General features: G+C 48.5%; 2 protein-coding genes across 4 annotated transcripts; both read left to right on the forward strand.

Moving 5' to 3' along the window:
* The first annotated feature begins 9,538 nt into the window (after window positions 1-9,538).
* GRIK4 (glutamate ionotropic receptor kainate type subunit 4) lies at window positions 9,539-210,437 on the forward strand. Of its 2 annotated transcripts, none has more exons than XM_030964960.1 (20): window positions 9,539-10,242; window positions 80,151-80,282; window positions 134,731-134,895; window positions 142,596-142,693; window positions 146,515-146,680; window positions 152,765-152,943; window positions 156,942-156,995; window positions 168,150-168,311; window positions 173,221-173,373; window positions 174,981-175,085; window positions 181,559-181,666; window positions 183,429-183,632; window positions 191,856-191,969; window positions 198,636-198,745; window positions 200,814-200,987; window positions 201,665-201,830; window positions 204,564-204,789; window positions 206,203-206,331; window positions 208,819-208,937; window positions 209,668-210,437. In XM_030964960.1, exons 2-20 carry the CDS (start codon window positions 80,201-80,203, stop codon window positions 210,031-210,033), a joined length of 2,880 nt encoding a protein of 959 aa, XP_030820820.1. In that variant the 5' UTR covers window positions 9,539-10,242; window positions 80,151-80,200; the 3' UTR covers window positions 210,034-210,437. The 2 variants fall into 2 exon arrangements, with proteins under 2 accessions (XP_030820820.1, XP_030820821.1); XM_030964961.1 differs by lacking the exon at window positions 9,539-10,242 and adding an exon at window positions 10,416-10,435.
* Window positions 210,438-224,308: 13,871 nt separating this feature from the next.
* On the forward strand, window positions 224,309-241,211 carry TBCEL (tubulin folding cofactor E like). 2 transcript variants are annotated; one of them, XM_030964909.1, is made up of 8 exons: window positions 224,309-224,343; window positions 228,724-228,870; window positions 231,129-231,268; window positions 233,185-233,366; window positions 234,346-234,602; window positions 236,148-236,274; window positions 236,770-236,886; window positions 240,893-241,211. In XM_030964909.1, the coding sequence occupies exons 2-8, from the start codon at window positions 228,738-228,740 to the stop codon at window positions 241,209-241,211; spliced, it is 1,275 nt and encodes a 424-aa protein (XP_030820769.1). In that variant the 5' UTR covers window positions 224,309-224,343; window positions 228,724-228,737. The 2 variants fall into 2 exon arrangements, with proteins under 2 accessions (XP_030820769.1, XP_030820768.1); XM_030964908.1 differs by having other exon boundaries at window positions 224,318-224,343; window positions 228,721-228,870.
* Window positions 241,212-246,995: the final 5,784 nt, after the last annotated feature.

Consider the following 246,995-nt stretch of genomic DNA (forward strand, 5'->3'; position numbering starts at 1 on the left):
TTCTTTGCCAGTTGGGCTGAGCATTTTAGGGGGAGAAATATTTCCCATCAGAGCTGGGCCCAGCACTCCCAGAATGGCAAAAAAAAATAAAAAATTTGGATGTGTTTCCTTCAAAGTGTGATCCAGAATTAAATGGGAAAGAGCCTGGGGTTAACACTGAGCATATGCCTGGGTTAAAATGTTGGTTTGAGAAATGTTGAGAAAACAGACACGTGTTGTTATTATTAATATTTTAAAATTATATATAAAATTTAGATATAAAATATATATTATAATATATAAATATATGTTTATAAATATATATATTTTAAAATATATTTTTATAAAATAATATATATTTTATAGATATAAATATATATAATAATATATATAATTATATAATATATAAAAATATATATTATAAATATATAAAAATATATATAATATATATAATATATATAATATATATTTTAATATATGATATATTAAATATATAATGAATTAATATATAATATAAATTATATGTTTTCATATATAATACATTAAATGTAAATATATAAATACAAAGTTATAGGTATAAAATTATATATATGATGTAGAAATTTATATAAATTTTATTAAATTTTAATAAATTATATATATGTGTATATATGTATATATATGTATATATATGTATATATATGAATATAATATAATTTATATAAAAAATACTGTTAAAAAAAGGAGGTTCAGAGGAGTTTTTGAAGGAGGCAGAAGTTTTTATGCCACTTGCAGCTCCGCCCTGCTGAGGTCAGGCAGTGAAAACAAAGCTGTGATTTGTGAGGGGTTTCAGAGCCTTGCTGCAAGTTGGTGTCCAGCCCCATTCACTGATTTCATCACTTCTGGAAAATAATCCTGGGAGGAGGAAATTGGGGATGAGAGGAAACGGCTTTGAGTTGTTCCAGGTGAGGTTTAGGTTGGGAATTCCTGATATTTCTCCATGGAAAGGGAGGTCAGGCATTGGAGCAGGGCAGTGTGGGGTCAGCATCCCTGGGAATGTCCAAAATTGTGGCTGATGGGTTGATATTTATCATTTACTGATCTTAAAGGGATTTTCCAGCCTTAAGAATCCCATTATTCCATTTATAATTTTATTATTCCATTATTAAATGCATCCCAGTGCATTTCTTGCTTGAGCCCTCCTGCATTTCTCCCCATCCCAAACCAAAAATCCACCAGCCTTTCCTTTAATCAGGACAATGAATTTATTTTTTTTTCCCCTTTTTTCCTCAGCTTGCTGGGAGTTTACAGCTGCAAATCATTGAGTTGGGCTTTTTTGGCAGAATAAAAACCCCCAAAATATCCCAGCCTCTTCCTTTCTTGCAGCAGTTTGTTTGTTTCCAGATGCCTGCAGCTTATTCAGCGTGGAGCTTCTCCCCTGATCAATATTTTAACCTTCTTGTTGATATTTACTCAGAGCTGCTGAATAAACTCCGTGGAGTGGAGCTCCAGAGTGAAATCTCCATTTCTCTCAGCTCTCGGGAGCTTTGGCAATAATTTGCATTATCCGGGGTTATTGTTATGCTGGGATATTAATGAGCACATCTCCCTCCCTTCTGTCTCTCCAAAATTCAATTCAGAGCCCACTTCTGGTGCTGAAGCAACTTCTCAGCTCTGAATTAGCACAGAGAGGAGGGAGCTTTGTGCTTTCCTTTTGTCAGCTCGCTTTGAAAAAACCCTTTTCTCTCCAGTTTTATAAAGATGCAGCTCCAGCTGCTTGGGCCTTGTGATGAGGGGGAGATTAAACCCTTCTTGGTGGCATTTTTAAATCCGACCATCTTTATTAAGTTTAATCCCATTTCTCTGAAAAACTCCACTCCAGAACTGTCCATGTTCTCCTGTGCCTGCCCTTAACCTGTTCTGTCACCTCCAAATACTGACTTTTTTTTTGCTCATTTGGTTTTTTGGGAATTTCTCTCCTGGATTAAATGGGTTCACAACGTTTCAGAAGCCCCCCTGAGTGATTCATTGCCATCATTTTGGGGTGTGCATGCAGCAGAAGTCAAATCGCCTCGATTGCAGCTTCTATTGAACTCATCCTTTCTGCTCTGCAATTTCTTTATTGTGCCATAATAAAGCTGCCCCTGTCACTGCTGAGCTCTGCCTCATCTGTCTCCCTCTGCGAGATGGGAGCTGAGAGAAAACTCTGCTGAGGCTGGGCTGGCTCAGTCGTCCTCAGAACCTGGGAACAATTCTCACCCCCAAAAAAACCAAGTTATTTTTTGCTGTTGGGAATGCTGTGACAGCCCCCAGGCCCAGCAGTGGCTGTGGATGTCCACCAGGAACAGCAAATGACTCCAGCCTTGGCTTCTCCTCCTCAGCAAAGCCAATTCTCTGATTTAGGCAGGAATTCCTGCCCCAAAATCCACGGCGGCGGCAGCAGCAGCAGCAGCAGCAGCAGCAGCAGCAGCAGCATGGTCTCTGCTCTAGCTGCTCCTCCAGGGCTTGGAATTCCCTGACAAAGCTCAGGGCCTGGGCTCTCAGCAGATGCAAATCTCCCTGTTCAGGTGCTCATTCCTCTAGCACTGAGCCTAGCCTTTTTCCTTTTTCCCTTTTTCCTTTTTTTCCTTTCCCCCCTTTTTTCTTTTTCCCTTTTTTTTCTTTTTTCCTTTTTTTTTCCTTTCCCTTTTTTCCTTTTCCTTTCCTTTCTTTCCTTTCCTTTCCTTTCCTTTCCTTTCCCTTTCCTTTCCTTTCCTTTCCTTTCCTTTCCTTTCCTTTCCTTTCCTTTCCTTTCCTTTCCTTTCCTTTCCTTTCCTTTCCTTTCCTTTCCTTTCCTTTCCTTTCCTTTCCTTTCCTTTCCTTTCCTTTCCTTTCCTTTCCTTTCCTTTCCTTCCTTCCTTCCCTTCCCTTCCCTTCCCTTCCTTCCCTTCCCTTCCCTTCCCTTCCCTTCCCTTCCTTCCCTTCCCTTCCCTTCCCTTCCCTTCCCTTCCCTTCCCTTCCCTTCCCTTCCCTTCCCTTCCTTTCCCTTCCCTTCCCTTCCCTTCCCTTCCTTTCCTTTCCTTTTTTCCTTTCCCTCCATGGAATTACAAGAGCTCCTCCAGGGGCTCCATGCTTGGAATTTCCTTACAAAATTTGGGGTTTGGGCTCTGAGCAGATCCAAATCTCCCTGTTCAGCTGCTCCTTCCCCTAGGACTGAGTCTTCCCTTTGCTGCCTTCCTTTCCTCACTCTCCATGGAATTATGAGAGCTGGAATTATTAGAGGTAGAATTCTCCATGGAATTCTGAGAGCTGCAAAATGCCGTGCCCTGTGCTGATGGGAAAAGTTCTGCAGGGATTAAAGATGCCCCCACCCCTCTGACCTCTGCCTGGAAAAGGAAGCTTTTATAAACTGGTGGAGATTTAAAGGCAGGTGAATTTGCCCCAAAATCCCAGCCAGGGCTGGAATTCCCCAAACCTGTTGCAGAAATGAGAGGTCTCCTCCCGAGTCCCTGTCCCAACCTGCCCATGACTCATTTCATTCTTCGTTCCTCCCTTTTCTTAATCATTCCTCACTTGAAAGTCTCTTCATCTTTTGTCTCTTCATCTTTTGTTTTGCCCACATTTCAAAGAGAGGTTGGGTTTTGGTTGGATTTTTTTTTCCCTGCCTCACTTAAATGACTGCTTTCCTTTCTCTTCGGGGTGTGAATGGAAGGCACAGGGGAGAAAACATCCTTTGATGCAGTAATTATGAGGAGGAGAATTAAAAAAAAAAAGAGAAAGGGAAAGTGTGCTGGCTGGAAATTATCAGTGCAATATTTATGATTGTCTGAGGGGATGTTCTGTGTCACCTCCCTGAGATCCTGTCACTGCTGCCACCCTCTGTTCCTCATCCCTAAAGTGGGAAAAACCCCAAATTCCTTCAATATTTCACCTTCTTTAATCCCTCTGCTCTCCCAGGGTCCTCTCACTGCGTTTGCAGCACCTGAGAGGGGCTGGGATCCATTTTTGGGAAGCTTTGGGCACTGAAATCCCCAATCCCATTCCTGGGATGAGGTGGCAGTTCCCAAATGGGGAACGAGGGTGTGGAGCAGCCTCCTCAGCTGGGACCAGGAATATCCTCCCAAACCCTGCATCAGGATCTGGCAGATGCCACTCCTGCCTCTCCAGCTCCTTGAAATTCACCCACATTTTCCTTTTTGCATGGAAGACAAGGCAAACAAACTGTTCCACAGAATGTTCCTTATTTATCTAACTCATCCTACCAACTTCTTGGAGCTATCTAAATATATATTTATAATTAGCTGGGCTTTTTTATATAACTACCACAGGCTACTTGCTCCTCTCACTGCTTCCTTCAGAGCAGCTCTTATCTATAAAATTATCTCATTTGGATGCCTTCTATTACCAATAAAAAACTTGTTATGAACCTGGGTGAAAAAAAAATCCCACTCATAATAGATTTATTCTTTGTGTCTCAGTCAGATCTTGACTTTCAGTGCCTTTTATCCCCTGAAATCTCTCAGCTCTGCCTGAATTTGGCTTTTTTTTTTTCCCTGGCAGTGGGGTTGTTATTTACTGTTCTGCTGAATTACAGCCACCTATGAAGATAAATGTAGCAGTTTTTTTAAATGATTCACTGCTCACCTCCACGTCAGTCTGAGATCAGAGCCCCTCTCCGTGCAGCTGACAGGAAAAAGGGAATTTAATTGCTTGGATAAATAACCTGCTATGAGGGAAGCAGTGGGCACTGCTGGGGGCTCTTTGTTCCACATGTCTGGAGCTGGAGGTGTGGGATTATTCCCCAAAAAAACAGCCTGAAATTTGGGGAATATTGGGGCAGATTCATCCATGTGCAGCACCACAGGATTTCCTACACCCTCCTGGCAAAGCTGCTGCTGGGGAAGGGTTTGGGGCTGGATGGGGGCACCAAAAAGTGTTTGGGGCTGGATTGAGGACCTGGGGCTGGGTTGAGACCCCAGAGTGTATTTAGGTCTGGATTAAACCTCCAAATCATGTTTGGATCTGGACTGAGGCCTCAAAAGGTGTTTGTGACTGGATGGAGACCCCATAAAGTGTTTGGGTCTGGATTGTGGCCCTAGGACTGGATTGAGACCCCAAAATGTGTTTGGGTCTGGATTGAGACCCTGGACTGCATTTGGGTCTGGATGGAGACCCCAAAAAGTGTTTGGATCTGGATGGAGATCCCATAAAGTGTTTGGGTCTGGATTGAGGCTCTGGGTCTGGACTGAGACCCCATAAAGTTTTTGGGTCTGCGTCGTGACCCCAAAAAGTGTTTGGAGTCTGGATTGAGACACCAAAAAGTGTTTGGAGTCTGGGTTGTGGCCCTGGGTTGGATTGAGGCCCTGAAGTGCATTTGGGGCTGGATTGTGACCCCAAATCATGTTTGTGTCTGGACTGAGACCCCAGAACAGGTCTGTGTCTGCCCTGCCCTGGCTCCAGGCCCTTGTGCTGCTCTCTGGGACAATAAACTCCATTTCCCAGCCCTGCTGCCCGCCCTGTGCCTGGGTGACCTCAGGGCACATCCCAGCAGGGATTCCCCGGGCAGGAGCACCCCGAGCCCTGCCCTGAGCACCCCGAGGGGTTTTGGAAGCCTCAGCAGCTCCTCCCTGCCTGTGAGTGGCCTGGGTGTGAGTGGGATCCCTCCCCCTCCGTAACACTTGGGATTTGCAGCCTCACACCAACAACAGCTCCTTCCCCAAACAGCATTTTCTAGGTCACCAAACCCTCCAGCTTTGGCAGGGAACTGTGTCACATCACCTCATTCATAAAATGACCAAACTCTATTTTAAACCTCGCTGGGTGCCTTCCCTCCCTCTCCTCTCCCCACGTAACACTTCCCAGCTGAAGGAACTGTGGAAACCTCTCTCCTCTGGTTGGAATCCTGGGTTTTCTCCCCCCCAAACCAAGCCAGGTTTCTTTGCAGGCAGTTTCTGGAGCTGCCTCCTCTGGATTCCTGCTTTCAGCTCACCCTGTTGGCTGCCAGGTGCTTTAACTTGGGATTCTGCTCTGATTTAGGCCATGCCATGGAGATTCTGGAGAAATTCTGGGTTTCCAGGTCCAGTAATTGCAGGAAGGACTCAGGGCATGGCAGAGATGGATCTGAACCACTCAAAAAATCTCTACAAGAGAGTGAAGTGCTGGCACAAGGCAGAGCCATGGGGAAGGTGCAGAACCCACCTGGATCCAGGTGGATGGGGGAGCCCTGCCTGGGCCAGGAGTGACCGTGTTCACAGGGGTCTGAGGATGAGGGAAGAGACAAGAATGTTTATCCATGTTTCAGAACACTTGATTTATTATTTTATGATATATATTACATTAAAACTATACCAAAAGAATAGAAGAAAGGATTTCATCAGAAGGCTAGCTAAGAATAGAAAAAGAAAGAATGATAACAAAAGTGGCTCGGACAGAGAGTCCGAGCCAGCTGGACCGTGATTGGCCATTAATTAGAAACAACCACATGAGACCAATCACAGATGCACCTGTTGCATTCCACAGCAGCAGATAACCATTGTTTACATTTTGTTCCTGAGGCCTCTCAGCTTCTCAGGAGGAAAAATCCTAAGGAAAGGATTTTCCACAAAAGATGTCTGTGACTCCCAGGTGTGCTCAGAGCTGAGGTGAGAGGTGGGATCTGCCCAGCTCCCGCTCCTGGAGCTGGCACAGAGGCTGCTCTGGGTATCCCAGCTCTGTCAGCCAAACCTCTGCTCACCCAGGCAGGGCTGAGCCTGGACCTGCAGGGCCACAGTTGTTAATTAGCAGCCCAGATGAGGAGAATGCTCATCAATTCCAGGAATAATAAATGCTGGGAATGGCCTGCCGGGCAGGGACACGGGGACAAAGGGATCTGCCACAAAGCCACTGACTTGCAGCTGCTGTCCTGAGGGAAATGATGTGTAAAGGGATGAGCTCAAACCCCCCATGCCTGTTACCTGTGTATCTCATGAGTAATTTGTCTCTGAGGCAGAGGCGTTTTATTTTTCTCCTCTGAAGCTGATTTTTTTTTCCTCCAGCTTATTTCTCCTCAGCAGGAGGGGAAGATGAATTTCTGTCAAATAATAGTTCATTGCTCTTAATGCAAGAGTCCAATCAAGTGGTGGTTTAGAAGCTTTGCTTTCCTCACCATCACAAACAAACAGAACCAGGAGGACAGGGCTGCAGCACTGCAGGCAAGGCTGGAGCACCTCAGGGATCAGGACCCTGCCTGCAATTCCCGGCCTCACACCAGGGATTCTCTGTCCCCCTCCTGCTGCCCAGGGCTGCCTGATGCCTTCTGCCAGCCTGGGCTGCTGCTCAGGGCACCAGGAGGAGGTTGAGCTTTAATATGAAGTTTTCAGCAGCTGGGAGCAAAATTATCTCACTTGTGTCCTTCTCAGGGAGGGGAGATGGAGGGAAACTGGGGGTGCTGGCAGGGGGTCCCAAAGCAGTTGAGGATTTGGGATGTGTGGGGAGCAAGCAGAGCTTTCCCAAACCCAGCTGTCCCAGTCAGAGGTGTTCAGTCTGGGCTTAAAGCTGGTCACTGTTGGCAGCAATGGTTCAGTGCCACACTGGTCCTTGCCCTCCCTCCTCTGTGCCCTCCATCCCAGATTCTTGTGCTCCCTCCATCCTTAGGATCACCAAACCACAGAACAGGCTGAGCTGGGAGGGACCCCCAGGATCATCCAGTGCAGCTCCTGGCCCTGCTCAGACACCCCCAAATCCCACCCTGGGCATCCCTGGAGCTCTGTCCAACCCCTCCTGGAGCCTGGGCAGCCTCGGGGCTGTGCCCATTCCCTGAGGAGCCTGGGCAGTGCCAGCGCCCTCTGGGTGCTGAGATCCACCCCTTTCCCTGAGATCCATCCCAAACCTGCCCTGGCACAGCTCAGTGCCCCATCCTCTCTGCATCCTGCCTGCTCCTCCTTCCGTTCTCAGTGTCCTGTTCTTCCTGCCTCTCTCCATCCCGCCCACTCCTCCGTTCATCCCTGGTCCCTTGCTCTCCCTGCATCCTCCCATCCTGCCCTGTTCTCCCTGCATCCCTCCATCCTGCCTGGCCCTCTTTCCATCCTTAGCCCCCTGCTCTCCCTGCATCCCCTTAGCCATCCCACTCTGCACTCGCCTGCTCTTCCCACATCCCTCCATCTCGCCCTGTCATCCCTCCTTCCATCCTGGTACCCTGCTCTCCTCTCATCCCTCCATCCATCCCGGATCTTGTCCTCTCCCTGCATTCCTCCACCCCTATCCCTCGTTCTCCTCTCATCCCTTCCTCCATCCCGTTGCTCCTCCATCCCACTTCCTCTCAACCCTCCATCCACCCTGGATCTCCCGCTCTCCTCTCATCCCTCAATCCTTCCTTGTCCTCCGCTCTCCTCTCACCCCTCCATTCAGCCCGGATCCCCTGTTCTTCTCTCATCCATCCATCCCATTGCCCCGCTCTCCTCTCATCCCTCCATCTCGCCCTGCTCTCCCCTCATCCCCTGATCCATCCCTGTCCCCTGTCCCACTCTCATCCCCTCCATCCATTCCTGTCCCCTGTTCTCTCATCCCTCCATCCATCCCGGATCCCCTGCTCTCCCCGCATCCCTCCATCTCGCCCCGCTGTCTTCTCATCCCTCCATCCCTGTCCCCCTCTCATCCCTTCATCCATCCCTGTTCCCCGTTCTCCTCTCATCCCCTGATCCATCCCAGATCCTCTGCTCTCCCTGCATCCCCTGATCCATCCCTGTCCCCGCTCTTCTCATCCCCCGCTCCATCCCTGTCCCCGTTCTCTCCCTGCCGTTCCGTGCGGTGCCGTGCGGTGCCGTTCCGTGCCGGGGGCCCGGCGGTGCCGGTGCCCGGGCAGCGCCCCCCGCCCGCCCCCTGCAGTTCCCGGTGCCGCCGCCGGGGACCCGCGGCCGCCGCTGCCGAGCGGGGCCGGAGCGGCCGCGGGCAGAGCCCAGCCCAGGTACGAGCCGCGGGCAGCCCTGGGGGATGCGGGGCGCGGGGGGGATGGCGGCGGGGCCGGGGGGCGGGCACGGCTCCCCCGGGACCCCCGAGGGATGCTCGGCACGGCCGCTGCGGAGGAGCCGCGGGGCCGGGAGGGCTCGGAGCCGCAGCCACCGCCGCTCGCTGGCTGCCGGCGGTGCCCCTGGCTGGTACTCGGTCCCCCCCTCCCCGGGCACATCCAGCCCTCCCCGGGCATATCCAGCCCTTCCCAGGCACATCCATCCCTCCCCGGTCACATCCATCCCCCCCGGCCACAGCCGGTGCCCCCCGACCGCCTCCCGCACTCGCTGAAGGACTTTGGGACCAGCCCTTTGCGGTGTTTTAGCGCACCAAGAGTTGAAAAAATGCCACGCTCAGGCTCTTAGCAGAGCAGAAGTTCAAAGAGCGCGGGGAGGGGACGCTCGGTGTGGCTCCAACTCGCGCGGATCGCCGGGGAGCGGCTCCCGGGTGCGGGAGCGTGCGGCGGGCACGGAGGGAGGGAGCGATGCTGCCCGGGGCTCGCCTGGTGCCACGCTCGGAGGAGGCGAGGAAAACGCTCTTTAACTCGTATTCGCTCAGGCTTTGCATGGGGGAGGGAAGGGTCGCTGTTCTGGAAAGCGTTTGTGCGGAGTTGTGCTGGGGAATGATTCGCGCTGGGATCGCGGAGGTGCTCGCTCTGTGCGCAGCCGTGCGGGGCTGATGCTCGCAGACTCCTCCGGTGAACCGGCAGCGCCGAGCCCGGGCAGTGTGCGGGGAAAACTCCGCGCAGAAACCTCTCCCTAGGCCCAACTTTATTCCGGCTGATTGATGCCCAAACTCCGGCTTAGCAGCGGCTCGGGCCGGGGCTCTGCGTAGCTGCGGGATGCTGCACTCGCCATCCACCGGGCTGGGTTCGTTCTCTGGCTAGGATCGAGACCGCGGGGCTGTGCCCCTGGGGGAGTTAAGCGGACCCCGTGGGGGTGGCTTTGTCGCCACACGCGTGTCCTTCGTGGGGAGGTGTCAGCCTCCCGGAGCATCCAGCGCCGTGCCCGCCTCCCCGGGGAGCAGCGTGAGCGAGGGATGCTGAGGGACAGCTCCGCTCGCTCTGCCGCCGCATCCCGGCCGCTCTGACGGGGCTCCAGCAGCGCCCACCCCTAGGCAGATCCCCCCAGGAGGAGCCAGCCCCCCTTTTGTCTCAGCTTTTCCTCCGGCAGCCACATCCCGGCTGGATGTGAGCGCTGCAGGCGGCCGGGGGCAGAGCCCTGCCCGCCTCCCTGGGCAGCGAGTCGGGAATCTACGGCATCGGAGCATCCCCCAGGAGTGTGACAGAGCCTCTGCCGCCGGCTCAGCCCTGTGTGCTCGCAGGTAGGAGCGGGATGCGGCCGTGCTGGGGCTTCCCTGCCGTGCTTTGCTCGAGTCTCGTACCCCAGAGGGGGAGAAGCGATCCGCAGTGAGGCTCCCACCGCGCCAAGGCGTGTTTGAAGTGTCTCGATGCGAGCCTGCTCCGCTATTGATGTGTCTGAGGCTGAAGGGAACCGTCTGCGTGCAGGAATCGATGGTGAGAGGCAGAACCTGCCCCTCTCGGGTTCCATTTCAGGGCTGGGCCTGACGAGCAGAGACAGAAGTTGGGAAAGTTGCTCTGTGGCTCTCTGTGGTTCGCAGGTGGTGCCTTCCCCTGCACCTGGCAGGGATTAATACCCTGGGATGAGACAGCTGGAATTTTGGGGGAAGAGGGAGCTGCTGACAGGCTGAGCAGAGAGTGGCAGCACAGAGAAGGAAAATGTTCTTTTTTAAAATTTTCCTTTAGACCCTTTTAATTTCTTTTAGACCCTTTCGATCTGGCTCCTGTGTGGTGGGAACAGGCTGCCTGGGGAAGGTGAACCCCAAAATGAAGGGTTTTATCCCCAAATCTTGGGATAAAGGCACGAACATCTCCTTGAAAAGATTGGTTCTCTGTGGCTGAATCGGAGCAGCTGCCTGCAGCTTCCAGAGGCACAGAGATGCTGCTGCAAGTTTTTTTTTTGCTGGAGATTTCTTTTGCAAGCTGTGCAAGGAAGATCAGCCAAGGGCTGGCAGAGGTCTGGGTGCCTCGGTGCCAAGGAGCCCTCAGCAATCTGGGGGTGAGAGGGGCGGGATTTGGGGGACCTGGGCTTCTGAGAGCTCCTCAGGGGCAGGGCTGCCTGCAGAGTACCCTGGAAGCTTCAGTGTGCCAGGAAATCTCATCTGTGTGTGCTCACAGCGATGCCTCTGCTTGCAGGAAAAGCAGAGAGCGAATTTCAAACTCACCCAGGAGCTGGGAGGGTGCTCAGCTAAATCCTGGCTGACTGCAGGGGAAATTCCGGTGGGAAAGCGCCTGGCTGTGGTGTGGGAGCTCTGTGTTCCACGTGGGGTCAGATTCCTGCTCCTCCTGGAGGAACCTGCTGGCTTTCCATGTGGAACAGGGCCAGGGGAAAGGCTTGGCTGGAGGAGAAGCTGGGTGGGTGCAAGGGAAAGGCTTTGGGGGCAGCAGGAGAAGGAGGACGAGCAGGGGAGAGGAGGAGGAAGAGCTGACACGGGAGATGAAGGAGCTGATACGTCCCTAGGGTCAGACAGGCAGAGGAGAACGCTCTCCTCCAAGAAACTTCATTTTTTTGAAGGCAATTTAAGCTTTATCCTGGTTTTGCTCAGGGCTCAGCCCGTGCAGACAGTCGATGTCTTGCCCTTTTTAAAGGCTTGCTGATGTTCCTGAGGTGTGGATATTGATTTTCACCGACTGTGGGGAGAGATCTTTGTGGGCAGCACTTGTTGGGGTCAGATTTTATTTATTTTTCATGCTTCTGGGCAGGCAGAAGGCGAGACAGGAGTTCTGCAAGCCTCCTCAGAAATGCTTTTTTGTTCTGGGGCAAGAGGTTTCTAAGGCAGCACGTGAAAGGTGAGGAATCTGTTAAAACAAGGCACCTCTTGCTGTGTGTGAACAGGAGGAACAGTGAAAATTGTGCTGAGCAGGATGAGAACAGCTTGGAGGGAGGAATCACTGGAGTATCAGCAGCTCCACCAGGAAAAAATTGTCCAGAAAGGAGATTGTGGGATTGCTGGAGTTGTGCCTGTGCTGTGCAAACTCCACTTTGTCACCTCAGGGCGGCCACCAATGCTGACAGGAAAAATGGGGGCTTGGGGAGATGAAAGAAGGTGTAAAACCTTCTGTGAGGTCATGGGGCAGTTTTAAGGATTCCCATCATAACTTCATTTGTGGCATGGAGCCCGCAGGGGCAGATTGTGGGATTTTTGTGTTTGTCCTGGTGCCTCTGGAAGATTTGGTTTGCTAATGGATGTGGGACTTGGTTGTGGTGAAGGAGGAGGAAAATGCAGTGAGGAGCAGACTGGGGGAGCCCAGAATGGCTTGGGTTGGAAGGGAACTTCAATCTCATCTCATTGCATGGACAGGGACACCTTCCAGAGAGTAAACCAGGATCATGTCCATGCTGGGCAGGACAGAGCTGGCAGTGCCCAGCTGAGGGCAATCAGCAGTGACTGGATTGTTCAGAGAGGGAGAAATGGACCCAAAGTGTTCCATATCAGTAGCTCTGGGATAAATCAGGTGTAAAATAGCAGCAGGTGTAAACATAAAGGGGAGGACACCTCTTTTTTCTCCTTCTCCTCCTCCCTGGCCATTTCCAAGGCAGGAGCCCCAGTGGGCAGAGGGAGCTGATGGATGCAGCAGGAAATTTTGCCTGTACAGAAACCAAACCTGAGGAAGAGCTGGGATATCAGGTAACTGACTTTTTTTCTTCTGTGCCTGCTGGGAGGGCCTAATTATCCCTCAAAAACTTGGCTGGTCTATCCCTGGGGGTCAAATCACCACCGTTTACATGCAGAGGATGGCTGCCCAGCAGGGAAGCCTTCCTTCCTAAGGCTGAGGAAATAAGAGTTCAACATCTTCCAAAGGGCCTAATTTATTTGGATATTTCATTAAATCCACCCAAAAGAGACTATTTTAGGAAATAAATAGCAGAATGTGGGCAATAAATAGCTGTGGGATAAGGGGCAGAGTTCAGTGCTGGCTTTCTTAGTTAAGCTGCAGAAAATAGAAGTGTAATGGCCGAGCGCTGATGGGAGCGTGGATATGTGATTATGTGAGGGTTCCTCACACTGAGGCTGGGCTTATTTATTATCTTTAATGATTTGGAGGTGGAAATGGATCAGAGCTGGGTTAGGGAGAGTGAACATGCTAACAGGAAGGGGTTGCTTTTGCAAGAATTCAGAGGGAAAGCTGCTGGGTTGGAGCGTGCGGTGGTTCGGCCGCTGCAGCAGCGCTTGGTGTAACTCAGATCTGAGCAAAAAAGGGAAAAACCTGAGTGACTCCTTGCCTGATAACAAATCCTGGGTGATTCTGTGGGATTCCAGCAGGGACACGAAGAGTTGGCGTGGTTTTCGTGCAGCTGAGCAGGTCCTGGGGCCGTGTGGATGAGCTGCAGGTGCTGGGGAGCCCCAGGAGATGCTCTGCTGGGCAAACAGGGCTCTGCCCATCTCTGTGCGGCTCAGAGAGGGCTCTGCAGTGACATCTGCTCTCCCCAAAGCCCCCCAGCTCGGGGATTTGCTGCTGCTGGAGCAGGGGCTGTGAGTGTCTGGGCTGTGCCAGCATCCTGCTGGATTTGCTGCTGTGGAATCAACTGGGGGAGCTCTGTGAGCCCTGAGCTCCTGGTGGGGCCATCCCTGCATTTCCCAAGGGGGCAGGTGATGCCTCAGGGATGTCCCCTGCATTTCCCAAGGGGGCAGGTGATGGCTCAGGGATGTCCCCGCATTTCCCAGGGGTGTAGGTGATGGCTCAGGGATGTCCCCTGCATTTCCCAGAGGTGTAGGTGATGCCTCAGGGATGTCCCCCATTTCCCAAGGGGCGGTGATGCTCAGGGATGTCCCCTGCATTTCCCAAAGGGGCAGGTGATGGCTCAGGGATGTCCCCTGCATTTCCCAGAGGTGTAGGTGATGGCTCAGGGATGTCCCCTGCATTTCCCAAGGGGGCAGGTGATGGCTCAGGGATGAAGGAGTTGAAATCAGCTGTCCCTCTCCAGGGGTGATTTCCCCCAGCTCCGTGGTGCCTCCATGCCCAGCCCTGGGAATGTTCTGTGTTTGAAATCCAGTTTTTGAGAGGTCCTTGGTGTCTCAGTGCTGGGAGGGAGATTGGAGAGCCCAGAGGGTTCTGGTGCTGCTGGATTGCTCCTCCCTGAGGTAGTTCTCACCCCCATACCAACATTTATTCCTCGTCCCCATTGCACGTGAGCATCTCTGTAACCAAAAACCCACCCAGTGCCTCACCTGCCTCATCCAGCACTGGGGGATTTTCATCTCTGGCTTCAAAGTCTGCAGAATTCATTTGCATCCTTCATGAGGGAGACAGCCAGGCACAGCATTCTGTATTATTTTAATTTTTTTTTCCCCTCGTCCTCCCCCTGCTTCCCCACTGGCTTTTTCAGTTTGTTTATTTGGTGAGCTCAGCATCAGCACAATGATGTGGAAATAAAGCAAAGGAGCTTCCTCTTGGCCTCCCTGCATATGCATAAATGGGAGACATAGATCATGCTGGCAATCCCCAGCCAGGCTCCAGTTAATGGAAATTCTCCTGTGACCTTACAAACCCCTCTTTGCCAGGGTTTATAATGAGTCTGCAAAAATCCGTGCAGGGCACAAACAAGTCATCTGAGGTCTCAGCCCCTGTGAGCAGAGAGCCACAATAAAACACTAATTTCCCACCCACTCAGGCATGTGCTTGACTCCTTAAAGACTTTGCTATTTTTAAAAAAAGCAGGTTTTTCACCTTTTTGGGGGCTGTTAGGATGTGTTTGTCGGGGAGGAGGAGAACAAGCTGTGGGGAGCAGCTCTCCCTGAGCTGTGGGACACCTGGAGCACCCCTGGCTCCTTGTTTCAGGTCAGGAACTGAGCCGTGTGCTCACACCTCAGCTGCTCCAGCAGAAAATCAGCTTCCCTTGCCTCTGCCCCCTCTTCCCACAGCTGAGCCCCCTCGGGAGGGGATGGATTCCTGAAAACCCCTTGTTCAGCCTCGACCTTTGTGCAAACCTGCTGCTCAAACCACAGCGTTTCAGGTGACAGGAGCTGATGGTTTTTGATGTTTTGTTTTTTTTTTGTGGTGCTTTGATGCTGAGGGTTTCTTTGATGCTCTCTGTCCCTGCTCAGAGGCACAGGGACTGCAGGGCTCCTTGTCTCAGCTGCTGGAGGCTGTGGTGGGACCCACACCGGGCAGCTTGTCCTTTCTAGGCTGCGATGAAGCAGCAAATTGCTGCTGTGGCTGAGAGAATTGCTCTGAACCCGGCTTGGTTTGGGTGAAGTGGCTGAGCCAGGGGCTGCAAACTCAGCTCATGGCAACCACTGCTGATCTGCAAACTCTTAGGTGTGCCAAAACTGCTTTTTTCCACCCCACAAAAGAGGTTAAGCAAAGAATCTGACCTTCTACCTGTGGTATTTGCAGGGTGAGGTGAGAGATGAGTGGATCTGATTCCATGAAGGTTCTTAGAAGGTTAATTCATTATTATATTATATTATATAAAAGAATGCTATATTAAACTATACTACAGAATAGAGAAAGGATACAGACAGAAGGTTTAACAAGAATGATAATGAAAAGCTTGTGACTGACTCCTCAGTCTGACACAGCTGATGGTGATTGGTCATTAAGTAAAAACAATTCGCATGAAAACAATCAAACAATGATCAGTTGGTAAACAATGTCCAAACACATCCCAAAGCAGCAAAACACAGGAGAAGCAAATCAGATAATTATTGTTTTCACTCTTTTCTGAGGCTTCTCAGCTTCCCAGGAGAAGAAATCCTGGGCAAAGAGGATTTTTCAGAAAATATGACAGTGACATCTACCCACACTGGTGGTTTGCCTTTGCTGCTTTCTTGTTTGCTCTCTGCTTATTTCCCATTCCCTGCTCCAGCTCCTGAGTGCTGTTCAGGGCTGTGTGTGCAGCTCTGGCCATCACATTTCATTTTTAGCCCCAGAAACGTTTGGGGCAGAGCCTGTGCTGGTGCTCCCCGAGCATCTGCTCCTCTCCAGGCCCCATTCATCACTGTCTCACACGTTGCATTATTGTTCACACCGAGGGAAAGTGGGTGTGAAGCTGGAATAATAATGTTTCACACTTGCTTTGCAGTGGGTTTGATACCCAGCAGCATTTGGACCCATCACAAAAGGAGGCACAGCTGACAAATAACAAGTTCATTACCTTCAGTGAGGAAATGACCACTGAGCTCTGTATTGCACCCATGATAAACTGAAAATCAAGATAGGAATTTTAAATTCTGGCTTAACACGTTGGAAGGAATCTGCAGGTGAGGGCAGAGCTCAGTGCAAAGGTTCCCCCAACTTCAACCTTGTTCTTTCAAATGGAATTCCAGCAGGGATTTTCTTCCAAATGGGATTCCAGCAGGGATATTTTCCTGAATCTTCACAACGCTGAAAATATCTCTTTAGTCCAACATTCCTTGCTCATTTCCAGAAGATTTGGGGGTTAAATGATGGACACTGATGTTGTTGTTTTAATGACATAAACATGGAAAGAATTGAATGCTCTGTGGAATATCAGGAGTTTGGTGTTTGGGAACTGGGGTCTCTTGGCAGCTGGACCTCCCAAGGGCCTCTCAGATGTGGCTCTCAGTGATTTGGACTGACGTGCCTTTTGTTGTGTTCCTGCTGGGTGTTAAATAAGATTTAAGTCTCAGTCACCATTTAGTTCTTGAAGAACATCGCAGCCACCACAAGTGCAAACAAAACTGTCAGGATGCTTGTTTATGCAACAGATCATTAGAAAGTCTGGAGGAAAAAAAACTATTCTTGTCTGTTAGATAATTAATCTGCATTTTAAGAATTGTCTAAAGACATATTTGCAAGCCAGTCCATTGAGCTGCTGCTCATCTAGTCAATAATCCCATATTTAATAGTCCCTGAGAATGTATTTCCATAATGTGCTGTGAACAGTTGAGAAATCTGCATCTTTTTTTGTCTTAAGATGTCAGTGCTCGCACATTTTCTATGACAATTTTTTTTTTCCTTCCCCTGACTGTGGGTGAGAAAATCCAGCCATATGAACTCCCAACTGCTGGGGCTGGGGGTAGGGAAGAGGGAGCAAACCCCTGGGTGAGGGTGCTGGATGAATTTGCAGTTTCCAGCTGGCAACGTGCTGGCAGCGCTGCCCAAAAGGCACCTTGGGGTTGGGGGAGTGGGGCCAGGGCCTTTCCCAGCTCCCAAAATCCTGCTGGAGTCACGGAAGGGGGAGCATGGCTTGGGAAGGGGATCTGGCATGAGTTCTGCTGTGTGTGGGTGATGCCCTGGTGGGAACACCATGGTCCTGGTGTGGTAGGGTTGGTCCTGGTGTGGTAGGGTTGGTCCTGGCAGGAGCAGGGATGTCCTGGCAGTGCTGGGATGTCCTGGCAGTGCTGGGATTGGGGTGCTGGAGCTCGTTTGGCTCTCAGGATGCAGCAGCACACAACACAGGATGCTGTTTTGGGTTGCAGCATGGCTTGGGAAGAGGGTCTGGCATGAGCCGTGCTGTGTGTGAGAGATGCTGTGGTAGGAATGCCATGGTCCTGGTGGAGTAGGGTTGGTCCTGGCAGTGCTGGGATGTCCTGGCAGTGCTGGGATTGGGGTGCTGGAGCTCGTTTGGCTCCCAGGATGCAGCAGCACACAGGCACAGGGGCTGTGACTGTGCCTGGGCAGTGACTCCCCTCCTCCAGCCTGGAGTTTTGGTACCCACCATTGGATTTTGGGGTGTCTGCAGCACCTCTGAGTTGAGTTTTCCATGTTCCCACATGGATGGGTGTGGGGTTTGGCCAGTTCCCTGGGTTACAGAGGGAAAGGCCGAGTGCACAGGTAGCACCTGTGATAATTTACTAATCCACGCTAACAAGAGCGGGGAGTAAAACCCACACTTGGAGAGAGGAACCCCCGGGAGCTGCCACATCAAGGTGAGAAGCAGGAGCTTAATTTCATTATCTTATCAATAACTGGCTGGTCTTGTGCTGTGCTGTGAATCCTCGGGAGTGCTAATGCTATCTCAGGCTGTCTAAGCAGAGAAATAATGAATACAAGCAGGAAGAGCATTGTGTGCAGCCCTGGTATCTATACCTTAAAAATGATGTTGGCAAACTGGAGGGAGATAAGGGGAGAGCCACAGGGATGATGTGAGGGCTGTAAAACAGGCCGGAGAGAGAGAGACTGAAGCTCAATCTTCTCCTCACAAAAGGGAGTGGGTTGATTATTGTCCAGGAGTACTTAAGCAGGGGAAGAGAGTTCTGCTAGGCAAAGGTTGGGAGGCAGGCCATGGTTCTGTGGCTGGGTGCTCAAGCTGGATAAATCCAGACAAGAAAAAGCCATGTTTTATTTTTGTACAGCTTTATATTTAAGCACAGGAGCAAATTACCCAGGACTTGGTACATTTGCTGTTCTTTAAATTGAAATGATACATCTTGCCAGCGTTCTTTTAGGTCAACTGCAGGTTTGGAGTGGGAAAAGCTCAGCATGAGTCAATCACAACTCAAACAAGATTTTCAAAATGGTCATTATTGCCCTTCAAATCTTTCAGTTATGTTGTGAATTTTTAGGCTTTTTCTTCTGGTGTGGGGGAGAGCAGGGATGTAAAATCCAGCAGGGCTGTGGTGTAGAAGGGATTGGGCTGCTGACAGCTGAGCCATGTGTAGGTCTTACCGAGTTAAAAAAAAACCTTTTCTCAGTGCTTTTAGGGCTGGAACAGGCCTGTTTGGATGTGTTCAGGGTGCATGAAGGGTTCTGCTTTCCTCCTGCTGTCCCATGAGCTTGACCAACCTCCCGAGCCTCCTGCACACACCCGGAGGATGCTGCAGCCACAAATCCCCTGTGCCACCTCCCCAGGAGCTCAGCAGACCCAGGCGGAGAGATTAAGAGGCATCATTACGTTCAGTGGGTGGCTGGCATGTTAATTAGGGCACGGGGCTCTGGAAGGTTACTGTCACCTCTTACCTCACCAACCTTAAAGCTGCAGAGAGAAAATGAAGCTGGAATCAAACCCAGCTTCAGCGGGGATTGGGATGGGGAGGTTTGGCCAGAGCTGCCTCTCTTTTTCCACATGGAAAGCGATTCCAGGTGGGAATCCCAGCATTGCCCTGTCTCCATCCCCACTCTGACTCCTCTCTTCGCAGAACTGAAGGATATTCCCATTCAGAGGGTGGCTTCTCATTCTTTTTCTCCTCCATGCTTGATGCTGGCGTGCTGAAGAAAATTAAATTAGGGCTGTATCAGTACGAGGGAGAGATTACCATTTGCAAAAACATGTTTTGCTTAAGTTAGTAATATTGTAAGTGTTAATTGAGTGTTCATTGATTGCCTGTCACCACCCTGATGTAATTCTGCTCCTCCCGGGCGGGTGCCCTACCCCTGCTGAAACCGAGCTGCTCTTGCACCAGGAGCTGGCTTGGCTGTTCATTTCTTCCCCCCAGTGATTCCATTTTACCAGCTGGATAATTAGCATCATCTCCTCCTCTTTGGAGCCTGCTCAGCCCGCACACCATCCTTGTTCTCGCCCAAGTACCTTTAATGCTTTAATACTTCAGGGTTTTCAAGTGGCCCTAGACAAGAATTTAAGCAGGGGATGTGTTTGAACTCGGTCCAGGAGCTGTTGTCTGCCTGGATTTAGGGTCTGAGCTCCCCCAGCAATTGCTCTGTTCATTAGAGGTCCTTTGTTGCTGCAGGTTCAATTATGGGAGTGAATGGTGTTTTATGGCAATAGAGGTGGGGAAGGAGAAGCCAAAAGCTCTCTGTGCTAATGGCGTCTGTTATGTAAATGGCTCTGTAATCAGGTAATCGCGCCCGAGTCGTGCTGGTGACAGGACTTGTGTAATCCTTCTACTGGAGTCCTTTCAGAGCCTTTTTGTGCTCTGGGGAAGCTGCTCCTGCTCCCTGCGGGGGCTGGGAGCACTCAGATGCAGGAGATTCCTGTGCAGGGCATACCAAGGTGAGCTGGAGTACAGGGATGGACACAGCATGGCATCCACAGCTCCTTGGGTGCTCCCAGTCCTGCTCCAACCCAGCCAGGAGCTGGCAGGACATACCAAGGTGAGCTGGAGTACAGGGATGGACACAGCATGGCATCCACAGCTCCTTGGGTGCTCCCAGTCCTCCTTAACCCAGCCAGGAGCTGGCAGGACACACCAAGGTGAGCTGGAGTACAGGGATGGACACAGCATGGCATCCGCACCTCCTTGGGCGCTCCCAGTCCTGCTCCAACCCAGCCAGGAGCTGGCAGGACATACCAAGGTGAGCTGGAGCACAGGGATGGACACACCATGGCATCCACGCGTCCTTGTGACCTCCCAGTCCTCCTTAACCCAGCCAGGAGCTGGCAGGACACACCAAGGTGAGCTGGACACACCATGGCACCCACGCGTCCCTGTGACCTCCCAGTCCTCCTTAACCCAGCCAGGAGCTGGCAGGACACACCAAGATGAGCTGGAGCAGGAGAGCTGGGCACACCATGGCATCCACACCTCCTGGGGTGCTCCCAGTCCTCCTCAAACCCAGCCAGGAGCTGGCAGCTCCTCCCACACCCACCCCGTTATCTGGGATAATTTTTCTGTTTTCCCTCCAAAGGATGAGGCTCGCTGTGCAGTTCTGCACATTCAATTATTCCTTCTCTTCCTGCCAGGTCGTGCAGCAGAGCTCTGAGATTTGCGCTGGGGCTTTCCTAGTGGGAAGGATCTTCCTGGTGTGTGTTTGGTGGGCTGGAGCACCTTTGGAAAGATTAATTAACCCTAGGTGAGAAGCTGTGATTTAACATTCATAACAGGGGGGAGGGAAATTAATATTCCTTCTGCCATGCAGAATCTGTTTAAACTCCTGCCTTCAGCTTGTCTGACTGGGAATCTCCTCTAACTTGTACAAATGAAAGAACAATTTGTTTTAGATGATGGGTTATGAGAATATTGCTCATAGACCCAGAACACGACATTTTCAATCACATCTTTATTGCATTGGTAAGGAAAAAAATTATTTTTAGGATCTTGACATGCTTATCCTTCAGAGACCAAGTCAATTATTGTATTATATAAGAATTTACTCCATGGCTCTCTGGTTTCTGGGAATATCATCATGTCAAGAGGAAAATCCTGCAGAGTTGAAAGGATTGCCCAAGTTCCTATACACAGGTGGCCTCCAGGAATAGGAAAGTGGCTTAAGAAATGTGTGGTGATAAAAAATATAAGTTAGAATAATTTTGTCCATCCAGTTTTTGTCAATGTGCAGCTTTAACCTCATCTTGAGGGCCACAAGCACCAGAAACTCACTTTCCATGAGAAGGTGGAGATTCTCTTGCTGGGGACTTCGAGCAACCGGTCAGAAATCCTGAGCTGGATAAGCAAACACTGAATTGAATGATCAAATCCTTCTTTACAGCCCTTAGCTGAGGTCATGGGTGGAGTTTGTGTGGTTTTTGTTGTCTGCAGGGTCCATCCTGCTGGGGATTACAGTGGTTGGAGTTGTTCTCCTTTCTGGGTTGGGTTTTTTGGTGAGGGATGATGTATTTGCAGAGATCCCTGAGGCAGGGAGGAAGGAATGGTGAACCTGACTCCGTGTTCTCAGAAGGCTAATTTATTATTTTATGATACTATATTATATTATAGAATACTATACTAAAGAATACAGAAAGGATACTTAGAGAAGGGTAAAAAGATAATAATGAAAACTTGTGACTCTTTCTAGAGTCTGACACAGCTTGGCACTGATTGGTCAAAGAGTGAAAACAACTCACAGCAGAATCCAATGGAACAATCACCTGTTGGTAAACAATGTCCAAACACATTCCAAAGCAGCAAAACACAGGAGAAGCAATCAGATAATTATTGTTTTCCTTTTTCTCTGAGGCTTCTCAGCTTCCCAGCAGAAAAATCCAGGGTAAAGGGATTTTTCAGAAAATGTGAATGCCACAGAGGGACACTTTCACTCCTCATCCTGTAAAGCATGGAGAAGCCTGTGCTGCTGGAATGTGGCAGATGAGCATGGGATGATGCTCCAGGAGCTAGAAATGCTGCTCTGAAGGCAGAACTTGGAGCACTTTTCTCCTTGAGCAGATTTCCAGTCACAAAAATACCCGAGTCCCATTTGCAGGCAGTGGTGTTAATGCAGTGCAGCTGCTCTGCTCCATTTGCTTGCATAAATGCAGCTTTTAGAGCTGTCACATATGCTTGATGGAGCCACTAGCCCTCACCTGCTCCTTCCTGGAGAGGCAATTCCTGGCAGGGATTGCCACGATGAGGGAGATGATGGTTTAGTGCATATGCCAGGGCTGGGATCCCACCATTTCCAAGCTGCTCTGGATGGCTGCAATGCCCCAAATGCACTTGTGCAGATGGAATTTCTGGGCTGGATCACCTTGGCTCGAGCCCTCCCTGGTTCTGTAGCTTTGTTTACGTGGAGGTTTCGAGCTGGGGTTTGATTCTCCTCTTATTGAGGTTGTTATCTTTTTGTGGTGTTGCATTACTCATTAGTTCCTTTTACTCCTTTCAAGTTTGCCGTGACTAATGAAGAGTTTTGCCGCAGCCTCTTGTGCAGTGGACACCTAAAAAGGGATTTTTAGTGTTTGATTTTTCCTTTCCTGCACTTTGATACTGCAGGGTTGGTGCTTTCAGTGGGAAGCTGTGCCTCCTTTTTTCCCCCCAGCCCAGGAGGGAGGGATTTGGGAGCTTCAGGAGTTAAAGGAATGATTCAGAGTTTAAAGCTGGGGTGCTGTCTCCAGTTTGGATGTGCTTGGGGCAGCCTGGGCTCATGGAACACGTCCCAGCCCATGGGATGATCCTCAAATCCCTTCCAACCCAAATTTTGTGTTATTCAATCATCTTTCTAATTAGTGCATCCCCCTGTTGTCTCCTGGGAATCCTTGGCTGAGCCAAGGCTGTGTTCTGTGGGATCACCAGGAATGTGCTGCCTCCCAGGAAGGTTTCATCTCCTTTTATTCCATTGCTGGGCTCTTTGTGCCTCAATAAACAGCTCCAGTGTGGGGAAGAAATGAATCCTTCCTCGGGGAGGGATGGACTTTAGCTCAAGGAAAGCTCTGAAGCCTTGGACTTGTCAGGGTCTGGGCTGGTGTCACTGTCATTGTCCCTTTGGTGTCCCTGCTCCAGCATGGAGAAATCTGGGATGATTTCTGTGCTCAGTTTTGCCCCGAGTGTTTTGCCAAGGTCACGGGCAGGGCCCACACCTGCGCTGGGCTCCCTGGAGTTGTTTCTGCCTTGGCTTTTCTCTCTCTCTCTGCTGCACAGAGATTTGTGTTCCACACCAAGGAGCTCAGCAGCTGACCCAGGGTCTGTCGTGCCATCTGCCTGAGCTCATCCCTGTGCCCCCAACTCTGCCTGGGCTGATCCTTCCCTGGCACTGAGGATTTCAGAAATCAGGGAAGCCTGGGAATGCTCTTGGGGTGGGCAACCAAGAAGAAACCCCAAACCAAAACAAAAAAAAACAAAACAAAAAAATAAAACACAAAAAACCCCCACAAAAAAACAACAACAACAATGAAAAAAAAAACCCACAAAAACAAACAGCAACAACAAAAAAACAACCCCCCCCCAAAAAAAAAAAAACAAAAAAACCCAGGAGGGAAGCTAAGCTAAGAATATTTTAAATAAATAATTCTCCCTGGCCCCTGAAGCACAGCTGGGCAGCTTGCTGAGCTAAATTCAGCTTAAAAAACATCTGTGAAATTCAAGTTTAGGATGGTGGCCAGGCTGGGCTCACTGGGATACCCTTTGGGGTATGACAGGGTTGGAGCAGGTGGATGTTTGACTTCCCTTTCCTTCCACTCCCTCCTCCAGGAGCACTGGATCGGTAGATTCAGAAAGGATGGGTGGGAATTTGGGTTCCTGTGACCCTGTTTTGCCCCTCTGTACTTGGAGCTGTGGAAACAGGTAGCTTTGGATGAGCAGCTGTGAATTTTTTCCTATCAAAAATTTCAAATGCCCTTCCTAAAAAGAAGAAGAAAAAGAAAAACCCACTGTGGAAAACAGATTGAGATGAGTCTTTTTTTAATTAAAGGAAGCTGTTGTCTTGTGTACTTGGGTGTTCCCACGGAGATGACGAGCTGCTGAATTTTAATTCACTGCACGGTTTTTTTTTTTGTTCACTTTCCTCCAGCTTCTCCTCCTGAACTTTGCCCCGTGGGTGGAACCGGTGCTCCCCTTGTTAGAGCATCTAAAACCTCTAATTATCAGGGAAATGGCTGAGCATTATCAAACCAGCTGCTGTGCGTGTGCTGGCTTCTTGGTTTCTTTTTTTTTTCCTTCCTAGGTGTGGATGAAGCTCCTTAATTTAAACAGCAGGGAGATGTGATTGGTGTGGTTCTGGTCTAGCAGAATGAGCTGTGCTGGGGTTTCTGTGTTTTCCTGTCATGTTTCTACTCCTGTCCAGGAGAATTGTTCTGTGTCCGGGGTATTGTTATTTTGCAACTGGAATCAAGTTACACCGATTTTTATTTTTTTTAATGTGGAGCCGCTGGGAGCAGTTAGTCAGTGAATACAAAAAGGCACCAGCCCTTAATGATGACAGGGAAAAGTTCTTTATGGGATCTGGGAGCAAAAGGCAGGCGACAAATGGGTGCAGCCTGCAGAGGCTCAGCACGGAATCCATCAGGGGAGCAGCACTTCCAAATAATTGCATCTGCTTTTGTTAATGTCTCAGGTGATGAGCTGGGAGCTGCTGGCCCATCCTTCCTGGGAACAGTGCCTGCAAGGAGGGGAAAAATGTAAAGACAGATAAAGGAGCCCACCAGGGGTGTCACAGCATTATGGAGTGGTCTGGAGGGATGGAAAAGGACAGAGAGGTTCTGCTGGAGGCAATTGTGGATCCCAGCTCCCTGCAGGCTGCTCTGGGCGTGTGGCAGCACCTCTGGCACAGAGGGCAAGGAGGAAAATTTACTGCCTTGCTTCCTTTCCTACCCTCTAGGAGGGTGATGAGCTCCTGAAGCCCTTGTGGGGCTCAGTGTGGGACATGCAGGCAGGGCTGGCTGGTTTAGGAACACTGGGGGTGTCCCTGTCCCCAGGGCTGGCCTGGAGACTGCTCAGTGAATGCTAAGCAATGGTCAAAATGTCACAAAGCAGGAGAATTCTGTAGGAGAGGTGCTGAGGGCAGCACCCAGAGCAGATCCAGGCTTGGCTGGGTGTGCTGGGGGCTTGGTGGATGTGCTGAAGGCTTTTTCCTGCTCTGAGCTGGTCCTGGTGAGTTTTTTGGGCTCTGCAAGAGCTGTGCTGGTTCCAGCCCATGGCACAAGCTGTGTGGTGCCAGCTGGGCTGTCCCTGTGCCCCTGGGGATGTGGGGGTGCTGGGATGGGCTCCAGGGACTCCCCAAACATGGCAGGACACACAGCTGGCCCTGCAATTGGTGTTTGGGGCCAGCCAAGGCTGGGGCACAGCTGTGGCCAGTGTTGGAGCTCACAGTGACCTGGACAGGCTGGGGGATCAGGGCAAGGACCCCCTTGGCATCAGCAAAGCTCCATTTCCCCCTGGATGGGGGGCAGGCAGCTCCTTTCAGCACCTGCTTCGTGTTCTGGGGGGGCTGGAGAGGGAAATCTGTGTGTGAGGAGGGGCTGGAGCAGAGATGTCCCTCCCCACTTTGTGCCCCTCACTGGTCGTGGTTACTGGGAGAGTTTTGCTCTTTTACCTTTTGCTTCCCAGCAAGTTCCCTTTTTTATTTTTTTTTTCCCCACCCATTCCTCTGTTGAACAACTCTTTTTGTGTGGCCCTGGGGGTTTCTAGGTCCCAGCAGGGCTGTGGCAGGGCACTGCTTCCCTCTCCTCTTCTTTCCCAAGGCAAAGTTTCCAAGGTGAGAGCTCTCTGCACTTTGGGCACAAAAATCACCTTTGAGCTGAAGGCAATGAACGTGTCTGCAACAGAAACTGCTGCTTTGGGTGCCTGGATCTGGGTGCTCTGTGTCTAGGAAAAGCAGGGCTGTAGAGATTTGTTTCATTTGTTTTATTTGTTCCTGTTTAATTTTGGTTGCTGGTTTGGGATTCTGACCCGCAGAGCTCCTGTTTGTGCTGGGCCATATGCAAAGGTCTGGCTGGCAATTCAGCAACAGCAAATTCCTGAGCTGGGCTTGCAGAGGGCAGCTCAGATAAGCTGGGCCATCAGTTCTGTGCTGTAATGTTTGATTTATTAATGCCTGCAAAACTGAGCATGAGCCCCCAGGAATCAAAGAGAAACAATCTCCAAAGAAAGAGAGAGAATGAACTCTTCTCAACAGCAGAAATTGCAGCAAGAAAAATTGAGGCTGGACATGGGGAAACATTGTTGAACAGTAAAAATAGTGAAGAGCTAAAATAGATTGCTAAGGGAGTTTGCAGAGGATCTGTCACTGGAGATTTTAAAGAACAGATTAGACAAATGGCTTGGAAGGATTGAGCTTGTTGGATGGACGGGAGGACTAACAGAGCTCTTCATTTACTGCCTGCTTCCTAGGGCTCCTCCATCAGTGTCACTGCCCTGTGCCAGCCTCTGTCCCTGCACAGAGGCCCAAACTCAGCCCCTATCCCCACACAGAGAGGCCCAAACTCAGCCTCTGTCCCCATACACACAGAGCCCCAAACTCAGCCTTTGTCCCCAAAGACAGAGAGGCCCAAACTCAGCCTCTGTCCCCTCAGACAGAGAGCCCCAAACTCAGCCTCTGTCCCTGCACAGCGACAGGCCCAAACTCAGCCTCTGTCCCCACAGAAAGGTCCAAACTCAGCCTTTGTCCCCAAAGACAGAGAGGCCCAAACTCAGCCCCTATCCCTACACACAGAGCTCCAAATCAGCTTGTGCTGCTCCTGGGGCTGGCCCAGCCCTGGGCACAGGGAATTTGGGGTTTTCTGCCTCTTGGTGCTTTGTTTTAGCCTTGTGGGTGCTGAGCAGCCTGTGCCTGCATTGGTAATAATGCACAGATTTAGGTTTAATTAATAACTCTGGCATCTGACCTCAGGGAAATCCTCTGAACCTTTTGAGCACAGGCCAGACTTCCAGCAACAAGTAGAGGCCTCCTTGTTAGGGATTGAGATGAATTTTTTGACCTTTTTCAGTCCATGGTTGATTAGAGATAGTGCTAATTATAGAATAACAATGGGTTGGAAGGACCTCAAAGCTCATCCAGTGCCATGGGCAGGGACACCTTCCACTGTCCCAGGGTGCTCCAAACCCCATCCAGCTTGGCCTTCGGCACTGCCAGGGATGGGGCAGCCACAGCTTCTCTGGGAAATCCATTCCAGGGCCTCCCCACCCTCACAGGGAAGGATTTTTGAGTGTGGTTGTGCTCCCTGTGATGTGCAGTCCATCCTTCCCGAGCAGATTTATGTAAATTGAGAAGGGTGTTATGTGCAAACGTCATTATCTCAAGGCTTCCAGGGCTCTGGAAGGCAAAAAAAAATACAAAAAACCCCCAAAAACATAGAAGAATTTTGGAAAATTAAATATTTCTGAGTAGGGTATGCTAAATCTTTTTTCTGTTTAGGAAGGTGAGAAATTAAAATTGCAAAGCAGGCGGCGAGGGAGCGAGTCGCTGTGCGTGGCAGGGTTGGCTGGGTCTCCTGACTTCACAGAGGCTGGGAGAGGGAATCAGCAGACAGACAGAGCTCCTTCATATGCAGAGAAGCCTCCAAACCCCGTGTGTGGCAGGGCTGTGGCTTCCTTTGCATGTGCAGGGTAAGAGCAGCTCTCCCCATGCTGGGTGTCTGCAGCTCTGTGTTTTTCCCTGGCCTCTGTGGTGCTATGATAGGGGAGTGCTGAGAAGTCAGGAGGGAGCCCTGTGTTTGTGTGTCCTTTTCCTGTCTGTTTTCATCTGCAAAAACAGCTCCAGAATGGACTGGGCAGCGAGCTGAGTGGTAGGTTACAGATAAAAACCCAGTTTATAAATCCATCAGCGTGGGGAGAGGGGAAGGAGGGAGAGGCAGGGGTCGCCTGGTGGTCTGCAGAGCTCAGAGCTCAGCTGTGCTGGGCAAAGCTCAGCCCTGAAACAGGAAAATCAGGGGGTGTTTGATTTGATGTGCAGAGACTGCATTCTCTGTCTGACAGGGCTGCGTTAGCACTCTGGGTGCACAAAGCACAAATTATTCTCTCTCTCTCTGGAAGAAAACCACTTCTGTTCAGCCTCTGCTGGCTGCCCCAGGCCAGGTTTGGCAGGAGATGCGGCTGGGACTGTGTCACTCCATCCAGAGGGTGACACAGGTTTGGCTGCTGTGGGCAGGACACATGGCTGGGGCTGTGTCACTGCAGAAGGTGACACAGGTTTGGATGCTGCAGGCAGGAGATGTGGCTGAGGCTCTGTCACTCCGGCCAGAGGGTGACACAGGCACCTGAGCTGCTCTTGTGCTGCACATCCAGGCCCTCAAAGGTGGGAAAACCTCTGGAAAAACCTGGGGGGCAGGCTGGGTAGTGACTGCAGTGAGGCACAGGTTCAGAGATGGGTCCAAAGGCTTGGAGCAAGGTGGCCAAGTGGGAATTATGACCCCAATTTCACAGCGGTCGACTCACAGTTGTTTGTGAAGATGCCAGGAGTGATTTTAGATCTTCCTTTGCTAATGTGGGAGCTGTGCAGGCTGGGCTGGCCCCTAGAAGGGCATGGGCACCCTGTCCCTGTGTCCCCAGGGTGATGGCAGCGGGTGCCAGGAGCAGCCCCTGCCCTCCCCTGAAGCACGGCCCTGGCAGCTCCAGTGCCTCGGTTACTCTGGCAACAAACTGCAGGCAGACAGCACCAAGCAGCTGAATTCAGCCCCTTGTTCTAGCAAAGAAATGCTCTCATTGAGGGCCAGCCTGAGCCAAACCCCCCTGCTGAAGGACCCAGCAGCCAGAGGGACATTTGGGAGTTGGGGTGTATCAGCAAAGGGGTATCAGGGACAGGCAAAGGTGATACAGACTCCATCATCAGAAGGCATGAAAAGGCACTTTTTTATTAGAAATGCACATTTCTTATACAGACAATGGTGGATCTAAGACTTGATTGGCCTTTAGGAATCTTCTCTCACCTGTTGGTCAAGAAGGGACAGCTTCTTGTAAACATCTCTGACAAACAGAGATTGAGACAATAATTGGTTTAATTCTTTCTCTGAGCTTTCTCACAGCTTCTCAGGATTTTCCTGGGAGAGCTCTGTCTCTGTTCACAGGATATGTGATTACCACAGGCTGTGTGGGATGAGCTGTCCCCCAGAGCTGTGTCCCCATCAGGGCCACCTTGTCCCTGGTGTTGGGAAGTGTCTGATGGGCAGGGGTGTGGGGAAGAGAGGGAGATTTGGGGAGGGGACAGGGATGGGCACGGATGTGGGGAAGAGAAGGAAATTTGGGATGGGCAGGAATGTGGGGAAGAGAGGGAGATTTGGGATGGGCAGGAATGTGGGGAAGAGAGGGAGATTTGAGGAGGGGACAGGGATGTAAGGAAGAGAGGGAGATTTGGGGAGGGGACAGGGAGGTAAGGAAGAGAGGGAGATTTGGGGAGGGGACAGGGATGTAAGGAAGAGAGGGAAATTTGGGAGGGGACAGGGATGTGGGGAAGAGAGGGAGATTTGGGATGGGCAGGAGTGTGGGGAAAAGAGGGAGATTTGGGAGGGGACAGGGATGGGTAGGGGGGAGCTGGGAAGGGGTGGCACAGGGAGAGCCAGCAGCAGTGTCACAGTGACAGAGCCCCACGTCACCAGGAGCTGGGAATTCTGCCCTCATCCCAGCAGCAGCAGCAATCCTTGCAGGGCTCCCCTCCCTCTCTGCTTGTTTGTCAGCTCACAAGGGGAACAAAAGCATCCGTGGCACCGGGGATGTGCTGCTGCTGCCTCTCTGGGATCCAGCGAGCTGTCCAGAATGATAATTGGGTGCTTTTTCATTTTTTTTAAGGAGCTAACAGGCTACTGCACAAAGTAATTAACTGGACAGATGGATCCAGCAGAATTTGTAAACGTCGACAGCAACAATAAGGCTTTTTTTTTATTATTATTTTTTTAAAGGCCTTATGTCAGCAGAAGGGCTCCAGGTTGGGGCTGGCTTTCAGGGAAGCAGCTAAAATAAATGAGACTTTAAAAAATTAATAATCTTCATGGCTGCAGATGATGCAGGTGTCTGATGGTGGCAGTGAGGACAGCCAAGAGATGGGGGAGCAGAAAGGCCAGGATTTCTGTGTAGCTGCTTGTGTATATATATTCATTTTGTCCATGCAGAACATCCCCTCTCTGTGCATATAAAGGGGAATTTACTCACCAAGAGTGCGAGAGGACTGAAATAAAAATTAGGTTGTTGCAGCAGCAAATCCAGTCCAAGTGGGTTTTAGATTGTTACCTGTACTCTGGGACTGTCAGATTTATTTCACCTTGTCTGCAAGGGGTGATTCAAACGCTCCTTTTGCTGCAGCCTGGCAGCGTTTGGTTCAAGATGTGTGGTTTGTTCCTCACATTTTCTCATCTTTCAAATGTCAGGTCGTTGCTGTGTAACCCAGGAGCCTTTTGAGTGCTTCCTTTGCTGGTTTATTTGGGCAGGTTGTTGTTCCCTCTGTGTGCAGAAGTGCTGGTCACTCCAGCCTGCTGGGCTTGGCCTCTCCACCAGGTGCCAAAGGCAGATAAAACACAGGGCAGAGGGCAAGGCAAGCTGCTCACACACAGAATTATGGAATGGTTTGGTTTGGAAGGACCTTCCAACGATTCCAATGATCCTGGCAGCGTTTGGTTCAAGATGTGTGGATTTTTTCCCCACACATTTTCTCACCTTTCAAATGTCAGGTCGTTGCTGTGTAACCCATGAACCTTTTGAGTGGTTCCTTTGCTGGTTTATTTGGGCAGGTTGTTGTTCCCTTTGTGTGCAGGAAGCGCTTGTGACCGTGTTCACAGGGGTCTGAGGATGAGGGAAGAGACGAGGATCTGACTCCATGTTTCAGAAGGCTTGATTTATTATTTTATTATATATATTATATTAAAACCATACTAAAAGAATAGAAGAAAGGATTTCATCAGAAGTCTGGCTAAGAATAGAATAGGAAAGAATGATAACAAAAGCTTGTGGCTCAGACTCTCTGTCCGAGCCAGCTGGACTGTGATTGGCCATTAATTAGAAACAACCAACATGGGACCAATCACAGATCCACCTGTTGCACACCACAGCAGCAGATAACCATTGTTTCCATTTTGTTTCTGAGGCCTCTCAGCTTCTCAGGAAGAAAACTCCTAAGGAAAGGATTTTTCCATAAAATATGTCTGCGACAAAGTGCTGGTCACTCCTGGCTGCAGCGACCTGCTGGGCTTGGCCTCTCCGCCAGGTGCCAAGGGCAGATAAAACGCAGGGCAGAGGGCAAGGCAAGCTGCTCGCACACAGGATTATGGAATACTTTGGCTTGGAGAGACCTTGAAATGATCCAGTGCCACCCTTGGCGCATCTTCACTATCCCTGGCTGCTCCAGCCTGTCTTGGGGCACTCCCAGGGATGGTACAGCCACATCTTCTCTGGGAAATCCATTCCAGGGCCTCCTCACCCACACAGGGAGCAGCTTTCTTCCTGGTATTTCATCTGAACCTCCTGTCTGTCAGCTCAAAGCTGACATTTGTTCCCCTGTCCTGTCAGCAGGTGCCCTTGTGAACAGTTTCTCTCCAGGCAGACTTGCCTGTGCCCCTCTGGGCCGTGCTGTGTGCTGTAATTAGTCTGACTTCAGCAAGAGTGAAGTGCTGCTGTTGATTTATCTGCGTTTATTGGCTCGGGGCTGATATTGGTCTGCTCAGCAAGGCTTGGAGGATGTTGTCTTCCAGCATCAGCCTCCCAGGAGACATCTCTGAGCAGCCTGTTCTGCCTGTCAGCTCCGTGTAAATCACCCAAACACCCATCCCTCCCATCCCTCACTACTCACACGGCCAAGGACACTTGTTGCAGGAGTGTCCCTGGGAGTGCAACAGGTTTTTGGGGCTGCTGGCAGCTCCAGCCCTGTTCCTCTTGTGTCTGCTGGGTTCCCCAGACGAGGAAGGAACGATGCATCTGATTCCATATTCTCAGGAGGCTAATTATTTATTAATTTAATTTATTAGTTTATTATTTATTTCTTCAACTATAATAAAATAAATAATAATGTATTATTTTATTATTTATTTATTTATTTAATGATAATAAAATAAATAATAATTTATTATTTTATGATACTATATTATATTAAAGAATACTATACTCAACTATATTAAAGAACACAGAAAGGATACTTACAGAAAGCTAGAAAGAATAATAACTTGTGACTCTTTCCAGAGCCTCGACAAGCTTGGCACTGATTGGCCATTAAGTCAAAACAATTCACATGAAACCAATGAAACAATCTCCAAACACATTCAAAGCAGCAAAACATAGGAGAAGCAAATGAGATAAAATTGTTTTCCTTTTTTTCCTGAAGCTTCTCAGCTTCTCGGGAGAAGAATCCTGGGCAAGGGGATTTTTCCAGAAAATGTGACAGTGCCATGTTCCCACTCAGCTGGGGATGGAGCATACCAGGGATGGATCATCCCAGTGCCAGGGGAGTTCTGCCTCACACCCAGAGGCAATGGTTTGGTTTTCTGAGTGTTGTTTTCCTGCTTGTTTGTTTCCAGCAGCACAAACGTGGCCTCATTAGGGCTGGGATTTGTGTGGTTTGTGCCCTGGGGACTCGGGAACATCACAGGGGCTGGGAAGGTTTTGAAGCTGCACCCAAGGAGAGCATCCCTCTCATCATCTCCAGGCTCTTCCTTTAATTAGCAGGAAGGAATTGGGACGAGTTGTGCCAAGTGCAGGAGTGGGGGCACATGGGGAAGGGAATTGCAGGAGAATTGGTGCTGTGTGAGTGTGGCTGAGTTCATTAGGGAGAGGGGAAGGTGAGAGGTGTCTCCAGAATCCCAAACGACCCTGCCTGGCTGGAGCAGCCTCCCCCTTGTCACAGACATCTTTTATGAAAAATCCTTTCCTTAGGATTTTTCCTCCTGAGAAGCTGAGAGGCCTCAGGAACAAAATGTGAACAATGGTTATCTGCTGCTGTGGAATGCAACAGGTGCATCTGTGATTGGTCTCATGTGGTTGTTTCTAATTAATGGCCAATCACAGCCCAGCTGGCTCGGACAGAGAGTCTGAGCCACAAGTCTTTGTTATCATTCTTTCTTATTCTATTCTTAGCTAGCCTTCTGATGAGATTCTTTCTTCTATTCTTTTAGTATAGTTTTAATGTAATATATCTCATAAAATATAAAATCAAGCCTTCTGAAACATGGAGTCAGATCCTCGTCTCTCCCCTCAACCTGAGACCCCTGTGAACACGGTCACACCCCCTGGCACAGCCTCTGGCGCATCCAGCCCTGTCAGGCAAACAGGGAGCAGCACTGGGGGAACCATGCCTGAATCATGCTTGGCTCAATCAAGGTAACTGTTTTATGGGATTGTGATTAGGGCTTTCAATACATCGATGGCAGAGGCGCCTCCGTTGTGCTTTGTGCTTCTGGGTTTCCTTCCCCTCCTCCTCGTGGCATTGCATTTCCCTTCCCTGAGAGTGAATTTTTATTTGTTCTTTTGGAGGTGTTGCAATGGAAAAGGTTTGGGGTTCGATATTTTTAATAGGAAGAAAAAAAATCTTTAAGGGAACAAGAGCAGCCTCTTGATTTCCTTTGGATGCAGCAGTTTGAATTATTGGTGAAGTTTCGTTTTTTTCCCTGCCTTGCTGTGGAACTGGAGAACTTTATTCTGCTCTGAAATTGCGCTGTCTGCACTGGTTTTGGGGATGAATTGAGAGCTTTGCTTACTTTCCACTTTGCTCACTTTTCCACTTTAGCTCGAGGTGCTGCTTGCAATGAGGGGTCCCTGGTTGATGTGGCAGGAATCACATCCCTGCAGGAGTGCTGGGACTGCCCCTGGCCCTGCCACAGGGCTTTGGCTGGGGTCTCCTGGATTAGGGGGATCTCTTCTGGGGTCTCTGGATGAGAGGAATCTGTGGTGGGATCTCCTGGATGGAGGGATCTCTGTTGGGATCTCCTGGATGAAGGAATCTCGTGGATGGAGGGGGATCACTGCTGGGATCTCGTGGATTAGGGGGATCTCTGCTGGGATATTCTGGATGAAGGGATCTCTTGGATGGAGGGAAATCTCTGCTGGGATCTCCTGGATGAAGGGGATCTCTGCTGGGATCTCCTGTCCCTCTTCTCTGCAGCTGAGCCTCCATGTGAGCTGTGAATTCATCTTTTCCCACGTCATGCAGCCTCTGCCTGCTCCAAGATATCCTTGAGTTCAAAGTCATTCAGATTGGGCACTCTCAGGGACAATGGGAGAATCAGAAGCGAGAAGTGAAATTATTATGCAGTCAGGATATTTTACATTATTTTATCCTAGAGGACAGAAATGTTTCTGGTGCTGGAGATGGCAAAGGCATCATTCTCCCTCAAGACAAGTTAATCTGTTTTTTCTTGCAACTCAGTCCAAATTTTTCAGTTTAGGACACCAGATCTAGGGCAGGCAGGCCAGAATTTAATCTTGTGGAGCAATTATGGCCCACAAGATTTCACAGAAGCAGGAAAGGGAAAGATCTTGAAATCTTTTGGTGGCTCTAAAACCAGCTTTAGGGCAGGCTGTGTGCTGTGGCTGAATTGCCTCTAATCAGACCAGCTGCTTGTTCTTCTTTATGGGAAAAATCTCCTTTTTCCCAGCAAAACCACCCCAAAAAAGGCAATTTTGGGGGTGAATTTGCTGGGAAAAAAGCAAGATGTTGTGAAGGGGTGAGGTGCTGTTTATCCCTAGGCAGAGGGACTGCTTGGGAGCACAAACCCCAGCACTGCATCCCTGGGATTTGTGAGCTCCGTAGTGGAGTGTTCAGGTCACTGATTCGCGAGATAAAAGACTCCTGACTCGAGCAGAACAAGCTCTGCTACAAATTGCTTTAGTTCATTATGCTTGGGTAATTAACAGGCGCTCTCCCAGCCCTCCTGGAGCTGCCAGGGAGGGAGCAGGGACAGGTTGGGAGCCTCGTTTGCTGCCCACGGGGACAAAGCCAGCACGGGAGCTGCGGGCACTGCCTCGCCCCGGCACTGCCAGCCCGAGCTGGAGCTGCTCCTGCAGCTGCAGGAAAGGAACAGCAGCCTGGGCTCTGCTCCAGCGATGCCTTGAGTTTCAGCTTTCATATTTTTCAGATTCTCTGCTGCTTTAGTGCGACAGCGGTCGCTGGGGTTTTCAGGTGAGGTGAGAGACGAGAACATTGACTCCATGTTCAGAAGGTTTGATTTATTGTTTTATGATATATACATATATTATAACTATACTAAAAGGAAATAGAAGGAAGGATTTCCAGAAGCTATCTACACTAAGAATAGGAAGAATGATAACAAGGCAGCTCTCTCGGACTCTGTCTGAGAGAGCTCAGTTCTGGATTGGCCATTATTTACAAACATCCAAGATGGGCCAATCCAGACAGACCTGTTGCATTCCACAGCAGCAGATAACCTATTATTTATGTCTGTCTCTGAGGCCACAGCTCCTCAGAAGGAAAAATCCCAAAGAAAAGATTTTTCACAAAGAGATGTCTGCGACACTTTAGTGTGTAACTCTGAGCTTCACGTTGCGCGTTAGCGAGCTCTCCTCACAGGGCTGACCGAACAACCCTTCTCCAGCTTGAGACCAAGGACAATTGATACAAGCTCCAGGCCCAGCAAGTGTAAAAACAGTGAAGTGAGGAGAGAAAAACAAGGAGGATGGGGGAGAGGAGGCAAAGGCAGGGTGTACTCCTGCTGTTCCTCCCTCCTCTGGGATCCTCACCCAACCTGGCTCATCCCCTCTGCCTCGGGCTCTCTGCACGCTTAAATAAACCCGGGGGAGTTGGAGGAAGTGCCAAAATAGCAGAAATACACGCGTGGAAAAATAGTTGCAGTTTCAGAGGTGAAAAAGCAAAACTCTGATTATTCCTTCTCACGGTCTCCTTTCCCTTCTACTCTTTTTTCACTTTTTTTTTTTTTTTTTTGCTTTTGGTAGGATCTGTTTCTCCAGTAACCCTTAATAAAGGAGACAAGAAATTGAATATGTTACTTGAGAGGTTTGTGGGAAAAATTGGAAACTTCTTGGTGAGGGGGCTGAATTGCAAAAATTACTGATTTTTGGAAGAGGGCCATTCGTTTGACAAAAACTATTTGAGAATTTCTCCCCAGCTCTCGCTCTAATGTGTTTTGGCCACCATCCTGTGTAATCACAGTTCATTATTTCTGAAGCACGGATGCTGCCTCATCTGAAATATCCCTCAAGTGAGGGAATGATGACGCCTCAGGCAGCAGCACAGACCCTTCTGACCCTGCTGGCAAGGTGGTGGCTCTCCCCTGCTCTGGACATGCAGGGAATTTGGGGACAATCCCATGGCTTTTCCTCCTGGAGGGTGGTTGGCTTTGCAGGGTTCCAGGGTCTCAGGAATGCTTTCAAACCCCCTTGGCCATGTGTGGATTGTGGTGTAGCAGAGCATGGCGTGGCCAGAGCAGCTGCTGTGCCCTCCCTCTGTACCCAGCTGGAAGGGTGGATTCCCTGACTTCCACCTCTGAGCAGGGCCAGAGCATGAGGAAAATGTAATTTCCTTTAACTCTGGGTGCTGGGTTGATTCTGCAGCTTAGATCTCCTGTGACCGTGTTCACAGGGGTCTTAGGATGAGGGAAGAGACAAGGATCTGACTCCATGTTTCAGAAGGCTTGATTTATTATTTTATTATATATATTGTATTAAAACTATACTAAAAGAATAGAAGAAAGGATTTCATCAGAAGGCTGGCTAAGAATAGAATAGGAAAGAATGATAACAAAGGTTTGTGGCTTGGACTCTCTGTCCAAGCCAGCTGGGCTGTGATTGGCCATTAATTAGAAACAACCACATGAGACCAATCACAGATGCACCTGTTGCATTCCACAGCAGCAGATAACCATTGTTTGCATTTTGTTCCTGAGGCCTCTCAGCTTCTCAGGAGGAAAAATCCTAAGGAAAGGATTTTTCATAAAAGATGTCTGCGACAATCTTCTGCTGTTCCTTCTCCCTGGAGGGGACAGGAACATTCTGCAGTGTTCTGAGGTCCCAGTGACAGCAGCAGTTTGGTTCTTTACCTCTCCTTCCTCCCCCCCTCCCCTCAGCCTCCGCTCCTCCCTGCGCACCTGCCTTTTATCCAATTTAATTTTCACACCTCCTCCTGCCTCTGCTGTCCTTGCCAGTTATCTCCGTGCTGCTGCAGTGGGTGTCTTTTTTCCTTTATTGCACTGATTGCCTTGAAGGTTCCCATCCCATCCCAAAGTGGCTTCCATAATCCCGCTGGGTCTGGTCATAGCTGGGGGAAAACAGCTCAGATTCCCAGCAGGACAGGGCTGAAGCTGTGAATTTGTGTTGGTTTGGATTTAAACCAGTGCCTTGGTTGTCTGTGTGATATCTGCACCCCAGCAGGGTGGAGGCAGTGGAGTGTTCTTCCTCTGGGGTTTTCCTCAGGGCTTCACTCCAGGTCCTGTCCTCCCAGATTTGTGGGATGAAGTACGTTTGGAGGTCCTTTCCTCCCAGATTTATGGAACGAGGTGCATTTTGAGGTTTTTTCCCTCCCAGATTTATGGAATGAGGTGCATTTTGAGGTTTCCTCCTGGATTTGTGGGAATTTTCAGGGCCCTCATGGATGGAGGGGAGCTGATTGCAGGAGCTTAGGTAGAAATACACCTGCTGCTTTCCCAACTCTCCATCTCCCTCATCCCTCACCTGAGCCTGTCCTCTTGGACTCAGCGCCCACCTCCCAGTGCCTGCAGTGTGCTTCCACCCCTCCTTATCCTGCCTTCAGCCAGGCTGCTCCTCCTGGCTCCTGCCAGCCGTGCAGAGCCAGAGCAGCAGCTGGAGGACAAACCAGCAGCTCTGCTCTGCCAGCACCACGAGTGCTGATGAAGTGTCAGCTGAAGGGTCAGGCAAGTGCAGCTCTGTGTGCTTGCCTGAACGGAGCCAGAACCTCCTGGGCTCGGCGGCTGTCGCTGTAGGACACGAAAGAACACAAGCTCACACTGCTGCTCACAAGGTGGAGAAAAAGGGAAGTTTATTTTTTGACTCCAACATTTATAGTTTTCTAAGAGTGACAGCGGATTGGAGTGTGACAGTGAAAGTGCCACCTCTCCAATGACACTGGACAAACCAACAGTCTATCAACTTTCTCCTCCTCCATAAAGGAATGCAAAACAACAAGTTATTTACAGAAAGTGTGTGAGAAAGTTCACTACAAGAATGTCAACATCAGAAGGCTTAGAAAATCGTAAAAAAGCAGGGTGACAGGTGGCCTCACAGGCTGAGTTTGGCCTCTGATGTTCGTGGCTCATCGGGGCCCAGCTGCCATCCGAGTCTGCAGGGTGGGCAGGAGAGGAGAGCGAGACAGAGGTGGAGCTCCTGATGAGAAATTGGGGCTCACAGGATGCTTGTGCCACCCTGCTGGGAGTGCCCAGCAAAGTTTGGGGAGCTTTTGTTTGAAACTGCCCCAAACTTCTGAGGCCAAGCCTCCAGCAGTGGTGGGAGCACCTCTGGGTAACAGAGAAAAAAGAACTGGGGGGAAAAGGAAGGGGTTGGAAAAGCTGCTGTAAGATTTGGGGTTATTTCTCAGGATCTGAGTTGGTTGGTAATAATTTCCTGAAGCTGAGTGATGCCCCTGTTTTTATCCCTGTCTGTGGTAATCACATATCCTGTGAACACAGAGAGACAGAACTCTCCCAGGATTTTCCTGGGAAGCTGTGAGAAAGCTCAGAGAAAGTAATTGTTTTAATTCTATCTCAATCTCTGCACCTGGCAGGCAATCTCTGTTTGTCCAAGATGTTTTCAAGAAGGAGTTGTCCCTTCTTGACCAATAGGTGAGAGAAGATTCCTAAAGGCTAATCAGGTCTTTGGCCCACCATTGTTTCTGTAAGAGCTGTGGATTTCTAATAAAAAAGTGCTTTTTCATGCCTTCTGATGATGGAGTCTGTATGTCAGAGACCTTTGTCTGTCCCTGATACCCCTTTGGTGATAAGTGGTGACCCCGACACGATCCCTGCCCATCCCAGGAAGGCTGACAGTGACCAGGGCTCTCCCCACTGGCTGAGGAATCTGCTCCCTTTCATTTTAGTGCCACCCTAGACGGGATCCAATAATCTGGACAGGGCTCTGCCTTGACCCCACAGAGGATTTTTCCAGCTCAGATGGAGCTGAAGGTGTTGGCACTGAAATGCAAAGTGCAGGATCTCACAACCACTGACCTCGAGCTGCAGGTGTAGGACAGAGGAAGGCAAGACCCCAAATATGGGAATTATGGCCAGATATCATCATTTAAAGCCAATAACTGCGTCCCCCAGGTATTTTTTCTGATATTATTCCTGCTCTGTAGATAACATTTAGCATTTGCATGGGATAATGAGATCTGGCCATGGCCCGTGACACCAGGACAGGTCCCTGCTCAGCCGCAGTCTGTGTGTGAGCGAGTCTGCAGCCCTGTGCTGATTTATTCAAATCTGAGATGATTATGAGGGACCTTCAGCAAAAAGACAGAGATTATCCTAACTGGGAGGAAGGAAAGGTACAGCTGGGCCTGCACTGGGAGCTGGCAATGCCCTTTCCAGCTGAGGAAGCTGGGAAAGGAGAAAATTGCCATCTTCTCTCTTTTTTTTTTTTTTTTTTTTTTTTTTTTTTTTTTTTTGCTGGGATGAAAAGACAACAAAGTATGAATGGTCATAATTTAGTGGGCTCCTGGGTAAATTTGTATTTCATTCCGATTATTGAGTGCATTCCCTAATTGCAGCAATAAAAAGGAATAGTCCATCTTCTAAATGCAAGTGGTAGCACTGATTGTTATTTAATTACTTGATTCCAGTGGTCGAGGGGTGAGCCTGGAATTACAATTGCAGCTTGTATTATTTCACTGAGATTGCCGAATTAATTAGGAGAACAATGGGATTCTTCATTGTTGACATCTTAAGGACTTGTGACAATAACTTTATAACCCAGTGAATAATAAAAAGCCACCGTGGGGTTTTCTCCTGAGAAAAAGAGAAATGGGGGAGCTGGAGTCCCCCCCATCCCCACTGTCCTCCTTCCCTGTTCTAGAATGTTTTAATTCAGAAAAAAAAAAAAGTAATTTCCAGTCCAACTCCAGCTGCTGATGTGTGGGTTAATTCCTGAGTATCATGGAAAACCAGCCCGTGGTGTTCATCCTCACCCGGTGTAATTGAAACCCAGAGCTGATATTTATGGGGCTTATCAGACTTTTAAGGGACTTGGGAGTGTAAGAGTGTAAATGAATAGAAAGTTACAAGTTCTTGTGCTTTAGGATATGGCCTAAGCTCTACTTAATGAGACTGAGCAGAGCCTTAACCCCAGGATAAGATCTCTCTCCTCTGCTTTTGTATTTCCCTCTCAAAATTCGGTGCTGGCTGAGCCCAAGGAGACCAATAGAAATCCAAGGGAGGCTTGGGAAGGGTTGTGCTCACCCCAATAATCTGCTGGCCCTGGAAAGGAGGTGCTGCCTTTCCAGGCATCTCACTGGGATGGTTTTGTGCAGAAATCAGGATAACTTTGTACAAAAATCAGGAAATTTCTGCGTTCTTTTCTCATTGCTGTGCTGGCTCAAGGTGGTTTGGATCCATTTGGGAATACTGATGAAGGAAATGAGGTCTTGCCCTCTCCTGCCGAGATACAGACACTGGGAATGTAGGATGATGGAAAAGACATGATAATGCCCCCCAAAATTGTTCCTGAGGGGAGCAGTTGTTCCTGAGGTGCTGCCTTTCCAGGCATCTCACTGGGATGGTTTTGTGCAAAAATCAGGGTGGTTTTGTACAAAAATCAGGAAATTTCTGTGTTCTTTTCTCATTGCTGTGCTGGCTCAAGGTGATTTCATCCATTTGGGAATGTTGGTGAAGGGAATGAGGTCTCGCCCTCTCCTGCCCGGATCCAGACACTGGAAATGCAGGATTTTCTGTAGGGTTGATAATGCCCCCCAAAAATTGTTCCTGAGGGGAACAACAGAAATATTTAAAAACTGGGGGAGTTGTGGGTGAGTAATGCTGAACAGAAGTGGAAAATGGTGTGAGAGGGGAAATATTCAGATATTCAGGGTGGACATTTGTCTTGATCTACTTAAAAACAAGCAGAAATCCGTCTCAGCACCCCTGAAAGTGGCAGGCAAGAGGCACTGATTGAGGTTTTGCCCTGAAAATGTTGGCTTTATTGTTTTTTTCTCTCTCTCTTTTTTATTTTTTTAAGTTTTATTGAAAATGTGTTTCATGTAATGGCCTTTGTTGTGATGTGGCTTTTACTGTGGCTGAGTGTTTGTGGGGTTATTACAGCCTTGCAGTGGAGGAGAACACAAAACAGCTCCTCTCAAAAGCCTTGGGGGGAGGCATGATTATGTTAAAATAATCATCTTCCCTGACCAAACTTGGCTTTCTCTTTCCTGGGTGCTCTGCAGAGAGTTGTTCCTTTTTTTTTTTTTTTTTTGTCTACGTCTTTGTATTGTCAGGATTAATTTTTCAGAGGGAGAAATCTCCATAAGCTGAGTGGTGCCCACTCCTTCCTTTTTAGGAGCAGGAGGTTGGATTTCTTTTTTTCCCCCCCTCTTCTCTGCAGAAATTCTGTGGCTTGAATCTACTCCACTGCTCACTTTCTTCCCTTTCAACCTCTGATTTCCTCTCCATTTCTGTGTGAGTTTTCTGAGCTGATTGGAAGCACTTTGAGGTACCTTTTGAAGTCCTTTCCTCCTGGATTTGTGGGATGAGGAGCATTTTGAGGTTTTTTCCTCAGAGATTTGTGGGATGAGGAGCATTTTGAGGTTTTTTCCTTCCAAATTTGTGGAAATGAGGAACATTTTGAGGCCCTTTCCCCCCTGGATTTTGGGATGAGGTACATTTTGAGGTTTTTTTCCTCCCAGATTTATGGCATGAGGTACATTTTGAGTTTTTTTCCTCAGAGATTTGTGGGATGAGGTACATTCTGAGGTTTTTTCCTCCCAAATTTATGGAATGAGGTACATTTTGAGGTCCTTTTCCCCCTGGATTGTGGGAATGAGGTACATTTTGAGGTTTATTCCTCCCAGATTTAGGGGAATGAGGACCATATTGGGGTTTTTGCCCTCCCAGCTTTGTGGAACAAGGTACATTTTGAGGTTTTTTTCCTTCTGGGTTTGTGGGAATGATGTACATTTTGAGGGTTTTTCCTCCCAGATTTATGGAATGAGGAACGTTTTGACATCCTTTCCCCCTGAATTTTGGGAATGAGGACCATATTGAGGTTTTTTTCCTCGCAGATTTATGGAATGATGTACATTTTGAGGTCCTTTCTCCCCTGGAATTTGGGAATGAGGTACATTTTGAGGTTTTTCCTCCCAGATTTGTGGGATAAGGTGCATTTTGATGTTTTTTCCTCCCAGATTTGTGAGAATGAGGTACATTTTGAGGTCCTGTCCTCCCGGATTTGTGGGAATTTGCAGGGACCTCATGGATGGAGGGAGCTGATGACAGGGCCTCAGGCAGAAATGCACCCGCTGCTTTCCCAACTCTCTATCTCCTGCATCTCCCTCTCCCCTCCTTAGGCCTGGCTCAGCTCTCCTGCTCCCACATCATCCCTGGGGCTGTATTTCACCTGCCTGCAGCACCTTTGGAGTCTGGCTGGGCTTCAGCTGAGCTTTTAGCCAGGCATGAACAGCTGCCAGGAGCTGAATGAGGGAGAGCTGTGCCAGGGAATGGGGCAGCACCTGCAGGATTTGGGATCTGGGGGGTGAATCTGTGGGCTGGGGAGGAGGGGATGGTGTGACAGAGTTCACAGGGGTCCAAGGATGAGGGAAGAGACGAGGATCTGATTCCATGTTTCAGAAGGCTTGATTTATTATTTTATGATATATATTACATTAAAACTATACTAAAAGAATAGAAGAAAGGATTTCATCAGAAGGCTAGCTAAGAATAGAAAAAGAAGGAATGATAACAAAGGCTTGTGGCTCGGACTCTCTGTCCGAGGCAGCTGGGCTGTGATTGGCCATTAATTAGAAACAACCACATGAGACCAATCACAGATGCACCTGTTGCATTCCACAGCAGCAGATAACCATTGTTTACATTTTGTTCCTGAGGCCTCTCAGCTTCTTGGGAGAAAAATTCTTAAGGGAAGGATTTTTCAGACAATATCATGGCCACAGGGATGGTGTTGGGGGGTAGAAATCCACGTGTGGGTTTTTTGGGAGAGGACAGGGAAGGGCAGAGGTGAGGCTTTGGCAGGGTGGGATGGAGAGGAAATCACTCCAGAGGCAGGGTGGGTTTGGGCAAACCTGGCCCTGTCAGGTTTGGATGTTCAGGTGCTCCCAGCTCTGTTTGCTGCAGCAGAAGGAAGATGATTTTGGCATTGATTTCTTCTCTTCAGCCCAGATCAGCTGAGGTGCAGGCAGAGGGGTTTGCAGGCTCTGCTCCTTGCTTTCTGCCTCCTCCTCCTCTCCTTGTCCTTCACTTCTCAACCCACTCCATTCCCTTTGCTTCTACCTGTGCCTGACAAGCAAATATCTGCTCTCCCTCCCTGCAAGAACCTTTTCTTCCTCCACTGCCTGATTTTTCTCTTCTCCAGAACATCTCTAATCTCTTTTCCTGCGCTGATAACTGAAATGAGTTCCACTCCCAGCCAGCAGAATCCTCGGGCAGGGCTGAAGGGCAGGCTCTGATTGACAGGGGATCTCTGGGATTTTGTGGGCTCTGGTGATTTATTTCCCCCTTTCCCCCTTTCCCTTCCCATTGGGAATCTGCCACCTGCAGGAGAAACGGCAGCCAGGCTTCACTGGCAGAGTGCAGAGGGTGAGGAAGAGGAGGAGGAGATGGAGCTGATGAGGGTGAGGGTGAGATCAGCCTGGCTGGGCTCTGCAGTCCTTCAGCCAGGAGCTGTGCAGGGCTGGAAACCCCAGGGGACAGCCAGGAGGAGCAGAGAGGTGAAGGAAAGAGAGCAGCAAGGAGGAGGAATAAAAAAGAAAAAAGAAAAAAAAAAAAGAATGGCACCCTGGAGATCTGGAAAAGAGCCAGAAAGAACAGGGTACAAAATACCAGGGATCTGACAGTTAATTTACAGTCTCCAGGGAGAGAGAGGGAAGAGAAGAGGGGGAAAAATGTCTTTGTTGAGAAGAAGCAAATGGTGGAGAAGAGAGTGGATGGTGGTGTGGAAATCCTGCTGGCTCCTGGGGTTCCTCCTCTTCCTGAGTGTCCTGGTCAATTAAAATCCCATCTTCCCCAGGATCTGATGGAAAGCTTTGTCCTGGAGCTCTCCTGGCACCATGGGGAGGTTCTGAGTGAGACAAGGGAGAAATTCCAGAGCTCAGCAAGGGCTGTCCTCAGGGTCAGATTTGGGGAATCTGCTTTTGGCACAGGTTGGATCTGGAGGGGATCATATCCTCCAAACTGGAGGATTTGGATCAAATTTGGATTGTTGGGATCCAGACATGTCCAGGTGGGGAGTGGTTTCCTGATTCTGCTCTTCCCCCAGGAAGGGCAGCACTTGGTCCTCTGCTGTGCTTTAAATTTTGTTCATCAGAATTCCTGGGTTTGTTCCCTTAAATTTTGTCCCTCAGAGTTCCTGGATTTGTTCCCAAATGCCCCCCAGGCCCAGCTCCTCAAGGAGACACAGCTTGGATGTGGTTGATGTCCTCAGAGCTAAGCCTGGCTTTGTACCTGGGCATGGGCGGAGCTCAGGTTTGGAGGGATGGAGTGGATTTTGTGTCCAGAAATGGAAAACCTCGTGTTCTTCCTGAAGGTGACACACATCCCGAGGAGCAAGAAGCTTAAAGAAGGAGAAGAGGAGAGGAAACTCTAAAAATTCCTGTTTTTTGTCCTGTGAGCTGAGGGTTCCCTCCATCTCTGAGCTGGAGCTGTTGGAGTGAGCAAGGTGTGATGCAGACGGGGCTGAATGTTCCTCATTCCCACAAATCCAGGAGGGAAAAACCTCCAAATGTTCCTCATTCCCACAAATTTAGGAGGGAAAAACCCCAAATGTTCCTCATTCCCAGAAATCTGGGTGGAAAGGACCCCAAAATTCCCACAAATCTGGGAGGAAAAACCTCAATATGTTCCTCATTCCGACAAATCTGGGAGGAAAGAACCTCAAAATTCTCACAAAACCTGGGAGGAAAAAAAACCTCAAAACGTTCCTCATTCCCACAAATCCAGGAGGAAAAAACCTCAAAATTCCCACAAATCTGGGTGGAAAGGACCTCAATATGTTCCTCATTCCCACCAATCCACGAGGAAAGGACCCCAAAATTCCCACAAATCCGAGAGGACAGGACCCCAAAATGTTTCTCATTCCCACAAATCCAGGAGGAAAGGACCTTCAAATGTTCCTCATTCCCACAAATCCAGGAGGAAAGGACCTGAAATTTTCCACAAATCCCTGAAGAAAGGACCCCAAAATGTTCCTCATTCCCACACCCCAGCCCCCAGCTCTCTGGGACCACCCCCTGCACCCACAGCCCCCCCAGGCCAGCCTGTCCCCTTCCCTGCCATTGCCACCTGCTGAATAATTCCGTGTACTCTCGGCTGAGGTGCAGAGTCCTTTCCTGGAAAAATCCTCATTTCCTTCATGGGAGCCTTTAAAGTGGCTGAGATCACGGTGCTGGGGTGCTCAGAGCTGGAATTTGGGGATTGGGGGGCACACGGGATGTGCCCAGAGTCTCCTCTGACAGCAATACAGATGCAAAGCTGCTTTTTCACTCTGTCTGGAACAGCTTTGTAATAGCAGCAGGAGTCAGAGAGGCATTTTTATTGATTAAACAATTGAGGCTATTTGTCTTTACCAAAGCAAAAATATTGAGGTGTCTCTCTCTTCCTACATATACATTATAAACATTTATTATGTGCAGCAGGCTCTGTAATCAAGCTGATGTTTATGATGGGCTGGATTGAGATGGTGTAATGGGAGCTGAAGTGCACAGGAAACCTGGTGTCAATATTCTGAATAACCAAGGCAGAGGGGAGGGAGGCCAGGGGCTGGATTTTTGCAGGAGGAGTGATGTGAACAAAGGATTTCTTTGCAGTGTCTGCTGCTGTGCTCCCTCCCAGAGATTCCTGAGGCGTTCCTTTGATCAGGCTCCGTTCCAGCTATTGGAAAGTTTGTAATTTGAAAATCTGCAGCTGCACCTCTGTGTGGCCCGTGCTCCCCTGAGGCTGAGCAGAGCTCTCTGTGGTGCTGACATCTCAGAGTCCCCCTGCTCTGGGGCTCTCTCTGCCCTCCCCTGTTTGGGTTTTCTCACTTTCCAGAGCATTGAAAGAGATCTCACCTCTTGATTTGTGTGTTTGTACCAGCAGTAACTGAGCGCTCAGGGATAATCTCTGGTTTTACTCTTGCAGATTTCTTTTATTTTGGCTTTTTACACCCTTTCTTCTCTTCTCCACATGGAATAACTTACCAGCAGACAGGAACACGTGTGTGATGGAGCCTGGGTGCCTTGGGGCAATGTGGGCTTTTCCAGCTGATAAATGCGGGACTTCTCTCTGGTTTGGGCTGCCAAAAGGGGGTCATTTTGGGTGGTGTCATTCAGGGGCTGAGTTTTCCACGAGTTTCCCAGTTGCAAACTCCTAAATCTGCCTTCCCAAGACTGGGAAGGAACCTGAGCCTTCCCAAGGGGGTTTCTCCAGGTAGAAGTTGTGGAAAATGGATTTATAGAAAAATCTGAATCCAACAAGAAGTGAAACACTTGAACCTGGCAGAATTATTTAGGGATTATTTAGGAATTATTATGAAGTTATTTGAATTTCAGCACTCAGCTCTGCATTGTTTGTTCTGGTTTATTTTGGTTTTTTTCCCCCCTTTCTCCTCTTCTCCACATGGAATAACTTACCAGCAGACAGGAACACGTGTGTGATGAAGCCTGGGTGCCTTGGGGCAGTGTGGGCTTTTCCAGATGATAAATGTGGGAGCTCTCTCTGATTTGGGCTGCCAAAAGGGGCTCATTTTGGGTGGTGTCATTCAGGGGCTGAGCTTTCCATGGGTTTCCCAATTGCAAACTCCCAAGCAAAGGGGAATGCAGGCTGGGAAGGAACCTGAGCCTTCCCAAGAGGGTTTCTCCAGGTAGAAGTTGTGGAAAATGGATTTATAGAAAAATCTGAATCCAACAAGTGAAAGACTTGGGATCTGGCAGGATTATTTAGGGAATATAATGAATTTTTATATATATATACACAATATATAATATAATATAATATAATATAATATAATATAATATAATATAATATAATATAATATAATATAATATAATATAATATAATATAATATAATATAATATAATATAATATAATATAATATAATATAATATAATATAATATAATATAATATAATATAATATAATATAATACAATATAATACAATATAATATGATATAATATAAATGTATATAATATATATACAATATATATATATTTTTAATATATAATATATATAGAATTTCAGTGCTCAGCTCTGCGGTCAGCTCTGGTTTATTTTGGTTTTTCCCCCCCTTTCCCCCCTTCTCCATATGGAATAATTCACCAGCAGAGAGGAACACATGTGTGCTGGAGCCTGGGTGCCTTGGGGCAGTGTGGTGGCCTTTGAGGGGTCAGACACTGACTGTCAGGATTATTTAGGGATTATTTAGGGATTATTATGAAATATTTTGAATTTCAGCGCGCGGCTCTGTGCTGTTTGTTCCGGTTCCTGAGGAAGCTGTGCCAGGCTGGAGAGGACCCAGCTGAGCCTCTGTAGGTGTGTTTGTTGATGCAATTTCTTAGGTGCACAATATGTCTGTGCATGGCACAGCCACCTTCTCCTGGAAGGAGGGGAGGGCTTGGCTGGAAGCGCTGCCTGTGGCACAGATGGACACGTTGCTCTGTTCTCCCCATGTGATGTGTTGAAGGGATTTTGGATGTGAGCCTAGACAGCGACCTTGGGAGCCACCCAGCCCCTGCAATCGCAGGTACCTGCCTTGGGAAGGCTCCACCAGCACCCACCTCCAGCCTGCTCTGGGGGTTTTTCCCTTTTATTAATTTTTTGGGAAGGCATTTCCAGCTCTAATGGCAGCCAAAATTAATTCCAGAGCTTGCTTAGCCCCATTAACTTTTGTTAAATCATCATCATTGTTATTAATATAATATAAAACATTATGTTTTGTGACGGTGTTCACAGGGGTTTTCGGATTGGGGAAGAGACGAGGATCTGACTCCATGTTTCAGAAGGCTTGATTTATTATTTTATGATATATATTACATTAAAACTATACTAAAAGAATAGAAGACAGGATTTCATCAGAAGGCTGGCTAAGAATAGAAAAAGAAAGAATTATAACAAAGGTTTGTGGCTTGGACTCTCTGTCTCAGCCAGCTGGACTGTGATTGGCCATTAATCAGAAACAACCACATGAGACCAATCACAGATGCACCTGTTGCATTCCACAGCAGCAGATAATCAATGTTTACATTTTGTTCCTGAGGCCTCTCAGCTTCTCAGGAGGAAAAATCCTAAGGAAAGGATTTCCCATAAAAGATGTCTGTGACAATATTTATATTTTTTTTTCTTGGGTATCAATAATCACAGAGAGGAATTAACCACTGGATTTAGCTCAGACCGGAATTGTGCATCCCAGCTGGATGGATGGTCCTCCATGGGTTGGGGGTTTGCTTAAAAGTCCCCATCAGCACGAAATTAAAACGTGCCCTTGTCACTGCAGCACTGTAGGGGGTGATTTACATTTCCTCCTTCAGATGAACTTGTCAAACTTGGTGATAATGAAGGAAAAAAAAAAAAAAATTACAATGGGTAAGAAAGAGGTGCCTTGTGAAAAACCTTCCTTAATGGAAAATGTCTTTTTTGATGTGAAAATCTCGTGTGTGTGTGTGAGAGAAGCAGCACAGCTTTGATTTTTCTGTGATTTAAAACCAATCAGCTTTGTCATGTCCTAGAAGGGAGGAAAGGAAATGAAGCCAGCAGAAATAAAGTGGAATGTTTGGATGGAAGTTGTCTGACCTCTCAGAGGGGCTAAAGACAGCCAGGAATTCACTCTTTTCTCCCTGTTTCTTGTGAGCTCAGCTGGTCCTGGCACTGTTTTCCCACCTTTTGTGTGGATTGAGTGGAGCACAGGAAAATGAGGGTGGTTTAAGAGGCATCTGTGTTCATCTCAGGGTTCATCGAGCTGTCTCCACTCCTTGACTCCCTGCCTGCTTTAATTGGGTGCTGCAGCAGCTCTATATGTTAAAATAAATGAACTTTTCACTGCAAAAGAGGAAAAGAAGAGAGACAGATGATCCCTCAGCAGCAGCTGTTTGCAGAAAGAATCCCACAGAAGCCTCTTTCTTGGCTAATTAGAAATCTGCTTTCCTTTAGGAAGGATAACGTTTACATTCCTGACTCCTGTTCCTGCTTCTAATTACTTTTTGGAGAAATGAATAAAGGCACTTTCACATGTTTTACTCAGAGTTGCTGAGGCAGAGAGCGCTGGGTGGGAAATGGCTCCTGGAGAGGGGAGAGGAGGCGAGAGGAGGAAATCGAGGTGTCACTTTGAGGAGAGGGGGCTCATTCCAGCAGAGCACCAGCTTGGAGCCAGCAGAGAAATTTAGGTGGGATGTTCTGGGGGAGGCTGTTCATCCCTGAAAATTCCAGCTTTTCCTGCTGTTCCTCTGCTTAATTCAATGAAAAAAAGCAGGGGGTGTGTCCTGCAGGGGTTGTGTCCAACAGGAGTCATGTCCAACCAGGAAAGGAGGAAAAGTGAAGTTTATCTCTCCCAAATCCTTCCAGCCCCCAAAAAACAGCCCAGCCAACAACCATCCCCTCAGGATGCAAAGCAAACTCACTCCTTATTGCAGAATTTACATTTTCTCTGGCTGGGGCACTCAGAGCCTGAAGGAAAGCCCAGCACAGGAAGGGATGGGGGAACAGCAACCAAAGCTCCACCCTGTCGTGCTGGGAGGTAGCTTTGGGCTCCCAGGGGCGGCTCTGAGTTCTCAGAGGTGACCTTGGGTTCCCTGGGATGGTTTTTGGTTTCCAGAGGTGGTTTTTGGCTCCCAGAGGTGACTTTGGGCTCCCAGAGATGGTTTTGAGTTTCCAGAGGTCGTTTTGGGCTCCCAGAGGTGGCTTTGGGCTCCCTGGGATGGTTTTTGGTTCCCAGAGATGGCTTTGGGCTCCCAGAGGTCATTTTGGACTCCCAGAGGTGACTTTGGGCTCCCAGAGATGGTTTTGGGCTCCCTGGGATGGTTTTTGGTTCCCAGAGATGGCTTTGGGCTCCCAGAGGTGACTTTGGGCTCCCTGGGATGGTTTTGGGCTCCCAGAGGTGGTTTTGGGCTCCCAGAGGTCATTTTGGGCTCCCAGACGTGACTTTGGGCTCCCTGGCATGGTTTTTGGTTCCCAGAGGTCGTTTTCGGCTCCCAGAGGTGGTTTTGGGCTCCCAAACGTGACTTTGGGCTCCCTGGGGTGGTTTTTGGCTCCCAGAGGTGGTTTTGGGCTCCCAGAGGTGGCTTTTGGCTTTGTTGGGCCCCCAGGAGCTGCACCCTAGAAACAGGGGGGCTGCAGGAGGAAGGTGAGTCCCAAAGGCACCCCAGGCTCTGCTGGGACGGGTTCCCTGCTCCATCTCAGCCTCATCATCCTCCCATGGAGCACACGGGGTTTGCAAGGAAGGGAAACGTGGAGATCAGCCCAGCCACTCCATATCCCACTGGCAGTGGGAATTAAAACCACTTTGGGGTTCTGGCTTAGGACTGGGGGGACCCACTGGAGCTGTTTGATACATGGAGAACGGAGCAGCTTTAGGTAAATTCATCACAAAGCAAATGCACAGGAAAATGAAATGTTCAAGCTAAAATTCTGGAAAACAGCACACGTGCTCATTTGGAATCTGCTGAGAAACAAGCTTTGATTGTTTGCCATGAAGGGAGAATTTAGTTTTGAAATGCGCTTCATCTTTTTATTAAGGTTATAAATATTGAAATTGGAACAAAGCATTTTGCTCAGCCTGAAACAAAGGATTCTCTTTTTTTTTTTCCTTTTTTCCCCCCTCCCAGCAGCCCCCTGGGATTTCAGGGTGTCTCCTCCAGACTGGAAACTGCTGCTGGGTTTTTATTTTTAAGGTGTGCAAGGGGGGGTGATTTAAGCAAAACCTTTCTCTGCCTCTGCTGAACTTTTTTAAAGCCTTGAGCAGGTGTTAGTTTGCAATCCAGCAATTCAATTACTCTGGGCAATAAATTTCAAGGTAAATGTTGGAAGCTCCATCACTTGAAGTACCAATGTTTTTCTTTTTTTTCCTCCCAGTCTTCAGGGTAGTATCATCAGCAGTGGAAGTAATGAAGCCTGGTTTCCTATGGATTGCTTTCTCATGCTTGGGTTCTTTGATAACTAAATAATTTCAGGCTCTGACTGAGTGCCCCAGCCACAGGAAAAGCTGGATTGGGTGTAAATTCTCTAATAAGGAGTGAGCTCTCCTTGCATCCTGCCTGTCCCTGAGGATGCTGAGAGCCTGGTTGTTGTCTGGCCTCTGTTTTTGTGGAGCTGGGAGGGTTTGGAGGAGCTGGCTCTGGACAATGTGCTGCAGGTGGGATTGTTTGTGGGTGGCTTTGCTGTTTCCATAGGAAAGCAGGTTGGAAGGATAGGTGGGTAAAGGATATTTTTGGCAGGCGGACCTGGTGGAGTCAGTGCCACCATTTCTGGACTCTGAGAGGAGGGAGGAGGATGTTTTTTTCCGGGGAATGTGTGAATAAACACGTCCATTAACATGGTGACAAACAGGACTTGACACAGAGGGTGGTGCTTAAATTAAAACTGCTCGTTTACCATGACCAGGGGATGGGATTGCAGTGCTTGGTACCAAAGCTGCATTTTTACCTCAGGGTTACTTCCATTGCATGAAAAAAAAAATCCATTTCTCCACTGGAGATGCAATTTTCCTAAATTCCCTTTACTTTTTTTTTTTTTTTTTCTGTTATTTGTTTTTAGGGGTGCGATTAAACAAAATCAGCGGTGAAAAGTGTGAGTGGCTGGGCAATAAGGAGGGAAAGGAGTGAAATGTGTATTTCATTTCTTGCCTGGGAGCTCCACAGACTGAATTCCCCCAGCTCCTGGTGGGATGGTGCTGCTGCTCTCCAGCATCCAACAAAAGAGTAAAAATCCAGGGGCAGAATCAGCAGAGACAGTGACAAATCTTTCTGTACAGATCATAAGTGAGAAGCTGATAAGTGGCAGCCCAGGCAGGCAATTAATACAATGGGTTAATGAGCTGAGGGCAGAGGTCTCCTCCGGGCTGAGTTTTCTGGAGGGATGGACATCTCCAGGAATTAAGACAAATAAAAATAAATAAGCAGCGACTCTGGAGCAGAGCAGGTGATTGAATCCTGAGATTGATAATGAAGTGATTAATGAGGGTTTGCTGCTGCTGATGGACAAACCAAGCAGCTCCCCTCGCCCTGGGAGTGATGCTCAAACTTTTCCAGGAGCACTGAGAGGGAAGGAGAGGGGAGAGAAGGGAAGACCTGGCCCCCTCTCAGCTTGATTTATGATCCAGCCCTTTTGTAACAAGATTTCCAGTGTTGTAAAATATTAAATACATCCTTATATTCAATATCACATTTTGATACATTTCATGCCTCATTTGCTTCTGGAGTCAAGGACAACTTCACATTTTTCATGGCACCGGGCCCAGATTTGTCTATTTATTTATTTTTAATCGCTGCATTTTTCTCCTTTTTATACCTGTATCGTCCTGGATTAGATCTTGGGAACCATAGCAACCTATTCCACTGGGTGGATTCAGGTCTCCAGCACGTGGCAACTTTTTTGGCTTGGCTGATTCCCCCCCAGGGGCTGCTGTGCAGGTGCCATCCACGGGGGAATTGTGGATTTTAGGAGAAGGGAGATGGAGAGGTGGTTTTGTGCTGGATTGGAGGCTGAGGCAGCAGCTCTGTCCCCGGTGGTGCCACTTTTAAACAAAAGCTGTTTTGTTGAGCAGCTCACGTGCTGGAATGAGGGGGATTAAGTGGGATTTGCTGCCGCTCTTCAAGGGGGATGCGCACGGCTCCCGTGAGCTGGGGAGGGGCTGGAATTGGTCGCTGTGGGAGGTTTTTGTTTATTTCTTTTTCTCTCACTTTGGGGGAGAGCAGCTCCCTGCTGGTGCCTCGTGAGTGGAGTCAGCGCAGAGGGGCTCTGCTCCTGCAGGGACGGGTGCTTTGTGCTGGATATTTGTGACCAGAGCAGGTCACAAATGAGCTCTGTCCTAGCTCAGCTCTGGGCGCATCCTTTAAAATCCAGTATTCAACCAAGGGCTGCTGTGGGGATGTGTTTTGGGTTTTTCTCCCTTCCCTCAGCCCAGATCCATCCCCCTTACCTTCACATCTCTTTAAGTCAACAGAGAGCAATTGGCCTGTGTTCCCTCTGAGGTGACATCTCAGATGTGACTCATCCTCTGGGCTCAGCTTCTCTTTCCCTTTTTATAAAATCCTCTTTTTTCTTCCTACTGCCAAGGTGACTGCATTTTTTATTTTATTCTTTTGGTTTTTTTTTTTTTTTTGGTCTAAGAAAGTACAGCAAGAGCCACTTGTAAGGAACAGGAGCTCCAGAAGCTCTGCCTTAGGACCAAGACAGACGGTCCTGAGAAGTGAGAGTAATTAAAAACTGTAATATCTCCCCTAAGGCTTGTGGTCAATTATCCATGAATGGAAACTTCAGCTTGTGATTGGATGCTTTTCCTTGAAGGATAAAGCTGGAGCTGGAATGAGCTCAAGAAGGCCCATGGCTGGTTGTTTTGGAAGGGGGCCTGGACAAGCACAGGAGTCCTGACTGATCTGTCAGAGGGAGCTGCTTTAGCAGAAGAACCCAGCTTTTTTTCCAGATTTCTTTTCTGACTCTTTTGAGCTGCTCCAGCTTTGCCACCGAAGCCAAATCCCTGAAATTGGCTTCAAAGCTGAAGTGGCCACAAGGCTTGGGAGAGAAAAGTTTCCAGCTTTTGCCCTTCCGGTTCTTAGGAGCTTCCAGAAGTGCTCAGCGCCCAGAAATGAAATAATTCCAGTGATAACATCTTGGAATGGGCAGCACTGAGCTGCTCTTGGGGGAAGGTCAGGCGTCCTACAGGAGTGACTTGGAACCTTCTGTCCTTTGGCAAAGGAGCCCGTGAGGGATGGGAGCCTCACAAATGAGAAACAAACAGCTTCTCTCTGTAGGACAGCTTGTATCTGAGCAGGAAATCTTCTAAGACTTGGGATCAAAAACAATCTTCAAAGCCCTTTTTTAGAAATGAAAGTATCAACAGGAGTCAGGGGGTTTGGTTGAGGGGCTCTTACAAATCCCACGAGGTGCTTATCTGCCTCTTTTGGCGGCTGAGACCCTTTGAAAATCTGTCCCAGAACAATTCTGGAAATTTACACTTCTAAATTACCTGCCTGCCCGCAAAGCCTGCCTTTTCCTAATTGCCACATCAATTGAAATCCTCCCTGTGCTGCTGCCTGGTGGATGGTGGGCAGTGCAGGAGTTTCACCCCGGCTGCTTTTTATGGTCCCCACTCTTTGGGAAGGCAACAGAATTTACTGAGGGAACCTGTCTTTGTTCCCTCCTTCCCATCCAGCGAACTAATTGAAAACAACATGAATGTTAATGATGCATTTCGCATTTGGAAGTTAGAGGGGTGATTAATACGTTGTACATTGTATATTAACACCTTCTCAGGGGCATAATGAAGACAAAATATATGCTCTGAGACGGGGCTGTTTATTTCTCCTTGTGTTCCCTGTGTTCCACCACCCCTTCCCACGGTGAAATACAAGCTTTCCAATCCAGAGGGTTTTGTTTCAAAGCATAATTTTAAATCAATCAATAAACATTTATGTCTTAATCTTTTTTTTTTTAATTTTCCTCCTTGTTTTGATCGGGTGGCTGGGACAAAAGGCACAAAGGGAATGGGATTTGAGGAGGGAAAGGCCAGGGATGTGCCAGGTTCCTGGAGCTGTCACCTCGTGGTGCTGGTGGAGGAAGGCTGGAAAAAGAATCCAGGGAAAGCTTTATTCCCTCTCTTCTGCTCCTTGACAGATGGCTCCAGAATCCTTGTAATGCTGCTTTTTTTTCCCTTTAATTATTGTGATAAATGGCTCCTGTGGCTGGAGCTTGGCTGGAGGCCGGGGCTCTGATGGATCTGTGAGGCTGCTGGAGGCTCCGAGTGCATCCCTGTGACGAGCCCACATCAGGCTCCTCTGTCCCTGCCTGGGGCTGTCCAAACTGGGCTGCTGTGAGCCCAAACTGGGCCACCTCTGCCTCTTCCTCCCTGTGGATGCTCCTCAGCCTTCCAGGGATTGTCACCTCCTGGATTTGGGCGCTGCTGTGGCCCTAGCCTCGCTGTTGGTTTTGTGGGATCATTATTATTATTATTATTATTATTATTATTATTATTATTATTATTATTATTATTATTATTATCATCATCATATCATCATCATAATCATCATCATCATCATCATCATCATCATCATCATTATCACTATTACTATTAGTAATTATTACTAATGATTTCCTATTACTATTATTACATTATTATTATTATTATTATTATTAGGATTAGGATTAGGATTAGGATTATTATTAGGATTATTATAATATTATTATTAGGATTATGCCCTTTTCTGGCCCAGACATTGGGCAGCTGAGATGTGTTTTAAAATCTTTTATTCCATTTTCACAGAATTCACAGAATCACCAGGTTGGAAGAGACCTCAAAGATCATCGAGTCCAACCCAACAGCTCAACTCAACCCTGGCACCCAGTGCCACATCCAGGCTTTGTTAAACACACCCAGGGATGGGGACTCCACCACCTCCCCGGGCAGAACATTCCAGAATTTTTCCCCCTTTCTGTAAAAAACTTTTTCATGATACCCAACCTAAATTTCCCTATTTTCAGTCTCATGTGAAGGGTGATACAATGCAGATGTTATAATTCATGCCATTACAATCAGAAGGCAGCAATTTCCTGATTACAATACATTATAAGTGTTTCTTATAATATGTTATTTGCCTCACACAGGGGCACCAATTTGTCAGGTTCTGCCCTTTTTTTCTTTTCCCAGCTTCTTGTCTGTGCCATATTCCCAAAGTTCTGCTTTCAGGAGGGGTTTGAGCAGGGCAGGGGTCACATCCAGGCACAGATTTTGGGAACAGTGAAATCTTAATCAATTCAAAAGGGTTAATTCTGCATCTCTGCACTCTAAAGAGCTCAGAAGTCACCCAAAAGTTGGTTTTGCTGCAGATGTTTGAACAGGCTCATTGTTTTCCAAGAAACTCCCAGCTCCTGCTGCCCTGCATCTCCCCTGCACCTTCTGCTGCCCCTTTCTCAACCAGATTCAGTCTCTGGTTTGCTAAACAAACCTTGGGCACGGCAAACGTGGTCAGAACCAGGAGGAAATGAACAATTCATATGGATTCATAATTGAATTAATTCATTGGATTAAAAATTCCAGTTAATTCCAGCATGCAGTGACAGGAGAAGGTGGAATGATTTCAAACTGAGGGTAGGGTTAGGTGGGATATTATTTAAATTTTTTTTTCCTGTGAGGCCCTGGCACAGTTTTCCCAGAGGAATTGTAGCTGCCACATCCCTGGAAGTGTCCCAGGCCAGGTTAGAGCAGCCTGGGGCAGTGGGAGATGTCCCTGCCCATGGCTGGGAGTGGAATTAATAATTTTTAAGGTCCATTCCAAGCCAGGCCATTCAGTGGTTCCACACCATTGGTGTTCACCTGTTGCTCTCTGTGTGTGCTGGAGATTTCTTATTTTTAGTGTGACTTTGTGTGGTGACATTGGAACTGTTCCCTGGGCTTGGCATTTTGGCTGGGCTTGTTTATGAGGGACAGCGTGTGATTTGTTTTGTGTGTGTGTGTGTGTAATGGAGAATGTCCGGTTCAATGCCTAGATGTGCTCATGTTGCACTTGTGGGATCTGCTGGAATTCTCACAAATCATCAGGGACAGAGGAGATGTAACCTGGAGAAGCCCTTCACGTGGGAAGGCAGGACATTGATGCTCCAAACCTTCAGCATCAACAGGAGGGAGCAGATCCACAACCACGTGGATAAAACCTCAGCACGGGGCTGGAAATTTTTATTTTTTTCTGTAACAGAAACCTCTGAGCCCTTCCGGCCACCCCAGCCCCTCTCCACGGGCAGCAAGGCTGATGAGCATCCTCATTTTTGCCTCTCTGAGTAGAAAACTCAGGGAAAATGGAGTTTTCTGAGTAGAAAACTGGTTGGGAATGTTGTTGTGGTGGGTGGGAGCTGATTATGTAACTGCAGGAAGGGGAAGGCGGGCACGGGAGCTGTAACACCTCTATAATTAAGCACAACAAACAGCCAGAAAACAACAAACACTTCTGAAACCCCGTTCTTGAATTATTATTTTCCTGCTCTGGCAAAGTTGTTAAGAGGGGAAAGCAACAGGGGGAGAAGCATCTATGTGTTAATTCATTAAGTGCGTTTGAAACCTTTTTTTTGGGGGGGGGTGGTTTATTTGTTGGTTTTTTTTTTTGGTATTTTTAATGAATGAAAATTAAATCTGAGAATGGGGAGAGAGGCCTGGTGAGAGCAGCAGAGCTCCCTCGGGCTGTAGGCAGCTCCTATTAATAGCACCTGGCGCTGCTGCTCCCACCAGCTGGGTGGAAAAGGGCCCCAGCTCTGGAGTGTTTTTCCAAACAGGGAGGGGAGGAACCAACCTGGAGTAACTCCTGCTCTGCAAGCCGAGTGTTTATCCACTTTCTGAATGAATGGAAATGTGCTTTATTTATTAAAATGAGTAAAATGTCTTTTCCCTTCAGGACTTGGCATATTTTTGCTGTCCTTGCTGCCTCCTCTCCCTTTTATCTGCCTTTAAGCCATGTCTTTGCATTAAACCAGCACAAAACTCTGCTTTATCTGGATGATGGTGGGCTCAAATTAAAACTCTTGGGTTTCTTGGCTGCATCCCTGCCCTCAGAGCAGAATCCTGTGGCTGTGGACATGATCCGACCCTGCTGCATCTCAACCTCCTTCCTTGCTTGCCTCTAATTAATCTCCTGTTAATAACCCAGCCCAAATGAGAGGAGACAGAGCTGGAATTTTGAGTGGTGCTAACAGGGAATCTTCCAGGTTGGTGTGGCAGGGTTTTTTATCCTCCAGCTGTGCTGGGGGAGGCAGGATTTACTGCTGCTCTTCCCCTGACCTCCTGCTCCACCAGGCATTCCAGCCTGGCCATAAATCCGGGGCTGCTGCCTCTGCTGGCCTCGTGCTCGCTGTTCCATGTCTGTCTGTCTGCCCGCTGCCTCTCCTGGGCTCACATTCCCATTTTTTGGGGCTGTGTCCTTGCTTATCTCCAGCTGGCAAGGGTTGTGCTCTCCCGGTTGGAGCAGCTTCTCTGCTGTGACGCCTGAGCAAAACTCGCTGGGAATGTGGGAATGTGGGTGAGCAAGAACAGGCTGGAAAACCCGGAAAACCATCTCCCAACCTGGAGATGGTTCAGGGAATTCCAGGAGCTTGGGTGCCACCCATATTTTGGATTATTTTCCATAAAGAAAACCCCAGCACACGCTCCCACCCACTACAACATTCCCAACCAGTTTTCTACACAGAAAACTCAATTTTCCCAGAGTTTTCTACCCAGAAAACTCAATTTTCCCAGCTTTTTCTACTCAGAGAGGCAAAAATGAGGATGCTCAACAGCCTTGCTGCTCATGGAGAGGGGCTGGGGTGGCCAGAAGAGCTGTAAGGAGGTGTTGTAAGGTCCCTTTTTTTTTTTTTTTTTTTTGTGGATAGGATTTCCCAATCCTGGATTTGTGCTCTGGAATTGTGCAGGGTTGTGCTGCCACCCTCAAAAGTCTGGAGGGCTGCTGGCACCCGGAGGTCTGAAGGGATGATCCCAGGGGTGCATCAGCAATTCCACTGTCCTGGAATGCTCAGGCAGGAGCCAGTGACTGCCCTTAGAGCCCTTCCCACGTGGAATTTCCTCTTTCCCACCCTGAGGCAGAGTAAATCCAAGCTGTCACCATCCATAAGCGTGAGCCCTGCTGTACAAGCCCTCAGCCGATTGCAGGAGCTGCTTCCAGGAGAATAATTCAGCGGATAAGGAGTCCCCAGGCCCAGCTTAGGAACGGCTGGTAATCACTCCCAGGGAGCAATTCCAGCATCCATAATCCTGGGATTCCTGGGAGGAGCCACACCCATGGTGGTGGAGGGGAGAAAAGAAAATTTGGGGCAGTTTGTGGGGTTTTGCTGTGGAGTTGGAGCGTGGGAAGCAGCGCTGGGGCAAGGAGGAGTAAAGGGGCTGGTTGAAAAGATAAAGGCGCAGACCTGAATGTCATTTTAGAAACCCTGATAAAAAAAAAGAAAAAAGAAATCCAAGTCTGAGGCTGTTAAGAGCAGAGTGAAGGCTCAGATCAATAGGCTTTGAATGAATTCCTATAAAAAGGAAGAATTTGGGTTTGACTTTGTAGGCACACTGCAGGAGAATAGAATCCATTGTCCCCAAAGGAGCTGTTCCAGCCCTCCTCTCATTGAGATACTCGGGGATTTTAAAACCTGCCAGCTTTTAGTGGTGTTGGGGAAGGGAAAAAGAAGTAGAGGAGAGGTGGAAATTAAACCACAAATGCTCACAATAAAATAGTGATAGAAATGGGGGTGGACAGGGAAGAAGAGAGAATCTGGACTCAGCGTCAGGGGAGCAGTAACTCACCTGGTGTTTGGGCTGCTCTCAGGTATTGCTGCAAAGGCTGAAATCAACCCAGAGTTTTGGTTTATTTTGGTGTCAAAAATCTGATTCCCATCCAGGAAATTGCTTGAGTGGCCCCACTTTTTGAAATAAGCCCAAAATCTGGGCACAGAAGTGTTTTCCAGGCACACACCTGAATGTGGGGCTCAGCCCTCCTGCAGTGCCAGCTGTGCTGCTGCTGGAGCAGGGATCCTGCACAAGGGGGGAGTTTTCCTCTGCAGCTCCAGGGCTGCTGCAGATGGGCCTGGGCTCCATCTGGCAATGCAGGGCAGCAGAAAGCTGCTCCTCTGGCAATGCAGTGGGCAAAGGCTGCTGTGGTGTCCCAAAGCTCAGATTGTATCCAGGTAGGAATGCTTGGCTCCTCCCCTGGGCGGAGCATCTCCCCATGGGATGATGGAATTGGATCAGCCATGCAGGGACACGCCGGAAGATAATTAATAATTAATGGCCCATGAACAGATGATAATTTATAATTAATGGCCCGTTAACAGCAGAGATCTCCTGGAGGGAGGATTGGTTGTGGGAGAGGTAAAGAAAACTGCCCAATGAACAGAGATAACTTCCCCAGCTCTGACAGATGGGAACAGAATCCACACTTATCTGACAACCCAGGACATTCGGTGTCCTGCCAACCATGGGCAAGGTGGGATTCTGGAAAACCCCTTTGGGATTCTGGAAAACCCCATTTGGGATTCTGGGAAACCCCATTTGGGATTCTGGAAAAGGGAAAGGGCCTTTGGATCTTGGTTTTTAACGTGACAATGGAAAAATGCCGCCAAGGGCTCCTTGCGTGTGTCACCTCCTGGTGCCAGTGTGGGGTTGATCTGGATTTTTGGAGAAGGCCATTCCAGCTCCTCTCCAAAGCCCATCAGGAGCGTGTGAGGCCAGCAGGCAGCTCCAGAGCCCTGCTGGCAGCTTTGATTCTCCCCTTGCACAGGACGGCGATGAACTGGCGGCACAGCAGATGACTAAACAGCTTCGTTACCGCGTTGTTAATTACCTTCATCCCCGCGCTGTTCTGGCCCGTGCTCTGAGGCAGAGCACTGACCTGATGCTACCAGAGCTGTGCTGCTTGTCCTGAGCTGTCAGGGGGAGAATTATGAGAGTCTCTTCATCTGGTGAATCACTGCTCTGGTTTGGGGGGGAGAGAAGTGATTTTTGCAGGGGGAATTTACCTCGCGTAACCCACCCGGTTTGTGGCTGCAGTCGAATCCTGGAGTGACTTTTCCCATGCCCTGTCCCACTGTGGGGATGGGAATGGCTGAGCTGCTGCACCACGGGGCAGAAATCCCTGTGGAAATGTTGTTAAAAGCTGTTATTTCCTCATTTTGCTCAACATTTAGGTTTTTCTGCCAGCGCTGTCTGTGGACTCCAGGTGTGAAATGTTGATGGCAGCATCTTCTAGCTGTGTTTTGGGATTTTGAGGCACAGGGTGGAATTGTTGGGGTTGTGCTGTGCAGGGACTCAGATGATCCTTGTGGGTCCTTTCCAGCTGAGGAGATTCTGTGATTCTCTGTCATTTTGTTTTGTTTTGTTTTGTTTTGTTTTGTTTTGTTTTGTTTTGTTTTGTTTTTTATGTGCAGAGCAGGGCTTGATTTGACTGACAAGACACAATTTTGGGGACAAGGAGCCGTGATGATTTCATTTAGGGCGCTTCTGTGGTGCAAATAAATGGCAAGTGAAGCCCAGCTAGGCAGAAGGAGCAGGCTGAGGGCTGGGAGGAGGGAAACACATTCCAAGTGCAGCTGGAAAAATGCTGCTCCAGGTTCCCAGAGCCTGGGTTATTCCTGGCCAGAGCTAATGATGATGTATGAGCCTTGCAGAACACTCTTCATCCTGACACCCCTGCTGGAGAGGTCCGTGACATTATTCTCACTAGGTACAGGTGGGAAAATTAATGCATGAGGAGAGAAAGTTTGGTCAAGCAGCAGAGCTGGGGAGGAAATCTTGGTGTCCTGAAGCTGTGTCAGGCTTTGCCTCACAGGAGCCTTGAAATTCCCAGCAAATTCCCAGCTCCTGGAGTTTGCTGGTGCTGTGACTACTAAATCCTGCTGTTCTGGAAGGTCAGCAAGCTTTGTTCCCCTTGTTCCTGCATATTTCTTTGTTTGTTGGGGTGCTGCAGAGGGCTCTGAACCCCATGTCCCAGCTTCTGCCAGGGAGAAAATGAAACACCAATTTATCATCATCATCATCATCATCATCATCATCATCATCATCCCCCTTCTGCAGTGCCATGTGCCAGTGCTTTAACTCTCCCAGACTGCTCTCAGAGCTTGTTGCGAAATTTTTGAGGGTTTTTTGGGGGATATCAAAGCTTCTACAGGTCCCTAAAAAGCCTTGGGAAAGAGCGAGGCCCATGGCTGGTTGGGGATGTGGCCTGTGGACGGGGTGACACCTGTGTGTGCAGGGCTGCCCAGTCCAGAGACGCTGGCACCCCTTTTCTTATCCTGGTTTTGGGGCAGAATCCTCATTTTTAGCGTGGACAAACTGAGTTTAAGCTCTGAATTAGACCAGGACACATTGCCTGCTCCTGAAACGCATCTGTATCTTTGTTCCTGTCTGGTTCCTCTCCCAGGGTGCAGAACTCTGCATCCCTGTGGCTTGTCCCTATTTCCTGCCCTGTGGCTCTCAGTTATTAGCAGCTAAAACCTGTTTCTTGCAGTTTGAGGGGCTTTTTTTTCTTTATTTTTCCTTGCCTGGATCCATTGGAGCCATTCTGCACCAACCCAGGGATCTGCCAACACCTGACTCATTTTTTTGCCTCCTTTATCCAACCCCACTTCCAGGGAAAATGTGTTGGCCAGGAGACACCCAACGAGGAAGAGTGGGTCAGCACCAGTGGGAGCAAGGACAAAGCCATGAAAAGCCACCAAAATCAGGGAAATCCTCTGTTGGACAGGAGCATGTGCCTTTCTTCCTGCTCTGCTCTTTTCCTTGGCTTCCCCTTGATTCCAAGGTGTTGGTTCTGCTTCTCCATCACATTGGGAGAGCTGGATCAGGATAAAAGGGGGAAAAGGGCTCTGCTTCTCCATCACATTGGGAGAGCTGGATCAGGATAGAAAAGGGAAAAGGGCTCTGCTTCTCCATCACCCTGGGAGAGTGGGATCAGGACAAAGAGGAGGAAAAGGGCTCTGCTTCTCCATCATCCTGGGAGAGCTGGATCAGGATAAAAGGGGGGAAAAGGGCTCTGCTTCTCCATCATCCTGGGAGAGCTGGATCAGGATAAAAGGGGGAAAAAGGGCTCTGCTTCTCCATCATCCTGGGAGAGCTGGATCAGGATAAAAGGGGGGAAAAGGGCTCTGCTTCTCCATCATCCTGGGAGAGCTGGATCAGGATAAAAGGGGGGAAAAGGGCTCTGCTTCTCCATCATCCTGGGAGAGCTGGATCAGGATAAAAGGGGGAAAAGGGCTCTGCTTCTCCATCATCCTGGGAGAGCTGGATCAGGATAAAAGGGGGAAAAGGGCTCTGTGTGCCTGCCCTGCTCTCAGTGTTCGCAGTGCTGCTGAGCCCCCCCTCCCTGCACAGATGGCCCCAACAGTTTGGGGAGCAGATTCTCTTCATTTGTGTCAAGGCAAACGGGCCTTGAAGTGCCCGAGCTGCTGCAGCAAGAGTGATGGGGAAAATTGGGGGGTTTTTTGGGGTTGTTGTTAGGTTTGGTTGCTGCAGGCACAGCCAGAGGTGGTGGCACACACAGGGGGACTCTCTGCACGGTCACACAGCCCTGGTGACATCCTGAGCTGTCCCTGGGAGCTGATGCGGGCTCTCTTTTGGGAGACTTCTGGCTCATTAAGGGGTTTATCACCTGGAGAAATCACTGGGGTGGAAAGAGCCATTCCTGGCCGGTGGAAAATCCCTGCTATTTATTCCCTGAGCTAAAGGTCAGGCTGGCAATCTCCCCTACTTAGATAAAATAAGAAACCCTCCCCTCTCTGCTGCCTGGAGTGGTTTTTGTTATCCCAGCACTCCTGTGGGAGGGAGCAATGGACTTGGGGAGGTTCTGGTGCTGGTTCTTTGCTCACTCAGAGGATTTCTCACGTCCCCACCCCACGCTCAGACGTTGCTGCTGCCCACCAGGAGCTGATGAAATGTTAAGGAGAGCTCGAGATTCCAACTGCAGCTGTGCAGGATGTGGCACAGCCCAAAATTCCAGCCAGGCTAAAATCAAATTAAAGTTTCCCAGCGTGGTGTTTTATGAGGAGGAGTAGGAAAAAAATAAGAATAATAATACTAAAAAAAGAGATGGGATAAAAGAAAAACTCCAAACAAAAAAGAGCCCCCTGCAGAGTTCATCTGGTGGATGGAGTTACATTAAGTGAATGGAAATTAAAGGCTTTTCATAGAGATCTTCAGTATAATTTGATGGAAGACTTTAATTATTTCAAAGTGCCTAAGAAAAGGAGCTTAGAATGATTTTGGGAAGATGGTGGTGGTGGGGGGGAGCTTTCATAAAAATATCTCTGTTCAGCAGCGTTTTGAGCTGTTGTTGGGCTGAAAGGCTGCTGTCAGCTCCAAGGGAGGGATTTGAAAATCCTGTGCCCCCCATCTCTCCCCAGAGAGCAGTTCCTGCCTGAGTGGCAGGAAGAGAGGGACAGGGATGGGAGGAGGAGGAGCAGAGAGGCCCCAGGGCTGCCAGGCTGCTCCTTTATCAGCCCTTCCCAAGGCACGGGGGTGGAGAGGGCTCCTGGCTGGGAGCGTGAGGAGGGCGGGTTTGGGATTTGGGAGCTCTCCTGGAGCTCCAGGCAGAGCCAGGATCCTCTCCTGGGCACCCCGGGGATGTGCTGCAGTTGTCACTCATCCAATTCTTGCTTGGACAGCTCAGGAATTAATGGGTCCTTGTTTGCTCTCCAGGCTGACATAAATCCAGGGATCTGGAGGCTGTCCATTCCTTCCCTGGGGTTTGGATGCTCTGCTCCTGCCTCCAGCCTGCCTTGGGTTGAGGCAGAAATGTGGCCTTGTCCTGCTCTGCATGCTCAGTGTTCTCAACTCCTCCTCTTCCCCAGACACTGAAATTCCTGTTCTCAACTCCTCCTCTTCCCCAGACACTGAAATTCCACCTCCTGTGCCCCTCTCTGGGACGGGGAGGGCAGGAACCTGAAGCACTGGGGGCAGGACAGGACAGAATCATGTTTAGAATCCAATATTTAGGTTGGAAAAGACCTCCAAGACCATCAAGTCCAAGGTGTACAAACCCCACCTTGCCCAGAGCACTGAGTGGTTCCTTGGGCACCTCCAGGGATCTCCAAAACCTCCCTGGGCAGCCCAGCCAATGTTTAACAACCCTTTCAGTGCAGGAAATCTTCCTGAGCAGGATTCTGCCACCCATCCCTCTCTCCTCTCCTCTCCTCTCCTCTCCTCTCCTCTCCTCTCCTCTCCTCTCCTCTCCTCTCCTCTCCTCTCCTCTCCTCTCCTCTCTCCTCTCCTCTCCTCTCCTCTCCTCCCTCTCCTCTCCTCTCCTCTCCTCTCCTCTCCCTCTCCTCTCCTCTCCTCTCCTCTCCTCTCCTCTCCTCTCCTCTCCTCTCCTCTCCTCTCCTCTCCTCTCCTCTCCTCTCCTCTCCTCTCCTCTCCTCTCCTCTCCTCTCCTCTCCCTCTCCTCTCCTCTCCTCTCCTCTCCTCTCCTCTCCTCTCCTCTCCTCTCCCTCCTCTCCTCTCCTCTCCTCTCCTCTCCTCTCCTCTCCTCTCCTCTCCTCTCCTCTCCTCTCCAGGCCCAGGGATGGGTGGCAGAATCCTGCTCAGGAAGAATTCCTGCACTGAAAGGAGCAGCTGGGTCTGGAGGGGCCCTGGGTGTTTGCAGCCCTAATGAGCAGCTCCTTGGAAGTGCTGCTCAGAGAGATCCTGCAGGATGGAGAATCTGAGCCCGCTCAGGGGCCAGGGTTAATCCAGCGCCTCAGCAACAGCAAATTAAGCGCTGTTTATTGCTGAGAGTGTTGTTTTCTGGGCTGTTTTTTTTCCCTTGGTGTGTCAAAGGCTTTCTGCACTGATTGTTCTTTGCTGCGTTCCCTGGCTGGAGCTGCTGCTGGAGGAAGAGGAGGCTGTGCCTTGTGCTTGGCCAGGCCTGGTGCCGCTGCAGGACTTTGGGCTGTGCTCCTCTCCGTTTTCACTTTGTGCTGTCAATTTTTTTTATCTTGACTTTTTTTTTGTCAAATAATAAAACCATATATCCCTACGTTATCCAAATCATTTGTCATCAATACACTTTCAATTAGCCTTCCTCTATATTTCCTAGTATCAAAAACAATAACCAACTGTCATCATCACTCCATAACCACCCCCAAACAAACATAGAATTCACCCCAGAACTACCCCCCCCAAAAAACCCAAACAAAAATACAAACCATGATCATAAATCATCAACCAATCCCCCACCAAATTTTACGTTCTTGTGGCTTATAAAAAGCATGACACTGAAGATGTCAAGCTGAGAGATATTAAAATATCTCAGTGTTCTAATAAAAAGAGCAAACAGGGTTGATTTAAAATAATTTTTGTTGAGAAATAATAATTATGTACAACTTTTTCCCTGCTGAACCTGATTTTTAACTTAGACCAAATATTTCCCCCAGCTGAGCCTAAACCCATTTTATTTTAAAACCCCCAAACAAACATAGAATTAACCCCAGAACTACCTCCCCCCCCAAAAAAACCAAACAAAAATACAAACCATGATCATAAATCATCAACCAATCCCCCACCAAATTTTACATTCTTGTGGCTTATAAAAAGTGCGACACTGAAGATGTGAAGACACCAGCATCCAGCCCCATCTCTGCTCCATGGGGTGGAATTGGAGCTCCCAGGGATGGTGCCCAGACCAGCGCTGAAATCCAGGTGTGAAATGACCTTCCTGAGGTGTTCTCCCCCCAGCTGCCATGGTGGGGGCACAGAGCATCCTCTGAGCTCGGGGCAGGGCTGCTCCCCCGCCAGGAATCATGCTGATTTATTGCTGATTTAAGGCTCTGTTTGCCCACAACAGGCTGCCCTTGCTCTGTTAATGGCAGGTCACCATCTCCCCGAGCTCTCTGAGGGTTTGTTGTTGGAGCAGCAGCGTTTGTTGGGGGGGAGGCAGAGAGAGAATGGCCCCCTGATGTTTGTGATTTAATTCAGGCTGAGCATGGAGGGCAGGAAAAGCTGCTCTGACCAAGATCCTTGCTCCTCCTTCAGCGCTGTTCTCTCCCACCAGCAGTACAGGGAACTACTTTTGGGAAGGAATAATGTGAATTTTAGCATTAACAGCTTTTCTTCTCAGGGGCGGGGGGAGGCTCGGAGGCTGACATTTGACAGCAGTCAGCAGCAATCAGCTGGGCCAGTGGCTCCTGGAATGGTTTGGGAGCCTGCTGGGCTCCAGACTGCTTCCAAATGAGCTGTGCTGAATCACAGCCACTCCAAACACTCCCTCTGCCTGGAGAGGGGCTGAGGTGAAGAGAATTCCGGCGGGTGGGGGAGCAAAACCCAAGTGGTTCCCACGAGCTGGGGAGTTTAGGGCAGCCTGGAGAGTTGTTTGTGCCTCGTGGCTGAGCTCAGCGAGCTCTAATTGATGATTTCCCCACGTTTAGGGCATGCATAACGTCCTTCCCTGGTGGATTCATTGGTGCCTGGTGGGAGCTGAGCTAGACATGCAGCCCTTCCCTCTGAGAGGAAATCTTTCTCTCCTCCAGCAGAACGTGATTTCAATGAAACTCAGAGAATCCAGGAGTTTTTTATGAGCCTGCATCCCCACGAAATTTGGCTGGGAGCTGGGCATCCCATTCCAGACTGATTAAGGCTGGGCACAGAAGTGGGTGTTGAAAGCTCAGCTGTTTAATCCTCTTTTTCTCTGCTGTTGACACACGAGCAGGAATGGGAAACAGCAGATTCAGGATGTCACATCCCTGAGTCCTCATCTGGCTGTCACTGTGGCCTTGAGGTGACAGCTGCACTAGGATGTTGTGCTGGGGTCTGGGGGGACGACAGGTCAAGATATAAACATTAAAGTTGGGCTCAGCCTGGTTAATCAGGACAATTTATGCCAGAGCTGGAGGAGAGTGATGGGATGAGGATTTCAGAGCTCTCAGTTTGGGCATAACTTTGTCCTTCCCTCATTGAACTGGAATTGATGTCAAGCCAGTGATGAGAACAACTGCAAAGCCAGCTCTGGGAAGGGCTGCTCCTTGCTCAGTGTGGAAATTGGACATCACTGATGAGGATGGGAGCTCTGGGAGCAGTTTTGGGAATGCTGCTGAGCCAGGAGCACGGCCAGCCTGCTTACAGCTAACCTGGCCACGCTGCCTTTGCTCAGGGAACAAATTTGTTTGTGATGCTGAGGCCACGTCTGGGCCTTTGTGGGGCTCTGTGTCACACTCTGCTAACGAGGCCAAGTCATCTCTGCTCACTGGAGAAAGGCCACAACTGTGAGAGAGGAGAGGAGCAAAACCTCCTGAAGTGTCTGTGAGATTTATTATTTTTATTTTTATTTTTATTTTTATTCTATTTATTATTTATCCCGTGCTTGGCTCAGGAAATTCTGGCTCTGTTTGAATCCCAGGGTCACAAAATGGTTTGGGTTGGAGCTCATCTCATTCCAGCCCCCTGCTGTCACTTTGATTTTTTAAGATTTTCTAAGCTTTCTGATGTTTACATTCTTGTAATGAACTTTCTCACACACTTTCTGTAAATAACCCATTTTAATGTTTTGCATTCTTTTATGGAAGAAGAGAAATTTGATGGGCTGTTGGTTTGTCCAGTGTCACTGGAGAGGTGGCACTGTCACCATCCAATCCACTGTCACTTTTAGAAATCTATAAATGTTGGGGTCAGAAAATAAACTTCCCTTTTTTCTTCACCTTGAGAGCAGCGGTGTGAGCTTGTGTTCTTTCTATATAACAACATTTATAATAATAATAACATTTCTATATGTAATGTTCTTCCCTATAATAACACCCTGCCATGGGCAGGGACAGCTCCTGCTGGGCCAGGTTGGCAGAATCAATGCTGGAGATTGTTGTGGCTGTGGGGTTTTCCTCAGGGCTGTGCTTAGGGTGGCTTTTATGGCAGTTTTTTATGGCATCATCCCCATTAGCACTTTTGGGGATCCTCACTCACCTGGGGTGTGGAAAAGCTGGGATTTCCTGCAGGAGTGGCTCTGTCTGGGCAGGCTCCCCTTAGCAAAAAAGGAGAAATGGTGAATAACTCAGGCAGAACCACGGGGGAAAGGTGGAGCTGCCCTGGAATTGTGTCTGTGAAGTGGCCAGATATTGGAGAAACAAAGGATAAAGCAGGCAGAAAGGAGTTTATCTGCAGGCTTATGAAACTTGAGTGCTGCTTGCTTCCAAAAGCATCACCAGGCAAGCTGCTCTGAGCCCAAACTCCCCGTTATGCAAAAGGTTCCCCAAGCCTTAAATAAACCCACGAAAGGCCATGAGACAGGCAGTGAGAAACTGAGAGGTGCCAGAGCCCAGGCTGTGGAGACAAGTCCTGTCTGTGAGGGAGTTTTCTGTGCTCAGGGGAGAAGCTGAGCAGGTTCCTGCCAAGGATGAGTGTGAGGATTTGTCTGGTCTCCTGCCCGGCAGTGACAGGCAGGAGAGGAAATTTCCTTTTGTCAGCCAACACTGCCTCTGTGCTGTCCTTTCCCCATCCCTGCTCTGGGGATGCTCCTCCTGCCGAGCCAGGGGATCTCTGCTGGATTAAAAGCAAATCCCATTTCCTCACATCCCCACCGGGGAGGGAGGTCAGCAAATAATACCCCAAAAAACCTCTGAGTACTCCACTTGTCTGGCTGCTATTCCCCCCTAGAGCCAGAATTCCCCTTTTTTATATGGGATTTGATGTGTGGTTACAACAAGCAGAGGAAAAGTGCCAGGGCTGCCCCTTCTCCTCCATCCCTCTGGGTTTTGGGTGTTTCATCTCAGCAACACAGGAGCACTGCATCCCTAATTGCTGCTTTTTGCTGTTAATTAATCAAACCCATGGTTTTCTGGCCTGAAATCTTGTTGGTTTTTTTTCCCCCTTCTTGTCACTTTTGCTACAAGCAGGCTTAAAAGCTTCTCTCATGCAAAATAATGCCTTTAATTGCAACTTCACATACAAGTTTGGACTTTGATTCTGCCTTCCTGTGCAAGACTATTTATTGCTGTTTTATTCTTTTGCATCTGCTGGTTGTGTGCAGCTGTGCCATTGCACCAGCATCTCCCAGCTCCTGTATTTTCCATGTGTCCCATTAATTTTGCAAGGTTTCCTTGCTCCCTTGCCCCCAAGCCTATCACCCCTGTGCTTTCCTGTGCCTATTCTCAGCTTGGCATCTGTCCTGGTTGCCACCTCCTTCCCTGTGCATATGCTCCCTGTCATCCAAATGCACCCTCAGCAATCCTCACTCCATTAAAACACACAAATTCCATCTTCAGCCATTCACAAGCTGCCTCTTTCTCTCCTCAAAACCCCAGCCTTTTAGAGCTTGGATGCATCAAAATGTTCTGGGGGTGAGAGATGGGAGATTAATCTATTTGTTTCACTTACAGTTTTGGCAGCAATAAAAAGAAGCAAACCTGGATTTTTGGCCATAAACCACTTCTTGAAGGTTGATTTGGTAGAGGCTGCTTTGTTTTCCTTTCTTCTCCCTCTTGAATCTGCCAGGGCCTCTAAGTTAAATAAATAGATTAATCTTCTTTCTGTAGCCCAGAGATCAGGTTGATGCATTTAAGAGCTTTCTCTCTCTCCTGACTCCTGAGATGTTCACAGATCCGATTCATATTTTAGAACTTCCTTCATGTGTAAAGAGCCTCGTTGGTGCAGCAGCAATTCTTCACTAACAGCAAATAGGGCTCCGTGCTCCTTGGGTTTCTTTTCTTCTGAGAGAGCTGAAAATTTTCCATCAAAGCCTTTTTTTTTTTCTTTTTGTGGAAAAAGCAGCCTTTGGAGAGGTGGGGTGAATTCCTTCAAAACCTGAAGGTTTCCTTCAAAAGGGAAATTTGGTGTTTTGTGTGGTGAAGGTTGGATCACTGTGAGCCAAATGGCTGAGAGCAGGTTCCCAAAAGTGTCTCCACTTAGCAAAACCAAAGTGTGGCACAACTGGAGAAGTCCTGGCTTTTGAGGAGGGGAAAATGGGTTTTTGATCAGCTCTGTTTCTGTGCTCAAAGGTGAGTGCAAGGAAACCTCAAAAAGGGGGTTTTGAAGCAGTTCCTTCTGAATGCTGCCCTTGAAATGTAATAGAAGTGGGGTCCTGAGTGGGTTCTTCATCCACTCCCAATATGGTTTTGTAAGAGACAGGCAAGAAGGTTGGAAGAATTAAAGCTGTGATGCCAGTGGGTGCTTGGATCTTGCACTGCCCAGGGAAAGATGTTTTCCTAAAATTTCTAAAGCTGTGGACACTTTATACTAACCCAGGTTGCTCCAAGCCCCTTGGACACTTCCAGGGATCCAGGTGCACCCTGGAACATCCACTGGAAAAAGCCACAGTGGTTTATTCCCTATTGGAACAAAACCCAGACTCCCAAACTCAATTTTTATCCATTTCTCAGTGTAAGACCTTTGCTGTTTTAAAGCCTTTTTCCTGGTTAAGCTTTTGATGAATCCAAGGCTCTGGCTGTGCTCATTTATTCAGGTTTCTTTGCAAGCAGACTTGTTGAACAGCTCAGATTCTGCTCACCTCAGTGTGTCCCCAGGCCACCTCAGCTGGAGAGATCAGTTTGCATTTCCCTGTCCAAAAATCCCCTCCTGTACTGCTGTCTGCAGTGCAAACTCTGCTCTGTGCCTCACCAGAGGTGCTTTAATGGAGGTGAAGGCCTGCAGAGTGGGCAGGAGTCTTCTGCTGATTTAATGTGGCATAAAATGTGTCAGGAGAGCCACTTTAAATCAGAAAAACCAGCTGTACACAGAGGGGTTTGTGCCTGCCGAGGTGGGGAGGCAAACGAAATGTTTTCTTCATTTTTTAGAGATGATTTTTGACCTGCCCAGAATCTTTATCCAAGGTAAACAGCGCTCAGCTTTGTGTTTTGTGCTAAGGATGGTAAAGGATGGAGGTGCTGGTCAAGGATTGGGGAGCTGGTGAAGGATGGAGGTGCTGGTGAAGGATTGGGAAGCTGGTCAAGGGTTCAGGTGCTGGTCAAGGATTCGGTCTGGTCGAGGATTGGGGTGCTGGTCAAGGATTGGGGTGCTGGTCAAGGATTGAGGTGCTGGTCAAGGACTAGGGTGCTGGTCAAGGATTTGGTCTGGTCAAGGATTTGGTCTGGTCAAAGACTGAGGTTCTGGCTGAGGATTGGGATGCTGGCCAAGGGTTGAGGTGCTGGCCAATGATTGAGGTGTTGGTCAAGGATGGAGGTTCTGGTCAAGGATGGAGGTGTTGGTCAAGGATTTGGTCTGGTCAAAGACTGAGGTTCTGGCCAAGGACAGAGGTGCTGGCCAAGGATTGAGGTGCTGGCCAAGGATTGGGGTGCTGGTCAAGGGTTCAGGTGCTGGTCAATGATTTGGTCTGGTCAACGATGGAGGTGCTGGTCAAGGTTTGGTGTTTTGGTCAAGGATCAAGGTGGTTGTCAAAGATTGAGGTGCTGGTCAAGGATTGGGGTGCTGGTCAAGAGTTGAGGTTCTGGTCAAGGATTTGGTCTGGTCAAGGATTGGGGGGCTGGTCAAGGACTGGGGCGCTGGTCAAGGACTGAGCTGCTGACCAAGGATCAAGATGCTGGCCAGGAGCCGAGATGCTGGTCAAGAATTGAGGTGCTGGCCAAGGATTGAGGTGCTGGCCAAGGATGGAGGTTCTGGCCAAGGATGGAGGTTCTGGCTGTGGGACCAGAGCTGCTGTGGCCACCTCTGGCCCTGTTAAATGAAGCTCCCTGTCCTTCCCAGCTGGGAGAAACCCTTCCCTCCCTCCTCCCACCTGCAGCCTCTCCTCTTCCCCCAGCCTGGTGGTGATTTTGGTGATTTTTCCTCTCAGATAACAGCTCCAAGCCAATTAAGAGTGTCTCACACAGTCCTCGCTGTGGGAGACCACGGTGCTTTTAACTGCTATTGTTTGTTAATAAAAATAAATCGTGGGCACCAGAGGAAGGAGGGAGGGAGGGAATCCCACACGGGCTCAGTTTTTCTCTTTTCCTGGTGGATTTTTTCAGTCGGTGGATGGTCACAGCCAGGGAGGTTTTGACAGATGGTGTGGGCAGGGATGTGCTGGGGTGTTTGATGCTCTGTGCAAGGTACAGATCATTGCTCAGCACCTTCCCTGCGAGGGGGCTGAGGCTCAGGCACAACTGGGGCTGTGCTGCTGCCAGGAGCAGGAGCTGCTGGCACAGGGATGGGGCAGCAGCATCCTCTGAGGCTGGGGGAGCTCATCCAGCACAGCAGAGAGACTTGGAGAAAAACAGGGAGGAGTTGGGATGGGAGAAGTTGGATCTGAGGAGGAGAGGATCATTTCAGGCATGAAAGCACAGCCCAGGCTGGAGGATGGAGAGCCTCACCCCTCCTGTGCTGTTGGTGGCACAGATTTTGTACAAATGGGGGCTCAGGCAGCTCTCCCAGGGTGGGTCACCCCAAACAACCCCGCAATTTGGTGAAAAACGGAATTCACAACACTTATAATCACCAACAACATGCATAAGCTAAAACATAAATGCAAAAGCCAAAACATAAATGCAAAAGCCAATATTATCGTAATATCATCGTATTATTTTTCACAATGTCAGACATTGGGGTGTTTTACTCCCAGCGCTCTGTGCATCCATCATGCTGGGTGTTTTCTCAGCAGGCACAGCACAGGATTTTCTTTGTGGAAGGCTTTGGAGGAGGGCAGGAAGGGCCCAGCTGCTGGATCTCTGCTCTGCCTAAACCCCCCAGCTCAAGCCCACTTCCAGAATCAAGTGAGATGCCCCAGCAAATGAGTTTTAAATGCTGTAATGGGACTTTTGTGAGCTTGGCTGAGGGGGTTTCACACTCATAATTCACTCCTCTGTGCCAGCAGAGCTCTTCAAGTATTGACCCAGCCTGGGAGGGCTGATGGGCTGTGTGATAAAGCTGCGGAGGAGAGGAAAATTGAATAAAGATGTCCTGTGAGTGAAGTCTCCTTGTGTTCACAGGTCTGGGGTTGATAATGCTGGGGGAAATCTCGCTCTGAGATAGCCCAGCCTGTGTGAGGAATTAGGATGGGCACACGCTGCTTTTATCTCTAAGCTGTGATGGGAAATTTGATCAGGCTTTGCTAATTCTGGGGAGGATTGAGAAGGGTGAGATGAGAGGACTCAAGGCTGGGGAGAGAGAAAGTTAAAGAAAATAATCCACAGCAACCAGAAATGTCAGCGATGCATTCGTCCTTCTGCTTCACTGCCTCCAGAATTCTTTTCCCCTTGAAGTTTTCTTGCTTCTTTTTCTGGAAGTCACGAAGGGTGGAGGGGGAAAAAAAAAAAGGAGAAGAGAGAGATGAAAGAACACAGCTAGGGGAATGAAAATTTAAAAAAAAATCAATTTAGTGTATCGGCTGAGCAGGTGTTTATCACCAATATCACCTTCCCTGGGCTGTCACCTGCCCTGGTGTCACCTGGAGGGGTGAGATGTGATGGGGAGCCCCAGGTTCCTTTCATCCCCTGACACCTGGGGAAGGGAGATACCACAGCTCTGCCTCTCAGCCTGGTGAATCCATCCCTGGCACTGGTGTGAGGACAAAGAGAGGGGTGGCTGTGAGCAAAGCAGGCTCTTTAATGCTGATGGAATCTAAAAAACGAGACGTGGTTTTTATAGGAACATAGAAATTGCCAGACTGGAACCGAGCTCTGCTTCTTGTTGTTAAGTATCCTTTTTAAGCACTGGCTGCTTCCAGAGGCTGTGAGAGGAGCCTTGCCCCGAGGGCTGATTCTTCCAGCCCCCAAAAATAGGGAATTCACCATCTCCCTGCAGTGTGAAGGGTTTACACCCCATCCAAACATTGATTTGAATTTTTTTTTCCTTTCAAATGTAGCATTGTAATTCCAGCCATTCATTCTCTTGATAGATGTCATCCTTCCCTCAGCCTCACAGAGGTTTTTCTGACTGTGACAATACCTCGTGGTAATGATTTACCTGTGCTAATTATGCAGTTTTTGCCGAGCGAAACATATTGGTGGTGGCTTTAAATGGAGCAGTTTTTCAGTTTAATTGAACTTACATCTTTGTGGCCCCGGGGCAGGCTGTCAGTGCAGCTCTCCCCTCCCTCTGAGACTCTTTTTGGAGCTCAGAACAGCCACTTGTTGAGATGTTTTTCAGGTTTTTCAGGTTTTTCCCTTCTTGCCTGTTCCATTTAAACCCCAGCCTGTCTGCACAAGGAGCTTGACACAAGGCAAGAGTTCTCTTTGCCTGTCCAAGGAATGAAAAAGCCCCGTTAAGTTGTTTGTTGGTATTCCCTGACAGCTTTTCTCCCCAATTCCTTGCTGCTCTGCAGCTGTTAAATTTGTTGTCTCAGCTGTGAGGATTACTCCAGCTTTGCTCGAGCTGCGTTTTCTCACCATTCATCAAACTTCTGGTGAGGCAGGGAGAGATCCATCAACACCAAAGCCCCCTCCAAACTCCTGCTTGGCTGGAAAAAAAAAAAAACCAACCAGAAAAAAAAAATCTGCCTGGAGAAGGTGGAATTTGCTGCCAGGTTTTTCCAGGGTGTTTGTGGTTTCTCAGCTTGCAGGAGAAGGCGTGCAGGGGGGTTTGCAGTGTGGGGTTGCACGGGGATAAAAGAAACACGTTGGGGTTTTTGGGAAGCCTGGGCCTGGCACTGCTCTCCAGGGCAGCTGGAGATGCTCCTGCTGGGGACAGATGTGGCCCGAACAGGTTTATTGTAAAAGATGTTTTTTAGTTGGGGGATAACGTGATTTTAGAAGGTTGAACAATTGCTTTATTGAGCTATACTATATTACACTAATATTATACTTAAAAAATACTAAAAATAAACTTGTGACCCTTCCTAGACAGTCATGACACAGCTTTGACCTAATTGGTCAATCAATCAATTAAAACAACTATTACCGATCTCCAATTACCAAATCCCTTTTTGGTGAACAATCTCCATAACACATTCCGCGTGTGCCAAACACCAGCAGCAGCAAGCAGAGATCAGGATTGTTTTCTCTTCTTTCTCTGAGCTTTCTCGCTGCCTTCCCCAGGAGAAATCCTGGCAGGGAGAATGATGTCTCCCTCTGTTCAGAGGATGTGAATGCCACACAGGTTCTGCAGGGTGGTGGAATTTTTGGAGGTGGGAGCAGAAATCTCTGCCCAGGGGAGTTGATGCCCCATCCCTGGAAGTGCCCAAAGCCAGGTTGGACAGGCCTTGGAGAACCCTGGGATGGTGGGGGATGTCCCAGCCCATGGCAGATGGTCTGTGAGATCCCTTCCAACCCAAACCACTCCATAATTCCATGGAATAACAGCAGATTCCTCGAGTGTCCTTGTCAGGCTGTGCAGAGGGAACGTGCAGAGAGGTGGCTGCTTTTCAGGGATGTCTTCTTTATCTCTGTGGCAGCTCCAGCAGAGGGGTTTTTATGGGGGGAGTTTTCTTTTAGTGGTTTAACATTTTGTTCTGCCTTTTGGCTTTCTGCTCTACTGTCTAAGAATTTTTTCTGCAGAAATCTCCAAATAGCAGGAGGCTGTGGTGATAGCAGTGAAGAAGAGCACCAGCTCACACAGTCATTAAAAATGTATCAGTAGTTTCAGAAGCAACTTGCTCCCTCTCGGAGGCAAATCGTCCATAATTCTGCTTGGTATTTAGAGACTTTTATCTCCAGAGAGAACACAAAACTCCCCAGTATAGCCCTGATTTATTTTATTCTCTTGACTTTTCCAGAGCTGAAAGATGAAAAAATAAAATAAAAAAAAAAGGCTTAGCAGGAAAAGAATTCTGTATTTGTGCTGCACGCAGGGGTCAGCTCGTGATCCAGCAGCAGCTTCTCAGCACCTCCCACCCTGCAGGACCCAGGGAACTCTTTCCCATCCATCCCACTCTTATTTTTTTTTGGGGGGGGGGAGAAGATTGGGAATGCTCCACAGAGAGCTGTCCATCAACCCAGCCTGCTGTCAGAGCAGCAGAGAGGAGCCACTCAAGCTGTGAATGCACAGCTCCTGACATGTTCTCGCTGGAAACTTCAGCAGGGGAAGTTGGTTGGATTTATTTTCAGCCAGCTGAGGATGAGTCTGGGATAAGTCATCTTAGCATGCAGGAGAATTAGTGAGGCAAGCTGCTAAAGAGATTTGTCTCTTCGGGGTTTTCTTGGCTTTGTGAGGTTTTAATGAAGGGAAGTTGTGCTCCTCTCCTCTCCGAGTGGGATTTGGTGCTGCACAGGCGTGGATGCCCCAGCTGTGGCCACAATTCACTGGTGCACCTGGGTGGAACTCCTGTTCCACAGCATCTCCTGGGGAAATGAGGGACAGACAGATGCTCTCTGCAGCTGGAAGGCAGCTTGGCAGGATGACAAGCTCAGCAAGGCAAAATCAATGTACAGTGAGGGCGCTTGGACCGTGCTCACCACCCTTTAACACCTGAATTTAGGGAGGGGGCAGCAGATGGGGGCTGTGAGGACTGAAACACCTCTTTGTTCATTAGAGAGTAACTTTGGTGCTGGGCTAGGGGGAAAATCCTCTCTCTCCTTCCCTCCTGATGCTAAATCTGGGATCCCAGCATTTCTGCAGGTGGGGATGCATCCCTGTGTTCCCCTCCCAGGTATTTTGCCATCACCTCCAGCAGCCAGCTGGGCACAGCTTGTAGGATCCTGTGTTTTCTGCTGTTTGGCAGCCCCTGAGGTGCATTCCTATTGCTGCCAGCTGTTCCCTGGGCCCCTGCTCCAAACCCAAGCCCTCCTGAGGGGTGAGGCGGAGCAGCCTCCCCCTGTGCTCCATGTCCCAGGTAATCACAGCCCGCGCTCCCAGAGCAGAGCTCAGCAGGCAGCCTGGATTTACTGCCCAGCCTGGCTGACAACTGCGAGCTGCTGATGCTCAGGCAGCTGCTGCCTGCCTGGGAATCTCCTCCTCAGCCTCTCCAGCAGGCTGCAAACAGGAGGAGCAGCCTTGGGGTCTGTCCCTTGGAGCAGGGAGTCACAGGATCTTTTCCCTTTCCCCACAAGAGTGGCTGCTCCTTTTTATTTTGTCTTTGCCAAGTCTGAAATGAGAACCCCTTTTTTTTCAAGTGGTTCACAGGGTTACTGAGGTTGGAAAAGCCCTCCCAGACCATGGAGTCCAAGTTGTGCCCCAGCCCAGAGCTCTGAGTGCCGCCTCCAGTGGTTCCTTGGACACCTCCAGGGATGGGATGGGCACTCCAAACCTCCCTGGGCAGCTCCTTCCAGTATTTAACAACCCTTTCCATGGGGAAATTCCTGCTGATGTCCACCCTGGTCCAGCCCGAGGCTGCTCCCTCTCCTCCTGTCCTTGGGATAAGATCCCAAATGCCCCCCTCCTGTCAGGAGCTGTGCAGAGCCACAAGGTCCCCCCTGAGCCCCTTCCCAGCTCCCTCAGCCCCTCCTGAGGTTCCAAACCCTTCCCCAGCTCCTTTTCTTTCCCTGGTCACTCTCCCACGTCTCCATGTCCTTCCTTGAAGTGATGATGAGGATGATGACGATGCGAACTCCAGCAACCTCCTCGGATTTCAGGCAGGCATTTCCCTCCTGTATGGCTGGAAATTGAGGGGTTTTACCCCCTTTTCCCTGCCCTGCTCCTGGTCTGACATTCCCTGCTAGATGTTTTAGTCGAGCTGGGGCTGTTCGTCACCAGGCGTTGGTGTTTTGCTTTTCTCAAAATCTCAAATTTGGTTTTCTCAAAAATCTCAGATTTGGTTTTCTCAAAAATCTCAAACTGGCAAACCAAAACCACTGCACAAGGAAAGCACACTGAGGGTGGCAATATAAGAAGTAGGACCTAAAATGACCTAAAAAATGAGGAAAAGAGGATTGTGAGTGTTGGGGAGCAGCTTTAGAGGCAGAGCTGAGCACGAGGGAGCTCTTTGGGTGGCAAACCTCAGGCTGTCCTGCTGTCTCCATGGGGAAGGGATGTCTGGCTGTGTTCAGCTCCACGTTCCAGGCTGGGAGTGCATCTGACACGATGCTGCTGTTTTGTCAATATCTTGGGAAGTTTGGAAATAGCTGCTTCAAAGTGCTCCAATGATACATTGCTCTGCAATCTGTCTCTGCCGCTGCCAGCACTTCTAGGTAACCAATTTCCCATGTGTTTAACCTTTTAGGGCTTCTCTTCCCCAGGAATTACTCTGCAACTCCCACTGAAAAGAGGGGGGGAAAAAATGGAGAAAATTGCTATTTGCCCTTCACAGAGGTGGTTCATTTTCCAGGTGGTTTTTTTTGGGGGGATGTTCCTAGCTTTTAAAAATGGGTTGAGAGCGCTGAAATTGGGATGTTCTTCCCATGCCTGACTGACAGCTGAGCATGAGATCCCTCAATTTTCTGGAACTGGGATGGTGTGGAAGCATGATCCAGGAAAGGATCAAACCCCTGGAGATGTCCCTGGATTTTTATTTCTGTGGCTCTGTCTCTGCATTTCCCCTCTGTGAAAGGGGATGGTCCCTGTGGAGAGTGCTGAGATAAGCTGGAGGAAGTCTTAAATGTAATCTAAAAATAGATTAATTGGAAAATTGCGAGCAAAAGGCAGCGTCTTGCTCAGACAAAACTCCTGGTAGCTTCAAAGGCAGATTAAAGACTTTGCCTGTGTCAGGACTTGGTATTTGGCCCAAGAAGGAGACAAATGGAAGAGGGTGAGAATGTTTGCCAGCAGAAGAGAGAAGGGAGAGATAAGGTAACAGATGAAACACTCAAAGTCAGCATTTAAGGACATTGCTGCCTGTGGAGATAATTTTATCAACTCCAGAGACAACAGTTTTTTGGGTTTTTATTTTTTTTTTCTATGAAGTAAAATCTGCCCTTTATGAAGCTGTTTAAAATGGCATTTGTTACAAATTTGATTAGCAGGAACCTGCTGTAGGACAGCCAGTGCCAGTATCTGTGCTGATGATGAGTTTGTGGATTTTCCACCTCCTGCCCTTCATTTTGGTGCTGTTCTGACTTAGAAACTTGAATCTCTGTGTGGCTGGGTGGTGAGACAAAAATAAGAGGACAAAAAATAAAGATGCTCTTGGTCTTGTGCTGAACCCTCTTGTTCCTGAAAGGGAGGGAAGGAGGTGACTGGAACTGAGGCAAGGAATTGGTTTCTAGTTTGGTGAGGCCCAAGTGATTTCTGCCTCCCCAAGCCTTCCCTCAAATCACGTTTTGCTGTGAAAATGCTTTGTCCCATCCTAAAATCAGAAGTCACTATTATATAATGAGTTTAATGAGTTGCTGGCTTCTCTGAGTGGAAAGAGAAAGGGGGGGGTGGGTGAGAATAGAAGTCAGAGATGTGACTCAATATTGATTTCCACTTGTTTTTGTTGAAATGCTAAAAATGCCAAGATGAAATATTTGGACTTTTCCACGTGTTCCTTTTTCTTTTTTTTTTTTTTTTTAATTTTTTTTTTTTTTTTTTTTTTTTGCAAGGAGCTCTCTGCCCAGTTGGATTCCAAACCCTGAATAATTCATGGTCTGTAAATAGCTCCCTCCTCCTCGGGTAAATAGAGCTGTTGTCTCCCGTGCTGGGCGAGCTGAGCGGTGCTGCTGGGGGGGAGCAGAGGGGCTCACGGGTTTGTTTTTGTGTCTCCCCGCAGAGTTATGTCATGCCCAGACCACCGCAGGGCTCCATGAGGATTTATGGAAGATGCTCCGTGTCTTGGCGCCTCTGGTGCTCCTTCTGCTGTGGCTGATGAGGATCTGGGCCAGCCCCCATTCCCTGAGGATTGGTGAGTGCTCCCCTGCCTTTGGGTTTGTCGTTCTTATTTGTTATTGGGAGTTTTGTCGTTCTTATTTGTTATTGGGAGTTTTGCAAGAGTCAGATCTGAAATGACTTCCTTAAAATGAGAATATTTGACTGCAGTAAGGTTGGCAATACATCAATATTTCTATACTTACACCTATGTTCCCGCAGACAGGAGCAAAACTAGACACAGAATTTACTGTATTTGTTATTAGGAGTTCTGCAAGAGTCAAATCTTAAAAGAAGAATATTTGACTGTTGTAAGGTTGGCAATACATAAGTATTTTTATACCTACACCTATGTTTACAGAAACAAACTGTATTTGTTATTAGGAGTTTGCAAGAGTCAGATCTGAAATGACCTCCTTAAAATGAGAATATTTGACTGTAGTAAGGTTGACAACACATCAATATTTTTATACTTACACCTATGTTCACAAAAAGAGCAAAACTAGATGTACAATTTACTGTATTTGTTATCAGGAGTTTGCAAGAGTCAAATCTTAAATTACTTTCTTAAAATAAGAATATTTGACTGTAGTAAGGTTGACAACACATCAATATTTTTATACTTATACCTATGCCTATGTTCACACAAAAAAAGAGCAAAACTAGATGTACAATTTACTGTGAAATATTAATTAATATTAACAAATCTGCAAAGGCTTTGGCAGAGTTTAGCAGTCAGATGCTGGAAGTTGTGGCAGTTATCACCAAGTTCACAGAAACATTTGGTTTGTACCTCTAAAATTGTTGTGTTGGCAGAACTTAACCATTCGAAGAAGACAAAACTTGGTTTATTAGCAGAACTTGACCATTAGAAGAAGACTTTGGTATTTTTTAATTCATATTCACTGTCTCACCACCAGCCCTTACAATTGTACTTCCTCTGATGAGGATATCACAGAGAAAAAGACGTGGAGAACTCTGAGATTTTACAGCTTAAAAAATAGCGGGGAAATGACTCAATATAAAATTAAAATATTTTTTCAGTGATGATCTGGAGGGATTCTTGGAATCCTCCCTGCCTGGTGGGGTGTCCACGTGCAGGTGGGGCTGACACTGAGTGAAAGGTTCTCCTGCATGGTCACTGGGGACACCGAGCTCCTCCCTGAATTTTGGGAATGTCCTGTCCCCAGTTTGTACATGAAATGCAGTTTGTGGTGAGCTGACACCCTTGCTCAGCTCCTCATTGTGTTTTGGGAATGTTCTCTCCTTCCTTTTGTAAATTAAATTGAGTTTATGGTGAGTGGAGACGCTGAGCTCCTCCTTGCACTTTGGGGATGTTCTGTCCCCAGTTTGTACATGAAGTGCAGTTTGTGGTGAGCGGAGACACTTGCTGAAGCTCCTCCTTGCATTTTGGGAATGTCGTCTCCCTCCTTTTGTAAATGAAATGCAATTTATGGTGAGTTTACACATCCAGCTCCTCCTTGTGTTTTGGGAATGTTCTCCTTCCTTTTGTCAATGAAATTGAGTTTATGGTGAGTGGAGACGCTGAGTTCCTCCCTGAATTTTGGGAATGTTCTTCAGTTTGCACATGAAATGCAGTTTGTGGTGAGCTGAGACACTTGCTGAAGTTCCTCCATGAATTTTGGGCATGTTGTCTCTTTCTCTTGTCAATGAAATTGGTTTATGGTGAGCTGAGACACTTGCTGAAGTTCCTCCTTGCGTTTTGGGAATGTTGTCTCCCTCCTTTTGTAAATGAAATGCAATTTATGTTGAGTTTACACATTCAGCTCCTCCTTGCATTTTGGGAATATTCTCTCCTTCCTCTTGTCAATGAAATTAGTTTATGGTGAGCTGACACACTTGCTGAAGCTCTTCTTTGCATTTTGGGAATATTCTCACTTTCCTTTTGCGAATGAAATTAGTTTATGGTGAGCTGACAATGTTGTTGAAATTCCACCATGCATTTTGAGCATGTTGTCTCTTCTTCTTGTAAATGAAATTAGTTTATGGTGAATTGACACTGTTGCTGAGCTCTTCCCTGTATTTTAGGAATGTTTTCTCCTTCTTTTTATCAATGAAATGGAGTTTATGGTGAGTGGGCATAGCTCCTCCCTGCATTTTGGGAATGTTCTGTCTCTAGTTTGTAAATGAAATTAGTTTATGGTGAGCTGACACACTTGCTGAAGCTCTTCTTTGCATTTTGGAAATGTTCTCACTTTCCTTTTGTAAATTAAATTAGTTTATGGTGAGTTGACAATGTTGCTGAAGCTCCTCCCTGCATTTTGGGAATGTTCTGTCTCTAGTTTGTAAATGAAATTAGTTTATGGTGAGCTGACACACTTGCTGAGCTCCTCCCTGCATTTTAGGGATGTTGTCTCTTCCTCTTGTCAATGGAATGCAGTTTATGGTGAATTTCTGTATTTCCATTGGTTCTCATGGTGTTGATGTTGCCCTTCCTGTGTGAATTCAAAGCCACCCCTCAAAGAGCCGCTGAGGAGCTAAAATCACCCCTGCCATGTCCTACCCCTCTCCTAAACCCACACAAAATTAAATATTTCTGTCACAAATACATTTGCCCTCCATTGATGAGCAAAGGGGAGGCAGAGCCCAGCCTGCCCCAGCTCAAGGGTGCCACAAGAGCTGTGCAAACCCCAAAATACCCAATTTACAGGGGAGCCCCATGAGTTCAGGTCCCTAAGGAGCTCTCAGGGAAAGGCACCATCATTTCCCCATGCTGCCTGTGTGGTTCAGGGACCATAAATGCATCCAGAAACCTCCTAATGGAGCTCACCTCCCAGAACTGACACTCGGCTCTGTGTTTTAGAAAGGAACCTGCTTTCCCCGCAGCCAGCAGTGCCTTTATTAACCATTTGTTGCAGATAAGCAGCCAATCCATCCCTGTCCCCATTTGCGACTTTCACAGGTGACACACTTGAAGTAAAATTACCTCTCCCCTCTGCTGGTGGAGCACGAGGCAGCTCAGGAAATACGAGGAGGGAAGGTGTGAGCTGGCAGGAGCCTGGCAAGGCTGGCTGGGTGTTTTATATCCCTGGAATCCCTGATTCATGTGGAGCACTCCCTGCGCGTTCCCAGCCCTGCTGCCTGCACTTCACCTGGATGGGCACATCCTCCACTCCAGCCAGCAGGCAGGGATGGGCATGGAGAGTGAATTAGTAGGATGCTGAGGGTGAAAATCCTTCATTTTGCTTTGTGTTTCATCTTTTTGGGGAGAACTATGGGGTTTTTCGGAGAGAAAAAGGGGAGTTCCTGTGCCAGCACAGAGCTGCAAATCTGGGGTCAGTTTGTTTCCCACCTCCCCAGAATGAAAAGTGAAGGTGTTTGAGATCCTGAAGGATTGAATGAAAATTCTTAATTTTTCTTTGTGTTCCATCTTTTTGAGGAGAACTGTGGGGTTTTTGGGAGTGTGGAAAAAAGGGGAGCTCCTGTGCCAGCACAGAGCTGCAAACCTGGGGTCAGTTTGTTTCCCACCTCCCCAGAGTGAAAACTGAAACTCTTTGAGATCCTGAAAGGTTGAATGAAAATCCTTCATTTTACTTTGTTTCCCATCTTTTTTGGGAGCATTGTGAGGTTTTTGAGAGCCTAGAAAAAAAGGGGACCTCCTCCAGCAGCACAAACCTGGGGTCAGTTTGTTTCCCACCTCCCCAGAGTGAAAAGTGAAAAGTGTTTGAGACCTGGGACTGTGAATTTTCATCTTTTAAGGAAGCTGAAACTCAAATTATGCTGCAGCATCCAGGTGGGAATGGCAGCTGCCTTCCAGCTTGCTTTGGTTTGGGGGGTTTGATGAGTGTTGTTCCTTCAAGCCACAGTTTCATTTTTACGGCGCCTCCAACAAAAAAGTTAATAAAAATAAAGTGCAGAATAAAAAGAGGGAGAAAAATATGACCAGCAGCCCTGAAATCATTCCCAAATGCATGCTTTTGGCAAGGCAGGGAGATATGGTATCTAGCAACATAAATCAATGCTCTGCATAGGGAAGGAAAACCAGGCCAGCAAGAACATTTAAATATTCAAAGAAAATGCGAGCAAAGGTTTAAAACAATCCTGGAAACCATCTGATAAGGGGCTGCTGAAATGCACAGGGATGTGGTCAGTAATGGGAGGCGAGCTGGGCAGTGTCAGGGTGGGTTCTTCACCAGGAAAATGAGATTATTCCACGCAGGGGAACACGGTGGTGCTGAGTCAGGGACACTTGGCTTGGGAAACGAGCCCTGAGCTTCCCTGCTGCTGCTTTTTTGGGGTTTGGGGTGGATCTGGCAGCCCTCAGAGGAGTGGAGAGGCAGCAGATTGCTTCATCTCTGAGTGAGATTCTGCTGGCCTGGGCAGGACCCACAGCCAGTGTTGCATTGCAGTGAGCTGGGGAAGCATCATCTGTGCAGGGATTGAGCAGAATGTGGGCTACAGGGTCACCTTCCCCGAGCCTTTGGCTGCAGAGGAGCAGCCTGGAGGCTCCTGAATGCTCTATTTCTCTCCTTGATACACAGGGAGGGAAAAAACCCATCAGTGCAGACTTGTTCTTTCAGCCTCGCATTGTTTGTTCCCTTCTGATGCAGCCCTGGAGAAACTCTCCCTGTTCCTGTTTTTTCTGGAGACCTTGGTGGGGAAATCCAGGTGTAAAAAAAGCTTTATTTGAAATGGTGATGTTGTGCTGGGAATGTCTTTTGTCAGTCAGTTCCCTGCTCTGTCTGGGTGAATTATTGTCTCTGTGGGCCTCAAGAGCTGGGTCTGATCAGGGAGGGAAGGGTTCTCAACAGCTTTAAGAGCTCTGAGAGGGAAGGAATTGCCTCCAGGCAGCCTGGAGCCCTTGGAAGAACCAGTGCAAGGCCTCCCAAAATACCCTGGGAGCTCTTGCACAGCTTGTGTTGCATCCAGCCACCCCAAAAACCAAAAATAATCAGCTCCCCCCTGCCCTCCAGGGCAGCACCTCCCCTGGCCCTGCTTTCCTGCAGCACACAAAGTGTGTGGGAGCAGTGCTGGGTTTGTTTTTCGCCTGTTCTCTCATGCTGAAGGAAGTGTCAGGAAATTTGCCTGAGTTATTTACTGGGTTATTTACTCGGCCTCACTGAGCAGAGCGTGGGGGCCCTAAATTGGCATTTTCTGCTTTGATTCATTGGGTGTGCTGAAGAAGCTCGTTTAAAATTCATACCCCGGCCAAAAATTGTAGTTTATCCATGGAACTGCCCTCACCAGGAGCAGGACCAGGAGCCCTGACAGGGGATCTGCTACAAACTCCTTGCAAGGCCTCCTGAGCCTTTCAGGGCTGATTTTTGCCTGGCAAAATCCCTTCCCTGCCTCTGTCTCCCAGCTCTGCAAGCTTCACAAAATGTCTTCAGCATTTAAGGGCGTTTTTGGGGTGAAACTTGATGTTTTCCCGCCCCATACCCACGGACTGTGCTGGGGCTCAGCTCTCATTGCTGTCCCAGTGCTTTGTGGTTCCATCCAGAGAAGCAATTTGTGCTCCAGGCCCTGATGAACCCCAGCCCTGATGCTGGGGTGTCCCTGGAAGTGTCACTCTGGGCAGTTTGTCCTTGTTTCTAGGCGTGATTCCAAACTTCTGGAGTGCCTGAAGGGCTGTGAACCTCCTGTGTCTGCTCTGGTGGTGGAACTAGAATCACGGGATCATGGAGTGGTTTCGTTTGATTTAAAGATCCGGTTCCACCCCTCTCCCACTGTTCCAAGACCCAGCCTGGCCTTGGGCATTTCCAGGGATCCAGGGGCAGCCCCAGCTGCTCTGGGCACCTGTGCCCACCCTCCCAGGGAAGGATTTCTTCCCAATATCCAACCTAAACCTACTATTTTTTGAGTTTTAACCCATCCCCCCTCATCCTGTCACTCCAAACCCTTGTAAAAAGTCCTTCTCCATCTTTCTTGCAGCTCCTTCAGGCACTGGAAGGCCTCAATGAGGTCACCCCAAAGCCTTTTCTTCTCCAGGCTGAAAAATCCCAATTCTCTCAGCTTTTCACATCCAGAAAATGTTCTTGGGGACCCCCCCAGAGCTGTGGGAGACCCCTGGCACTCAGCTGTGTGTGCTGAAGGGGCTGGGAAGAGGCAGAGTGGAGCCTTTTCTGCATCTCTGTGGTTGTGGGGTGCCCCTGTATCCCCAGCCCACCCCTCTGTCAGGGCTGTGGGTAGCAGAGCGTCGTTTGCACAGCCCCAAATCCCTGTGCAATCGCCCTCCTGAGGTGTTTGTGATGCACTAAACCACTCTGGCAGTGAGTAAAGGCCCCGGAGCTGCCCTGCTGGTGCAGTTTGTCCAAAGGTCTGTCTGAGCTGGAGGGCTGAAGCGAGGGAAAAAGGAGCATTAAAGACTCGTGAGGTAAAAATGAGCAATAACAGCAGTGGAATTGGGGATGGTTCAGTTCAGCTCCCTCAGGACACACAGAATTCTCCTGCAGGCACAGCAGGGAAGATCCCACAAGGCAGAATTAGCATTTTAAAGGGTGCTGGTGGCTCTGATGATGAAGATGCTGGAGAAGGAGGACGCTGATGCCAGCAGGTACCAAATTCTTCCTCCCAGGTGTCAGGAGGGGGGTGGTGGGGGAGAAGCCCAGCTGTGCCTTTTTTTTTATGGCTTTGTGGCAGATTCTGTGCCATCCCCAGCTCCCCACCTCCTGTTTGCAGCTGGCTCACACAGCTTGAAGCTCCCCATCTCCCTCCTGCTGCAAACATTTCACACACGCAAAGCACAAACTCCTTTCCTGGCGTAGCTCTGCCTGAGCCAAGCCCTTTGTGGATGCTCCTGATGGATCTGGGATGAATTGGCAGTGGATTTTCTGTTCCCCAGCAGAGGAATGGCCTCACCCTGGCTTTGAAGGCAGCCAGGATCAGCTCAGAGCACAGGAGCAATCTGCAGGGCTCACATGGTGATGCGGGTGCTGGAAAACCTCCCCACTTGTCATTAGGATCAGCGTTTAATCCCAGCCTGGCTTGGGGAGTGGGGTGGGAGGAGGGTGTAGTTATTGGGATACAATATTAATATTTCCTCCAATATTAAAAAGAGGCAGTTAAGTTCATTAAAGCAAAGTAGGTTTGTGGTTATTTATCATTTGCTGCTGGGGACTGCTGAGAGGTAGAGAAAAATAGGATATTCATCTGCTATCTGGTCTTTTAATTTTGTTCTGATTATTCTTCTTGGAGAGGGATGTCTTATTTATGGGTTTTGAGTTATGTGCATAAATATTTCTTTTTAAAATCACCTGTACAGATGCCAGGCCCTTCAGCAAAGCCTCATTTAGACTTACAGTGAATCACAAATGGTTTGGGTCGGAAGGATCTTAAGGATTACCCAGTTCCAACCCCCTGACAGGGACAGGGACATCTTCCAGTGGACCTGGTTGCTCCAAGCCCTGTCCAACCTGGCCTTGGACGCTTCCAGCATCCAGGGGCAGCCACAGCTGCTCTGGGCACATTTTATCCTTGGATTCTTTGCAGTTCTGCCCAGGTATTCTGTCCCTGTGCTCCAGAACTGGGAGGAGCGGCTGCCACTGCCCCATCTCCTTCACCCTCCCTGAGCCATCTCCTTAAGGCCACTCATCCACAGAGACTGCTCAAGGATAAAAGGAAATGTATTTTTTTCAGGAAAAGGCAACTGAAACTGTTTAAAAAGGGGCTGGTGACTGGTGCAGTCATTTATCCACCCTGCTTTTCTCTGGAATGATCTGGTGAAAGGTGTTTTCTTGAGAGCTTTTGCTGCAGGACGCCAGGGCAGGGTGCTGAGGTCCCGCCGTGGTCGGTGGTGGGCGCCGCGCGGTCTCCAGGAGATTTGCACGTTATTCCCGCTAAACCTGTGGATGCAGCTTTTCCCAGGGCTGTGCTCAGCACCCTGGCAGCCTGCAGAGGCAGGAGGAGGCTCGTTAGCACCACGGAGGTGTGAGGGAAAACTGCGGGAGGAGCACGAGCGCTTCCGAGCGGGAACCGCAACCGGCGGCGAGCGGGTTCTGGAGGGATGCTCCAACCCCAAGGGATGCACAAACCCTGCACCCCTGATCTGGTTTTCAGCTGTGAGAGAAGCCTTTCGGGCAGATTGACACGATTGGGTATCAAGGAGGGAGGGATCGGTGGCTTGCTCCACCGTGGGAGGTTTGTACGCGAATTTTACGCGGTCAAGGTTGGATGGGTTTGGGTTAAAAATCAACTGAGCTTCGTCCTGTAGGGAAACGCCATGGGGAAAAAGAGATTTGGTGCAGAGTCGGGAAATTCCATGGGAAAAAATGAGGGATTTGATGCAGAGTAGGGAAAACTCCATGGGAAAAGAGGGATTTGGTGAAGAGCAGGGTAACTCCATGGGAATAAAGAGGGGCTTGGTGCAGACAGAAACTCCATGGGAAAAAAGTAAAGATTTGGTGCAGAGTAAGGAAATTCCATGGGAAAAAATGAAGGGCTTGGTGCAGACAGAATCTCCACGGCAAAAAGAGGGATTTGGTGCAGAGTAGGGGTAACTCCATGGCAAAAAGAAAAAGAGGGATTTGGTGCAGAGTAAGGAAACTCCATGGGGGAAAAAAAAGAGATTTGGTGAAGAGCAGGGAAATTCCATGGGAAAAAAGAGGGATTTGATGCAAAGAAACCCCATGGGAAAAAAAAAATAAAAAAGGGGCTTGGTGCAGAGCACAGAAACTCCATGGGATAAAGAGGGATTTGGTGCAGAGTAGGGTAACTCCATGGGGAAAAAAAAGAGGGATTTGGTGCAGAGCAGAGTGAGCTGCCCTGCAAGGGGAAGGTGTCCAGGCACCAGGCAGATCATGCCCAGTGAAGCAGTGCCCTTTGCCTGGTGTGGGAGGGCTCTGCCTCTCTCCAGGCTGCAGCTTTGCCACATAAAACATAATGAGCTCCTCGTCTCCAGCGGAGGAATCCGGCGCTATAATAATATGAATAATAAATAATAAGCAGATTTATATTTTAGATCAGTGCCACAGGGCACGGAGTGGGGAGGCACGGGGAGGGAGTCAGCCAGACAGATCATCTCTTTCCATCTTTTGCACCTCTGTGGCAGAGTTATTTTTCCTGATCTGTTCCTATTCATTAATGTCCGAGAGGCAGGTTATATTACCCACCCCAGGAGGCCTTTAAGCTTTGTTTTGATTCATTATATATCCACATACATATTATATAGATATAGATCTCTCAGTGCAGAGCAGCTGGATGGGGAAAGAGGCTGGTAGTTATGGAAAAGAGCCACGTTACTTAAGCAGCAAATCAACGTTCTATTTCTTCGCTCTCTTGTTTATTGAAAGCCATTTAGCCACCAGCACGGGGGAAGCTCTGGTGCCCCTGGGCACAGCAGCAGCTGCTGCCCTGGCCTGTGTGGCTTTGTGGTTTTGGAAGGTGACTCGGTTGGAAGCAGGTGCTAATTCAGTAAGAAAAGGGAAATTTAAGGAGAGGAGCCAGGGGTTGGTCAGTGGAAAGGTGACATTTATCCCCTCCAGGCACAGTCCTGAGCTGTGGCAGGGTGACGGAGGACAGGCATGCATAGGTGCATGTGCAGAATTTTGTATCAAAGGTCTGTTTTTTTACATTTGTTCCTGAATATTAAACATTCTCCCGGAGCCAAGGATCAAGATCTGAGAGTCATGTAACTTGTTTTATATCTAAATACTCTTCCTGCCCCTGGGCAGCGCTTTGTGTATTTAGCTGCTGAGCCACTTTTAATACAGATCTTTTTGCTTCACACAGAGGAAGCTACTGATAGCAACATCTACTCTGCAATTTCTTTCATTATTTTTTCATATATATATATGAATAAAAAAGTCAATTACATGAATGAAAGATCCTTGGTTGCCTGCCTAAACAGCTGCCAAAATGAATTCCAACTCAGAGCCAAATTCAGCAAAGCTGGAATTTCTGCAGAGAGCTCCAGCGTGGCGTGAGATGGGATTGTGCAGGAGGCTGCATTACAGATTCCTGCTGCCCAGCCCCTCGCCCCTGGCTATCTGTGTGGGCAGCCAGCAGGGATGGATTTCACTTCTTTCAGGGCTGGATTAAATCTCCTCCTCAGAGCCACCAGCCTGCCAGGCAGCTGCCTTGGCACCCAGAGCACCTGGAGTTTGGGGCTCCAAATCCCTTCCTCCCCACAGACCAATTAATTTCCCTGTAAGGGATCAGCTGAAGTGAGCAGGAGAATTTGGGGGATGTGGGCAGGAGCTGGATGGAGTTAGAGATCCTGGATAAACACAGAGGGAAGGCAGATCCTCCACAGGGGCAGGAGCAGTTCTGGGAATGACTCCTGAGGATGCCTGGCTGAAGAGCATGTTCCCTGTTTTTCGGGTAATGCAGGTCTGTAGTGACCACAATGTGATCTGAAGGTCCTTTTTGGGCAGTGTGGGGGAGGAGAGCCTTGCAGAATTTAGGTAGATGCCCAAATTCCTCAAGCTGAGTTGAGATAAAGCTGAATTTTTCACCTGGGCGCTGTTGGAACCTTTCTGGGAAGGGCAGGGAGAGGATGGCAGATGGGAGAAGGAAGGCTGAAGAGCATGTTCCCTGTTTTTAGGGAAATGCAGGTCTGCAGTGACCACAATGTGATCTGAAGGTCCTTTTCGGGCAGTGAGGGGGAGGAGAGCCTTGCAGATTTTAGGAAGATGCCCAATTTCCTCAAGCTGAGTTGAGATTTTGTCACCTGGGAGCTGTTGGAACCTTTCTGGGAAGGGCGGGGAGAGGATGGCAGATGGGAGAAGGAAGACAAAGAGCCACTCCAGCTCCAGCCTGGTGGAGCAGAGCTGAGATCCCACCCGGGGAGTGCAAGCAGGGCTCTTTGTGCTCGGGGTTTATTCCTCCTGCTCTGTTTCTCTTGGCACATCCCCTCGTCCTTGCTCTGCACATGGGTGGGTTGCAAGCTCAGGAGCTCTCCAGGCTGAGCTCAGTGAGGTGTTTAAGCTCTCTTGCCGAGCTTTAGGCACTGCAGGGCTGCTGGGCAACCTTCCCAAAGAGGAGCTTTGACCTAGCAGGGCACTTCTCTCGAGTGCCCCTCTGCAGCTAATTGCTGCTGGCTCGATGTCAGATAAACACAGCCCCGAGAGGCTGAAATCCCAAATTGTCCTGGCTGGGATTCAGCAGCTCCCACTCTCCCTCTCCAGGTGTTAGGGACACACAGCACTTGGAAAAGTCCCAATAACACGAGTGGAGAACGAGCTGCTGACAAAGCAGGGGGAGTGGTGGGTCCTGCCCTTCCTTTGCTTCCAGCCTTGGGCTCCTCTTCCTCCTCTTCTCCCTCGCAGAGACCTCACTGTGATCAGATCAAAGCTGAAAAAAAAATAATAAAACAGTGGGGAAAAGGGAAGGATGGAAAAGAAAACACTGGGGAAAAGGAAGGGGAAAACCACTGGGGAAAAGGGAAGGAGGAAGAAAAGAGAGGAAAGGAAATCAATTAGGAAAAGGGGAAAAGGGAAGGATTGGAAAAGAAATCAATTGGGGGGAAAGAGAAGGATGGAAAGACCTGAAAGAATGAAATTTGTGTTTTTCTGTGGCATGTCAGCTGTGAAAAGCAGGAGAGAGCAGGACACCACCCAGGGCACAATCCATGGCAGAAAGGGCTGGGAGCAGGCAGGGAAAATGGGAAATGGGAAGCCTTTTGTTTTTGGGACAACCATCCAAGAGCAGTGTGTCACATTGGGGTGGCATCATAGCCCAGAGCATTTCTTGGGAGTGAGGAGAAGGAGAAGGAGAAGGAGAAGGAGAAGGAGAAGGAGAAGGAGAAGGAGAAGGAGAAGGAGAAGGAGAAGGAGAAGGAGAAGGAGAAGGAGAAGGAGAAGGAGAAGGAGAAGGAGAAGGAGAAGGAGAAGGAGAAGGAGAAGGAGAAGGAGAAGGAGAAGGAGAAGGAGAAGGAGAAGGAGAAGGAGAAGGAGAAGGAGAAGGAGAAGGAGAAGGAGAAGGAGTGTGGTCAGTCTGGGAAGCAGCAGGTGAAGATCCAGGCTGGAGGAGAGCTCGGAGAATGCAGATGTGACAGCTGGGAGGGATCTGAGAGCAGCAGGAGCAGCTCAGGCTGGCCTTGCCCTGACTCCAGCCCTGCCAAATGAGGGCTGTGGGTGTCAGGAGGCTGCAGAGAGGGATGGCTCCTTCTCCTTTCCATCACTCATTAATTCCTCTTGCACCTCCAGCCACTGGAGAGGCTTGGGGAGACTAAATGGAGCTTTATGTGGCAGTGATGGCTGAATGTCAATGCTGCTGTTGAAGCCAATTTGGGAGCTGGGAAGTGCTAAAAGAATTAAGATTGTTAAATGGAAATAAGTCTACTTGGTTGAGATAAAATAGGGTTTAAATGAGTGAAATTATCAGTGGATTACCCTTATTAGAGCACTGCCTTATTTAATAAACTGGGTTTTAATCTGCTGTGAGCATTCCTGAAGGGAAAGCTCAGGCTGTGGAGGTGCAGGGTTGTGATGGAGGGGAACCATGAGCTGTGCCATCATCCCCTAGAATGGAGCCTCAGGAGCAAGAATTTGTGCTTTATACTCTCATGAGAATCCCATTCACTGCTCTGCAAGTGTTTATCTTTGTTTGAGTTTCTCTGGCTGGCAGGATTGGGGTGGGATCACCACGAGTGGGATCACCTTGGTACCTCTGTGTCCTTCGTGTCCCTGGGCAGCATTTTAGAGCAGAGCCATCAGTGCTGCATCATTTTGGGGTGAATGGGTGCACTCAGAGCTCCCTGGAGTCCTGCAAGGGGTGGTGCAGGGGGAGCAGCCTCTTGGTGCGTTTAGGAGGGAGTGAAAATGCTGGAAACTTTTGAGTGCTGCGATTTTACCCAAAGAGAGAATGTGGTAATCATGAATGAGCACTGATTACCTGCGGCTGCAGGAGCAGAGCTGTCACAGAAGGGCAGCCAGGTGCTTTGGGCCAGCCTCACCTGGCCACCTGGCTGGGTGCAGATGTCACCTGTCACCTCTCATGGGCTCCTGACCCATCTCTCTGTCGTGGCAGCTCCAGATGCTTCCAGAACTGCCGGTGGAGGGAAGGACCTGATTGGTCTCAGCACTTTTGGGGCTCTGCTCTTGGCTGCTGTCACCTCTGAGCCTGGAGGTGACAGGCCCTGGCCTAGGGGAGAGCATCTGGAACAAGGGACAAAAGCACAAGGAGGGATGAGGATTGATTTTCTCCTTGGTTGTGCAGCCCTGAGGTTTCAGAACATCTTGTGTTCTTTACTTGGAGGATTGGTGATTTTTCTTTCTTTTTTTACAGTCAGTTTTGAGAGAGAAATCAAGCCATGAGTGGGTTGGGAGGCCCAGGTGGGATGCAGGAATCCAGGATCAAATTCCAGCCTTGGGGTATCCAGGTTGTGGGTAACCCACCTGGATTATGCTCTTGTCTGTTCCAAGGAGTCCGTCCTCTGTAAATATTCCATTTTTTGGTAGCCTTGTTGTTGCCAGAAGGGCTGATAAAGCTGGCTACAGGCAGAGCTGAACCCATCCTGGATTTTATCTCCATTCCTGGCCTTGTCCAGCAGCCTGGTCTCTATAAATGCCAAAAGTTCTTGCATCCCATGCAGCTGAGGTTGTGTTCAGGGGGGAATTCAGAGCTGGGAGAAGGCAGGGAAGGGGCTCATGCTCACTCCCCATGCAGACTCTCAGCAGCTGAGCTGTGCTCTGCAATGATTCCTGTTGAAAAGGTGCAGGGAGGAGGAATTCCTGAGCTCCAGCCTGAGGCTCATCCCATGGGAGCTTAAACCTTGTCCTGATCTCAAACCTTGTGTGATCTCTCTTAAACCTTGTGTGATCTCTCTCAAACCTTGTCTTCTCCTGTTGTGTCATCTCTCTAAACCTTGTTGACTCTCTAGACCTTGTGTGATCTCTCCCAAACCTTGTGTGATCTCTCTCAGACCTTGTGTGATCTCTCTCAAACCTTGTGTGATCTCTCTCAGACCTTGTCCTGATCTCTCTCAAACCTTGTCCTGATCTCTCTTAAACCTTGTGTGATCTCTCTCAAACCTTGTCCTGATCTCTCTCAAACCTTGTGTGATCTCTCTCAAACCTTGTCCTGATCTCTCTCAGACCTTGTGTGAGCTCCTTGCCAAGCCCAGGGCGGTGAGGGCAGGGAGGTTGCGGTCTGGTGTCAGCCTGGGTCTGGCTGAGCATCCCCTCACTCATTGCACATTCCAGCCTCTCCTTTGCAGCACCTGACAGATCTTTGGGATGGATTTTGCTCTTTTTCTTTTTTTTTTTTTTTTTTTGCATTTCTTTTGGCATTATGCTGTTATTTTATTCTCTTTTTTAGGAGAATCCTTTGCTTCTCCTCATTCCCACAGAATTCCCAGAGCAGCTCTGGGAAGTGTCCCAAGCCAGGCTGGAGCACCCTGGGCTGGTGGAAGATGCCCCTGCCCATGGCAGGGAGATGATTTTAAGTTCATTTCCAACCCAACCCATTCTGGGGTTTTATGAATTTTGTGAATTTCCTGCTTGCTGCCCTTTTGAATGACAAACCGCGGCTGTTTGTTGTCCTGGGGCTGTCAGATTTCAGTGTGAGGAAATGAGAAGCATTTTCAGGCATTAGCTGGCGGCACGGAGGGTTTTAGAGCAGCAGTTCATGCCACTGAACATGCTTTTGGAAGATGTGTCCTCATGCTTGGAGAATCAATTAACCTCGAAACCATTTGGTGGCTTGGTTTGAAGAACACTGGCTCTGAGAATTTCCTCTCCTGCTGCTAAAATCAGCCACATTCAGCGTGAAGCATGGATGGTTTCTAGCACTGAAAGGTGAAGTGGGAACAAAAACAAAAAAAGAGAATAAAATAACAGCATAATGCCAGAAGAAATGCAAAAAACCAAAAAAAGAAAAAAGAAAAAAAAAGAAAAAAGAGCATCTGTCTGACTAAAACCTTTCTGAAAACCAGTCATTTGCTGAATATATTTTGTTTTAAATGTCCTGGCTCTGTTCTCTGCTCTTCCCCACCCTCCCCATCTGGAAAGCATCCAGGATTATCTGTGCTTTGAAAAGCACTGGCTGTGAGTTCTGCCCGAGCCAGCACCTGCAGGGAGCTGCAACAGGTCCCTGGCTGCCTGCTTGGTGATTTTGGGGCTTTTTTGGGGAGAGGAAAAGCAGAGTGATCTGTGCACAGCAGTGGGGAAGGGCATCCTCACCTGCTCTGCTTGCAGGCTCAGGACAAAAGCTCCTCTGCTCCTGGAATATCATCCCTGCCCTGCTGCTTTTATGGGTTTCTCTGCCAGAGCTGAATTAAGGCAGCTTTGGGGAAAAAGTGTTGCAACCTCCTTGACCTAAAGTTCTCACCTCGGCAGCTTCATCCTCCCCCATTCCACAGTGGGCTCCAGGAGAGTGGATTTCAGTTACAAAAAGGGAAAAATACATTGGGATTGAATGCAGACATTGCTGCTTACATCCCTCTCACCTCTTTCTCCCTTCTGGTTCTGGCAGCAGAGCTCAGCCCTGGGTTTTGAGGGGCTCTGGATTTAACATTTCCAGGAGAAGCACCAAATTCTGGCTTCCCCTTCGCAGAAAACCATTCCCTGGCTACTAAATCAAAACAGATTCAGTTAAAAAGCTGCGAATCCAGAAATGTCAAATATTAACACTGGGTTTAGCTGTTTTTCCAGGCAGGTTATCGACACCTGAGCAGGTGGATTTCTTGTTGCACTGGGAGCACCAGGGGCTCAGAGCTGTGGTTGTTCTACAGGGTTCTGGCTGGGTTTTTTCTGCTTTTTGTAATCCTGGGCACGCCACACTCATGCTTTGGATTTCAGTCTCAGCTTGCTAATCTGCTTTCTGACCTATTGAAGAAAATAGCTGGTAATTATTTGTTTACTTTGTGCAATTCAACTGTGCAAGAGCTTCCTTAGAAGAGCCAGGCTGGGTGATTAGGAGGGGAGGTTTATTTTATCTTGGTTTAGTTTATTTTCCCTGGCACGCTGTCCTTTCATTTGGAAGGGCTGAATTTCTTGGGGTGTTTTTGCCTTTTTTAGGAGGATTGAGCTCTGTGGTTGTGTTAAAGAGTGAGAAATGAAGCAGAGAGGGGTTGTGGGGGGGTTAAAGTCAATTTTTATGTGCTGTGCTGTCAGGGTTTGGGAGATGGGGCTGGCCTGAGCACGGCAGTGTCACCCTGATGGATTTGGGTGGACTCTGAGGCACAGCCTGGGCTGATTTTCCCCCACATTATTCCTCAAATTCGCTCTGACCCCACGCTGCACTGCAGCTCTGTGAAAGCAGGAGGGTGCTGAGCATCTTGCAGACAACAAAACCTCTCTTCTGGGCTGGGATTATTCAACTAATCTCGTGATTATGGTGATAATCCCCTTTGCAGTGACGCCCCTCTCCAAGGAGCTTTTCCCTCGGGCCCTTCCAAGTCCCAAATCCCATTTTCTCCTAATGCTGAAGTGCTCTATATTAAATTAAGGCACTCTTAGGGATCAGAGGTGTAAAAGTCCTGCGGTATTTAAAGCTTTGGAGTCTTTTGCCTGACTGGGGCTCGTGGTGGGGATGGAGGAGAGAGAAGAGTTGGATTTTTACATTTCCCCCCTTGTTTCTGGAGCAGAACAAGCTGTGGGCAGTGCCCCAGCCTGGCCAGTGATGCCCTGAGGGCCAGATGATTCCCGGTAAGGATTTTTCCTGCAGGGAAAGCAGCTCCTTTCCCTCTCCCTTCTGCCAGGTGCTCGGCGGCAAATAAATATTTTGCTCACAACTCATTGGAGGTGGCATCTAACCAGATGTGCTCTCACTTGGTGCGGCAGGAGATTTATTTGGTTGTCCATTTATAGCTTATTATTTCCTGCTGTCTCCCCCCTCCCCAGCCTAACAGCAGTTTGCTATCCACCAGGGTATACATTTTCTTCTGATTAAGTGCCGCTTAGCCGTTGGCTGCTTGCTCATTTTACTTTTATAGACACATTTACAGAGGCACAAGAGCCCAGGAGCAAGGGTAAGGAGAATGGAGACTCACAACAGCTTGATTAGATTGGATTTTAATAAAGTTTCCAGCTAAGCTGCAGCACAACTATTCCTCACTGTGCTGATGATCTCCAGAGGTTCTTTCAACCCTGATTACCCTGTGGTGCTGGACAAGCTCCTCACCTGTGCAGTGGGAGAGAATTCCCAGGGAATTCTTGACCAGCAGGGATCTCTGAGCTCTGAACACTTCCGAGCTCATCTCTCAGGATGAGAGGAGAGATTTTTTTTTTCCCCCCCGTCTTTCCACGGCTGCTAATTAGTCGCAGATGATGAGATAATTTATAAAAATTAGGAGCGATTTTCCCTCATTGTGCTAATATAGCTTGGCAATAAAACTGCTCTTTTAAGGGGGTGACTTTTCCCTAATGCAGGGATCAAGGCTAAAAATACATCCCCGTGGATGTCAGCAGAGAGGGGGAGCGTGCTCCATCACTGTGTGCAAGGAGCTCTTCCAGAAGTTCACCAGAACCACGAGAATGAGCTGGAATTGAAATGCAAATCCCAGCCTGGCTGTTCGGGAGGGAGCTGTTGGATGGTGTCACCTTGGTGGCAGGATGAGGGAGCGAGCAGGAGGCAGCAGCTGTGGCAGGAGCCCTGGGTGGAGCAGACAGAGTGTGTGACGTGGGGGCTCTGGCAGGGAGGCAGCACAGGGAAGGTCGTCAAGGAATTTGAGCTGGAATTTGGTCTCCTTGCGTCCTTTAAATCCTTCTGGGATGGCTGCAGGAATCTTATCAGTCATTTATCTACTTGGATGTGTCGTATCTGTTTATCTAGATATCTTTGCCCCTCCTGTGGCACTGGGGCACGTTCCCTGCTCCCTGCAGAGCTGGTGTTCAAACCTTTCTCGTGGGTTCCCCTGATGGGGAGACCCCTAAAAGTTCTGTGCTAGGGACTCTTGGTTTTTTGGTCTTCAGGTTATTGTTTATTTTTTCTTATTAGAAGTTCTGCACCTCCATACTAAAGCCCCAAAACCCTGAGTTGTTCACCCTGTGATAAACTACACCACTATCTATTTCACACACTCATAGATTCCAATTCATCCCAAAGCCCTGGCAGCTTTCCCCATGGATGAAGGTTAAAAGCAGTGTTCTCCTGGGGGTCAGGACACCTCAGCACAGGCAGAGAAATATCCCCTGAGCCCTGGGTTCCAGCAGGCTGGGGCTGAGCTGTGGTGCTGGGATTTGTTCCCAGTGCCCTTTTTGTGGTTGGCAGGTGCTGTTTGCCCCTTTAGGTGCTCCAGGATCGAGCCAGGAGTGTGTGTGTGTGTGTCTGCTCGGTCTGGTGGGAACTGAGAAACAGCACAGGGGGCTGCCGTGGCAGTTGTTTGGAAAAAGCCATTCATTAGGCTGAGGAATGAATTTTCCATGAACTCAGAAGGCCTCCAGCATTCCCTCAGGCTCCTAATGATTTTGTCACAGTGTTAATCCCTCAGGTGAGCGGCGGCATTTTGATATCAGCAAACAAATTACGTTTTCTGCACCGACAACCCAATCCAGAGTCAGGCATGGGAGCAGAAAACAATTCCTCAGTGTCCAATCCCTCAGTGTCCAATTCCTCAGTGTCCAATTCCTCTGGGTCTAATTCCTCTGGGTCTAATTCCTCTGTGTCTGCCCCTATGGGTGAGGGCACACCCTGAGTGCTGTGCCCAGCTCTGGGCCCTCAGCTTGGGAAGGACCTTGGGACACTGAGCACATCCAGAGGGGACAGCGAGGCTGGAGAGGGGCTGGGAACACAAACCCTGTGAGGAACCCCTGAGGGAGCTGGGGGTGCTCAGCCTGGAGAAAAGGAGACTCAGGGCTGCCCTCATCACTCTCTGCAGCTCCTGAAAGGTGCCTGTGGGAACTGGCAGAACCAGAGCACACAGCCTTGAGCTGCACCAAGGGAAATACAGGCTGGGTATGAGGAAAGAGTTTTTTACAGAATGGGTGATAAAGTTCTGGAATGTTCTGCCCAGGGAGGTGGTGCAGTCCCCATCCCTGGGTGTGTTTAACAAAGCCTGGATGTGGCACTGGGTGCCAGGGTTGAGTTCAGGGGTTGGGGCTGGGTTGGACTCGATGGTCTTGAAGGTCTCTTCCAACCCAGGGATTCTGTGAATTCTGTGATGGGCCCTGCAGACCCCAGGCAGGGCTGGATGCAGCTCCCTGTACCCCATGGCATTCCAGGGAATGTGTGTCTGCACAGGACACCTGCACAAGCACACCCAGGGAACCAGGTTTGGGTTTTTAGTGATGCACCTTCCTGCCTGGAATTACGTATTTTGAAAGGTGCTGGAGAGTTTTCTGGAAGGCAAATCCCAGCAAAATAGAGGTGGGGAGGATCAGGTGGTTTTTTGCAACCGGTGATTGATGTGTTGAGCTCAGAGCATGTGGTGGGTACAGAAAGTTTTCACAGATTTAAGGGGAAACTGGCTGAGCACAGGGGAGAGAAAAGCAATGAGGAGTTATTAAATATATAAACAACATCAGTTTCAGAAGTTTCCTAACCTGAGAGTAGCCCAGGGCTGGGAGGCTATTAGCAGGAATTATTGGATGGACTTTTGCTTTGACAGTAACATTTGTTCCTACAATCCAGATATGAGGCAGAGGCACAGAGAAAATGAAAGGAATTGCCTGTAGCAAGCTCTCAAATTAGCACCTCTATCTCCCCAGCCCCAGCCTGGTGCAGTGTCCATCAAGGCCTGGGAAGTGTGGAAATCTGCCTGGGCTGTTAGCAGCAAGCAGAGGGAAATCGTGGCAGCAGTGACAGAGAGTGAAACCAGCGGGATCAGGGCTGGAAAAGGGTTGGGAGCTGGAAAATTCAGCTTGGAATCCTCCCCTGGTTTAGTGGGAGCTGAATTCATGTAAAACTGTTTGGGTTTTGTCACATGAGAGCACCCCTCTCCCATTCCCACAGCTGAACGTTCATTTCTGCTTTTTAATGCCATCCTTAAATACCTCCTTCATCTCTAAATGATTCTGTCCTGTGTTTTATGGTGGGATTATCTTGCTCTCCCCATCTCTCCAACCTCAGCTTTAGTTTCTAGGAAGAGCAGGCTGTGTTCATTCAGCCTCTCTGGAGATGTTAATAATCAATTCTCTCCAGCATTTTATTGCTCTCCCCTCTAATTTAAGCATTTTCACAGTTTTGGGTGCCTTGCTTTATTTCTGTCAGACACAGAGCCTTGAGCACAACCTTGCTGGGACTCCACCAGGAGCACCCCTGTGCTGGGAGGATTTTATCTGTCATGTTCCTTTGAGTCTCCCTCTCCAGAGTCCTCTCTAGTTCAGTCTCTCAGACACTTTTTCTTCAGTTTTCTTCCTTTTTTCTCCCTGTTTTTCAAACTCAAACCCTTCTGATGGTGCTGCCAAAAGCTGTGTGGCCTCAGGCTGTGCTCTTGTCCAGCACGAGTGAGGAAACTGGAGTGGGGTGTGGACAAGAGGCAGAGCTCGGACAGGGGCATGAAAATTCCCATGAAAATCAGGGAATTCGAGCTGGAATTTGGACCAGCTGGACTTGTCTCCTTGCACCCTTTAAATCCTTTCTTCTGGGATGGCTGCAAGAATCTTATCAGTCATTTATCTACTTGGATACTGTCATATCTATTTATCTAGATAGCATAACAGATAATCCAGATTTACATCCATCCATCCAAACACTGGCAAAGTTGTGATAAAATCTGATCCTGTTATGCAGGGAACCCCTCTACTTTTACTGTGCTGTCCTTGTGCCTTCATTCCTTATTCTCACATTCCTTACTCTCACATTCCTTACTCACATATTCCTTATGTTGCATGCAGAATAATTTGGTGTGTTTTCTAGGATCCTTGTAAGCACAAATATTTGGTCATTATTGAGAATCCAATTACAACGTTAATTAAGCTTTTTGTGCGACTGGAAACAAATGTTGAATTGCAAAGACAAAAATGTGTCTTCACTGTGTTTGAATTCCTCTGATTATCAGTGGAATTGGGATGGAATGGAATGGAATGGAATGGAATGGAATGGAATGGAATGGAATGGAATAGGATGGAGAATAGGAGGGGATGGAATAGGATGGGATGGAATAGGATGGGGTGAAATGGAATGGGATGAGATGCAATAGAATAGGATGGAATGGAATGGAATAAAATGGATTTCCAGCTGGTCCAGAAGGGTTATGAAACCTTCTGTGGATCTGGGAGTGTGTGCCTGGTGTTGTGATGGCAGTGTGGGATGGGAGAGGATGAGGAGGGAGGCACTCTCCTGTCATTAGCAAGTGCTGGTTGTTCTTTTAAAGGGAAAATCCAAACCTCCTCAGCGCCCTGGCCCTGCAGGTCAATAAAATGAACACTCACTAATGGCTGAATCAGAGACTCAGCAACTTCATTACACTTGTAAAATCAATGGCCATTACCCAGCTCAGCTCTGATCTGAGCTGCAGGATGTCAGCACGGCCTGGGAGCTGGCAGAGCTTTGTGAAGATGTCTGGAGCCCATGAAGACACTTTTCCTGATGGGCCAGGCTGTCACATGCACAACCTCTGGAAAAATCCCTCCTCCCAGGATTTTTCCCCTGGGAAGCTGAGAAGCCTCAGAGAAAAGGAAAACAATTTTATCTCATTTGCTTCTTCTCTGTTTTGCTCCTCTGGAATGTGTTTGGAGATTGTTTACCCACAGGTGATTGTTTCATTGGATTTCTGGTGTGAGTTGTTTTCACTCTTTGGCCAATTGGTGCCAAGCTGTGTCGGGACTCTGGAGAGAGTCATGAGTTTTCATTATTATCTTTTTAGCATTAAGTATCCTTTCTTTATTCTTTAGTACAGTATAGTTTAGTATCCTTTAATATAATATAGTATCATAATAAATTAGCCGGTGATTGTTTCATTGGTTTCATGTGAATTGTTTTGACTCTTTGGCCAATCAGTGCCAAGCTGTGTCAGGACCCTGGAGAGAGTCAGAAGTTTTCATTATTATCTTTTTAGCATTAAGTATCCCTTCTGTATTCTTAAGTATAGTATACTTTAGTATAGCATTCTTTAATATAATATAGTATCTTAAAATAATAAATTAGCTGGTGGTTGTTTCATTGGTTTCATGTGAATTGTTTTGACTCTTTGGCCAATCAGGGCCAAGCTGTATCGGGACTCTGGAGAGAGTCACGAGTTTTCATTATTATATTTTTAGCCTTCTGTCTGTATCCTTTCTGTATTCTTTAGTACAGTTTAATATAGCATTCTTTAATATAATATAGTATCATAAAATAATAAATTAGCCTTCTGAGAAGATGGAGTCAGATTCATCATTCCTCCCTTTGTATGGGGGAACACAAATACAATCCCAGACCTTCCTGTGACCCTCCACAGCCAGAGCCAGGAGAGCTGCTGGCAGAGGTGCCCTGCAGCAGCCAGGGCAGCTCATGATGTGAACGCCCAGGCTCCTGAAGGGCTGCTGAGGCAAATTTGTAGTTTCTGGACTGCTGCTGGGAGGCCTGGATGTAAATGACAACGCAGCTAATAAGGTCTAATTGGCTATTAAAGGAGGAAGCAGCCCTGGAGATGCTGAGGGCCAATTAACCCTGGGAGCCTGACACTGCTGCTGTGCAGTGATGTGTGAGAGCCCTCGATGAATGCACAGAGCACAGGGGCACTGCAGGTCCTCACCCAGAGCCTCTGCAAAGTGCTGGGCTATTTCAGTGCTCCCTTGTGAGTGCCCCCCTGTCTTTGTAGTCAGGGTGGATTTGATGGCTGAGCAGTGCAGGCACCCCGTGGGCATCAAAGCAGCCCTGGCTGGTGGAACTCCTCAGCAGGCTGATTCCTTAAACTCTGCTCAGCTCTGAGGGGGCTAAAATCCCAGTCCGGTGAGGTGGTTCCATAGGGAAGGCAAATTCCTGCATCAGGCTGGGATGGAGACAGTGCCAGTGAAACCAGGGACCAGCTCCAGGGCTGAGGAATGCTGAGATGGATCCTGAACAAGCCAGCCCAGAGCCTGTGGGAGCCACCAGGGGCTGAGGGAGGCTCAGTCAATCGTCCTGCCCCAAACACTGTCTGAGACCAGGGCCCTGGGGAGCCCGGGGTTGTGACACAGGCTTGTTGCTCATTTGAATAAACAAATTGTGTCTAATGGCTTTGTCTCCTAACTGATGCCAGTGCCTTCCTGATGAGGGAAAACAGAGATATTCAGTGCTGCAAAGAGAGCTACCTGTTTTCATATCTGTTCTGCTAGGAATGAGCAGGCAGAAAATGGGATTGGGTGGATTTGAGGAGGAATTGGGACTTGGGAATCTCAGCAGAATATGGACCATGTCTGAGACTTTGAAGAGTATTGCATCCTAATGACATGAGAGCGGCTTTGTGTGCTGCTGCTGTGATGATGCTCTTTCTCTTGTTCCTCTTCCTCCAGTTGATTTTAATCTAATTTTTTTTTTAATTTTTTTATTTCTAATTTCTGCATTTTTGCTGCTCTGAACTCGGACCTTTCTGGAACCCCAGGATTTCAATCCAGGCAGGAGATGAGTTCACAGGTGGGGCTCAGCTCCTGGACTTGGAGCAGCTGCAGGTTGATGTGGTTTGTGTTGGCTTTTTGCACAGCAGAGAGAAGGGGACTGTGCCTGCAGGGTCTGTCCCACAGTGACACCCACGGCTTGCTTGTCCCAGTGAAGAAATGAGGCGGAATTCACTGAGAACAGCCCAGTTCTCACTGGAGTTTGCCAGGGAAGGCAGGATGGAGTTCCTGTCCTCATTTCTGGTGATCACCAAGGATGTTTCTCTTGTCTTGTGTCGAGGAAGCAGCTGGAGAGAAGCTCCAGTGCTGACCTCAGCACGCTGACAGACTTTATTTGTTCCTCCAAACCTAAAACACCTTTTAGTCTGGCTGGGCCAGGAGACTCCAAGTTTGTGGATTTGCTGGTTTAGAGGTGAGCTGGAGCTGGCACTGACCAGAGCCAGGAGAGGGCTGGGAGCCCTCAAAGGGACCTGCTGAGCCCCTGCCATGATCCTTTGGGCCATGGGAGCCCTCAAAGGGACGTGCTGAGCCCTTGCCACCACCCTTTGGTCTGTGAGAGGACCTGCTGACCCCTTGCCATGACCCTTTGGGCTGTGGGGAGCAGCAGAGGGACCTCAGAGGCTGCTTTTTCCCCTGACTCAGCTCCAAAAGTCACAAAAGCTCCTTCCAGACACACAGCCAGGAGCGCTCTGCTGAAATAATTTCTGTTACCTTTTATCTGCCTCTAAGGAACACTTAAAAAAAAAATCCTCCGGCCCATAGCGGGTAACCTGATGAGCCTAATTTGGTGGTATGAAAACACAACCACTTGGAGGTTTCCAATCTGTGTTCTGGCTAATTAGATCCACTTCCCCTGCTAGCTCCAGCCTGCTGTGCAGTGTGGCGTGTGCTCAAGCACCCCAGCACGAGCAGGAGTGTGGTGCACCTTGGTTAACGTGCATTTTGGCTGCTGGGTTTGGGAGGTGGGATTGATTTTCTTCAAGAGGCTGGAGCAGCTCCAGCTGTAACGCAGCCCCTGGTTCCCCAGGCTTGTGGGAGCCTGCTGGTCCCTTTGGGCTTGTGGGGTTGCTGGTTTTGGTAAACTGGGCTTGCAGGCAGCTCTGGGGAGGTCTGGGGGAGAAGGACAAGTGTTGGGGGAGATGAAACAGGAAAGCCTTATCAATATGATTGTCTGGCAAAAGATGTTGAGAATATAGAAACTATAAGTGAGATTGAAATGAAAGCAAGCTTTGAGATCCCTCAGTTACTGAACAACTGGAAAACAATGGTGTGGCTGGCTGAAGGTGATCCCCTTTTGATGAAACAACACCCTCTGCTTGCAGACAGCTCCAAGGGTCAGAGCAGACCCTGCAGCTTGGCAGAAGGGGCCCAAAGAGGAGTTTTTAGGGTTTAAAATTTAACACAGGATGGTAATGTAATGTGGTTTAACTCTCCTTACAAGGTTAAATATAAAGTTTGTACATAAACAAATTAGAGATAATGGCAAGCAAGTGGTTTCAGAGCTTTGGATGAAGGGGACACAGAGGTTCTGGGGCTCTGAGCAGGCTGCAGGCTTGGCCTTGCCTTCCAAGGCTTGGTGAGGAGAGAGCTTGTTTAAAATGTAACACAGGATGGTAATGTAATGATTCTTATAGGCTGTGTGTAAATGCTATAGGATTTGTCCAATCTTGGACTAGATTGGTTAGTGAGAATTAGAATAATCAACACAGAAGATTATGGTATTGTAATGGGAACCTCGCTCTCTCATTCTCTCTCTACCACACTCCTGCCTTCTCTCTCTTTCCCACTCTCTTTACTTCTCTCGGGCCTGCTCTGAGCTGTGGCTGGCAGCTCCCAGCAGGGCCCTGCACCCTTTGCAATAAACCCCAAATTCCACGACCTGGCTTCAGAGATCTCTCGTCTCTGTCCATCCTGACTGTCCTACCCCCAACAGTCCCACAGACAAGGATCTCCAAGGGGGCTGTGGTGTGAGGGTGGGAATGGCAGCAATCCCTCAGGGAACACTCAGCAGCGCTGGGTCACTGCCACTTCCCATCAGGAGCCAGGGGGATGATGGCATCCCATCCTCTGGCCCTGCAATGGTGTCCAAGGCTGTGCAGCCATTGCCTCTAACCCTTAAATTGCAGCTGCTGGGCTGGACTACAAGTTCCATTGACAGAGATGGAACAGACTGAACAATTTGTGTGTCTGGGCTGAGCAAGAGCTGGCCATGGACCAGCTGCACCTCACAGGTCTGGGCATCTGAGTTACACTTCTGTGCCCAGGGCTGGCACTTTGGTGCCTTTTCCATAAAAATTGGCTTTATTTGTAGAGAAAGGTGGGCCAGTTTATCTTAGGAGCTGACAGAACTGCAGTTTTCCTTCCAGCATGGAAAATACTCCCTGTGCTTCATTGCTAGGGGAGCTCAGAGCACTGGGGAAACTTTCCTGATTGTTTTGTGTCCACTTAGGGATGCCAGCAGTGCGTGTCCTGTCTGCTCACCCCTCCCAACACCAACAGCGCCGCTGGGGAAATGGCACAGAAATCCAGCAGGGTCTGGCCGAGGTCTCCACCCAGGCAGAAAACAAATTGGCTGCTGCTGCTGCTGTTCTCTTTTTTTAAAGTGGCTGTGCCTGGAATGGAGCCAGCTCTTTTTCCTTCTCTGGGAGACACCCGTTGCTTCTCCAGGGAAATCTGTGAGGGGACCTGAGGAGCAGGATTGGTTTGTGGGTTTAGCACGCTGCAGGATGCCGCTGAGGTTAATTGCATCCGGCTGAAGCGCTGCCCAAACCGTGAATTTTGGGATAAAAAAACCAGCTGCAAACCCAAATCCCTGGTGTAGCAATCTGCCCTGTGCTCACCTCCCCCTGTGCGTGTCGGGGTGAGGTGTCTGGGCAGCAGATAACAGCAGCCTCATCCACATTCATCCCCAGCTCTCTGCAGATGAGCATCCTTGCGCTGATATCCCCCAGAATATGATCACCCGTGCCTCTAATGGGCCAGCACACGCTGCAAATCCTGCCCTAAACTGGCTCAGAAGCTGCACAAGTCTCTTAAAGAAAATGAGATCTTAGCAGGAAGCCTAACACCAAACAGAAGGCTCTTTATTGACCATGGGCTGCTGCTGTCGGAAGGGGACTGCAGGTGGCTGCTCCTGTGTAGTAAAACATGTCAGGCTGGTCTGGATGTGGGTTTATTTTATTTTATTTTATTTTTTTTCCAGACAGTTAAGAAACCAATAAAGTTAAATTGGTAGGGCTGTCTAATGTGATTACAGCAAGATGGGGATAAATGTGGCTCCATTAGAGCTTGTTTTGAGACGGGAGGCTGTCATTTTGTGATGGAAAACGGAGATGACAGCGAGTGTTGGTATTCCAAGGGCCTTTTTCTAAGGAATGGCCTGCTCTGTCTTCTTGACATCAAACATATGTATGCATAAGGAGAGCGCTGGTTTGTGTTCTGGTACAGCTCCACTTCCACTCTGAAGTGTTCTATCAAAAAAAATTTATGAGGGAAGGGAAAAAAAAAAAACAAACCCTTGGATGAAAGTGCTTGAATGTGGAAATGTGGCTGCTTGGGCTGGGGCAGAGCCTGCAAGTTCCAGCTGGGGGAAGATGGGCTGGGAGGGGCTCCAGGTGAGCCCAGCAGTGCAGGTGGCTGCTGGCTACAGGCTGGTGCCTCCGGGGCGTCCCAAATCACATCCTGCTCCTGGTAAATTGGAGTTCTGCTGCATTGGTGGTGTGCAGACAAACCTAATCTGCTCCTGTCTTTGAAGCTTCAGTTTTTGATTCTGTTTTGGGGTATCCCCAGTGCTTGACCCCCCTGGAACCAGGATTCTGAGTTTCCTCTCCTTGCTATCAATATTGATAAGAGATGCAGATCTTGCTCCTTGGAAGAGATCCCTTCTTTGCCTCCTGTCTCTAATCTCAGTGTTGGTTGTTAAATGTTTCACAGGGACTTCCCACTGCCCCTGGGGTGTGAATGAAAAGATTTCCAGCCTAAAAAAAAAAAAAACAAAAACCAAAAATCCCTCTGCACTGTTGGTATTCTGTAAGGAGCTTCAAGGTGGATTGATGTTTGTGCTGGAATCTCCTGGATGGAGCCATGCATGGGTTGGTTTTTCCTGGTGGTCAGAAAGAGGGGGAAATGCAGTGTCTGATGTCCCCTGTCCAGGAGGTGAAATCTGGGAGAGGGAAATGCAATTTCTGATGTTCCCTTGGCCAGGAGACAAAATCTGGGAGGGAAATGCAGTGTCTGATGTCCTTTTGGCCAGGAGGTGAAGCCTGGGAGAGGAAAATGCATTTTCTGATGTTCCCTTGGTCAAGAGGTCAAATCTGGGAGAGGGAAATGCAGTGTCTGATATCCCCTGTCCAGGAGGTGAAATCTGGAATCTCGTGGGTAGAAAAGCACTGGGAAGGACAGCAGAGGAAAGGCACAGCCCAGATCTCACTAAAGCAAATCTGAAGTGCCATCAAATGAGTAACACTAATGGAAAATGGAACTGACTAATGTTGTAGCCAGAGTAATTGTTTGGAGGACTGGCACTTCTGGTATTTAAGAGATTTAGAGTGAGCTTTCAGTAAATAAAGGAGGAATTGGCCCTGAAGTGCAGGGCTAAGATTTGGCAGCTGAGATTGAAAAAGGAGTGTGTGTGCGTGGTAGGGGAGGGTTGTTGCAGGTACTTTAAGGAAAGAAAATAATTTTTCAAACTGCATTCCGTTTAATTGAGTATCAACAAGAAAGGCTGGACTGAAGAATCTTTATTCCACAGAGCAAAAATCACCTCTGCCCATGGAGCTGAAGGGAAATTTGCGCATCCCTGAGGATGCAATCCCATGGGATTATAACATCAATCCCACTTTTTGTGCTGCAGAAACAGGAGCTCATTTGCTGCTTGGTGTGAGGCTGCTTTTGCAGGGTTTCCTTGGAGCTCTTTGTCTGTGCGTGGTGGCAGCCACAGCAGCTTTTCCAAGCAGTGGATGCTGCTTCCCTGGGATTATTTCCTTTCCTTCATGGATGCTGGGCAGCCAGGGCAAGGTAGAAAAACCCTTTTGTGCTGGGCTGGCTTTGTTCTAGTCTGTAGGCTGGGATTTGAGGCTGTCTGGGAGAGCATGTTTGTGTGAACTAATGATCCCATTCCCTGGCTGCCTTTATCCACCTCACCATCCCCCCCGTGCCCTTCTCCAGCAATGCCTTTTCCACGGGGTTAAATCAAAGCGCAGAGCTCTGGTGATTTGAGCCAGTTAGTGATTCCCAGGGTGCTTAGGACCGGGGAAATGGGGGAGCCATCAAACACCAGCTCCTGACCTGGCTCTTTACGGGGTTTGCCCATTAAGGTGTAGATGGGGGCAGGAGAAAGGGGGATCTTTAATGGGAGCAGAGCAAAGCCCAGCCAGGTCCTAATGAGCTGCCATGCAGAGCTTTTATAAAGGTTCTTGTGCCTTCCAGAGTCACCTCTTTCTTCCTCATTCCCCCCGGATTCCTCTGCTCAGGATCAAGAGGGCAGTGTGGTGTTGTGGACAAAGGTCTGGGTGTGAACTCTGAGGTTCAGATCACGGCTGTGCCTGAAATTCGTGCTGGGACCACACTGGGAATGGGTTTTTTTCCTCCTTCTATGGTGCTCCAAGCTGATACCAAGGGCTCGGAGCTGGCGGGACCCCGGGGGAGGGCAGGCAGCATTCCCAGAGCCTGTTCCCTTTCCCCAGGTGAGGAATGTGCCACAGGAACCCTCAGGAGAAGAAACCCCGGAGCTGCTGGTGCTCTGATTAATGCTGCAGCAGGGCTGGTTCTGCTGGAGAGAAACCTTTCCTCCAGGGACGTTAAATATTAATAGCAGCAATAGAGACACAGATAAACAAGAGCGAGTTACAAACTTCATTTTGAGGGCTCTGCTGTTCTCTCTGGCAAACTCCTGTCACAGCCAGCTCAGGAGCACGGGCCAGAGGCTGGGGCTGCAGTTAAATATCTGCATTTCCACCCAGAACTCCAAGTTCCTGACTGTTTGCCCAGCAGAAAGAAGCCTCCCTAGCTGTTATAAATGAATACTCCAATTTAATAATTAAGGAAATTTATTAAGTAACCAAAGTATAAATTTGGAAAAAGCCACAAGCAATTCGACTCTGAGCCAGGCGATCAGAGTTGGGGAAACCCAGGATTTGGCCTCTATGCACCAAAGTCCCCATGGGTCTCCAAATGTCATTTCTAAGGGGTTTGTTTTATCTTGTTTTTGTCTCTTGGGCTCTGGGAGGGCCCTTCTTTAGCATATTATTGTAGTTTTTTCTTTCTTGCTGCCACGTTTCTCAGAACTGGTGAATAATTGCTGAAATCCTGGCTGGTGAAAATTTTCTGGGATAAACTTCTGGTGTGGAATATTATCTTATTGATGATGCCAATCACGTGCCTCCTGCTGGGGTCTTGTCACATGAAAAAATCCCTTGAAATGTACATCTCTGGAGACAGTGTCCTCCTGGTGTTTGAATCTCCATCCTTATCACTTAGCCTATTGTGAAAAACGCCAGTCACTTGGGTTTTTTTTTTTTAATTTTAAAAGTTTAATAGTAATAAAATGGTTATAAAAATAGTAATACAATTAGAGTTATAAGAATTTGGACAATTTGAATTAGGATAATATGAGACAATAAAAACAAAGAGCTATGGACAATCTGGGTACCTTTTCTGGGCAAAATAAACCCGAAAACGGACCCATGTTAACAGAAGATTAACCCTTAAAAACAATAACCTGTTGCATATTCATACAGCTCATCCATGATGCATAAATTCCATTCAAACACAGGATTCTGTCTGGGCAGTGTCAGCTTCTTCCTCTGAATCCTGACTTCAGGGCTGAGCGAGGCAGGAAGAAGTTCGTTTCTCCTGATAATGGAGCAATAAATTCTTCTTCTCTGAAAGATTCAGGTGTCCTGTGGCTGCTATCTCAGTGAGAGTCCTTTCTTTAAAAAGTATCTTACATAGCATCGTTTCTATTTTAACATTTTGTTATAACCTAAAACTACATTTAACACACTACTTAAGAGAATTAGTACAGCATCACTTTCTAACACAACACATATAATATTCATTTGAATATTTGAGAAAAGCCAATCATAAAATAGGCATTTTTCACGTCAGGAATTTGTTCTACAAGTTCCTGGAGAGCTGAGGACTCACCTTCAAAAACCACTCAGGTGTTTTAGGCAGGTTGTTATGAACTACCCAGGGTGGGGACAGGGATGCTCTGCTAGGATGAGAATTTCCCCGCTGTGTTGGGAGCTGTGGGTGTTCGCATCTCTCTGTGAAGCCTCTCTGCAGCACAAATCACTTTAATTTTTTATTTGAAAATCTTCACGACATGGGCTGATAATTTACACATCACACCTGCTTAAAACCTGCCACTTCCTGCTGCAAATGCCTGAGGTTTTGGGGGTAAGAGCAGTCAGGAATTTTAGGTCGTTATGAATTATCCAGGGTGGGGACAGGGATGCTCTGGGAGGATGAAAATTTCTTCTCTGTGTGGTTGGAGCTGTGGGTGCTCAGATCTCCCTGTGAAGCCTCTCTCTGCAGCATAAATCACTTTATTTATTTATTTGGAAATCCTCATGGCACGTGGTTGTAGCTTACAAATCACTCCTGTTTAAAATCTGCCAACTCCTGGTGCAAATACCTGAAATTTTTGGGCTGTGTGGGCAGGCATCCCATAATTCCAGGAGCTGAGAAAGGAGGGAAAATCGGTCTAAAATCATCCAACCTGGCTTCAGACACTTCCAGGGAAATTTTTAATTTTTTCTTCCTACAAGGTCAATGGTGATGCCACTGAGCAAGAAATTTGAGCACAAAAATTGCAGGGGATTGTGATTTTTTAAAATGTTTTGGTTTGGTTTTCTTTATTTATTTAAATAATCCCAGTGCAAACTGGGAATCACTAACGAGCCTGGTGTTTACTGCTTAAACAGCTTTCAGATGAGAAATGATTGCAAATTCATATTTCAGTAATGCAAGATATTATTGACTGAATTCAAAGTGAGAGCGTTTATAACATGTCAAGTCAACTTTTGTGCTGTAATTTATATTGGATTCTCCTTCCCGAGCGGTGGGAATGGGAAACAGCTGAATTTTGGTGTTTTATATGATTTTTAGGTGCTCTTTTGGCTGTATTGCGCCTTGTTATTTAGGGATGAGCGCTGGGACATGAAAATATAGGGGGAAAAAAGAGATTTTGGACCACCCTGCCAGTCTGGAAAACTCCTCTTTGAACAAGCAGGTCTAGAAAGTGATTCTGGTTTGAGAATGTGAGGTTGGATGGAGAATTCCATCCCCTCCTGCAAAATAAGATGATGAGCTCTTTATGCAATCCCACCCGGGCAATGAAAATCCCACCAGGGGTCTTGGGAAGCTCCAGTGGAGCAGAAATGTGGAGCTGTGATCAGCAAAACATGGAATAATTAATGTAAAAGGAAACAAAGCCCAACCGATGGCTGCAGAGGGAAAAGGGCAATAAACCCAAGCCCTGCTTGGGGTTTAAAATCCCCTCTTAATGTATGCAGCAGCAAGGGAAAGCAGGCTGGGAATCTGAAGCTTAAATATTAGGGAAAAAAAAATAATAATAAAAAAGAAAATCAGGCAAATAAATCTTGATTTCAAGTTTGCTCTCATTGTCAGTGAATTATATTGAGTTTCTTTTTTAGTGCCGTTGGGACAAACACACCTTAATCCCTGGGATGATGAGAGCAAATTTGAAATCAAGATTTATTTGGTTTTCTCTTTGGTTGGAGGAGTTTTTTGGCTCAAGATCTCATCAGTCCTTCCCCACAGAGCCCTGTCCTCCTCTGCTGCTGGTCCCTGGCAGCTTCCTGCCCCTTTCCACTCACACTCCTGCAGCTTTTGGAGCTCCAATTTAGCTCTGATGAGAAAAGACAAGTGTTTTCCAGAATTGGATGGCACAGTGAGGAAATGGCCCTCATCACTTATATTTATGTTCTTAATTCACTCCTCTCTGGTCATTGGCCATTGTACAAGGCCCCCATCATCTCTTCTGCTTACAACACTTGAGCAGAGTTTGTCTTGAGGTGATTTATGGCAGCAGAACTCTCAAGGTAATTATTGAGATTGCTGCAGCAGTTCCTTGAAGGGATTCTGAAGGGTATTTTTGGGTGGTGGTGAGGGAATGAAGGGTCCAACAGGCTGCAGGATTTACCAGATTTGGGGTTTTTTTTCTCATTCCTTGTGATGCTGGCAGAAAAACCTGGAGATCACCTGTGGTATTTGCAGGGGTCCCCAGGACGAGGCGAGAGATGAGTGAATCATGTTCTTAGAAGGCTAATTTATTATTTTATGATATTATATTAAAGAATACTAAAACTATACTAAAAGATACAGACAGAAGGCTACAAAGAATGATAATGAAAAACTCATGACTGACTCCTCAGCAATAGATTTGAGTACAGAAATTGCAGGAGATTTTGACTTTTTAAAGTTTGTTGTCGGGTTTTTTTTTTGTTGTTTGTTTGTTTGGTTTGGTTTGGGGTTTTTATTGGTTGATTTTTTTTTGGTGTTTTTTTTTTTTTGTTTTTTTTTTTGTTTTGTTTTTGTTTTTTGTGGTCCAAGAGCAAAACTTTGCCAACCGAGGAAATCAATGAATAAAAAATTAAAATCAAGAGACCAGAAATTCTCTGAGGCAGGGGGGGGGCATTTTGTGATCAATCCACATAAAACTGAGGGAAAAGGAGAATGCTGAGAAGAGAAAAAAACTGTCTGGTTTTCCTGCCTTTCCCTGTCAGGGATAAAAAGTCAGGAAAGGTTTTAAAAAATCCACAGTGTGGCTGTTGCACCCTCCCAGTAAACCCAGGAGCATTAAGGATGGCCATGCCAGGAACCTGAATTATTGTAATGCCATTTGTCTTGGTTATTGCAGAACAGAACCTGGTGCAGAGCTTTGCTGAAGGGATCATAAAGTTGGTGTGAAAAGAGCTGGAAACTAAACAGAAAAGGCTTTTACAAAAAAGCCATTAAATGAGAAATGAGGTCTGGCTGAGAAGTGGGGCATGAAGGAGGGATGTGGCTGTCGGGTCTGCAGATTTTGCTTTTTCCTGCTGCTCCTTTTCCGTGCTGCTGGAATAACCTGTGCCCCACAGGTGTGTGCCCAAGGGAAATTCCCCTCCTTTCCAGAGTCCTGTGGTTCCTGCAGGGGAGGCCAGGAGTGTCTGCGAACAGCAGCTCCTGGGCCATCCTTAAGGCTTATCAATGGCTTTAATCCATATTTTCTATGGGATCCTGTGAGTTCCTATGCCCTGAGTGCTGACTGATGGCTTTAATCCATATTTTCTGTGGGATTCTGTGTGTTCTTAAACCTCAGTGCTGACTGATGGCATTAATCCATATTTTCTATAGGATCCTGTGAGTTCTTGTGCCCTGAGTGCTGACTGATGGCTTTAATCCATATTTTCTATAGGATCCTGTGAGTTCTTATGCCCTCAGTGCAGATTGATGTGTTTAATCCATATTTTCTATAGGATCCTGTGAGTTCTTGTGCCCTGAGTGCTGACTGATGGCTTTAATCCATATTTTCTATGGGATCCTCTGGATCTGCTGCTCCATGGTGAGCTGCCCAGAATTGCTGTCAGTCAGGGAGCTGTCCTCAGGCAGCCTGTCCACACCTTCCTGAGCTCTTCTCAGGGCTCTTCCAGCACCTCACCCCCCAAAACCATTATTTTAATTAATATTTTCTCCTTTTAACCCAGTTCTGAGGTGCTGGTTGAACTCCCACTGAACAACCACGGGCAGACCCTTTGCAATGGAGTTTTTTTAAATAGGAAAAATTTCCTTTTTGGGGTGTTCCCTGTGGAAGTGGCACTCAGGAGTCCCAGGATCAGCACTGTGCAGTGCCTGGTTGTGATTCAGAGAGATCTGGCCTGGGTCAAGTGCAGAGCAATGTCCATAATTACACCTATAAGGCAAAGTATTTTCCTTTCATCACAGTTAGCCTAATTACATTTGTCAATGGGAGTCCTGCTCCAGAAATCAATACAGAAGGAAGCTCTGCTTAGCTGTGTATGAAAGGAGGGGCATTTCCACAGCCTCCCCTTGGCCCTGCAGCAAATAATGGTAATAACAAATCTATATTTGTGCTTTGTGTGTTTGCTGTTATCAGCATCTCTTTGGTGAGATAACACAGGTGGAAGAAAAGCAGCATTCTCTCTTTTTTCCCTTCTCCCTGTGTGTTTTCATATTTTTAAATTAACCTTATTGAACCTACCTGTTGCAAGCAAGGCTCTGCTGGCTCCTGGTGGGGCTGAGATTTCTGCACCATTCACAAAATCCCGGAATGGTTTGGGTTGGAAAAGCCCTTAAAGCTCACCTCATTCCTCCCCTCCACCATGGGCAGGGACACCTTCCACCAGCCCAGTCATCCTGAGGCATTTTCATGATAAGTTGAGAAGATTTTTGCCCTTTTATAGCCAAACTCCAGCACTTTGTCCTGGTTTTTTTTTCCCTCACAAACTTCCCCCTGTCCCTGATGGACAGCTGAAGCTTTGTAGGACATGTGATTATTATATTTTTTTTTTGGTCTCTTTAAGTGAGCAATATATATTCAGGACTAAAAGACACTCAGGAAATGAGATTGCTGGCATTGCTGCTGCTCGGGGGGGAAACCATTTCCGTCCCTGCTAATGGAGGAGGGTCCTGCCCTCAGCTCTGGGGCCACACAAACAGCAGCAGATACCAAAGTGAGCCAGAAGGGAAAACCAAACAAAGCCAGGGGAAGCCTCTGGTTGTGCTCAGGTTTTTCTTCTCCTGGGGTTTCTATAACATCTGGACACACGCCCAGCCCTGGCTGGAGGATTTTGGAAAAGCACCAAGGTGTAGGAGTGACGGGGGTAGGATGGTGGGGATGGATGGAGACCAGAGATCTCTGAAGCCAGGGTTTGGAATTTGGGGTTTATTGCAAAGGGTGCAGAACCCTGCTGGGAGCTGCCAGCCACACCTGGAGCAGGCCTGAGAGAGGGAGAGAGAGATAAAGAGAGAGAAAGCAAGAGTGTCGTAAAGAGGATGAGAGAGGACGAAAGAGTAAAAGAGGATGAGAGTAAAAGAGAGCAAAATTCCCCTTACAACACCATAAATAATCTTCTGTGCTGAATATTCTAATTCTCACTAACCAATCTAGTACAAATCTGTGGTAATGCTTTTTACTCGGGGTCACCAAATGTGGTGGTGTTCACAGGGATCCCAGGATGAGGGAAAAGATGAGAATCTTGACTCCGTGTATCAGAAGGCTGATTTATTATTTGATGATATATATTATATTAAAAGAAAATGATACATTAAAACTATACTAAGGAATAGAAGAAAGGATTTCATCAGAAGGTTAGCTAAGAATTAGAAGGAATGATAATAAAATCTTGTGACTGACCAGAGAGTCTGAGCCAGCTGGACTGTGATTGGTTATTAATTAAAAACAACCACATGAGACCAATCAAAGATGCACCTGTTGCATTCCACAGCAGCAGATAATTATTGTTTCCATTACCTTTCTGAAGCCTCTCAACTTCTCAAGAGAAAGAATCCTTTCAAAAGGATTTTTCAGAAAATATGTCCATGACACAAATCCTACAGCATTTCCATACAGCCTATAAGAATCACTACATTACCATCCTGTGTTACATTTTAAACCCTAAAAACTCCTCTTTGGGCCCTTTCTGCCAAGCTGCAGGGTCTGCTCTGACCCTTGGGCCTGTCTGCAAGCAGAGGGTGTTGTTCCATCAAAAGGGGATCACCTTCAGCCAGCCACACCATTGTTTTCCAGTTGTTCAGTAACTGAGGGATCTCAAAGCTTGGTTTCACTTCAATCTCGCTCATAGTTTCTATATTCTCCAAATCTTTTGCCAGGCAATGATATTTATGAGGCTTTCCGGTTTCATCTTCCCCAACACCAAGGAAGCTCCCACCAGCTCCCCAAAGCTGTGTGTGGCTGCTGGATTAACTGCAGTGAGGGCTAAGCCTCATCCAAAGCCTTCCAGAGGCTTCTCTAGGCCTGGGCTAAGCTGCCAGGCTCTAAATTAAGCGATATCCCTGCCTCTCCCATGATGTGGGGGCTTCAGCTGCTGGAGAGGGGTCAGGGAATGGAGGAGAGGGGTGAAATCCCACATCCTTCAGCCTCTCCAGGTAGAGCAGAGGGGTTTTGGGCTTTCCCTGCAGACAGATCTCTGGAGATCCATGCCAGAGCTGTGCAAATCCCTGGCTGTGCCTCCCAGGGCGGGAGGAATTAGGAATGTCAGGTTAAATAAGCTTTTTTTAGGAAAGGGAAATCCTAAGAGTGAATGAGCCTGGAAACTTTAAAGGCTGGGATTCAAGTTGATGTTGGTTGATTTAATGTGAAATACAAAGAGTGGGGACAGGAGGGAGCTGTGGAGGGGATTCAGGGGTGTCTCTGAGGCTGGAAGGTGGCAGGGCCGTGAGGGAGCTCTGTGGGGTCTCTGTGAGAGGGGGAATCTGCAGCTCTCAGCTCCTGGAGAAACACCTCAGGCAGCTGCTGTGTGAGAAAGGAAAAGCAGGGAAAGACCTCAGATGAATGCCAGAACTGCAGAATCATCGAGGTTTAAAAGCCCTCCCAGACCTTTGGGTCCAACCCGTCCCCACCTTGTGACATCCAGCCATCCCTTGGGGACTCCAAACCACCCCCCTGGGCAGCCCCTTCCAACGTTTAACAACTTTTTTCCCAGAAATTCCTCCTGATGTCCACCCTGAGCCTCCTGAGGCACAGTTTCCTCTCCTCCTGCTGGTTTGGGGCTGATCCTTCATACCCTGCTCATCTACCAAAAATTCTCCTCCCTGGGTTCCTGACCCAGCCACAGCCCTGGAAAAAATCCCATTTTCCCAAGGGAGAGCCCTGTGTGCCCTCAGGCATCCCCACCAGCGCTGGAAAATTCATTTTATCACTGCAAAACCCATCCGAGCACAGCGCTGGCAAATGCAGGAGAGCTTTATGCATTTCCTTGCAAACCACATTAATGTGACGGTTTTCAATAAAATAAAGGCACGGGGCTGGAGGTGAGAAAAAGCACGTATATTTAATTTCTCACTTACTGCTCCCAGAGCTTTTCCATGTGCCTGTTTCCCCTGTGATGTGCGAAACCCGACCCAAAGCCCGGCATGCTCAGCTCCCTGCCTGTTGGCCTCGTCAGAAGCTCTGAGTGCAGGAGGAAGAAAAGAACAATAAATTGCTTTATGTACCTGCTGCAGTCAGCAGAGCCCTGCACTTCCCCATCTGGTACCTCAGGCAGGGAACTGAACTGGGGAGATGCTGTGGCAGCAGAGAGGGAAAAGCTGATTTTACAGCATCACTTCTGTAACTCGTATCTGTTTTAGCACAACTACACCAGGGCTCTGTATCTCACAAAGTGGGTTTTTTTATTTGTTTTTTTGGTGGGGTTTGGTTTTTTTTTTTTTTGTTTGTTTTTCTTGTGTGGTTTGGGTTTTTTTTTGTTTTTTGGTGATTTTTTGGGGTTTTTTGGTGATTTTTTTTGTTTTGTGTTAGGTTTTTTGTTTGTTTTTTGGGATTTTTTGTGGTCTTTTGGGGGGTTTTTTTGAGGTTTTCTGTGGTTTTTGTGGTGGGTTTTTTGTTGGTTTTCTTTTTTTTGTGGTGGGTTTTTTGGGGGTTTGGTGAATGAAACACTGCTAACGCAGTTATTTATGTTTTTGACTTAATTCTTAAATATTTCATCTTACGTTACAGTGTAAGCTTTATTTGCTAATCATGTTATGACACACAAACCTACAGTACTGCACTCTAAACTCCTTGTTTACCTTTGTAACTACTTTATTTTTTCTGTATCATAACTCAAAACTCTATCTTAACTATCTTAAACTCCAAAATTTACTTAGCTTAACTCTGCTTTAAACTATCAATCAACATTCTTCCTTTTAGTACCTAAGTGTGGGAGCTTTTTCCAAAGTCTCAAATCGAATCCTGTATTTAATTCTAAGCTTACAGCTCAGAATGAAATAAACTAGAATGAAATAGAAGAGAATGAAATAAATTAGAATGAAATAAATTAGAATTTTAAGCTTTAATTTTTTTAGCTTATAGGCCCAAACCCCTGGGAGTTCACATTTTCTGGAAAAATCTCTTTGCCCAGGGTTTCTCTCCTGGGAAACTGAGAAGCCTCAGAGAAAAAGGAAAACAATAATTATTTCATTTGCTTCTCCTGTGTTTTGCTGCTTTGGAATGTGTTTGGAGATTGTTTACCCACAGGTGATTGTTTCATTAGTTTCATGTAAATTGTTTTGACTTAATGACCAATCATGGTCAAGCTATGTTGGCACTCTGGAAAGAGTCACGAGTTTTCATTATTGTTTTTTTGGCCTTCTGTCTGTATCCTGTGTGTATTCTTTAGTATCGTTTTAGTTTAGTATTCTTTAATATAATATAGTATCTTAAAATAATATAATACAGTATCTTAAAATAATATTAATACTATACTATAATACAATATAATATAATAACATGGAATCAGATTTATCATTCCTCCCTTCATCTGGGGACACAGCAAATACAACTCTGGAAGGAATCACAGGTTTTCATTATTATTTTTTTGGCCTTCTGTGTGTATCCTTTCTGTATTCTTTAGTATGGTTTAGTATAGTATTGTTTAATATAATATAGTATCTTAAAATAATATAATATAGTATAGTATTTTTAAATATAATATAGTGTATTAAAATAATATTATATAGTATCTTAAAATAATATTAATTCTTTAATATAACATAGTGTCTTCTGAGAACTTGGAGTCGGATTCATCATTCCTCCCTTCATCTGGGGACCCAGCAAATACAACACCAGAGCATCTTCCCTCAAAAATTGCTGTTTGCTCAGCCCAGCCTCAGCTGCCAGCCCTCTCCTGCCTCTCCCAGACTCAACATTTAATAAATGGCAGTGGAGTGGGTGGGGGAGCTGTGTTTACCCCGAGCCTGCCAGGCAGACAATGAAGCTGCCCTCGCCCAGATGGCACGGGCTCCTCTCCAAGCTGACAAAACAGGCTTTGGTGCCATCCAAACGAGCCCAAACCCAGCCAGAGAGTGGCAATTCCAGTGCCTCCAGTGACCATCTGGACACACAAGCTCGGTTTCTATTTGGAGGATAAAGCCTCTCCTACGTCTCCAATATTAGGGATGCTAATTGATTTAATTGGGCCTCTCTGGGCACTGCCAAGCTTCTCAGTTTGGGGATGTGGTGGGGTTTAGGAAATATTGGAGGGGAGGGAATTGTGAGGGGCTGGGGGAGCTCTTGGGTTATGGGAATCACAAGTTCCTGCCCCAGAAAGGAAATGGAGAAGCTTCTGCTGAGCTCCCCTAAGCAAAGGGACAGAATTTTGCTGCTCCTTAACTCTTTTAATTTATTTAATTTTAAACAAAGGTTGTCTTTTCATGGTTTTATTTATACATATACACACAAACATGTATCGGATGCGGTTATGTGAGGAATAAAATCGCGGCCAAGTGATTAGTATCCTTTATTTTTGGACTTTAGTAGCATCTCACCACTTGGCTCACGGTGTTCTACAGAAAAAAATCCTGCATTCAGAGACTTCCAGTGTAATGAAAACCCTCTCTGTGCCTTGAAAATCTGTTTGGTGTGCTCAAGAAATTTAAATTTTTGGAGAAACACCACTATTGACCTAGAAGATATTGTCAGGGTTTCTCTGCCAAAAAATTATCCCAGCCTGTCTTTTTTTTTTTTCCTTTAGATGACCTCTTTTTCCAGCAAACAAACAAAAACAGCAACAACAAAAAAAAAAGAAAACCCACAACCTTGCAGCAAAGTTATTCCCTTAAAGAAGTGGCAAAAAGTGACCTCTTGCAGCAGGGACAGGATCAGAACCAGTTGATTTTGAAGTAATTCCCACATAACCTCAGGCTTTTATTCATGAATATTCCTGATCATTAAAGAGCTTCATGATATTAAGGATATGTAGAGGTGGTTGGTATTTCCTAGGATAATTTTCCTTTGCCTCTCGAGCTTTTGCCACCCTTCAGGGGAATATTTTGGATTTTTTTCCCTGTTTTTTTCTTTTGTTTCAAACAGGAGGGATGTTGGCCTCATTTCTTATTGATTTTCAGACTCCTCATTAACTGGTTAATCAGGAAAACACAGCCAAGCACTTTTGGTGAAAAGCACATTGAGTTTGGAGGGGAGGAAAACAGCTCAGAGGAGGCACCTGCAAACCTCCAAATTGTTGGCCCAAAATCCTTTTATCCAGTGAAATGGTTGGGAAAGGGGAGATAATTTGGGTTTTAGGAGCAGGGATGGGCATTTCCAGAAGGGGAAAGTCCGAGTGAGTGCTGTGTGCTGCCAGGGCAGGATCAGGAGGGGAGAAATGACAATTTTCTGGGGATTTACCCCATCTCCTCAAGGGTGGAGGCTCCTGTCAAGTGGCTCTGGCAGGAGACTGCAGGAATGGTGTCCCTGATGTCACTGCCCTTGTTAATTGGACTTGACAGATGATAATGAGGGAGAGGCTGTGGCTGAGCAAGGGCAGGGGGAATGGCAGCACTCCTGGGGGAGCAGGACACAGAGTCCAGATGTCCAGGACTTACAGGAGGTCACTCCAAGAATTAATCTTTGCTGTTTCTGCTCCCGGAGGCGGCAGGGGGAAATCAGAGACTCTGAAGTGAAGGTTATTCATCTCCAGCTCACAATCCTGGCGTGGCCTTGATGTTAAATCTCATGAAAATGAGGGAAGAAGAACTCTTCTCTTTTGAGGATGTGTGGGGGACAGATCCCCTGAGCAGGTGTGGACGGGGGTGACATCGTGTCCCCAAAATGCAGCCCTGCTCCCTGGAACTGTGGTCCTGTGCCCACTAACGCATAATTAGCCTTAATTAGCTAAATTAGCCTGGAAAATGGGAGGGGGTTGCGTTTTCTGGGAGGTCAGTGTGTTCTCCCCTGGCTGGGGGATGTCGTGGCCTTGGCAGTGGGAGCAAAACTCGAATTCTGGTGCTGGGTGTTGCTCCATCGAGGAGAGGGATGAAATCCTTGAAAAAGGTGGGATTTTACCCCCTCAGGGGCAGGATTGGTGTCTAAATTCCACTGCAGATTGGGCTTTTCTGCCTCTTGTCCCCACCCAAAGGAGGTGAGAGCACCTCTGTGGCTGCTGGGAGATGGAGCTGATTCAGAGCCCTGAGCCCTCCTATTTAACTGAAAAAGGAAACTGGGGGAAAGGAGGGGGAAGAATTGCTGCCAGAGAGGTGTGGAATGAATGAATGACATTTGTTTAAAGACACATGAGGAGATTAATGATGGGAGTTAAAGGATGAAAGCAACAGGGCCTAAGTGAGGCATTAATGGAACCCATTTTCTCCACCATCTCCTGCAGGAACTCTTTGGAAGTGGAGAAAGGGGAAAATCACTTTACAGTAATAACTGTTATTTATATAAGAGAACAGCTTTGGATATATCAAAATGTGAGGTTTCGAGGTAATAACTGGCCCCTCACAATCATTGTTATCCATTTAAAAGAGGCTTTCTGTGATGGTGAGGAGATGGAGGAAATAGCCCCAGTCCTGCAACTGATCCAAAATGAAGTTTATTTTATTATCGTCACCATTAGTCAGCTCCCAATATGAGAGGATTGTGTTAAGAAAAAGGTGAAAAGGCTGGGGGAGATGAAGGGGGGCTGGAAATCAGCCTTGCAGAATTTGTTGGGACCATTTGTTGGGCTCATTAGAGCCCTGGGGCCTCGTCTTGGCTCCCTCCAGGGCCTCCCTGCGCTGTGGCTCTGCTCCTTGGGCACAAAATCTGTCTGGCACAGAGGAGGAGCTCGGCTCTTCTGCAGGAATCAGGAGAGACTCATGAATGATTCATGAGCAGGGATTGGGGGTAGCAGGGAAGGATGATAATAATATTCTCCATGTGTCAAAATATAACAATAATTTGACCAGCTCTAATTTTTAATAACCACTGGGTTTGGGAGCAGGTGTGATGGATGAGCTGGAGCAAGCCATGGTCTCCCAAGCTGGCTTTTCACTTCAGAGCACCAAGGCCACTCTCTGAAATATTAGAGCTGTATAAAACCTCTCAGGCTCTGGGAGGAAAGAGCAGAAAGCTGAAAAGGAAGGGGACAAAGGGTCTGCTCTGCTTTCATAATTCCAATTAGAATGAGTGTTAGAGATGATCCTTAATTGATCCCGGCTCAGAGCGGCACTGGGGTGGGAATTTTATCATCTCTAAACCTCCAATCTCATGGAATGAAGCCTCTCAGAAGGGTTTTCCCCTTTAACTGTGCAGGGTGTCGCTGTGAGCATGGAATGAGGTGAGAGGGGTGGCCAGGAGTGGGTGACAGGGCTGGGGATTTGATGATGGGGTCACAGTTTGCTGTCCCAGACGTGGCCCAGGACATTTCTCACGTGGGAAGAGGCAGGGGAGGATGATAAAGCAGCCCTGTTCCTCCAGGCAGGCTCGTTCTGGCTGGGATAATGAAAAAGAATTGGATTTGTGAGGGCAGCTGACACGGCTGGCTGTCTCCGAGATGTTTTCATTGCTGTGTTAAGAAGTCTTTTACAGACTTGGAGAAGTACTGGGAACGTGGTGCTGCCTGAGGCTGCCAGCCCTGACTCCTCTCCTGACAGCAGCGAGAGTGAGCCCCAGCAGAGCCCCAAAAACCCCCAGCAGAAATTCCAGGGCCACCCACAGCAATACCAGGCGGTGGGAAGGAGCCTTGGCAAGGTCCCTGTCCCCCTGCCCTGCCCTGAGTGAGTGCTGAGGCTTGCAAGTGCCAAACATCACTGCTGCCTTCAGCTCTTCAGGTATCCTCATTAAGATGGTTGGAAGGAGGAGGATTTAATGATCTGAACCATGACTTCAATTAATCAGTATAAATGTTGCTTATTTATAACATAAAGCCCAGCCTATGGATAACTCCTTTGTTTAATTAAGCTTATCACTGGGAACCTGATCCAGTTCCTTGCTGCATTCATGTCACTAATTCAGTATCCCCTGGAAGGAGCCTCAGAACAGACTGCAGGGGATGTAATTCACTCCACTCTGCTCTGCAAGCCTGGCTGGCTCTGGAACATCTCAATCCTCACCCAGGGCTGGTGCTGATTCCTCCCCAGTCCCAGCAGCTCTTCCATCATTGCTGACATCCCAGGAGCCTGGAACAGCTTTTCCTTTGGTTTGTTCAGCCTTGTTCACTGAGAGTTTTTGTGTCTGCTTTAATTTACTCTCTGCAGCTGAACGTTTGCTGTAGCCTTGCTTTTCCTCTCTTCCTTTCTTGCTCTTCACTTGCCCTCTCCAGTTTCTGTGTGGTGCTTTTAAAACTCTTCCAGATGCAGGAGAATCTGTAATGAGCTCCCAAGCTGAAAGCAAAAGCTGTTTGCCCAAAAGTTCTTCTTTACCCACGCTGGAGAGCCTTGCAGGAGAAACCTCAGAGGTTCTCTGGGAAAACTTGGAGGAACTTTTTAAGGATTTTGTGGTTGTTTTTTGCTGTTGTGCCAGGGATTCTCCAGACAATGTTTGACACCCTCCCTGCTCAGGGGTGGTCTCCAGAGGATGCTGAGACAAATTGCTCCGAGCGAGGATGTTGCTGTGCATCACCTCACTCACTCACGGCTCTGCAGATCCCTTCTCTCAAAAAACCATCTAAAAAAACAAAGTGGAGCTGCCTTTTTTTTTTTTTTTTTGCGTCCAAACGACCAGAAAAAGTACTCTGGGATTAGATGAATTAGCAGTGTGCTGCTAAGATGGATAGAAAGGCAGGGAAAACCATGTCAGAGTGCAGGGAGAAGCAAATTGCTGTTTCTCTTTCCCATCCAGAAGTCAGGGAAGAAGCCATCAGGGGAGAAGGATGGCAGTGGGCAGAGCATACTAACGAGGGAAGGCAGGAAGGCATTAAAGCAACCCATTGCATCAGCTGGAGGCTGAGTGGCAAAGAAGAAATAAATCCAGGCTGTGCAGATTGATCAGAATTGGATCTGAAGGGCTTCCACATCTGCTGTGGCAGCTCCTCAGCATCTCATTCCAGTGTGACTCAGCAGCAAAAGGTGTTTGTTCTGTCAGGGAAGCTCGGGGATGAAAACAATCCTGAGGCACCTCAGGGGAAGGCTCAAGTGTCGTTTTATACCTGGATCAAACTCTTTGATGTGCTTTAAGACATCTGGATCCTCTTCAAGAGAGGTGAGGTTTCCAATGTGACCTTTTCCCAACTTTATTCATTTTTCAGCTCTTCTGTTGGAGCAGACAGGTTTAGGGGAAGGTGTCCCTGCTTGTGGAACTTCTCCCTGCCCATGGAAGGTGTTCCTGCCCATGGGATTTCTCCCTGCCCATGGGATTTCTCCTTGCCCATGGAAATTCTCTCAGCCCATGGAAGATGTTCCAGACCATGGAATTTCTCCCTGCCTGTGGAATTTCTCCTTGCCCATGGAAGTTCTCCCTGCTCATGGAAGGTGTTCCTGCCCATGGAAGTTCTCCTTGCCCATGGAAATTCTCCCTGTCCATGGAATTTGTCTCTGCCCATGGCAAGGAGTTGGAATTTGATGATCTCTGAGGTCATTTCCAACCCAAAGGCTCCCAAACACACTTTGGCTCTTCCGTCCACGCTCAGCCAGTGGCATTGACCCATTGATCTTTACACACATTTCTGCCTCCAGGGATTCCCATCTCCTAAAAAGATGACTTTGTGGTGCCCTCAAATGCCTGAGGATTCAGGCAGAATTGTCAGGTTTTGGTGGCAGAGAGGCTGAGTCTCTAAGCAAGGCTTCCTGAAGCCTCCTGGCACATTAAATGTGTTTATTTGCCACGTGGTCCTGGAAAACCTTGAGGAGTCACTTTATCTCTTCACTCTTCATCCATCATGAGAGAATGAAAATCATTCCACCTATCATTTGTCTGGCTCATATCTTTATAGCAATTGCCATATCTACATCCTGCATGGTTGGTCCTTGTCCCTGGGCCCATCTTTTAGATATTTGTCACAGCAGCAGTGGCCAGTGATCTGGAACAGGAATACAAAAGGTGCTAAATGTCTCTAAATTCTCCATATTAATGCAAGCAAACCTCAAGATCCTTCCACAACGTTTTCCCCCTCCTCACCTTGATATTGGGGGTACATCCGAGGCTGTTTTCTGTCTCTGTGTGTGGATTAATTCCAGGAATTTCCCCTCTGCATCCTTTGGGCTGTGCTGTGCATCCCCTGCCAGCCTGGGAGGGATCAGCCAGAGCTGTGACCCCACTGAAACGGGGAGGTGCTGGAAGAAGAGCAAATGCACTTTAAATGCTGAGATATCCAGAAGGGTTCAGAGGAAAATGGTCATTAAATCCCCACTAAATGGAAATTCAGGGGCTCTAGAGGGACCCCAAGTTCCTTAAATCCTGTAACCTGCTGTCTCACCCTGACCAGGATAAGAGGAAATGGCCTCAAGTTGTGCCAGGGGAGGTCTGGATTAGAAATTAGGAAAAATTTCTCCATGGAAAGCCTGCCAAGCACTGGCCCAGGATGGTGGTGGAGTCACCATCCCTGAAATTGTTCCAAAAATGTGTGGCTGTGGCACTTGAGGACAGGGTTTAGTGACCATGGTGGTGGCTGGATGATCTTCGAGGTCTTTCCCAGCCTGTGGGCAGAAGGAGGTTCAGGAAATGGTTTCCCCTGCAAGGCAGAGTGCCAGGTTTGGGAATGCTCCTCTCCTTAAATCCCTGGCAGTCAGAAAACCCCAACGTGCTGCAGATCTTTGTGTGTGCTGGAATGGCCCCTGAAACCCTGGGGATGGAGCTCTGGGATTTTGTGGGGTTGTGGCTACAAAACACATTTATTGAGGGTATTTTGTGGGGTCTGGGTCCTTTCCTGCCTGCTCCCCAGCTCCATTATTCATTTCCATCTCTCAAATCCATCATCAGAGCCATAAATCCTACTGGACTTTCCCATTTGTTTGTTGGCCTTTTTTTTGTTGTTGTTTTTTGTTGGTTTAACTCAGAACTTTACCCATTGTTTCTTCCTCCCTCATTCATTTTGCTTGCCTGGCAGTGGCACTTGGGGTTTGTGTGGTTATTTTTCTTATATTTATACTCTCCGCTGACTTAATTAAGTTGTTGCTCATTTCTTGGTCTTGCCAAGTTTATTGGCCCCACCAGGGCTTCCCAGTGCTCTCTTCCTACAAAACCACAGCTGCTGCCAGTCACCTGAGACCAAGAAAACGGGCAGAAAAACCTCCTTTGGAAACTCAGCTTGACATTATGGAAGCAAAAGACAGGCAGAAAAATGATCTTCCCAGCTCGGGTCAGTGGTTTTAGGCTGGATTCCTAAGAAAATAAGATTTAGGCATTTAGGGGATGTGGGTGGCCGTGCAGGGAGCTTGGATTTTTGGCAAACGCTGGCCCGGTTTGACAGATGGGGCTTTGCAGAGGTGCTGAAAATCTGGATTAGAGGGCAGTGCTGTGGGGAGCTGCTGCTGCTGGGAGCAAAGTTCCAGGGGAAACAAGAAATGCCATCCCACCACACCACAGTGACCCGTGCAGAAACGAGCTCCTGGTGCCTGCAATTCCCTGGTTTGGGGGATTTGGGGACATGCAGGAGAGCCCCTGGTGGTCCAACCTGTCCCTTTCAGAGCCAAATCCCATTCCCTGACCCTACACCTCGGGAAGGTTCAATCCCTCATTGCTCCTTCTCCCTGCTTTTCTCTCCTTGGTTTTGGGAATTCTCTTGGCAGGTTTTTTCAGGGCCTGGAGTGGGACTTAACTGCTCACAACCCCAATATTTAAATCCCCTGCTCAGGATTTTCTCCACTGCTGCAGTGCCTTAAGTCTGGCTGTGAAAACCCACAGGAATTTAACTTTAAAATCAATTCCCTGCCCTGCTTTGGTACCAGAGGGTGGGTTCAGCCCCCCTGAGCCAGCTCTGGATGGGAATTTCCCATTTTTGACCCTTTTCTTCTCTTTTTGTGCCTTTTTGCTCCTCTCTTTGTGCTCAGGGTGTTTGCTGCTGCCTCGGAGGGGGATTTATATTCCCAAAATCAGATGAGGTGAGGAGCCTGGAGGGTTTTCCCTGCCTACCCCAGAGGGATGATGTTTGCTGGGATGCAGGGATGGTCCCACTGAGGTTTTACATCCCGGCACGATGGACACATCACCACCTCCCTGCTCAATTTTTTCTGCAAACTCCAGGTCTCGGGGAGTGTAATTCTGATTTTATGTACACAAAGCAGTTATTAAAGAAGATAAAAGAGAGATTGTGTTTCAAGCAGCAGGAACTAAAGCCCTCAGCTGCTTTTATCACATCTCCCCTGAATTTGCTCTCTCAGGATAGCAGGAATGAGAGGGAAGCTCCATTTAAATGCAGATTTCCAGTGCTGGCCAAGAGCAATAAATAGCCCTCTGCTCCCCTGACCAGACAAAACATTATCAAACCTCTTTGTGAAGGAGATTTTATGTTTTCAGATCTTCTCTTTCTCCTTGATGAGGTGCTCTTTCCTCGCAGAGTAATAGCGTGTTGACGCCTTTTTATTTTATTTTTAAGCAGCACTTCAGAGATTATAATGGAAATACAATCCCACCTGTTTCTCCACTGGAGCTCCACTTGACAGCCCTGTAATGAGGAACTGTGCAAATTTCTTCTCCTTTACTGTACTGACAGCCTGGAGGGTTGATACTTTATTCAGCAGAGCAGAAAAGCACAAAAAAAGGCAATTTTGGCAACAATTTTTAATCAGCTGACCCCACAGCTTCATGGGTTTGGAGTTCAGGAGGATGGGGAGACGTGGAGATCCCTGGGGCATCTCCTGATGCTCCTCAGCAGGACACTCAGGGCGTTTGGAGAACGGAATTTTCCTGGAATTCTTTTGGGTTTCCTGGTTTGCAGAGGAAGGAGTGCTCAGCTCCTTAGCAGGTACTGGATCTTCTGGGCAGCTGGACTGGGACTGCAGCTCTGAGTGTGAGCAAGGGGGCACAGAGGGTTTGAGGACTGGGGAGTGGCGTGGCCAGCAGGAATTCTGTGTGCAGCTCTGGGCTCCTCGTGGAATGAGGGACATGGAGGGGCTCAGGGAGCTGGGAAGGGGCTCAGCTTGGAGAAAAGGAGGCTCAGGGGGGAACTTGTGGCTCTGCACAGCTCCTGACAGGAGGGGAATGGCACAGACGTGTTTTCTGAAAAAATCCTTTCGCTAGGATTTTTTTTTTCTTCTGAGAAAATTTTCTGAAAATTTTCTCCTGAGAAAAAAAATTTCTCCTAGGATTTTTTTTTCTGCTGAGAAGCCTCGGAAATGAAATGTAAACAATAACTGTGGAATGTGGTTTGGAGATGTTTTCCCAGCAGGTGCATCTTTGGTTGGTCTCATGTCGATTGTTTTTGCTTGGTGACCAATCCTGGTCCAGCTGTGTTGGACTCTGGTCAGTCACAAGATTTTATTATTCTTCTTTACTAGCCTTCTGAAATCCTTTCTTCTTTAGTATAGTATATATATTATAGATATTATATATATTAAATATATAATATAGATTTTATATATAATATATATTATATATTAAATATATTAAATATATATTATATATTATATATTATGTATTATAAATTATATATTATATATTATATATTATATATATTATATGTATTATATATTATATATTATATATATTATATATATTATATATATTATATATATTATATATATTATATATATTATATATTTAATGTATATAATCTATATAATTCTTTAGTAGAGTTTCAATCTATAATTTTCTTTTAATATCATATAGATCATAAAATAACAAATCAGCCTTCTGAAACACGGAGTCGAGATTTTCATCTCTTCCCTTGTCAGGGTTCCCTGCAAATTCCACAGGGGACAGCCAGAGGGGATTTGGGATCTGCTCCCAGGGACAGGAGGAGAGGGAATGGCTCAGGGTGGAATCAGCAGGAATTTCCCCATGGAAATGTTGTTAAATACTGGCAGGGGCTGCCCAGGGAGGTTTGGAGTGTCCAGCCCTGGAGGAGTCCAGGGAAGGACTGGAGGTGGCACTCAGAGCTCTGGGCACAGGTTGGATTTAATAATCCCAGAGGTTTTTCCCAGCCTCACTGATTGTGTGGCTGTGTTTACAGCATAAATCAGAAGAGGTTGTAGGTGTGATCTTAACCTGTCACTTGGGACATTTAGGAAATATTACAGGTACCTTTATGTGTTTTTCACTTGGAGGGACAGGTTATGAACAGTGAAATATCCTGTTTACCAAGCCAGTGCTGTGTTAAATCTGCATTTTCAAGAGATGCCTTGAGATGGAAATCGTGTTTCTGAATATGACTTTCCATCTCAAAGGCATGAAAAGCATCTGAGAAAATGTAAATTAAAAAAAAAGCCTTGAAGGAAAAGGGGAAGGGGAAAGGTCAGCTGCACACAGTTTGTTGTGGCTGTGTGTAATCCTTGCAGTGGCATCTGTTCCCTGTTATTGTTATAAAAATGTGATTTCATTAGATTTGGGATGAATCACGGGCTGGGGAGCTCTGCTGGAGCTGGCTCACAGTGGGCTCAGCCTGTCAGAGTGCATATGCTGGGAGCCTGGCTGGGGCAGGCAGAGCCTCGGGGGATGCAGGATGGAGCCTCTCTGCTCCTCAGCCCTGCTTGGGGCCAGCTGGGGCTGCTCAGGAGCTGGCTGGGCTGGGCACCGCCTCAGAGGGTGGCTGTGTCTCACCAGCTCGGGGGCACACCAGGGACAGCCCTGCCTGTGTCAGTGCTGTGGCGCAGAGAGGCACAGCTGAGCTGGGTGGGCTGAGAAATGGACGGGGTGGGGTGGAGAAATGGGCGTGTGGGGGTTGAGAAATGGATGTCTGGGGTTGATAAATGGAGGTGTGGGGGTGAGGAATGGATGTCTGGGGGTGAGGAATGGATGTCTGGGGGTGAGGAATGGATGGCCTTCCTCCCCCCGTAAGGAAGAGGCAGAAGGGGTTGAGCATCTGCTGCCACAGCTGGCTGTGCTCAGGGCTGGAAGGGCTGATGGTCCAATCCCGTGTGGGCTTGGGGAAGCCACAGGGAGATCCTTGTGCAGCTCCTGCCTCAGCAGAGAGCTCCAATCCCTCTTTTCCCAGCTTCTGGCTCAGCAGAAAGCTCCAATTCCTCTTTTCCCAGCTCCTTCCTCAGCAGAGAGCTCCAATTCCTCTTTTCCCAGCTCCTTCCTCAGCAGAGAGCTCCAATTCCTCTTTTCCCAGCTCCTGCCCCAGCAGATATCACCGATTCCTCCTCACCCCCATCCCTGAGGGCTGAAAAATCCCTGCAGGACAGTCACTAAGTTCTGCTTTTCTCAGAAGGCGCCATCCCATCCCTTGCATTTCTCTGGCTCCCAATTACACCTTTATTTTTCCTGCTTCTTGCTGTTAAATCCTTAACTCTGAGCATTGCCTTTGAAATGTGGCTGGTGGAGATTTGCAGTGCAAGTCACTTGTTGCTTGAACCTTGATTGATTATTACCCAGCTACTCCAAAGGGATCAACTCTGGTTTGGCGCTTCTGGGGCCTGGATTTTGTGTTAATTGCATGGGAATCTGTTAATTGCATGCGAAACCTGAGTAAATGGAATAAAAAGCTAATTATTACGGTACAAGGGATGTTTTTCCTGTCAGAATTGGAACATCCCACGGGAAGAGAAGCTCTTCCTGAGAAAAGCTCAGCCCTGGTGGCTTCGCTCAGTGCCTGGGAAATCCTGAGCAGCCCTGAGCCAGGCACTGCAGGTCCAGGTGCTCCTGGCTCCCTCTGCAACATTTTTCTCATCATTCATGGAGCAGCAGTCTAGACTGGTGACATTTATCACGATGGGGAAGACAGAAGTGATTTTTGAGGGCAACCAAGTTCAAAGACTTTGCTGTAAGTCTTCAGGATTAAAGATTTACTTGATGCATCTCCCCCTGTTTAATAGACAGGAAGAGATGAAAGGGAATTTCTAGAAAGATTTTCGTTCATACTTAATGATGCCACTACTAGATGAGCTTTGGCACAGTGTCCCGAGCCATGAAGCTTTAAAACCAACCTTTTTGAAACATTAAATGACCTTTTTTCATCCTCCAGCTTTAATAAATAAAGATTAGTTCAGCCTCATTACCTCCCTAGTGCTGGGGGCTGGTTTAATATTTAGTTAAAGTAACCAGTCTCCCAAAATGAGCACATTTCGTTGGTTTCCCAAATCCCACAGGGAGGCTGGAAACTCCTCTGGAATTTGACCTGGGTTCTGCAACTGCTGCTGCCACTTCCAGCCTGGATCCAGCTCTCCATCTGAATTCCTTTCCAAAACCTCCACTTTTTCCCTTTTCTCTTGCATTTGCTCCCAAAATTCAAATTCAATCAGAGCTGAGTGGGTGAAAGAGTTTTGCTGTTATTCTGGGTCCCTTTTTCCTCCCTTTTTTCCTCCCCTTTTTCCTCCCTTCCCTTTCCTTCCTTTTCCTTCTTCACCTTCAGGGAAGTTTTCAAGATTTTAAAAAATAAGACTAGAAAATGAATAGTAATTTTAAAAAGCTCCGTGTAAACTTTTTTTGCTTAGCTGGCTTGAGGAAACTCTTCCAACGGCTTTGGTTTTGACTATTTTTATACTTAAAAATCACTTAGCTGTGCATTAGTAGAAGTGGATTTTGTTTGAAAGCTGCCAATTAGGAAAATACTTGAAAAACATTCCCCAATTTAGTGATTTTGAAGCTTTAAATTAGAAACTAATGAATCTGAGGATGCTGACATCCACTCCCCCACTGCTGATCTTTCATTTCACAGAGTCAGCACCTGAGCAGGAGCTGCATTTGGTGATGCTCATCGTGGATTTACGCTTTCCTGGGAGCAGGGCTGCAGGAAAAGTTTCTACAAGAACTTTCTCCTCTGCTTCTCTCCTGGAAAAGCGGAATTTGTGGCAAATTGCTCTGCCAGCTTTGTTCTAATTAAAAGAAGTCATCAGCCATGTTAATATCCTAAAACCCCTTCTCCTGGCCTTGGAGGAAAGCACAACCCTTTTTGGTGGCATAATGAGATTAAGATGAACTCAATTTAACTCCCATAAAACTGAGAAAAGATAGGAAAAGAAGGAATTGTTGAGTGTTTTCAGGATATGAAGTGAATCAGGCTGGTGTGGAGCAGCTTTGGGCTTGCAGGGCTGGGACAAGGAGAGGAAAGATCCCCCTGGGATGAGCAGGTGAGGCTGGGAGAAGAGCCCTGAGAGGAAGAGGGGCTGAAATCAGGCTGGGCCAAAGTCTTAGGGGCAGGAAAACCAAAGCAAAGGAGCCTGGTTTCCAGCCAGGTTGGTCTGGGCTGTGCTGGGGGCTCTGTGGTGGCAATGAGGAGCTTGAGGCACAGCCCAGATGCCTCTGTGGCTCCTTCAGTCCCAGCTCAGCGTCCCTGTGCTGCTCTGGTCCCAGCCAGCTCTGCCTTCCAGACCTCCGTGTCCTTCGTGCCTTGCTCTTGAGACTCAGGGGATGCCCCTGATGGGCTTTATTTCACTTCCCAGCTCAATTATGTTTTTCCCTACCAAAAAAAAACCCCAAACCAAAAAACCCAAACCTGCTGCAGCACAAGGACCTTTCCTTCCCTTTTCCTTCCCCTTTTCCTTCCCCTTTTCCTTCCCCTTTTCCTTCCCCTTTTCCTTCCCCATTTCCTTCCCCTTTTCCTTCCCCATTTCCTTCCCTTTTCCTTCCCCATTTCCTTCCCTTTTCCTTCCCCTTTTCCTTCCCTTTTCCTTCCCTTTTCCTTTCCTTTTCCTTCCCTTTTCCTTCCCTTTTTTCCCTTCCCTTTTCCTTCCCTTTTTTCCTTCCCTTTTCCTTCCCTTTTTTCCTTCCCTTTTCCTTCCCTTTTCCTTCCCTTTTCCTTCCCTTTCCTTCCCTTTTTTTCCTTCCTTTCCCTTCCCTTTTTTTCCTTCCTTTTCCTTCCCTTTTTTTCCTTCCCTTTTCCTTCCCCTTTTCCTTCCCCTCAGCTCCTGAGCAGTGCTGAAGGGCACCTCTCCCTGTGGAGGGATATTTTGGGGAGGGAAGAGAAGAATTGGTGATTTTTTTAACAGCAGCACTGCTCTCCCCCAAATAAAATGCAAAATCTGTGTTCTGGGGGGCACCTCCTGCTAGCAAGGATAAACCCACTGGGATGCCAGCTCCTCATCAAATTCTGGCCTGAATGCTCCACCCCTGAATCCTTTTTTGTCTTCCCTCCAAAAAAAACAAAGGTGATTCCCCTCCCCACCTCCCTCTGCCTCCAGAGATCTGAGTGGGCAGCCCCAGGAGCTGAGTTCAAGTGCCTTCTGTTTGAAAAATATTTGTCCTTCCCCACCCAGGGCTGCTTCCTGAAATATTCCAGCTCCTCAGCACCCTAAAGGAACCATCCCGGGGTTTTTGGGGACGTTCTGCCTTTGTTAGGATGCGAGGCAGCTCCTGGATCTGGGTTTTTTAGGGTTGGGCAGCTGGATGTGCCTCTCTGGGAGCAGCCAGCCTGTGTGGCAGTGGGTGCTGGCAGCCTGGCAGTGTGGGTGGCTGTGCTGTGGCATTCCAGCAGGTAAAACAGAGATTTCTCTCCAGAGATTTCACCACCCACCTGTCTGGCAGGGCCTGGGGAGTGGGAGAAGCAGCGGGAAAGGCCGCGTGTGGGAAGGGGGATGTGGCAGCTCTGGTGGTGACAGGAGCACAAACAGAGCTCCTGCAGGGATCAGGAGTGTGGGTGATGCTGGAGAGGATACCTGGAACAGGGGCTGGGCAGAGTTCAAGGAATAAAGCAGGGATTTATTAAAAAGGTTTTAAGGATACATCTTGTGCAGTACAAGAGCCCAGCCATGGCTACACCCAAAATGGACTCTGAGTCACGAGTTTTCACACTTTTATAAATTTTGGTCCATTTTCATATTGGGGTTAATTGTCCAATTCCAGCTCAGGTTATGCAGTCCCAGTTTGCTCTGTGTTGTTCAATTTTCTGTTGTTTGTTGCTCAGTTCTCTGTTGTTTGCACTTTTTGGGCTGAAGCTGCAGCGGTGTCCTTGGTTCTGGGTCTGGACAAGGATTGTTCTGTGGGACTGAGCTGTGAGGAGAGCTGCTGACACTTTGTATGGAGTTCAGAGTCACACACCAATGCAGTGCAGAATGTGGGAAATGTGAAAGCTCAACCTTAAGGCATCATGGGGACGGGGAGGGGAGTGCAGATCCTAAACCTAACCCGTGCCTACACCTTTTCCCCCACAGCTGCCGTCCTGGATGACCCCATGGAGTGCAGCAGAGGGGAGAGGCTCTCCATCACCCTGGCCAAGAACCGCATCAACCGCGCACCCGAGCGGGCGGGCAAGGCCAGGGTGGAGGTGGACATCTTCGAGCTGCTGAGGGACAGCGAGTACGAGACAGCTGAGACCAGTGAGTACCGCCCCTGGGGTGCCTTGGGAAGGCTGGCCTAGAGCAGAGGCTGGAGGAGTTAAAGAATAAAGCAGGGATTTATTCAAAGGATCTCCTCCATGGATGCACCTTGGGCAGCACAAGAGCCCAGCCAGGGCTGCACCCAAGGTGAACCAAAATGGTCACAAAATGGTCCCAAAATGAACCCAAAATGGTCACAAGATGAACCAAAATGGTTCCAAAATGAACCCAGGGTGAACCCAAGATGAACTAAATGGTCCCAAGGTGAACCCAAAAATGGTCCCAAAATGAACCCAAGATGAACCAAAATGGCCCCAAAATCCCCGACCGCTCCCGGGGTCTCTCCCTTGGATCAGTTCTGCTCCATTTGCACCTTGCAGTTCATTGTCCCATTCCAGCTTTAGCCCAGGCAGTCCCACCCTGCTTGTTTTTCTCTCTCCAGCCCACGGTGTTTGTGCTCTTGGGCTGAGATTTGGATCATTTGTCCTTGGTGCCCAGCTGGAGCAGGAATTGTTTTGTCTCCCTGCTCTGTGCACAGAGCTCAACATGCCCTGATGTGAACCCAGACCCGCACACTAAAGCAGCACAGAATATAAAATATAGAAAACCCTATATAAAATATATATAAAATATATAAAATATAAAACCTGAGGCATCCTCAGAGAGCCCAGGTCTCCTCCTAGGAGCCATCTGGCACTCTGGACTTGTGATTTTGTGGCAGTCAAAGAGGAACAGAGAGAAAAACCCATCCCTGGTCCTTGCACTGAGCAGTTTTCATTTGAGATGAATGAAATGTGCTGGTGCAAGCTCAGGCATGGACTGAGAGAATCCCTGCCCCCCGTAAGCTTTGACACCACTCAGTGGCTTGGGACAAATAATTTCCTTTAATCTGCCTGTCAATAAACAGGGGTAATGCTGATCCTTTGTCAAGAGCTTAATGGTGAGCAAACAAGAGACTCTCGGGCAAGTTGGGTGCAATTAAGTTGTTTTTAAAACCCTGTGTGTCAGCAAACATAGCAGCTCTTCCTGGAGCTTGAGATTGGCAGCAGATTTATTTACACCAAGTGAAGTTCCTCAAGTGATGTTTGAAATCATGAGGATGAAGAAGAGCTGATTTCCAAAGAGCAGCAGATTTCCCATGACACTTTCAAGTCCCTGGATGAAGCTGTTCTTTATTAGGGTTGTTCCTCTGGATGTTCCAATATGCCAGTTTTATACTGGTGAATAAAAAATAAATTGAGGGTCACTGTCCCACAGTTTGAAAGGAACCCTAAAGGTCTCTGATATATTTTTTTTCCTGTAAGAGGAAAAACCCTTTGGAATAGGAAATCCTCCTTTTAAAATCATTTTAGAGTTCAAGGGAGTGCTATAATTTTTTTATTACCAGTTGGCTGGAGAAAGCTGGAGGAATAATTTTAAATAATCTGGATTTTAGACTCGTTTCCTAATGATTCTGCACTCCATGACTGTGTGATCTGCAGGCTTATCCCCAAAAAGCGTGGCAGGGTTGGCTGGGTTTTTCCTGGAGTTTTGGTGGCTTTTCTGCTCAGGGATCTCCGGGTGAGCTGGCAGAGCAGCTCCGTTGGGCTGTGGGACCAGCACATCGCTCCTTCATTTCCTGCACCAGCCTTTGCTCCATTTATAGAAGCGTGCAGTTAATAAAGAGATCTCAGCAAGAACCTGGGCTCTATTTATAGAGCCTGTCACCCGTCAGGCAGCCCAGACTGAGCCCAGCTCAGGCACCTGCACCCAGCCCTCCTCCGTTTTTAAATATTTTCCTGGTTTTCCCCATCTCTGTTGTCCACTCTTGCCCCCTAACTTGGCACAGCATTAGGGCAGATCCAATTTATCTGGCCAGACCAATTAAAACCCAATTTATCTGGCCAGACCAATAAAGATTCAATTTAGTTGGCCAGACCTTGCAGAAAAGATGGGAATTGCCAGAATCCCAAACTGGAATGGGTTGGGAGGGACTTTAAGCTCACCCAGCTCCACCCCAAGCTGGCCTTGGACACTTCCAGGGGCAGCCACGGCTTCTCTGAGCATCCAAAAGTGGCATTTTTACCCCAATTTTTGTTCTTTCCTCATAAATATACTGCTTGCAGCAGCATTCCTGGCCTGTAGCTTTGTTTTTGGGCAACAGACTCGATTGCAGTGACCCCAGAGCTGCTGTAAGGATCACCAGAAGGATTTCTGCTTCATTTTCAGCCTGTGACACTGCTCAGGAATTCTTCTCCTGGAAGGTTTCTCCAGGAGAGGAATATTAATTGGCTGACAATGAAATGTGATGCAAGAAATTGTTGGTTTCAGCAAATGTTGTGTTTGGGGAGAAATTGGAAAAAGGGCAAGTGAGGAAGAGGCATCTCCCATTTCCAGTTTTCACCTTGGGGTGATTTTCTTTGTTTCATTTACTTGGATTTTTAGAGTAGAAATTGCAGCAAATTGACTTGATTTTAGTGAATTTTGCAGTGTGTTATTTGCCTTTCCTTCAGAGGGGAAAAAAACGTCTGGGAGCTTTTCTTAGAAAAGAAATAATCTGGATTCTGTATGGCTCTGCTATTAATGTCACTGATGTTATTCTTGATTTATCCTGGTGGCAGAGGAAAATCAGATCCCCAAACTTAAATTTCAAGGCTTTCATGGCTTTCAAATGCTTCCATACGTTGCTGGGTTTTGTTATGACACACAATATTAATAAAAACTGTTGAGATGTTTTAACCTGTGACTGCAAAGCTGTTTACAGCTGTTTAATACTGTTCTCACATTTCACACTCCTTGATTCACTCTTAAATATCACAGCTCCATGCTTAGCTGACAGATCTGGGAGTGCTGGGATTACACCACATACTCCATATACAGGAAGAGGAAGAATTTTGGGGAGTAAGGGATTTTATTTGGGGGAGCCAGGGTTATTTTTATTTTTATTTTTATTTATTTTTATTTTATTTTATTTTATTTTATTTTATTTTATTTTATTTTATTTTATTTTATTTTATTTTATTTTATTTTATTTTATTTTATTTTATTTTATTTTTTATTATTTTATTTTTATTTTTACTTTATTTTAATTTATTTTTATTTTATTTTATTTTATTTTTATTTTTATTTATTTTTATTTTATTTTTATTTTATTTTTATTTTATTTTATTTTATTTTTACTTTATTTTTATTTTTGCTTTATTTTTACTTTATTTTTTATATATTATATTTTATTTTTAATTTTTTTTTCTGACACTGCTTTTCTCCCATTTTCCCTTCTGACTGACTCAAGGGTTTTAATGTAAGAGACCCCCCCAAAATCTGAGCTACTCCAGCAGGTAAAATCCCAGTCAATCCATCACATTCATGCCTGGTTTGCTATTCCAGCCTTAGGTATGAATGAACACAAACTTTGGCTGTTCCTGTGTGATTTTAAGGAGGTTTCAATGAGAAGTTGTGAGCAGAACCTTTATTTTTTTTTTGCTGTTTCAAGGAAAACCTGTTCTCTCTTTGTGTTTGATGTTCCAGCTCCTTTTGTGCAGCTCCAGAGTGACTTGTTTAATCATGTCTTTATCTAAACCACCTTGTTCCTTTTGATGTCTGGGCAGGGCAGATTTCCCTGCTTGTCACCCTGTCCCCTCTGGCCTCCTCAGCCTTTTAAGCTCCTCTTTGTTGTGAATCCAGTTAAAGTAACCAATCTCCCAAAATAAACACATTTTGCTGGTTTCCTAAATCCCTCAGGGAGGCTGGAAACTCTTCTGGAATTTGATCTGTGCTCTGCAACTGCTGCTGCCACTTCTAGCCTGGATCCAGCTCTCCATCTGAATTCCTTTCTTTCCAAAATCTGCACTTTTTCCCCTTTTCTCTTGTATTTGCTCCCCAAATTCAAATTCAATCAGAGCTGAGTAGGTAAAAGAGTTTTGCTGTTGTTATTTTGGGTTCCCTTTCCCCCTTTTCCTTTCCCCCTTTCCTTTTCTCCCTTTCCTTTTCCCCCTTTCCCTTTCCCCCTTTCCCTTTCCCCCTTTCCTTTTCCCCTCTTCACCTTCAGGGAAGTTTTCAAGATTCTCAAAAATAAGAAGAGAAAATCCGGGGCGGGTCAGGCAGCAGCTGGAGAATTGGAGATTTTGATTTATCCACACAATGGATATTTCAAAGTGCCCTTCCAAAGGGTCCTTTCCGTGGTGTTGGCTCCAATGTGGTTTTTTTACCTGTCCCACTATTTTGGGACATAAATTATTTATTCATGTTTCAGTTTCAGCCTGCTGTGGTTATCAGAGAATCATGGAATGGTTGGGGTTGGAAGGGACCTTAAGGATCATTTCGTTCCTCCCCTTGCCACGAGCAGGGACATTTTCCACTATCCCAGCTTGCTCCAAACCCTGTCTGACCTATCCTTGGACACTTCCAGGGCATCCCCAGCCTCTCCAGCCCTCTCTGGCGGCAGGTTCCTGTCAGGAAGCACAAGGGATGCTCCAGGAGCATCTCCAGAACGCCTTTTCTTTATGCACTTGGTGTTTTCTCTCTCAGAATCCCGTGGTCTCTGGAGATCTCGGCTGTGTTTTGCAGACAGGGAGCCCCTGATGTGTTTCCACACTTTCCCTGCTGGTTTATTTTGAATTATAACCAGGAATCTTCTGTGTGTTCTGTTTGAAGCCCTGCTCAGGTATCTGTGTGCTCTGAATGAGATGATGCTGCCCCAGGGGTGGCTCCTCTCTCTGGAGGGACCTTTCAGCCCTGCTTTGAACAGGGCAGGATTCATGGAAATGTTTTCCTGGGATCTCAGGAAGAGAAAGGCACTCTGGCTGTGTCTGAGGGGATGTGAATACATTTATCACCAAGAGCTCCTCGTTTGTGGTGCTTTTTCATGTACAAAAACAAGTTTGCAGCGCTGCCTTCCTTTAAAAAATATCTTGTTGTGTCCCAAGTGCCCGGATCTGGGTTTCATTCCCAAATACACTCATGGAAATGGTTGGACACTGCCCTGCTGTACAAAAGGAGGGTCCCCGTGCCCTGAGCACACACCTGATCCAGATCTCAGGAAGAGAAAGGCACTCTGGCCGTGTCTGAGGGGATGTGAATACATTTATCACCAAGAGCTCCTCATTTGTTGTGCTTTTTCATGTTCAAAAATAAGTTTGCAGCTCTGCCTTCCTTTAAAAAATATCCTGCTGTATCCCAAGTGCCCAAATGTGGGTTTTATTCCAAAATACACTCGTGGAAATGCTTGGGCACTGCCCTGTGCCCTGAGCACACACCTGATCCAGGATGGTCAGTGGTTAAGAGGTTCCTAAAGTGATGCCACTTCAATTCCAGCACTTTTGAGACCCCGAATTCTAAACAGCATCAAAATTGGAGCAGAAACTCTGAGCTCCCAAAGGGCCCTGCGCAGCCCTCAGCTTTTGTGGTGTTGGAGTGTGAGGGGATTGGAGTGGCAGGGGTCTGGAATTATCCATAGCTACAGTCCATAGCTACAGTCCCTGGGATTCCTGGATGGATTTTGGATACAGGACCAACATTTCCACATCCTGCAAGTGCTTGTGTGGATGCCCATGGCAGCAGCAAGGTCGAGCCTTTTGTCCCTGTGGGACCTGACAGCACCAGGTAATGCTCTGAAACAGGAAACGTGCTTGGATTACAAGAGAGGCTTTCCAAACGTGCTCAAAACCTTTGCCTCAGGCGCCTCCACTTTGTTTCCATTCATTTCCCTTCATTTTTGTGGATGTTTCCCCCTGGTAGTGATAAGCCAGGTCTTTTTCTTCCTCCAGTTGTTGCAACCCTGTTGCTATGGCTACTTAACCCACTTTTTGTTCTTGCTAGCAGGCACCAGAAGAAAATCACTCCCCAAACTTTGCCCCTGCACGGCACAAGGAAATTTTTCCCCAGGAATTTTGTCCTGGTGACCTGTGAGAAAGGGAGGGCTTGGAGCAGCTCCTTCCTCATGGATGCTGAATGGCAGAGCTGAGAGGCACTGATGAGTGCTGCTGAGGCTTTCAGGCTGGTGCTCCTGATTTAAAAGGATCTTCTGGAGAGGTTTAAGTGCCTGTAAATTTTTTAAGCACGGAGGAAAAGCAAGCCCTGGATTCCTTTGAAGATGCTGCAGAAAAATATCCCTCCATGGGAGACTGAGTTGTTGGAGGGAGAGGGAGCTGAGGAGGAAGCAAAACCCAAGAGGAGATGTTTGCATTTCATGAGCACTTTCTGTAAGAAGTTGGAGCAATCAGCAGGGAGGATAAGGAGTTTTTCCTTCAAAAGAGAAGCAAAACCAATTCCCCAAAGTGACAAAGGAAATGAGATTTGGGCCTCGTTTTCCAGGCTGTGGAGGAGCGTAAGGCCAGAGATCACAGCATGGTTTGGATTGGCAATAACCTTAAAGATCATCTTGTTCCACCTCCTGCCACGGGCAGGGACAACCTCCGGGATGCTCCAAGCCTTGGGCACTTCCAGGGATGCAGGGGCAGCCACAGCCTCTCTGGGAAAACTTGAGACTGTAGATTTTCACTCCCCAAACCCCAAACTCAACCCCAAACTTGCTGTTCTAGCACCACCCCAAGCACAGTGAGCTTTTATTCCCCTTCCAGCCTTGATTTAAAGACTTGAAGTCACTAAAACCCCATCCCTGATCTGTAGCCCAGCACTTTTGACGACGAATTCGCTTTACTACCAAAAAAAAAAAAACCAAAAACATGTTCAGATTTGAATTTTTCCAGCTCAAATAACTCTTCACAACCCTCACAAGAGTTGTTCTGAGGTGCAAGCCAGGGGAAGAGGCAGGTTTGATAGTGATGGGAGCTGAAATCTCAGCTTTGTAATGCAGAGGTTTGGTTTTCACACACAGAAACGTTGTGAGCTTGCCCTGGCCAGAACTCATAAGAGTTTTGGTGCCTCTTTTCTCCCTTTTGGTGCCTCCTTTGTGTTCAGAAAGATTCCAGTTGAGCAAACGTGGTTTTGTCAGGGGAAAAGCTGAGTGTGTGAGGATGCTGATGCAGGTCAGCTCTCAGGAGGCTTTTGGAGCTCGGGGATTGAGGCATGAGGGGCTCTCCCCTCCTGCTCACGAGGTTTTTCCTGCTCTGCAGGAAAGGTTCTGAGTGATGGGGATGGTAGCAGGGAGGTGACACCAGCTGGGCTGCTCCTGACAGGGAAATTCAGCTGGATTTGTGCTGTGAATTAAAAGGACCAAAAAAAAAGCCTTGCAGTTTAACCCAGGAAGAGATTGAACTTCAGTTTGTCCGGTGTTTTTTATGGCTCTGCTCACCTTGGTGGCAGGGAGCCAGAAGATTTAACTACTGCCAGGAAGAAAACAACACAAAACAAATGAAAACCAGCAATGAAATCCTTGTTTGTACCACTGAACTCTGCAAAGATGAGGGGAGGAATTGCTGCAAGTCTGTTTGGCGCTTTAAAGCCGGGTCAATGCTGTGTTTAGCATCTTTCCATAAAGTTTAGTTCATGTTTCTGTCCTGGGGACATAAAGGGGTCAGAGATGAAAATTTTGGGGTTTTGGGGAGAGTTTAGGTGGGCTTTTAAAAGGCTGGGAGAAGACTGAGAGTTCCACAGGCAGGGTGACAGCACCCTGGGGGGAATAAAGGGATTTGGGGGATGGAAATGGCACAGAGGGTGCTGTGTGAAGGAGATGATGCTGTGTCCTTCCTGAGGTGAGCACGGCTGTCTGCTGGAATTTGGGATGGATTCTGAGCTCTGTTCCCTCTCTCTGCTGCCCACAGTGTGCCAGATTCTCCCCAAAGGCGTGGTGGGAGTCCTGGGACCTTCCTCCAGCCCAGCCTCCAGCTCCATCATCAGCAACATCTGCGGGGAGAAAGAGGTGAGTGGGAAATCCCTTTGTGATGTCAGAGTGGGCAGCGTGGTTGGTCACCCTCCTCCCAACGCACAGACCTTTGGAATGTCTTCCTTTTCCCTCTGCTGCCTCTTTCTGCCTCCCTTTTCCTCTCTGCACCCCCTTTTGCTGCTCACATTCGTCCCCACATCCCCACTGAGGGCTGCAAAGCCCAAAGCTCACCCTGCTGGATGCAAACCCAAATCTCCTGCTGTGGCTTTGTGCACATTCTCGGGGAGCTTTATGTTTACTGCTCTTCCATCCAGTTCAACCCCTTTTTTTAATCTCTGTCCAGGCTATGTGCTGGATTTAATATTTTATAAGCCTTGAACCTTCCTACACGGATCTGGCTCTGCACTCTGGAGAAGAAATTGAGTTTTCTTCTCACAGTTCATCCCTTTAAAGGCAGATAACATCTCTCAGCCATTTAGTGGCTCTCTCTGGAGCTCAGCCTTCCAACAGAGGAGGCTGGCACTGAGCACTGTAAATAATTTGCATTCACAAATGAGTGCTGGTTGTTGTTCCTGGGGGTAGGAAGGGAGGGGAGGGATCCTCCAGCCCTGAAGCACGGGGCTGCAGCAGGAGGGGTCTCCTGGGGGTGTTTTGTAGTGTTTTCTCTTCCTAAATGCCCTGGACGTGTGCTCCATGCCAGGAAAGGCAACCCTGCAAGTGGTTTTACTCTGAAATTCAGATTCATTCTGAGTCTCTGATCTGAGGCTCCTGATTTATTTTTTTTTTTCTGCAGGAAGGACAGGTGAGTGCTGGTGCCCTCCTGAGGTGTTTGGTTCTCTCCATGAGGTGTAAACCTGCAGGAATTCTGTGGGATTTACATGCCAGGAGCATCAGAGCCCAGGCAGAGCCGCCTGTGCCTGCAGCCACCCCTCAGGGACAGGGAGCAGTGTCCCCAGGCAAGCACTGGGGGGACTGATGTTCTGGGGGATGAACCTGTCCTGTGTTAACCCCCTCATGCCCAAAGAATGTCCATGAAAGGGGAATTGCACTGGGGCAGAGCTCCTGGAAAGGAGAGGAGGGTTCCTGGGATGAAGGCAGGGCTGATATGTTTTGTGTTTTGTGGATTCCTTCCACACAAGAATCCCTTTCCTCTTGTCCCAAAAGGGGATTGCGCTGGGGCAGAGCTCCTGGAAAGGAGAGGAGGGTTCCTGGGATGAAGGCAGGGACTGAAAAGGGCTGTGCTCAGCCCTGGGTGCTGTGTGGGTTCCTTCTACACAAAAATCCCTTTTTCTCTGTCCAGAAAGGGGAATTGCACTGGGGCAGAGCTCCTGGAAAGGAGAGGAGGGTTCCTGGGATGAAGGCAGGGACTGAACACTGAACAAGGCTGTGTTAGCCCTGGGTGCTCTGTGGATTCCTCCCACACAAGAATCCCATTTCCCTCTGTCCAGAAAGGGGATTTGCAATGGGACAGAGCTCCTGGAAACGAGAGGAGGGTTCCTGGGATGAAGGCAGGGGCTGAACAGGCTGTGCTCAGCCCTGGGAGCCGATGTGCTGCTGGATTCCTTCCCCTGTCTCTGCATCTCTGAGTCCCAGGCTGGTTGTGGATCCCTCCCAGCAGAGATCAGGAGGTGCCCTGTCTGCTCTGGTTATGGAAATCCACCTCTCCCTCCCTGGGTGAGGGCTGCGGGCTGGAATCGAGGCAGATAGCAGCTTATTACTGCTTAACTTCCCCCTGCTAACCAGCAGCTCCTGCTGTCACTACAGCAGCCTTCAGGAGCTGCTAATGGGCGCTCCCAGGAGGGGAGAGGAGGGAGCCAGGGGCTGATGGCTTCGGAAGGAGGCACAGAGGACCTGACACGCTGCTAACAAAGCTGTGGCAGATGTTTCCCTTCCTCCGGCTTCTGTTTCTTCCAGAATAATTCACCTGGCAGAAGGAAAACAAGATTGCCTCTTTTTATCTGGCTGAGCCTGCAGTGTCTGGGCTCGGTCTGTGTGTCTGTCCGGCTGCTCCATCCCCGCTCTGCTTTGTTTCTGCAGGGAGGAATGATGAGGAGGACTCCATCTTATCAGAAGGCTAATAAATTACTTTATTATACCATATTATTCTATACTATGTTATGTGAGAGTCGAAGTGAGGGATGTGGGACTCCAGGGGCTCTTGAAAATGCAGTTTGTTGTATCCAAGGTGTTACAGCAGTCCAGGGTGGTGGGTGACAGAGCTGAGCCCACAGCTGTCAGCTCCAGCTGCAGGCAGGCCTGGAGACCCTTTGGCTTTGGTTACAATGCATTATAGACTTTTCTTTTGGTTACAATGCATTAAATACATTTATTTTGGTTACAATGCATTATAGACTTTTCTTTTGGTTACAATGCATTAAATACATTTATTTTGGTTACAAATGCATTCTATACTTTTCTTTGCTGAGCATCTTCATACAGTAGAACCAATTAATACCTTTTCTTTTACCTCTAGCCTATCATAACTACTGTAATTACCATATTCATGTTACTGTTCTCCAATCACTAAAAGTCAGTACATTACAGTTTAGAAGTTGTTTTTCCGCTTTCTTGCAGTGGAAAATTCTGAGACCTTTTTTCTGCTTGTAACTTCACTGCCTTGTTTGCCTGTGCTCTCTTTGTGCTTGGTAAAAACATCTTCTTGTTTGGGGTGGGTTTATCCTTTGCTCTGAGCCATAAAAACCCCTTCTAACTAACACACCCTTTGCCTCCGTGGTTATCCAGTGAGACTGGCTCAGCAATTCTTTTCTTCTATACCAAAACTCGCTTCCATCTCTATTCCTTCATCAGACTCTACATTTAAAAATCTTTCTGCCAAGCACACAGATCTGTGAGACTCTCTTGTCAAACTTTCATCCTTCCCAACTATATTACATTACATCTAAACTGAATCTGCCAAGCACTCAACTCAGCCGCCCAGAATCTCATGACTGTCCTAACAGTCCTGACACACACACACCCTGATAGGACAAGGAAACAAAACACCATCACTCTGGGTAAATCTCCATGTTGGATTCTACTTTGGCACAACACAGGCGCAGCAAATGAGATAAGAATTGTTTTTTTCTTTCTCTGGGGTTCAGAGAATGTGAAACCCAGGAATATTCTTGGGAAGAATTGTGCCTTGCTTTTCTCTGTGAGGAGAAATGTGGCTGCAGCCTGCAGCATGTGCAGCAGAGCTCCCTCAGATTGAGCCCTGGGGCTTCCCAGCTCCCAAAATTCCCCCTGGAGCACATCCTGCTCCAGCTGCTGCTCTGCTGCATCCATCACAAGCCCAGCCCTGGTGCTCCCAGCCCTGTCTGGTCAGAAATGCCCAAAGCTTCTGGCTGCTGTGCTGTTCCTCCCCTGCCCAGCCTCACCAGTGCGGGATCATCTCGTTCTTGCCTTTATCTCTGCTAATTAATTACCTGGTGGCACCTCCATGCAGGCAGGGCTGGGTTCAGGGCCCTGGATGATCCCTGTGTCCCTGCACAGCATCCTCCCCCAATGGAGGCTGGGCCCAGCCACAATTAGTGCCCCAGCTAATTAGGCTGAGCTCACAGGGAAGGTTTCCTGTGCTGTAATCACAGTCCCTGATGGCTTTCTCTGAGTGGCTCAGCAAGACTCTTCCTGCCCCGCTCCTTCCTGTGGTTTTTGTTGCTGTGATAATAATTTTCCTCCGCTGCTGCACGAGTCCCACCCTCCCCTCTTGACTCCAGTACTGCTGCTGCAGTTTTATTGGGATATTCCACTTTCTGCCTGCTGTGTGCTTCACACCACAGGCCCTTTATCGCAGATTTACTTGTTTTCATTTCTACTTCCTCTTTAATTATATTTTCTTTCCTCCTCCCCGCGCTCAGGTTCCTCACTTCAAAGTGGCTCCAGAGGAGTTCCTGAAGCTGCAGCTCCAGAGGTTCACCACCCTCAACCTGCACCCCAGCAACACCGACATCAGCGTGGCCGTGGCAGGAATCCTGAATTTCTTTAACTGCACCACTGCCTGCCTCATCTGTGCCAAAGCTGAATGTAAGTCTTGGTTTGCTTGCCCCTCTGCTTCATCTCCTTTTTGCTGGCTGGAGAAGGTCCCAGCTCCTCATGTCTCTGCTCAGAGCAGCTTTTCCACTCCAATTTCTCCACCCTGGTGCCCCATGGAGTGTGGGAACCCGCAAAATCAGAGGGTTTTGGGAAAGCTGCAAAAGGCAGGCCTCAGAGACAGCAGAACTGTGATTAGAGCTAAGCAGCAGCCATGAGATAGGTCAGCAGAAAAATTATTTAAACTGTAGAAAAGCAAGAACAGATAGAACAATGGTCTGTGTATTAACGCTCATCTAGAATAACTCTCTAAGCTACAGAAAAGTTTATCTAGTGAGATATTAGGAAGGTCGAAGCTTAGTAATGGAGCTCTGTGCATTGTGTATTAAGGCTCACAAGCAGGTATTGTATTCAAAATAAGCAAGCATTGCTTTAACCAAAGGTACCTGTGCTTATAGTGATTGGATAGAACTACTGTCAATATGCTTTTGCTTTGTGTGATTGGTCAAAAAACTTATAAAGTGAGTTCTGACATTAAGTTCTGAGTCTGCTGCCTGGGATGTGAGCTGCTGGCATCTTCCCATTGTCACAACCATGGAATGAGGCTGATGCTGGAAAATAAAACAGCTCAAGGCGCGTTCCACAGCAGCCCCGTCCCGTTTGTGGTCTCTAAATAGCCCCCTGCCGGCGTCAGTGAAGGAATTTTTCAGAGGAGGAAAGGGGATAGGTAGAGATGATCCTGCCTTCTGTTTGCCCATCTGAAGAGTGTTTTGCTTCCACAGATGGGGCTTTGGATAAGAAAAGAAAAAAAAATTTAAGAAAGGCGTAGGCCTGTTTCTGGAGGTTATTTTTAGGCAAGTGAAGCACTTTGAAATGTGGCTTGCCCAAAGCCACGTGCAGTCTGTGGCCTAAAAGTGGGATTTGAGTAACAGTCAGCACAGTGCATCCTCCTGGGCTCTGCAGCCTGCATCTGCTGGGGACTGTGCGTGTGGGCGATGGACCTTCCACCTGGGCAGGGCCATCTCCTCCTCAGCAGGGCCAGATCCACCTCAGCAGGGCCAGATTCATCTCAGGGCCATCTCCACCTCAGCAGGGCCAGATCCATCTGTGCAGGGCCATGTCCACTCTCAGCAGGGCCATCTCCACCTCAGCAGGGCCATCTCCACCTCAGCAGGGCCAGATCCATCTGTGCAGGGCCATCTCCACCTCAGCAGGGCTAGATCCATCCGTGTAGGGCCATATCCACCTCAGCAGGGCCAGATCCACTTCAGCAGAGCCAGATCCTTCTCAGGGCCAGATCCACCCTCAGCAGGGCCAGATCCATCCGTGCAGGGCCAGATCCACCCCAGCAGGGCCAGATCCACCTCGGCAGGGCCATATCCACCTCAGCAGGGCCATCTCCAGGCCACCTCCACTTCAGCGGCCAGATCCTTCTCAGGGCCAGATCCACTCTCAGCGGGCCAGATCCATCCGTGCAGGGCATGTCACTCTCCAGAGCCAGATCCTCCTCAGCAGGGCCAGATCCACCCTCAGCAGGGCCAGATCCATCCGTGCAGGGCCATGTCCACTCTCAGCAGGGCCAGATCCACCTCAGCAGGGCTAGATCCATCCGTGTAGGGCCATATCCACCTCAGCAGGGCCATATCCACCTCAGCAGGGCCAGATCCACTTCAGCAGAGCCAGATCCTTCTCAGGGCCAGATCCACCCTCAGCAGAGCCATATCTATCCCATCAGGGCCATCTCCACCTTGACAGGGCCATCTCCATCCCTGCAGAGCTCCTGCTGTGGCAGGAGCAGGCTCAGCACCCCCGAGCTCAGTGTGCCCTGTGCTTTCTGAGGTCACCATGCAGCAGATTTGGGGTGGCCACAGCAGCTCTGGGGTTTGCCAGCCACAGCAGCCTGGAAGAGGGGCTTTGGAAAGGCCCCTGGGTGCAGGGACAGCTTTGGGATTGTGTCACTACAGGACACGAAATAAAACGACACTCACGATGGAACCTCCAAGGTAAAAAGAAGGGAAGTTTATTTTCTGACTCCAACATTTATAGATTTCCAAAAGTGACAATGGATTGGAGGGTGACAGTGCCACCTCTCCAATGGCACTGGACAAACCAACAGCCCATCAAATTTCTCCTCCTCCAGAAAAGAATGCAAAACAATAATTATTTACATAAAACTGCGCGAGAAAGTTCATTACAAGGATGTAAACTTAGAAAAACTTGGAAGAACAAGGTGACAGGAACGCTGCTCTCTGACTTGGCCAGCACCATTCCCAGTTAGCAAACTCCCCAGAAGCAGCAGGTGATGGAAGATTCCTGCACAGGGACCCAAGGAACAGAAATGTTTTTAGCTCCTCTTTGTGCTTTCTGTGCCCCCAGGGCAGCAGGCTGAGGTGGGTCAGTAAATCACTCGCAGTGAGCAGTGCTCACATCCACCCCAGGAAAGGCCCTGGCTCAAAATGATGCAATTAAAATCATGCAAATGGTCTCCCACATCACTCCCAGAGCTGGAATTTTTCATTGTCTAACCTCAACCTTAAGCAAGAAGGGAAGCAAAGATAATTAGGTTTTCTCAGCTGCCGTGCAGGAGGCTCAGGGCTCTGCACCCCTGCCCTGCTCCTGGGCCAGGAGTCTCCCACTGGAATTAATATGATTAATATGATTTTTATTTAGCTGGATCAAACCCTCTTACCTGAAGCAATCCAATTTATTTCACTCTGGTGCTGCTGGATAACTCAATATTTAGGATGTGCTGAGTCCTTCCCAGACCCAGGGAAGCAGTGGGACAGGAACCTTTCATCCTCCCAGTTCTTTGTGCTCAGCAAGGAGCTGATCTGAGCCAGGCTTGAAGCCCAACACGCCCTGACTGTAACAGAGCACAGACAAGGCTTAATTGAGCTTCATGTAGCAGCACAAACCCTGATTTTCCCTTAGGACACGCACTGCTCCTAAGCACAGTCCTTAAAACAACTAACTGGAGGCATTTCAGGCTTTTGGAAGGTTCCCTTGAGGCAGCTGAGGGGAGCATAAGAGCTGCCTGCTCATCAGTGAGGAAATGCTGTTTTGAGGGATGTTGTTATTTATATCCCAGGAGGGGCAAGCTGGAGCTGCTTTGGTTTAAGTGTGAGGCTGTGTGATGGGACCCCTGGGCCCTGCCCTGCCACACTCACCCTGTCACATCCTTCCTCTGGGGACTGGCTGTGATTTCCCCTGGCAGGAGCAGAAAATGACCCTGAAAGCCAAAGAACTTGGGCCAGCTTAAGTGCAACGCCCCGGGGAATGTAAAACGTAAAATGAGATTTGTGTGACTCGGTTTGGTGGATAGAATGAGAGTATCTGACTCAGTTTCTCTGTGCTGTTCAAGATTTAGCTGGTTTGGGAACTGCTCTGGAAGGTTTTGTGTGGTTTCACAGAAATCTTAACCCAAAAAGGCAATTAGAGGAGTGAATGGACTTTTTAGGAACTTCTCTGATTGCCTGAGGGGAGGGAATAACAGCCAGTGCTTGGGAAGGGTGACCAGGGCACTGAGGTCCAAGGCCTTGTGCACATCCTTGGTCCTTTTTTTAAAATACTGGTTTTAAAAATTCAAACAGTCAGGGAGATGTTTGAAGCAACATTTTGGGATTGAAAGCAAAGCTGGATGATGGGAATGTTCCCTTCCCAACCATCCATGTCCAGGAGTGGAACCATCAGCAGCCCTGCAGCTCCTCCATCAGCAGGAGCCCTAAACAGGGATGTGTTTTAATTCCAGGAGAGCCCCAGCTCCTTCCTCTCCTTCCCAGGAGCAGCTCCTCCATCAGCAGGGTCATTAAACAGGGATGTGGCACTCCAGGAATGCTCCAGCTCCTGCCTCTCCTCCTTCCCAGAGCATCTCTGCAGCTGAGAGCTCAGGAGTGAGGCTGCTCCATCCAGCTCCGGATGTTTGCATGAGGAAAAATCAAATAATCAAGGTCAGGACTTGCCACAGGCCAGGCTGAACCTCTCTCAGAGCTCCCCATGGGAGTGTTTGAGCAGCAGGTGCCTGTGCAGCCTCTCTGTCCTCACTTTGGTACTTCAAAGGTGCTAGGAGGAGTCTGCAAGCCTTTGTGGGGTTCACATCCCTGTGAAGTGCCAGTCTGGCAGCAGCAGCAGCAGCAGCAAGAGTCTCACATCCTCTCAGCATCAAACAAAGGGGAATCTCTGCACAATAGAGACTTCCCTGCACGCAGCAAGAGCAGCTGCAAGCAGGAGGCTGGATGTGGCTACAGGTAGGAACTAATGTGCTGGAAATGATAATTTCCTCGAGCTGAAGGTGGAGATCAAATGATTCCTTTTATTTTTTTATTTTTTTTATTCTCCTGGTTCCCCTTCTTCCTCTCTGTGCCTGATGAGCTTTAGAAAAATTTTTCCTGGGCTTCACAGCAGCAGAGTTTGCTGGGATGAGCTGCAAGCAAACTTGGTAGTGTCAGGGCTGTGATTTCCAGCAGCCTGTCTGGTCCCCTGCAGATGTGGAATGAGGTGAAAAGAAACCTTTCCACATCCTCAAGGGTCAAATGGAGGGCTTAGGGACAACTTACTGTTCACCTGGGTTGGAAGACAAAAGAAGTGTTCAGGTGAGGTCCCTGTGTGCTGTAAGCAGAGCGAGTTCTCTGCCTGGTGAGGAAGAAGAAGGAGCTGATGTGACCCAGAAAAGTCCTGGCACAGCTGTTTTATAACCCCTTGCTGTGCTCCTACTGTACCCAGAGAAAAGGGGAGAGGCAAGGGCATTGCCAGGAGCTCAGAGCAAACTCAGAGTGCTTTAAACCTCTCCCTGGGAAGGAGAGGCTCCTCATCTTGGACGTGTCCCTTTTCCTGCCCTGCTTTGTTCCCTGGTGAAGTGCTGGCAGTCCTTGAGAGCAGAGCTCCAGCACTGATCCCATCCCACTGTGACCCTTCCCTGCCTCCCGACCTGCTGGGGAATGAGTGGATTCATGCAGCCAAAAATAAGTCAGGTTAAGAGTAAAACTCTGACTTGAGGGTTAATTTGCCTCTCTGCCAGCTGGGCTGTGATCCTGCTGATAGTTCTGTTTCTCCAGCTCTGTTTCCCCCCTCTTTTGGGGTTGTCTTCCTGAGGGGATGGGATGTGTGGCTATGCTGTCTGTGTCTTGCTGATGAATCCATCTGCTGGTTCCTCTGGTCAATCAAACTTGGCAGGAGGTTATTTCTTGATGAAACTCAGCAGCTGGAGACAAGAGAGGCTCTATCAAAGCTGCTTTCTTGACTAACAAAATCTGCAGCAGGAGTTTTGACATCTTATTAGGCTTCAAGGCAGCTGTGTTGGAAGGAGCCCTTGACGTGCCCATCCTTATTTTTGTCACGATTTTTTAATGTTGTATTTTTGCAGTGACCTCCAACTCTCAGCAGAGCGTCTCATCCCCTTGGAAGAGAGCAGCTACCCATCAGAAAGCTCCAAAAGCTCCAAAAAAGCTGCACCTTCCCGGGTACTTAATTTGGGAGCTGGAAATGCAAAGGCTGAGGGGGAGGAATAATCCTCCAGTAACCAGGACAATCCCACATGCAGGGGCATAATGGAGACCTTGTATTGAAGGTCTTATCTCTTCCCAAGAGGGGGGTTGAGACCACTTTTTTTTCCTGGAGAGGAGTTGGAATAGCTCCATCACTTCTCCTTCCCTGCTGGACCAAGCAATGACTCCTAAATCCTTTCCACTTTCTTTTTTTTTTCTGGGGAACAGATGGAATAGCTCCAATATTCTGTTGGACCCAGAATTGAGCCCCAAATCCTATCCTATCCTTTCCTTTCCTTTTCCTTTTCCTGAGGAACAGCTGGAATAGCTCCAATATTTCTCATTCCTTGCTGGACCCAGAATTGAGCCCCAAATCCTTTTCTTCCCCTCTCTTTTTCTGGGGAACAGGTGGAATAACTGGAAAAATAATAACTCCATCATTTTTCATTCCCTGCTGAACCAAGCACTGAATCCTGTCCTTTGCAGTGCCCAGACCCAGAACTTCAGGAATGCATCCTGCCATGGATCGCCATGTCCCACGGGAGAACCAAGCCTCTAACTCACAGGGCTCTGTCCTTTTTCTCTCTTTCCTCCCAAGGCCTTTTAAACCTGGAGAAGCTGCTGCGGCAGTTCCTCATCTCCAAGGACACGCTGTCGGTGCGGATGCTGGACGACAGCCGGGACCCCACCCCGCTCCTGAAGGAGATCCGGGATGACAAGACAGCCACCATCATCGTCCATGCCAACGCCTCCATGTCCCACACCATCCTGCAGAAGGTGAGATGCACAGGGAGCAGCAGGCACAGCGTGCCCAAGGATTTCTCTGAGTGAGAAAGCTCAGAGACAAAAAGAAAACAATTCTTAGCTCTGCTTGCTGGTCCTGTTGTTTGGCACACGTGGAATGCATTATGGAGATTGTTTACCCAATTGATTTGTTACTTGGACTCTGGTGATGGTTGTTTATGTTGATTGACCAATTAATACAGTCAAAGCCACCATCATCGTCCATGCCAACGCCTCCATGTCCCACACCATCCTGCAGAAGGTGAGATGCACAGGGAGCAGCAGGCACAGCTTTCCCAAGGATTTCTTCTGGGGAAGGCAGTGAGAAAAATCAGACAAAGAAAAAACAATTCTTATCTCACTTGCTGCTCCTGTGGTTTGGCGTGTGTGGAATGTGTTATGGAGATTGTTTGCCCAAAGTGATTTGTTAATTGGACTCTGATGATGGTTGTTGATATTGACTGACCAATTAATACACAGTCAAAGCTGTGTCGTGGCTGTCAGAGACAGTTGTAGGTTCTTCTTTAATATCTGTTTAGTATGATATAGTTCTAATATAGAACTATATATAATATAGAGCCCTAATATAATATAGTATAGCTTAACAAAGCAATTGTTCAGCCTTCTGAAATCATCCCCCCAGCCAGCTTCTGTGGGATCTTGTGATGCCTTGTAAGGCTGGCCTAGAGCAGAGATTAGACAAAGCTAAAGAATAAAGCAGGGATTTATTAAAAGCCCTCAATGGATGCACCTTGGGCAGCACAAGAGCCCAGGCAGGGCTGCACCCAAGATGAACCAAAATGGTCCCAAAATGAACCCAAGGTGAACCAAAATGGTCCCAAAATGAACCCAAGATGAACCCAAAATGGTCCCAAAATGAACCCAAGATGAACCCAAATGGTCACAAAATGAACCCAAGATGAACCCAAATGGTCACAAAATGAACCCAAGATGAACCAAAATGGTCCCAAAATCCCTGACCGCTCCCGGGGTCTCTCCCTTGGATCAGTTCTGCTCCATTTGCACCTTGCAGTTCATTGTCCCATTCCAGCTTCAGCCCAGGCAGTCCCACCCTGCTTGTTTTTCTCTCTCCAGCCCACGGTGTTTGTGCTCTTGGGCTGAGATTTGGATCATTTGTCCTTGGTGCCCAGCTGGAGCAGGAATTGTTTTGTCTCCCTGCTCTGTGCACAGAGCTCACCATCCCCTAATATGAAGCTCAGAACTACACACTGAAGCAGCACAGAACCTGAAAAATATGCAAGCTAAAATTTAAAGCATCAACTGAAATGTGAAAATTCCCACAGCAGCGCTTGGAATGGGCTCTGCCCAGAGGGGAATTGCCATTGATGGGATTTCCAGGGCTGGATCTGTGCAAGTGGTGGTTGAATTGCTCTGAGGGGATGTGTTTGCTCTCCACAAGTGGTGTTGCCATCCAAGAGCTGTGAAGGACTGCTCAGCTCTCTGAAATGACTCTTGTGACTCCATTTTCCCCTCCCATTATGTGTCTAACTTTTTCCTTCTTTTTTCTTTTTATTGTCTTATTAACCGAGATTTTATTTTAGTCCTGTTTATTTTTAAATGGTCTCTGGCTGCAGTTTCTAGTGCTTGTTTTGATAGCCTGCTTCAAAACTGAGCAGTGGCTCCAGATGGAGCAGAGTTTCCCACATCCTGGAGGGAACAAGAAGCACATTCCTGAAGAGAGGCAGGATCCAAGCTCTGGGATCCCCCTGGCTTTCCACCCTGTCCTGGCTGTTTTGCCACAGAATTTGTCATCCAAAGGCCTTGCCTGTGACAGATTTACCCCTGATGACATCCAGCAGGCATGTTTTTATCATTCCTCTCCCCCTAAAATATTTTTATTCTATTACATGCAGTTTAATTTCTAAATAGACATTTTGGGGGAATTTTTGGGGTTGTCTGCTCAGGGTGGGGTTTTTTTGGTGTGTTTTTTTCCCCTTTTTCCCCTGTTGCTGCCTGGCTGCTGAGGGTTGTCCCCCTCCTCTGTTGCTATAGTGACTTCCCACAGGCTCCCAGCAGCTCTCTCCAGGCACCCACATCTCCCTGCCCAGCTCCAGCCTCCTCCTGCCACCCCTGAGAAATGTCAGGAATCGCCAGCATTTCCCAGTCAAACCCAGTTCTTCCAGCCAGAGGACTGTAGGAATGGAGGGTAATAAATAAAGAGCTCCTGGTCTGGCAACTTCTTGCACCTTGGGAGGCTGGGAGGTGTTTTATTGGGAGCCAGGGATGGTGGTGCTGAGCATCAGGTGGATCCATGTCCTATCCCACAGCAGGAAATCACTCTGTGGGTTTGCTGGCTCTGTCCCAGGAGAGCAGCCCTGCACAGTGAGAGGAATCCAAAGTTTCTCATCCCTCGCCCTCCACAGATGGGCTGGAGACTCATGGATTGTTCCCAGATTCCCAACTCCCAGCTGCCAGGGCCGGGTGAATGGACGGGACAGGCACTGCTTTGCTGCTCACCTTCATTTTCTACCCTTGAAACCAAACCTCTGACCTCAGAGTGGCCCACAGGGAGAGCTGGCATTGGCACTGTCCCCAGGAAGGGATGAGCAGGGGGAATTGGTGCCGAGTTTTGCCGTGGAGGGGGTGGAAAATGAGGGGGGCTCCTTGGAGCAAACGGCTTTGCGGCGTCTGTTGTGTCACCTGGGCGAGGGACAGGGTGACAATGTGCAGCCAAGGGGCTGGGCACAGTGGTGGTGGCCTCAGCTTTGCACAGGAACAGCTAAAAGACGGGAAAAGGGAGAGGTGCAATCCCAGCTGCCTCTTTCTGTCTTTCCTTCCCTCACTCTGTGTTGTCCCAGCTTCTGGGAGGGATAAAAGGGGCTCACACCAGGAGGTGCTGCCTTTGGTCCTTCCCTCCTTGCCTCCCATTCCTCTGTGTGGTCTGGACTGCTGGGAAAACCTCTTTGCCAGGGTCTGGAAGCTTGATTTGAGAGCAGCTGTGCTTGGCAGTGGAACAGAGGCTTCCAGGAGCATCTGCAGATTAATGCCCCACTTTCCTGAGCATCTGTTCCCACAACCAGCTCCTTGTGTAGCGAGAATTTTGGGAAAGGCCTTCAGTTATCTGCTCTGTGATCTCTAGAACAGATCATCCCCGTGGAACATTCTGTGTCCTTCTCTCTGCATCCCTGGACAGTTCTGCCCTGTTTTCTTCTCTTTCTGTGGCCAGCACAGCCCTGTCTCAGTTCTGGAGAGCAGGCTGAGTTACTGGGTCTCATCCATGCTCATTAATTTGTGGGATTTGAGCCCAAATCTGACTGATAAAACTGGAAAGCCACCAGTGGCTTCATTGTCCTTTTCCTGCAGCTCCCAGGAGCTTTTCCTGCATCTCTCTCCCCATCATGGTGTTTGTGGTGGAAGGGACAAGCCTGGAGCTCTCAGCTGCTCTTTTCCCTTGTTATGCCCCAAAACAGGAGCAAAGCAGCATCCCCACAGAAAATAAGCAGAAATCCTTATTTTCCTCTAAAACCATAATGGAATTCCTCATCCCAAGGGATTCTGGAGCTGTGGGGCTGCAGGAGCCACCTCACTTTTCCAAACCATTGTGGACCACTGTGGTCTGTCAGGGCTTCAAAAGCTTTTCTGCTGGGAGTTCAAACGCTTCTGCTTTCCACAGGTGATTTCCTTAGAGCTCACCTTGGATGGATGCAGGAATTCCTTAATTCCATCTCAGAATGCCGTGGAGGGAGCAGGGATGCTCCCAGGGTCTGGAGCTGGGTCATTTCCCTCTGTGCAGGGGCTTTGTCAGGGCTGGTGTGGGCAGGAGACCTCAGCTGAGCTCAGTCCTGCTGAAAAATTCCTTCCCCAGACTTCAATTTCCCAGGTCCAGCCGTGCTGCTGCGTCCCACCCTCCCTTCCTGCAAGTAGAGATAAGCCTGAAAAAGCAAAATGTGGCTCTGGCTCTGCCTTGCTGGAGTGGAGATCGGAGATTGTCAGGCTCTGGTTTAATCTCTTTTTTTTCCTCTCCTTCACAGGCAGCTGAACTGGGGATGGCATCTGCCTATTACACCTATATCTTCACTAATCTGGTAAGGAGTTTTTCCCAGCTTTTCCTGCCTGAGTGTGGGGTCGTTTTAATGGGAGCTGATCCCCCTGACCTGTGGGATCCTTGGGCAGAGCCTCGTGTGCTGGGGAGGGAGGGAGGGAGGCAGGGATGTCACCTGCTGCTAGAATCAAAAGGCAAAATCTTTCCAAATAATATCAAAAATAATATTTCCAAAAGCAGTTCTGTAACAAAAGCTTTCTGTGCACACATGGTATTGGATTTCTACAGTTTGTATCAGGTTAATTAATTAGTTCATCTAACAGGTACATCCAACAAGAGACCAGTTGCCCCAGCAACCAACCCTTGAGTCTGCCCCTTGGAGTTGTTCTGTGTCTTGTTACATCTCTTAAATTCTGGTTCAAAACAAGATGTCCTCGTTAGAAATTCCTGTTGTTAAAATCAGACTAAGCAGAATCTCAAGAACGTGTTAGGAAGGGTTGGCTTATTGTTCTAAAATGTGAGAAAGGGCAGGAAAATCACTAGAAACTCTACAACTCCATATTAAAAAGCTACGATGCTACAACTAGATGAAAAATATATTAAAAAAAACGAAAAAAAAAAATCTTCAGGCATAATTCCTGCAAAGCTGGGAAGGTCTTGGGGAGGTGGAAAACAATTGGTGCAGCATCCAAAGGCAGGAATTGTGGACATTGTGACAGGAGCTGGGGCAATGACATGTGCAGGTCTTTGGGAAGCTCCAGGAGATGGGTGGATCCTGGGTGTCCTGGTTTTGCTGATTGGTTTTCTTGATTTTCCTGGTTTTCCTGATTGTCCTGATTTATTTTCTTGATTTTCCTGGTTTTCCTGATTGTCCTGATTTTCCTAGTTGTCCTGATTGTCCTATTTTCCCAATTTTCCTGATTTTTTGGGGTTATGCTGGTGTTGTCACCCCCTCCCTGAGCCCATCCCCTGTGTTGGAAAAGGCCAGGGATGAGCACCTGGAAGGCATCACAGCCCTGAGACAAAGGAAGGATGATCCCATAAATGTTGAGAGCAGGGCATGGTTTGGCTTTATGGCCACAAAAAAACATTAATGGGATCATGGTGTCGTTAAACCCCTCTGTGTAAATCCAAAATAAGCATCAGAGGAACTTCTCCTCCATGGTGGTGCCACCAGGAGAGGAGGAACCTGGCTGTGAGTGCTGCTGTGGGGCTGATGGAAACCTGGATGGGGGTGAAGTGGAGCTGCCTCCCAGCCCTAATGATTCTCCTATTCTCTAATTTCTATTAATATTTCTGGCAGGGAAGCTGAGAGAGCTGAATCACACTTTGTGTTTGGGTGGGAGACAGACGGGAAGGGACGGAGCCAAACGTGTGGGCAGGGAGCTGGAGAGGATGAGGAGCAGGGGAGGGAGGGAAATGGAGGGGTTGGGGCACAGAGTGGAGAAGGGAGAAGGGGAAAGAGGGGAATGGAGCAGTTGGGGCACAGAGTGGAGAAGGGATAAAGGGAAAAGCAGGAAATGGAGGGGTTGGGAGCAGTTGGGGCTCGGAGTGGAGAAGGGATCAGGGGAAGGAGGGAAATGGAGGGGTTGGGAGCAGCTGGGGCACAGAGTAGAGAAGGGATAAAGGGAAGGAGGGAAATGGAGGGGTTGGAAGCAGTTGGGGCACAGAGGGAGAGGGAGGGGGGAAAAGAGAATACGTGCACAGAGAGAAGGTAAGGAAGCAGGAAATGGAGGGGTTGGGAGCAGTTGGGGCACAGAGTGGATAAGGGATCAAGGGAAGGAGGGAAAGGGATGGCTTGGGAGCAGTTGGGGCACAGAGGGGAGAAGAGATCAGGGGAGGGAGGGAAATGGAGAGGTTGGGAGGGGTTGGGAGCAGTTGGGGCACAGAACGGAGAAAGGATCAGGGAAAAGAGGGAAATTGAGGGGTTGGGAGCAGTTGGGGTACAGAGTGGAGAAGGGATAAGGGGATGGAGGTGGCAGAAGGAGAAATGCAAGGAACAGAAAAGACCACGAGGCTCCTGGCTGGGCTCCTGCTCAGTGTCCAACCCATGGGTCAGTCCAGCCAGGCAAAGTTCACTGGTGCTGCTCATGCCCCTGGGATGGGCAGTACAGGCACAGGAAGGGAATTCCTGCAGGGCTCAGGCAGGGAGGGAGCCTGGGGGCTGTGCATTGTGCCCCAAGTCCCCAGTGTCACTGTGCTGGCAGAGGGACAGTGCCATCCCCACCATTCCCACTCCCAGCAAGTATTTCCTGATCTTCCTGTCCCACTTCTCCCCAACCCATTTCCGGTCCCACAGAGCAGGGCTGGGCACACAGTGAGGGATTTCCACCTCACATCAGCAGCACATTCTGCAAAAAAAAAGTCTTTTTTTTAGAGTTGTTTCTGTTGTCTGAGCAGCATCTCATGGACGCTGCTCTAAAAATGAAGCTCCCACCCCCACCCCAGTCCTGAGCACGGGTGTGATTAAGCATTTGCTGGAGGTGGAATTTGCCTTTCAAACCCATTCATCTCGTGGAATGCAGCAATGGCAGGTGAGAAAGAAATGAGTTTTGTTGCCATTCATTCTCTCAGGGTATTAATCTGTTTATCCAGGTCATTTTACCACTTTGTTCAGAAGCCCAGCTCGTAGCAGAACTAAGGGGATTTTTGGCAGGGATCATTATGGGGAAGGTGACATCAGACAAAACCTGGGCAGATGGAAGAGATGTTTAAGGAAATTAGTAATATTTAAATCGGGATTGGAGATGGGAGTGAGCAATTTAGGCTCATAAATCTGGAGGGATTATCAAGCTCCTAATGAACCCTCTGAGGTTCTGCAATCACTGCCTAATAGAAAAGATAAAATCAGAGGGAACTGCTGTCAAGGGGAGCAAGGAAAAAATGGCTTAAATGGAGTGAGAACCCATCAGGATAGGGAACAGAGAGCCTGTAGAGCACTGAGCTGCTTGGAGATGGAAAAATATCTCAGGCAAAAAAAGAAAAAAAAGAGGAGAAAATAGGATAAAATGCTGAATTAAACACCTGCCCTGCAGCTCTAGAGGGGAGCTCTGTTTCTGTCTTTTAGCATTAATTTTATTTAATAAGCACATCCCAGCTGACAGCTCTGCTCTCTGTGAGTGCAAGAGGAGGGAATTCTCTGTGTGCTGGGGCACAGGAGGGGATCTGGGGGGTGATTGTCCCCTCTGTCCCAGCCTGGTGGCACCAGGGAGTGGCACCAGGGCTCTCCCAACAGATCGCTGGGGCAGATGAGGAGGAACCCTCAGCCCCCAACACATTTCCACAGGAGCTGAGGCAAGCAAACCAATATAAAAATATCCACAGGCTCCTTTCCTGCGTGCAAATTCATTATCAGCCTCCTTCAGCCAGCTCCAGGGACCTGTTCTTGTCAGCAGCAGCAGCAGCGCCTGGCAAATTTTGCAGGAGTCCTCAGAGGTCTGGCACATTTGTCTTCCCCACATCCTGCATTTGGGGCACTCCTGGTCTCCATCCCCTGCCAAAAAATCCCATTTTCTCCCTGGCATCTCCATGTGGTGATGGTTCCCTGCCTCTGGGACTTCTGGGGAGCGATGGAATTCCCTGAAGAGGGTGCTGGGATGATCTCAGAGCTGTTCATCATCCCTTCCCTTCTCCCTGGCAGGGTCTCCACAGAGCTCACGGCCACATGAGGGGGCAATGATGTGCAGAATAATAATAATAATAATAATAATAATAATAATAATAATAATAATAATAATAATAATAATAATAATAATGTTGTACAAATAGACCATTGAAAGCAGGCTGCTGTGCATTGAAGAAAATGTTCCTTCCAGCACTGGAAATCCCTGAAATCAGCAGCACAGAGTACGAGGGGATGTTGGATGCCTTCAAAACCCCATGCTACAATTAATTCTTTTAGCTTGTTAATTCTGTGGAGCTATTGGGTTTTGTCTTTTTTTTTTTTTCTCCTTCTCTGTTTGGTTTGTTGCTTTTTTTTTTTTTTTAACAATATCCGGACCTCAGGCTGGGTTTAAATTTCAAAATATTTGACAATTAGATGGGAATAATTGAAACAATTAAAATTATTACTCCAAGGGGGAAGGTGTAAAGGAGGTTTCCCAGTGCCTCGAGTCAGGCAGGGCAATTCACTGGGTGCAGTTTTGTTCCCTGACAAAACTGTGTGCAGGTGTTGCTGCTGATAAAACAGCTGCCGTGTTCAACTCCCACAGACCAGATAAATCAGCTCAGGTTTGGGGTTTTTGTCTTGTCTCCTGCTTTCTCTTCTTTGTTTGGTGATTTATAAAGAGGTCTTCGTACACGATGAGGTTTTTGAGCTGAATTGTCAGCCTGGAACTGGAGCTGGAGGGGAAATTGGTGTCCAAATCCCCCAGAGAGTGTCACACATATCTTGCCAGCAGGGTGACATCCCTTGGAAGGAAGGGATGATGTCAAATCAAGCAGACGGACAGGAAACTACGGATGAGGCTTTGACCAGGGCTTAGGTTTTGTGAAATTGCCTTTTTTGTGGTGAAATAATCTTATTTTTCACCGTGAGCTCCAGCACAGGCCGTGGTGTTTGACCTCCCTGTGCCTTGCCCAGGTGAGGGAGGCAGAGGCTCTCAATGCCCTGAGACAGATTTCCCCTCCCAGCCCTCCTGGTTCCCAGCAGCTGATGTGAAGTGTTCTGGAGAGCCCTGATCCCTGCTGGGATTTATGGATCATATTTTCAGCGGCATGTGCTAGCAGGGCAAACAAATCAGGTTCTTGCAAGGCTGCCAAGGCAATTTCTCCTCGTTCTAGCTGGCATGAGGGAAGGAGGGTTTAGACAAAGCGGTGGCTGTGCCTCCCTGCCTTTTGCTGCCTCAGTTTTGTTACTTTCTGACCAGATCCCTGGGTTTGATGCTCAATTTTTGGGTAAATTTTCTCAGATACACCCCAGTCCCTTGGAAACTCTGGGAAAAAAGAAATGGGAAGAAGGGCAAATCTCTCTTTCTCTCTTTCTCTCTTTCTCTCTTTCTCTCTTTCTCCCTTTCTCCCTTTCTCCCTTTCTCTCTCTCTCTCTTTCTCTCTCTTTCTCTCTCTTTTTCTCTGTCTTTCTCTCTTTCTCTCTGTCTTTCTCTCTTTCTTTCTCTCTTTCTCTCTCTCTTTCTTTCTTTCTTTCTCTGTTTCTCTCTTTCTCTCTTTCTCTCTCTCTTTCTCTCTTTTCTCTTTCTCTATCTCTTTCTCTCTTTCTTTCTCTCTTTCTCTCTACTTCCCACCCATTTTTTGCAAGATCTGTCTTTTTTCAGGTCCCAACATTTAGCACTTGACCTCTTTGTGCGTTTATCTCTCTCCAAATCTCCCTGCAGAGAAGCTGAGCTTTGGGCCGTGCATTTTCCTAAAAGTGCTCTTGTTTGAAGAACAGCCTCCAAAATTTAACAGCTGGCCTTGCACGGGAGGTTCAAGACCTGTAAGGCACATCAGTGCTTTTTTTTGGAAGAGAAAATCCAATTACAGATATAAATATATTCCCCTAAATTGCCCCTGAGGTCACAACTTCTCTCTCCCTACCTGAACGGCCAACTAGCATTGCCTTGAGTAGATCTTGAGTAGATCCTCTCCTACCTACTTAATAAAAATGTTCTGCTCTGGCTCATCCACTTACCTGCTCAAATTGCTGCTGTGATGACTTTTTTCCACTTTTTTCCCCTCCTAGAGGAATTGATTTTTACATGTGGCCCATTAGAAACGTATTCGCTCCGTCGATGGTTTATAAATAAATGAAACCTTTCAGGAAAACCATGGAAAGCACTTAACGTAATATTGACCACTTGAGTAAACAAATAAATGTGTTCTGAGCAGAGCTTTGGGATGATTTACAGCTCCGAAGGCAGCAGGATCCAGAGAGGACAAGGCAGGAATTTTCTCCATTTCTGACTGAGGAGATTTGGTGATTTTTGAGGGGAAAATTTGGTCACTGGGGCCAGGGGGTGAGGAAATGACCATAGCAGGGTCAAGCTGCTTTTCTGTGAAGTATTTTTAGTTCTGCCTTCCATGACTTGGGGAGAGGCTCCCTGGAGTTCTGTTTGCCCAAAGAACCTGCCCTTTTATTAACCCTAAAATGGCGAATAATGGGATATTTTATTAACCCTAAAATGGTGAATAATGGGATATTTTGTTACCCCTAAAACGGTGAATAATGGGATATTTTATTAACCCTAAAATGGCGAATAATGGGATATTTTGTTACCCCTAAAACGGTGAATAATGGGATATTTTGTTACCCCTAAAATGGTGAATAATGACACACACAGGTGATGTCACCAGAGCTGTGCTGAGCTGGCACTGCAGGTTTGGCTCTTGCACAAAAGCTGCCAAGAAATCTCAGGGTGGACATTGCACTCTGGCTTTGGAGAGCTTTCCTGGGCGCCAAACTCTCTGAACAAGGAGGTTTTGCCAGAGTCAGGGTTTAATAGAGAAATGGAAGCCTTGGCCCAGTGTTCTCCTTTCCCATCCCACATGGAAAAAACAGCAGGAGTAGCACAGAGTGTCCTGGGCCTGGTGTAAATCAGGTGTAAATCAGGTGTAAATCAGCTTTTGGTGCTGCCAGGGGGGCTGGAGGGGAGCGAGGTCAGTGCTGAGTTTCCAGCAGTGAGTATCTCCTGTCGGAGGGTGTTTTGGAGGCTGTTAATCAGCAGATCCAAAATTCCAATGAGGTCCTTGCAGTGATTAGGAGAGGAAGATAAAACTGTGTGTGTGCAAGGGAAGGATGGAGCGGGCATCTTGCTGTTGGTGCAGCTGAATTGAGCAAACCCTGCTCCTTCCAGAGCCTTGGGTTTAAATTTCAGAATATTTGACAATTAGATGGGAATAATTGAAACAATTAAAATTATTGCTCCAAGAGGGAAGGTGTAAAGGAGGTTTCCCAGTGCCTCGAGTCAGGCAGGGCAATTCACTGGGTGCAGTTTTGTGCAGACAGGGGCTGGGTGTCCCTGGCAGTGAAAGATCCTCTCCTCAGGCTGGTCCCCGGCCTGCAGGCACTGCTCGCTGCCTCCCCACTGCCCAGGCACTCTGGGTTATTAAAAACGAGATAAGGATCGAGGTCCTGCACACACACAGAGCTGCAGAACAGGATCACCAGCAAAATCAATGCTGGAAGGAGCTCAGGAGCTGCTGCAGTGCTCAGCAGCACAGTGGCTGCTGCAGGGGGGAAAAATTACCAGGAGGGGCATCCCAGTGTGGCAGGACAGGGGAGGAGGCTTTAAAATATACTTTTTTTTTTTTTGCCAGGCAGCTGCTGTGACATGGACAATTTCCTGCTGGGCTGGCCCTTCACATTCTGTCAATTCACATGCTGGACAATTCCCTCCCAAACTCAGTGACAGGAGCAGGGCAGGATGGAGAATTCCCTCCAAACTCGGGGGAAGGGCAGGAAGGAAAATTCCCTCCCAAACTCAGTGACACAGGCAGGGCAGGAGGGACAATTCCCTCCCAAACTCAAATTCAGTGTCAGTGCTGGGCTGTCCCGGGGTGACATGGGCAGGCCAAGAGGGACAATTCCCTCCCAAATTCAGTGACACAGGGCAGGAGGGACAATTCCCTCCCAAACTCACGGAGCCACCTGAAGTGAAAGAGGATTTGGGATTTGTGGGTGCAGAATGCTGGTTGGGATCAGCTGATCCTCCATGCAGACCTGCAGAGCCAGACTTGCAGTGAGCATCACTTGTTCCTGATGGCTTTGTGGCCCTGAAGAACGGGCAGTGTGTCCTGCAGATCGGCTCATAACTGGAAAATCTCATTTCATGGCTTTAGGATCACAGAGCTCACCTCTGTGGCTTTTATTAACCAGCTCTTCTCAATGCCCTTAATACTGGGGTCATTCCAGGAGATTTTTGTGCTGCTGGGAAGTGAAGAGTGCAGGTGGAGAGCTGCAGAAAGCCAGGCAGTGACTTCATCCTCTAATAACTCCTCCAGCACCGTCTCCCAGGGAACCCTGTGGAATTCAATTAGCTAATTGTGTGCCTAGCGCTCGGGAAAACACAGAATGCCACGGAATTGCTAAGTGTTGTTATTTAACAGCACACATTTCGTGGCTGCAGCCCTGTAGTAGCAGTCAGAAAATCTACACTGTAATTGCCTGCTGGTGCCTGCTGCTGAATTTGCTGTGATCGGAGCAAGGCCTGGGGTTTTTTCTTTCTGTAAAAAAGTTCATTAATTTTGGCTGCAGATCCTCCGGGTCTAATTTTTTTTACCGAGCTCTCTTGAAACAGAATATTGACATGTGGTGGGTGTTTTCAAAAAGCAGAGTGGAAAGAGGGGGAGGAATTGAGGCAGGCAGGATTTGTGTCCCTGAAATTCACCTTGGCATGGTTCCTGGTGGTCTTCTCTGTGCCTCACGTTGGACTGAGATTGAGGGCCGAGTTTTGGGCAATTATTGCAATTCCTCCAATGCAGGGATAAAAAAAAAAAAAACAGAATGGGGGGAAATGAGGGAGCTGCTGTTTGCACCCATCATTTTGATGGCATTTTCTGCAAGCCTGTGGTTATAAAGCTGTGTTTGCACAGGTGGAGTCCCCTCTTAAACAGGATGGCAGAGTTATTTTCCTAATGGCTCTTTGGTCTTATTGCATTGAGAATCTTCTGTCCTTCCAGCCAGCACTAGGGATGAGGGAGAACAACTCCAGGAGGAGAAAAAGGCAGCTGGGAAAGGGTTTTGTGTAGGAATATCTTTCACTATATCTCAGAGAGAAATCCTTGGCTCTCCACCTGAAAATCCCCCTGAGATCAGGGGTTTCCCACCTGAAAATATCCCTGAGATCAGGGGTTTCTCACCTGAAAATATCCCTGAGATCAGGGATTTCCCACCTGAAAATCCCCCTGAGATCAGGGGTTTCCCACCCTTGTCCTGCCTGTGTTTGCCTCTTGCAGCGTGGGAGGAGGGCAGCACGGGTGGGAAATCAGCTGAGAGGCGCAGGTCTGGAATAGCAAACCAGGTTTTGTTTGCAAAACGTGGATTTGGAAATGTCAAGCATGGTGAATGAGTGTAAAAAGGAGAAAAAAAAAAACCCAAAACCCTCAACAAATAGGGCCAGAAGCTGAGCTGGCAGCTCTGGGAGTGTGGGGATGCTCTCACCCCTCTGCCCTCTGCAGCAAAGCCTGACCTTACCAAATCTCTCTTATCCCACCGCAAATGAAGTGTGTCCCCCTCGGGTGGTTTATCTCCATCTCACTGCATAGGCAGCTCACGGCTCGTTTGCTCCCTGCTCCTCTGCTGGAAAGGCGTTTAATGGCCAAAAATGGGAGCTGGAGCACAGGGAAGGGACAGCGAGCAGGGTCCAGCCCTGTGTGTCACAGAGCTGATGCTTTATGGAGGTGACAGCCGCAAGAATGGGGTTTCTGCAGCTGGGAAAAAAATGGATTTGGAGAGGGTTGGCTGTGGGAAAAGACCAAAGCGTGCCCAGTGGTGATGGGAGGCAGGCAAAGCTGCTGGTATTGTTTAAGCAGAGCAGGTTATTGGCTCTGGGGGAGCCTGTGGGGGTCTGGCTGTGGCTGTTTGCAGGCACAGCGCCCTGGCAGCTGCCTCAGGGCAGGGAATTTACCCAGGGAAAGTGGGAAAGGATCCCGTCAGGGGGCTGGTTCTGAGCATGGCGCTCAGGGCAGCAGGACCTGTGGGTTCAGCCCCGTGGCTGTGCCTGGATGGGGTGAATCTCAGCCCTGCCTCAGTTTCCCCAGGTGGACTGAGACCATTCCCTCACCCATTAATCACCTGTTTAAAGATCAGAGCATAACAAAACCTTCAGCTTCAAAAGCTTGGAAGTGTTTTCCAGGGGACAAAATGGCCCAATAAATAATTAAATAAACACGCTAATTTCAGCTGCCCTGGCACGAGATGAAACCTCGGATTTTGTGACAAAACATCTCATTTTCCTCCTGGATATCCCGAAGCCAATAGGGCGGTGGGGCAGCTGTTTGCCTGGTGCCCTGCATGGTTTGCCTGGAGGCTCTGGCTGTGGGGAGAGAGGATTTGACAGGGGTTTAGGATCCATCAGCCATCTGCCCTGCTTGCTGGGGCTGACAGGATGCCCTGGGTGAATGGATCACCTGTCAGCAAGGCAGGGGGAGGATATCATTCAAATGAATCGATAGTTCGCAGGCAATTTCACATCACCCAACACTAACGTGTCCAAATTGCGCTTCATCCTGGCATTCCCGTGGGACTTGGCCGGGCTGGAACAGTCTTGTAAGTCCCACGTTTGGGAGATTTACAGGAATTGCTCCTGCGTGCCCAGCAAAGATTAAAAAATGGCTCAACTTGCTGGAATTTCATCCCTCAGGGAGCCCAGGGACAGCTGGATCCGTCATGGGCATCCAGCAGCTGCTGGAAGTGTCACTCCCACCTTCTCACTCCACTTCTGCAATTAGCAGAAGAGAAATTAGTGAGGAAAGTGCCATTATTCCCTGCTAATAGGACAAGGAGGGCTGGACTTTTCCCCAGGCTTTGTTGTGTAGCTGCTTCCGTGGATGTGAGGAGCAAAACCGAGCCCTCCACTCTAATTTTTTTTAAAATGTAGTTAAATGTATTTTTAATATATTTTTTATATTTTAATATATTTTTAAATATAATTTTTTAAACGTAGTTATAAAAAATTTATACAATTTTTTTATTTGTAGTTGTTTTTATACTTCTTAGCACTTGCAGAAATGCAAGAGGAGGCTCCCAACTCCAAAATTCACATTCAAGGCACCCTCCAACCTTCCCCAGGGCGTTAGGGTGGCATCTCCTCCTGGGGCCTGGCAGCAGAAAGGAGCAGTGCAGGGTTGGGGGTTTTTAGGGTTAGGCAGAATTCAGTTCCTCTTCCTGTGGGAAAGAACAGATTTAATTGAACAGTTGAAACTTGGTGTCACCAAATTGGATGTGGTTATAGCCTCACTCAGCAGGTGAGTGACGACCTCTTTGGAGGGTTTGGGGGGTTTTTTTAGTGGAATTTGGCCCATAAAGCACTGGAAGGTTTTGGGATTTTTTTTAGTGGAATTTGGCCAATAAAGCACTGGACTTGGGTGATATCTTCATTAAAAGCCTGAATTAAATCCTGGTTAAAACCCAAGCTCTCCCTTCCAACAGCTGCATGGGTTTCACATCCAGGATCTCACAGCTCCCATTCCCTTCAAGGACACTGAGTGGGTTTGCAGCTTTCAGTGCCTCTTTTCCCCTCTAATCCCATTTTCTGTTCTGTAGGAGTTTTCCCTGCAGCGCCTGGACACCCTGCTGGACGACCGAGTCAACATCCTGGGGTTCTCCATCTTCAACCAGTCCCACGCCTTCTTCCAAGAGTTTGTGCAGAGCCTCAACCAGTCCTGGCAGGAGAATTGTGACCACGCTCCTTTTACTGGGCCTGCAGTAAGTAAACTCCATTCCCAGAACCTCCCTGAGCTGGGAATTCTGATAATACCACGGAAAAACCTTGTGGGAAGAGCTTCAGGATGGTCCTGAGCAACTCAGGGGTAGAAACTCTGCTCTGAAATAATTTTTAAAGTTGTTTAAATTATTAAATAATTTAATTATTTAATCCTATTTAATCTTGTGCTAAAGAGCTCAGGGATATCCCCAGGCTGCTGTTGTACCTCGGATTAGGTTTTGTGAGGAGATGCTGCTCCAGGAATGGGAAGGAAGAGCCAGAGCAGAACTTTTTTATTGAGTAGGTAGGAGACGACTTGAGCTGTCAATCTGTGATTTACAGAGGATGTGAAAAACAGCAAAGTGACCCTGAAAGTCAGAGCTGCCCAAAAGACCTTGGGGTGCAGAGTTTCTCTGTGCTGGACTGGGAGCCCAGCTTTAAATTCCAGCCTAACCTTGATTTGGATTGTGTTTCTCTGCGCGTGCAGGGGATGCCGCAGCTCTGATTTGGTTTTTCCCCCGTGAAGTTTATCCCTGTGTGTTCAAACTCCAGGAAAGTGGCTCGTGGAGGGGGGATCGTGGCTGCAGAGATGGCCCAGGAGGGGCTGAGCTGTGCTCTGTGCTCCAGCAGCTCCCTGAGGAGTGTGAGGAGTGTGCACATCAGCGCTGGAGCATTCCCCAGGGATTCTCCACCACGGGGAGAGTTTGCAGAGCAGATTTGCCACCTCAGAGCTGCAGCTGTGAGAGGAGAGAGAGAGAGAGAGAGAGAGGAAAATATCATCAGCTGAACCCTTTGCATGGATTTTAATGAACTCAGAGCCCCTTGACAAGCTGAGCTGCTGAAAACCTCCTTATTGTCACCACAAAGGGAGCCTCAAGAGGCAAAATAAGGAGATTTTTGCCCTTTGTGTCCACATCCTTTAGCTTGACTTGAGCTCCTGTGCCTGGGACCATCCTGCTCTCCCTCCCACCCAGAGGCAGCTGCAATCAGCTTGCCCAGCTCAGTCTCCATGGGATTTCTAGCAGGAAGATTCCTTTTTGGATTGCAGGGGCTGTGGAGAGGCATTAAAAACAAATTCCCTCCTCCCAGTGCAAACAGGAGACAGCAGGAACCAGCGGCAGGTGTGATGGGGAAACGAAAATTCTCATTTTACGTTCTTACCCCACATCCAGCAAAACCTGTAGGTGGGAAGATGCCTGGAGGGACTGGAATTCTTCAAGATGGAACAGCCCTGGTGATAGGAGAAGGATTTGAGGGTAGGGAAGTTATAGAACAGAGGTGAAATATTCCCAGGCAGAGTTTCTTTTGTCTGTGAGGTGAATCCAGGACTTTTCTGCCTCTGCTGTTGGAAATCTGGCAGGGAGCATCTCTCTGTGCCGCCCTGGGATGGGATAACTCATCCTAAAGAGAGAAAAGGAAGCTCAACAGCTGGAAGTGACAGGAGGGAGGTTTCCTGTGAGCTGCAAAAATCCCAGGGCGTTCTTGCTGGAGCTGAGGAAGCATCTGACAAAGGAGGAGGGAGCTGCCTGCTCCAATGCCATCCTCATTAATCACATTGCAAAGAAAGGAAATCAGAGAAAATCATTCAAATTACAGATGGCTAGATTTGGTAATTAGAATTTAGGCTAAAACAGATGTTTGTAATTAAGTGTTTATGTCATTGAATAAAATCCAGATTGCAAAGTCTATTTCACAGGGTTTTAATGGCTTTAATTCCCCGTGTTGGGTTTGGGGGCAAAGATACAGCTGATAATGTTTTAGGGAGGGAAGAAAAAGCCCCACATGGCAAAACCCAAACCTGTTCGTGTTTCAGTGGCAAGAATCGTCCAGAATTTGGGGATTGAGGGGAGTCCCCCAAGCCCCATGGATTTTCCATGGAGCTCTGATATTGCAGTAGGGCACGAAACCAGCAGGGCTCTGCACAAATCAGAGTGCAGGCGAGGGAGAGAATCAATTTGTTAGCAGGAAAATTGGCTTTTTGTGACACAGGGACAAAGCTGTGGTTTAAAATGAGAATATAAAAGCAGCGAGAGGTTTTTTTGGGGAAATTTGAGCAATGCACAGGAGGGCAGGGACAGATCCCTCTGGCTGGATCTGCCTGCAGGACACTCCAAAAGTCTCTTTTCACTCCTCTGCTGAAGGTTATGACCTCAAAATTTAGTGGTTTACCCTTTTCTGTGCAAAATCAGGCTGCAGGGAATGGATTCCTATTCCGTGCCACAAGAACTTGATCCTGTGTATCTCCACACCCTCTCCAGTACTCAAATTGCTTGAAATCATAAAGGGTGATGGCAGAAATCCTAATGAATTTTCCAGAATTCAGAAGTAAAACATTCCAATCAATAATGTCAAATGCTTCACTGAGATCTACGAGTCTCTTGCTCACCATCTAATAAGGGATTAACTGCTCAGGGAAAATGGAAATGGAAACCCAGCAGGAGAAAATTAAAAATGCTGGGCCAATATTCAGATTTGGTAGGAAATGGGGGAGATTTTGGGGTTGCAGGGGATGTGTTTGGTCTCATAACAGTTTCCTTTGTCCGGGTGATGTTAATATGGTTCCTGATTCAGGAAAGGAATTGCAAATTGGGTGTGAAATCCTGTAACCTGAACAGGATTAAATTCATCATTAAAATTAAGTGTGTGGTCATGGAGCAGGGGCTGAGGACAGGGCAGGTTGGAGAAGCCCTGTTAGGAAAAAAATTTGTATTAAAGGGAGAAAAGAAGGAGGGAAGAATTTATCAGCTTCTTTAAGAATCTCTGGAAAAGGTTTTCCAGGAGGGGAATGTTTAAGTCAGCCTCAGCAGCTCGGAGTGAAAGGTCACTGGTGTTGTCAGAGCTGGTGTTTGGGATTTTGATGGAATCCTGCCTTTTAATTTTTGTAGGTTTTGAGGGGTTTGTGCTGCTTTTCAAGTGTCTAACCCCACACCAGTGTGGTCAGTGAGGTCTAAGTAGGACCAAGCAGGGTTGAGTCAAAATTAGCAACAGAGTGGAAGCCCAAGGATTGTTGGGATCATTGAGCTGGGTGAGATTGTCCCTGCAGCAGAATAAACCTGGTCAGGCTCTGGGAGGAGGAGAGGATGCAGGGCTGGAAGTCGCAGCCAGGGTGAGGTGGGGAAAGCAGCCCCAGGCTGGAGACTGAGCCCTGTGCCAGGAGCTGGGATGGGAAGAGGATGATCCTGGAAGCATCCACGGGGAAAATGCAGCCTTGATAGTAATGAGCTGCAACGGCTTAATTCCAGCAGTCAGGAGGTGACGGTAATTAAAAGTGAAATCTCAGCCGCAACAGTGAGCACGAGTGAGGAAAATAGCTGATTGTTAACGAGCCCAAAGCCATGGAAACTGCTGTGCATGAGTGGGAAACGGGGGCTGCGAGGCTTGGTGGACAAAGAAACCTGGACAAAGCAACCAAAGCCAAGGTGAGCAGGAGAGGGGATGAGCTCTGACACTCTGGACGTGCCCTCAGCACTGCTGCTCCAGGTTGTGGCGAGGGATGGATGATCTCTGTGGGGTCTGAAAGGCAGGATTTGGCTGCTGGACAAGCAGATCTAGCAATCATTTCTCGTGGGTCTGCCTGTCAAAGAAGTGGTCGGAGAAGGCCGCCCATGATGGCTGAAGAGGCACGGTCGAGTTCCCTTCTGTGGGAGCAGCCATCAGGAGCAATTCCCACTAGAAATTCCTGCTTCTCTCAGGAGCATTCCCCCTGGCTAGCAGACTGATCAGAGCCACCAAAACACTGAAAAACTTCCCTTGATTAGGAAAGGAAAACTGCAGAAACTGAGACAGAAAGGACTGGGAAGCAACAAGGACAAGCAGAGATAGAGAGATGACAGTGATGGATGAAATGAGCCCTCACAAAGGGCACCCCATCTGACCCCAAGTCACTATGGGACATGAAATAAATAAAGAAACATACTATATTCATTCCCTCACCCAGTGATTGCTTATTTAAAGATCAGAGCATAACCAAACCTTCAACTTCAAAAGCTTGGAAGTGTTTTCAGGGGACAAAAAGCACAATAAATAAATAAACACACTAATTTATAGTACGATAATATAGTACAAAAATAGCACGACATGGACACGCAGCTCTCTCAAAGTAAAAAGAAAAGTTTTAATTTCTGACTCCAGCATTTATAGATTTCCAAAAGTGACAGTGCCACCTCTCCAATGACACTGGACAAACCTAAAGTCTATCAAATTTCTCCTCCCTCTGTAAAAGAGATAAGTTATTTACATAAAGTTATTACCAAAAGATATAATATATATATGTAATATATATATTTACAAAAGTTATTGCGTAAAAGATATAAGTTATTTACATAAGTTTTTATAGTTTTTACTAAAGTTGAAAAGTTGTAAGTATAAAATAATGAAAACTTTAAAAATAGGGTGAAACCCAGGCTGTGCAGAGAACACTCTCCAGCTCCGAGGAGCAACAGGATGAGGGATTTTTTTGCTCTAAGCTGATTTTTCCATGTTTCCCCGGTGTCCTCCTGTTCGGCCACCGTGTACACTGACAAACCAACATCCTCAATTTTCCGCTCCTTAAAAGTATATTTTTATTATACAAAAAGTGTTGAAGTTGTTAAAGATATAAGTTATTTACAATAAGTTATTTACATAAAGTGCGCGACAATGTTCGTTACAAGAATTGAAACACCAGAAGGCTTGGAAAATCTTAAAAAATCAGGGTGACCACCTCAGGCTGTGCAGACAACACTTTCCATCTCTGAGGAACAGTAGGATGGGGGATTTTTGTGCTCCAAGCTGATTTTCCCCAGTGTTTCTCCCTCAGCTGTCCTCGGCGCTGCTGTTCGACGCCGTGTACGCAGTGCTGATGGTGGAGGAGCACCAGGATGGGGGATTTTTGTGCTCCAAGCTGATTTTCCCCTGTTTTTCCCCCCCCAGCTGTCCTCGGCACTGCTGTTCGACGCCGTGTACGCGGTGGTGACGGCGGTGCAGGAGCTGAACCGCAGCCAGGAGATCGGCGTCAAGCCCCTGTCCTGCGGCTCTGCACAGATCTGGCAGCACGGCACCAGCCTCATGAACTACCTGAGAATGGTGAGAGGGGGCTGAGGGATGCTCCTGGCTGCCACGGGGCTCTTTGAAGGCGCTGAAAAGAAAAAATGAATAACAAAGGCTTGTGGCTTGGACTCTCTGTCCGAGCCAGCTGGGCTGTGATCGGCCATTAATTAGAAACAACCACATGAGACCAATCACAGATGCACCTGTTGCATTCCACAGCAGCAGATAACCATTGTTTCCATTTTGTTCCTGAGGCCTCTCAGCTTCTCGGGAGGAAAACTCCCAAGGAAAGGATTTTTCATAAAAGATGTCTGTGACACTCACTGGCCTTGGAACGACATGAAACTCTCATGAAAATCTCACGTTTTAAATCCCACCTTTAGCCAGGGACAACAAAATCCTCCAGCTCCTCACAGCCTGCCACGACATGAAACTCTCCCTTTTTCAGGCTCTGCTGCAGAAAAGATGGAATTCAATTGTTTTTTTAAAAGTATGAATGTTTCTAAGTGATTTGAGCTCTGACTTGAGCTGATCCGAGATCACGCAGTACAATTGCTCAGAGCCCAAGGGCAAGATGTAAGTTCTCCTATGGGTTTGGGCTCCTTTGAACCCAAAATTGTCATTTTTGGAACGAAACAAGCCTAAATCTGGCACGAGAACACTCTGAAATCCCAGCCTTTTGAAATAGTTGGAGTTTGTTGCTCCTCAGAGCGAAGGTGACCAGCAGGGAGCAGGTTTCTGGCTCTGTTTGAGTGTAAATGAGACAAGGAAATTTTATAAAGGTTTTTTATTTATGAGAGATTTTTCCCCTCAGAGGAAAGCTCAGCTGAACCTGAGCATTGTACCACTTTGGGCCATTGTTTTAAATCCCATCTTTAGACAGGGACAACAAAATCCTCCAGCTCCCCACAGCTCTGCTGCTCAAAGAGCCAGTGATCTGAGCCTTGGGATGGAGGGAGGCAGTGAGGGGATGTGGAGCTGGTTTTCCCAAAGCAAGGAAATCTGGGAGTCCTGCACCTCGTGCTGCTGATTCCCTGCTCCTCTCCTTGTCTCTTCTCCTCTTGCCAGACTCCAAAAATAAAGAGAACTGAGATAAGAGAGTTGCATTGCTGTTCCTGCAGGGACTGTGGGGTGTGTGGGGCCATCCCTCCTGGGTCTGGACAGAGAACTCTCAGAACTTTGGGCCTGGAAGCCAACACTCAGAATGAAACACAGGATTTGATTTGAGACCTTGGAGAAGGCTTCCAAATTTGGGTGCTAGAAGCGAGAATGTGGATTTATAGTTTAAAGCAGAGACACGTTAAGCTAAGTAGAGAAAAGTTTAGAGTTTCAGAGTACAGTACTGTAGAGTTTTAAAGAACAGTACTGTACTCCAAAAATGTCCAGTTCAGAGTCTTTAATGTGTTTCTGTGCTTGAAATAATGGCTTTGAATTCTTTGCTGGAATCCACTTTGCTCCTGAACCTGTGGAGACACATGCATTCCCATTGCCCCAGGTTATTAGTGGAAACGGACCTCCAATTTGTCCTGTTTTTGGGTTTCTGAAGGATTTTCTTTCACTTTTGCCTGTGTGCTATCAGCCAGATGCCCGCAGCGGGGTGGGGCAGCCTCGCTGGGCGCTGTAACTGAGTCTCTCTTGGACAGGTAGAATTGGAAGGTCTCACCGGCCACATCGAATTCAACAGCAAAGGCCAACGCTCCAACTACGCCCTGAAAATCCTGCAGCACACCCGGGGTGGCTTCCGGCAGGTGAGAGCAGCCAGGGAGGGTGTCCTGGGCTCAGGGGGTGCTCTGGGGACCAAAAGGGGCTCTGGACCCCTGTGGTATTTTCTGGGGTCCCCTGCGGCAGGAAGGAATGAATCTGACTCCATGTTCTTAGAACGGTAATTTCTTATTTTATGAAATATTATGATATATATTATATTATGATATATATTCTATTCTATTCTATTCTATTCTATTCTATTCTACTAAAGAATAGAGAAAGGATACAGACAGAAGGCTAAAAAAGATAATAATGAATCTGGTGATTCTCTCTCCAGAGTCTGACACAGCTTGGCACTGACTGGTCATTAAGTTAAAACAATTCACATGAAACCAAACAAACAATGACCAGGTGGTAAACAATGTCCAAACCGCATTATAGAGCAGCAAAACATAGGAGAAGCAAGCAGATAATTATTGTTTTCATGTCCAAACCGCATTCCAAAGCAGCAAAACACAGGAGAAGCAAATCAGATAATTATTGTTTTCGTTTTTCTCTGAGGCTTCTCAGCTTCCCAGGAGAAGAAATCCTGGTGAAGGGATTTTTCAGAAAATGTGATAGTGACAGACTCCCCTTGTTTGCACCATGAGGTGCTCGGGGTGTCAGCTGAGCTCTGGCAAACTCAGCGTGTTTGGTTTTATCAGGAACGTGCCTCAGGATGGTTTGAATTTGTCTGAATCCATCAGGGAATGGAGGGGATGATGGCAGAGCCAATCCCTGCCCTGTCCCAGGTGCTAATTCAGGGCAGGGAGTCTGAAAGAACACTCACACTTCCTTAGTTTTTAAGCTTGTGGCTGTGTTTCCTTAAAATTATTTGGATGGGGAAAAAATGGGAGAATTTTCTATGAAATAGGAAAAAAATGTGAATAGTCTCTGGCCTGTCCCAGGTGCTAATTCAGGGCAGGGAATCTGTGCCAGGTACAAGCTCACACTCCTTTAGTTCTTAAGCTTGTGGCTTAAAATTATTTGGATGGAGGGAAAATTGGAGGATTTTGTATGAAATAGGGAAAAAACGGGTACTGTGAATATTTTCAAACTGTTTCTGGGAGGGAAAGCAAATGGGGCAAACCCATGTGAGGAGTTTCCCATCATCTCCCCCCCGTGAGGGGAAGTTCAAGCTCATTTCACTCCTGGTTTATGGTTCCTCTCTAACAGGTTTGCTCAGCTAAAACTCATTTACTTTTTGTCTCGGTGCTTGTAGGTTCTTCACAGCTTTCCTCTGCCCACAGAGCACCGAGCAGATTTCATTAGAATCATTAATTTGAGTGGTATTTCCTCGTCTCACACTTTCTGCCCGAGCCATATTTTCTGGTTTGAGCTGAAGTTGAGGATATCAGAATGATGAGATTACACGACACAAATCCAAGGAATTTGCTGGTAAATCCAAACCTAATTCAGGAGAAAAAAAAAAAAAAAAAAAAAAGGGGTTTCATCTGTCTTGTTTCCCTGCTGACAGCTCCACTGCTGCCCTTTTCTCAGAGATTGCCACTTCTAGATGCTGGCAGAGAACAAAAGCTATTGTACCCTACCCTCACCAAGAGAGCATTTTGGCACCAGGATCCCTCTCCTGGCCCGGCAGCAGTGAATTTCAGCCTTGGCAAGGATGTTACCTGCCAGTCCTTACCTGTCAAGTGACAGCTTGGCTTTGATGCTGCCTTTCTCTGAGCGAGCAGGGGGGATCACGATGGCATTTTCCCCACAGAGATCTCTCACAGCATCAATGCCCTTTTAATCCTCTCCCAAACCCATCACCCTCTGAACAGAAGTGACAGATCCAAGCCCATCTGCATTAATAAGAGCACAAATTCAGCTGGATTCAGGAAGGGAAGGCTGCAAAGCTCCCTGTGACAGCTTTGGTTTTGATGTGTTTCAGTGTGGCAGGGACTGCACGTTAAACTCACAGGTCCTTTTGGGGCAGAGCTTCTCCCAGAGCTCCGTGGGGAGCTGCAGCCTGATCTGCCCTGAGAATAAAATCTCATCTCTTCCCCGCAAACCTGCTGTGACAGGAGAAAACCTTTGCTGACCTGTTGTAACAGCTCGGTGGAAAAGGAGCTTTGTGGCTGTGACACGCCCAGGAAAAGCTGCTCTGGGATCAAGCTTTCCAAATCCCCCATCAGGCTGCAGGGATGTAACACTTCCAGCCGCAGGGAGAAAGTGCTGGAAGGACAGGGCAGACCCTTGGGGAAAGCTGCAAGCCCTGCCCTGTCACAAACCCACCAGGAAAGAGCTGATTTTCATAAAGCTGCTCCTGTCTCAGCTTTTCTGCCTTCTCTCCCTTTCTCAGGGAGCTTTTCTCATCCACAGCAGTGCCCAGAGGGGTGTCAAGGTCCCTCCCAGCCTAAGGGAGTTTGTTGAGCTGTGTTTAACTGGAAAAAAGCCTCCCCTCCTGCCCAACCTGCCTCCCATCCACGCTCCTCCAAAAGAGAAGCCAAAGGCAGCTCTGCTGTGCCATAAATGGTTATTTTCTTGTTGCCAGCCTGGCTTCTTTTAATGAAAAGGCCTAAATAAATCATTAGAAATATTTTAATTAAAGGAACAGGGTAAAGAACAGGCATTCACATCCCGGAGACATTCTTGGCTCCCAAGGGTTGTATTAACTGATTTGTTTGAAACACTTCTATTCCCTGCTTAGTTTTAACCAAGCTCATTTTAGCTCTGCCCATTCTTCTCTTTCCCTCTTTCCCTCTCCTCCTCTCTCTCCTTCCACCCCGTGAAGCCACAGGGACTTCCAGCTCATCAGCTTTGATGGAGAGGTCACCAAATTTTGAGGCTGATCCAGCCAGGAAGCAAATTAAGAGACACTTAGATTCTACAACTTGCTGCTGCTTTTGGGCAAGGAGAGGCAGGGCTTTTTGACATCCAATTTTTAATTCATTTATGTAACGCACCAAACGCTTCTTTTCCTGATTTAGCTTAACCAGAGGAATTTTTTCCACAGCCATATGAGAGCTGCTCTGTCTGCTCACAGGATGCTCGATAAAGCACAGGCTCATTAATGTGCTGGTGATCTATAGATCTGACAAGGGCTGGCTTTGGTAAATGTCATCTTTTTAATTTTTTTTTTCTTTTTTTCCCCCCCTTTTCTTTGCCCCTCTAAAAAAACACTGCAGAGCTCCAGCAGAGTGATTTGCTGTAAATCACGAGCTGAGGTTTGAGAACTTCATGGAGGGAAGGGAGTGAGGAGTGGCTGTGATTTAAGGAGGGGAAGGGGAAGCTGCAGACCCTGACCCCGTCCTAAGTGAGGCTGATCAGTCTCTATTCAACCACAGGCCCTGCTGGTGTCCTGAGACAGAGCAGTGCAAGGGCTGGGGCTGTTAATTGGCATGTTGATGAGATACAGATGAGTTCCCCTCCAACAGCTCTGGGACCATTCTCAGTCCCCGGCACATCAAACCTTTTTAATTTGGCAGCAGCTAATCGCCTCGGTGGGACCGGTTCCTCTGTAGCTGCTGCCCCCAGGAGCAGCCCAGGAACAGGGTCTGGATGGTTTCTGGATGGTTTCTGCTTCCAGGACAGGTTCTGGATGGTTTCTGCCCTCAGGAACAGCCCAGGGACAAGTTCTGGATGGTTTCTGCCCCCAGGAGCAGCCCTGAGGGTCTCACATCCCTGAGGACATGGAGGGGACTTTGTCCACCCAGGCTGCCACCCAGTCCCTCTCACATAATCCCTCTCTCAAAGGTGGTGAGCTCCAGCTGGTTGTGCTGCCCTCGTTGCTCTTCTAGGACAGGGATCACTCCAGCTCCTCTGATCATCAGGAACCCCTCCCCTGCTCTGTCAGCCTGTTTATTCCTGGCTGCTTTGTGTGTATTTATTTTTGTGCCAACGCCATCATTTCAGCTTCAAAAAGCTCTTCTACCTCTTTGCTACAGACTTCCTCCACCTGCAGTATTTATAAAGACCAATCACATCCTCTGCTTAAAAACCCCTGAGTCCTAAAACCTCTGAGTCCTAAAACCCCTCAAGTCCTTGTCCAGAGCCAGAACAACAGGATGCTGTTGTCCATTAGGAGGATTTGATTATTTTCTAAAAAAAATTAGCAGATGGATATGTTTTCTATTTTCCAGAGACTCTTTATATGTAGATAGAGATGATTAAAATCACCTTGACATCCATCTTGCAGGAGAGGGATGTGAGGGGCCCAGGCACCCTCTGCCACTGCAGGAACAGCAGCAGGAGGAGCTTTGTGAGCCCCTGAGGGGCACGGGGGTGATTTGGGGACAGCCAGGATGGGGGAAAATGCCCCAGAATGTGGATTCATGGCCTTGGTGCCTTTAAAAGCAAGGTCAAACCCACAGCTCTGTCAGGACAAGAGGCAATTAGTCTCAGCACATGCCAGCAGGGGAGGGACAAACTGGAGAACAGCGAGGGCTGTTAAAATTAAAGTTAATCTGTCACTAATCTCTGGCTGAGAAATCCGTGAGGGAAGAAGAATGAGGCAATGTTTGTGAGGGATGGCTCTATGCAGAGGGGCTGCTGTTTCAGCAATCAGAGCAGGGCTGGGGAATTCAGCGGGGATTCATCCTGCCTGGACTCAGAGCCTGGGCAGGACACTGGAAGCTGTGCTCCAAGGAAAATGGGTGGGAAATCTCCCACTTTGGGGCTGCTGTTCCCAGGGTGAGCCCTGCACTAGGAGCTGGGCAATCAGAGCAGAGCTGGGAAATTCAGCAAGGACTGGAAGTGGAAGCTGTGCTCCAGGGGCTCCCTGCCCATGAAATGGACAGGGAAATCTCCCAATTTGGGGCTGTTGTTCCCAAGGTGAGCCTTGTACTAGGAATGGTCACAGCCCCAAGGGCTCCAGGAGGGTTTGGACAATGCTCTCAGGCACAGGGAGGGGATTGCTGGGGTGTCTGTGCAGGGCAATCAGAGCAGGGCTGGGGAATTCAGCAGGGATTCAGCTCTGCTTGGACTCAGACCATGCACAGACCACTGGAAGCTGTGCTCCAAGGAAAATGGGTGGGAAATCTCCCACTTTGGGGCTGCTGTTCCCAGCCCAGGAATGGTCACAGACCCAAGAGCTCCAGGAGGGTTTGGACAATGCTCTCAAGCATGGGCTGGGATTGCTGGGGTGTCTGTGCAGAGCCAGGAGCTGGATTTGATGATTCTGAGTGCAAAACTGCCCTGCTTGCCCTTCCCACTGCTCCCTGTGCCCCTGGGATGAGGATTTGGGACTCCTCAGGGATTCCCACTGTGGCTCAGGTGTCACTTGGGCTGGATTTGCACCAGCCCTGGGGCAGGAAAGGACTTGGCCCTTCCCTCAACACCCAGAGGGGCCCAGTCTGTCAGGGTGGCTGTGCTGGGCTCAGATCCAAGGCACCCCTTTGGTCACACCAGAGGCCGAGCAGTGCCCAGAGCCGGCACAGAGTCGCTCCCCACCACATTCCCTCCCCAATCCCTGTTAATAACAAGATTAACCCATGACAGAAAGGAAAATCAATCAGTTCCTCCCACCCTGGCACCGAGAGGAGAGCCTGCCTCAGTGCCAGTGCCACGGGAGGGAGCTGGGCATGGGTTTGCTCTGGAGGAGCTCGGGAGACCCCTCTGCACCTTTGGGGTCACCACTGCCTCTCACCCCACTCAGAGGACACCAGCAGAGTGCTGGAACCTGATGGGACAGAGGAGGAAAAGGGGGTTCAAAGGGAGCTGCCCTCCCTCAGCCCCCCTGTATCCACAAGGAAAAGCAGAAGCTCCTTTAAGGACAATAAGAGAGCAGGAGTTTAATTTGCACGTTCTGAACGAGCTGCTGGAGATGCTGATGTCCCTGCCCAGAGCTCTGAGGGAAGGAGATGAGGCTCTTGAAGTTAAAATTAGCTTTTGTGGAATATTCCTCCCGTGGCTGAAGGCAGCTGTGTCACAGCTGAATCACGATGTCCTCCCGAGCCTGGAGACCTGGCTCCTGCCATCCACGCTGGGAATTTGGGCTTGCTGCAGCCACTCTGATGCTTGGGGGGGTAAATTTGGGTGGGATGAGCCTGAATCAGGGGATTTGGGTGTGATGAGCCTGAATCAGAGGATTTGGAAGTGCTTAAATGTGGTAGAGGAGTCGTGGAGCAGCGCCACTGAGAAGGTGGCTTTGTCCCATCACCTGCCACCAAGGGGGAGGGCAGAGGCTCCCAGCACCACACTGGGAGGGACAAGCTCACAAATTGGGGATTTTTGGCTGAGATGGATTTTTGGCATTTGGGGACAACACACGGGGCTGTGTGTCTCACAGGGAGCTGCCCAGCTCCCAGCTCTGCAGGGAGGACACGAGGCAAGGCAGCACAGGGCCAGGCTGGTGGCCCTGCAGAGCAGCTGGGGTGTGCACAGAGGGTTAATCCCTCTGCTGACCCGTTCTGGGGTTGTGAAGGTAATGGAGCATCCCTAACCAGGCCAGCTCCAGGGCTGTTGTCACTCAGCAGAGCCATATGGGCAGTGCCTCGCCCTATAAATCCCCTTATTGTGCTGTTTGTCTCTCCAGATTGGCCACTGGCACGTCTCTGAAGGGCTCAGCATGGACAACAGGATCTTCTCCTCCAACATTTCCGACAGCCTCTTCAACACCACCCTGATTGTCACCACCATCCTGGTAAGGGAGGGGGGCACCTGCAGTCCCCCCATGGGGCCAGCCCAGCCCTCAGGTGTGACCGTGTTCACAGGGGTCTGAGGGTGAGGGGAGAGACGAGGATCTGACTCCGTGTTTCAGAAGGCTTGATTTATTATTTTATGATATATATTACATTAAAACTATACTAAAAGAATAGAAGAAAGGATTTCCTCAGAAGGCTAGCTAAGAATAGAAAAAGAAAGAATGATAACAAAGGCTCTGTGGCTCAGACTCTCTGTCCGAGCCAGCTGGGCTGTGATTGGCCATTAATTAGAAACAACCACATGAGACCAATCACAGATCCACCTGTTGCATTCCACAGCAGCAGATAACCATTGTTCACAGTTTGTTCCTGAGGCCTCTCAGCTTCTCAGGAGGAAAAATCCTAAGGAAAGGATTTTTCATAAAAGATGCCTGTGACACTCAGGGGTGGGCTCAGCTGGATCCTGCTCCCTGCTCCTGCCCTCAGCCCTGCACTGGGCTGATTTCACACTGCAAGTCTCCAGTTACAGCCTGGGGGACAATTCCTGCCTGTGGAATTCAGCTCAGGTCGATGGTGCATATGGAAATGGCATTTGGTGGGTTCAGAGGGTTCATATTTGGGAGGTTCAGAGGGGGCTGAGATAGGGACAGGCTACCAGTTTGCATCCAGCTCAGAGTGGGGATCTTGTCTGGTGCACAGCTGCTGAGTTGGAAGGGACAGTCTCCCCTTCTACCCATAAAATATAAAAATATTACCCATATTTTATAAAAATTATAAAAATTGGCCGAGATGGACAGGATTTTAATGAAAACTTGGCATGTACAAGCACCACAACAGGTTCCCTTCCAGGTGCTGCCTGTCCAGTGATTTTTTGCTCCTTCTTTAAAGACACCCAAACTCCTGCCTGTCTCCTCACAAAGTTTGTTGGAAAGGGAGGGCAGGCTGGAGAAGTGGCTCTGTGCCAGGGGAGATTGAAGTCTGGATGTCCTGCCATGACTCACTGGGCTGTTCTTGCACTTCCCAGCCCCAAAATCATCATCCCTCAGCTCTGCTTTGTGTCCTAAACCAGGATAAGTCTGCACCTCCGCATGGGAGGGACCAGGAAGCGCCAGTGTGGAGACATGAGCTCCCAATCTTTCCTCATCCAGTTTGAGAGGGATCGATTGTGCTGGGATGTGCTTTTTGGGCTTAGAACTGGATGTTTTCTAATGTTTGGCGTTAGAACTAGACATTTTCTAAGATTTGGGGCTAGAACTAGACATTTTCTAAGCTTTGGCGTTAGAACTAGATGTTTTCTAAGCTTTGGGATTAGAACTAGACGTTTTCTAATATTTAGAGTTAGAACTAGACATTTTCTAAGGTTTGGGGTTAATACTAGACATTTTCTAATGCTTCGGGTAGGAACTAAAGGTTTTCTAAGCTTTGGGGTTAGAACTAGACATCTAATGCTTGGGGTTAGAACTAGACATTTTCTAGTATTTGGGGTTGGAACTAGACATTTTCTAATGTTCGGGGTTAGAACTGGACGTTTTCTAATATTTGGGGTTGGAACTAGACATTTTCTAATGTTTGGGGTTAGAACTGGACGTTTTCTAATGTTTGGGGTTATAACTAGACATTTTCTAATATTTGGGGTTAGAACTAGATGTCTTCTAAGGTTTCTCCCAAACCCACCCACCCCGTGAGCTCTGCCCTCCCTGCTCGGTGCTGTCGGGACACCTCGGCTAAGATGGGAATGACAGCTGCCCAGTTTCACTGCAGGAAAACCCTTACTTAATGCTGAAGTGGAACCACCAGGAGCTGGAAGGCAACGACCGCTACGAGGGTTTCTGCGTGGACATGCTGAAGGAGCTGGCCGAGATCCTGCGCTTCAACTACAAAATCCACCTAGTGGGCGACGGCGTCTACGGCGTGCCCGAGGCCAACGGCACCTGGACAGGGATGGTTGGGGAGCTCATAGCCAGGGTGAGTGAATTTGTTGCTCTTTTAAACTCTGCTCTGATGGGTTTTGGTGCTGTAAAGCCGCCGTGGTTCGTGGTGATGAGGATGGGTTGGGTTTTTCCTGCGCTTCAACTACAAAATCCACCTGGTGGGTGATGGCATCTATGGTGTCCCCGAGGCCAACAGCACCTGGACAGGGATGGTTGGGGAGCTCATAGCCAGGGTGAGTGGATTAATTGTTGTTTTAAACTCTGTACTGCTGGGCTTTGGTGCTGCAAAGCTCCCCGTGCTTCGTGGTGATGAGGATGAGTTGGGTTTTAGTCCATTTGGGAGGTTGGAGCAGAGGGTTTGTGTGGCATTCACACCATGGATCCCTGGATTTCCACATCCCTGGTTTTTAATCCTGGGAAGCTGAGAAGCCTCCAAGAAAAATTAAAATAATAATTGTGGTGGTGTTTGAGGGTCCCCAAGACGAGGGAAGAGATGAGAATCTTGACTCCATCTGATTTATTATTTTATAATGTCTTATATTAAAAATGCTACACTAAAACTATACTAAAAGAAAGAGAAAGGAGACATTGGAAGGCTAGCAAAGAATGAATAATAAAAACCTGTGACTACTTAGAGCCTTGACACAGCTGGACCATGATTCTCCAGATCTTCCAAGTGATGCTCATTTTCCAGATTTTCCTCCCTGGAAAACGAGCATCACTTCACCCTGTGGTTTACTGGGCGCAGTGGAATTTGGTTGGGAGCTGGGGATTGAAGTTGAGGATGGAAGGATTGAAGCTGGGGATGGAAGTTTGAGGATTTTGGAGGTCTTTTCCGTGGGTCTGTAATCTTTAATGTGTCCATGATCTCTAGAAATGCCCACTGGCACCTCCTGCTTCTTCCCCACATGGTGCAGGGTGATGCTCATCCCACTTCAGGAGTTTCAGCTGGGCGCTTGAGGTCAGCTGGGACAACTCTTTGTCTGGAAGAGGGAGGGATTTTGTGTTTTCTGAGGGTCACAGACAGGGCACTGAACAGACTGGAGACTCCCCTGAGCTCTCCCTGTCTCTGGGGTCACCCATCCCTGAGCAGTCACTCTCAGTGCCAGCTGAGATCCCACCTCCATCTGCTCTTCTCAAAGAGCTTCTGTGAGGCTGTTTGCAAGTGCTCCAGGCTATTGGCACCGTTTTTATCCATCCTTGTGTCTCTCTGTGTGTGTACACACACACAATTACACTCCTGCAACATTCCTTTGGGGAAAGGGAAGGAGCTGAGAGATCAAAAGAAGGGAACAGCCATCAAACTTCTGGCCTCCTAACCCTGGCAGTGCCTCTTCATTAAATGGGACCTTCTGGAAGGTTGTTTTTCTCCAGTGATGAGTATTTTAGCTTTATCTTCACACAGAAACCGTTTGTTTCTTCTGCAGCTTGAGCAGGGTTTATTGAAGAAAGTTTTTTCCTTCTTCTGCAGGGCAGAGTTGTCAGAGCCTGTGAGGCTGGATCAGAAATTAGGGAAGAGAAACAGCTCTGTCTCTTGTTCTCCCTATATCCCTGAGAGGTTTTATGATGGTTTCAGCAAGTTTTTGATCAATCCCAGGCACTGGGCTCAGGCCAGCCAGGGCAGAGCTGGGTGTGCTGGGTCTTGTGTTTATTCAGGGCTGCCTGGGATGTTGTTTTTTGAGGGCATTTCGCTGCCCAAGGGGCTTTTGTCCATCCTTGACAGTCAGTCCCCAAGGGAGTTCATCCTTGTTCACCCCTGTCCCATGGGATCCAGCAGATCCTGTGTTGGGTGCACATATTCCTCTTTCAGTGGATTTATGTATTATATAAATTATATCTTTCTATTTATATATTTATATATTATTATATATTTATATATTATTATATATTTATCTATTATTATATATTTATCTATTATATGATTATATATTTTTATATTATATTTTATATAAATATTTATATATTTATATTCTATTTAATTATATATATATATATTTACATTTTTACTCTGCCCCTTTAGGAGAAAAAGGGGATCAGCTCTGGGGCACAAACCTCTCACAAAAGTCCCCAGTCCTTCCCAAAAATGAAAGCTCTGCCTCTGTCCAGCACAGTGTCATTGTAGGAAAATAATTTTGCCTTGATCCTGATCAGCCATCAGAAAATAAGGTTTGACTCACACTGACTTAATGTGCAGGACCAAAAGGTCACAGAATTATCCAGCCTCCCCTGTAATCCCTCTGTGGCACAGAATCTCCTCAGAGCAACTCTGGGCTATTGGGGAGAAAATGTTTCATTTTATTGCTTCTAAATTAACCAGCTATTGATTTATTCTTAAGCCCTGGGAATTCCATCACAGCTAATTGTGCACCCTGATATGATTGAGCAGGATGCTGGACAAACATAAATCTGTTGTTGATCCAAATTCACCAATACAAATCTTGCGAGCAGGTCAAAAAAACAGGTTGGGAGGTAAAGGAAGAGGGGATGGGATGGCTTGGGAATCCTGCACAGTTTGTGATCAGCTCATGGGGGTTTGGCTCAGGAGAAGTCACCTGGAAGGACTCAGAATCACAGAATGGTGATTTAGTTTCAGCCACCTTTACACCTTCCACTGTCCCAGGTTGCTGCAAGCCTCATCCAGCCTTGGACATCCCCAGGGATGGGGCAGCCTCAGCTTCTCTGGGAATTCCATCCCAGCCCCTCATCAAGAATTCCTTCCCAATATCTCTTTCAGTTCAAAACCTCCCCACCTTGTCCTGTCACCCCAGTTCCTGATGAGGAGTCCCTCAAGCCCATCCTGCAGTGAGAGAAGTCACAAATGCAGAAAATCCTGGGATAATTTGTCCCTCTGAGCAGGCAGGGCAGGGAGATTGAGCACCCAGCTCATTCCTGGAGTGAGCAGGGCACTAAAGCCACTCTCCCTGTCAGCTTTCCTGGCTCTGGCACAGACAAACAAACAAGGAGAGCAGCAAATCTTCTCATCTCCTCCTTTCTGGCATCAGAGACTTAAAGGGCATTTGGGCTGGAAGAATTCCATCCTGCTCCTCGCTGCTGCAGTGCAGCTCTGGCTCAGAGTCCCTGCTGGTGTCTGCTCTTCCCCTTCTCTCTCTCCCCAGCACTTCCTCAAGCTGAAATGAATTCTCTGGCTGACACAAACCAAGGGACGCATTTTCACAGCCTCAGTCTTGTTCCACCATGCCTGGCTCAGTGGGGATCAGAGCCCTTTTTAAAGTGAGGGACATGAAGTTTTCCATCCTGTCCAGCCTCAGGAGCAGCAACACCAAGAACAGGGAAGCCTTAAAGCTTTGGGGTGCTGGTTCTCCTTGCTGGTGGCCAGTCGAAGGATGAGGGAAGAGACAAGGATCTAACTCCATGTTTCAGAAGGCTGATTTATTGTTTTGTGATATATATTATATTAAAACTATACTAGAAGAATAGAAGAAAGGATTTCATCAGAAGGCTAGCTAAGAATAGAAAAGGAATGAGTAACAAAGGCTTGTGACTGACCAAGGCAGTCTGGACAGCTGGACTGTGATTGGCCATTAATTAGAAACAACCACATGAGACCAATCACAGATGCACCTGTTGCATTCCACAGCAGCAGATAACCATTGTTCACATTTTGTTCCTGAGGCCTCTCAGCTTCTCAGGAGAAAAAATCCTAAGGAAAGGGGTTTCTCAGAAAATATCATGGCTACACCAGCCCTGAGCTCCCAGAGCTGCCCTGGTTTGTTCTCCAGGGGTTTCACACAGAAATCCCCAGCCCCGAGCCTCGCTCCCTGTGCTGTGTCCCCACAGCCTGGCAGAGGGTTGGGGTCTCTGTGGGGCCTCAGCTGGGCTCTCCTCCCAGCTGCCTCCTGCCATCCCATGCCGTGGGAGGCTTCTCTGGGCTCTCTTGGGGCCGGGGCTGACGTCAGGGCCCGTTCCTCGCCGCCAGCTCCGAGCTGAGCCCTGGCAGAGCCCGCGGCGAGGGGGCGGCTGCGCCTCGGGACCGGCAGTCCCTGCAATTTGCTCCTGAATGATGCTTCATTGTTGTTCCTCCTCAGGAGCCCGGCTCAGCCCCCACGTTTGGGGTCCTTTGCAGAGCCCTGATGCCGGCAGAGCCCACGGGGATGCCAGGTAGGGCGGTGCTGTGGCAGCTTTTGTCTGGCACGCCGGCCCACCTGGGTTTCCTCTCACCCAGCGAGGCTCTGGCCTTGCTTGGGTGTGTGTTGTCAGGAGAAGTGCTGTTTGCTTTTTGTCTCCACTCCCAAAAAGCTCTGGGTCTTTTTCTAAGCCTATTTCATGCCAACATTTATAGCTGCAAGTGTGCTGGCAGGATGAAAACCAACCCCTCTTCCCCCCATCCATCCTTTGCCTCCTGTTTTTTCCTCTCCCTGTTGGGATCTCTCACTGCTCAGAGTGACCTCAAGAAAAGTTCCAAAGTCTCTTTTCCCAGCCTGGCGCTTGAAGAAGGAGTCAGAGCTCTTCATTTCTGGGTCTCAAGGTTGTTTATTTTATCTTATCTATAAAACATTTTCTCCTGTCCAGCTAAGGTCTGTCCAGCAGGACAGTTCCAGGCACTCTGCCTGCCCCTGGGGTGGTGTTATGTCTTTATACTAAAAACTATGTGTACAATGTTTACAATTACTTCCCAACACCCATCACTTATGTTAGACAGTGAGCCTCTACTCTAAACCAATCCCAAAGTGCCACCATCACAGCAGAAGATGGAGGCCAAGAAGAAGAAGAAAGGCTGGACACACCCAGTTCCCTCCATCTTGCCCTCTGAACCCCCATTCTAAAAACACCAAAATCTACTTTTCCACCCTGTGATAATTTCACTAATATTCTACTTAAACTGTTGTGGCTTGCTGATCTTCATCTAAGGTTGGTAATTTGCTCCACAGGTCATAATCAAACCCACAGGGGCATTCTGGGCTCTGTGCCAGGGTCCCTGAGCCCCCTGGCAGGGTCTGGGCTGCTCAGGACAGCCAGAAGGATGTCCTGGGTCCTGACATCTCCCCAGAGCCCAGACCTGGGCAGAGTGCAGGGCCACAAAGAAAAATCCATTTCTCCTCCCCCAGGGCCCATAAAATCCCAACACCTGCCTGTGCTCAGGTGGGGAGGCTGGAGGGAACTCAGAGCTCCTCTGTAGCTCCACCAAGCTCAGTGAATCACCAGAAGTTTTGTCAGGAAGCAGAGTTGAAAGCATGAAATGGGTGAAATTCAGGCAGAGAATTCTTTGCATGCCATTCCCAGATCAAAGTTTCCTGCTATCAGAGATCAGCTCTTAACTTGCACGACTGAGCCTGCAGAGAGAAGAGAGAGGGAAATGATGAGGAGCTGGAGCTCTGCCGCAGGAAGTTCTGCCCCTCTGAAAAGTTAGCAGGGAATGAGCAGAGGGGAACAACTCTGATGGAATGGCAGAACCCCCTGGAGAGGAGAGAAGGGAGCTGGGCACAGTCTGAGTGCTGGGGAAGCCTGTGCTGTGTCTCTGCTCTGAGGACAGAGGGAGGGGACGGATTTGCACTGGATTTTGTGTAGGGAAGAGCAGTTCAGGGTGCTGCTGAGGATCCAGCAACACAAGGTGTTGTTTCCCCCCAGAGAACGGTCAGGACCCCAAACCTGGGAATGCTGCTGCTCCTTCAACAGCACCTTTATATTTACCCCTGGATAGGAATGAAAATTTCCTGCAAGCTTTGGCATGAACCCCTTTTGCCATGGCATTTTTACCTTCTGCTTCAGTCTGTGGCTTTGCTGGTGGGACTGGGTTTAATTTGGAGAACTGGGAGAAGAATTCCATTGTCAGACTGAGCTGTACCTTCAGCAGGGGCTTTGCTGGGACGACTTTGCCCAGGCCAATGGCATCTACAAACCTTTTAAATAGAGACAGGAGGGGTTTAGGAAATGGGACAATGGCACCTACAAACCTTTTAATTGGTTTAGGAAATGGAACAATGGCACCTACAAACCCTTTAAGTGGAGACAGGAGGGGTTTAGGAAGTGGGACAATGGCACCTACAAACCTTTTAAGTGCTTTAGGAAATGGACAATAGCACATACAAACCCTTTAAGCAGAGACAGGAGGGGTTTAGGAAATGGGACAATGACATCTACAACCCTTTTAAGTGGTTTAGGAAATGGGACAATGGCACCTACAACCCTTTTAAGTGGTTTAGGAAATGGGACAATGGCACCTACAAACCTTTTAAGGGGTTTAGGAAATGGGACAATGGCACCTACAAACCTTTTAAGTAGAGACAAGGGGGGTTTAGGAGGCATTAGGCTTTCCTCATGGATAAAATCCTCCACATGCCACGTTCCAGAGATGAACTGATCCTGTTTCAGCGATCTGCTGGTGTTTACACAGGGCTCAACTGCTCACACACCACGCTGGGATTACTGGTGCCTTTTAAAAAGCCTGTGGGTAAATGTCTGCCTGTGCAGAAATTCTCCTCAGCTCCTAATTCATTGCAGCCTGAACCTCTCAGGAATCTGTAAGAGCTGCTTGGAAACAATTCCCAAATCCTCCGCTGAGCATGTCCAAGCAGCCCTGCATGGCCTGGGAGGTGTCACCTTCTCTGTGACCCCTTCCTGGGCTCGTGGGTCACCTCCCTTTTCTTTTCCCTCTCCTGGTTCCTTTCTTTTCCCTCTCTTGGTTCCTTTCTTTTCCCTCTCTTGTTTCCCTTTCTTTTCCCTTTCCTGATTCCCTTTCTTTCCCCTCTCCTGGATCCCTTTCTTTTCCCTCTCTTGTTTCCTTTCTTTTCCCTCTCCTGGTTCCCTTTCTTTCCCCTCTCCTTGTTCCCTTTCTTTTCCCTCTCCTGGTTCCTTTCCTTTCCCTCTCCTTGTTCCCTTTCTTTCCCTCTCTTGGTTCCCTTTATTTTCCCTCTCCTTCTTCCCTTTCTTTTCCCTTTCCTGGTTCCCTTTCTTTTCCCTCTCCTGGTTCCTTTCCTTTCCCTCTCCTGGATCCCTTTCTTTTCCCTTTCCTGGTTCCCTTTCTTTTCCCTCTCCAGCTTTTCCCTCTTGCAGCCTTTCCCAGGACCTCCATCAGGCCTGGTGGTGCCTTGGCATCTGCACAGACCTTGCCAAATTTAGGGACAAAAAGTGCAAAGAGCTTTTTCTTTCTCCCCCGTCATCTCTTTTTCCCACATGCATAATCATCTTCCTGCAAAGCAGAGAAACAAATGGATAAGGGAGTGGAGGTTTCATTTTTACAGAAAGCAATTACAGACATTAAAAGAGCTAAAGTAATAAAAATAATATTTAAAATTCAAATCCCTTATCTATATTACAAGGGTATTAACATGAGAAGAAGTTATTTTTATTTTTTTTCTCCCCCTTAATCTCATTTGCTTTGCAGGTCAATCTGCAAACTTTAATGCCAGTCCTCTGAATTTTATTTTATTTTTATTTTTTTTCAATTTGGAGACTGATCTGCAGTTCTGGAGGTCTGGGTTTGGCAGGTCTGTGAACTCCATGGCTCAGGGGTGAGGATGCTGCTCTGTCCCCTTCCTGCTTGTACCAGAAGGGACAGCTGTGTCCAACAGGGAGGGGGAAGTTTGTATTTTCTATGGATTAATATAATATTTATTGGTTTTCTATGGATTAATATAATATTTATTGGTTTATGGCTCCAGGTTGTAATGCATTAAATGAATAAAAATGGGAATTGGGCTGTGAGCACTTGAGGGAAGGAGCTGCTCCAGCCTGAAAGGGAAGGAAAAATGGGGAAGGGGAGGGAAAAAATGGGGAAAGGGAGGGGGAAAATGAAGGAAAAGTGCATAAAGGGAAGGAAAAATGGGGAAAGGGAGGAGAAAATGGGGAAAGTGAGGGAGAAATTGGGAAAAGGAAGGAGAAATGGAGAAAAGGAGGGGAAAATGGAGGAAGGGAGAGGAAAATGGGGAAAGGGAAGGCAAAACGGGGAAAGAGAGGGAAGAATGGGGAAAGGGAAGGAAAAATGGAGAAAGGGGTGGAAAAATGGAGAAAGGGATGGAAAAATGGGGGAAAGGAGGGAAAAGTGGGGAAAGGAAAGGCAAAATGGGGAAAGGGAGGGAAAAAATGGGGAAAGGGAAGGAAAAATGGGGAAAAATGAGGAGCATGCTCCAGAGCACAGGGCGGGCTAAACCTTGGGGTGAGTTTGAGCCGGGCTGTGTGAAACCCAGCCAGACTGTCCCAGGAAGGTGGGACATCCCCCCTGCAGCACTGGGGACCCTGTGTGGCCCCAGGTTTGCTGCTTTCCCAGCATTCTAACCTTCTCCCTGTCCCTCCTCCCCAGAAAGCCGACCTGGCCGTGGCGGGGCTGACGATCACGGCGGAGCGGGAGAAGGTGATCGATTTCTCCAAGCCCTTCATGACTCTGGGAATCAGCATTCTCTACAGAGTTCACATGGTAAGAGCCTGATTTCAGAGCCCTTTATGTCCCTCCATTATTTGCATGCAAACCTTCCCGGTTAGGGGAGAAATAATGAACGACTCATAAAAAAAAAATATTTGGGTTTCTTATTTAAACGCAAATGCGCTCGACCTTTATTTCCTGCTTCTCTCTGTCTCTCTGCTGCGTGTCAGGATTGGTGAATTCCATTCCTATTCAACCCCCAGCCCTTTGGCTTCTCTCCCCGCTCCTCCCAGGGCACATGATGGGGTTTTTTTGGCATGGTGGGGGCTGCAGGATGGTTTTAGAGTGGCTTGGGATCTGAGCTGCCTGCAAAGGCATCGCCCAGATGGGGTCACCCCAATGGGGGCATTTAATGGCAATTTATAAATTAAACTTATGAAATAAATGGCAATTTAACCTCTCAAAGTGGTAAATATTTGTCAAACCGGACACTTCTGGGAAGGAAAAGTGGGGAAAGGAAGGGAAAAGTGGGGAAAGGGAGGGAAAAGTGGGGAAAGGGAGGGAAAAATGGGGAAAATGGGGGAAAAATGGGGAAAGGGAGGGAAAATGGGGAAAGGGATGGAAAAATAGAGAAAGGAAAGGAGAAACGGGGAACGGGAAGGAGAAATGGGGAAAGGGAGGGGAAAATGGGGAAAACACTTCTGGTTTTCCTTTAAGGATGTGGTTTGCAGAGCAGCCCCAGAGCCTTCTTCTCCCCACCCCAAAATCCACCTCTGCAATGTCAAAAATTGCAGCTGACGTGTGCTAATCACTGCTCGGATGAGATGGAGCCTAATAAATAACCACAAATGAGCCTCTTCCTCGCTGAGGAGCTCTCTGCACACCCCGGGCTCCTTCAAATGTGATGACATTTTATTTTCATTTCCATGTAGCTCCAGTGGCAAGTGATTTCTCAGCCCTTTCTCCTCCCCACGCCGCCAACCCAGCCACCACAGAGCCTGTGCCTCTTGTCACACATAACCAAATATGGCAGCTTTAACCAGGGCTGTCATTTTTCTCAATTTCGCTGCTTGTGATACAATCAAGGCTGGATTTCTGACACAGCAGCTCTAACAGGCTCTCTGAGAGAGAAAAGGCTTGGTTGGTTTTGTTGGGTGCCCATTCTGCCCAGCCCAGGGGGTGGATGGGGAGCTCTGAGCAGTTCCTGCATTTGGCAGGGGCTGGAATCAGCTGCCCAGGGTCCTTTCTGCATGGAGGGATAAATCAGAATTTACCCATTTTTGCTCACATCCTGCCTCTGTGGCAGGGAATGAGGGGCTAGGGATGATTCTGGCTGCTCAGCCCTGACAGTCTTTGCCTTCAAAAATGAGGAAATGGAGGTTGGGAGAGCGCACAGCTACAGCTGAGCTTAGGCCAAGTGAGCTGAGGATTAAAGTGTTTTGACCCGATTGCTGCAGAGGACACACGATGGGAAGGATGGACGGAAAAACTCCTTCATTCCAGCCAGAGGAGGCTTAAGAGAGGCTGAGCCCCCTCCAAATGAGGCTCAAGATTCAGAGCAGCCTGTGCAGGGCTTTTATTGACCCAAGAGGAAAAGGAGGGTTCTGGATGTGCCCTGGAGCAGGTGTGGGTATCCTGGGATGGAGCAGCTCTGGATATCCTGGGATGTGCCCTGGAGCAGGTGTGGGTATCCTGGGATGGAGGAGGTGTGGATATCCTGGGATGTGCCCTGGAGCAGGTTTGGATATTCTGGGATGGAGCAGCTCTGGATATCCTGGGATGTCCCCTGGAGCAGGTGTGGATATTCTGGGATGTGCCCTGGAGCAGCTCTGGATATTCTGGGATGGAGCAGGTGTGGATATCCTAGGATGTGCCCTGGAGCAGCTCTGGATATCCTGGGATGGAGGAGGTGTGGAATATCCTGGGATGTGCCCTGGTTCAGTGCCCTGAGGCTGGAGCAACCACACATCAGCATTTCTGCCTCCCCAGGCTGAGTTTTTTTGCTTTCCTTCTGACTTCCAGAGGCAGGGGAGAGTTCTGTGCCCTCCTTCTTTAGGGGAAACACTTGTGAGAAATGGCATCGATGGGGCTGACTGGGGTTCCTCCAGACTCTGCGTGTGCAGGGCAGGGAGTGCTGAAAACAACAAATCCAGAGTCGTCCTCTCCTTCCCAAATGTCCCCCTTGTCCAAGCTCTCCAGCCACCAGTATCTTCCCAGCAAACTGCTGCTCACTGGCTGAAAAAATGAAGATTTCCAAGAACAATTTAAGAGGAGGGTAAATTAATCTCTCCCACATCCATCTGAGGATTTGCAGGAGGCCTTCATCAATTATTGGACATTTTGAACATATCTATTCCAGGAAAAATAGCTCTTCCAATTAACAAAGCTCTATTGGGACTGCCTAAAAATATCTGACAGACTCCAGATATTGTCATTCCCATCTTCAAAACAGACAGATAAGAGAGAGTTTGTGCCCTCCGTGGGAACAGAATATCTTTATTCTTACCCACAACTGTGAATGAAAAGAATATGTCCCAGCAGCCTGGAAATGACTGGAGCTGAAAAGAACCAGAACTACTACAACTGTAAAGTCACAGGAGAGATTCACTGCCAAAAGCCGGAGATTTAAAGCTTCCAACGCAATTTCCTTAATGAGAGTAATTTATTGACAAACTGCCCCAGAAATATAAAGAAGACATCAAGGCTTTAATTGCAGAAAGGAATTTTGTCATCTCGCAGGGGGAGGCTGTGCCAGGGCCTGGGAGCTCCCTGCCAGCTCTGGGGTGCCAGGGAGGGTCAGTCCCTGCCCTGCCCGCAGTGATGAGCTCCAGGAGCTGCAGCCTGTGCCCTGCACACCTTGCTGGCTCCCCAGGGCCTCATTTCATCCTAGAGGAGGAATGAAGAGTTACTGAGCTGGTTGTGCTGCTGAGGAAGAGGGGAAGCAAAGTTTGAGGGGCTCCCAGGAGAGCCAGAGGGAACAGCTGGAATTTGGGGGAGATCTGGCCTGTCCTGAGCTCCAGGGAGAAGGTGAAACAATGGAGGATGCAAATCCAACCATGGTGGGGAAGGGACAATTCCATTTGACTTCCAGGAACAGGAAGAGTCAATCCCTTTTTTTTATTATTATTATTTTGGATTTTTGGGGTTTTTTGTTGTTTTTTTTTTTTTTCCTTTGTGATCAGTTAAATCATCGATCCCAAATTCTGCACGTACCAGGGGAAGCAGAATTTTAACTAGATTTTGATTACTTGTTTGCTCTTGGCGGGAGCCACTCAGCACAGAGACAGAATTTGTTTCTGTTCATCCCCAAGGCTGCATCCTTAACATCCCCCTGCGTGGGGAGGGGGCTGGGAGAGGAAGCCTGGATGGTTTTATCCTTTTGGCTGAAACCAAGGCACTGCCCCTCACATCACAAATGCAGATTGGGGCTGCAAAAGGAGCTTGCCTGCTGGGACATCTGGAATCTGGGGGAGATCTGGCCTGTCCTGAGCTCCAGGGAGAAGGTGAAACAATGGAGGATGAAAATAAAACAGGATTTATGGGAGTTTAAGACAAGTTGGGCTGAGCAAAGGGGAGAGCTCTGGCAGCGCCGCCCTTTGGCAGGTGGGCAGGTTTTCAGATTAACTTTCAGTCAATTCACGTCCTCAGATTAATTTTCAGTCAATTCCCACGGAAAAGTCCAGGCTCTCCTGGGTTTAATTCCAGAGTTTCTCTTCAAGGCAATGTTTTCTGTTCCAGGTCATCTCCTATCCACAGGTGAGGTACAAACAGTGGAAGACACCACATTCTCTGCGTCCTTTCCCAATGTTTTGGTCGGTTGCTGCCGTGTTCTGGTTTTCAGAGCCACAGAAACTGCAGGAAGCTGCATCCCAACAGGTGAGGATCCCCTGGATGGGATCTGCAGGGCTGGGAGGTGCCCTGGTCTCCCTGGATTAGGGAGAGGAGCTCCAGCAGGGTGAGCAAGGGCTTCTCCTGGAAATGGGATGCAGCTTCCTGCAGATTCTGTGGCTCGGAAAACCAGAACACAGCAGCAACCGACCAAAAAATTGGGAAAGGACAGAGAATGGTGTGTCTTCCACAGTTTGTACCTCACCTGTGGATAGGAGATGACCTGGAACAGAAGGAATTGCCTTGAAGAGAAACTCTGGAATTAAACCCAGGAGAGCCTGGACTTTTCCTTGGAAACTGACTGAAAATTATTCTGAGGACCTGAATTGACTGAAAGTTAATCTGATTACCTGAATTTTTCCTTGGGAATTGACTGAAAATTAATCTGAGAACCTGCACTTTTCCTTGGGAACTGACTTTAAGTTAATCTGAGCATGGATGCTGAACCACTGCTCCTCAGCTCATCCATTTACCCAAAGCCTCACCAAGCCAGATTCTCTAAAACTGCTCATCCCAGAATGGTTTGGCTTGGAAGGGACCTCAAAAAACCTTTCAGTTCCAACCCCCCCACCACGTGCAGGGACAGTGCAGATCCCAAAATCTCGTCCTGGAGGACGCAGGGACGGGTGGTTGTGGCGTGCTGGGTTTTTCCTGCAGGCAGGGTTTGCTGGGGAAGGTTCCTGACACGTTGCAGGTTCCCAGATGGTGACTGGAGCTGAGGATTTCACAGGCTCCCGGGTATTTTTAGCAGAGGAAGATTTTTGTGCAACAACTGTTGCCTTTTCTAGCAACAGCTCGAGTCTCCGGGAGAACTGCCGAGACCTTGTGAAAATCAGGTTTTGCATAACATTTAGTAGTAAAACAGCGAGGTTTGGATGGAAGTGGAATTTAAAATGCTGGTCTAAGTCTGGAGAAGGAAAAAAAAAATTAAAAAAACCTTTGCAAAGCTCTTCCTCGTGGGAAGCCTCCCAGTTACAGGTGCTTGGGGAAGCTGTGGAGCTGTTTTAGGGATGCCAGGACTGAATTTGTGGTTTGGGACAGAAAATCCAAGTTTCTGTGAGCTGTGGGGTCATGTCCCTTGGGTGTGCTTGAGCTGCTCTTTCCTTTCAGAGGAGCTGCATCCACAGAGCTGGTGCTGACGGGAGAAATCCACCTCAAATGGGAGGTGTTTGGCTTTTTGAGAAACTTCTCCAAAAAAAATTATTCTCCCTCTTTTGCACAAATTTGGTGATGCTTGACAATTTTCTGGTGGTGGCAGCATCCTTGTGAAAGTTTAAAATGCTTTGTGAGAAGATCAACCTGCTTTTTCTCGCAGTGAAGCCTTATTTTTTTTTTTTTTTTAAGGAAAGGTGGTTTGCTGGGGGAAAAAAACAGGAAATTCTGACGCATCCTGGAGATAAAAATATCTCGTTCGCGGAGATAAAAGTAATAATTTTATTGGGGTTTTTGTAAAGGAAGAAACTTTGCAAGGCCACGGAGAGAAGTTTTGAATTTTATTTTTTTTTCCCTTTTGCTTCACAAATATATTTCCCTGAGAGCTCAGGTGAATCCCTTTCTGCCCAGTTAAATGTGGGGTGGACAAGGATGGGGGACCCCCCTCAGGGCTGGGGGTGCAGCAAACCCTGCCAGGGAGGCACAGAACGCTGTGACTGCCTCATTTTTCTCTCAATTCACCTCTTTCTTTGCCTGGAGGAACCAAAAGAGGGGAGCAAAAGAGATTCAGGGGATGAATGCAGTGGGGAGATGCTGCAGGACTAATTTGTGGGGTTGCTGTCCCTTGTTTGCCCTGCAAGGCTGTTCCAAAGCCTGGTGTATCCCCCTTCTCCTGTTTATTTCCCTTCTCTCATTTATCCCCCTTTCTCCCATGTATTCCCCTTCTCCTTTTTTTCTTTTTCCTTTATTGCCCTTCTCCTTTTTCCCCCTTCTTTCTCCCATTTATCCCCCCCCTCCCATTTATCCCCCTTCCCTTTTTAGTCCACTTTCTCCCATTTATCCTTTTTGCCCCATTCATCCCCCTTTCTCCCACTTATCCCCTTCTCCCACTTATCCCCTTCTCCCATTTATCCCCCTTCCCCTTTTTATTCCCCTTTATCCTGTTTATCCCCCTCTTTCCCATTTATCCCTTTTGCCCCGTTTCTTCCATTTCTCCCCCTTTCTCCCATTTATCCCCCTTCCCCTTTTTTATTCCCCTTTCTCCCATTTATCCCCTTTGTCCCATTTCTCCCCCTTTCTCCCATTTATTTCCCTTTCTCATCTTTATCCCCCTTCTCCTTTTTATTCCTCTTTCTCCCATTTACTTCCCTTCTCCTGTTTATCCCCTTTACCCCATTTCCCCCCTTTCTCCCATTTATCCCCTTTGCCCCATTTCTCCCCCTTCTCCCATTTATCTCCTTTCTCTCATTTCGCCCCCCTCTCCCATTTATTCCCCTTTCTCCCATTGATCCCCCTTCTCCCATTGATCCCCTTTGCCCCATTTGTCCCATTTCTTCTCCTTTTCCTGTTTATTTCCTTTCTCCCATTTCTCCCCCTCTCCCATTTATTTCCCTTTTTCCCATTTACCCCCCTTCCCCTTTTTATTCCCTTTTCTCCCGTTTATCCCCCCTCTCCCATTTATTCCCCTTTATCCCATTTCTCCCCCTTCTCCCATTTCTCCCCATTCTCCCTTTTATCCCATTCCCCTTTTTATTCCCATTTATCCCCTTTCCCCCATTTATCCACGTCCCTCCTGCAGCACCACCAGCGCAGGTAATTCCCCTCTTGCCCTTCCAGAACTATTCCCACCTCCCCAAACCCACCCAGCTCCAACTCCTCCTTTGCTTTTTCCCTCTCCAGGGCCGCAGACCCGGCTACTTCTCCTTCCTGGACCCTTTTTCTCCGGGCGTCTGGCTCTTCATGCTGCTCGCGTACCTGGCTGTCAGCTGTGTCCTCTTCCTGGTGGCTCGGTAATGTCGCGGTGCCTTTCCCTTCCTCGCGGTGCCACCTAGTGTCCCTGCAGGCCCCAGAGGGACACGGGGACATCCTCTGCCCCCAGCTCACCGGGATGGGCTGGCACCAAGCGTCCCTGCCCTGTGCCAGCTGGGGACTGAGGTTTGTCACCATGTCCCCACACTGGGATGGCCACCGTGCCCTGGGGCAGGATGTGTTTGGTCACAGTGGTGCCCAGGGGTGGTGGGAGAAGCTTTTGGAGAAGGTTTTGGTGCTGTTTAAATGCTCCATCAGGTGTTTTTTTACCCTTTTGTCCTGAGCAGGGGGGGTGGAGGATGTTAAGAACCTGCAAAATTCTGAGGTGTCAACACAAATTCCACCAGTGCTGTCTGGCCCCCCAGTTTGTGGAGGACAGGGAAGTTCATGGGTACCTTTGAGCAAGTTCATGGGTACCTTTAAATGCTCCCTCAGATGTTTTTTCACCCCTTTGTCCCGAGCAGGGAGGGTGGAGGCTGTTAGGAACCTGCAAATCCATTCTGAGGCGTGAACAGGAATTCCACCACGAATTCCACCAGTGATGTCTGGCTCCCCAGTTTGTGGAGGACAGGGAAATTCATGGGTACCTTTGAGCAGCTGAGTGCAGAGCCTGGCTCAGCAGCTCTCAGCTCCATTCCCCTGTGACCAATTTCAGTCTCAAAACACCTCACTGAGTGCTCACCTCAGCACGGCCCCCATGGAGCCCCAGTGCTGTTCTCCCTGCCCTGCCCACAGCCCTGTGGAGGGGCTGTCACAGGCACCATGTGCCAGGGGCTGCTCAGGGCTCCCTGGCTCTTTGGGGACCCCTCAGTGCCCAACTCTCATTGCACAGGGACCCCTCAGTGCCCAATTCTCATTACAGAGGGACCCCTCAGTGCCCAATTCTCGTTACACAAATTGGGACTGTGCTGTCACTGGCTCCCTCAGCGTGGCTGAGGTTGTCATCCTGACAGGGCTTTAATGGGTTCTTCGAGTGCTGTTACAGCCTCAGAAATGCAGGTCTGGAGAAACCATTGAATTATGCACAGCTGGTGCCTCTTTAGCCCCTTGCTCATGTTTTAAATATGATGCTCCAAAAAGGTGCCTTTACCCAGCTCCCCTCTAGAGAGGGAGCTTTGGCTGCTGCTCCCTGCCTTGCTCAGCAGGAAGGAGCTCTTGACCCTGTGAGCTGCAGGCTCTCCAGAGCTCTGGGGTTTGCTGCCAGTGCTTGATCCACCATGGAAGGTCTGCAGGAAATAACCTCATCCTCGTGCTCCCTGGCACACAGTGAGAGAGGAGACGCAGGGATGAAAAGAGCTCCCTGATATTGGCTAAATAGGATGTGAGCTGGCACAGCCCTGCAGCTGTTTTGGCAATAGCCCCAAAATGACCCTCGCAGGCCCCAGATTTCTTAGCTAGAGCAGTATGGAGTGCAGCACATTAATTAGCAGATTTTCTTAGCAACCGGGGAACTGGAAACAGCAAAAGAGAGAGAGAGAGATGCAGTCACAGCAGTGACAGGCTCAGACATTTCCCATTCCCACCTCTGTCCTGTCCCTGAAGGATGGGATGCTTTGAAACACCAGCACTCAGCTTCCAGCTCCACCTCAGACCTTCTCAGAGCAGCCCTTCACACCAACAGAGTTTTCCTTGATGGTTTAATGCAGTCAGGGCTCAAACACTTCGCTTTTGAACTTCCCATCAGTGCTCGCGCTCCAGCAGGGAGCACAGCCAGGGATGTTTGATTTCTATTTCCCATCAAGTCCGTGCACATCTGGAGTTCCTGCTGCGGTGTGGAGCTGCAGGATGCACGCAGAGCTGCCCAGAGCAGAGCCTCTCAAAGTTTTTGCAAATCTTTACAAGAAATTCTCTGGCTCCTGAGCCTTAGAGCAAACGTTTCACACAGCTCTGAGCCCTGGGCATCAACTGACAGCAAAGCATTTCCTCCTCAGAAAGCTCTGCCTCCAGGAGAGCTGGAGCTTCACAGCTTTTCTCTCTTTTGTGGTTTTTTTTTTAAAGTGTCCCATTTCCCAACACATTCCCTGAGCTCTCCTTTTCTTCTCCTTTCAGGCTGACACCGTACGAGTGGTACAGCCCCCACCCCTGCTCCCAAGGTCGCTGCAACCTCCTGGTGAACCAGTACTCGCTGGGGAACTCGCTGTGGTTCCCCGTGGGGGGGTTCATGCAGCAGGGCTCCACCATCGCCCCCCAGGCTCTGTCCACGCGCTGCGTCAGCGGGGTCTGGTAAGGAGGGCAGCCCTTCCTCCCAGGAGGGTTTTTCTGGGCAGAGCTGGGTGTGGAGGAGGGAATTCTTCATGGCAAGGGCTGTGGGGCATGGGGAGGGGCTGCCCAGGTGGAGGTGTTCAAGGAGGACGGGATGTGGCACTCACTTGTCCGGGTGACAGATGGGGACTGATGGTTTTGGAGGGATGTGACGGTGTTCACAGGGGTCTGAGGATGAGGGAAGAGATGAGGATCTGACTCCATGTTTCAGAAGGCTTGATTTATTATTTTATGATATATATTATATCAAAACTGTACTAAAATAATAGAAGAAAGGATTTCATCAGAAGGTTAGCTAAGAATAGAAAAAGAAGGAATGATAACAAAGGTTTGTGGCTCGGACTCTCTGTCTGAGCCAGCTGGGCTGTAATTGGCCATTAATTAGAAACAACCAACATGGGCCAATCACAGATGTACCTGTTGCATTCCACAGCAGCAGATAATCCATGTTTCCATTTTGTTCCTGGGGCCTCTCAGCTTCTCAGGAGGAAAAATCCTAAGGAAAGGATTTTTCATAAAAGATGTCTGCGACAGAGGGATTTTGCAACCTCAGTGATTCTGGGATTCTGCGAGGCAAAGGGTAGGGATGGAGAGCAGATTTCCCGAGGGAAACCACACTTTCCATTCCCTCCCCTTAGGTGGGCATTCACCTTGATCATCATCTCCTCCTACACGGCCAACCTGGCGGCATTCCTGACCGTGCAGAGGATGGACGTGCCCATCGAGTCCGTGGATGACCTCGCTGACCAGACCACCATCGAGTACGGCACCATCCACGGCGGCTCCAGCATGACCTTCTTCCAAGTAAACCCCATTCTTTGGCTGCCTGGGGGGGCAGGGGGTGCACAGGACACCCCTCAATCACATTGGGGTGTCCCCTCAGCCTGCTGTGCCCCTGTGTCACTCCAGCTGCTGGCACGGAGGGGAACTCTGGAGAGATCCCTGCGCAGGATGAATGGTGGGAGAGGCACGGTGGAGGACACAGAGAGGGAATTCGACAAGGAATTCAAATTTTCATGGGTCTCCGCATGGTTTTAGTTTTTATTTGAGAATCTTTCAGGTGGGATAAGCAAAGAAACGTTTGCACAACCCAGGCAAAGTGCTGGAGCCTGTGTGAGGTCAGTGGCACTGAAATAAGTCAAGTGTATGCAAAGTTATGCGGGCCATTTAGCCCAATTTAATTTTTATCTTCCCTGCTCTGCTCAGAAGGGAAATAAATGAGTGAATCTTTTCTGCAGCGCTCTGAACGCACAAAGAACTGCTTGAGGATTATTTATTTATTTATTTATTTATTTATTTATTTATTGCTTGTTGAAATTCCAAAAGGAGAGAAAGCTTGTTCTCACTCTTTCCCCCCACTCTGAGTCTGAACTGAATTTGGAAGGCTGGGAAATCTCTGGAGTCAGCCTGAGCTTTTCAGCCCAACTTTATGCTCTTCAGGGGTATGGAAAAGAGCTACTTTTAAGCCAAACTTTACATCTAAAATGAGCTGAGCAGGGCCTAAGTGAGGGGGTATACGAGGAGCTCACTTGAGGAAAGCTTTCAAGTTTAAACCCCTGGCTGTGTCTCTGCACTGCCTGGCAGTGAAAAAAACAGAGAGGAAATTAGAAAAGGAGAGTTTTGTCCTATTTGTGGTGCTTCAAGCTGTGTTGGGATCCATTTGCCTCTGGTGTAAGGACGGGGAGGTTAAAGTAGTGATGGTAACTGCTTCCATCTCCCCTCCCTTCCTGGGTGCATGAAGGAATGTTTGTCCCCTCCTAAGGCAGCTTGTCCTGGCAGTGCTTCCCCTGACACTGACACACAGTTTAAGGTCTAAAAATGCAGTGAAACAGAACCAAACCCCCCCCGCTCATCTGTCTCCTGCCCAAGTGGCTGCACCCAGAGGACAGAGCTGGACAGATGAGGACAGGAACTGGGTCAGCAGCAGATTCCCTGAGGCTCTCCAGCATCGCTCACCAGCCACAGAAAACGAGCCCTTGACAGTATGAAAATGCTCATGTAGAGCAGGGTGTGTTTATATTCAGTCTTTGTGCAAGCAGCTTTCACTCTCTGCTCTGCACAGGCAAGAGAGATTCATCATTCTCAGCTTTCTTTTCATCAGACCAAGGTGGCTCTGCCACCAGCCAGCTCCGAGGATTTGGGGCTGGCGGAGCTTTGGTTTATTGTAATCAATGACAAAAACCCCCAGTTCTTTCAAGCAAGCACTTTAACTTGCCTCACAGGGGTGTGAACGAAATCTGGATTATTTTTTTAATTAAATTTGTGAGCAACAATCTCTAGAGAGCTTTTGTGCTGCCCCCAGCCCTCAGTGCCCTCCTCAGGGTGCTGGAGTCTGGCTCTGACACTGAAGAACTGTTGGGACAATGTTTAAGGGATGGTCAGTATGGTGTGAGCTCTACAGGGAGCACCCAGAGGTTTCAATCAACCAAGCAGGAGCTCTTTCTTCAGGCATTTTTTTGGTGTGTTTTTGATATGTGGTCACTAAAATGATGATTTTTTTTTTCTAAAATTGAATTTACTTTGTTTTGCCAGACCCTGTTGGAATTGGGGCATTTCATGCCCAGCTTTTCCAACAAACTCCCAACACATTTGTGCCTCTTTGAGATAAACAGAGATGAGGCACCAAAATCCTTCCTGAATCTGAAGTCAGATTTGATTCCTCTCTCCATTGTGGCCTTTCCAGAGCAGTGCCTGTTATGGGGGTTTAAATTTAGGGGTCCGTTCTGGTTTGAAAGCAAAACCAGTGAGAGACTCCAAGTCAGAAATACAATTTATTAGGAAAAGGGAAAAGAAAACCAAAATACGTGCAATAATACAAAAGAAAAAAACACTGACAGAATGCAACCTGACACCCTGTTGGTCAGGGTGCTGGTAGCAGTCCAGTTGGATTGGTGGCTGCAACCCTCCTGGAGTGGCAGATGTGGTTCTGTTGGAGCAGGGATCCTGTAAAAAGGGTGTAGTCTTCCTCTGAAGATCCAGTGGACAAGACAGTCATTCCCCTGGGAATGCAGTGGAGAGACTGCCTGTTCTGCCCCAAACCCCAGATTATATCCAGGTGGGGATGTTAACTCCTCCCCCCTGGGCAGAGCATATCACAATGGGCTGGTATCATTTTGTGAGCCATGTGGTGGCTCCATTAAACAGAAATGGCTCCTGGAGGGAGTTCTGTCCCAAACTCCAGATTATATCCATGTAGGAATGCTTAGCTCCTCCCCCTGGGTGGAGCATCTCACAACGGGCTGATATCATTCTCTGAGTCATGTGGTGGGTCCATTAAACAGAAATGGCTCCTGGAGGGAGTTTTCTCTGAGTCATGGGGAAAGGCATTGATGGGCCCATTAACAGGAGATAAGGAAAAAGACAATGCCCCTCCTGGTTTCAGCAGCTCTTGACGATGGTGTCCTGGTTTGAAAAGGAAGTGAGTTTTTTGGGAGTTTGTGGTCAATAGACTCTATATTAGTATTGTAACCTAGGACAGGATCCAATTTACCCCAAAATCTCCTCCCTGAGCCGTGGCTGCCTCTTCCCCCCTCCCAGAACTCCCGCTACCAGACGTACCAGCGGATGTGGAATTACATGTACTCCAAGCAGCCCAGCGTCTTCGTGAAGAGCACGGAGGAAGGGATCGCGCGCGTGCTGAACTCCAACTACGCCTTCCTGCTGGAGTCCACCATGAACGAGTATTATCGGCAGCGCAATTGCAACCTCACGCAGGTCGGGGGCCTTCTGGACACCAAGGGCTACGGGATTGGCATGCCCGTCGGTAGGCAGTGAAGAACAATTCTAGTCCTTCTCGGCTGTCGGCAGAGGACCGGAGCGTTCCAAAGGCTGCGCCGGCTCTAAAAGCCAACGTTGCATCTCACAGGGTCCTTTTTATTTGTTACTTGCTGCCCATGCTCAGAGCCAGATGTGCAAGACCCTGCTCTGGTCCAGAGCCAGATGTGAGACCCTGCTCTGGTCCAGAGCCATGTGAGACGCGACCACGGCTCTTTCGATGATTCATGTGAAAGATGTCTCAAAATTGCTGCTTGTTTTCTGCATACCTGCTCTTTGCTGTTTCCTTTCCCCAACCAGTGTTTGTGCATCGTTTTGTGCTCCTTGTTTTAATCCCAGAAGTGATGTCAAAGTAATGCTGTGGCAATTCTGGTAGTTTTTAGCAGGGATGTCTTAACAGCTGGTGGTTCTTTAAAATGCAGGCCAGAGACTTGGCTCTCATCAGGTTTAACACATGCAGGGGTTTTGTCTTTCAAATGCATGAGCTCACAAGAGAACATCACCACTAAATAAGGGTTTAGTTGTTATTCCAAGCGATGATCTGCTGGTCTTTTGGACAGCCTGGAAGCCTTGTCCTGACCTTTAAGCCCTGGCATTTAGCAACACAAAGTTGAGGAGGATTACATAAGGCCCCCGTCACACAAACAGCCACTCTAGTTTAGGGAACACGGGTAAGCTTGTAAAGTCACAGCAACCTGATCAAAGTGAGTACAAATCCCTACCTTCAGGGCTAAATTTGTTCTGACATTGTCTTGTTAAACAGTGAAACCGTAGCAGATAAGAGGAGCAGAAAGCTGCTGGCTGGGACAATAGTGCAGAGTTACTGGGAGAAGCAGAATCTTTCCCATGGCCCTTCCTCGGGATCTCTGGTGGCAGACAAGGATTTCTTGTACCAGACAAAGATCTCTGGTGGCAGACAAGGATCTCTGGTAGTAGACACTGGGACTGCTACAGAGCTCTGTGCCCAGCACAGGACTGAGCTCCTCCAGCATGGACATTTTGGCTTCCATGATCCTTGGGCTTCTTCCAGCTCAGGATTTCTGTGACCAGTTTGAGGGTATGAGCATTAGAACAAGGTGAAATTGTAGGTGGAATGCCAAGAGACCTCCATGGTCTGCAGGAGCAGGATTCTGAACTGCTCATACAAAAGCCAAAGCTCCCCTTGCCATGGGCCTCCTCCAGAGGCCTGTGTGGCTCCTGGTGGCCAGGTAAAGTCACCTCCTGCAAGTGACATTAACCAGGTGACATTCCCAGCGGGGTGGCTGCAGCTTTCCATGGCTGGCATGGACTGACAGCCCCAGCCACCCAGAGAGGAGCTGTGCTAGCTGGGCACGCTGGGGTGGGGCGAGGATGATGATGGGGAGGAAGGTGGGGCCCTAGCACGTCCCTCTCGGCGTTGCAGGCTCCGTGTTCCGTGACGAGTTCGACCTGGCCATCCTCCAGCTGCAGGAGAACAACCGCCTGGAGATCCTGAAGCGCAAGTGGTGGGAAGGAGGGAAGTGCCCCAAAGAGGAGGACCACAGAGCCAAAGGTAAGCCCTGCACTCCCCAAGTGACCAGCCACAGAAAAATCCTGGCCAGAGGTGCAAGGATGGACACCCAGCTGTGTGTCTGCCAGGTTTTCTGCCTGGGAATCATTTATTTCCCCTTCTCCTGACCTGAGATTCCTTCCTTCTCAACTCAAGGAGAAAGCCAAACAGCTCCGCCGCGCCTCACGCTGTGTGTTTTTGCCTGGGGCAGAGATAGCGGGAACAACCAAATGACAAATATTGGAGGCATATGGAGGGTAAATTAGCTTCTAATGAATGTCTGAGAAAATGGATGGCTGAAGGGATCAGACCAAAATCCTGCGTTCCTTGAAGGGAGATGGATCTCCACCACAGGCCCGCTGGTTAATGGCTTCATGTGAAAGCGTCTTTTAAACAGCCAGGGGAAGGGACACAAGGACTTTATTAGTACATTTGTAAACTGAGGAGCAAATTCTTTTGGGTAATGCTATGCAAATTGCCATAAAAGCCACCACATTAGGCTGATGTCCCAGCATGAGAGCAGTTGCCAGCTTAACACAGTTGCTGCATTTTTTAGTTTTGGCAGCAGCCCTTTCCTCAGCAAGTGTTTTCTGCGAGGCCAGCAGGCCCCCCAGTTAAAAGCACAGCCTTGTGACCTTTGTGGGAGCAGAGAAAAGAGCCAAGCCAGGGCTGGGGAAGCTCTTTTGGAGTTTTGACCTTGCAGCAGGTGTAGGTGTGTGTGTCTGTGCAGTTCCTGCTGGGAGGTGATGCTCACTTTTGGGCAGTGCTGCTCTACAGACAACCCCAGTTATTCATCTCCAGGCTGAAGGTGTAAGACATCAGGTTATTGCTATTAAATGAGTTGCTTTTGAAGGTGGAAGGGTTTATTTTCTCCCTGGACTGTGCCAAAGGCAACTGTAAGGTAGAATCTAGGCTGGGGGCTGTTTTGAGATGGCTTTGGAAAGGGGGAAGCTGGGCTGTGTCTGGCCCTACCCAGCACAATCGGTGACCCTGGGCAAGTTTTTCTGTTGGTTTGTTCCCTATGCCATGGAGATGAGGAAGGCTGTATGTGCATGGAAAAAGGAAATATCTCTCAGTGAGCTTGGGTGTCTGAGGTGGCAGCCAGACAGAATGATAGGAGGATGTAGAGAGAGGTACAAACCCTAAATTCACGCTTGTGAGCTGCAGAGGGGAGTGGATGGCCTTTAGCTTTGGGTCTGAATTGTGATTCTGGGCTGTTTTATCTGCCTTGCCATTGCTGTGGAAGCGCCTCTGCAAAAGTCTCTGATTTACAGACTGCCTGCATTGCTCTGGGGGTGGTGCCAAAAGAATGACGGAGGAGGAGGCAGAAATGTGACCTGCTAAGTTTTAGAACAAAACAGGTCAGCGATTTACAAGGATTTTGGTGAGGTTTTATGTCTAAAAGGCATGCCGAGATCAAGTCAATAAATCATCTATTCTTACACTTTGATTTAATGCTACAGGAGGGAGAAGAAGATTTTTATAGATGTTCTTGTTGAGTAATGGCCTCACACAGCCAAGCCAGGGCAGAGCACATGGTTTTTAGTAATCAGTCCAATCAGAGACCCAAACCAAACACAGGAGACAGGAACCACATCCCAAGTGTTGAGGTTGGCTCATCTCACAGACAGATGGAGGCGCAGTTTTGGGGACCAGGGCCGTGGTGGCAAGTGAAGAGATGACCTCAGCACATGGAAAGCTCAGGTTTTTAAGGGATGGATTTTCCTTCAGCTGGTGGAACTTTCTGGAATGCAGGCTGGGTAGTCATGGTGGTCATCCCACAGGAAGCGAGTTGTGCAGGGGAGGTGGGATGAGCTGTCCATGGAAGGGGCTGTTCCCTCCTCATGGGCCAGGGGGGCTGGACAGAGACACCCAACCCACAGCCAGGTGCCCCAGGGTGGCAGGGACCCCATTTTGTCACCCTGTAGTGACACAGCATCCTGCTCTTGTTTGGAGCCTCTCCTTTCCCACTGCAGTCCGAGCAGCCGGAATCATTTTCCTGCAGCACTTTGTGATGCAATCAAAGGAGCTTTTCCTGCTGCCAGCTTCCTTTAAAGACCTTCCCTGTCTCCTTTATCTGTGCTCCTTTAACAACCTTGCTCCTCTTCCTTTTCAAGTTCAAAGCCACTGGAGCTCGGTGAATAATTTGCAGGGATTAATGTGCCCCTTTGATCCCGCGTTTTTCCCCTCCTGTTTTCAGTTTGTGCACAAATTGCTTTGTGCTTCCCCTCCAACGTTCTGGCTGTTTATCTGCAAAATCATCATTTCTGAGCAGGCATCTTCGATCCTGCAGTTATTGCAAGTCACTCACTTGGGCCATCTGAGTCATGCAGGGAGCTATTAATAGGACACTGCTGGCTTGGTGCTTTTGGTCCCTGGCTGGGCATCTACAATGCCAACAAAACAGCAAAGCCTGGGGCTTCTGTGCAGTGATACTTGAGATTTATGACGTGTCTGCCTCTCCAGAGTGTCTCTCCTGCTTTATTTTAGGCCTGGGGATGGAGAACATTGGTGGAATCTTCGTGGTGCTCATCTGCGGCTTAATCGTAGCAATTTTTATGGCAATGCTGGAATTTTTGTGGAGCCTTCGACACTCTGAACAGTCGGAGGTAGGAGCTGGGAGGGTGCTGAGGGGACAGGGTGTGTTTATTGCTGTCTGTGGGGTGTCGTAGAGCGAGTCATGCACCCAGGCTGAGGAGCAATCCCAGCCAGGACAGGCCAAACCCAGGAACAGGCTTGGTCCTTTGGGCAGGGTCTAAAACCCATGAGTTTCTCGTGCACTCCTACTCAGAGTGAGGCCGTAGAGATGCTCCGAGGGCTTTCAAAGGGATCAAAGATGTGCAAAAAATCCAGGTACCTTTCCTGGGCACATGATTTCTACCTGCAGCAGGTTTGGATCTTGTGCTGATCTGGGGATGAAGAACACAGGGCTGTCTCTGATGAGTGGCAGAGTTGGGTTAAACCAAGTGTAGATTCTGAGCATTGGTGTTGAAAACCAGCAGCACTGAGTCCGTAAAAATTTGGGGAATGTTTAAACAGACTGGATTAGAAGGGACCTTAATGCTCATCCAGTTCCACCCACTGCCATGGTCAGGGACACCTCCCACTATCCCAGGTCACTCCAAGCCCTCATCACTCCAGGACCCAGAGCCCCTGAGGGGCTCAGAGCTCACTCAGGTGAGCTTGGGTGTGTCAGGACTCCAAACCCTCATCACTCCAGGACTCAGAGCTCACTCAGGTGAGCTTGGCTATGTCAGGACTCCAAGCCCTCATCACTCCAGGCCCCTGAGGCACTCCGAGCTCGCTCGGGTGAGCAGCACAGCTCTGTTCTCCCCCCAGGTGTCGGTGTGCCAAGAGATGGTGACGGAGCTGCGCAACATCATCCTGTGCAAGGACAGTTTCCACCCCCGTCGGAGGCGAGGGGCGGTGGTTCGGACTCGCCCCGCGGCGCCCGAGGAGCGCCGAGCCCGCAGCACCACCACGCTCAGCAACGGCAAGCTGTGCAGCGGGGGCGAGCCAGACCCCCTGGCACAAAGACTGGCACAAGAGGCAGCCCTGGTGGCCCGGGGCTGCACCCACATCCGCGTGTGCCCCGAGTGCCGCCGCTTCCAGGGGCTGCGGGCGCGGCCGGCCGCGGGGTCGCCGGCGCGCAGCGAGGAGAGCCTCGAGTGGGACAAGGCCACCAACAGCAGCGGGCCCGAGTAGCGCCAGGCCAAGGGGGCGTCGGGGTGGGGACGAGAGGGTCCTGTTCCATTTTACAGAACACGGACTTGTACAATGTCAACTCGTTTTTAAATCAATAACAGTTACCCAGCTTCTCCAGAGCGAGGTGGATCTTGGCGTGGACACCGAGGGCCGGCTGCGGTTTTGGTGTCCACCACGGCCTGGCGGGGCAGGAGGGAGGTCCTCAGGCTGGTGGGTGTCCAGAGGTTGTCTCTGGGATGGAGGGATGTGGTGGGTGGCTGGTGTAGCAGGAATTGCCCACCCAGGGTCAAGGAGGGGTGCCTGGAGCTCCTCAGCCCTCCAAGGTCAGGAGAAAGGACGGTGGCGCTGCCTCTCCATCACTTACTGGGGGATGTTCTCCAAGGGCAGGGGGGGACTTTTTATTTGCTGTGGCTGTGGGAAGGGAGGAGTCCTTATTTTGGGGTTTTTTTGTTTAATTTGGGTATGTCAGGACCCAGTCTCCGAGGCACCAGGTGCTGAATAATTCTTCCTTTTCTGAGGGTGGCAGGTGGGTTGAAGGGGGAAGGGGAGGATGGGATGGGACGCGCTCCCTGTGAGAAGCAGCGTTTGCTGGAAGTCCATCTGAGGAGCTGTTGAAATTACATATATAGAGAAATATATCTATACATAGATATATATAAATATATATATTAAAATGCCAAAAAACAGCCAACAAACACAATGAACTCAAAGAGGCCTTGAAACGCCTGGAATTTCAGGGGTTCTGTGTCTTTTGTTTCATTCTGGGGTTATCTTTTGCTTTTTTTTTTCCTTTTCCTTTCTGTTCTTGGGATGGGGTGGGGAGGAGCCTTTTGAGGGAGGTGAGTGGGGAGCACTGGGGGGGCTGCCAATCCCCACCAGCCAAGGGAGGAGGGGTTGGGACCCCCAAAATGTCCCTGGCTGTGCTCTGCACGCTCCTGAAGTGACTCCGAGCTCTGCCCCAGGCTCAGGAGCTCCCAAATCCCTGACCCCACGGAGCACCCTCAACTTCCAGGGTGAATTCCAGCCACACAGCATTTGAGAAAATCATTAGCCCGGGATCTCGTGTAAGGAAAATAGTGACTTCCCTACAAACAGCAGCAGCTCACCCTCTGCTTGGTACAGATGTGGGGGTTTACACTGGCAAATTTAATTTTCTGATTGAAAAAACAAATTCTATGCAATTTCTGGTCGTAAAAGGAAAGAGATGACAATGGAGAGGGGCAGGGGAGATAAAGCCTTGAGTGAAGGTACATCCTGTTCTTGAATTGTTTTCTTTTCTTTTTGTCTTGAATGTACTTAAATAAAAGATGTCCTTGTATAATCATGCTCTTTTTTTTTTTTTTTTTTCTCTTTCCTTCCCCGGTTCAGAGTCAGGAAAGTTGTGAGACAGTTTGAGGCCCGGCTGCTCAGGGAGAAACCCAGCAACTTGACAGGCAAGAGGTGCTTTGGCTCTTGAAGGTCTCTGCTCCTTGAGAGGGTCCACACCCCTGGTGTAGTTGAATGGAAAACAGGAGTTAAAATTAAAGGTCAATTAAAAAAAAAAAGCCCAAATGCCTGGTGATGAGGGAGGAGAGAACTCAGAACTGACAGCAGGGTGAGCAGCTCCATCTTTCCCATAGCTGGTGGATGGAGCTGCCCAAGGGTGAATCCAGGGTGATGCCAGCAGATGTTTCTGAGGAGGATGGGCAGGGAATGGGGTGTGGACCATGGTGACAGTCACAGTAGGGTTGTTCTGGTGATTCCATGATGTTTCTCATGATGCACAAGGAATGAGATATGATCTGTGGTGATGGGTACAGTAGATATTTCTGAGGAGGATGCACAGGGAATGGTGTGTGATCCAAGGTGATGGGAACAGCAGGGTTGCTCTGATGATTCCAGCAGATGTTTCTGAGGATGCACAAGGAATGGGGTGTGGACTTTCATGATGGGCACAGTAGGGTTGTTCTGATGATTCCATGATGTTTCTGAGGAGGATGCACAAAGAATGGGCGTTGATCCATGGTGATGGGTACAGCAGGGTTGTTCTGAGGATTCCATCAGATGTTTCTGAGGAGGATGGGCAGGGAATGGAGTTTGATCCATGGTGATGGGTACAGTAGGCTTGTTCTGGTGGTTCCATGATGTTTCTGAGAAGGATGGGCAAGAAATAGGGTGTGATCCGTGATGATGGGCTCAGTAGGGTTGTTCTGATGATTCCAGCAGATGTTTCTGAGCAGGGAATGGTGTGTGGTCCATGGTGATGGGCCCAGCAGAGTTGTTCGGGTGATTGCATGATGTTTCTGAGGAGGATGCACAGGGAATGACTGGGGTGTGTGCTGCCGTGGCACAGCGGGGCCATTCTGTTGTTGCCAGCAGGGTGTGAAGGGAAGCTCTGCTCCCAGTGACTGTAAAGCAGGCAGCAAGGAGAGGACTTAGAGCTTGTTTTTCAGGATGTCCTATGAGATGCTCACAGAGGTCCTTCCTGGCTTTCACATCTGTAAATCCACAGGATGTCCCCTCTCCCTGACATTAACTGAGCAGTGAGATGAGGCAAGGCTCCCCCCATGCCATGGGGTTGGAGAGGCAGATCCTCAGCTGGGGGAAGTCAGTAAAACTCCATCCAGCCCTGCAAGGAGCCAGGCTGGGCTTTCAGAGTCCTGACAGCAGCACTAGAGACATCTGAGAGCGCCTGTGTTGTGCTTAAAGGCCAACATGTTTCTACGAGCTGCAGAATATATTGATCAAAAGGAAGCTGCTTTTTAAAATTTATTTACAGATTAGCAGAAGAAAAGGCTCCATGAATCATTTATCAGACCTGATGTTTTTTTCACTGCTTCCCCGCATTGAATAAAGAGAAATCTTGACAGAGCTAGACATTATTCTGCATCTCCAAAGATCTTGCAGTCATCTGCTCAGACAGAGGATGTCAAGGAAAAAAAAAAAAACGATGAGAAACCACCTGGTTTTTATCTCTCCTGTTAGCTTGCTCCACCCACATGGTATTTTATATCTGGGTCTGTATTTTAAAGAGATTTGTTTCATGTCCCTCTTGCCCTCCTCTCTTTTTAATGTTGTTTTTCTTTTTCTTTTTTTTTTTTTAATATTCAGAGGTTTTGCACTCAGAGCAGGGATGGACCTCAGACAAGGAGGATAAAAGCTGCTGTCATTGAGATGCCTTTTCTAATGTGCTTCTGTCCTGTATTTTCTGCTCCCTGCTAAATCCTCCCAGTCCCACCCTGGAGGGAGCAGGCAGCATTATGCATGTGCTGGGTTTGTGCTCACACACATTTCTGCGCTCAGATGGGTTTACATCTCACATATTCCCTCTCTCCCCGGGTTTTTTTTTTTCCCTTCCCTCTCATCTTTGAAGCCATTGTGGAGCTCTTGTGCTCAGCCAGCCCCAATGCTAATGCAGTTCAAGATCTGGAGTAGTTTGCCTTGCAAAAGGCACTTTCCCAGTATTGCTGTCTCCTGATAAACCCCGGGTAATTCTAGTAAGATATCTCTGCAAATTCCACCGGGAGCCAAAGATTAGATCAATTAAAATGGAATACTTTGCTTTATCCCCTCGAACCAGTGTGTCTGAGCCTCCTGCTGCCCTCTGTTTTAGGCTCATGTCTCTCGCTGCCCTGACAGCCAATTCTCCAGCCCTGGCTCACTCCACAGCAGCCTGGCAGCTTCCTAACTGAAAGGCCTGGGATCTCTCCTCGTGGGCTAAACCCCGTGTTTGTGCTGTTTTTTCCAGGCAGTTCCATTTTCACCTAATGATAAAAAGCTGTTTTCTCCCCTGAGGTTGCATGGGTGAAGGTATTAACAAGGCCTGGACTAACCTGGGGGCATTTCCTGAGCTGAGCTGTGCACATGAAATAGAAAAGGGTTGTTCTGTGAGCACAAAACCTTGGAAAGAGAGATGCTAAGCTATAAATTATAGAGCAGACACTAAGCCCTCAGTGGTCCTGAGGCAGGAATCCTTTTAACCATTCCACAGCTGCAGAAATCTTCCCTCCTTCTGTCCTTCTCCAAGTGCCTCACCAGGTAAGGGACACAAAAGGTGGAGGGAGATCCACAGGGAACAGCTTATTTTGCAGAGATTTGGGGTTCTAGAAGGGGTGGGAATCCCTGGGAACTGGGAAACTGGGATAGACACAGGAATGTGGGCAACTGGTTTGGATGGTTCTTGGGTGATGGCTCTGAGTGGTAAGAAATGAGAGACCTGTGGGTGAGAACTGTTCAGTGGAGGCTGGCTGCGTCCTAAGGAGGTTTCTAAGCTGGTTTCTAAGTTTCTGTAAGAGCAAATAAGCAAAGATGGACTGGTTTGGGGTGAAGCTGTCACAAATGGGCTGTGAAAAGCCCCTCCAACACTTCAGTTTCATTTAGCTCTGCAGTTAATTACCTGCAGGATGGGTGTTTCTTCTGCTTCACGTGTTCATCCAGGGAAGGTGATGGAATTTCTTGCAGTGGCTTTGCCTAGGTGGGGAAAGCAGCAGTGGCCATCAGGAGGAGAGGGAGGCACCACTCCAGGGCAATGAGGGCAGAATCAGGCAGAGAGAACTGGGGCAAATGAGGGCAGAATGAGGCAAACTGCCCCCAGGAATGGTAAAAAGTAAGTCTGGGCTTAGTGTCTGCTCTATAAAGTAACTCTGGGCTCACATGTGATGCTTGCATGTCTGCTGAGGATCTAAGAGTGAGGGAACATGACATTGGCCTGGAGTGAGGGGCTGAGCACAGCTCAGGGAAGAGCTCAGTGAGCCCAAACACCTGCAGAACAGAGCATAAAGCACCCACAGTTCCAGAAACCCCATTAGTGTCTGATGGCCACTAACTGATTGAAAAGACAGAGCTGAACTCTCCTGGGCACAAAGTGGCTCTCATGAATTCAGTATAAATAGGCTCCCCTGGAACCTGACACCACACTGGGAAAATCAGGACAATGGGCAGGTTTATGCATCCTTCAGGGGCAGGTTTTTTTGGGTTTTTTTTCCCCTCCAATGGGGGAATCTGCTGTGTTCCAGGTGATTTGTGAGCCTGGTTGGTGGCATTTCATCCCAGGGATGATTCCAGCTGCAGGGTGAGGATCTGGCTGGGGGGGGGCACGTGTGGCACTGCATCACCAGCACAAAGGTTCACGCAGGAGCAGCTCCCTGAGAGCGCTGCCAGGGCCAGAGCAGCATGAAAATGAAGGGAGCTTAATTAACAAAGGCTTTCTCCTCTGCTGTGTCGAGGTCTGCAGTTATCAGCATCGCTGGCAGCTCTCAAAGACTGAAATGACAGTAGTTGGCTGTAAAAGAGATAACTGTCAGATTAGCTGGGACATATCTCTGCTGAGGTTTTCTATATCATACCTATCTTGAAGCATCTCCATGTATCAAAGGGACTAGTTGGCCATTTGCCTCTCCAAAGTACCCTTTCCAGTGTGATAAATAAGGCTCTGTTACAGGGGAAAGGCCTAACATTTCTTGTGCCTTGACTCAGGCTGGCTTGGAGCAGCGTTTTTTGGGCTTTGATCAATGTGTGGGGACGAAGCCTTGCTGTTGTTTGCAGTGTTTGATGTATTGAGTTTAGGGTGCAAGGGACACAAAATGTCTGTTGGGGTGTAAAGGCAGTGAGAGGGGACATTCCTGGCAGGTTCTTTGTGGGGTAAGTGGGATTTTCACTGATATTGGTGAGGAAAAGGCAGTTTAGATACACGGTTTTTCCAAATCTCTTCCACTTTTCCCTGTATCACTGAATCCCAGCTGGTTTTGGTTGGGAGAGACCTTAAAGGACCTTGTTCCATCCCCTTCCCATGGGCAGGGACACTCTGCTTTCCAAGCACTTCTCCCTTTGCTCCTCATCCCCAAACACTTCTCCTCATGTTGCTCAGACTCAGAAATAAAGCTTTCAGCCTGGCTTTTGCCTGAACTGCCACGGAAATGTTCCTCTGGCTCTGCAGCTCTTGCTGAGCTGAGATTTAAAGCAATTTCCTTTCAAAGCCAGAAATGAACACAAATGAGGGGAAAGAACCAGGGGAGGAAAAGAAGAAAGACCTCTTTATTCCCAGACAAGCACTGAGATGTGTGAGCTGCAAGCCTCAGACTGATTGTTCTTCCAGAGTCTACAGCAAATGCTCCTGAGTGTTCCTGAGCCCAGCCAGGGAGGATGCTCTGATTGCTGCTGGCTGAGCTAAACTGGGGCAGGGAGGTGAGCACACAGCCCCTGGTTTTACTGAACATCTCTGCATCCTGAGCCCCCAGCTGAAATGAAGGTCATGACATGGGAGGGAGCCAGACATGAGCAGAAAGCCACCAAATGTCCTTGCTCTGGGGTCCTGGGAGCCACACTGTTCTCCTCTGGCAGGAAAGTTGCTCTGCTGGCCATTTCTCATGGCCCTGGCACACTGTGACTGGGTCAAATGGATGGATGTTTCTGTTTGGAGCTGGGGCTTGAGTGGAAAACTTTTAATATAATATATATCATAAAATAATAAATCAGCCTTCTGATTTATTATTTTTTATTATATATATCAGGGAATGGCTTTGAGGGGGAAATCTGATGTTTTAGAAGATGTAATTTTTTACTCTGATCAACCTATTTCATCCTAATTCCTCCATTAAGGAGGAATTCCTCCTGTATTTGAAGGGGATGTCACTATTTTGGAATGAAACCCGCTGCTTTTAGGTTTGTTTTGGACAAGATCACATCCACAAGGAGCTGTCAGAAAACAGCAGCAAGGATGGCAAAGCTGGGTGGCAAAAATGCCACTGAGCCATGGCAGGGACAAGAGAAGCTGCTGTCACAGCAGCCCGTGCTCTGTGCTTTGCTCAGGGCTATTTCTGGGTTATTTTCTGCTGTGTCCCAGCAGCGAGGACAGAAGCAGAACTATCTCTCCACCAGTTTGCTGATCCATGACAGCCTGGGCTGAGTCTGCATCCCTTTCCTGCCTGGACTTTCTTGCCAGTGAGATAAGGATGGAGCTTTGGCAGGCAGAGGAAGCATGGGGCAGGGCTGGAGGCCACAAATTTTCACTCTTGATGCACCAGCAGGACTTGCTGGGGCTTTGGAAATGTCACTCTGTAAAGTGGGGGTGACCTGAGTATTTCCCAGTCTCACCCTGTTTGCTAAATACCCTGTCAGAAAATAGAAGTGGAGGGAAATCTTTGGATTAATGTGTAGGACTGGCAAGGCTTAGTCTGTTTTTGTTTGCAGAGGGCTCTAAGAGCGGGTGGAGATTTGCCAAGTGTTTGCCAACATTAATGGTTAATTATTGTGAATTCTGGCAGCCCACAGACGCAGCCAGCATCGTTCTCCAAGTGGGATCCAGACCTGCAATGGAGTTGTTACACAGAAGATGGGAAGAGACAGCTTCTAGCTCCGTTCTGTGCTGTTCTCCCAGCCAAAGGCCCATTCCAAAATCAGACAGCAGTGGCACCTCTCTGTCTCATCAGAGCTACAAATCCAGGACATTTGGCAGAGGGAGGCTCAGCCTTTTCCACGTCTGGGCTCATTTGTGTCTGCTGGAGCCCTTTTTGTCTGAGTGAACAGGATGGAAATTGTAGCCTGAGATGAGCTGTGTCTGGAACAGGTGGGTGCCACGGCAGGGACAGATCCAGAGCTGGCTGGAGAGGAGCTCTGAGCATGATCTGTGCCCAGGCTGGGTCAGTGAGGGCCTGGCTGTGCCCTGGCACTTCCAAATGTGAGGATGCCACGCTGAGGGATCACAGAGCTGGCAGATCAGGGCACACCTGAGTTTGTGTCGGGATCTCTGCTGCTCACAGTGACCCCGAGAAGGTTAGAAAGTCTCTTTTCCCAGCCTGGCGCTTGAAGAAGGAGTCAGAGCTCTTCATTTCTCATTCTCAAGGTTGTTTATTGTTTCTTATCTATAAAATTCTTTCTCCTGCCCTGCCGAGGTGCATCCAGCAGGACAGTTCCAGGCACTCTGCCTGCCCTCAAGGTGGTGTTATCTTTTTATACAAAAAACTATGTGTACAATATTTACAATTACTTCCCAATACCTATCACCTATGTTAGACAGTGAGCTTCTACTCTAAACCAATCCCAAAGTGCCACCATCACAGCAGGAGATGGAGGCCAAGAAGAAGAAGGAGAAAGGCTGGGCATGCCCAGATCCCTCCATCTTGCCCCCCTGAATCCCCATTCTAAAAACCCCAAAATCTACTTTTTCACCCCGTGATAAATTCACTATCATTCTACTTAATTTGTCATGGCTTGCAGATCTTCATCTAAGGTTGGTAACTTGCTCCGTGGGTCATAATCAAAACCACAGGAACATTTTGGGGTCTCTGAGCTTCCTGGCAGGGTCTGGGCTACTCAGGACAGACAGAGGGATGTCCTGGGTCCTGACAAGTTTGGGGCTCCCCCGAGCACAGCAGGGCAGCTGCATCCTGCACTGAGCACCCAGAAGGGTCCCCACAGTGCTGGGGAGGGTGACAGCAGCCAGCTGAGCCAGTGTGGCCCCGAGTAGGGGAGATTTGATTTGCCAGACTTCATCTGCAGCAGTACCTGAGAAAGCTGCCTTTATCTAATTGTAGCCATCCAGAAAATGAAATCAACTGCATAAAAAGCTCGAGGTCCATTTGGTCCTCTGAGCATGCCTAGCAATTGCCAAATTATGAAAATGCAATAGATCCTGGGGCTCGGCCGGCGCTGATTTATTTCTGATTTCTCCATTTGAACGCACAGCCTCAATTTCTGAAAGTGAAAGCTGCATTGTCCCCATCTTTGGGCCACTGATAACATTTGAGAGTTATGGCCACGGAGAAATGTTTGCTCTAAAAGGTAACTTCAAGGTGCATTAGTCTCGGATAATTGACAGAGACTGAGGAAGTGATTTGGGGAGCATCTGTGCAGAACCAAAGATCCCAGTGAACAGTTACCTTAAATTAATGGTGGGGCCACAAGCAGCTTGGCCCTGATCAGCTGCCAGTGGTGCTAAATGAAGCCAGGCTCTAAAGTTATTAGCAAAATATCTCTGAAACAGCTCTGCTGTGGATTTATGGGCTTGCTTCAGTCTTTAGGGGCCAAATCTGCAGTGTGCTCAGCATTCCCTTGTCACAGACATATTTTCTGAAAAATCTTTCGCTAGGATTTTTTTCTCTTGAGAAGCTGAGAAGCCTCAGAGGAAAAGAAAAACAATAATTATCTGCTGCTGTGGAATGCATCAGGTGCATCTTTGATTGATCCATGTGACTTGTTTCTACTTGATGACCAATCACAAGTCCAGCTGTGTTGAGACTCTGGTCAGTCACAAGATTTTATTATCAATCCTTCCTTTTCCTTGCTAGCTTTTTGATGAAATCTTTTATTCTTTTCTTTTAGTATAATTCTAATATATCATTTTCTTTTAATATACTATATATCATAAATTAATATAATAATATATCATATCATAAAATATAATAAAGACATATAATATATAATAACATATATACTATATATACTATTTTATTGTATCATAATATATGATATAATAAAATATCATAAAATAATATCAAAATATATATCATAAAATAATAAATCAGCCTTCTGAAACAGGAAGTCAAGATTTTCATCTCTTCTCTCGTCCTGGGACCCCTGCAAACCCTGAGTGAGGAACATTCCCACATTCCCTGGTCTGGGTGGGAGCAGGGAATGCTCAGCATCCCTCAGGATTGGGCCCTCCTGGAGCTCAGGTCAGGCTAGCAGGGCTCACACCTTTAACTCCCTTCTTAATCCCCAGATGGAATGAAAGGTCTTCTCTCCACACTTAGTAAATCTCCAATTTTATTTCTCATTATTAAATCATGGAATTGGCCATAAATGTTTAAATTAAGTGAAAGGAAGAGAGATTTGTGAGAAAATTGAAGACTCTTTGAGGAATTGAAGAATAATCTCCAAGGATGAAGAGAGTTGCATTTGCTAGACCCAAAAGTGAAAGGATCAAAAAGCTACAGAAAAGAAATAGAAAATTGCATGGTTTAAATCCTCTCCCCCGCCCTCCCCTAAAACCTCTGCTGTTTTTAATATAGGCAGAAATATTCTGATAAGCAGCACAGTCTAAAAGATGCTCCTTCCTCTGCTGCTGCCATTATCTCTGTGTGTGACCCAGGGCAGTTCTGTGACCTCGGTGTCCCCGAGTGTGGCAGTGACACTCCTGCTCTGTGTGCACTGAGACCTTTAGAACATTATCAGTGTGAGCTGGGAATTAATTGGGTTTAGATGCCTCGCTCTAACTAGAATAAAGCCTGCTTTTTTTTTTTTTCATTAGCATGGTGAGTAATTAACTCTTTGATTTTTCACAGCCTGGGTTTGATTCTCCATCTCAGGTAATTTTTCAGGAATATATAGGAGGGGTTTTTTTTGCCTTTCAGACCTAATGGCAGTGAAATTAGGGGAGTTTGTGGCTTTTATTCTGGATGTGATTCCCTTCTGGCCTCTGTTTGTGCAACTCAGACCCTGGTAAGTGCCCCCAGTGACATTTGCGACATTAATTTGTGGTGCATTAGAGGGAAGGCTTGGGATGAGATTATTTTCAGATATTGAGGATGTTTTGCTTGCTGAGTTTAATCATAAAAATATGAAAATAACTGGGATTTGGTGGCCCTGTCACCTCACACATGTCAGCGGGGTGTGAGGCATCACTGTTGGCATCCCCTGCACAGCCAGGCAGGAGGAAGGATGAGCTGATCCCAGTTCTCCCAGTTCCCATGGCCTGTTTAACCCTGGGCAAGCAGCTGTGGGAAAGAGGGCAGCCAGCCAGGAAGGGGCCAGGGCTGGTAAAAGCTTGGGCAAGAGGATACCTGTGTGCCAGGGAGGAGGAGATGGGCACCCATCAAACCTGAACAATGAGACAGCAGCGTGATAAGCACTCAGGATCTGGGTTAGCTTGGGCTGAATTCAAATTTCTCCCCGGAGGGGGGAGATTTTATTCTGTTAACAATTCCCTGGCCTGCCCAGGCTCCGTGGAAATGGGCTCTGAAGTCAGCCAGGGGTACAGGTTTCTCACACTTGCAGCTCTGACCCAGTGGAGGTTAACACAGACATCTCTGCTGTATCCAGCCCATCTGTAATTATAGAAAGCAGCCCCTGAAATGTGTTTCCAATCAGACTGTGGTGCCAGTTACCAGCTAAAGTTTGCTCTGCCTGCCTTCTAGCAACTGAATAGCCCAGGTGAGCTGTGCAAAAAGAAACCACGAGGATTGTAAGGGAAAGAGTGTGGCCTCTGCATGCAATGGAATTCTTTATCTCCCTGAAACAGATCCGAGGAGCTGAGGGGGAAGGAAACCAAGTGCAGACAAAGCTCTCCCTGGAATGTATTGAAAGGACCAAACGAGCCCTTCAGAGCAGGGGAGAGAAGGTTTTTTTTAGGGAGTGTTAGCAAGGAAATGTTCAGCTCTGCTGGCCTGTCCAGGAGTGGAATAAACCCAGTGTTGTGTCAGCTGGGTAAAAGGGAAGAACACCCAGGTGGTTTTCTGTCTGTTAAAGGGCAAACAGGCCCAGGAAATGGATTTCAGCTTGGGGCTGCTGCTGAAAGCAGCCCAGGAGGAGAGGAGGGAGCAGAGTGTGTCGGAGCATCGGGGGGTAGCACGGTCAGGATGGATGGAGATGAGAGATCTCTGCAGCCAGGGCTTGGAATTTGGGGTTTATTGCAAAGGGCCTGGGTGCAGGGCCCTGCTGGGAGCTGCCAGCCACAGCTCAGAGCAGGCCTGAGAGAAGAGAGGGGGAGAGGGATGAGAGGGAAAGAGTAAGAGGGTAAGAGAGTAGAGGGGGTCAGAGCTAGGAGAGTGAGGTTCCCATTACAACACAATAAATCTTCTTCTGTGTTGAATATTCTGATTCTCACTAACCAATCTAGTACAAGATACAAATCCTACAGCATTTACATACAGCCTATAAGAATCATTACATTACCATCCTGTGTTCCATTTTAAACCCTAAAAACTCCTCTTTGGGCCCCTTCTGCCAAGCTGTAGGGTCTGCTCTGACCCTTGGAGCTGTCTGCAAGCAGAGGGTGTTGTTCCATCAAAAGGGGATTACCTTCAGCCAGCCACACCATTGTTTTCCTGTTGTTCAGTAACTGAGGTATCTCAAAGCTTGCTTTCATTTCAATCTCGCTTATGGTTTCTATATTCTCAAAATCTTTTGCCAGACAATCACATTGATAAGGCTTTCCTGTTTCATCTGCCCCAACAAGAGTGGGGCTGGCAGGGTGGCACACAGCAGAGCTGGTGCTGGAGATGGTGTGTGTGATGTGGGCTGGGAAATGATCTGTGGATGTGACCTGGGACACCTGGCAAGCCCTGAGCCTCTCACAGGGGGGAATTTGCCACAGGATGTGCAGCAGTGATGTGAGTCTGTCATAACCACGGCATCAGGCAAGGTTTTCTGCACTGTGGTCCTGAAGAAAATGCTCTGAGCTTTGTTTAGAAAGGAGGAGAGGAGAGGAGAGGAGAGGAGAGGAGAGGAGAGGAGAGGAGAGGAGAGGAGAGGAGAGGAGAGGAGAGGAGAGGAGAGGAGAGGAGAGGAGAGGAGAGGAGAGGAGAAAGGAGAGGAGAGGAGAGGAGAGGAGAAGAGGAGAGAGGAGAGGAGAGGAGAGGAGAGGAGAGGAGAGGAGGAGAGGAGGAGAGGAGGAGAGGAGAGGAGAGGAGAGAAAGCATGGCAGAGAGTGCAGCTGTGGGTTTTTTTGGTTTTTTTTTACTGCTGGTAATAGGTTTGGGCACCTCTGATTAGCTCATTAGATTCTATGACTAAGCCTATTACAGTTTTCAGTTTGGAGCTGGGGTAGATGTGATGTGCTGATGGCTCATTTTGTGCTGGCAGTGGTCTCCTTTGGGATGGGAGGGAGATTTTCTGCTGAGGAACCCTCAGGTTCAGCTCTGGGCATGCCAGGGTCGCCTCCTCAGCCCGGAGGAGCTGTGTGGGTGCCAGTGAGGCAGGGAATGCCTGGCAGAGCAGGAGTTAAGGCCCCCCCTGTGTTGTGCTGTGCCCCCACAATGCTGCCATTGTGCCCTGGAGGGTGTGGGCACAGCACAGAGCTGTCCCGATGCTGTTACAGCCCAGGAGATGCTCTGCAGCCACTCAGCCATGCCTGGAGCAGCTCTGCTCCAGCTCCCTGCCCTTGCCAGGCAGGACAGGCCGTGTGCCAGGCAGTTTCTGCTCCCCATCATGCCAGGATGGAGCTGGGGAGCCAGGCTGGGCGGATTTGTCCTCACTCTCAGCAGGATTTGTCACCCAGAGCAGCCTGGCCTAGTGGAAGGCATCCCTGGCCATCCATGGGATGAGATTTAAGGTCCCTTCCAACCCAAATCAATTCTCTAATCCTGTCCTTGGGCACTGCAGGAATGGAGGTGCCAGCACTGAGAGAACAGGAGAGAAGGGGGGACCTGGTAAGGAGCAGGGGGGGCACTGCCAGCAAAGGGTGCAGCTGCTGCAGGACCAACACAGCCAGTGCTGCTGGGTTTCACATGCTGGCCATGCAGGGGCTACGGCTTGGCAGGTTTTAGGTGATTTTATGTGGCTATGGCTTGGCAGGTTTTAGGTGATTTTATGTACCTGGTTTTAGGTAATTTTATGTATCTGTTGGCAGGTTTTATGTAATTTTATGTATCTTTCCAGCAGGACCCTGGAGGCAAGGGGGTGCCACCCTGAGGGAACTCCTGTGCCCAAAACTGGCCCTGGCCCTGCAGGGATCGTGGCACCAGCTCTGTGTGGCACCACACAATCACAGACTGGGCCAGGGCAAGGACCTCAGGGGGTCACCCGGTCCTCCCTGCTCCAGCAGGGTCATGCCAAGGCACAGGGCTGTGTCCAGGTGGTTTGGGAATCCCTCCATGAGGGTCCCTTGGTCCCTGAATGATAAAGTTCTTCCTCCACTCCAGATGGAACTTTCTGGGCTCAGTCCCTGCCCATCCCCCTTGTGCCATTGCTGGGACTGTGGAGCAGAGCCTGGGCCCTGCTCAGAGCCCTCCCTGCGGGCACTGCCAGACAGAGGTGAGCTCCCTTCTGAGCCCAAATTCCCGGTCAGGGAGGTGCTCCCGTCCCTCCATCTCTGTCACCCTCCCTGCCCCGCTCCGCGATGTCGCTGTCCCCGCCGTGCAGAGGAGCCCACGGCTGTCCCCAGCGCTCCCGAGGCGCCTCCGGGCCCAGCAGAGGGTCGGGATCCCCTCCCTGGGTCGCTGCCATCGCTTTTCCCGTAGCGTCCCAAGGGAACCCTCCTTGGGGACAAGGATGACGTCATCGGCGTCGCCGTCTCCGCGGCAACGGGGGGCGCGCCCCGCCACGTGACCGCGCGCGGCGCCACGTGATGTTTGGAGCTGCTTCCGGGTCGATGCGGGACGCGGCGGCCGGGCCTGGGTGAGCGGGGCTGGGGACAGAGGGACAGCGGGGACGGGACACGGGACAGGGGACAGCGGGGCACCCCCGGCACCGCCTGAGCCGCCCCGGAACACAACGGGCCCGGCCCCGACAGCCGCGCGGTGCGAGAGCGCGGAGGCCGCTGTCAGCCGGGGCCAGCCCCAGGCCGTGTGAGGGGACGGGGACGGTGACAGTGACAGCGACAGCGACAGTCTGAGGGGACGGGGACAGGGACAGGGACAGTGACAGAGGGACAGGCTGTGTGAGGGGACGGGGGCAGCGACAGGGACAGGGACAGGCCGTGTGAGGGGACAGGGAGAGGCACAGGCCGTGTGAGGGGACAGGGAGAGGGACAGGCCGTGTGAGGGATGTGGACAGGAACAGGGACAGGGACAGGGACAGGGACAGGGACAGTGACAGTGACAGGCCGTGTGAGGGGACAGGGACGGTGACAGGGACAGTGATAGGGACAGGCTGTATGAGGGTTAGGGACAGGGACAGCGACAGGCCGTGTGAGGGGACAGGGACGGTGACAGGGACAGGGACAGTGACAGTGACAGGCCGTGTGAGGGCAGGGAGAGCCCTCGGGGTCCCGAGCTGGCAGGGGCAGCTGCGGGTTCATCCTGCCCCAGGCCCAGCAGCAGGGCCGGGGATGTCCCACAGGGAATTGTCACTGCTGCAATGGGACACGGGCACAGCCGGGCCAGCAGCGGGACAAGGGACAGTCCTGGTGTCCCCTGTGTGCTCCTCAGCGCAGTGCTGGGGGCAAACAGCCCTGCTGGGTTTGCTGGGGCACGGGCACAGTGGCCTGGGTGCCTTGTCCTGCTGGCTCCCTGCTGCAATCCCTGGGAAATCCTGCTGGGATCTCCTGCCCACGGCACACAGGGCAGAGCTGCACCATCGTCAAGGCCCCTTCCACCCCAAACCATTGTGTGATTCACTCCTCTGCCTCTGGAGATCATCTCAAAAATAATTTCCCTGAATCATGTCTCGGGAGAAGGACGTTGCAGCTCCTTGCAGGCGGATGTTTGTGCCATTCATCCCTTCCTGAGGCTTTGTTTTGTGTGCACAAACACATCGGGGTGTGTTTGCTGTGTGACTGTTCAGGATGTGCCCCCGAGGCGTTGGAGTGGCACTGGAATTTCATTAGCATGCCATTAATGATGTCATCCTCCTGAAGGGTCTCTGCTTCTCCTGGGAGGCTCAGGGCACAGGGGATGGAAACGTTTTCCATGCTGGTTTCAGTGACATTTGTGGGTGACATTAATTTGTGCTGCATTAAGAGGGAAGGCTTGGGATGAGATTATTTTCAGATATTGAGGATGTTTTGCCTGCTAAGTTTAATCAGGTCCAGCTCTAAAAATATGAAAATAACTGGGATTTGGTGGCTCTGTCACCTCACACATGTCAGCGGGGTGTGAGGCATCACTGTTGGCATCCCCTGCACAGCCAGGCAGCAGGAAGGATGAGCTGATCCCAGTTCTCCCAGTTCCCATGTCCTGTTTAACCCTGGGCAAGCAGCTGTGGGAAAAGCATTTCCATCAGCTGGAAACGTTTTCCATGCTGCTTTCAATGTTTTCTTTTCACCCATCAGCTGGAAATGTTTTCCATGCTGCTTTCAATGTTTTCTTTTCACCCATCAGCTGGAAATGTTTTCCATGCTGCTTTCAGTGTTTTCTTTTCACCCACCAGCTGCAGCAGCACGCACGGTTTCCCTGGAATCAATCTCAAGTCAGGGTCGTGCCCCTCTTCCCAGACCCTTCCCAGTGCTGCTTCCAGCTTGGGAATCCCAGCAGGGGAAGGATGTGGAGCTGCTGGGAGAGTCCAGGGGATCAGAGGGGTGGAACAGCTCTGCTGGGAGGAAATACTGGGAGATTTGGGGTTGTTTACCTGGAGAAGAGAAGCTTTGGGGTGACCTCATTGTCATTTTCCAGTGCTTGCAGGGAGACAGATGGAGAGGGACCTCCCAAGGGCCTGGAGTGACAGGACATGGGGGAATGTCTTCAAAGTGTCAGAGAGTGGCTTTAGGCTGGATTTTGGGGTGAAATCCCTCCCTGTGAGGGTGGGCAGGCCCTGGCACAGGTGCCAGAGCAGCTGTGGCTGCCCCTGGATCCCTGGGAGTGTCCAAGGCCAGGCTGGATGGGGCTTGGAGCAGCCTGGGATGGTGGAAGGTGTTGGAATAGGGGATTGGAACGAGATGATTTTTAAAATCCCTTCCAACCCAAACCTGGGATTCTGGGATTCAGAATTCTGGGATTCTCTGTCCTTCCTCACTGGAGCCACAGCCCTGCAGCAGAGCACTTCAACATAACAACAAAGGCTCTTTGTTGCCACCTCTCAAAGCCCAAGTGCCTCATTTGCACTCTGTGCTGTCATTTAGAAAACCCAGAGTTATTTTGAGCCCTGAATTGTCCCTGGTGCTGTCAGCAGGGCCACACTCAGAAACGTGCACACCTTGCAGGTCACCCTGTGCTGCCCTGGTGCTGCCAGCATTCCCTTGGAACCTGTCACTCCCCCTGCACATCCTGCTGCTCCTCGCTCCCAGGCAATTGTGGGGATTCAGAGAAGCCACAGGAGTGAGAGATGATTACAGGGAATGTGGAATCCCATGGGAGGGGAGCTGGGAAAGGTGACTGCCCACCCCACAACATTTTTGTCATCTCACGGTGGCACTGGTTTTCAAAAGTAGAGCTTGAGGAAGAAAATGTTGGGGGTTCAAAGCTGTTGGATGTAAATGTCAGAAGTTTTTCTTCTCAGTTCTGGATTGCTCTCACACTGGAGCTGAAAACAGCATTTTTTGCCTCTAAGGTGAGTTTCTCCTGTGGAATTTCCAGCTGATGTTTGTTCAGCAGATAAACATGGATGGAAAAGCCACGTGGAGGACAGAGGGCTTTATGCACGTGGGAGTTCCAGAATTTCCAGACCAGGAGTTCTGAATGGGTGTTTGGAAAGCTCTGTCTGTCTGTGGATGGTGCTGAGCTCCCAAACCACTCTGGAACGAGGCCTTTCAGCCTAAACATTGTTCCTGTACCATGTGGAATGGTTTAGCCTAAGACTAAAAGCCTTGTTCCCATCAAACTCCAGTCTGAGGATTTTTTTTTTGATTCTAGATAGAGTAGTGACATGAGTCAAGTTTGAGTTATGAATCAACCAAGCTGTTGAGAGATGAAAATTGTGATTTCTGGGGGATTTTTAAAGACTAATCCTGTAAGTACTATTTGTGACATTTAAACTTTATATATAATATAAAAATGATGACATACTTCAGTCAATTGCTGCTTATTGTACTGAAATCCTTTTGGTTGGTGGGTTTTAGGTAGTCTGGTCATGAAGAAGTGAGGTGGAACTTGTCAAGCAGGTGATTCTCAGCAAAAGGAACCTTAGTGAAATCAGTTTTGTTTAGAATTTTATATCCTTGCCTGTAACAAGTCTAAGGGAAATAGATAGGCAGAAACTTGAATTCAAGATTAGCAACATGGCCCAAGTCTGAGGTTTACAAATGTGATTTTGCAGTAATTAGTGGAAAAGCTGCCCTATGAGTAATTGTGCAGTGTAGGAAACCTGCACTGGTTCCTGCACGTTCAGGATTGTGATGCTGTGTCTGTGATGGGTAGCAGGACTAGGAGACCTCTGGAAACAACAATTCATGAGCCCAGCTCTGCTCCTGTGTTACAAACCCTTCAAATGCACAGGAAAACAGGGCAGAGAGAGGGGCTGAGTCCCACCTGGGCAGGGCAGAGCCCTGGCCTTGGGGGGGTCCTGGTGCCAAAACCACTCCCAGCCGACTCTCAGTATCTCTGCAGGCAGCTCAGCTGCCTGTGATGGGGCCAGGCCTCCTTCCTGTGCTGCTCTGTGCCATGCCCAGATACCAAGGGCACAGTTATTATCTCCCAGATACATTAGGCAGCTGCAGAATGGAATTGGCAGAAATTGCCTTTGGGCCTGGCCAGACGGTGTTTGGTGACACAGCAGAAAGGGGAAGTTGGCAAACAGCTGTTGGAGCGATCTCCTGCTCACAAACAGCTGTTTGCTCCTGGAAAGGTGTTTGGGAGTAGCTGTGGATTTCTCACAGTCCTCGTGGGAGGGGCACAAGGGACAAGTACAGAAGTCACCTTTTGCAGCCTGGAATTGTCCTGGAAGAGCACGTGGGGTAAGGAGGCTTGGCCTGTAATGCTGTGTCTGTACAGCACCAAATCTGACTCTGTTCTTTTCAAGTAATGTTTTACTTTAATCTTGAATTTGAAACAGGACCTGTCAGATGATCTGGAGCTCATAAATAAAACCTCTGACCCATCTGCTTGTTCTCGAGCACCACTATTAGAAATGATTATAACTTGGTGACTGCTCATGTGCTCTATTTTTCTCCTTTTTAACCAGAAGTCCAAGAAGGGAGCATGGACCAGCCCAGTGGAAGGAGTTTCATGCAAGTTCTGTGTGAGAAATACAGCCCTGAGAACTTCCCCTACCGCCGTGGGCCTGGCATGGGGGTGCACGTCCCAGCCACCCCACAGGGCTCACCTATGAAAGGTAAATTCTGATCTTTCTGAGCATCTGGGGGGTGCTGGGAGGAATCAGCTGAAAGAGGAATCACCTTGAATTGCCCATCACAATGTGGTGTTTTACTGGAGAATTGAGAGACTGGACAAAGGGAGAAAGTGACTGAACTGGTTGCTGTAAAAAACCAAATTTCTCTACAACATGACAGAATCAGAATTAGAGAACAGAATAGAATTGTTTGGGTTGGAAGGGACCTTCAGGATCACCAGGTTCCAGCCCTGTGAGGGGAAGATGAACCTAAGGCCTTGTGCAGTCTGTGTTTTGAGGGTTCAGCACTCCGTGGAGCTTTCCTTCAGGCCACTGATCCTATTTTATTATTGGCTGCAGCAACAGGTGTTTTGGCAGAGGTGGCTTAAAAATACATCAAATATCTAAATTTGAGGTTGGCTCCCATGCCACCAGCTTGCTTTGATGCCTGCAGGGACAGGAGGGGACATATTTCAGGCAGAGTGATGAGTTGTTGAATCTCTGCTTTTGTGCCAAGCGCCTCATTTGAACTTGCAGTGTTCTTTGTCATCTTAAGGCACCAAATGCTTTGTGACCTAGTGGAGAATTCCCCTCTCCTGTGCTCCTGACCTTGCTGCCTCCAGGGAATTTAGCCAGATGTGTGTCTGAAGCTCTGTGCTGCTCAGGGATGTCCTTGAGCCTCCCAGACTGCAGAATCTGTGTCACCATCTCCTCTGAACTAGATCCATGTGACACCTTTTAGTTTTCCCTCATGCTCTGATGTTGGTATTTAATTCTTGGTTTGCACAGATGGGTCTGAGATTCACGTTGATCCCATCAGGGCTGCCCCTTCTTTGTGTCACACATCCTGTCCATCATGATCTGTAGGAGTGATCCAAACTTCTATCAGGTCAATTTGTGTCAGAACCAGCCCCAAAGGGGAAAACAGCCATGGAAATCAGCTGGATGAAGTTTCCAATAACTGGGTTTGACAGAGGAGAAAAAAGGGCCTGAGTTCAGCTGAGGATAAAACACTCTGAAAATGAACAAAAATGGCACCATGGAATGTTCATTCAATGCCCTCTCTGCAGGTAAATTTACCTCTCTCCTGCTCACCTGAGCTGTTGAGGTGCTGAAAAGAGGCGACATCTTAAAATGAGACATGACTTACAAATACTGCATTAGTAACTTTCAAAGTGCCACAATATCCTTTAAAGAAACCAGGCTCTTCTGAGCCAAAAAACCTGGAAACCCAGTTGACTCCAGGCAATTGGTTGCTGCTAGAATCCCTTCCTAGAAAACCTGGAAACCCAGTTGACTCCAGGCAATTGGTTGCTGCTAGAATCCCTTCCTAGAAAACTTGGAAACCCAGTTGACTCCAGGTAATTGTTTGCTGCTAGAATCCCTTTCCAGTCGTGCAGCTGTCAAATGTTAAGGAGAAAGGGGGCCACCTATTTAGGAAAAAGCTTGTGGTTAGATTTTAATGGATTTTCCTGCTCCAGGCTGGTGGGAAGGCCATGTTGTACATGGAGGAGTGTAAGACTGTTTGCTTGCCTTGCCTCAACGTGGATTTCTTGTGTGGAAATTGTTTCCTCTTACAAACCCCCAGCTTTTTGCCATGCTTTAGCCTTAGCACAGCAGGCTGTGATTGAGGTCCAAGTCCTTGGTTGATGCTTTGAATACATTCACCTATCTGAGGAGGAGCTGGAACAAAACCAAAGCAGAAATGGAAAGGCAGAGCAGAGACCTGAATTTTTGAATGACTACTGAATGCTCTACATTGAACCTTGAGAAGGGAAAGCTTAGAAAGGAAATGTTTAAATACCTCCTAAGAAATGTTTAAATACCTTCTAAGAAATGTTTAAATACCTCCTGACTGTCACTACGCCCAAGTGGGCTCAGGGCAAGAGGATAAGGGAGTCTGACTGTGCAGCTGGCGCTCCCCTAGTCCTGTGTCCTATCTGCAGCAGCAGCTGCTGGGGAACAGCACAAGTTGTGGCAAGGACTGATAGGAGACGAGCCATAAATGACAAAGACAGGCCTGAAATGCACAGAAATACATGGAAGAACTGAAGAGCCCTGATAGGAGTGGTACTTGATGTTCACAACCAAGGCTTCAGGGCGGCGTCAGCTACAAAATCCGTGTTTAACCTGAAACCGGTGCAAATTCTGACATTACTGGTGGATTTCTCTTGCTGGCTGTAACATCCATGCTTGGGGCTGGGGCCTGTAACTCCAAGGCAGTGCTGAGCAGAGGCAGCTTCTGTTTTTCCCTGTGCCAGACCGCCTGAACCTGCCCAGTGTGCTGGTGCTCAACAGCTGTGGCATCACCTGTGCCGGGGACGAGAACGAGATCGCCGCCTTCTGCGCCCACGTCTTCGAGCTCGACCTCTCTGACAACAAACTGGAAGACTGGCACGAGGTAAAATGGTGATGGGCACCTCACTGGGTGCCTTTCACAGCTATTACTGACTGCAGATGCGTTGCATTGATGAGAGTTCCATTTTGGTGGCTCCTTTCTCATCTCTGAAGGTGATGTTTATTTACTTTGACAGCAGCTGAGCAATACATGTGATGAAATTAATCCAGTGTGGCACTTCACTCCTGTACTTTGTGACTTACAGTCTTGGCCCCTGGGTGAAAAATCTGTATTTTCTTCATCATGCAAAGCACTGGAACTGGCATTTCTAGCACCAAGAAGTTAATGAGCAGTTTAGTTATTAACAGAGTGGCAGTTGATTCCCAGCTTTGCCACTGTGATGGTGGGCAAGGTATTTATTCCCTCTCCACATTTGTTGCCTTATCTGCAGAACAGATTTAATAATATTTACCACAAAGGGTATTTCTGCAGCCTCATTAATTAATGCTAAATGCTGTTGTAAAACCCTTTGAAGTGCTTGGGTGAAATAATGCTCAATAAATGCAATGTAACAGGAGTGAAACAATCTCAATCCATTCAAGTGTCATTAAGTTCCTCACTGGATTATGATGTCCTTTTATGTTAGTGTTTATTGTTGGAAATAACGTGGAAAAAAACCAGGATATCATGGGCTTTTGTGCCATCAGATTGTCATGGCTTTAAGCAGGGAGGGAATGCAGTGTTTGCAGTGTCCCAGCTCAGTGGGGCTGAGCTCATCTCTGGTCATACACTGCTCCCTCCCAGGCTGCACATCTCACACCCTGCTCTGTGTTCAGGCTGCCCTGGAACTGAAAGGCTTCTGTGTGTGCTGGCCCCTTCCTCTGAGACAGGATTCAGTTTTCACAGCCCATCCACACCAGATAAATATCTCCCCACCCCTAAAACCTGCCCGTGCTGGGGATTCCAGATCCCTGGGTAGCCTGTTCCCATGCTTAGCTAATAACCTCATAGGCTAAACTGTGTAATTTAAGTCTCCTGTGCTGCAATTTCAGCCAATTTCTGCCTGCCCTGGTCTCAGCAGGCAGGAGGAGCATCATCACTGTTCTTATACAACAGCTTTTTATACCCACTAAGAACTTAAATGCCTCCTTTCCTTATTTTAGTATAATACTGAAAAAAAAAACCCCTTCTTCCAATCATCCATCATAAGCCATTTTTTTGAACATCCTGTGGTTTTGGTGGACTGATGTCATCCAATTTGCCTTCTTAATTCCTGAGGTGCAGCACCCAAACCACGACATCACCCGAAGGAGGCGTGGAGTGAGGCACACTCATTACACACCTGAGTTCATGAGAAAATCCCCCTTTGCCAGCAACTGGGCCATTTATTGACCTCTGTGTGCCATGGTCTGCCCACCTCTGCCCATCTCAAATCTTTGTGGAGCTTTGTGGAGATTTCCAGCCAGCTGTTCTGACTCACAATTATTTTCTGCATTGATTCCTGCTGGTGTTGGAAGCTTCTTCCCACTCAGTTCCCCAGTCAAGGAGGGAATTGGGGATTGGCTGAGCTCTGTGGGGAGCTGGAAAGGTTCTCAGTGTTATCCATGGAGGCAGGAGAAGTGTTCAAGGCCCCCTGTGAGCAAGGGCTGGCTCCAGGAACGTGCAGCTGCTCAGCCTTGGGCTTGAGGTGGATTTATGACCTCTCCCAAGGGACTGCCTTTCTCTTATCAAGCTGCTCCTAGAGTGTAATTAAATGAACTCTTGAGGAGAATGAGCAATTAACCAATCCATCTAGATCAGGAATGGCTGGAGTATGAATTACAGGTAGATATCCCTATGTTTTCCCCCATATCATTGCTTTGTGATGATTCCACAGGGCCCCTTTGAGGAGGTGGGATATTCTTGCCAGAGGTCTGATTACTGCCTGATACACATTTCTTTCTTTCTGTTTTTTTTTTTTTTCTTCCCTCCCCACTTAGGTCAGTAAAATTGTGTCCAACGTCCCCCACTTGGAGTTTCTAAACCTGAGTTCCAACCCTCTCAGTTTGTCCGTTTTAGAGAGAAGTTGCGCTGGGTCTTTCGCTGGCGTCCGCAAACTTGTGCTCAACAACAGCAAAGCTTCCTGGGAAACAGTGCACACCATCCTGCAGGAATTACCTGAGTAAGCCTGGCAATCTGGGGGCTCACTGCACTCTGGTCAAGGCTGGGTTATGGGGTCATGTGGTGAGGGCTGAGGGGGCTGTGAGGATAAAACATCAGGAGAGAAAAAGGGATGTTTTCCTTTGGGAGTTTGGGATCTCCAGCTGAGCACTTTACATTGTCCCAAAATCCAAACTTGGGTGGTGCTGCAAAGCCCAGGCCTTCTCCTCCTCCAAACCTAAATACCAGAGATGGATAATCAGCCCAAAAATGTAGGAGGGTCACACTTCCCTCTGAGTCACTGTGCAGTGAATGGTGCAGGACATACCTGTTAAATGGGAGGTACTCTGAGGGTCTGGCCACTTGTCAAGGAATATTTCATCCTGCTTTTCTGTGCTAAAGTGTTGGTTTCTGTGGTTTGGTCACAGGCCACCTTGGCATTCTGCTCCCGTGGATGTCCTCAGTGGCTTTGTTTTGATGACAGATCCCTCTCTGTGTGGCTTTGTGAGCAGAGATGATAAAAACAGAATGTCCTGCATGGCCAACCTACACTTCTCTGGGATTGTGAGAGTTCAGTTGTCTGAAAGCTGAGTGGGACCAGTTCTTTCTTCAATGGGATCTGTTCTTTCTTTAATGGGAATCTTTGGCAGTGATGTGGGGGAAAAAATCATCATCAGTGTTGTATCAAAATCCCATTTTAAATTAAGCTGAGAGCACTGAGAGCAGGTCCCAGCCACTGTTGGAGCTGGGTTGGTGGCTTGTTGGGCACAGAAGCAGAAGACAACCCCAACCAATCTGTTACACAATACTGGGAGAGACTCGGGGAGCATTTAAAGGGTTTTTTTAATCTCTGAAAATATAGATGGGAGCAGGGATGTAGTTGAAACACTCCTTGTGGAGTGCTCAAAGGCCTTCTCTGCAGTGAGGTTCTCAGAGCTATTACAGAAAGTTGTGTTCAAATCCCATAAAATTGATGATGTGATCCTTTCTGCCCTGTGCAGCTTGGAGGAGCTCTTCCTGTGCCTTAATGACTACGAAACAGTGTCTTGTTCTCCAGTTTGCTGTCAGTCTCTCAAACTACTCCACATAACTGACAACAACCTTCAAGACTGGACTGAAATTCGAAAGTTGGGAATTATGTTTCCATCACTGGACACACTTATCCTGGCTAACAACAACCTCACCACCATTGAAGAGTCAGAAGATTCCCTGGCAAGGCTCTTCCCCAACCTAAGATCCATCAACTTGCACAAGTCAGGTGAGAGCCTGGAAGCTGGGATGGGTTTGGTTGGTTCATCAGAGTCTCTCCTCTGTATGAAAAGCAATGGACTTGCCCATCTGTGGGATTTTCCTGCTGCTTTGGGCACTCAGTCATTATCAAAGGATGAGTCAGAGCAGTGTGGACCAGTTAATCCAAATGAGCTGGAAAGGTTTTTTATGTTGGTAGTTTCCCTCTGTTTCCCATCCCTGCCTCAGGTTCCCTGGCTGGGGAAGGATAAATAAATGTCTGGCAGTGGAGGGGATGAAAGAATCCCATTTTCCCTTTATTCCCTGTTTTATCTCAGGTAAAATGGGGGCATGTGCAGGTATGCAGTGTGGATCAGGCATCCCCCAGCAGAATCTGTGCTCAGTCGTTCCAGCCTCACAAGTGATGCTGGCAGCTGCTTTTACACTCCAGCCCCAGAGAATTTTCAGCCAACGCTCCAGAAAGAGAATGAGCAGTTGGAATATTGGGAAGAGCACCCTGTGCTGGGAGAGAAGGAGCTGCAGGGCAGCTCGTGGGGGCTGTGATGTGTTTGTGGATGACACATACACCAGAAATTCATCTGCAGGAGTGCTTCATGCACCAGCAGCTTTTGTTCTTTACAGCTTTATATGCTGTGCAAGTGCTGCTGAAGTGTCAGGCAGGTTGAAGGGACTTTATTAACATGCCCTACAATGTAAGCATCAAGGAATCCCTGTAATAAAAGCTTAACTAGAGGAGGAAAAGCCTGTTAAGCTGCATTTGAAAGCACTGTCTCACCGAGGAACACGTGCTCTTCTGGTAAGTAGTTTTGCAGTTTTGATGCCAGGTGCTTAAGAAGTGTGGGCTCTGCGTTGCATTTTGATGTTTTGGGAGCTGAAAGTCAAACAGGAATCCCAAGGAGGTTGTTAAAACTTTTTGGGGGTTTTAGAGAAAGCTGCTGCACTCTGAAGTTCTGGCAGGCGTGGACTCTGAGATGAGTTGTTATCTTACCACACAATCATGGCTCTGCTGTGCTCAATCCTCAGCTTTGTTTTATTTTGCCGTCCCTGCTTGCTTTGTTATCCCAAATGTCAGGTCCTGAGGGGGCTGAAAACGAGTTAAACCTTTTTCATTAAAGGCTGGATGGCTTCTGGGGCTGTTTCACCATTGGGTTATGAGCAGAAATGGGACCCAGGGTGGTTGTGTATGTGAGGTAAAGCCATTTGATGGCTGTTTAGTGATGCCTGGAATGAAAGAAGTGCTGGTGACTTTACCACACTGAAGGCAGCATCCCTTTATAGACACATCAGTGATGCTGGTCAGCCCCAGCAGTGAGGCCAAAGGCTGAGTGGTCCATAAAAAAGCCATGGAGAGCATCCTTATACACTTGGAAACAACACAAGAGAATTTCAGCTCCTCTGTCTTGTTTCTAGCAGCACATGGTGAGCAAAAAGCCAACTTCTCAAAGGAGCAGCAGTGACACTCTCCTGTCACATATGTTCTTTGGCTGTGTCTGATTATCTTGGATCCATGATGTGTTTTCTGTGTTTGTTAACACAAATCTTTCCTCCTGAGCAGGTCTGCATTGCTGGGAAGACATTGACAAGTTAAATTCTTTCCCGAAGCTCGAGGAAGTGAAATTGCTGGGAATTCCTCTGCTGCAGTCTTACACCACCGAGGAACGCAGGAAGCTGCTAATAGCCAGGTCTGTTGGTTTGTTCTGCTCAGCAGAAGCATGACAAGGCAAGGAGGGGTGGGAGAAGGTGATCAGAGGAAGAGGCTGGCAGGAGATGAAGTTCTGTGTGAAGGCAGAAAGATTGGAGCTTGATTTGTTGGGTGGGAACAGCTCATCGGAGGAAGAGGTTGGTAGGAGATGGAGTTCTGTGTGAATGCAGGGAGATTGGAGCTTCTTTTGTGGAAAAATCAGAGAAGTGAAGATCTTAAATCTGACTGCTCTGCTTCTCAGGGGATTTTGTGATGCTCCTACAAATCTGTGCACATGTGGTGAAATGAAAATGCCTAATTTTGGATGTTCTTGAGAAATTACATGGAACATTCCCACTCTCTCAAAGGGATTAAGACCTGAGCTTCCTGGCAGGAATTCCCATGGTGTTAAAGGCGCTTTGATGTGCCAGCCTTGTTGTTGAGCCTGTCTGGGCTCCCCTCCTGGCTGACTGTGGCTCTTGGTGTGTGCCTACAGGTTGCCATCCATCACCAAGCTCAATGGCAGCATCGTGGCCGACGGCGAGCGCGAGGACTCGGAGCGCTTCTTCATCCGCTATTACATGGAGTTCCCCGAGGAGGAGGTCCCCTTCAGGTAGGAATTCTCTGGCCTAAAGTGGACAGCAGGGACTGGCCAGGTGATGGGAAATATGTGCCAGCTGTTCCATCCCTCACCTTCCTCCAGCCTTGGCTCCTTCAGTCTGTTTGGGCTGAAATTGTTGTATTCGTGTTGTCTGATGATTTGTGGGGTCACTCCTGAGTCAGATTTGGTCTTAAAAGTGTGTCAAGTGCCATTAAACAACAGGGCTGTTCAGGACATGACCTTCACTGTTTCCTGGCCTCTCCCACAGCTCCCTTCATAATCCACCTGTGTTTGGGAGTGCCCAAAGCCAGGGCACATCGTGCTCTCCACTGCCAGGCCAGGGCATCTAATCCTCGGGACCATCTGGTGTGTGGAATGTGCCTGGCAATGGGAAGCTGTCCCCTCACTTTCAGGCCTGCAAATCACAAGTCTGATGGGTTTTCTTTGCCAAAAAAGTACATCCAATGATCTGCTCATCTTGGTAAACTAATGAACTTGGACAGATGCTGTTCAGTCTGTATCTTTTCTGTGCCAGCATCCACTTACTGCATCTAATGGGCTGAGGAGGGATCATGGAGCATCAGGCCACTGCCTTTACCTGCCCTCTGCCCTAAACCCTCACATGCTTTTGGACAGCAAGGCTTTATTGCCTTATTTCAGTAAAAAAAAGGACTTTTTTTACTGAAAAAAGGTAGGACAGGAGTGTGTGTGACTCTGAGGGCACAGGCAGAGGTGGGGACATACTGAAGGTCACAGGTCTGGCCTGGCATGGATGACAGAGGTGCAAATGGCATCTGCTCAGTGTTTTCCTCTGCTTAACTCTCAGCTGAAATGCCTCTTGTTTTTCTAAAGCACTGGATATGTGACTTGCCAGTCCAGTAAGGGGGTGGGAAGGCTGGAATGGGGAAGGAGGGCATGGCATTTCGTGTGAATATTAATAGGGTCAGTGATTATAATATTTGTTAAGAGCATGCTGGGGTCAGTTCAGAGGCAGAGGGCACTCATGCAGTCAGGGAGACAAGACAGCTGGTCCTTTTTCTGAGGACAAGTCCTGACTTGTAATTTTGGAGGGCCTTGAAGCATAAAAATTGAAGGAAATATTGGAAGGGATAACAGCAGAGACAGAGAATGCAGGATGAGAGGAAAGGGAAGGGGAGACTGGGACTCATGGTGCTGCTCCCAAAAGGGATTAATTTCCATAACATTTCATATTTCTTGTGTTTGGTGGTGACAGAATGTCAGTGATCCATATATTGATGGGAAGGACACAGTGGGGTACAGCTTTAGGCACTCCTGCTGCCTAGGACATGGGTTTTGGGAGCAGGCTGTGTGTTACACATCACCACACACCACTGGGGTTGGTTTGCAGGTGGGATCTCATGTAAAAGATGACTGACATCTCACCCATCCTAGAAAACCAGGCTAATTTTGACCAACATGCCAGCTTTCTGCTAGAAAAATTACCTCCCCCTCAGATTTCTTAGCCTTTAAACACTGGTGCTGCCTTTTTCATGGTCAATGGCCTCTTTGTCCAAATCCCTTCATCTGTGCAGCGTTTCCAAGAGACTTCTGCAGTGCCAGAGAGGGTTGTTGTGTCCTGGAGGGGTTGGGGGCCACTGCAGACTCTTTTCTAGTGTGGCTGCAGATGGCTGAGAGTGTCCCCAGTGCTGGGTTTCAGTTCCTGGACCCACAACCAGCAGCCCTTGTCCAAAGGCAGAGCTGGCATTTCTTGCAGAGGGATTTTGTGTCTGTTTGTTGCTAAAGCTTCCCCTTCCTCGCTCCCAAATCTGGTGTGGGGTGGCTCCAAAAGTGGTTTGCAATTAGAAACGAATCAGGACACACATGTTGTGGCTGGGGTCTGACATCTGCATTGCAGTGCTGCCTCGAGCAGAGGGAGGACAACTTGAGCAGGGAAAACTCGCCAGTGGGAGCAGCCCCCCTCCAGACTGGCAAGGTGCAGCCTGTGATAAGCTCTGTCACCAGAACCCCCCTGCTTGCTGCATTGCTGTCTGCAGCTGGAAGGGATCAGGCAGGCAGGGAAATGGAAGGAACAATTTATCTCTGTGGATGTGGTGGTTACAGGGTGCACAATCCAATATTGGCTGTCTTGTGGAGTGACGTCCTCGTGTCTGGGGGGTTTTAATGAGCCCTCAGCTTGTCTGCTCCACTGTTTATCTGCACAGTGTCACAGACACTTACAGCCAGGCTCAGGTCTTCAGCAGCCTCAGCGACTGCCAGGCTGCAAGGGGTGATTAGAAAAGTCTCCAGGGTGTCTATTATTGGGGTCCAAAACATCCATGTACCGGTCTGCCTTGGTGCTGATTGATTTGAGGGCAGCCACTCACTCACACTCCCCACTTTCTTTGCAGCTCACATACAAAGGAGGAGGGTGCAAAGCTCATTCTGCCCTTCCTCAACACAAGAAAATTTCAGGCAGCATTGCTTGACCACCACATATTTACAGCATGTATTTGGATAATCATGGCTCTCTCATGGTGGTTCTCTCTCTGAGCTTGTCTGAAATTTGTCCCCCTCTTAATCCTCTCCCCATCACCAGCCCAGTTCATTCTTAGTGCATAAATCATGACAGTAATTGTGGCTGGCCCAGAAGTTGTTGCTGGTCTGCAGCAGCAGAGATGCTGAGAGTTAAAGGATGTCCCAAAGGGGGCTGAGGGGTTGGAGCAGCAGGAGGTGGATTCCTCTCTCCCTCTTTCCCATCGGATGCTGCTGCTGGTGAATCCTTCCAGAGAAGGAGAAGCCCTCCCCACTGCTGCCACGTTGGCTGGTGTTTGCTCTGCCTGCAGGTGGGTTAAACGTGGGGACTGTTGTTTTCTCTCAGCACTAATGGCTTTCCCAGATAAATGGGGCTGCTCCCACCACCCTGCCTGTGACAGCAGGGCACCCTCCTGCCTTTGGACGTGGGACTGGGGAAATCCTAGTGCCTTGCGGCCCTTACCTCAGTGCCCAGCACACAGAGGGGCTGCTGTTCTCCAGGAACATTCCTGCCTCCAGCAGGGCTCCCTGGGGTCAGCAGCCTGCCAGATCCCATGGCCGCCCCGGGGCTGTGACACCGCGCCCATCGCATTCAGCTCCGCCTGGGATCGGGAGCACAAAGCTCCTTCTGTGCCGGGGCTCTGAAACGTTACCTGTCCTCAGCAGCTCTCAGCCTTTGTCATCCCAATCCCATTGTGTTTTGTGCTGCCATTCCTCCTCTTTCCCAGCCAGGCAGGGAGATCCAGCCTGGCCTGATGGGAGCGATAGCAGGGGGGTGTGGGTGACACAGACTTTCCATTGCAGGGACCTTGGGAAGAGCACTCAGAGAACTTGGCTGCAAGGACAAGGTGACAGTGGAGTGTGTGCCTCTGCTAGTAAAGTTCCCATCTTGTTTTAGAGCAGGTGTGAAGGATCAGCTGGCAAGAAGTGCCCTGTTTGTTATCAGCTCTCAAACTGTGCAGCAGCTCACCTTGTTTTGGTGATCTTGATGATCCTGTGCTCAGTGGAGTGTAACATTTGGGACCTAGCTGGCCTTTTGGAAAACAGCAGGAATGTCTGATGATCAGTTAAGTCGTGAGGCCACAGATACTGGGAATCTAAACTGAAGGCTGTGTCCTTTTTGTGAGCACTGCCTTGGTTCTGGCACTCTTCAGTGAAGTGTTTTCACTGCAGCAGGAGGTGTAGAGTTGTGAGCACGACGTCCTCTCTTTCTTCCAAATCCCACTGCAGCCACGGCTGGGATTTCTGAAACTGTAGGAGCCCAAACTGTGTTGTTAGGAAGTTGTTTTGACACCAGTCAACTTGAACACCTCAGGCTGGTGGTAATTTCACCTTCCTCAGCAAGACACTTCTCCCCAGTGGGACACTGAGCTCACATCAGTGCCATGGTACAGCCTGGGGACTGTGGGACAGTGACTGGAGTGCTTGGGCTTTCTGGGGCTTTCAGCTGGAATCAGTGTCAATGTTTTCTCATGGGAGATGTGCACTGGCTGTACCATAACTCAGGACCTGTTGAATTTTCCAGGTATCACGAGCTGGTCACCAAGTACGGGAAGCTGGAGCCCTTGGCAGTGGTGGATCTGCGGCCTCAGAGCAGCGCCAAGGTGGAGGTTCACTTCCAGGACAAGGTGGAGGAGATGTCCATCCGCCTCGACCAGACTGTGGCAGAGCTGAAGAAGCACTTAAAAACTGTGGTGCAGCTGTCAACAAGCAACATGCTGCTCTTCTACTTGGACCAGGAAGCTCCTTTTGGTCCCGAGGAGATGAAATACAGCTCGCGGGCGCTGCATTCCTACGGCATCCGGGATGGGGATAAAATTTACGTGGAGCCCAGAATGAAATAGCCTTTTTGCCCACACCCACACGCCCCCACACACCCACACACATGCATTGAGGAGTTTGTTGCAAGGTTTTTATTTCGGTTGGTTGGTTGAGGTTTGGTTGTGTTTCTGTAGCAGGTAATTTCTTAGCCCGGAGGAAGTGCCCTGATGTGAGAACCATGCCCACCATCCACTGCAGGTGACCTTGAGGTGACAGTTGACTTCAGGACGTGTGTTTCAGTGTGGGCAATACCTTGATGTTTCCTTTGATGCTCCGGTATACTCGTGATTTGGCATGAATGGTCAGTTGTTCAAGCTAAACAATGCCAGGGTCCATAAGGGAGGAGACAGCTCGGTGCAGAATTTGACCTGTTGTTTTCTTTTCCTGAATTTTTTGGTGTTTTGCTCCACCAGATCTCCCTTTGGCCTAGCTATCCAACTGTGGCTCGAGCTTGCTGTAGTATTTTCTTGCAGCTTGGTGCTGTCTCAACCTTTTGTTGTGCTCGAGTTCACAGGAAAGATCTCCATCAGTATTCTGCTTGATTCAGAGCTCAGGTACTTTAGTGCATCCACTTCACTCCACTGGTTTGCTTTCTGTGAGTGCACAACGTGGGGGAAAGAAAAAGAACTTCCCAGAAAGAAACTTTCTTTTCAAACTGCACGCTCTATATCCACCTGATTTTGGGGGAAAAAAAGAGGTTTTGGCTGCTGTACTTATCTCACATGGTGCCTGCAGCCTGTGGGGATAAAGGATGTGTTGGAAAGTGAATTTTGGGAGGTGGTGGATGAGCGCTGCATTGGAAGGGCTTTTAGAACAACAGGCCAACAAGGGGTTAAAGAGCAGCTTCCCCTGTTGCCCATCCTGATGCTGAAGAGATCCTCCGTGCACTTCACCTTGTACCAGTGGGTGCTGCAAGTGGAATGGCTAAAATCCCTCTCCTGGGAGAGAGGAAGAGTCAAGTTGAAGTTTGTGTTTGTTGCTGTTGCACCAGTTCAAACCTAGCACTTTGCCCGGGGCCCCTGGCCGGGGGTCCCTGCGTAGGGTCCGGACTCGGAGGAGGTGTTGGCTTGGATCAGCCTCTGGAGGTGGAGGAACAAAGCAGCTGGACCCACGTTGGGTGTTCAGCAGGGTTCATTCCAACAAAGCAGCTGGACCCATGTTGGATGTTCAGCTGGACCCACGTTGGGTGTTCAGTTGGACTTAACGTTGGGTGTTCAGCAGTTTTCACTCCAACAAAGCAGCTGAACCCACGTTGGGTGTTCAGCAGGACCCACATTGGATGCTCAGCAGGGTTCACTGAACAAAGCAGCTGGACCCACGTTGGGTGTTCAGCAGGACCCACGTTGGGTGTTCAGCAGGGTTCACTCGACACTGGGTGCTCAGCTGGACCCACGTTGGGTGCTCAGCAGGTTTCACTCAAAGAAAGAGTTGGACCCACGTTGGGTGCTCAGCAGGACCCACGCTGGATTCTCAGCAGGTTTCTCTCCCTCTCTCTCTCTCAGCTTCCCCCACGCGCCCCTCGCAGGCATCGCGTGCTGCTGCTTCACGTAGTCCCTGTTTTCTACTGCAGAGCAGATCCCCCTGCCTGGTCCGTGAAATCCTCCTTCCTTTCTCTCTCCCTTGTTTCGCTTTCCTGTGTCTTCCCCGCTCCAAGATGAAGACTTTCCCGATTTCCTGGTTACAAGCAGCTGCTCAGCAGTTTTTGGAGCTGTGCAGCGAGGGCTCTAGTTACACATGAACTCCTGACCTTCATTTTGAAATGCTCCCTTTATCCCCACGTGCACTTTCTTTCCCAGGATGCTTTTTCCCACATCACTGAGCTCCTTTGGTATTCTTGGAGTTGTGTATTTCTCTTCACATTTTACCTGGATTGTGGGGTGGGATCATTGGGGAGGGGACTAAGTATTTAATTATCTCATAGTCTTCAGGTTTAGGATTTGGGGATTGTTCAGAGGGGATTAGTTCCTTATCCAAAGCAAGGGTTAAAATGGGAGGATTTAAAACAAGTTACTAATTTGTGCCTCATCCCCCTGCCAAAAATAGCAATTTCTTGGCCCCGTTGAGATGAGCAATAGGGAAGGAAGTGAGATTTTCCACAGGTAACATAGATTTTCCATAGATCTGTGTACCTGTAAACTAAACAGCAGGGAGATAGTGGCAGTATAACATAAAATGATGCTTTTATAAGCTAGAGCTTTACTGAAGATGTATTTTCCATTTGGGCAGCGAAAATAATTTGCTGCCTGATAGCAGAACCCTTAAGCCAACACTTCTGTATGATATATACATACCTACCAATAGGAAAAGTTGTGGTTAATAAGATATTTTGTTATAAAGCAAAGTTTTATGAAGATATGGTTGTTTAATATTAGAAACCTATTTCAGCCCTTGACCTTCAGTGTGAGTAGGAGATCCCTGAGTGGCTGCAGAGTCCGAGGCAAGCGACCTATGGGGATGCAAAAGTATCTCTGACCCAATTCTCCAGAGCAGTAATTGCCTCTGTGGGTGTATTTATGGCATTGTACCTGCTATTAGTGAGATGCTGTAACTCTTGACCAACTTCCTCAGCACAATTAAGAGTCTGGGTTTCAGAGAAGGGAATAAACAAAGGCCATTAAAGAGTGGAATGGGATGATAAAGAAGGGCCAAGTATGTGCTTTTAAGTTTGTTTGCCCACTAAAAATTGGGCTGTCCATGCAGGGATTGGTGCTCAGAACTGGAAGTAAATCGTGCTTTTATTTGTGACAGACCTGGTGGGAAGATGGAAAAAGAGAGCACAGAACATTAACAGGTGCTGGGGATTTGGTGCTGACACCCAGACCTGCTCCCCTGGTCCCTTCAGGTATGAAATCACCACCCTGCCACTTCTCCAGGGGAAGGTTTTTCTCAAGGCACTCATCTTTGTGCAGGTAGTGGAGCAGTCGTGGGGTAGAAACCAAAAGGCTTGGTTGGCTTCCCATGGAGAAGGACTCACCCCAAAACTAGAGAGAGTTTGTGTGGGACCAAACAGCACACAAGGAAGTGGCAAAATAGCCCAAATCATTGTACCTCGTGGGGAAGGGTCCTGTGTGTGTGCCACCCAACAGGGGACCCTGTCTTGGGGAGAGAGGAGGAGGTTTGGGTGCTGAGTGAGGGTGCAGATGTGGCAGGAGGTTTGATTTAAACCTCTGCCATGTCAGGAGGGGCCGTGTCCAGGCATTGCCAGCCTGTGTGCCCTCTTCACCTAAAGGTCCCTGGGTCTGTCACATCTGCTTGAGAAAACAAAATAGATGTGTGAGCTTCCCTGGCTTGTGTCTCCTTCTACCTGAGGGCTGCTTTTGTTGTGTTGCTCCTGCATCAAAGTCTGCCATGGGCAGCCTGCACAGCAGGCAGAGCACCTGCTCCACGAGGACTGGGGTGACAGCTGAATACCAAAGTGTCCCACGGCTCTGTGTGCTCAGCTTGAGGCTGTGCTGTGTGGTTTTGGAGATGTTCCTGTTCAATATCCATATTTTTGGCCAGATGTTCCAGGCAGATCGCTGTTGTGAACATGCACGGGGTGCTGGCTGTCCTCTGCTTGCTGGCTGGGATTTGTAACCTCGTTTTTTTGGGAGCTGCAGGCATGCTGGTGGCAGGTGTGACCCGTGGGGTGGCTCGGGGGACATGGCTCTCCCTGTGCCCTCTCCTGCTCGGGTCTGGAATCCAGTGGAGGTGCCACAGCTCTGCCTCCTCTCTTGTCAGTGAGATTCTGTGCAAGATTTGAGGATGCAAACGAGGTGTTTAAAGCAGCCCAGAGGCAAAAATCTGTATTCCTGGCAGCTGTGCCTCCCTGGTTTGGATGTGGCACTTTTGTAGCAGCAGAGAGACGCCTCCCCCAGAGCAACCTCAGAGGGGCTTCAGCCACCTCGGGCCTTTCCCTCTGTGATTGCTTTTCTGCAGTTCCTGGAAACGTCAAATATAATTTAAACATGAAGATCTGTTCTTGCTCCCTGTTAATGTTGCATCCATATGTAATTTCAAAGAAGAACTGTAAGTCCATCTGGTTTTTTATTCTGGTTTCTCTCCCAGGGGATACACCTCCCGCTCCCACAATTTGCCTTTGGTTTGCTTGCAGACTTCGTGGTGGAATTCACGCCAAAATAGGTCATTGGTTTGGATCAGTTCAATAAACTTATGTAAGTTTTTACACTAAAACTCCCAGTGTCCCGAGCTTTGCACTTTTGTGTCCCCTGAAGCAAAAAATGTTCCCTGTTGTCACCCCAAAGGTGTGAGTGAAAACTGCCAGGATTTTTTTTTGTCCTGCTGATGGTTTTGTTGTGTGTCTATGAGCTTGGGCACAGCCACCTCACCTGTGCAAGGAGAGAAGTCCCTTGCAGGAGAGCTGGAAGATCTGTTCCTCCTCTGGGCTGTATTTCCCCATGACTGGAACTCATCCCCACTTCCAGGTGGGGAGTGAAGCTCAAGCTCTCTCTCTCTCCTCAGAGGGACTGGCCTTGGGGTTAAAACAAATTTCACCTTCATGGCCTGCACCAAATGACCCTGGGGGAGGCCAGGAGGAGAGGGATGCTCCTCTGGATGGGAAAGAGCTCCTGGGCAAATCCATTTCCAGAGCATCTTCCATGGGCTGTGCCAGGTGCTTGGGATGGGAATGAGACAAGGCCCTGCCTGGGGCTGCTGTGCCAAGGTCAAGCAGGCACAGAAGCCCTGGTGGCATCTTTGAATCTTGTTTTTCCTCGAGGTAAGGCATGGGAGGAAGTTTTCTCCTAGAAGAATTAGGAGAAGAAGAAGTGTTTGGTTGTTCAGCTGCGATGTATTCAGCGCTGCATGATGGGAACATCCCTGCCAAAAGAAGAGAGGCTGGAAGACAAAATCTTCCCCAAAGAGTCAGTGAGACCTAATCAAACTTCATCAGTGTTCACTTGCCCAGACAAACAGGACCAGAATATTAAACTGACAAAGGAGCAGAGGGAAACCTAATTTCACCAGTTTTCTCTGTGTTACAAAACAGAATGAGCGGAGTCAATTGATTTTCCTGGAGCTGGTTGTGTTTAAAATGTATGGGAGGGAAGGGAAGAGCCAGGATACAGGCTGGCAGTAATCTGCCCCTGGAATATCAGTCAGTGCTGATATCCCCCTGCCCTCCTAAAATAGCTGTTGGCTTAGAAAAGGGTAAAAATAAATTTAGAAATGAAAGATTCCTGCTAGCAAGGCCATGCTTGGAGGATGGAGGGAAAGCAGATTTGGGATTTGCTGTGGAGGCAGCGAGCTGCCTGCTGCCCTGATGTGCTAGGAGAGGTAAGAGACAGCTTTTTTGGGGAAAACTTGCTAAACACACTGCCAGAAGCACCCAGGGGAAAAAAATCTGGGCTTCTTGTTGGGCTGCTGGCATTCCTGTCTCCTCTCTGTTCCTCACAAATAGTGGGGAGGACAAGAGGAATTAAGACCTCCTAACAGGGAAAATAAGGAATAAAAGGCCCCCACCCCAAATGTCAGAGGGGAAAATCAGCCAAGCTCAGGCTGTTTTCCCACTGCTGGGGTTGGAGCAGTGCCTGTCTGAGCTGAGCCTTGCTGCAGGATGGAAAATCAGCTGTACCACAGCTCTGCTGAGGGATCCTTCACCCCTCAGCTGCTGTTCAGCTCTCCCTCTCGTCCAACATGGATATGAACCAACTCAAAGCAGTTGAAATCTTTTTTTGGGGTACAGATTGGGCTGAAATGTGGAGCTGTGGTCAGCCCAGATGCCAGAGGCAGGGAAAATCCCTGTGGAAACTGCAGGTGTAGGAGTGAAAATGACAATAATGCTCACAGCAGTGAAGGTCCCCACCAGC

Source organism: Camarhynchus parvulus, chromosome 24 (genome assembly GCF_901933205.1).
Source record: "Camarhynchus parvulus chromosome 24, STF_HiC, whole genome shotgun sequence".
NCBI lineage: Eukaryota > Metazoa > Chordata > Aves > Passeriformes > Thraupidae > Camarhynchus > Camarhynchus parvulus.

Excerpts from the sequence above, each read along its gene's own strand:
- GRIK4 (XM_030964960.1), top strand. The coding sequence starts at position 80,201 with ATGCTCCGTGTCTTGGCGCCTCTGGTGCTCCTTCTGCTGTGGCTGATG. Across the intron at positions 201,831-204,563 it reads CCAGCATGACCTTCTTCCAA|AACTCCCGCTACCAGACGTA; the intron begins GTAAACCCCATT and ends CCCCCCTCCCAG. Across the intron at positions 206,332-208,818 it reads GGAGGACCACAGAGCCAAAG|GCCTGGGGATGGAGAACATT; the intron begins GTAAGCCCTGCA and ends GCTTTATTTTAG.
- TBCEL (XM_030964909.1), top strand. The coding sequence starts at position 228,738 with ATGGACCAGCCCAGTGGAAGGAGTTTCATGCAAGTTCTGTGTGAGAAA. Across the intron at positions 228,871-231,128 it reads ACAGGGCTCACCTATGAAAG|ACCGCCTGAACCTGCCCAGT; the intron begins GTAAATTCTGAT and ends TCCCTGTGCCAG. Across the intron at positions 236,275-236,769 it reads AGGAAGCTGCTAATAGCCAG|GTTGCCATCCATCACCAAGC; the intron begins GTCTGTTGGTTT and ends GTGTGCCTACAG.